At 38.5% G+C, this 253,077-nt stretch overlaps 1 protein-coding gene and 1 long non-coding RNA gene across 6 annotated transcripts; one reads left to right on the forward strand and one right to left on the reverse strand.

Annotated features, from left to right (window-relative positions):
* Positions 1–1,452: 1,452 nt before the first annotated feature.
* Positions 1,453–19,484, reverse strand: LOC127388844 (uncharacterized). 3 transcript variants are annotated; one of them, XR_007890462.1, is made up of 4 exons: positions 18,940–19,484; positions 11,699–11,796; positions 3,679–4,327; positions 1,453–2,462 (listed from the first exon to the last, which is right to left on the reverse strand). It is a non-coding gene; the product is annotated as an uncharacterized LOC127388844 (long non-coding RNA). The 3 variants fall into 3 exon arrangements; XR_007890463.1 differs by lacking the exon at positions 1,453–2,462 and having other exon boundaries at positions 2,600–3,813; positions 3,916–4,327; XR_007890461.1 differs by lacking the exon at positions 1,453–2,462 and having other exon boundaries at positions 2,600–4,327.
* A 175-nt stretch (positions 19,485–19,659) lies between these two features.
* Positions 19,660–104,421, forward strand: VPS13C (vacuolar protein sorting 13 homolog C). Of its 3 annotated transcripts, XM_051628063.1 has the most exons (85): positions 19,660–19,803; positions 21,196–21,239; positions 23,312–23,354; positions 24,102–24,197; positions 24,924–25,025; positions 27,381–27,443; positions 29,254–29,319; positions 31,425–31,534; positions 32,232–32,291; positions 32,881–32,940; positions 33,660–33,740; positions 36,589–36,646; positions 37,444–37,571; positions 38,452–38,558; positions 39,209–39,380; positions 39,839–39,901; positions 40,407–40,542; positions 41,089–41,183; positions 42,829–42,971; positions 44,335–44,527; positions 44,669–44,783; positions 45,113–45,249; positions 45,953–46,079; positions 46,732–46,849; positions 47,187–47,313; positions 47,635–47,713; positions 48,661–48,797; positions 49,360–49,513; positions 49,953–50,029; positions 50,206–50,265; positions 51,935–52,088; positions 52,774–52,890; positions 54,144–54,247; positions 54,560–54,727; positions 55,494–55,798; positions 56,091–56,238; positions 57,012–57,120; positions 57,555–57,688; positions 59,408–59,564; positions 60,298–60,377; positions 61,212–61,271; positions 61,491–61,656; positions 62,547–62,663; positions 63,204–63,307; positions 63,757–63,924; positions 64,351–64,655; positions 65,039–65,183; positions 65,408–65,564; positions 66,425–66,552; positions 67,592–67,761; positions 68,299–68,537; positions 68,853–69,082; positions 69,858–69,950; positions 70,777–71,142; positions 72,337–72,426; positions 72,834–72,989; positions 73,764–74,028; positions 74,844–75,004; positions 75,448–75,569; positions 75,812–76,106; positions 77,169–77,558; positions 78,438–78,542; positions 79,244–79,408; positions 79,753–79,881; positions 80,861–80,994; positions 81,376–81,502; positions 82,934–83,169; positions 83,487–83,637; positions 84,641–84,781; positions 85,587–85,668; positions 85,770–85,839; positions 86,689–86,800; positions 87,674–87,787; positions 88,376–88,512; positions 88,770–88,851; positions 89,282–89,395; positions 89,631–89,706; positions 90,348–90,511; positions 91,645–91,690; positions 92,705–92,828; positions 93,504–93,618; positions 97,781–97,872; positions 99,630–99,753; positions 100,017–100,100; positions 102,786–104,421. In XM_051628063.1, exons 1-85 carry the CDS (start codon positions 19,704–19,706, stop codon positions 102,885–102,887), a joined length of 11,280 nt encoding a protein of 3,759 aa, XP_051484023.1. In that variant the 5' UTR covers positions 19,660–19,703; the 3' UTR covers positions 102,888–104,421. The 3 variants fall into 3 exon arrangements, with proteins under 3 accessions (XP_051484023.1, XP_051484024.1, XP_051484026.1); XM_051628064.1 differs by lacking the exon at positions 29,254–29,319; XM_051628066.1 differs by lacking the exons at positions 27,381–27,443; positions 29,254–29,319.
* The last annotated feature ends 148,656 nt before the right edge of the window (positions 104,422–253,077 follow it).

Raw genomic sequence — 253,077 nt, forward strand, 5'->3', positions numbered from 1 at the left:
CTTGGTTTCAGCTTTTCTGTACCTAGAACCTGTGAAAATAGTTCAGTAAAATTTGTTTTTCATTTGAGGGTTCTGTAATTAGGTTCTCATCTGTCAGATGCAAGAACAGAAGAATTTTTGCTGGTTTTTGGCTTTTTGGTTCAATTTCTTCTGTACTTTCCTAAATTTGGTTTCTTCCTTCAACTTAATTCCAAATGCATAGCCTAGAGGGGCAGCAGTTTAAAATTGAAGGCAGGAGTTTTTAATGTTTTTCTGAAGAGTGACTCTGAACCCTCATTGCAAAGCAATTTACTAGATAAACATATTATATTGTACATGTAATACAGTGAAGTTTTTGGCCAGGACACATTGAAGAGAAAAACTTTTTTAACATGCTCTCAAATACACCAGGCCTACAGCTGCCACATGAGTAACCTTTTTTTTTTTTTAAAGGCAGAACTGATTTAGTGGTAGTGGCAGTAAGAACTACATTGCTATGTGTGACAGGAGAGGAAGTTGACCCCCTTCCATCAGTCCCTCTTCCTCTGAGGGAGGAAGCCTTTTCCATCTGCCTCTGTGTGCCCTCCTCTTCATTCCTGTTTTGGTATGTGAGGGAGCTGGATGCCTCATACATGGGCTACATGCAGAAAAAGAGTAATCTAAAGCTGGCATCTGTCTCTGTAGACTGAAGTGGATAAATCTGGCTGAGTAACCTGAAAAATTGGTACTTTCATCTATCATGTTGTTCAGATTGTAAGACATAAGAAAAAGAGAAAGTAGAGTATGTGCTATAGGTGTCCCAAGAAAATGTAGATATAATAGCAGCAGCAACAGAAATCTAGGACTGATGAAGGGAGACTTAGGCCTTGAAACAAAACATGAAGTATCTCAGAGTAAAACACTTGGGAACAATTTTATAAAACAGCTAATGAGGAAAATATGGTTTTCTAGTGGTTACATCACAAGGAAAGCTCAGGATCAACCCCAGTTTAACTCACACTTAATGAGCATTTGGGCTCTGCAAAGCTACTGAATTGTCACATAGGTGCCTCACATTGCCCTGGTCACTGATTTTGAAAATGTAGATAACTGTCTGTTTTGGAAAGAGCTGGCAATGAGCTGCAGCTTGGCTTCTTAGTGGTGCTCTCACACACTGAGCAGTAGTAAGTGCTAGGAGACTTGTTAGCTCCATAAATGTGGTTCAGCTGACACAGGTTTGTGCTACCAGAATTTCTATAAATTACAAAAGGAGAGATAAAAAGATGCAAAGAGAAAGGAGAGAGATTCAGTACTTCATACAAAACTCTAGTCCTACAGGTTTATTCTACACCATGTCCACTATCAAAGTCACAGAAATACTAACAAAATGCACTGACTGAGTAAGGCTTGCTCAGGTGTATGCAGCAGAAAACATGTCATAAGGAAACTGGCGATATTAAAGTACATCTTAAACCACAATTATTTACCTCCTCATTTAATGAAACTTTGCACCTCATTGCAACAAGCAGTCTGCACAATACAAATGTTTGGCATTATACCTCCCATACAAAAAAAAGAGGTAAGGCAATACTGATGTCAAGCTGACTTTCCAGGTGAGTAAATATGGTGGAGTTGTTGATCTGTTATGCACCTTCACTCAATGGTTTGGATCTTTCCTCTTCCCAACACCCTCCCCAGCTTCTGAGCCTCTCTACACTGGCATGCATAAATCTTTTGCATATTAATGACTGATAAACGCAACAGATTTCTACTCTACGTGTGAGTAGGAAGCATACATACAGCCAGACTCTGCATCCTTGCTCAGTGCATATGGAAGCAGATTCAGAATTTATGCTGTTGCTGAAGAAGTCCAAGCACAAGTGCATTGCCATGATTAATGTAACAAAGCTTACATAGAAATGATATAAGTGGCAGCTAAAAGCATATTTTTTGATCTTGGAAGTGCATATTCAATGTTAAAGGAAGAAGAAAGGAATGAAAGCCTTTTTTGGGAAGGCAGCACATGTGTGACTTTTTCCACATTGGTACATAATTGCTCAAGAGTTGTGTTAGGTTCTTGAAGCAGCTTTGGCTTGCAAAGGAGAGGGTCACAGCTTTCCCCCCAGTGCAAGTCTGGGAACTTAAGATCAGTGTGATGTGTAATCAGGATGAATGCTTATCTCCTTCATGAGCCCACAGCCTTACAGACATCACCTGGCCAGGCTGCCATCACCACTGGGCTTGCTTGGAATGTTTTGGAATTAACCATCGCATCACACCTGGGCTGCAGTATCCTGTCTCTGTATGCGTGGGAATCACATGTATTGAAGAACACTTTGCAACAGTAACTGTGTGCCACTTTATGCCATTAACTGCTGATGTTTCTTGGTGCAGCTTTGACTTACCAAACAAGATCTTGAGGGAAGGGTGGCAAAACAGTTTGGTTCAGCAGTTCTGCAGTTGACATACTCCCAGACTGCTTCAAAACTGTCGGACTATTGGACCTGTCACATAAACAAATGGACTTGCTATAAAATGCTTTTAACCTGTAATTCAATGTTTTTGTGGGGGAAATTGCCAAATCCTCATTTCACATAAACAGATATGCGAGTCATTACAGTTGAGCATGTTTATTGTACATGGCAGTTCTTTTCAAAACACACATGTTTAAACAGATGGCTTATGTTGACTAGTAATGCAGTTCCTGCAATTAAGTTCAGTCTGAACGAAGTGGAGAGAGTCTGACATTCTATTGACATCAAAGCTGGTGAACTGCATCTTCTCCTTATGAATGTTCAGATCCAGATCTGCTACTCTAGCCGTATTGAAATGCCAACTGTGATAAGTCACGATGTAACTGAAGAGGAGAGATAAGGTACCTGGCATCTTGCTAATATTCTTTTTGACTGGGCTTTACTATTTGCATATTCATGCTGTTATGTTGTAATGGTGAAAGTCCATGTTTGAGCAAATTACTATAAATAAACATAGCAGTAGGGTGAAGCTTGGCTTTCTCTAGAAATGTGGTGGACTCAAAGCACAGGCAAGCTGACTTGCACCACACAGGGAGCCCAGATGTGTGGTGGTGCTGTGCTCTGCTCACCACACTGCCCACTGAAGCAGCCCCATGGCCCACAAACGCTGCTCTCAGGTGATGAGCCTGCAGGGAAGGCTGCTGTGCTGGAAAACAGGAATGGCCAAATACCTGCTGAAACTCAGAGCTCCTCTGGTGCAGTGTTGTGGTGATGTAGGCCATTGCAATAGTGACTGGCAAAGGAGGGTGAGAGCAGCTCAGGTGACACAGCCCAGACTACAGAGGTGAGGCTCTGCTTTGGGGCTTCCTGACCTGCAGTCCATTTTGTTGCATTTACCAGTGCCTGAGAGGTTCCTTCTTAAATAATTTGTTGTAGAGAACTTGGAATTGTAAACATTATTCTTGTAGCAAAATGTTTCACACCTTAGCTGTGTGTCAAGTGAAAATGCCTCTCCCCTTCTTTGAACTTGCTACTGCCTTCATTGCTGCGGGTTTTGCATTGGAAGAACCACTGAAAAACTGTTCCCTATTCACTGTCTTCCTGTCACCTGTGATTTTTATAAGTCTATTCTATCATCTGATGTGTTTTGCAGCCTTGGGAGTTCTATGCTATTCCTGATATGGAAGGAGTTTTTGTACCTATTTTTATCACTTTTTCCCTATTACCTAATCAGTATTTAACTTACCTAACTTAGTAATTTCCAGATAAACTTCTGCAGCAGGTAACGTGTTGGCCCTGAACCTGGAGTCTCATGGCTGCTTTTCAGCAAAGAGTTTCTTCAGTCCCTTCTGATCTTTTTAGGGGTTGTTGGTTGTAGCTTCTGCGAGTGACACAGAAGAACAGGTATGGTCAGGCTTAGTGAAGCAGGGTAGTTGTTTAAAACAGCTTTACAAGCATGTCATGACTATTAGATACCGTTTACCTTTTTTCCTTTGTACTTTCCCGAAGAAAATTTCATCTTCTGCTACTTCTATTATATTCTTCACTTAAATTTAGCAGTGGGAAAAGCCACCGCAACTTGCATTTCATTTGGATAGAGATGTTTTCAAGTGTCCTTTCATTATTCAGTAGTAACTTTCCAAACATGCATGCTCGGGAGTAGCTTTGTTAAAGCACAAAGCTGTGCAGTAGCTTTGCTATTTTGGTGTCTGCTTTAGCAGGGCCTGTGACACACACTCTTGGAAGAGCTCCAAGTGTCACTGCGTGATGCTGGACACGGCTGAGGTTGAAGCAGAACAAGGTCCCTTCTATTTCCAAGTCTGGCACATCTTCAGTGTTACAGGGCTGGCCGTGCACAGCAGTGAAACACTGCCTCCATGCTGAAATGCCACTGTCTGTGGAGAAGAGAGCTTATTTTCAGTCACACTAATGCAAATATCCAGACTGACATATGCAACAACTTAATAAAGTCTGAACAAGAGGAGAAACTTGATACCTAAAATGTAACAATCATCCCTCTTTGAGTGGTCATTGCTGGAATTAAAAATAAACCACAGCATTTCTGGGAAAGCCTTAGGAAAGCTGTTTCAGGAACAATATGCAGTACTTCAGTTTCTTCTGATCTGTTTTGGACTCGCATGAACAGAATAAAAGGGATAACTCTATCTCCCAATAAGTCTGTGAGCTTTCATCCCAGTGAATATGCTATAATAAATCTCAACTTCACAGAGTTGTTAATCTGGCATTCTAGAAAATATTAGGTTAAAAAACTAAAGAAAAAAAAACACAACACAAACACCCCCAAAACCCCAAACCCACCCTTTCAGAAAGTCAGTGAAATAGCCTGATCAGGGTAGATTTACTGCCTAAACAGCTGTAGTTAGCATTGTAAGTGACAGGGAGCTCCAGGAAGGAAGTCTTAGACCCAAAGGGATGAACAGCCTGGATGCTTTTCCAGTAAGGGGTAACTACAGCAACCACCAGGCACAGCTATTAGCTCTCTACAGAAAGAGAAAAAGTTAAGTCGTGCTGCAGCTTGATTAAATATTTGTGAAGCTGATTTAATGTCCTTTCACCAAGTGAACTTACAATGCTCAAAACAGCTGTGTAAAAATAACTCATGAAAACAGATTCTTTTTATAACTTTTCTTGGCTCCTGAGCAGTACAGGTAACACAGACACCAGAAGCATTAGAAAGCTGTTTACAACTGTGTAGCTCATAATGCTGGTTGTTCAGGTTGCTTGACACTTCTTGTCACCAGAGTTGGATTTTGGTCCTTTGTAACTTTGTCAAATTGTGTTTGGCCTCATGGTTTCTAGCCTGAACATTAACCCCTGGCTGCACTTTAGTGAGAAATACTGATCAAAAGGCACAGCCTACTCTAAGGATCAAGGTTAGAGTGAGAGCTTTCTTTGTAATTCTTGTCTCTAAAGGCCTGGGAAAATGATTAAAACATGGCATTAGTATGGCTCTTGCAGCAGGGGTAGACCTCTTGATGTTCTCATGCAGACTAGAAAGCTTTGATGAACTGTAATTTCCACATGCTCCATGCAGAGCATCTTAGTTGCTGAAATCTGGTATGTCTTATCTGTTTTGTGCACGCTTGACAAGGTTATTTTTTCATGTTTCTGATCAAGCTCTGTGTGCCTGAACTCTAAAGAGTAATCAAGCCTGATTCAGCCCATGCATGCAAGTGGACTCAGACTTTCCCCATCAAAGCAGCTCTGGCCCCAGCACAGTGCTTGTCTATTTTTTTATTTATTTATTTTTTATACTTCCATTGGTCCTCCTGCTAGAACCTAATGGATGTTTGAGAAGGGGGGGTGAAGGCCAAGGGTGGAGAGGAGGGAGCTGGCAGGACATGGCAGTGCTCTGCGGGAGTGGATAATGACACTGGTAAAATGGCTGGGGGGGACCAGCCCAGCTGGCCAAGGAGTCAGCAGGAAAACAACTCAAAAAACTGGGGTGCTGAGAAGACAAAAGAAGAGAAGGGGAGCAGGGAAGAGAGTCAGACTAGGAGAAGAGGCAAAGCAGTGGAGATCAGGCAGAGGCTGTAGTTGCACTGGTCAAGGTAAGGAAACAAACAATAGCACCAGTTTCTCAAGAGAAACACCAGTTTACTGGTTTTCAGGATAAACTATCCCAAGTCAATAGAATTATTTTTTTTAATGCGTGTTTTCTGAAGTTCAAGAACATTTAAAACAAGCTATTTCAAAACCATAATAAGTATAAACATGATTGCTACCATAGCAGGAAGCATTCAGATCTTTTCTGAAGCAGAAGTTTCCCAAGTTATTTTTGAAGAATATCTGGAGTAGGAAATGGCTGGTCAAAGTACTGGGAGTGAGTGAGGGGAGGCAGCCTGGGTAAAGTCACAGAGCCAGAGATCATCTGATAAACCCTGCTTGTTAGCAGTGCAGGCCTGCATGTCACTTGCTTTTGTTTAAGAATTTCTCAAGTCAGAATTATCTAAGAAAGTGAAGGAAAAATTACTACATTACAGCTGCTTGTATTTCTTGAATTTTACCCCCTACTATAATAAACAAATGATATAATTTTTCTGGTGCTTTATTTTCAGCTTCCTGCTGCTAAGCTTATTGGCATTTCCTCATGCCACAAAAATGTAAAACTAATTTACTGAGAGATTATAGAGTTAGTTTATGTTGGTTTAGGCACAGATTCAGATTGTATCTGACACAGAAGATCCATTTCTACTTCCTTTTGACCTGTAGATAAAAGTGACAAACTTTCCTTAGCCACACTAGTAAATTAAGGAGCCTTGCAGATAAAGCAAGCAAATAAGAGTGTTACCCTTTAAAAGGTTATATCATACTTCAGAACAGGAGCTCTCAGCCTAACCTTGTGACTGCTGAGCACCAGTAGGATTCCTGGGCTGTGCTTCCACATCCTGTGCTGCCAGCTATGAGGATGTGGTGTCTTCCTGACAGTGGCCCTAATCAACTGGTAGGCAATAAAACTTTGTACTCAGATGTGAATGGTGATCAGATGTTTGTTTCCTTTTCCCTGCAGCACTTGCTACAAGTGACCAGATTTTCCTTTTTGTGTCTATCAGCAACCTGTCTGTAACCAAGCATCAACAGTTTTTTCCCTGCTTGTATGCAGAGTATGAACTGTCATTCAGAGTAAGACATTTTATCACGCTGGTGTTTTTGGCCTACTGGAGGTGCCCTCTTCCTTCTGTGTCATTGGCTTTGGCAGCTCTGAGCACACACAAAGAGCTGCTGCAAGCAGAATGTACACACCTTCAAGGTGCAAAGCAATTACTTGTGGCTTTATGCACACGGTTGACAGGTGGGACTAACAAGTTCCCAGGCTTAAGAAGAGCTGGCAATGAGGGGGGGATGGCCATGGACCTCTGCTGTTCCCTGGGACAGGCTCATCCTCAGAGTATCTGAGTTGCCATCCTTGATTCCCTGTTTTTTCCTTAGGGCTTAATGCTTTTCAAGGAAGTGGCCTTCCCCATCTCAACAATCTTGCCTCTGCCTGCTACTTATGTCTCTTATTTTATCCAGCTGACACAGTGTCTCACAGCTCTCCCCCATATCTTTCTGGTTTTCTCAGAATCCTGAGTGAGGACTATTAGTCTTTTGTGAAACAGCCTGAGATCATGGAGAGCTGAGCCAAAAGGGCAACAGTGGAGGCTTCCATGAAGTCTGCATTTCCACAGCTGTGTCTTGAGGAGGTAGGTCTGGGACATCTGGCACACATCCCTCTTTCCTGTGCTGGCACAGAGCTAAGAGCCCATAGCCATTTCAAAGTATAATCAGTGAAGGCCAAAATTAATTCCCACAATTGTCTAATACTGAGACAGCCCTATTTATCATGGTACTGGGCATTTTCTGTTTGCATTAACAAGAGTTGTTTTTAAGTATCTTCCAGGAAAGTGCACTACCAGCATTCCTGATGGAGCAGAAAACACAGTTTTCATGGCTAAGCACTGCAACTTAGGGACAAACAGTGAAGGAAAAGCCATCAGAGGATGTTACCAATCTGTTAAGTATTGATGAGTATGAAAGAAGAGTCTATGTCAAATATTTCAGGCTCTAGTTTTATGTTAAAAAGCTGATAGTTGGAAGACTGGACAGCAGATTGCCTGTAATCACCATGTTCCATTTTCTGTCATGCCTCATGGCTGTTCTGTGCCTGTGCTCTTTGGCCAGAAACAATGAGCACACCTGTTTCTTGTGGTCTTTCTTCTATACTGAAAATATGTAAAAATGTCTTACTTTTAAGACTTATCATGAGTCATGTCACTTAATCTTACACCCTCGTTACTCTAAACACTGTCTCTTCTTAAAGAAAATTCTTCCATTCATAGAAGTTGCACATTTCTTACCAATTGCCAGTGAAGTGCAGTTCCTGCCAAGCTTCAGGATGAGAGGAATGTTTGTAAATTGCACTTGTGAATTACATCATGTTGCTATGTACTTGAACCATTTAGGAAACACTCCCTTTCTTTCATGACGTCTTTGATCCACTTTCTGGGAAAAATAGTTTTAAATCTTTCTTGGTCACAGAGCAACAGTTAAATTTTTAATTCAAGTTAATTAAAAAGCATGGCAATTTCTCTGGTATTTCCAGGGAAATTTACAGCTATAAAAATGGCAAATCTGATTACAGGATGTACAACACAGACACAATCAACAGAGGAAAAGATACAGTGCTAAAGAGAAACTCTTCTTCAGAAACACCAGAAATGTAAAAATTTGGAACTGGGTTGTTGAGCACTCCCATTTTTGCAGGTGTCTAGTTCTTACCTTATTATAAGGTTTTTAAGATGGTGTCAGACCTGCTCTTCTCCTACACTGGGCTGATCTTCCTTCTCCTAGTCCCTGTCTTTGCCTTCTGCAACTTGGGTGGTGTGGCCAGAGCCCTTGCTAATGAAGACTGAAGCAAAAAAGCAATTGAGTACCTCAGCCTTCTCCATGTCCTGTGTTGCGTGACCAGGTCTCCTGTCTGCTTCTGGAGAGGGCCCACGTTTTCCCTAGTCTTTCTTTTGTCACTGCCATACCTGTAGCTTTTCTTGTTACCTTTGATGTTCCTGGCTGGGTTCAATTCTATCTGGGCTTTAGCTTTCCTAACCTGATCCCTGGCTGCTCTGACAACTTCTTTCTACTTCTCCTAGGCTTCCTGTCTTTGCTTCCAGGCTCTGTGGACTTTCTTTTTTGCATCACAACATGTCCAGGAGCTCCTTGTTCATCCATGCAGGCCTCCTGGTATTTGTCTGCCTTCCTCTTTGTTGGGATGCATTGCTCCTGGGCTTGGAGGAGGTGATGCTTGAATATTGACCAGCTTTCTTGGGCTCTTTTCTTCTGTAGGGCTTTACTCTTTAACATTTTTAACACCTATGAAGAAAAGCTGCATCTCTATTATCCTTCAATTTGCTAGACTAATCTAGAGAAACTCTTCTATTCTTCTTCTTCTGTAAAATATGCTCACCTGTCCTCTGATGTCATTAGTGTGACCTACTCTAATAAAAGCCTCTGTTTTTAAAAGTCCTAACTTGTGTTAGATGAGAGACCTGCAAAGGGCTATTAAATATGGAGGTCTAATCTAGTTCTGTGTGCTTTCTCTTTTATTATTTTAAATGAGAAAGGTAAATATTAACGTCACAGAAGCACATCACATAGGCTCAGCTACTGCAAACTTAAAATGAACAATACTATAATCAAACCAAAATGACAGTTGAGATTAGATCATGTGTTACCAATTATATTGGCTTAGTTCTCCAGTTTATGAAGTCATAAAGTTAGCACAGTGTGTAATCAAAGTGTGTGCCCAACAAAGAGAAGAATTGCTATTTGTTAATTTTGCATCAGGTGTTTCAAAGAGGGCTTGTTTTCTTTTGGTAAAGGCCTGTGACAGGACTTTCGCAAGCTGGGGATTGCCAGTGCCAGGGTTCACTGAACAAAGGACATGCCTGGAAGAGAGGAGGGAGCCTATTTAGCCAGTTTTAAGGGACTACAGGGATCTTAGCAGGGCCTTTGCAGTTTTCTGCTTCAACACTTTCTCCTCAAAACTTCATTACAGTTGCAGAGCTATTTTTTACCTTCCTTGGTTATTACTTGTTTTTATTCATATGAGCATAAAACTTACCAAGAGGTTTGCAACATGGTTAATTTCTGGACCAGCCCTAGGGCTAACAACAGTGGGTTAATACGGTGTTTTCAGATGGCAATTGTTTCATTCCCATTTAAACAACAGGGTTACGAGCTGGGGTTTGCTTTTCAGCTAATTATGGCCCTTCTCTATGAACCAGTACTGTGTGATCTTCTGCAAGGGCTGACAGTTAAGTTACCTGTGCACTTTGGACACAACCTGTGTGACCCAGCCCTCTTCAAGTGGGAAGACTTTAAACTTAGGTCCTGTTCAGACCTTCAACACTCTGTGCTGAAGAAGAAAATCTCAAAGGATCTGCCTTTTATGTTAGTTACTAAGAATCATACAACTGGATACATTCTTTTCTAAAACATACACATTTTTAATTTGAGAATCTGCAATAACTTATGTGCCAAATGTATTTCCAAAAGATTTTTCTGTGTCCACTGGTTTTCCAATTTTTGGGGTAATCTGAACAAATTTTCAGTAAAAAGAAAGGGTTTCCAAAATATTTAACTGAGAAAATGTATTTGTATACAACTTAATTGTATTAACTATGAAAGATAAAAATTGGAAAAAATGTATTTTTCCAATCACAGCCTGAAAAACTAATTTGATTGAGCTGACTGATGCCATTTTTAATTATAATATGCTTTTAACCTTTCCTGACTGCATTGCTTCCCAGAAATATTGTAAGTGGTGCTTCTGCACACAGTTTAACTCCCCAGTCAACATATCCATCTGTTCAATGTTTTCTTTCCTGCATAACTTTTACCTCAGTGGTAAAAACGGCTGACTGAGGGCATTGGGCAAGAAATACGTCTGTTCCTACAGATTGTCTTGTTATAATGAAGTTGGGAATCAGGTGATGTTAGTTCTATCAGACGATACCTATGTTGACAAATGCCAGCTAGAGTTCAAGGGTGTGGGTGACTGGAGGCTTCAGTGCCTGCTACCTTAAGTACTTAAGTGCCAAGGAACATTTTTGTTTACTTCTGGATAGCTCCACCACGGGGAACGTTTCAGTTAAAAACGGCTTTTCTCAAAATTGTATATTTTCCAAGCAGAAACAGTTTGTTGTGATTATTGTTGTGTTGTGGAAATGGTTATGGTTCCACTGATGGCACATATTCTTCTTGTTCTCAACAGAAGTAGTATCATCTTAAGATGTGGCTATTTTAATGACAGAGATACACATAAAGCATTCATATGAAGTTCTGGATAGTGGAAGGATCTTTCTAAACTCTGTTAGAGACTGGAGGTGGGTTCCCTGTCATGCTGGTGACAAGTTTCCAAAGTAGGATGCTAGAAAAATGCAGCTCATCAAAGCTACTCACTGACTCTGTAATTCGTACATAAAAATCTCAAGATCCCAGTTTTACTCCAGAGAATTTTCAGCTAGCAGCAATCAGTTTTGCAGGCCCCACAGCCTGTACAGGGAGGAAATCCCATTGCATATTAGACAACTTAAACACCACAGTTGTGGTTTGCGTGTTACACTGTTAAACCAAAATGCTGAATACAGAACCTGGCCTGCCTGTTGCTGTTAGAGCAAGTACTGGTTGTGCCTGTGTTTCTTCTCATCAAGTGAAAACAGACAAACCACAGAGAAGGTGTGTTATGTGGGCACTTGTACCCTACTTACATGAGCTCAGCTGTCTTGATGCTCATCTGAGAGCGCTGTCTCATCAGGGAGCTTGCTTGCTTGGAGGGTTGTGTGTCTCCATTCTGACTCCAGCTTCTCTATGGGAGAGTACAAGACATTTTTCTTCACTTTAGAGGATCAGGAGATACCTTTCAAGTTTGCCATTTCTTGTTTTTAAAGTGAGCACTACCTGCCTTATCCTTACTAACTGCTTTTCATTTAATGGGGAATATGCTTTTGAAACAAATGAGTGTTTAATTTAAAGACAGTGTAGATCTTATTCTGTGCATTTTAGAGGCAAGAAAAAAACACAACAAAACAACAAACCTGAAATGACAAGGACTGTCTGGTTCTCAGAGCTGTGGGAGAAATGTTTAATGATGGGACAAAAGACTTAAGCATCTAACCAGGACAAAATTCAGTACTATATAAAGGTGAATGAGCTGAATATGGGCAGCATGGACTGGCAGGGTACAAGCTGTGCTGAAAACAACTGTTCAGAGGTTTCAGCTGGAGAAGAAACCATTTAGTTTAGTATTTAAAATTATTTTTAAATGAGATTAAAATAGAAAAAAGCTTGAACATTAGAGCTTTTCAATCCAGCAGTAGAATTCAGAGGGATCCCTGTGTCCATGCAGTTAACCTGTTCATGTGACTAGGATCTGGTGTTATGTCAAAGGTAACAGGGCTCTTGATGTGAGCCTGTAGTTCAAGATGGCCACTTTGAATGCATAAACCAAGAGATTTGTCATTCAAGTAGTCTGACTTGCACAGACTCCTGCATGTGAGTGCTTAATGCATGTTCATGTTTAATATTTAACAGAGTGCTTCTTTGTTATAGTAACAACTGGAGAAAAGTACATATGGTTCACTGCAGTCAAAAATAAAGACGTAGCAGCACAGTAAGCAGAGGGTCTTGATTTCTTTCTCATATGCCAAGGACAACCTTTCACCTAAAAACCACAATTGCCTATAAAAGGTAACTGCTATGCTATTATTTTTATGAGGTATTATTCAATAGCTTTTATTTCCTTCTGATAAGGGATAGATAAGGGATAGGTTCTATGATTCTATGATTACAATACATATAACTTAAAATACAATTCATATCCACAACCTCCAGCCTTTCCAAGTCACTTATGCTGACTGTTCAGAGGGTTGATGTTTCATGACAAAGGCAAGCTTACAAAATGAGGCTAGATCTATAAATAGCTTTATTATTCCATGCTGGTGTTGAGCCTGTGGAGTATGCTGAAAATGAAGGGTTTGTGTTTCCCAATATTTTGTACAAGTAGTTAACAAGTTAAGTACTCCAGGCTAGGTTGTCTTTACTGCTTCCTAAGCGGGATGCAAGAGACTATGAGGGCAATTCCCATTTTACCTAAGAGGTCAGAAAGACTAGAATAGAGACAGTACTGCCAAAAAATCAACTTGCATTGGATGTTGCCAAAGAACTTGATTATTTTTGGATTTCTTTCTCTATTTTTATTGAAAGCTTCTTATTTTTTTGTGTCATAATGAAGGACAAGCAAAAGGAAGTGGCACTAATTTGCAGGAGAGCTGTAACAAATAAGGAGCCCTTCTGCTGAGAAGGATGAAAGTAGGAAACAGAGCAGTAGAAAGAGTTTCCCTGGGATTCCTCTAGCCAGGGTGATATAGTTTGATGCTGAAGGCACATACTAAAGAGAGAACATGACAGCTGGCTTTGCCTCACAGCAGGGAACTGACTCCAGCAGTTATGTAGGGAAGGCTGCTGTGTGCATGGTCTTTTTGGGACCACCGAAGCACAGTTGAGGGAGATACTGTCATTTGGCATGTTGCTCTTTCTTGTAACAACACTGGGATCAGTGATGATGCACCCAGGTTAGCACTAGTGTATTTGATAATTAGATTCTGTACAGATAACACATCAGTCTGACCAGACTAGGTTGTCATCTAATCCTTCCTGAATAACAAGTGTGTTGATGGCTGGACTTGGTGATCTCAGAGGTCCTTTCCAACCAAGAAAATTCTGTGATTCTGTAATCCATGAGGAAGAACAACATTACGAAAAACAACCATTTATGTGATGGATTTTATGACCTTCACAATTTTTCTTGAAGATCAGCTGTTAAAATACCCCCCCTTTTTTCACTTTATACTTATATGTATTCTCATCCTCTCTATTTTAATGTTATTATTTTTAAATAATGTAAATATTCTGAAGGTATAATCAAACTTTATGTAATATTTTTTTAATTAGTCATTTGCCACTGGCTACTGTATCAAATGCATTGCTTGTAAATACCTAGATTAGGTCTATTAAATTCTTCTGGTCTGTGGAGCTAGTTATTCAAAGACAGCAACTGACACGGTCTACTTGTGATAAATCTATTTTGCAAATTATCCAATCTGGGGACACAGGCTTAATTTCTTTGGATATCTACACTGCATCCTCAGTCAGGGAAATGCTGGGAATAATTCTTAACGCGTTGACTTTCATATATTGTACCTATATTGATTCTAACAGAGTCAATATAGTTTTAAACTTACAGAACAGAGAAAAGAATCACACTTGGTGTTTGGTATGTTATTTAATGACATGCATAGCTATGAGAAATAAATATTGCTAAGAAACATCTGAAGACAATAGCTATTTGGTATAATACTTGCTGTTTAGATTTCTTTTGGAAGCAGTTAGTATAGCTTTATTCAGAGATTTGTTTTGTTTTCAGAGTTTATCCTGTGACTTAAGTGGTGGCTTTGCCAGGTGACCTCCTGGCTGACTGTGTGGTTGGCATAATGCATTAGGAAACAAGGTAACTTAGATCAATGTTTTCAGCTTCCTCAAAGGTTTTGAAAATTGTAGGGCATCTTATAAGTAGATACTCTAAAAACAATGCGACCACAAGCATTTTGTATTTCCTGTTCCTTAGATTTTTTTTTTTTTTTAAATAAAAGCAACTGTGTATTTCAGCATTATCTGGAGTAAGGATGACATTTGTGAGAAGAAACTCCTACTTTTTTTTTTTTAATTCATAAGTGGCACTTTAGGAATTACTCCTTATTATTTAAAGACTGACCCCCACAGCTGGGAATTGATTAACTATTTCCAACCTTTCTTTTTTCAGTATCAGGCAGTACTTTTCCAGAAAAGCCATTCACAAAATTTATCTCAAACAATTCTGTAAATTATGTCTTACAGGGTTTTGCTGGAGGACTGTTATAATGTTCAAGTGAACGTGCAAATAACTGGGATTTTTGCAGGTGAAATGCCTTGGGTTTGGATTGATAGATATTGTGCTTTCATAATGAATAAGTTCAAGTCCTTATCAAGTGAATGAAATTACACTTATAATTTAAAAGCAAATGTGTTTGTTCTAGACTGGACTATTACTGTTTCCTTCCTCACTCAAAGGCAGAATATTCATTAAAACAAAAGCAATCTTATTGCAACCAATTTCCTTTCATAGCTAGTGACTTTCTCATCTTCACAGCAGATTACTGAAGAAACAAGCTATGATTCTTAGAAATACCATCAAATTAAGCCCTCATGAAAAATTAGGTTAGTTTCTTCTTGTGATAGAACTTAGCTGTTTTTTGAAGATTTCCTGGCTCAGGATAAAATATAGCAACATAGTTTATATTTCAAATCTCAGCTGGTATGACGTGCATGTTATCAAGAGAGATCAGATAGACTAAGCCTCTTCACTTAGAAATTTAATGCTGAAGCTAATTAAATCTCTTTGATGCTGATAAGGTGCAGTAGATAATGGAAATTATTTGTCAAACCCCTCAAAAACTACCTGACATAGATTGTTCATGGAGCTGCCCTCATAGGTGCATGCACCATTATGCCATGTGGTATCTGCACTGTGCTGTCCTTGTTTTCTGTAATCACATGAAAGCTGTGAAAAGCTCTGGGTGTAGGCTTTTACTAAAGAACAGTCAGTGGTAATGCCATTTTCACCTGGCTTTCTCTGATAACTTCACAGTAGCCAGTAAGGGTAAGTTAATCCAAAGTTTGTCTTGGACGACAACGGGAAAGGGGGCACATTTATTTATTTAGACCTGTGACATTTTTTGTAGGGGAGAAATAGAATTGTGTTAGAATTTAGACAATATATCTGGCTTAAAATTATCCCGTGAAACAAAACCAAGGTTTCTCCAGATAATTAGTTATTTTTATGTATAAAGATCAACTTTATCCCTTTGTAAAATGGCTGTGCCTTGGTGTTAGTAGCTGAAGTTAACACCAGCTTCACTGACACACTTGCATTTGCCTGTCACTTAGCTCTTTCATATTCATGCCTGGCAAGTATTTTGTATTTTATTGTTCTATCACAGAGAGAGAGGACACACTGAAAGAGTATCACAGCTTTTTGCAGATGTGAGCTCTTCAAGGCTCTCCACTGGGAACTGAGAGTCTCCAGCTGTCACAGGGGGAAAAGCTAAAGCAGATGGTCCATGTGTTGGCATCTTAGTCCTTCAGACTTCTTAGTATCTCCTAATCTGTTGGTTTTACTTTTTGCTAATATAATTAAGTCTTGCAAAAACTTCTAAGAATTATTTTAATTATTACTTAGCAATTAATAGCAGTTATTTTAACTACTCTGCTATTCTAGATCTTGTGATGTCATTTGAGTGCTCATTTTAGTATTTGACAGTTTTGTTGAGACACCTTTTGTTTTTCCTTATTTTCTGCAAATGCATTCAGCATTAATGGAATCTCCTTTGCACTACTTAGAAACAAGTTTTAAAAGAGTGAAAAACTGAGTTACTATAAAAACCTTAAATACTAAATAAAAATTAAAAAAATTCCAATACTATGATTTCTGCAGAATATCAAACTTTTCTTTAGAAAAGACAGTATGGTAAAATCATCAGTACTAATCTCTTCCATCTGTTTAGTCCAACAATATGTGCCTTAAATATGCTGTTACTCCTGACACTGGAATGATCAAAAATTGCAAGGCAAATAAAATACACCTCAGAATCGGAGTGGATAAGGAACAGGTTGCTCAGAACCAGTTTTGGAGACTTTTCAAAACTTGTCCAAACAACAAGACTCTTGGCGATCTGATTGGACTCACTGGCAAGTCCTCTCATTTCTGTAGGCTTTGTGATGAGGGTTGATGCCACATTATCTGGCTGATTTCCCAACTGCTAATAGGCATACACTCTGTTCAGTGAGGTACGATGGATAAAATTTGCCATCTGTTCATTTTCCAACGGTCAGATGGTAGGAGCTGGAGATTTTGTAACATTAATGCAGTAAAATAGGAAAAGAAAGGTCTGTTATTGAGCTATCAATCCTTGTACCCACCTCAGATTAGCATTAGAATTGCTGTGACTATTATTTATGCATGCAACATTGTGAAACAGGCAACACTAAACAAGTATTTGTTGTTGCGATGTCTATTTCTATTCATAAAACTTAAGCTTTAACTGGTACTTTCAGTGCAGATTTCCACGGTTTGTTTTAGGCTTAATTTTTTATAAAGGCTTCCCTTAGAGGTTTGAGCAAATCTTGCCACATAGATAGCAAAATCACAAAGTTAAGTGTCAGTGTTGTTTGTTTTTCCTTTTAGTAAATTATTATTCAGTGATTAAATTATCAAATCCTTATTTATTGAAGTGGTATAATAATACACAAGGAGCCTCTATACATCAACCAGAACATGTTGTTTTTTGATTACTTTCTGCTGAGTGAGACCACTGATCCCATTCATATTGATCAAACCACTCATGTCTATTCAATGTTGGCATTTAGAAAAAATTACTGAATGCATGGGTTGTTCCCTGAGGTGAATGAACATTATCTGTGTATTCAATGAATGGTAAGCAAATAACAACATTTCTCTTTGTCCTCTATCTGTTTTTCTAGATACAGAACTCATACCTCATGTAACCATGTATGAGGCCTTATTTGGGGGGTTGTTTCTACTCCCTTTTTTGCCTGTCATTTTGGACTGTTTACCTTTTTCCCTGAGAACACACAAGGAATGGTACCTACTAACAGCCAGAGCTGTGTTAATGTCATTTTTAAGTGGCATCTTGTCTGCAAGGGAAGCTCAGGAAGACTAACAGAGGATTTTTTTTTGTAATAGAGGTGCAAAAATATGTACCTTTATATTCAAATAATATTTTAGTACTTAAAGTAATCACATTCATGGTTGATAGAGTACCTACTTAAAATGCCAACTGCCAGATGCACAGTTTTTCCATTCTTAGCTCCATTCCATTTTCCTTTTATTTAAAAAAAAATCCACGTAGGTTTTACTGGAGCAGGATATATAACACAGATGTGGCTTGCTGGGGTTCTTTTCCAGGTAAAATCACATAACTTCTGGAGCAATTGATCCACTAGACATTTGGTCCTTGAAATCACCACTGGATTTCCAAAGCTATGGTTCTCGTAAGGAACAAAACCAGTACTAACTACTCCACATAAAACCAATTTATCCACATTCAGGCACAGAGCAGTTTTGCAAAAGGTCTAGAATGCATAATGTTCAGATGGTTTTGAGCGATACTGCCACTATTAATAAACTACCTGACAGTGGTTGTGCAAGAGCTGCCACAGTACAGGGGAGGGGAAAAGGCTTCCAGGGTACATCAACACATAGTAGCCATTACTAGTGTTTGTGTGTGGATAAGCAGAAGCAGAGATTTTCCAGGGATTCATCTCTACCACTTCTGTACTACTCAAGTCTTCACTTATATGACTTTCCCTGTCAAACCTGCATCCGGACCATCATGTTTAACAGCCACAGCCAACTTATCCATTGAATCTTTTGTGTTACCTTATAGGAAAGGCAGGTGTGTATATGTATAGTAATGGTATGTAAGTGTGGCATTTATCTCTTACAATCTGAAATAAAGGTGCTAAATAATAAATCTTGTGCTGCTTGCATGCTCTGGACTAGACTTTATGGTTAATCACATATTTACCAAACGGAAAATGCTTTTGACTCACCACTACTGGGATGAGGGTGATCCCATATATGTGTCCACTATTCAAATAAAACCAAATGAGATCCAAGCAGATCCCTTTGGATTTACCTCAGCTACGGCAAGAGGGAGCCTGCACGTCTGGGACACGGGCAGTAACAGAACTGGAGACCTAATGATTGCTGGTGGATCTTTCTATTATCAGTTTACTCGCATCTTTTCCTTAAACTGTTTGTGCTTTTGGAACATCTTCTTCCACTAAGCTCCACAATATACTTACATGCCGTTTAAAGCAGTTTTTCTCTCACCTTGTTAACATCACGTTCATAGGGTCTCGATGCATTTGCATGCGTTTCTGAGGTTGAATCCTACTGCCGATGTTAATGTCCCTTCTTTGGAACACATTTTTTAACTGAAGGTGTCACTTTGAGCCTGCAGCCTGCATTCGGCATGCGCGTGTATCCTGAAGGAAGGGCTGCGGAGGGGAGATGCCAGATGCGGGGCGGGCACGGCAGCCCCGCGGCTTGTGGCGGGAATCGCCTCAGGCTGCCCGAGGGACACCAGGCCGGGCGCCCCAAGGCCAGGCCCCACCGCCTCCGGTCACCCCCTCACGCCTCTCGGCGTGTTGAGGAAGCGAGAAGGGGCTGCCGGTAGGAGACGGGAAGGTTTCCTTGGCTGCGCTTGACACATGACGGTCGTTCCGCCCTCCGAGGAGCCGGGCGAGCCTCGGCTGCCGCCGCCCCCGCGCCGCTGGGCACGGCGGCTCTGAGGCACCACCGGCCTTCCCAGCCCTTGCCGTCGAGAAACAAGCCCACGGCTCAGTCCGTCGTCGGCGACAGCGACGCAGCCCCTCCGAAACCCTCTTCCCCCCGGGCGCAGGGACCTCGCCGCTCTGCGCGGGCCCGACGGAGCCGGGAGCGCGGCCCCGCCAGGCGCGGGGCCCCGCCCCGTCACCTGACCGCGGGGACGCGCCCGGCGCTGGGGGAGGCCGCGCCCGCCGCCCCCCGCCCCTCCCTCCCTCCCGCCGCTGCCGCTGGGTCGCGGCTGCCGAGCGGCGGGACCCGCCTCCGCCATGGTGCTGGAGTCGGTGGTGGCGGATCTGCTGAACCGCTTCCTGGGCGACTACGTGGAGAATCTGAACAAGTCTCAGCTGAAGCTGGGCATATGGGGGGGTAAGGAGCCCCTTCCCTCTCCCGCGCCGTCTCCGCGGCGCTGCAGGGCCGCCGTGGTCCGCGGGGGCGGGCGCTTCCTTGTGCGGCCGCGGGGAGCGTGCCTGGTGGGGCTGCGGTTCCCGGTGCGGGGCTGGCGGTCTGTGGGTTTGCGGCCCCCCGGGAGGAGAGACGGAGCCGCGGCCCTCCCCGAGGGGCGGGCTGTCCGGCTGCGGCCGCGCTCCTGCCGCCCTGCCCGTCCCCGCTGCGAGCCGTGGTGGGTCTGCCAGCCCCTCCGGAGGGACAGGCGGTCGCGCTGTGCCAACCGGCCCGTCCCCCGTGATGGACCTTCGGGTCGTTCTGTGTCTGCGTCCCTTGGCCCCTTCTGTTTTTCCTTCCTGTGGGGGCTGGTCGGTCTGGGGGCTGCAGAGCCGTGAGGCGAGGGTCTGCCCGTGCGGGCAGCGGGGCCGCGGCCCCGCACAGCCGTGAGGCAGCGGCTGGCGGGGGGAGAAGGAGCAAGGCTGGGGTGGTTCTTGCGTGGTGGCCCCAGCATGAGGCAGCAAGGCCCGAGTTTGGGTGCTGCTGATGGGGTGCTTGGGGGGGCTGTGCCGTTTGCCCGCTAATTCATTGGTGTAAACAACCTGTATTGACCAGACGTGATAGTGCAGTGACGTGGAGTAGCTATTCTTAGTGAATACATCAAGTATTTCAGTTTGCTACCCTGTAGGCGTTCAAAAAAACAGTTGAAGTCCTGTTTAGAGAAGGCTGGCTGTTGAGATGCCAGCCATGCTAAGGGAGGTTTTTTTTCTCATCATCTTAGTTTTGCTCTTGCCATGGTAGTATTTTAACATTTATGAGTTATTAATATCTACATTAAAAATTGAACCTAGCTATGAGGAAGCTGGCTCTAAAGCTCTAAGAGATAGACATGCTTTCTTCAGGTATAATTCTGCGTTCCAGTGTTCCCTTTGGAAATCCTCTTCATGTTGCTTATGTCAGTATAGCAGGATGCCTTAATGTTTTTGTGAACATTGGATTTATCTGTTATATAAAATCATCAGAAACAAGATACAATTTTCCTAGTCTGCCCTGCCTTGATAGAACTGTACTTATCATTCACAAGAAAGTGAATAATAAAAAAGATTTCCTTTTATTGTAGGTGTATTTAATAGAGTAGAAGCATGCAGACATATAAGTTGGTGATATTTCTGTAATCTCCCACCATAAGATTTTGTGTGAATAATTGGTTCTTAGTGACTCTTATAAATTAGACATTTATTGTGTTATTCTGTAACTGAAGTAAGGTTTTCAGCTTTAATCCATGAGTACTTGGGAGGGTTGTAGTTGTGTTCTTTGTTCCAACTTACATAATAGTTGAAGTCACTTGTTCTGTACTTCTCTTTTTCTTCTGAATAGGTAATGTGGCGCTTGACAACTTACAGATAAAGGAGAATGCACTTGTAAGTATTGTAATAATTTTAAAATTGTTACTGTGGGTTTAAAGACTTAAGTCATAGGATAAAATATCACTTATTGTCGTCTCACATTACACAGTATGCATTCTTTACTGGTTATTGGAAGTAAGTCCTTGGCTAACTGCTTCAAATTTTGCTCGTGTTAGTGGACAGAAAGAAGCAAAGCTGTGGGTGAAAAGGTAAGTGAACTCCTTCAGAAGTGAAAAATTACTTCTGGGAAGTTAACAGTAGGGTTTTAAGGTAAGTTTCCCAGTGGTTTACACATACATGCATAACCAACCTGTCCTAGTGTTTGAGGCTTGAAGTAATAGAACATAAAATATTGGTGTGTTTCTGTTACTATTTTGGTCATCCAGTAAAACTCAAAAGGATTTAATTTCTGCTCTGACTGCTGCTGTATAGTCACAATTCTACTGAGCCAGAGTTTTTTTCCTCACTTGTATGTCCATGCAGTAGAAGTTTATTCCTGAATTATTTACTAGATCTAATGGGCTTGCATAGGCCTACATATTATTATTATTAGGGTTAGGGGTTTTTTTTGGCTTTGGTTGAATAAATATATTTTCAAGTCCTGAATCCTGCAAACTGATTGATTTCATTGAGGTCTTCTGAAAGACAGTAGTTAATTTCTCAGTTATTGGTGTGGATATGAAGGGGGAAAAGTTATTTTACCTTACTTAAAACTGCCAGGGAAGACATTTTTTAGGATATGTATTCTCTGAAAGTAAATATGGTTATTCAAATGCTCCATTTTGTTCTTATTCAAATAGGAATGACGGAGAGAAGGAAAAACAAATAATAACTTTGATTAAGTAATCATATTCTTGTCTGAAAAAATTTGCCTGATTTTTATGTTCTTTATTTGAGCTAATGAACACCTGTACCACTGAGAGAATTTTAGTGCAGTCTTTAGTGTGCTTCAGACTTGGATGCACTTCTGGGAATTTGAAAGCATGTTGCATCTTTGTATGACCTAATGTTTAGTTTGTTTTCATTGTTCTGAAGTCTTGTGTATTTTTACCTGCCCATTTCATCCACTCCTGATAACTTCCTTGAACTTTAAAACTCTTGATACAAATATCTTTGTAATCTGGTAGTTAAAAAAGGAAGGAAGAAAGTGTTATCTAATTGCTACAAGTTTTTCCTTGTTATGATGACAGCGAGGTTGATAATTATTCTAACAGTTCTGACTTCAGAAAATCCATTGTTATGTATGTGACTGACCAGAGCTGAAAGAGAGCTAAGACAAATCCATGAACTGAAAATAAGGGATGTTTCTCACAGCTTTACAATTGCAATATATTAGATGTCTGTGCAAAAGTAATTAAAAGAAGGTCAATATTGAACAGCATTTTTAAAGAGCTAGTCCAGCCCTTTCTTGAAAAAGAGATTAAAGGAATGTAACATGGTGCAACTCTCTTGTTTGCCTGTCTCCTGCAGTCTGGATTAGTTTTGGTTTCCTGTTCAAGTTTTCCATCAGAAAATAACTAGCTTTTAATTTCGAATATATACAGAGTACTTTTGAAGTGTAAGAAAAGTCCTTAGGAAAAGGGAGATGAGCAAATAGTAACTTTTACTGTTTTTTTTTTCTTGGTCAGAGTTAAAGAACATTTCATTAAAAACGAAGTCTGTCAGATCTTGGTCAAAATTTGGGCTTTAGCTCCTACAAAGTCAACTTAAAAAAATTAGTGTAGATTTCTAAAATAAAGTTGTACAGAATGGTACATTAATAGAAATTTAAGATTACACTTGTGTATGAAGGTAAATTTTACTTTTAGTAACCTCTAGAGTGAGGTATAATCATACTTGTAGGAGAGCATTGCCAGAAATTTGTAAATGCTGCGTTTTAAGGCTTTCTACTGATGATATTTATGGATTTCTGAGTTCACATGAGTATTGCTAAATAATTGAATCTCTGTCATGTGGAGAACTGTTTCTGTTCTGGAGCTTCAGGGCTGGGAAAATAGTTCTAACAGAAGTGAAGTTAGTAATTTTGCTGTATAAAACAGTTAAATACATGGATCTTTTTAATATATATATATTTTTGTTCTTTACAGAGTGAAGTGGATGTACCTTTTAGAATAAAAGTTGGTCAGATAGGTAAGTTTTTGTTTTGATGTAAGCATTGAAATGAAAATTCTAGTACAGGCCTTAAGGTCAGTCCAGCCTCTGAATTTCTTTCCTCATACTTTCTTAAGTGATCCCTGTAATTGTTCTTGCTGTTGAAACTAGCGCAGAAGTTACTGCCCTGTGTGAATCATAAAATGTTATCTGAAAAACCCTCTTTGTTTAACTTTATAGGCTGGTATGAAAAACATGTCTAGGAGGTTGTTTTCAGGTAGATGGATGATTAAGGAAGCTGTTTAGTATAGGCAGAATGTGTGTGATTCTTTAAAGGCCAGATTAAGAATATGAAGAATTCAAATAAAATTAGTGGGTTTAGGAACTCCTAGATATATGTTTGTTTTTCTAAAAATTACTTCCCTTGATGGTCAGCATTGGTTTTTCACATAAAGCGTTTGTTGGAGATGAACGTGTGTTGTCTTTCTTCTTCTGCTTCCCTGGGAAAATCACTTTAATCCCAGTTATGTCATGATCTCAGGTTTTGATCTCAAGTCTTCTGAGTCAAACTGCATTTTCTTGTTTAAATTTATGGCTTGTATTTTCTCTGCATGTGTTTTATCACTTCAAGGGTATTAAATTTTTAGGCCCATACGGTTTCTTGTTACCTCCTAAGGTGTTTAGGACATCAAGATATAGGGCTAATGCTTTTCAGTGTCTGAGGTGTTGTTTGGACTAAGCACAGGGTAGATTTTTGTTTAGTGTAACTGTATCTGCTTTGTTTAGATAAACTTACTCTGAAGATTCCTTGGAAGAATCTCTATGGCGAGGCAGTTGTTGCAACTCTAGAAGGCTTGTATCTTCTGATAGTTCCTGGAGCAAGTATGTAAACTCTTCACCCACACAGCTTGAGAGAAAAATATCTAAGGGTACTGTGTAATTGAGTATGTAATAGCAAGTAGTTCATGTAAGCTGCCATTTTTACATTCTGTTCCCTCAGGGAAACTTCTAGACAAATTCTGGCAAGTTAGTGGAGGGTGGGAGAAAATAGCACCTGTTGCTCTTATGGAAATCCTTGCTGTATCCATTCCAAGTTCAATTCAACAGCCAGTTTTCCTCAAAAGTGTATCTATGCTGCATCCACTGTTGTGTGATAGTTCATCTGCTTCTGACCACAACAGCAAGTAGCAATTCCATTAGAACTGTTTTTAGGGAGACAGAAGAAGATGAGAGAACTTGGTTAGTTTTCTCTGGCATCAGAACCTCTGGTATATTAAGAAAACTTGCAAGCTTCTAAAGATTCAAATATATGTGTATTAAAACTTACAAACTTGCATTATATTGCATAGACCACATTGAAGGGTCTGAATTTCCACGGAAATGTTCTCTTATGAATAAATGCTTGAATGTTGATGTGGTACTTTTGGTCTCGCTGTATAAAAAGAACAATTTCAGAGGCTGGATGCAGCTTTCAGCAATTAAACCTAGAATAACCTTTATTTCAACAAGGTGTTTCACAACATAATGTTGAATATGGTGTGCCTTGCTTGATTATGCTTTTATGTAACTTGAAGTTGAGGGTTAAAGCTGTCCCAACTTGACTTACAGGCATTAAATATGATGAAGAGAAGGAAGAAAAATACTTGCAGGATAACAAACAAAAGGAGCTGGCAAGAATTGAGGAAGCCTTGCAGAAAGTGGCAGAAAAAGGTATTGAGTTAATGATAAAAATCTCCATTGGAATTTGAGGACTTAGATTGTGCTATGAAAGAAAAATCATTTTGTGCTTGACTTGGTGAATTTTGTTTTTTCAAGTGTGTAGCTAATCTGACTACAGTGCTTTGAAAAGCCCTTTTCCTCTAACGCTTGAAAGAAATGTTGTCTGTTTTATTTACCATTCATTCATCTAGTCAGCTTCTACTGGAAATGGGAATTGGATAATCTGTTGGGGTTTTTAAATTTATTTTTTTCTTCAAGCTCTACGAGAACAGGGATAGAAACTGCATTTCCTGAGGCTAATGTTACTATCTTGCTTTAAAGCTTCAGTAATAGAGGTTTTTAAGTGTGTTTTAAAGGTGCATGTGACAGATTGTTTTTTGTCTAAAGGAAAGTTTAAGTAGAGTGGAAAGGTTTTTAATTCTTACTTTAACAATAACACTTTTGTCTCAGTTTCTGCTCTCCTTCTGTGATGTACTGTGTTTTGACTGGTTTGGGAAATGAGGCTCTCTTGAGCATGAAATAATGACACAAGAAGACAAATGCTCACACAAGGAAATTGTACTTAAGCTTTTGATCTAGGTCATTAAAAATGTTAAACTTTGAATTATAGATTAAAATAATGGATCATTTCAGTCCAGTAAACTTGTTGTTTGTGTTGTTTTGTCATAACAAATACCTGTAACAAAATTATGGTAAAAATGAGGCTTGTTTGGACAAAAACCAACCTCAGAACCAGTGACAAGTAACTGTTACCTACAGTAGTGGAAAAAGTCATTATTGAAGTTTTTGTCTGAAGTGAACCCTGTTTGCTGGGCTGCATGATGGTTCTGAAAATGTATTTCTAGGATACCCGCAGTGCTGCAAGTCATTTGACTTGGAATAGTTACTGAAAAGGGAACCGTGCTTAGAACATCTGTAAAAAGGTAGTTTGATGGTAATCTCTTTGCTTGTTTAAATTTGGTTTCAGGACTTATCTTCCTTGTTCCTGTTTTGCTAGTTTGAGATGTACATTTGCAGTTTGCCTTCTGATCAGTAATCTGGCAATTGATTGATAGTGAAAAGAGAAGCCTTGCCTGATTTCTTGTCTTCAATGTGCCAGAACTATGAGAGCTAAGACAATTTCAGTGAATGAATTATGCAGCCATTACTTCATACTCAGTGGTTCACAGAGGTTTAAACTTGGTTATGTAGGACTTGAATACTGTAAAAGAGCAGTGTTTCAGCTATTACTCTTAGCACCAGTAGCAGTGGGATGAAGGGAAGATACAAGATGAATTTAACCTTGTGGACATGGAAGCATTCAAAACCTGGAGCTTCATCCAGTTAAGAGTGAGTCTGTGCACTTGTGGCAGTTACCTTTTTTCTTTTCTTGAGAAACTTGCTGGATCCAGCATTTGTAAGGCTTTTGAAAAAAAACACAACGTATTAAAATGATACTTCAGTAGCTCCAGTAGTCATGTTTTGCAGTTTTAAACTTTCAGACTTGTGAAGAAAAAGCTAGAGGAAGATTCAAATTGGATTATTTTAAACTGTAATTATCCTCTCAGTCATTTTGCAGCTGATCCTTATGGGTCCCTTACAACTTGAGATAGTTCAGTGATTCTGTCTCAGTGGTAGCTATTTGGTTTTGGTGTTGTTCTAGAATATTGTACTCAGGAGGACTTGAGTAGTTCTTGCACAAGCAGATTCCTTGCTTTTTCGTATAGAGAAGCCTTGGGGCCCAAGTTGCTCTTCTGCATCATAAGCTTCTAAGAAGTTTAGCATTTTCTACAGGGTTTTAAAAGCACACAATAGCTAGTGAAAATCTAGGAAATAAATCAAAAGTTCTCAGGGTCCTTGAATTCTCAGCTGTCTTTTCTGTGTGGTACTCAGCTTAGGTGTTTAAACTTAATTTAGTTCTTGCATTTATTTAAGAGTGTCTTAGCATAAACAATTCTGGGGTTATTTTCGTTAGACATGCTATTCAAATAGTGAGCTAAATGGTCATGTCACTGTGGTTAGTGTGCATGGATGGGGAAGTGGTAACAGGCTCTGCTGACACAAGCTGACAAAATACTTTTTCTGTTTTCTAAGCTATTAAAATCTTTCAGTATCAAAACTCCTATGGAGACTAAAGCCTATAGCTCTTGTCTTTTGCTGGTTATAAGTAAAATAAAAATTGTTTACTTTGCCTTGGTAGGTCGTCTTTGAAACTAGGTATTCTGAAGTGACTCGGGCTGTCAGATACTGTAATGGAAATCCTACTGTGTCATATGAGTTTTATAAACTTAACATTGAATCAGGAGCTTATTTTCTCATTTTAAACACAATACGTTTTTCTGGTTATTTGCTGACCTGTGGATCAAGGCACTCATTCACAAGATTCCTTGTATGGGTTGGAGAATCTGATTTACAAGGACACCAAGCCTGGTGGGTATGCATGGTTGTTTTGCACATGCATGATGGATATGCAGCTTACATTTGTAAAAACAAGCCCCCCAAAGCAGCCAAATGTAGAAGGGCATTTTTGTTAAGGTGGTTCTAGAAATAAAATTTTAAGGAATGAACTTGTAAGGAGTAGTCCTGTCTTAATTGAGTGGCTATTCCAGAAGACTAAGAGACCATTTACAAACATTTCCATCAGCCATGTTGAGCTCAAAACTGTTCTAAAATGCTGACAACATTCCATTATAGTTTTAAAACATTATCTTTAACTGTTTTGAGAATAGAGGGCAATTATCCTTACTTCCAAGTGTCTGGGCTTAAGATACTGGAAGTTCAGGCTGTCTTGAAACTGTGAACAGGCAAAATGAACCATGGCAGATTGAAGGCATTAGCATGCTTTTGCCTGGCTGTTTATTTGAATTACTCTCAAGTCAGGCAAGGAAACAGCTTCCATTGAAATTCAGGCGAACATTTGTAGCTGCTGCATTTTTATCTTCTTGATCCAGATTTTCAGAAATTTCTTCTTAGCCAAAATTTTTTTAGTGGGCTTTTATCTGAGCACAGGTTTAGAATGAGCTTAAAATCATACATTTAGTTTCTCCATAGTAATGAATGCAGGTAATCAAGAGGAAAATAATCTTCCCTTAATTTTGTCATGCATGGGAGTGAAAGCCTGAGAATTACAAATTCAACCGTAAATGAAGGAAGCTATCTTTTTACAGTATTATTTATAGGGGATTACTTATACTGTTAAAAGGAACTATCCAAAAGAAAATGTTGTTTCTATTTGGCATCGTTTTTCCTTTGTTATTTGTAGGGTGATCAACTTACCTGCAAGACAGGTTGAAATCTTGGCAGGCACTTTCTCCTCTTTTGTTCTAACAAGCATGCAACTACATAAATGTAAGGTTGTTCCCCAGAGTTAAATACACTGTTGAACTTGCTGCCTTCTTTCTTCAGTGGGATACTCCCTGATCATGCTACAACCTCCTGAGGTTGAGCACAGACTTCCCTATTGTTGAATTCTTTTACCCAATGTGACCAGAGAGGGGAAAGAAAGAGTGCAATTCACCAAGCTGGTTTTCTTTATCAGTGTGGAAAAATATGAGCAATACATTAATTCATTAAATAATTGTGATTGTGTGGGTCATAATATGCCTTTATTTGAGGTCATTAGATAAAAACCAAATGCTTGGATTACAGAAAAACTTACTCACCAGGGTTTCTAATAAGCAGTCATAGCTCTGATTTTAGTTCTCTTTTGTACATAAGTGATTTGAAATTGTTACGCAGTTCACTCATGAGGAAGTGTGGGTATGTGTTTGCTGAGAAACCTGGTGATTATTTGTAATTCCTCAAACTCTTGAGACATTACATAAGGAATATAGAAAAGTTGAATTAAATGCCTTGGCCTTGCCATTGGCAGGATTGTTGATCCAGTAGAAATTTGGATACTTAGTCTAAAGTTTTTACTGGCTGCTGAGTTGACTTGGGCTTTGAACTTCAGTGACTTTTTAGTTTATTTTTTTTCTTAAATCAAGGCTTTAGTTGCTTCCCTGAAAGTGAATTTAGGTTTTCATTAATTACGAAAAATAAGGCTCTGTGCTATGAGAAGCAGCTGATTGCTTCCTTATCAGATCTGAAATTCTTTAAAAGCTTTTAATGCGACCTTACTGAGTCATTCTGCTTTAACATAGGCTAAACTTCCTTCCGTCTTTTCTTATGCTTTCTTAAGTTTCTGCTTTACTAACTTGAATTTTATCCTTTTCCCAATTAATTGCTTGCACTGAAAAAGGACGTAAGCGTAAAAAGTACAAAAAGCATTTTAAGAGACCCTTTAAAGGTCATGATCGTTCAAAAGGTGGGTAAAATTATGCCTTTTAACTTTTTAACTGGTTGCTTTTTTTTTCCCTGTTTGGTTTAATGTTTCTTAGCCTTTGCATCTCCATCTGCTGATATTTTCTTCTATTTGGAGGAGAGGATGTAAATTGGAGAGAGCTCTCTTTTGCTGTTTATCCATTTTCTGGATCTAGTAACACTGAAGAAAGTCCTTGTTCCTCTCTACTGGGATAGCTGTGCCTGCTTCTTCAGCTTGAGCTATCTGTAGCATTTCCAAAAAACCCATACACTATTGGTAGGCTGATAAGTGGCACTTCACTGTGACTGTTGGACAATCTGCATGTGGAAGAGAACCTGTTTGTCTAATTTTTGTCATATTCCAGTAACAGCTGCGTAAAGTAAATCTGATACTATACTGATCATACAGCAGCAGACTGTCTTTTTCAGCATCTTTTGGCTTCTGTTCTAAATAGCTAGGATAGTGTTATGACTGTTATTTGACAGCAGTGAAATGGATGTTTTTCCCCCAAAAGATAATCCTTATCCATAAGTACCAAATCATGCAGGTCTTCAGTTTTAGTGTGTGACCAAGAATGGGCTGCCACATCCCACCTGGCTGTGTTCTTTTGTATTTGGTCTTGGAGGAAGCTGCAGCATTGACTTACAATTGAAGTAAAAACTTTGTGAGGACCCTAGATAAGCTTTGTAAGGTGTCAAACATCTGTTGCTGCTGATAGCTGCATCTGGTTAGAAAAATGTCAGTGGGTTGTCTGCTTGTGCTTGAGGTCATGAAGATTCAGTAAACACTTCTGCCTTTTTTTTTTTTCCCGTGTCAGTATTATGTTTGTTTCTGTTAATAGGGAGTGGAAGTTGTGAAGAAATGATTAATGGGAGGAAATGCAAGTGCATGTAAAAGTGGTATAATGTTTTCATTTCTCCGAGTTCCTGACTTATTTTTAATTGAAATCAAATATTCTCTTGAGTAAAGTAGTGTTACATCATGTTCAAAAGCAAAGTCTTTTAATTTGAAAACATTTTAATCTCCTGATCCTCTCTTAGATCTGAAACAAAAATAGATTCTAACATGCACTGCATGTTAAAAAAGATACAAACAGCTAAAGTAAGCTGAGAAGTCAAACTCGGAGTCAAACCCCTAACTTAGTCAAAATCTATAGTCCTTATTTCTCTCTACTTGGTTAGCCATGACTGTTTCGTTAACTTGAGCCATCTGTCACATTTCCAACAAAAATGTACAAGCTGGGTGGGCTGATTAGTGGCTTTCATCAGGGTAGCCACTTGGTTAGGTAGATGCTGAAGGAGACAAGGTAGCCCGTAAAGATAGCTAGAGAATAAGCAATTCATCTAGCCATTTTAGGTAAAATGTTAAGATGCTTAGCCTGAAGTAATGTTTTGAGAGTTAGGTCATGAAATAATGAAGAATTGTAAATATTCCCCCCTCACCTCAGCATGTGTACATTTGACCTGGGTGGAATGCTGAACTTCTGTGGGTATGCAGCTTCTGCTGCCTTACCTTGTTTAGTGGAAGTTCAAATATCACTGAGTGGCATAAAGAAGTCTGACATAAATGTATTTTATATGGTCACAGTGTAAGCCCAGTATGGAAGAAATGGAGCATTTCAGAGGAACTGTTTGCTTTCACCTACGGTATGCCAGCTTTTTAACCTTCTCAGGCAGCGTTGCCTGAAAGACTCTAACAGACTAGTCTCTTGTTGTGCTAGTATCACCTTCACCTGGTTAATTGAGGATGTTTTCTGCTAAATTACACCATCTTGCTATTTGCTTGTTGAAACCCTTAGTAAATTGCTGAGGGACTCTTAAGACAGAACCTCTTATCTTGGAAAGAATGCAGAGAAGTATACTAAACCAGAGCTTACTGCAAGCTAAACTGTTTTGTTTGAAAATTGAAAATTTTGTTTGAAAATTAGCACACACAGTTAAAATCACATCTTTAGTTATGGTTGTACACAAAAGGGAAAAAAAAGCAAATATGTAATGTAAATAAGTTAAAACTTAAGTCTTAAATATTGATGTGTAGTTGTTGGTGTGGTTAAACTCAAGATGCAACTCCTACACTGAATGCTGACTGTTTTTCAATTACTGTTCTAGACAGACCAAAGGAGGAGAAGAAAGATACTTTCTTGGAAAAGCTTGCAACTCAAGTTATAAAAAATTTGCAAGTCAAAATCACAGGCATTCATGTTAGATACGAAGATGATGTAAGTAACTGGGACATATTAGCTTCATTTTAAATTGGACTCGAGTGCACTCATCATTGTTCAGTCCATGGAGAAAAACTGTTATCTGCCACCTTGAAAAAGTTGCTGTGGTTTCTTCTGCACCTCTTCAAATAAATCATCACATCAGATGTGTCTGAAAGGCAGAAATATTTCGGATAGGTGAAATAAGTCTTCTCTTGTCTGCTTTTCCCCGTGGTACCTTGCTCACTAAATGTGCATGGTGGCTGTTCATCATATGTTAGTGTTGGCATACAGAATTTTTCAATGTCCTGGATAAAGTCCAGAATGGCAGAAATTGGGTGGGCTACAGAAAATTGAAAACAATTGATAATTAAGAATGTTTGTATGAACCAAAGTGGTATTATTTTAGCCTGCTTCCAGCTTCCTTTAGGAAACTGATAAAGCAGTTTGTGATGAGATAATTGGATGTAAAATAAAAGCATTTGATGTAGACTGTTTGTAAACTTTTACAGCTGTTTTGGAACTATTTTCAGAGAAACTAAATTTAAAAAGCTGGGAAGAATGGAAGTAATAAAATGCCTCAGAGAATGCTTCAGCTAGAATAACTAAGCAAAGGAAGATCCTCAAAACAGCTCAGGATGTCAGTAAACTTTAATTAAATGATACATCTCTGCTTGCAGCAAGAGAATTAATTGTTGTTTTTCTGTTTTTGCAGATCACAGATCCACAGTGTCCGATTTCCTTGGGAATGACGTTGAGCGAGCTTAGTTTACTGGTAATGTGTGTGTGTGCATGGATGTGATGTTTTTGTTGTCCTTGACTTTGCAGTAGCAGAAAGGAAAAATAAGGTATTAAGAAGATGTAAGAATGGTATGGATACAGCTGGAAATGAAGACAGTCTTTTATTCATGCAGATACTACTTGATGTTTCTGCAAGCAGAAGGGAAGACAACTGAGGAACATGACTCTTTCTGAGACGATTGTTATGATCCAAGTGAATGTTTAAATTGAATATGTTTATTTTCATAGGATGGGTTATTTCCAGGCCTAATAAATAAAACAGGAGAAACATCATGTAATTATGATAAATAATATGTTATTTTGCCAGGACTTTAGAGAAATGGGAAAATTTCCAGTACCCTGGTTTTCCATAGATGCTAGGGAACTTATGGGCAGTTTAAGGAGTGGAAAATCAAAATAAATGACAAATTTTATATTGGGTTTTGACTTGTGAGTGTGAAGTTTAGAGAAATTGGCTTAGCAGGTAGCACCAAAGTTAAGCATTGTGTGCTTGAAAGTATAGAATAAAACTGCAAGTGCATTAAATAAGATGCACAGAACGACTAATCACTATGTACTTTTAGACAACAAATGAGAACTGGACACCTTCTATTCTGAATGAAGCTGCAAGGATAATATACAAGGTAACGTATTTTTGTTTTTCCTGCACAATTGGAGAGAGCAACTGATGTTGGACAGAAATAATCTGGGGTTCTAAATTAAGTGTATAAATAGTTTGCTTTGTGATTTCTCTTTCTTTAATTTGGTATGTGTTTCAACAGAAGTAGAGCACAAATTACAGGCTTTATGTAATGCATAGCATTCAGCTCCATGTTTTAAATAATTTCCCTTAAAGGCAACCACTCATCCTCTCATTAAATGTAAGTTTTCATGGCAAATACGGTTTTAAATAGGGTGTCAGATTACTGTTTCCTACTCTAGTCTGTATGCCTAACATAACTGGGATTCTGGTAGCTAAGCAGTCTCTCTCTTCCCCATGCCCACTCACCTCATGCTGAAAGGAGTGTGCAAAGATCTAAGAAATTTATAGGAATTGTGTAAGAAGGGTTGAATAGTCCTGGGTTCTTACTAACACTGAATGTTGGTTTTGTGTATCCTTGCACCCTAGAGCTGTATTTAACAGATGTCCATGAACTTCTGTGCTTTAAGAGCTTTCTTTTTAGCAATTTAATTTTCACATTGAATATAGTCTTATAAGATGAAACATATCTCAATGCTAATGGTGGATTTGCTGTCTAGTCTGTTTTCATTTGTTTTCTCTTTTCACAAATGAAAAGCTAAGTTCATAGAATAGGTTGAAAACTGAATATGGAATCTGTTGAATGTTTTCTTTCCTGCACAGCTTTTGTGCCTGGACAGCCTCAGTGCTTATTGGAACATCCAGAGTGAAATGTATTATCATGGCTCCCGTGAACAAATACTGGTAACGTAGAGGAAAATGCATTAAAAAATACTATATTCTATAACTGTTCTAGTATTCAAAACTATACCATACAAATTTCTACTCCACTCCTCATACTTACGGTCAGTTGTACTCTGGTACCAGGGTCATATGTTATTCCATTGCACCACTGATAATATTTTTTGTGAACTTGTTATATTATCAACCCCTAGAGGTTTGACAAATGGTCAGAAATCGTGTGTGTAAAATCATGTTCTACTGGCATATTCATCTTGACTTCATGCTGTTTACCCAGTACTATTTACTAAGTATCTGGGATATATAAGCTATTACATAGTTACTATAATGAAAAAGACAATGTTGAGTTAGTAAATGAGCATAGAATTAATACAAATTCAGAATATTAGGTCTTGATCAGAACAGGAGTTGATATCACTTTATCCAGATTACCTGAGATGCCTGGCTGAAATTAACCAATAGAGTGAAGCCAGATAGAAGAACAAGATGTTAAAACAAAAGGTGGTCTGTTTTTTTCTTCTTAATAAACCAGATAGATAGGTATCCATTGTCAGATCTAAAGAAAAAAACCACAAACACTAAAAATTTGTGGAGTGGTGAAAGTAGTAGTTCTTTAAGATAACAACCCTTATGACAAGTAGCTTTGGCAAAATTTTTGAAGAGATTTTGTAGAAGAAGTTCTGTGGATGGGTGAATTAGTATGATGTGATTGACTGACAGGAGAGGGTCACAGCTTTAGATATGGAATGCACAATAGGACTGAATAATGAAGACTTCTGAAAATTAGGTAGTGTGGAATACTGCAACTTGTATTATAAGTGTGAGAAGTACTTGTTTTGCTTTCATTTCATTGCTGTATTATCCCCTAAGTCTTACTTTCCCAGAACAGGAACTGGGACCTTTGGAGGTATGAATAGGGTGGTTTCATAGACAGAAGTTGTGGCTGGGGACACAGATCATCTTGCTGTAGGACAGCTGAGGATTTCTGAGTTGTGAAAGCACCATTATTGTTCAGAGTTTATTTCTGGTGGCCACTTGATTCAAGTGGTTAAAAAATAATGAGAAACAGTTATCCTAGTGAGCTGTTGAGTAGTGCATTTACTGAATATCTTAGGTTCTGAAAGTAAACTTCAGAACCAATTATGGAAGCAGATCACTTTGATTGCAACAGCAGACATCTGATTGCTGCTGTTAGTGTGTTTGAATCTCATTTTGCAGTGGGAAGGTTACATGTGCAGTGCATGCTGTCAGTGTATCTGCATTGTGTTTCTGGTGTAAGTGCTCTCTGTGCAAAAATGGTACTTTTTTGACCCATTGTGTTTATAAAGGCTATACAGCTGTTCTCTGCGCCCCTGTACAGTACTGCTTGTTTCCTTTTTTAATTCTGTGCATGCCTTTTGACAGTTTGATGACTTCTGTTGTCAATCTTGATTAGTTATCTCTGTGTCCTTGTGCCTAAAAGGGTAAGAGAGTGAGTGCAGGAACAAGCTCACAACACATTTGAGAAGATTTGAAGTAGCACAGGGAAAGAATGGAAGTCACCATGAGCTTAAGACTACTTGTGTGATTCTTCTCTCTCACTTTTAAAGTCCTCTTTGTTTCAGAATTTTAAAACCAATACAGGAACTGAACAAATAGCAAATAACATGTCTGGTTTAGTAACATTATCTGTATTAAATACCTGAATACATTTTATACATAATCTTTAGTGTAGCTTGTTTCCTGGAAACCTAGGTCTTCCATCCAGACAGGCTGGTTTGGTCTTTATTTTAAGCAGCATTATCAGGAAATCAGATTTATCGTAGTGGCAAATTGGTCTATGTGGTAGTAAGAATAAGCTGTGTAATCCGTAGCAATCTGTTACTTTCATACAGCAGTCTTCATATTTATGTAACATGAGTTATGAAATTAGCTGTTTTATACTTAATCTCATTTAACTTTAGCTTTTATTGATACAGGTCAGCAGACAAGAAGTAGCTTGAAATACAAAGGAAGAGGACCTTTTACAAAATTAAAAAAAACAGTTTTTAAATAAGGAACTGGGAAAAGGATTAGGTTGAAGAAAATTGTAGTTACAAAATACTTGCCTTGTAAAAACAACTCTTTATATTGATAGTCTTTTATGAAATACAGGAGCAAGCACTTAATCTGCCTTTGTGTAAGAGCTAATATGCACACCTTCTTAAAAGCAGGTCTCCTACTTTAAGTGATGTTGCACTTCTGAATGAAGTTGCAATTCTGAAACTATGTAAAATGTTTGGGCATGAAGATAGCATTCTCAATGAATTGCAGAGGAATTATAGCATTAGATAGACCTCATTTAGAATTAAGATTTGGTTCTAGCATGATATTGCTGAGTCCTCTTGGGTTATTTTGTTATTTTCTTGACTTCTTTTTGTCTTTAATTCCTCTCATACCTGCAGAATACCAGAAGGGCCAAGCTCCTTATGTGCTAAAAATGAGGAAGGTTAGAATGTAAATAGCTGCTCTTGGTACCCTCAAGGAGCTAAGAAACAAATGCTTGATCTACTATGCTACTGGTTTGAGTGTACACATGAGCTATAAGTTTCTAAGTTTATGCACAATAGTTGTTACTGCAACATTTAGATATAAGTTGAATAAAAACTGCACTAACCTTCCACTTGAAGTGAGAAATATGTTGTTTTACATCTGATGTGTTTCAACCCTTCACTCTTAAGTGCTTGCATTATATGAGCACCCTCATTTGGGGGATGCCTCGTTTAGAGGCCCTTGCAAAATTTATGTGAATGTATGTTGGTTTACTCAAAGCTTAGAGAACTCTGAGTAGTGCTCTTTGGCAGTTGCTAAACAGTATCATATTCCTTTACAGGATCAGCTGAAAAGAGGAATTCCGTCTAGTGGTCACCAGCCTCAAGATTACCAGTACAGTAAGTAAACTAGGAAGGAGCGAATTTAAACTGTTCTGAGCATGTTACTCTACAACAGCCTGACCTGATGCTGCAGGGGCTCCTTTCCCCCCAGGGCTTTATCCTCTGGTACCCTCTCAAGCAGATCCTTGAAGAGGTCAAAGTCTACCCTTCTGAGGTCCAGCGTCGTGAGCTTGCTACACACCCTTTGTGTTCCCCTAAGGATCCTGAATTACATCTTTTTGTGGTTACTGCAGCCAAGGCTGCTCTTAAACTTCAAGTTCACCAGCCCATCCATGTTGGTGAGAACGAGGTCTAGCATAGCATCATTTCTCATTAGTTCCTCTACCACTTTGAAAAGGAAATTGTTGTAAATGCATTCCAGGAACCTCCTGTGTTCCTGATGGCTTGCTGTGTTGTCCCTCCAGCAGATACTGGGGTGGTTAAAATCCCCCTTGAGGACTAGGGCTTGTGAAGATGAAGCTCCTCTTATCTGTCTACAGGGGCCTCATCTGCTTGGTCTTCCTGGTCTGGTGGCCTATAGCAGACCCCCACTATGATATTACCTTACCCATACTAACTATTTTACAAAACCCTAAAAATAAAAGAACATATTAGAACTTGGGCTTCTTCACTGCTGCTGGGCTGTCTTCATTTTTGGTAAAAATGGCATCCTGATTCTGTGGATTTTGAGCATACACATTATCTGTAGAGTGTTTGACATATCAGGCAGTGGAAGTAAGTACTTAAATATTGTTTTCCATACTTTATTTGTAAACATAACATTAATTGTTTGTTTGTTTTTAATATATTTTAAGTTTTTAGACCAGTATCAGCGTCTGCAAGACTGTATATCAACCCATATGCAGAAGTAGAATTAAAAACTCCCAAGCTTGATTGTAATGTAGAAGTACAAAGAATTGCCATTGAATTCACAAAGCCACAGGTAAGGGAGCTTGGTATCTTTTACATTCTGTTTCACAGTTTGTGATGAACTGTAGGATTTATTTTTTTTTGTTGGAAAACATTCCGTAGGGATTTTCTGTTTATGTGGGAGTGTCTAAACTGTTTAGCAGTAACTGTTAGATAAGTGCTGGATTTGTTACCCTTTGTGTGACAGTCACTTCCTGCTGCTAGATCCTGGCACTCTGACCCTGTTATCTCTAGACCCTTTGGGGACTATCTGATCTGTGTGCAGCCCCGTCCAGTAGCATTCCTTTCACAGTAAGAATGGAATAGAGTAGCCTTTGTCTTACAAAACTGTAAGCCAGCATTGTAACTGCAGAGATGCCAAGATACAAGCAAGAGTGGGAAGAAATTTATTGTACTGACTTTGGCAAAAAGCCTGCTGAAGTATCAAGGAACACATTTGATAGCTCCCCAGCAATATTAGTGTTTTTATTTATTCAGTGGTTATTAAGTTCGTTTCGCTAGGAAGCTTTTTTAGTTGTTATTGATGTCAGAGTGTAATCCAAGTTCAGAACAGAACCAATAGGGTTAACTAAAACCGATTCAGTTGTAAAACTGGGGAAACTGTGTATTGACAAATGAAGAGAATATTGTTACTTTGAGAAAGCCTGAGACTTGGTTCTGAGCAGGCTAATGGTTGTGTTTGTGCTTCAGGAAAACCAGAAGTTCATTTGGCAGTGCCCTTTAAGAGTGATGGGTGTAGTTGGCCCACTTTTACATTCTAATAAAAATGCATAGGTTTAAATTTCTGTACAGTTTGGTGAATACTGAAAACCATAGTATACATGTATTTGAAGTGCTGTGTGCAACAAAATCTGAACCTCAGCTAAGAAATTTGTTGTTTGTTCTCTGTTTAGTACCTCAGCATGATAAATCTTCTGGAGTCGATAGATTACATGGTTCGCAACGCACCATACAGAAGATTTAGGCCAAGTGTACCTCTCCATAAAAATGCCAGACAGTGGTAAGCTGTGTATGTTCATGCAGTCTGTGGGAGATGCTGGAGTTCACTCCTGTCTCTTCCTTGCCCTTTGTGGTTAAATGTGGTTTTAAAATTAGATTGCATAGGTCACTGACTTTCACAGAGCTTTGCTCAGCCAAGTAGAAAAGGCTTGCAGAAGAGAACACATGAAAGAACCAAGTGATGAAAATCTGACTTGAAAAGCTACCCTTGGTCCCCAAAATCTGTGAACAAAATGTTGATATTCTGTCTAGAAGTTAGAATGTAATTTTGAAAGACTAAAGAAGAATACTAGCATATGTATTAGAAGGGAAACATATGTCAGCTGTAGTTTTTAAAGTTTTGAGCTGATAAATGTTTTGGTGGATTTTTTTCTAAGTGCTGACTGATGCTGATTATCAAAATGCTTAAATGTACTTAATCCTGTTACAGTCCAAGTTTCCAATGCAGATTTATAGTTCTTCATGCATTAAATATAAACCTCCGTCCATTTTTCAAAAGTAATGTTGAAACCATTAACATTTCAATAAACAAAGATACTCCAATGATGTGGCAAATGAAGTGTTTGCATCTTAATTGGCTGCTTCTGTAACTTTTAAGTTGTAATGTGAAAATCAAACGGGAAGTTGCTCACAAGTGTGGAATTATTGTAGGTGGGAATATGCAGGTAACAGTGTTCTTGAAGTTCACATCAAAAGACATACTCAAATGTGGTCATGGAGTAACATAAAACGACATAGGCAGCTACTGAAGAGTTACAAAAATACATACAAGAACAAACTGACACAGAGTAAGCTGTCAGAAGAGACACAGAGGCAAATTCAGGTATGTGGATTTTGTCTTTGAAGAAAGTGTTTTTTGGGCCATTGCTTAAATAATTCTTTAAATACATGTGACAGTAATCAAGGTTGGTGATTTTATAAGAGCACAGTAAGTTCTGTGGAAATACTTTTTTAATCTGAAGTTCAGTGTAACCTGTTGTGGAAGGAATAAATACTAGTAAATTGCCATTTACATAAATCCTTTTTGGTTACGTGTTAATTAACTTGGATGCAATTAATGAAGAGCAGGATTAAGCTATTAAAAAAATTAGACTGCCTAACATCAAGTTTCATGTTGTAGTGAATTTTGTGGGGCAGGGGGAAAGATGTACCCTTGAAAGAAGGAGCAGGTCTAGAAAGACACTGGAGTGTAAATAAAAAAGAGCTGGTAGATAATTTCTAGTGGTGAGCCTTGCCTAAGTGTGTTTTAGAGCCAAATTATTTCATCATATGTTTTTACAGGACCTGGAAAGGAAGCTTGATGTCTTCAATATAATTTTAGCAAGACAACAAGCACAAGTTGAGGTAAGAAGTAATTTTTGTTCAGTAATATTATAACACTACAAAGGGGATGTATTTGTCATGATAGTATCTTGAAAAAAATTGTATTGATGAGTAGGGTAGGATAAGGAAGTGGGAAAGCAAGTTTCCCATCCTTCTTGGACAAGAGCGTATCAATTTCCAAACTGAAAGCCAGTTCCAAAAACCTGCTAGTGTGTGTACACAGTGTACAGGATCAGTTTTCAGGTTTGTTACTACTCGATTTAAGGAATGTAATTGCTTCTTATGTCCTCTTAAATACCTTCTTTTCATGTGGTTTCTGGCTTTTTGTAGTCTAAATACTAGTGAAATGTGTAGATTCTATGATTCTACTTCCAAAGACACTTCTGCCCCAACACTGAAGTGCTCTTAATCCCTGCTGTCTGTCACTTAAATGTCTGTTCCACATGCATACATACATGCATTATTTGTGGAAAACCAACATATATAATGATTAATTTAATTATCTGTTTTAATGTATGCCTTGTAGACAATAAGATCAGGACAAAAACTACTGAAGAAGAAAACCAGTGAAGCAGGAAAAAAAAGTGGTGGGTGGCTTAGTGGATTCTGGGCTAAAAAAGAATCTAGGAAAAAGGAAGATGAAGAATCAGCTGTTCCTGAAAGTAAGTGCAGACAGTAATGCACTGACTTCCATAGAGGCTTTCAGTTTTTATATACATTAATAAAAAAGTTAAAGTATGTTCTGCTTCCTACTAGCAGAAGGAGAGAGTATGGCAGAAACAGTGCAATGCAGGATTGATCCATTGTATAGTATTACTAACTGCTCCTTAATATTGAGCTGGCAAATGGCCACGAGCATTCCAGAACCTTGGCAAGGAGGAGGGTACATAGCTTATAGCTGCAGTGTATTAGGCAATGATTAGAATACTGTGTTCTGGTGATTTTCTGTCTGAATCAGCAGTAATAGTCCTCCTCAAAGCTGTTCTCTTCATTGGGAATTATGGTTTTTCTTGTAATAAAAACTATATTAATTTCTGTGCTACATATGTAGCTGTGTCTTTGTAAATTTTTTTACAATACGGAACTTAGTGCAATATGAGGAATCAAAGAAATGTGTCAGAACAAGTAAAGTAGAAAACAGATGGGAGAAAAAATGCTTATTGTTGTTAATTAAAGTGCAAGTTTTTTATTGGTTCTTTATATTTTAGCTATTGATGAATTAATGACACCAGAAGAGAAGGCTAAGCTTTTTACTGCTATTGGATATAGTGACAGCTCCCATCACCTTTCCTTACCAAAGCAGGTAAGCAACTTCATATGGCATGGTTTAAAACAAAAAAAGAACAAACCACCAAAACAACAACAAAAATCTAAAAAAACCAACATTCAAGTACATGTAAGCCTTAAGAGAAGCAGTAAAATGTGTGTCAGTGCAAGTCAAATCTATGTTGAATGTACAAAGAAGATTAAAAAAAATATTCAGAAAACACAAAGAATAGGTGATATTTTCTTTGGTGTTCTGCTTTGTGCACAACCCTAATCTGGAGTGATTTAGAAGCAATAGGCACTGAACAATAGGTACCTGTTTACAGCTTGGAAGAGAATTAAAAATGCTAACTGTAAATGAAAAAAGATTCCATGTTAGTTTTTTCATTGCAGCTCTTTCTTGCCACCTGTTGTAGTGAAAGCTAAATTAGTCTGGTGTGTTTGGTTTGGGTTTGGTGGTTTTGTTTTTGCCTTTTTTTTTAAATCCAATGTCAGTTTGATTCTGATAATTGAATAGTTGCTTATGTAAAGATGAATATTAGCCTGTGCTTATTTTCTGTTTTACACCTTATTTGTCACTTTCAGGGATGCTGTTAGAAGAATCATGTTACGTTTCTATTAAGATGTTTGTCCTAATGATTAATATTGGGAGTTTTCAGCTGTAGTACTTTTTTTCTGCTACATGAAGGAAAGCATAAAATAAATTTTTAAAAATCCAACATTTTTGTAGCAGATATTTTTTAGTTTATTAACCAAAGGAATAAAAGATAAAACTTTACAGGGCTAACAGGAAGAGAGCTAGAAAGTAGACAACAAGCCTTTCCTTCAAGGACCATGTCTCTTCTCCCAACAGGCAGGCCTCCCTGCTCCCAACACTCCAGCTTACCAGACTTGTATAATCTTGTTAAAAGTAATAATTTTAAGCTTACCTGTGCCTCACACAGCAAAGTTCAGAATTGTTTGACTGGCAAGGTGGAGGCCTATGTGCTGTTGTATGAATGTGTGTTCCTGTCAAATTGAGAAAAGCAGAGCAGTAGCAAGTGTCTCTTATCAACAATGAGGCACAGCACAAACAGTCCCCAGGACTAGTGCCTATTTCCTTTGTTTCACGTTTAGCTTGATCACCTGTGTAGGAAAACTTCAGTATTTAATTTGGACAAATGAACTGTGAAGGTGCATTCATCTACAAATTCAGATAGGAAATATTATTTGGTTCTTCTTAAGTTGCTGATTGAGAGAGTCATGAAATTGTACTTGTGTCAGGAATCCAAGCCTCTTTTTTAAAAGGATTGAGATGACCTGTGGTGTCTTCTAAAATGTAGTTATTTGATGGTATTATGATTTTATTTGTTGATCTTGCTAGGTCTCTACTGACTCTAGTTTAGCTACACTTGCTGTCATGGTTTAAACAAACAAACAACTTTCCCTGAATCTTTCAAAGAGATACAGACTATATCTGCTCTGCTTCTGTTGAATTACACTGGTTTACATTAAAGAAATAACTGATAATGGTTTAAAGAAAGTTAAGAGTCTCTACTCCTTAGGTAGGGGTATGTTTCTTACTTTAGGTGTCGGGAATAGCTTTAAGTACCACATTTTGTTAGATTTGTTGAAATGAGGAATTCTGAAAAATTATTCCTATCAAGATGACTAATTTCAATTTTCTCTGTCTTTCTCACTAGTATATTGCCCATGTTGTGACGCTGAAGCTATTAAGCACTTCTCTTACAATTAAAGAAGACAAGAATGTGGCAGAAACTCTTAAAGTACAGATAATTGATCTGAGTACCAAGATATCACAGCGCCCAGGAGCACAAGCCATTAAGTAATTGGATTGGTTATTTTATTTTTGCAGTAACATCTTCTTTCCCTCCCCTTTCCTGACTTTTTACATTGTTTCTTGGGCAGTACATTATGTTGACTTTTAAATTTATGGGTCTTGTACACTTGCACTGGGTTAAAATTGATGATAGTGTAATTTGGTGAATAATAGGGTAGAATGAAGAAAGGAACAATATTTGTTATTTGTGAGGAACAATAAGAAGTTCTTTCTTAAATTCAAAAGTTGAAGTTCTGAATGCTACTTTTGGGAAATGATACCCTAGCAGTGTGAAATGGTCTGTCTAACACACTCCAGCCAAGCTACTGATTGTGTTGCTTACTTTCCACAGAAACTAAAAACATTGTCTGTATTGTGGGCAGAAGATTAAGCAACATGTAGGAAATGGAGTCATTCCTGTGTTTCAAGAGAGGGCACACCAGAAATACTGAAGATAAATGACTGGATGATAAAGTCAATAAGATTTTCAGTGTTTGGAAATGAGTCTGTGCACTTTTCATGCTTTCATTTTCAGTTCCTTCTTCTGACTTCCTGCATAAGCTCACTAGCTCAGCTGCTGACTCTTGAGATATTTTTGCTAAAAACAGTTTGAGGGACTACTAAAGATGCAGCCTGAATGCTGCACAAAAATAAAAAGAGCTTTGGGAATATTTTACATAAATGCATACTGTATAATTTAGTTGGCAAAACTGAAACAGTAGAACAGATATTTTTGTTGATTTTAAGTTTCTGGAATAATCTAAGTTATCTCAGTGGAGCCAGACTTGACATGATTATGCTCAAATTGTGTTGCCTCCTAAAGTCAGGGATTTCAGTGGTGGAAAATCAGTTTTGTATCTAATGTCCTTCCTAAGGACAAAGGAAGTTTGTGTGGTTTGGTGGTGTTCACATGTCTTTCTTTCAGAGGCATTTTTCTGCTGACTTCATTTAATACTACTGCCAGGGAAGCTGTCAGTAAATAATACCTACTTCCACCCAGACAAGTCTGTAACTGATTTTTGGAATCAATACACAGCAGTTAACATTCCTATTCTTTCTCACCTGTAACGTAAAATTTCTGCCTTTCTCTTGCAACTGATTATCTTAAAACATCAGCTGAAAGTTGTATTCAGTCCACCTTGCTGATAACAGAAGGTAGAAAAAAACATCACCCATGTGTTAAGGTGAACAATGTGCCTCCTATTTATTTTTCTGTATTACTAATGTAACAGTTTCTTAACCATGTGGTATGTTAGCTCTGTGAAACTAGTAATACTTGGCTTTATGGATGACTTTCTCATCTTGCTTGTGTTTCCTAGATGGAACTGTGTATTCTAACTTAATGTGTTTAACTATTCACCATCTTTAGGATTGAAGCAAAGCTTGAAAACTGGTATGTTACAGGCCTGAGACAAGAAAACATTGTGCCATCTCTTGTGGCTTCCATAGGGGATAGCAAATCTTCTCTACTTAAAATAGAGTTTAACATTAACCCAGAGGATAGTACTGCTGACCAGAGTCTTACTATTGAATCACAGCCTGTGGAAATAAAATATGATGCAGTGAGTATTAACCAAAGCTCTTACCTGTTTTTCTTATTCTCCTTTCTCTTTGCTCTGTCAAGATCTATGTTTGAGTTTTCTCAAATCAGTGTTTTCTGTGTATATTGGTATTTCTTATCTTTTTTTTTTTTTTTTTTAAAGAGAACAATAAATGCAATGGTGGAATTCTTTCAAACAAGTAAGGGAATGGATCTTGAAAGATTAACATCAGCCACATTGATGAAGCTAGAAGAAATCAAGGAAAGAACTGCTACAGGTAAGATAATAACAAATCTTACCTGAGGTGAATCCCCGAATGTCATAAATGTTTCAGTATGATTTTCTAAAAACATTGCTTAGGTTTTGATTGCTGGCCAAAGAGTATGATGGGGTTTTTTCCTTGAGTTTTTGACTTGGAGAATTAGTGGATGTTTTGTCAAGAGGAGCATTGAGTTTCATGAAAATTAGTAGAATGGTACAAAATTAAGTCTTTTTTCAAGATATGTTATCTCTCAGATAGATAGCATCTCTTTATATGTTGTCTGGCACAAATGTTTTACTTGTGAATGGCCTTTCAATTTTAATGTATCTTCCTTTTTATTTAAGGATTAGTTCATATTATTGAAATGCGGAAAGTCCTTGACTTGAAGATTAATCTGAAGCCTTCCTACCTTGTGGTTCCACAGACAGGTTTTTACCATGAAAAATCAAATTTGCTGATTTTGGACTTTGGTACATTTCAGGTATATAGATGACCTCTCTTATAAGCTCAGAGGAAAAAAATACTATTTTCTCTTAACATAGCTGTCATCTGAAACTATCTTGTTTTCACAAGACAAAGATGATAATCTGTGTGAATGTGTTTTAATTTACTGTATTTCTTACCAGACAAATTTGGGTTAGCAATTTGCTTAATGTTCAGAGCTTTTAAGTTGTCTTTGGCATACTTGTACTAGTTAATCTTCCCAGGAAACATTTCCATTTTGTAATCATGCTTCTAATAGCTTATCATTTAATATATTTCATTTCTTCCACAAAACACATGAGCTTTTCTTTCCTTTTTTGCAAAATCAATAGCTTTTTATTAATTAAAAAATATGTATTTTTTCTCTTGGAGTTTCAAAATTGATTCTCTTTGTTCCTATAAAACTGACATATTACAAAAATTTAATTTTTATGCTATGACTAAATATTTATTTTAGTTGTACTCCAGCAGTAAACTTGTAAATGACAAAGAAAAATCATTTTTGTGTAACTTGAATTAAGTGGATTGATAGAAGCAGCAAAAAAATAAATCTACTTGTGAAGTGAATTAAGATCTCTTCTCTGAAAGAGACCAAATGCCAGTAATAAATTCCTTGTGAATCATCTTTTTCATCTTCACTAAAATTAACAGCACGTGTGTAAGTTTAGAACTTAACTTCATCTTGTCCTTTGTGTGTTTAGCTGAACAGCATAAATCAAGGCAATGCACAAACTTCTAGCTTTTCATCTTTGGAGGAGATTATGGACAAAGCTTATGACAAGTTTGATGTGGAAATAAAAAATGTGCAACTTCTTTTTGGAAGACCAGGTAACAAAACAACATAGTTGCTGTCTAATCAAAAGATTGATGAAGGCTGCCTGCCTGTAACCAATAAATACGTTTTTTTAAAGAAAAAAGGCAAACCAAAACCAGTAGTTAACTAAAAGATAGACACATGTCTGGTATCAAACTGTGAACCAAGTAATTAGTTTCTCTTCACACAGCTGCTTGTTTTTTGTGTATCACCTCTTTACTTTGCCAGCTGGCAATATAAATGCATAGGACTTATGCTTTCCATCATATGCAGGAAAATAAAGCTAAAATTGGCCTTAATACTTTGTTCAGACTTAAGTTTGTGCAGCCAATAGAATGCTAGATTACTCTTCTATGTTCATCTGTGTAACTGTCTATCTGTCTATCTATATATCTAGCTAACTCTTTTTTTAGAGTTCTACACTATAAGATGTATCTAAACATAGAATTTGGTTTGAGGCTGCCAAGACATTATAGTGTTAAGAGCTACTGAAAATTAATTCAAAAACTCTTAAAATACTTTGACTTAATTGCTGTATGTTTCTTTAGTTTGTGAGTGGGTTCTTAATCTTTTGCTAGGGATGCCATTTGATTACTTTCATGATACCTTAAGTGAAGCAATTAACAAATTCTGTTTTTTTCATCTAAATTTACTGAACTTTTGCAGGTGAAGACTGGAAGAAGGCTCGTTTTCAACATCCATCAACTTTGCACATATTACAGCCTATGGATATTCATGTACAGATGGCAAAATCAATGGTGGAAAGAGATACCAGGATGGCAAAGTAAAATATTAATGTTGAAAGGACTTGTTTTTAATTACTGTGTACTTATAGAAAACTGTATTTTCCCCAAAGGTTCAGTTACGCTTTATAATTTCAAAGTATTAACATAAGAAATAGAAGTAATTTACTACTTTTCATGAAATGTCTTTTGGCTAATAGTTCTCTGGTTAGTAACTGCACTGTTAAAACTGAGTACAAGGCCTGTTTTTAATGCAGAATCACTAGCTTTACTGTGATGTGATCTTAAATATATGAGTATAGATATTGGTAAGATGTAAATCTATCATTAATATGTATATTTTGTTTTGGAGTTTAATAATTATTTTTTTTAAATAAGGTTTAAAGTGTCAGGAGGACTTCCTTTGGTGCATGTCAGACTGTCTGACCAGAAAATGAAGGCAATTCTTGATCTGATTGATAGCATTCCATTTCCTCAAAAGTCTGTGTCAATTCCAAGCACAAAGGTAAGGTGATTAGTACTAAGAAAATGGAAATTAAAAAACCAACGTCACTAAAGTGATCACTGTCAGTGTGCCTGCCTGCTAGTGTGTCTGGTCTTTTGCACTTGGAATAAGAGATCTGTTGCCAAACTATGTTAAGCAAAGTGCCTTCCTTATGACTTACCATCAGAAGATGCTGGACTTCTTGGCAATACTGACCTTTCTAAGAAATAGGGGGGAGGAAAAGTGAATTGTGCTTCATCAGTAGAAAATATGACTGAATGTACCAAGTTATGCAAACTGTAAAATAGTGATTTTAATTTTTTTTCCCCCCTTTCCCTCTAGGTACCAGCTATTGCCACAATTCCTGTTGTTGGTAAAGGGTTACTTAATACACCCCAGTTGTTAGCAGAAATGGTGTCAGGTAAGAAGCTACAGATAGACCTTTGTAAAAGTAGAAGGCCATAATTTATGGAGTAGCTAACATTTTCTGGCTGCTGTTGATCTTAAAACATGCTAGAAGATGAGTATCATTGATCATCTCTAACTACAAGTGCATAAGAAGATTTAATTAAGATGCTGATGTTACCTGGGAATAATAAACATGCTTTTTTAAAAAAGAAAATTATGGAGGGGATTAATTAACATTATACATAAGAAACCTCTTCATATGTAAGTGAGCTACTAATAACAAGTGTATTAGGATGTAATTAGCAAACTGGTTTAACTGTTCAGATGTCATGAGACATCTTTTTAGCAAAGAGTATTGAGGAATCTGTTATTTCAGAATTGATTTAAATCTAAAAAAAATTATGATCTGCTCCTGCTGCTACTGCAGGACATGTACTTTGGGGTGGGCACATCAAAAAGGTGAGTAATTGGTCTAGAGGATATGTGTATGTGAATTAAGCAGCCAGCCTGTGGCAAAAATGGACTGTTACATCAAGTGTACTGTCCTGAGTGTTTTGCATTAACCTCCTTTTTCTGAAAATGCAGAACTAGAATAACAAATGAAATTACTGTATTGACACTCTGGATAGAGCATTTGCTTCCATGGCTGTTCTAGAAAAGAACTATGGTGCAATCTGGTAAATTTCTTTCCTGGAGCTTGTTATAAGTGTTTTTTCTTGTAAGTGTTCTTGAATGCCTAATGATAGAGCCAAACTCTGGTGCTTTACTTAAAATGACTTGAGTTTTCTTTTAATCCAATGGATAAGAAAGCAGTACAGATCTAGAAAGTATACTTTGTCAGCTTAAGTGTAAACTGTTCATGCAATTTAAAATCGCATTGGAATAGGGAGGAGCAGGTGGGTTTTTTACCCTTGTTTCTGGCTAAAGTTTACTAAAGAGGAAGTAATTTATCTTCTGTAGACTCTGAAGAAGAATATTTTGATTTTGAGGAAGGTTCTGAACCAACTGACAGCTCAGTAATTAAAGGAGAAGATAGAAATAAGGAGCCTGATAAAGAGGAACTGACAGATCTTCAGTTGAAGTTTGAAATTAAGGAGGTATGTCTCTAATTAAGTTTCTACCTTCTACATGAAGAATACATTTTTAAAATTCCAATATACAATTACCAGTGTTCTCCAGATTTAGTGGATGCAAAAACAGCCACGAAACAAAGAAACCCCACATGCATATATATACATATTTCTGTGTGTTACTTACGTATCTTATGTGTATGAGTTATTTTTAAATATATGGTAGGTATATAAATAAAACACATGCATAATTCATGTACGTATTTAAAAAATCAGCAAATAAGCCTCTTATTAGACTTTTTGGTAGAAAATAATAGTACCAAGTCATAATTTGGGGGAAGGGTGTGTGGGAAATCTGAACTGGAAGAACAAAGTAAACACCGAGGCAGATCACTTGTCAAGAGGAAATTCCAAAATTTTTTTATTATATTTAAACAGTGTTGTTTTTTTTTTTTACACTTGAACTCTGTAATAAAAATAATGCTTCCGGTAAAGCAGGCAAGGCATTAATTTTGCACTTTTTTCAGTGTTAGTTTGAATACTGAGAGTGCTACATGTGCTGGTATAACTATGTTTCTTGCTCATTCAGGTTTTAGTAGAACTCACCAGGCAAAGGCAAACTGAGGAAACGGTTCTTGTATTTGATGTAATGCATCTTGGGACAGAAGCTACTGTCAGAACCTATAATCTAGCAACTGTATCTTACTTAAAGAAAATAAGCTTGGATTACTATGAAGTTGGAGGTAATAATCAATGGAAGTGTGTGTGTGTGTCTCTCTCTCTGTCTCTCTCTCTCTCTCTCTGTCTCTCTCTCTCTCTCTATCAGTTTTTTCTGAAACTGTGGCTCTCCTTTCTCCTGTGATCACTGAAATCCAAAAGTTGTTCCAGAGTTCCAGTTACAGTGCTTAGTATGCAACTGTCCATTGGCAGGACTTGTCCCTGGTACAGCTGATAAGCTCTGGAGTCCCACCATAATGATTATTAGATAAATCATTAGTGCTCAAGGGGTACATACTTGGCATTTTGGACCTAACAAAGAGAAAACAGTGATTCATATTTGATGGTGCAGTGTATTTTAATGGTATTGAAAGTTATTCCTTGTCTTCAAGGCACAAATTCTTTGGTTGCCTGAAAGAACAGAAATTACCTTAATTCTTGTGTATTTCATGTTGTGTATTACAGGTAAAAAAGCACCCATTCATCTAATTAGTTCCTCAGATAAACCTGGCTTAGACCTTCTGAAGGTGGAATATATCAAGGTATACATAAAGCTTTTAAAAAATATTTTTAAAGGCACTTCTATATTATATTTATATTATATTTATATTATAAGATCTTAAACCTACTATTCAGAGCTAGTGGATTGTTTGTATCTTCTGAAGAGCAGTCACTGGTTGGAATTAATATTAACCTACATGCAAATAATTATTTTCAGGCTGACAGAAATGGGCCACACTTTCAGACAGTTTTTGACAACACTGAACAGATGATTCAAGTGAGTGCTTGCAGATTCCATTGCTTATTTTCTTTTGGTTTGTTTGCTTAGAAAGGAGCAATTGTGATAAGGAGTTTTTGGCTTTTCTGTTTCCCTCTGCCCTAGTCTTGCAGCAGGAAGATTTAAAGAGTTAAAACATACTTGGAAGTTTTTATACAACCAAATATAAGAGCAGTATGTTAGTCTCTTTATTAACTGTGATGAACAGCTGTCTAGCCAGCTGATGTGGATAGAACGCAAAGTTACGTGAGGATTCGTGTTCCCATCCATGTGAGATTGTCAAGTCTAAGTTTCCAGTGTTGGAAGTGTAGTGGGGTCTAGAATTCTTTTTCTTTCCTGTCAAGCAATCCGTTTGCATTGTGAGTGCCACATAATGAGCACTCTGGTGGCTAAATTTACTAAGAAGTCTATATCCAACTATAAGTTTCTGTTGTGTTTTGGTTTTTGTGACGGGAGGGCAGAGAGCAGAATGTTCTAATTTGTCACTTTGAAATGTGTCTTGAGAACATCTCATTTTCCTTTTGCCATAGCCTCTAGAATGACAATTTGATTTCTTAAGAAGTATTGTAATGTAGGCGATTTTTTTTTTTTAGACAGGAGCTACCTAAGTTCTGACTGTTGCACTAATGGTGTATTTTTCAAGATTTCAATCTAAGGAAAAACAGTGTCTGGGGGAGTTCTGGAAATAAACTATAAAGAGCTGTCAGTTTTCCGTCATACGTACTTCCCTCCCATTCTAATTTATGGCATTATTTTGCCTGCCATTTTTTTTGTGTGAAGACTGACATATTTCACTTGCCACCAAATAGCTTTAAAATATCTTTCATCAGGGAAGTCTAGGCAATGCTGAAATCTTTTTGCCAAGAACAGGTTCCTGAAGCCACAGCAGGGGATGTCAGTTCTACTACTCCAGTGCTGCTGAGGTGGATGTACATACTCAGCTGACTGACTTCAGTCTGTGTGCTGATGTTGAGAACTCAGCTTTCTCTACATCATCAGGTGTTGTCTTGCAGCTCTTAAATGGGACTTCAGTGTGTGGAAGAATTGCATTTGGGCTCTTTTTCCAATTTCAAGCCCAGTCAAGCAGTTAGCTTCTACTAAACGTGGGAGGCACTTACTCATTTTTTGGACTCCCTTAGAAGATTTATTGAGAAAAACCTTTATACTAAGTACCTGGGAGCTACCTGCCACATAGGTATTCATGTAGTACTGTGTTATCACAGGAGCCTTCCAGGCTGAGTCTGTGTTTGACAGAGGATATTGCTTGAGAAGGCTGAATCCTGGTTCAGGTTAGACTGCCTTAATCGAGGTGTATTTCTCTTAGTTATCTAGGTTTTTCCACTTAATGCAGTTTTCCACAATGAGTTTTTCACTCATTCAGTGCTTCTATCAATGCTTCTAAATTAATTTTGTATCACTTTGCATTTGTACTGAAGAGGTTATAGGTTAACTCTTACAGCTGTTGGGTTGTTGTTAGGTTTTCTTATTTTCTACGTTTATCATTTTTCTGCTTTACAGAAAGCTTTCTTTCCTTTATGACTAGTGGCTGGTAGCACATGCAGTTTTCTGTTTCTAAGACATTGTTATATTTTATCAGGTGCTTTTGAACCTCAGTCCAGCTCATATACTTTTATTTTTTTTATTAAATGGAGTCTCATGTTTTCCACAGGTGTCTTTTTCATCATTGAACCTCCTCCTGCATACCGAGGCCCTAATGTCTGCTGTCAGTTTTCTAGCAGCTGTTAGTCCATCAGGCAGTGACACCACTGGAGACACACCAGCTACAGACAAGAAGCAAGAAGATGGCACTAGATTGAAGACAGGTACAGTTACATTTGTCAAAATGATGGTTCTGCAAGGATGTGTTGCATGTTGGCAAAATGATGAAATCCGGAGAAATGTGATTATTTTTGTAGTGTGAGGTAAATACCAAAGCTCAAGTCACTGTGGCTTACCAGGCTGGAGGACTGAATTAAAAACCCGGTAATTGTCATCATAAATGTTGCCTGAAATAGTCTTCCAAGGTTTATCATTTTTTATCTGATTGAAGTTTAAGAGAAAACGTCCTACATTAGGATCTCAGAATAGGAGATACTAGCCTGAAAAAACCTCTACTGTGAACGTATTGAGTTATTGACTTAATGTTAAAAATAAGTGTACTCTGCAGTTTATTTGATCTTAGCCCAGCAATTACCCCATGTAAAAAATTGTAAAATTGTTCCAGTAGACAGTCATTACTAGATGGGAGTAGTATCAGACATAGATTTATAAGCAAATGCTGACAGGTTTTGTTCTTATCAGTAGAGTTCCCTTCAGAGGAAGACTTATTACTCTAACATGACATGTTACAGATTTAATTATAATAGTGGTGATAAATGAAACCATAGGAAACAAAACTAAGTAATGCAAAAAAAGCCACCCTAGACCAAAATAACCAAATACACTCAGGAGTCTAAGTGAAAATACTAATTAAATTTACCTTGAAAATCCTTCCCCTCTCATTTCTAGTGGCTAGACCTTCCAAGGATAAGGATGTCTTTGACTTCAAGCTTTTTGCCAAGCTGGATTCTTTCTGTTTAAATATTTGTGATGAAAAAACAAACATTGCAGAGATCAAGATACAAGGTATTAAATTCTTTGTTAGCAGTAACTGTTCTAGTAGTTTACTTTCAAAGCAACTGGTCATAACTGGACTAAAAGATATTTAAGATGAAATTTTCCAACATCTGACTTTGGTTTTACTGTTACCTGTACAAACGTGGCTTGTGGTATTGTTTTCAAAGTCAATCTTGTCATAATGTTTTGGCCTCTGGCTAGAAAAGTGTGACACACTACTCTTCAGGTAATTACATTCATGTCTTGAAGGAATTTGATTATGGGTGGATTTTGATGTTGTACTAAGCATTTTTCTGTTTAGGGTTTGTTTTGGGTTTCGTGTTTTGGATTCTTTTTTTGCCCCTTGGAGGGGCTATCAGTAAGTCTGGGGCAGGGCGGGTGGGAAGTTTTACTTCCAAGTTTGGCTATAACTGGCATGCTAAAAGCTGCCAAAAATCTCTCTTAGTATAAATATTTAAGAATGTATGATATGAAAGAATATATAATACAGTTCATAAGAAGTCTCTTGCTTCCACCCGTCTCTAAAACATAAAATGCATTTGCAGAAGGTTTTAATTAATTGTTGTATTAAAGTACAGTATAGTGCCATCTTTTTAGGCAGAAAATCTCCGTAAACGAACTGAGTGGCTTGGTTCCTAAGAGATGGGTTATTGTTTGAATATTTTTCTATGAGCAGAATCTAATTTCTTTCCAGACACAATTGATATTGAGAGACTATCTGTATTAGGAGTTTTTTGATTTTATCTTTTTTCAAAGCTGAAGTATGGTTACATTCTCAAAGCTGGATAACAGACAATACAGTGTATAGACTTGGGTTTGAACTCTAGACAAGATGCTTATTTTCTGTATCTGACTGATAAAATGCAAGAAGTCCCTATTTCCTGAACTTACAATAATTTTTTTATTTTGGAGAAGTTACAGTAGTTGGGGAAATATTCTGATTGAGATTCAGGGAGATTAAAATGCCTTGGATGAAATATAGCAGTTGTATTTACAGTCCCTTCAGCAAGGGATGTATCTGACTTAATTTGGAAACAGGAGAGAATCGAGTGTGTTTAGGTATTTTGTGTGGGTCTTGTTTTTTTTTTTTTCTGTTTTGTTTTAATCTTTGTGGAATTTAGCAAATTGTTAACAAAATAGTTGGTTGCAATGTGTAATGTCTGACTTTTCTCACCTTCCCAACTGGTGTTATGTGTTTCCACCCTGAACATTAGTGTTACTTCTGTTATGCAATATTCTGTTTCTCTCTTTATGCTTCACAGGTCTTGACTCATCTCTTCTCCTTCAGCCAAGTCATGCTGTGTTCTTTGCCCGACTCAAAGACATAGTTGTCACAGATGTTGATTCAAGGACCATTCATAAAAAAGTACTCAACTATAAGATTCTAAGTTTTACTTGACTCTTGGTTAGTTTTTGTGTCCATAAAAGTGAAATGTAATACATATTCTTATTCCACTCTTCTTAAACTATTTCATTTATTATGACTAGCTCATTTCAAATAAGGTGCGTGGTACAGCATAGTTTTCATATTAGAAGAATGGATGTCCGAAAAGATTTAATAAACCACCCCCCCTAACTTGTACAGCTGATAGGTTAATGATATATTTAGTTGTTCTTTGTATTAAGTACCTTTTTAGAAGCTGCTGATGGCTGATGAGTACTGTTTCTCTCTTTCTAGGCTGTGTCTATAGTAGGAGATGAAGTATTCAGTTTCAATCTGACATTAGATCCAGATGCTACCGAGGGAGAAGCCTACACTGACATGTCAAAAGTGGATGGTATCGTATCCTTGAAAGTAGGCTGCATTCAGATAGTGTATCTTCACAAATTCCTCATGGCCCTTCTGGTAAGTCTTTATTTTTTTGTGTTTCTGCTGCTTTCACACATTAGTCTTGTTTACGTTTGTGCCGCTACCTCAGGAAGTGGTAACTTCAGTTTCTGAAAAAGAAAGGATAGGTGTAATTTTTTGTGTGTACTATTAAATACTTTGATAAGTAAGCTTTAACTAGTTTGAAGGTCAGAAAACTTCACTCAGAGCAAGAGGGTCACTTCCTACCCTCTGCTTTGGAAACAGGGAAAAGCTTAAGGTTTTTTTGGGGTTTTGTGTTCACTGCCCTTTGCACGCTGTCAGAAACTTCAGTTCATTGCAGGCATACCTGAGCTAACATTACAGGCAAAACTTTCTGCAAGATTAGATGCTATGAGGACTACAAGTAAACATTTGTACCTTCGAGTATTCTAATGTTGACTTTCTCAATAAAGCAATAGTGGACTTTCTGTCATTTAGTACTGGCTTTAGTAGGAATTAATATTCACTGGGAACAAAGAGGAGGTCTAAAAATTGTATGTCCCCAAAAGCTAATGAGGTAAAAGAATCTTGTAGCTTATGAAGGAAGAAGAAGTAGAGGTGGGTTTAAAATGAGTGGATTATACTAGTTAGTATGGTTTTGACCCTCTATTAGTCATGACAGATGACACTCGGTTGTCTTTTCCTCAGAAAAAATAACACAGTAAGCAGCATAATTGGTGGTTGGTATTGGTTGTGATCGACGTAAAATGAGAATAATTTTGATTAAAAACTTGTTTTCAGATGTTTCTTCTTTCTCTTCTAGACCTTCTTGAACAACTTTCAGACAGCTAAGGAGGCACTGAGTGCTGCTACAGTCCAAGCTGCAGAAAAGGCTGCTACCAGTGTGAAAGACCTGGCCCAAAGGAGTTTTCGACTTGCAATGGACATTGACTTGAAAGCACCAGTTATAGTCATTCCTCAGTCCTCAGTTTCCCCCAATGCTATAGTAATAGATCTTGGCTTGATTAAGGTTCAGAACCAGTTTAGCCTGGTGTCTGCAGAAGGCAGTTCACTCCCTCCGGTCATTGACAAAATGGATGTGCAGCTGACAAAGCTGAAACTGTCTCGGTATAGTGCACTTTACTAAGTAATGGCTTGGCTATTTGGGAATATTAATACTCTATAGGATATCAATCTAATTGCTTAGAAACCATGGTTGCTTATAGTGTCAGATACTGTTGTCTTAAGGGCAAGTAAGTCAGTAGTAAAATAAGACACTGTTCTGCCCAGGAAGCCATTTAAGCCTGAAAAAGTACTGCATTTGAGACTTCAAGGTGCTACTTGGAGAATGTAACAAATGATTTAATTTCTAACTTCCTGACCATGTGCTTTGTGTTGTTTTTTTCACCTTTGTTTCAAGGACTACTATGGAGACAGGTTTGTCACATCCAGACATTCAGATACTTCACCCTATTAATTTAAGCCTGTCTGTGAAACGAAATCTATCTGCAGCTTGGTTTCATAAATTACCTGTGTTGGAGATCACAGGGTATCTGGATACAATGAATGTAAGTCCTGTGAAAAGAAGGTGGTGAGAAGCTCATAATAGTACTTTAATTTAAGACTAACCTTTATTTTGTTTCTGGACACAAAGGTGCAACATACTGCAAATTTTTAGTAGCTGTGGACTGAGTTTCAGAGATGTCAATATGGTTTAACCTACCTGTGGGAAGGTAGTAATTTGAAAGTGTCATGTAAAACACCCAAACATTTATAAGATTGACACAAAAAAGAGAAAGCTGAAAAGGATGTCAAGGAGTCTTCTTTATTCCCTGCCATAAGGCAGAACCAATGTAAATCAAATGTTTATGTGCCCAGTTCTCTAAGTGACCATTTTTCAGTCCTTTTATTTATTTTTTTTTTTAGAAAAAATCTGTACCTTAGTTACTCCAACTTCATAACGTCTTATCTCCTTTGAATGACCATAATAGTAGTTTTTATATACTGTGCAAGAAAATACCAGGTGCATCTGGAGTGAAATTTGAATTAAAATGTCATGAAGTATCACATTATTTGCAGGAAAGAATTTAAAGCATAGATATGCTATACAAAGGCTGCAATATATCAATGCATTTTTAGAAGTCATAACTTTAATCTCCTAATTCTTTGACAGTAAGTGGTTAATAGAATTTCATTGTTATTTAAGAGGAAATGCTGCAGACAAAATACCTGTAAATAAGGGCTCTTCTTGCCAGGAACTGCTTTGTTTTGCTTTGCTAGCTAGTGATAAGTTTAAAGAACAATATGTTTCTCCTGAGAACTGTGATCTGCAATTTTGTAGGTTGTGTTAAGTCAAGAAGATTTGAATATCTTTCTCAAAGTGTTGACTGAAAACCTTGGTGAAGCAGAAGAAAAACAAGCTCATGCAGTATCAGCACTGCAAAAGGAAGGTCAGAGAGATTTTGTTTGTCATGAATATTAAGTGTGTTATATTTTAGGAAGAGGAAAAATATTTGTTGTCTGGAAAGCAATCTTAGATCTGAGAGTATAATGTCTAAGTGATAAACTCTTCTTTTTCATTTTGCTAAGACAGTGTTCATACCTTAATACTTGAAAAAAGCGGGAAAATTACAAGACACAATTTGGTAATTGTATTAGCTAAATTGTCACAGAATTAGCAAGGTATGGAGATGTCAGCACTGTCTTCTTGGCAGGAAGTGTTTCTTTTTCCTTAGCCTGCTCTGAAGTTAAAGTCTCTGCTTGTGGAAATATTGCTAACTGAGGTAAATTAAGCCATCTGAATGAATAAAAGAATTGGATGTGTTTCTTGAGCTAAACACATGGTGGCAATTTCAAAAGCTAACCAGTTTATTGAATGCTTTAGGTAAAACCAAAGAAATGGAGAAATCTGTTTTGACACAAGATAAGAGTGTTTCAGAAGGAATGCTATCTGAAAAGAGAAAAGGAGTATTAAATGAAGATATAATCAATATGCTACTTAATTTTGAAATCAAAGAGGTATGTATCAGTCTGTAAGGTTTATTGTTAATCCAGTACACAACTCTGTTTCTTAGGAGTAGTTCTTTTGTCTATATTACGTATTTATAGAATATTTAACATGATCAGGGAAAACTAGACTTCTTTCCAATATTCCATACTTATTTAGCCTTAATTCTTCATAATGCCTTGTATGATTCTCTTAGCAACAAACCAGCTGTAATAGTTAAGCTGGAACTGGTATTTTTCCCTTAGATATACTAAGTCTGAAGGTTAGGTTGTAAGGTAGGTACTGGGAAAATACACAAATAATCAATTAACAAAGACACCCACGCATAACAAGTTGTCCAGCCATGTTTGTGTTTTTTCAATCTGAAGATATCTGTGATACTTCATATATGAAGAGCTCAGCATGACTTTTCATTTTTTCAAGAGTGAATTTCTTGTTTTGCTAAATATCTGTGGATGTTGTTGTACAATACAGAATTTAGGTTCCTCCTTTTTAGACAGGAAAAGAACACCCCACTGTAATAAAAACTATTCTGTTGTGGAGTGAGAGGTGCATTTAAAGAGTAGAAATTTTCACCTACCCCAAGCTACCAGGGAAACAGTCTGTGTGAGTGATATGAAATCATGTAAAAAACCTTCCTTTCAAGGGCACTTGAGCTGAAGTGCAGACAGATAGCAAGTTGATACCATCCCAGGTTGTGGGTTTTCTCAAGTTTCACACAATTACAGTTGCAAGTGGCTGATGAGGAACCTGTCAACAAACAGCATGTAGTTCTCCAACACGCATCACTAGTCCCTTTGGCAGCTTCTAACTTTCAAATCTGCTGTCTTGACTGTGAAGAATCTGTTTAATGGTAGGATTGAGGTCTGTTACAGGCTAGTCTGTAGTTGTCTTATTTCATATCTTCTGGGCAATTCTGTTTTGTTTAATGCAGTTTTGCACATGCTTCACAGGGAAATTTTTACTAAAGTAATGTCCACATTGTCTGTGGACTGTATATGTGGGTGATTAATGATAAAATGCTCATTTTTTACTGTACAGGGTATACCACATAATGATGCAGATAAAGTATTGATAAACTTGAATTCTTTAAGTTCCTTCTGTGGTAAATTGTTAGGTTGAGGCACTACTTCTAATTCCCAAGAATGGAAGTTAATTGCTTCATGAAATAATTGCATCCAAGTTAACATTCTTTCCTCATTTTCAACATTCTAATCAGTGTAATGCTTAAAATCTTATATAAATGAGGAATTGTAGTGTTGAAACATCTATGTCCTTTATTATTTCTCTAGTATCAGCTACTGGAAGACTGATTCACATTGCTATCTGTTTGCTATTGCCATTCCTTCCAGACCAGTATAATTAGTATTGACTCTTTATTTCTATAGTCACTGTGTAGTGTCTGATTACAGAACTGAAGCATAGCTTGACAAGGTGAAGTTGTACTGCTAGGCCAACAAAATTAAATACTAGCCAAATGAATAGTCTGGGGGGTTTTGTTTTGTTGTTGAAGGAGTTAAAAAGTGATTGGTTGCTTGGCCAAGAGGAACAGACTAGGGGGGGGAGGAAAATTATTTAACAAACTAGTGCAGTAGTTTTTCTCTGTGGAAAGGCAAGTTGGCTAGATGAAGGCTACTTGTGATGCTCACTTTAGGAGGTAATAGTTACATGCCATAATATCTAGACAGCTTTACTGAAACGGTGACCTTACTTTCTTTTCCATATCCAAGGTTGTAATAACCTTGATGAAGCAGGTTCAGAAGGAGAGGTATCCATTGCATGTTCTAACTGTGCTGCAGCTTGGAACCGAAACCAAAATTAGAAATCATGAACTGACAGCAGCAGCATATCTGAAGAAAATTATGATGAGATGCATTGAAATAACTGGTAAGTCTTCTAGAAAACTCTTATGCAGACAGTACAGTGTGTGCAATAAGCTTCTGTAGCAGGAGGATAGCATGGTCAGAAATAATTAGTTGGGGAAAAAAAAAAGGGTAGGAGTTTACATCTCAGATGCGCTTAATGATGCTGTCTTGAGTAATTTAGATTAAAGTTATCTGTTCTACTCCTGTTGCTAGAGTTAGCTTGAGTTAATTTGAGTTAGTTGCCTACTTTGAATAGGAATGGTCATTTCTAGTAAGTATTTTATCTGTTCAGAATTTTTGATGAGCTGCTGAATCTGTGCTTTATGACAAGTTCTGGTCGCACTGAAAATCCAGTGCTCCCTTGATTGGTCAGGTAACAACTCCAAGTGATACTGAAGCAATACCTGAAATAGCCACATATTCAAAGTACAAAGGTTGGCTTTGAGTATAGAAACCTAAAGATAGGAGTGCAAAATTAACTATAGACATGCAAATAACTTTCTAATTTCGAATCTTCCTTCAGGACCATGATGAGTTAATTTTGACTAGTTTAATTATTTGAAAAAGCAAATACAGTATATCACAGGGTAATGCTTCATCTATAGTTTCTCAGTGAAAAGAGATCTTTACCTGCACTATTTTACCAAGAGCAGTGTCTAATTAGTGTAGAATTGAGAATTAGCGTGGAGGCTTTCCATAGATAAAGTAAACTATGTGAGTGGAAACACTTGATAATTTTATTTCTTTATTTACAGACACAAGAGGAGATCCTCTTTGCATTATTAATTCTTCAAGTGAGACAGATGAACATCTTCTGAAAATGGAATACATTAAGGTTTCAATACATTTTCACTAAGATTAAATGGGGAGTAAAATAAGGCTTCCATACTTAGCCTGTATTAGACTGCATTTTTCTTGTTTTAAAACCTGTAGGATTTGTAGGTAAAACTTACATAGGCCTTATCCCAAAATACATTGTTTTTTCAATGTACCATTTCACCTCACTCTCCACTGGTTTCATAGAATGTTTGCTTCATGAGTCAACACAATTACTGAAATCACTGCAAAATCTTTGTGTGCATTCTGCCAACAATGCAGATTATACCTTTGTGAAACTTAATAGGTAAGTTAGTGTTTGTCTACCTAAGTGACAGATGGCTCTCTACAGCTGGTAGAACTAGCATTGGAGGAGTGGCATGCTGGTAGCTAGAGTTCTTGAGCTTTTTTTTTTTTTTTTTTTAAAGCACCCTTCAGAAACTGCACAAATGCTTAGGAATCTTGATTGTTGTAGAACCAGTTTGCTACTCATACTCTTATCTATAATTGCATAATTTTTATAGAGGAAAAACAGTTGGTTCTGATAAAATACCAAGCATAAATTGATCCAGTTTAAACAAATCCTAGGCAAGACAAAATTTTGTAACAGGCCAGTTGGGCTTTAACAAAATACATACTGTAAAATGTCACTGAGCAGAGCATTGCGAGTACCCCATCCAGGCTCCCTGGATTGTGTGCTTTTAGAGAACCTGTTTCTTCAGGCATCTTCCTTCTCCTTTGTTTTCATTTACAATGGGAATAATCCTTGTGTGTGTGTGGTTAATTCAGTTAATGAATTTTTTTGATTCCATAGTGACTGACTGAGTGCTTGGGCTTTTTTGTCTTCCTTCAGGCAGATGCTGATGGACCAGATTTTGTTACTACTTACAAAAGTACCAAGCAAAACATCAATGTAAGTACTGGATGTATTGAGGTTTTTTTAAGCTTCTCAAACAGTGATTGCCCACTTCTTTTCTTACAGAATTAAAAAAAAAAAAAGCCCAACCCAAAAACTAAAACCCTGACTTCTGAAACTGAGCAAGACACAATTCTGTGACAGTAACTCTGAGTTGTTATGCACTAGACTGCTACTAAATAATAATGTTACTTTGTCTTCTTGCCCTCATTTTAGGTCATCTTTTCATGTTTGGATATAGTACTTCACACAGAGGCTTTGCTTTCCATCATGAGTTTTGTGACGTTCAGTGTTCCATCAGGTGGTCTTCCCAGTACTGATAAAGCATCAGCACACAAGCCTCAGATAAAAGAACAAGAAAAAGGAAGTACTCTTAGACCAGGTAATGCAGTATTAGAAAGGCCATAATTTTGTTGCGTTACACAGTCTAGCTGTTGATTTCAAAGGGTTTACAAATTTTCCTTATTCAATATAGCTTTTTCCTGTGTAGTGGTCTGACTTTTCTAATAAAAGTTGAATAAATTATGTTGCTCTGAATGGTACCAAAGCCTTTCCCAAGCATCAGTGCCACAACTTTGTTGCTTTCCAGGCTGAAAGCACTAGAAAGTGCTTACATTGCTGAAAATAAACATTCTTGAGCCCTGGGGAAGCAAAGAGAAGTTCTGAACTGAAGGGGTTTGTGCTTATTTTAATAATTAGTGTATGTAACCTTGAAATAGTATGATTTGTTGTATGCAAGCTCCTTGAGAGTGTTTTGTCAGGTCCTGTGGTGTTGATTCTTGTGTTCATGGTGTTGTTTCAGAAATCCAAGGTTTCCTAATCCTGAATCTTTTGGGATGGAGTGTATAGTGGCTGGCTGTTAGATTTTGTGTTCTGCAGGCACCTTAAACTTTGCTGTAGAAAATTCTTTCACCAAATATGCCTAAACTGGCCTTGCTACTCTATACAAAATATTTCTCCTGTGAGATAGCCTTTCAAATATGAAATGTATTCTGTATTGAACATATTGTTGCATGAAAACTAGATATTAATGAGGAGAAAAAACATCATCTTGATTGCTGTTTGCCCATGTTACTTGGTGACTGTTCTTGTGCCAGAAGAAATGTGTTAATAAAAGGCTTATGTCATGTCTTCATTGATAGTACTGCTTTTAGGGAAAACTGCTGGCTGATTTCTGAGTAGTTCATACATGTAAGAAACAAATAATGTAACATGTTTTTAAAAATTGGCTTATAATGAAGTTCTTTTATGTCTCTTGTGTTTCCTATTCAGTGCCTAGTAGTGCTGCTCATGATGATATCTATGAATTGAAACTCACTGCAAAGCTAAATGCATTTGGTATTACAGTATGTGATCAGACCTGTAGCATTGCAGACATTAGGATAAAAGGTAAGGATTTTAATTAAAATATTAAACTACTTGATTGTAACAATAAATACCTTATTCCCTTGCATTCATTCCCTGCTGAAAGTCTGGTGTGTGCACTGCAGATGTGTGTAATGCTTCTTTGGATACATTCTGATTGTACAATGTGATTGCCGTCAAGCATTTTAATAACCAAAATGCCTGCAAGGGAATAAAGTGTTTGACATTGAAAAAGAAGGCAATTAATTTCTTTCTGGAGTAAAATTAAAATAAACCAAGGCACTATGTTATAAATAACACGGGCTCCTCATATTGAATAGCTAGATCTTAGTGTTGGGAATTTTTAGTCTTAGAGCCAATTCATGGTGGTGAATTTGTCATGTGTAATAAGGTCATGACTTTTGTTTTGGACTTACTATTGGCTGTTATGTAGTAAAATGCTGGATTCTGAGCTGTTCTTTTTCTTTATGCTCAGTAATAAATAATGCTGCTTTTTAAAAATGTGTTGACTTAACAATTTGTTGAAGTGCATTTTTTTGTCTTCTTCCTTTTGTCTCAAATCAGGAATGGATGCATCTGTAGCTATGAAAACTAAAAAGATTAAAGTGTTCTCCAGACTTGAGGACATTGTAATCACCAATGTTGATCCAAAAACAATCCATAAGAAGGTGATGTGTTGTGCATATTGTAAACAAAAAAATGAGACTCAGTTCTTTTAGGCTGTTTAATGACAGCACTGTAGTTGATTTGCTGCATTGTATAATACGAAGCACAATGTAATCTACCAAACAACAACTGGTTATTTTCCTTTATCTCAGAGAAGCAAAACATGCTTCCATTCAATATTGAGTTCTTTTTAATCATGTTTGCATTGATGTGTTTAGTTCTGAGTAACATGGTTTAAATACTAAATGGGTTATAGACAGCCAAGTGAGGAGAGCCATACCATAAAACAGCTGAATCCGTGTCCTTTTGTGCCTAGCGTGGGTTTGCCACGTATTGCTGATAAATTACATTTCATCTGTTTGTAGAAATACTTCTTGTTTGATCACTTAAGCTGTAATTCTGTCATAGATTACTGCCTGTGAGTGTTAACTATATGAACTTACTCTTCTAGGCTGTCTCCATGATGGGAGATGAAGTGTTTAGGTTTCACATGTCACTTTATCCAGATGCTACTGCAGGGAAAGCCTACACTGATATGTCACGGGTGGATGGTAAAATGTCTCTGAAAGTGGGCTGCATCCAAATAATTTACCTTCATAAATTCTTTATGTCTCTCTTGGTAAGACATAAGTTTCAGTTCTTTTCTTGGCATTAAAAGGCTTTTAATAAAATGTAACCGGCTTTTTATGACCTGTGCTTTGTGGTGTGCTGATGTACATGCATACAGAATTATTTTGCTGAGTGTTACTTAAGTTGTACCGCTTTATAGAAGAATGACAAGTAAGGACAAAGGTGACAAAACAAGTAATGAATTGAGTTGATAGCTTTAGTAATGTCTTAAAAATGAAATAGGTAATCCATGTCATAGCTTGTGCATGACTTTAACCTTTTCCTCTTTAGAAAGTGGCATGGTTGAATTAGAAGTTTCATCTTTCTGCCACAGCTGCACTATTTTTCTTAAATGTATATTTTGCTTGGGGCTTGGGTTTTTTTGTGGTTTGTTTGCTCTTGTATAACTCTTACTTTTTCCACTACCTATCAACAGAACTTCCTAAACAATTTCCAAACAGCACAAGAAGCCCTGACTGCAGTCACTGTCCAGGCAGCAGAAATGGCTGCTTCCAGCATGAAAGACTTTGCTAAAAAGAGTTTCCGCCTCTTAATGGATGTCAACTTGAAAGCTCCAGTTATTGTTGTTCCTGAATCTTCAACTTCATGTAATGCTTTGGTAGCTGATCTTGGCCTAATCAGAGTTCAGAATGAATTCAAGCTGGTGTCTTCAGATGAATCTTCTCTTCCTCCAGTTGTTGACAACATGGATGTGCAGCTAACTCATTTGAAATTATCAAGGTATGGAATTTTCTTTTGAGTTGGAAAGTGTTTATAAAGAAAACAGGTCCATGTTCCATATGCAGCATTGTTCTGTTACTTAAAGATGTTAGGTGATAAAAGATAATAAAACCAAACAAAACATACCCTCCAAACTAAGTTGAGGAGTGCTTTTGGGTAGGGACACATGTACACAATATCTAAAACTTCTTGGAAAGAAAGGAATGATAGAACAGTAAATGAGTTAATCTTAAATCTGTACCTGGGCATAAGTACATGTATCACACGTTATTATTAATTTAAAACCCAGCATACCCATGATTCTGCTAGATTAGTATGGTGTTTATTTAGTATTCTGCAACTACTAAATATTTTTCTTTTGTTGCTTCCACTGTCTTTTGTAGGTGCATCATATCCACAGATTCTCAACCAGATTCTGAAATTCTGTGTCCTGTGAGTTTGACTTTACTGGTCCAGAGAAATTTAGCAGCGACTTGGTATCATGAAACACCAACAATTGGTATCAAAGGAGACCTAAAACCAATGCAGGTAATACCATGGTGAATCAGAGCTACATCAAAATTAAATATATTCTAAAAATATTACTTTTCCTAGTTAAGGAGCTTGTAAACTTGTTACAGTTGTTATATAAACCATGTGGAAGCAGCATGTTGTTTCTTCTCAACGTTATCAGTATTATGCAAAAGACAGGGTTCTATTTTGGAAAGAAATACTGTCATCACAAATAAAGTTGTGGGCTTATCACTTTGCAGATTGCACTCAGTGAAGATGATCTAACTGTTGTCATGAAAATTCTACTTGAAAACCTTGGAGGGGCGTCTTCCCAGATAAATACTGTGCAAGAGAACATGGAAGACACGCGGATACTTAAAAAAGGGAAAGTTCCAAGTGAATCTGACTTATGTGAGGGTATGTTCACTTAAAAAGCTGAATATATTCATACTCTTTGCAAATTCAAACATCATACTTATCTGAAGCATTTAAATGGATGTAAATAGGTTATTTTTCTTTATTGTTACATACATATTATGTGCATGAGAAGTTGTAAATAAGACTATATGCACATACATGGAGTGTGAGGTGTTGATGGTCAAAAGGTTTTGTAGCATGTTTTTTATGATTAATCTTTTAGAGGATGGTATTTTTCAGTCTATGTCAATATCTTATAAGTTGCAGGTGGTTTTAAGAAGAGAAAAAGGCCAGAATGTAAATGCATAATGATAACAATGGATGATATTAGTGTTAAAATAGTGTTAATCAAACAGTGTATGTCTGTGGATTAAATACTATTACCACTGGGCCAAAATCCTTTTTGTCCAAAATGTAACATTCTCAATGTCAAAAAAATCTGTTTAACCAAAGGTTGAATTGCTATACTTTGAGAAGAAACTGGAAGAAAGAATAGTGCAGATTTCTTAAACAGTCTTGCTACTTTCTGTAGTTCTTCATTTAAACTAGTGAAGAACTGTAGTAAATTAATGACAGTGGGTTTTTAAGGTTCTTAAACCACTTTCTTCTAGGTAATTTAGCATGCATTGAGCAGAACAAAGCCATAATGAGTACATGAAAGTGCAAGTTATTCTGAGTAGTCTTCTGGATTTAGAGTTTTTCCTCTTTTTGTGATTTTTCTGATCTTAATTAAAAAAACCTAAGCAACAAAAACCTAAACAAAACAGAAAAATCCCCAAGAAAAAACACCCAAGCCCAGAAAATCGCCCCCAAACTGAGTGTTCTAAGGAAATGTAAAAATACTTTCTTTTCACTGACAGGTCCTCTTGCATTTGGAGAAAGGAATGTTTCTACAGTTCAGTCTTCTGCAGAATGTTACACAACACTTAAATTTGACTTCAATTTTGAGTCACTTTCAGTGACTCTCTACAACAGTGATAAGAATAAGGTTTGTGACAAAGCTTTGCTGTACAGATGGGGTGGGGTACTTAGTCTTCTCGAGTGGACTGAACTCAAGATAGTAAAGCAAAAGTGTGTTGGTTGTGTTGGCTTTGTAATGCTTGCTTTATGGAGCTTATGCAATTTATCCTGGAACTTTTCAAGTTTTATGAGCAGAGAATGCCCTTAATTTGAAGGTTGTAAGTGCATTTCTAGAAGTCCCGTTTCTAAAAGTCACATTTAAATCAACCAACCAAAACCACCCACCATTTGATTTAGTCATTCAAGCCTTGATTCTGGTTATCCAAAATAAAAAGGAGAATTGGGAAAGCAGGAATTGCTAGCCTAGGTGATGCAAGTTTTATGGTGCCTGTATAGTTAGTAAGCATATCCAAGGAGCACACGGTCCATACTTCTTTCTTACATCTGTTGGAATGTAAACAATAACAAACAGTCTTCCTGTGCTGAGAACAGGAGAAATATGTACAGTGTTGCCTTGTTTTTGTGACTTAATGTGGTTTGTCCAGATGTGAAGATGATTGCTTTAGAAGTCTTGGTATATGGTGAATATGTGGTAGCTTTACATTTAAAATAACTATTTGTGGTGCTTTTTGTATGAGTCATGTATAATTTTAAGAAGTTCTTGTGAAATGAGTATCACTGGGAAGGAACTGTAATGGGATTTTATTTTAATTTCTTCATACTCTTTCAATTTATTACTGAGGTCCTGGTTGTAAATGAGTTAGTGTGATGAGAGCAGCGGGATCCTCTGGTAGGAGGTTTAGGGTTCAGATGGGTTATCCTTTAGTCACACATTCTGAACAACCACTAGAAATGCAATGAAGAAACAACTTTACTCCAACCCAACTTGTTTCTTCTGTCTTATCAGTGAGTTTCTTGAACTAATTTGTATGATTGGAGGATGGATGACAGGAACAGGCTAGTCAGATCCTTCATTTCATCCATCAGAATGCATATGGCTAGAGCAAGGGGAATGTCTTTATTACTTGGTTCTGAGATAACTAGCCCTACTATTTCTCATTGTGTAGAAGGCTCTGCTTTCACTGCATAGTGACAAACTACGCCTTGGTGAACTGCGACTGCATCTCATGGCGTCATCGGGGAAGATGTTTTCCGATGGCTCATTGGATGTTAATGTTAAACTCAAGGCATGTACCCTGGATGATCTCAGAGAAGGGATTCAGAATGTGACTGCAAGGTAAGTTAGAATGCATCAGAAATAAAAAAAACTCCTTGCAATTTGTGAGGAAGACTGTTTCCTTTTTCTATATACTTGGCTTCACGAGGGACTGATAAAACTTGAGTCTGTCAGTTGTTGCCTGTCATAAATGTTAATCAAGTTTCTTCTTTTGTATGTTGATGTCCCAGGTTATCCAAAGCAAAAAAAGGACCTGGGAGGCTTGAGTATTACAGTAAACTGTAGAACTGCTGAACTTGGCAACCAGCCTCAGCTAGGGAGTTCCATGGACTGAAACGTTAGCCTGATTTTTACACTCTGCATATGTAGTTTCAAAAATGTAGCACACATTTAAAATAGTAATTAAACTTCTTAGAGATGTCTATACCCTCTTTTTTTTTTTTTTTCTTTTTTCTGGAGGAAACACTGATTCCTTATGTTGTAATTCTTATTTATAAATGGCACGGGGAGGAAAAATGGCACTACTTGTACATCCTTTTTTTTCTAGATCTATGTGCTGTGGTGTTTGAAATATTTCTTATTATACTTGTTTTCCAGAATGATAGACAAGAAAGATGACACAAATGACACTTCTATGATAGATATAAGCTACAAGCAAGATAAAAATGGAACTGCAGTCATTGCTGTCCTTGACAAGCTGTACATATGTGCTAGTATGGAGTTTTTGTTGACAGTGGCAGATTTTTTCATTAACTCAATGCCAGCAACCTCAACTGAAAGATCTGCGCAGTTCCAATTAAAGCATGTTTCTTCTGGGAAGTCCAAGCCAGAAGCAGGTTTGTAAAATTAATATTCACCCTCCATCCCTACTCTCCTTCTTTACAGACTTGATAGTGAAAAGAAATAATCCAGAAATTTTCAAGATGCTCTCTTGCTATCAGACTTAAGAAATTACTTTATCCCTCGCAGTATGTAAGTTGACCTGTGATGTTCAGGTTCAGCAAAGTGTTCATATAAAAATTTAGACATTGTTAGTTAAATTTGTACTTCTAGATTTACATAGCAATTTTATGTATGGTTTAGGTATTACATACATAATAATGCTTTAAAACCTTTTATACTCAAGGAGGTTTTTTTGCTTATCTTCATAGAAATATCTGTACGGCCAGATATGACAATAAAAGCTGTGATCATGGATCCAGAAATTGTATTTGTTGCTAATTTGACCAAAGCTGATGCTCCTGCCTTAAAAGTTTCCTTCCAATGTGACTTTTCTCTGACGTCTGGAAAGCTTGCACAAAGGATGACTGCTCAAGTGAAGGACTTGAAAGTGTTGGCCTGTGCCTTTCTCAAAGAAAAACAAGACAAGAGTGTTACTACAGTAAGAAAACTTTTTTTTCAGAATGAAGGAATTCAGTGAGAACTTTTGGTGAGCGTGTCATTTAGCTGACATATCCATAGTGCTCAGGAAATTCAGGTTTTGTATCATTGTTTATTATGAAGATAAGAAGGGACTGTGCATCTATGGTATGTCATTTAATGGTAAATCTTATATCAGTAGCTGCAAGATTTCATCACATACAGCTCTGTCTAAACCCTGTGTAAATAAAATTAAAAAGTTTCTTGGTGAAGAAGTTGTAGGAGGGGTTTTGAAGACCAGGAATACCTTTCTGCAACTTTGTTTTCTGGCTGTAAGATTATTTGTTGAAGTAGAGTGTGCTGATCAGTGTGTTATATGGAACTTTATCTACTCATTCCTAGCAGGCAGCATTGAGCTGCAAAGGTGGTCTGTGTGGTTCGTCTTGCACATGGTATCTTTCCTTAGGCATTTAGTTTTTCTTAAGGATTTAGGGTTTTTTTTGACTCTACCATCAGTCTGTTTGTGAGCTGGGTTTTAGTTGTGTCTGGTTTATAAGCCTTACCTCAAAAGCCTTTATTTCACCAACTCTTAACCTTCTAGTATGAAATTGTTCTGTTCAGCTTTGGGTGCTGGAATGAAGCACAGTCATGCTATGGAAAGAATGCTGTTACTCTGAAACTTGTTATTTTATGGGATCAGTATCCCATTTAGCCTGTGGGGTTAAAAAATGCAAGACCGTTTGGAAAAGTTAGCTTGCAGGAGTTACCTTAATAATCAAATTCTGTTTTTCACTCAGGTGTTACGGCCCTGTTCTTTGGTCATGGAAAATATGGTGCATGTCTCTGGCTTACAGACTGTGGTGGTAACAGTAGAAGAACTTATTATAAAGGTAAGATTATTGAAAGTGTCTTTGAAAGAACAGGTATGTTACTCAAGCTGCAGCTTGACGGGTTTTTTTAATTTATGTATTGGTATTTAAAATGTCCATTTTTTCCCATTGGTTAAATTCCACAAATAGGCATTTATCCTTTTTAGAGAGGCTCTGTGTTGGAAAGAATTATTATAGGTTTCTTGTTTTGGCACTCTTTTGGCAAAAAAGGACTAAATATTTCAGGTACTAGGATTCCTCATACCAGTTTCTTTCATATTTGTGAAACAACCCTTCCCCCGCCACCCCCACCACTTTTTTCTCTTCAGAGAGACTTACAAGCAGAAGCATGCACACAAGTGCATGTAAATTCAAGGCTGTTAATGTGATTTTCAGAATAATACACAATGTGAAATACCTTGTTCTTAATAAGTCAATTAATAATTGTGCTTTCAGATTGCATGTGGGATTGGAAAGGTGGTCAGTGGTGAAGCTTTAAACTGTAAGCAACACTGCAAACATGCTGTGTTGAACACCTTGAAGATTGTAAAAATAAAATTACAGTTTACAATGTAGTAGGGAGAAGATTTATAATGGCTGCTATTATGGGGGTATCACATATCAGTAAAAGTAGAATTCCTGTCTGACAATTTTGTTTTGAGCCTTGGGGATTGTAAAGGAGGAATTGGGAAATATTGTAGGAAAGGAAGATGAGAGGAGGTCCATTAGTGGAATCTGGTTTTCTTTATGCTGCATGTCTTAAAAGGGCCTTTAATGCTCTGTGCATGGATGAAGAACCCAATATTTAATATTTGTATTTTGTATATTTCTGTTTTCTTTGTTTAAGATCTCCCCAATAATTCTGAACACTGTGATGACCATTATGTCTGCCATAAAACCCAAAACAACAGAGGAGGATTCTAGAGGAGCAACTGAAGTTTCTGAGAATTTGTGGCAAGTGAAGTCTATAGATGAGTGCAATGCCTGGTTTCTTGGTGTAGATGTAGCTACAGAAGCAACAGAAGCTTTTAAGGACCGTGAACATGTTCAAAAACAAGAGAAATTTGACATTGTAGTGAAATCTGTTCAGATTACCCTGGAATGTGGTCTAGGTCATCGTACTGTCCCTTTGTTGTTAGTAGAATCTGTGTTTTCAGGTGTCCTTAAGAACTGGTCGTCACTGATGGAGGTCACTGCTGATATGTCACTGGAGGTAAGTAGAATTCATTTGTTAGAGGCTTAAAATGCTTCCGCACATTCTGTAATGTTCAACTCACTTTTTATTACACTTCATATGTGCTAAATTCATTAAAGGTTTAAATTGCAGTATGCTCAGGAGTTCTTGAGTAATCAGGCAGCTATGAGTAAGCATAATGTGGTTGTACAGAAACTTCCAATCAATAGTAGATTTTAGTGGCAGTTGCTACTGAGGAGTAATCTAGTCTTCTCTTTCTCTATTAGTTTTGCGTGTTCACTATTTGCTTTATGAACAATAAGCTTGGCATAGTTGAAAATTGATATTTTAAGTCATATTGCCCACATTTTTTAGTTTATCTAGTATTTTGTTTATTGGTAAGATAGAAATAGCACTCTTTTCTCAAAATCTTCTTTGCATCTTGAATTGTAATCACACCATGGTTTTTTTGCTGGCTATTTTAACTCTTTTGCCCAAGGTAACTTCGGAGATGGTATAAATCTCTTAGGGAGGCAGTGATTTAGAATTTCATACAACCAGCTGTGCAGCTGCTCTGTGCAGTAGGTGAACTACATCTTACTTAGATCTTGTTAGTTTACCAAATGTGCCTCATACTGCATCTTCTGCTGGATGCACAAGTAGCTTTCCTTCCTTGCTAGAGATGCCTGTCCAAACAGACTATGGAAGATGCATCAGATGTAACAGGGGGAGGCACTGTGGTTCCAGAAGGAGGGAGGGATGAGGAAGACAGCTGCAAGAGAACATCCGGAACTATTTGGTTCTCAGCTTCTATTAAAATTTGCAGTGGGTGGAGGGAGGTGAAATCTTGGTGTAGGCTATGAGTGTATATCTAGAATGAAGTTCTTGGAATGTTGAAGTTTTTTTGATGTCCAAGTCGTTCTCTCAAAAAATGTAGGAGAGGATAGAGACTGCATTATATTAAGGGAAGTGTTAGAAATATATGGAGTTACCACACTGTCTAATTGCTCTGAAACCAAGCCAGGTAGTCAGTTCTTAAAAAATTATGTATTATATTACATTATATTACACTTCTGTCTATGAATTTTTGAAGCCATTAAAAGTTAAACCTAGACCTCCAAAATGTGAAATGAAGATTATTTTCTTATTAATGTTGTCATACAAAATGCTATTGGAAGAAACCCAGTTATTTATTTTTAGATGCCTTACTTGACTTTTTTATTCTTTCTTTAGATTCATTATTACAATGAAAGCTATGCAGTGTGGGAGCCACTTATTGAACGGATTGAAGGAGGAAGGAAGCAATGGAGTTTAAAGCTGGAAGTACGTAAACATACTTGAAACTATGTTAAATAACTTAATTAGCTGTTTCTTAAAGGTTTTATGTGACAGAACGTTGACCTGCTGTTGCTTTGAGGTAGCTATGCAATTTCACTTGAAAAATATCAGTCTTTAGGTATCTTAAGGTTTTTCTGAATACTCTTGTCCAGTGCATGGGTAAAATGTAGTGTGGAACCACACGTACAGAGAGGAAAGAAAATAACTTGCTTGCCTTCAGTGGTGGCATAAAGTTCCCATGGTGGTGTAAGGTGTCTGAGATCTGCAAGGTGAAGTAGGTTTTCCTTTGCTTAGTGAAATTGTCAAGTGTAGGTCAAGTATATTTTTCCTGTTTTAAAGAAGGAGAAAGTAATCTATGTATTTGTAATTGCCTAATGAAATTTTTCTTTTAGATGAAGACTAATCCTGTCCAGGAGAGAAGCTTGCTGCCTGGGGATGACTTCATTGTTCTTCCTGAGCCACAGACTGCAGTCAACATCTCTTCAAACAATACAATGAATATAACAATATCCAAATGTTCTCTTGCTGTTTTCAGTAATTTAGCCAAGGTAGTCCTTAAAGGGGAAGGTGCCAAATTATGTGATTCTGTAGGAAGTGCTGATTATTATTTTTTTATTAACTTTCTGTGTTGGCTGTCACAAGCCAGTGACTGTTCTGCAGCCCTAACAAATGTCTGCATTTAAAGATTTGCTTTCAAACTGTAGTAGAACGTTCAGTGTGCTAAAAAATACATTTACTTTTTTTTTTTTTGGGGTGGGGGTAGTAGGTGTGCTTCTGAATTCCCTAGGCTTTTTTTTTCCCTCTTTATTATGAGGCAATAAATTTTGATTACGAAATCAAGCTACTCCCCAGAATGTGGCTTATACCTATTTATTTTCTAATTCTAAATGAGCAGAAGTTCTCTAAGGTAGTACTTGCTTATACTGTAGGTCTGTATTGGCAGCCAGTTGCCATGGCTTTTGTGTAATCAAACAAATGTTTGTAAGCTAAGTTGCAGTTGAATATGAAGTAAGTACATGGTGAATGTGCTTGGGACTTGTGTGTCCCAAATCTTATTTTTCTCTGACAACCTAACAACTGTAAAAAAATTCCCAGTGCTTATAGTAGCATCAACATTTGCTGCAAATCACAGAATAATAATGAAATTTTCTGGAACTAACCTTTACTTCCCTGAAAGACTACTATATAAAGCATAGGCATTGCTATATATATATTCCCCCCCCCCCCCCCCCCCCTCTTTATTTGCTGGTTACTGGGACCTTTTAGAGCATCTGTATGTTTCTGTGGTTATTTATGTATAACATATATGTTATTAATTACAGGCATTTTCAGAAGGGACTGCATCCACGTTTGACTATTCCTTTAAAGAGACAGCACCTTTCATAGTGAAAAATGCTCTAGGTGTTCCTCTCAAAGTGCTTCCTAGCTCCAATTTTCGGATAGTTGGTTCAGTTGGAAAAGAAAACGTGAAAAATGTAGAAATTGGTCAGAATGTGGAACTGGAATACTCTGGCTTGGAAGCACCCCAGCGAGGAAGGTTGTCTGCCTTGTACCGACAAGAAAGCTCCGTCTTCTCTTTAAATTTAGGTATTATGCTGGCAACACTATGTCTTGTGGCATGTTGAGGATGGGAAGATGGGGGAGTCAATGTGGTTAAATTAGATGTGATCAAAATTCAGGTGAAGTACATTGTGTTGAAACTGCTTTTGAATACTGATGGCAATTGAAAAAAATTAAGCTGGCTACTGGATCTCTTAAAAAGAAACATTTCTTCTCTCCAGTTTTTCAGGGAGTGAAAAGTACCGTATTTTTTCTTCTCCTTTGGGAGAAATGGAAAACATTCTAATGGAGTCATTGATAGACCATATTACAGACCCCTGGGACACAGGCCTGTGGATTAAAACTCTGGTTAAACAGACTCTTCACTTCTCATATCCCTGCTATCATTTGGCTTTCTGCAGTTACCCAGTTACTTGAGAACAGTGGTGATTTTTCCGTGTTTTTAGCTTTGCCAGAAAATACCCTTGGGAGAATAGAATATAGTAACTATGAATACATAAGCCTGTTTATTTTCCTTTCCATCCTATCCCGTATGAAGTTACTTGATCATGATACAAAGATCACATACTGTGTTGTATTTTGTGAACTCACCCAAATTACACCTTTTAGTCTTTATTGTGCTATATAAAAATTTTAATCTAAAGTTAGTGTCTTCAAGACTATTTTGACCTTAAAGTTTTATTGCACTGGTGCTAAAATACAATTTCACAGTGCTTTTGCTAGAGAGTGCTTTGATCTTGGTTGTTTTTTGAATTGAGAGGAGCTCAAGTATTGTTGAAATAGAAAATGGTTATGTGATTTGTTTTGTCTAATCAAGACATGTGTGTATTTTTGTCAATTAGAACTTGAAGGATATGAAGAAGTGGTAAATGTTCCTATAGCTAAACCAGGTCGACGACTGTACAACATAAAGAACCTTCATGTGGAGCATTCAGACTCAATCATTGTACAGATAGATGCTACAGAGGGAAACAAGGTTATTACTGTACGATCTCCCCTGCAGGTAAAAAAAACCTACCAACCAAACCAAAACCTGAAAGAGGTGCTCCTCTCTGACTGACTTGGCTTTTCTTCCTTAATGTGTTTTTTGAGATAATATTTAAAGGCATATTATTAAGTATTTAACTCAATATATTACATGGATTCTTATATGTATTCCCTGTATGTGTCTTTCTGACTTTTGGTTTTAACTTTAGACTTTCTAATATCTAACAAGGCTGGAATATGTACTTTTTGTGTGACTTAGCAAAAGTAGCATAGTTTTCTTATGTACCTGTATATTGTTCTCTTTCAAAATTGTATTTCTTACTAAGATGCACAGAAGTTTCTTTTCCAGAGGAGTTTAATTCAGTCTATTAATGTTGGTGGGTTTTTTTTGTTTGTATTCACAGTTTTTCCTTTAGAAATTTGTATCATAGAAATTAAAATCACGGGTTTTGATCCTAGGTCAAGAACCATTTCTCAATCCCGTTTGTCATCTATAAACTGGCGAGAAACTCCAAGTCACTGGAGCCAATTGGCATGTGCAAGCCAGAAGCGGAATTTCATGTTCCTCTACATTCCTACAGGTACACTTCTCTGCCCTGTAGGGCTAATATCTGTGACATTGAGGCATAAATACAGCATTAGTGTGAAAGCTGAAATTTGCACTTGGGACTCTTCCTGACTGGGCTAAAACTCCAAAATGCTACATTTGCTAGGTAATTAGTGTGCTGCAGAAGCCCTTCAGGACCTTAGCAATGACTAAAATGGGTGCAGTTAGCTGTTAGTGCAGAGCTGGTGTGAGCCATTACTTGTCATTTTCCCATAGGTGTCATCTGTATGTTCGACCAGCAGGAACGTTAGAGGGTCAGTTTAGAGAGTCCACAACTTACATTGCCTGGAGGGAAGAGCTACACAGGAGCAATGAAGTGAAGTGCTTGTTGCAGTGCCCGGCCACCGAGACAAATTTCTTGCCTCTAATAATCAGCTCAACTGCTGTACCTGATGAACTGAATTTTATTTCAACTTATGGAGAGGAGTGGGATCCTGCCTACATTATTCACCTTCACCCTACACTGACTGTGAGGAATCTTTTACCATACTCCTTGAGATATTTACTTGAGGTAAGTTATTTTATGTTTTTATTTGTAAATCATTCACTTGATTTTAAGTAAGACTATATTTACTTAGAAGTGGTGGCATACATAGTGTGGAAGATGTTGAATATTGTTCTTTGTATTTTCTATTGGAAATGAGTGAGTCAGCTGATGGATTGAATATGGGAGTTCTGGGAATTGTTTTTAATTTGGGTGTCCCTGGCCAATTCTGCCTTGTTCCTTAAATATTGATCCTGTACTGTACTGAATTGGTCTTTTACAGTCTTCTGAGATCCTGTTTCAGTTTTGCAAGATGCCTTTGTTTCACAGGGAGAGATGTAACAAATAGCATGTGAAACATCTGGAGCTTCTCTTCTATGTAGAAAACACAAACTTCTCCCCATTCTAACACTGATTCTTTACTCAGGACTATTGTGGGGTCTCCTTCGCACAAATTGAAAGATGTATTTGTGTTGATGCTCTGCAGACTTTCTTACTTTCAGCATTTTTAGTGTCTAGTATTTATTCATGAAAGATGAGTGATTTTAGTAAATAGAAAAGGTGTTAGGATTTAGAACTATTATCCTAGTTTGTTCTTTTGTCCTGCCCACATGACTGGCTGTGGCATTCATTTAGACCTTGCTTTCACTTCTGTCCAGAAGAAGCCTGAGGAAAGCTGTGCTACCAAACAGTCTGGCACAGCTGCCAACTTCTGCCTTGGGTGTTCTTTAGTGTGAGAAGTGAAGTGCTGGCTGTACATCTGCAGCACAGTTCAGTTCAGTGTTGCACCTAGTACTGTAAGTGTATGAATAAGAGCTCATTACAAAAATCTTTTGAAAATCATGGAGGAGGGAGGAAACAGACACAGATGATGCCTTGAACCTAGTTTGCCTTCTGGAAGTCTAGAATTAGGCAGTGTTTACTGTCTTGCAAGAAAAGTGCAATTAATCTCAAATTATTCATAGGAACAGGCTCAAAGGAAAGTGACTGGAGACTGGGACATGTGCTACTGAGATATGAGACATATGCAAGAGAATACCTACATTTTAGAAATTAAAACTGATTTTTCCCTTTTTAATTTTGCTATAGGGAACAGCAGAAACCCGTGAATTGACAGAAGGGAGTGCTGCAGATGTTTTTCATTCAAGAATCAATGGAGAAATAATGGAACTTGTGTTGATAAAATATCAAGGCAAAAACTGGAACGGGCATCTTAAAATCCATGATGGGATGCCTGAATTTTCTTCTGTGTGCTTCACATCCCATTCTGCAGCTGTGATGACAGTGGATATTTACATACATACCCGGCGAGTTGGGAGCCGGATGATCTTGTCTGTGTTCAGTCCTTACTGGATAATCAACAAGACTTCCCGTGTTCTCCAGTACCGAGCTGAAGACACTCATGTGAAGCATCCAGCAGACTACAGAGATATTGTTCTGTTCTCCTTTAAAAAGAAAAACATTTTTAGTAACAATAAGGTATGCTTGCTCTAGGCTTCAGCAGTTGTGGTGTCTTCAAATCCTGCTCTGAGAGGGAAAGAAACACGTGGACACATTTTGTCCAGGGAATTTATTTTTCTTAGATTTGAATCTATAGGGTTTTTATTTGGCTGTTGCTTTCTTCTTGTAATTGTATTTTTTTTACTAAGTAGAAAGGAGGGCAGACACATGAAATACTGTTGCAGCCTTTTCCAGGTTTTGCACTGCATCCCATTGGCTAATGTAGATCCTGGCCAGAAGCTGGCGGATCCTGGTCAGATCCTGAAAACTCAGGGGATACCCTACCAAAAAACTGTTTCCTTGTGGAGAGGAATTTAATGTAAATATGTAAATTAGGAGTGTGGACTCTATAGTCAAAAGGAAGGCTGCTCTGAGTCTTGCTGTGGAGGTATTTTCCACAGAATAGAGGAATCACAGGCTTCTGTTTTACTCAACTAGGTATATTGACATTTAAAATGCACAATGTAACTATTCTGCCCAATGTTAAACTAATATGTTTTCTTTTAATTTTGTTTTGATGTGATACTTGTATGGAGAACTCAAGAGTACTGTCACAGAGGACAGCAGTTTTTTTCCCATCTCTGTGTGTGATGTCATGAACATAAGAGTCAGTGAGGGCTGCTCTGTTTTACTACGTTTTGCTGTAACTTCTTTCCCAGAACTCAGGCACAAACTAATAAAGTATGAATAGTGATACTACATGCTTAAGCTTATCTAAACTTGTAGAAGGTTTTGAAGTCAACTAAACATTGTCTTTATACTGCTATATGAGATAGAATTGCACTCCATAATGCTTGAACTATAAAATTCGAATCAATTTACTGAATTACTTTCCATGTTGTTCTCTTGTGTGTGTAGATCCAGTTATGCATTTCAACTAGCAGTTGGTCCAGTAGCTTTTCTCTTGATACTGTTGGAAGCTATGGATGTGTCAAGTGTTCAGCTAATAACATGGACTATCTGGTAAGTTAGGTTTCTGTGTTTTGTGGAGTTACCTTGGAGTTCTTTTGGCTTCACTTGTTTATTTTCTCCTTAAGACATTTATTTTACTATTTACACTACACTTAAATAATGGAAATAAAAAACATCTAAGGTAATAATTTTTATGCCCCAGCTACTTAGGTCTGCACCTAACAGTAATTTCACCAACAGACGTATTGGTGTGGTTCACAAACGTGGTTTATCTAACAAATACGTAGTACTAGGCTGTTGGAAAATACAACAGTGGACTCACATGGTGGAGATAAGTGTTCACATTCAAAATTCAAATTGTGAATGTTTAGATCTTCACTCAGCAGCCTTGTCTAAGACTACATTTCCCCAATAGACAGAATAAAGAATACACTTGATAATAAGATCCAGCCATATGGGGAGTTGTGTTTCTGTATACTCTTTAACTGATCTCAGATTATATGATCATTTTAAGTTGTTTTAAGTGAATGTAGAGTGATTCCTGTTAAATTTTCCCCACAAATGCTACAGCTGAAACTGGCTTTTTGCCATTGTGTTGTGTTGCATGGTTTCCTGATTCTACTGCAAGCTGTTCACAGAGCAGGAGTGTAGCTTTTGTAATTAGAGTAATGTTGGCTTTTCTTTTTTTTGCATTCTCACTTTTCTCTTGAGATTGCTTTTGTTGATTTACTCCAACTGTCCTTGTTCAACAGGTTGGAGTTAGCATCAAAATGAGCAGTTTTAACCTTACCAGGATAGTTACCTTCACTCCATTCTACACAATAGCAAACAAATCTTCTCTGGAGCTAGAGGTTGGAGAGATTGGTCCTAATGGCTCTTACCCAACTAATAAATGGAACTATATCTCATCTTCAGAGGTAATGTTCCATTTTCTTTTCCTCTGGATGTTATTGTAGACAACCCAACTGGTATCTACCTGTCACTTAAGGAAAAAGCAGTTCTCTTATAGCAGCTCTGTCACATCTGATGGCATGACTTGGATACTTCACATCTCAGGGCCTCTTGAACAGCACAGGTTGCATATATTGGTAAATTAATCAGTTTCTTCAGATACTAAATGTAGATTAGATGTTCATCAGTGGGTAATGGGGTAAGAACTAAGGCATTTGAAGTAGTTTTAGTCATGCAAGATTGTTTTGCTGCTGGCTTACTATATTGAACATATATGAACTGTTGAAGTCAAGCATTTCTTGTTTTACAGTGTCTTCCATTTTGGCCTGAAAACTCGTCTGGTGAACTTTGTGTAAGAGTAGTTGGCTATGAAGGGTCATCCAAACCATTCCTGTTTAAAGTCCAGGATAATGGCACTCTACTGAAGCTGGAAGAATTGGTGAGACTGAGTGTGTGGTCTGTTCTTAACAAACAAGATGTCACCAGTGATCTGATGTTCTGTTGATGTACTCTAATTAGAATAGTGGAGCTTTTTCTTTACAGTTCTAAGATAGGAGGTGGCTCGGCTTTGCAAGAGAATCTTTTCTAGTCCTGTGTGAGGTGAGGTTTTACCACTACTCTGCAGTGTACTAAGCATATTTTTTCACATTGCTCTGATGTGAGCTGGAGAATCTATAGGATCATCTTTTTGAAAGGTAGATGTGTGCCCTTTCACCTTCCACACCTTCCAGCATAGCAAACCCATCAGTTTATCTTGCTAGACAAGCATTCAAGAAAGCCATCTGGAGAGACTATACATGAGAGAGCACCAGGTAACTCCCTTGTGTAAGCAAATGAGAAAAATTGTGCTGTACACATCACAGAAATATCTTGCAAATATATTGGAAGAAAGCAGAATCTTGAAAGCCATTAGAAGAAAGACTTAAGTTGATTTGTTTTGAGGTTTAATAAAAGCAAGTTTTCTGCTCAGTGATCTGTTTGTTAATACATCATTGATATATTTGTCCTACCTTGAAAAACTTGAGTACACTTGTCTAGAGTAGCCTTTCAGATTTCTAAGCAATATGGAGGAAACTGCTTTTTTAAAATATAAGTAAGTCTTGCAAGAGAGTGAAGGGGATGCTTGGCTATACTTTTTACTGAATCTAGCCAAATAAGCTAATTCTGAAAAAAAATATTAAATTTAATGTGATTGTTCTATTAAGTTGAATCAACATACAGTTTTTGGATGCTACTGGTGTCTGTGTTAAGCTAGTGACTGACATGTTGGAGCATTACTAGATCATGTGGAATGCATTTCCTTCTTACATTTGTAGGAGACCAGTGAAAGACTGATCTGAAAGTAACAGTTTAGCCAGTTCTAACTTGAATTTGTGCATAGAGCAAATATTGAACTTTATGTCCAACTTTCTCTCCAGAATGGGGGCTTACTGGTAGATGTGAATGTTTCTGAGCATTCTACTGTCATAAGCTTCTCGGATTACCATGAAGGAGCTGCTCCAGTGCTTATTGTTAACCATACTTCATGGGACTCTCTCAGATACAAACAGAGGTATGTGAAAGAAACAATTCACTGTTGGTTGTGTAACCAGGGGGTATCCTTTGTGAAAAAAGTTATTTTTTACCGTTGTGATACCTTGAAAAATAGAAAACCCCCTTTTCTTTATTATATTCTTTTAATGAACTACTTTGTCTGCTTCTAAGTGATTTTCATAGTTTGAGAAATCAGAGAGAGTGAAGTGGGAGTCTACATCTTAGTTCACTTAGAGCTTAGCTACAGGTGGACCTGTTTGGGTTGGACAGTCTGGGCCCCTCATGTCTCACCCAGGAGCCTGGGGAGTAGAGTGTATGGTGCTGTGACTTGCTTACACCACTTCAGTCTGGTCTTAACTAGTGAATGCTGTTATTTTACTCCTTCTCTTTTAACCTGCAGTGGATTGCAAGAGGAAATGGAGTTGAAACCAAAGCAAGTATGCCTGTTTGCATGGACAGATCCAACTAAAACAAGAAAATTGACCTGGGGCTATGCTCAAAATTTTGGTGAACATGACCTGCTTAAGGTAACTTTCAGAAGAGGGAAAAGAAATGCTGAACCAATCTAGGACAAGAACAAGATGAAAATTGTCTGGGAGAAAGCTTCTTCAGTAACTTGGCATCTGTCTTGTCCTGTAAGAGACTGTGAGCCTACTCTCAAGAAGCAAGATTTTAGATCTATAGATTATTATAATGAGAGGATTGGACACAAACTCCAACCTACATTTTTCTGTCTGTTTTTTCTTGCGTATGAAAGAAGAAGGATTAAGTGTATGAGCTGTGGACATATCTAAAATGAATAATTCACCAATTTTCTAGCAGTGCTGCATATGGCTTTAGCATCTTCCTAAAGATGGATAAAACCTCTGACTGTTGTGACTCTCACTTCCAAGGGGACATGCTTGCATGGAGCAGTAAATTCTGAGTTTCTCCCTAAGAGCTATTCCAGTGGTTGCAACTCATGCAGTCTTAAAATAGGAAAATGTGTGAAGTGAGGCAAAATAACAATGATCAAGATGGAAAATGAGTGGGGAAAAGAGGGAAACTATAACTGGAAGCAGCGGTAAATCTAGGGTGAGACTGGGCAAATGTTTTGTTAAAGAATTGGGAAGCAAGCACTGGTGAAGGAATATTCTTCTCACTTAACTGGAATGTAGGCTAAATAAAGTTCTCCATGTCTGTCTCTGAATAGCAGCCCTCTTCTGCCTTTTGCTAAACTCTGATTTCTTCAGAGGCTTTTTCTGTTGACAAGGCACAAAGTTAAGATAAGAAAACAGAAAACATGAGGAGCTAAAACTAGGGACAGGAAGGCAAGCTTGTGTTTCTGTTATACTGGGAATGGATGTAGGTTCTCACTGCTGAACTCTGACAGTTAACCAATTACAGTATTCTTTACTAGATAAGCACTGTTCTGGGTCAAATTTTGTACATTTCATCATGTTTTTAGTTTGAATCTGATAGTGTATAATTATGATCACATTCATTATTATTTTTGTCTTTTGAGATAAGAGTTTTAACTATCTGTTTTGCCTTGCAAATTAACAAATAAGGAATATCTGCATTTGAAGAGCAGAGATGTTAATCATTGTCTGATTTTACTGTTTCATGGAATATGATTTAATGCCTTCTTCTCCCATCACCCACAAATCTAAATATTTTCTTTTGCTGTCAGTGCCTTTGTTTCCTAATAATTTCTAACATTATTCTCATCGACAAATATTGCTGGAATGCCTGCTTTTCAAAAGGAAAAAAATAAATAAAAATCAACCACCAATTTCTTTCCAGGGTTGGGATACAGGATGCCACCAGATCAGTATGATGCAATAAATGGAACAAGAAAAAAACTGAGTTCTTGTTTGTGTGTGCCAGTAAACATGCTTCTCATAATCATGCAGCAACATTGTGGATTTACTCCTGTAATGTGCTACTAATGGAATTTATTTCTTTCCCCAATACAGGATGACTGTGGCCAATTCCCTTACAATGCAAACACTCAGATACACTGGGTGTCTTTCCTGGATGGACGTCAACGAGTGCTGCTTTTCACAGATGATGTTGCACTAGTTTCTAAAGCACGACAAGCAGAGGAGCTGGAGCAACCTGATCAAGAAATAAACTTATCAATCCATAGTCTTGGACTTTCTCTTGTTAACAATGAAAATAAAAAAGAAATCTCCTATATAGGAATTACTAGGTACTGCACATGAAAGCATAAATATTCCTTTGAATAATCAAAATTTGACAGCATGCTACAATTTAAACAATACAGTTGTGTTAAAGGGAACATCTTGCAAATAAAATCAATATATGTGAGATCTTTTAAAGTAAAACTAAATTCTGCCTTGATTCCTATTAAACAGGACTTAACTACCTCCTTTCTTTCTATTAAAAAAAAGTAAACAATAGGGGGTTTTGAGCTTGAAAAGTTATAATAATATCTCTTTACATGATTTGCATGCATAAGAAAGGTTAAAGTACTTTTAATGATATATCTTGTTACTTGTATTGCAGTTCTGGTGTTGTTTGGGAGCTGAAGCGGAGACAGAAGTGGAAACCATTTAATCAAAAGCAGATAAACCTGTTGGAACAAGCCTATCAGAAGCATCTTTCTAAGAGTGCTTTTGATGCTCCAGGTTGGCATAAACTAGACAGCAATACAGAGGTATGTCTTGAGGTTTCAGTATTTAAATGATTGCAGAACGTGCAGCAGTTAAACTTCTGTTTTGATAAGTGAGGATATTTGCTGTGTTAAGACAAAGATCAAGCTATTTTTTTAATAGTTTCACATTTTATGCAGTAGAATATTTTTGCATTGAGGTAATACTGAGCCAGCATTGAGGTATTTTCCAGATTTGTATTATGAAATCGAATCTCAAAGAATGTTGCTTTTGTGTGGTGGAAAAGGTTGCTTGGTATCTGCATGTTGGTTATGAAACTAAATTCTTACTGATGTAACTGAAATTCTATGCAGAAGTCTTGGTTTGAGCTTCTTGATAAGTTGCAGCTCCCATGACTTGATATGATGAAGAAGCCTACAAGCCTACAGTGTTCAAAGACTATTGAAATTAATTCACTTACTGAGCTTTTTCAGACATTAATTATACCTGTATTCCATGCATAAATTTAATGTGTTAAAATGGCTAAGTTTTATAGTACCATAATCAGGCTTGTTTTCTATATCTTGTTTTTAGTGAAAAAACACATATACCCTAAGCTGTATGAACACTTAGGTTTTGTACATTGCACCAGTGTGTGGTATCAAAAAACCTGTATCAAGTTTTTACATTTGACTCAGGATCAAGCAGAGCTTTTTCATTTTGCTTCTCATAATTTCAGTGTTTCAGGATCAAGGTAAAAGCACCAGCTGGTAAAGCAGTCAGCTGCAAGTACATGTCTTTATGCCAGTGCAATATATCACTCGTGAAGAAATAGTTACTTAGATAACACAGAGTTTCCTGCTTGGGGCAACTGCAGTTGCAATGTGATGTGCTGATCAGATTAACTTGTGGTTTTCATTACTTTCCATGCAGATAATTGGATTAATTCAGTAGCCATGTGATCATGAAATAGGGAAGAATAACAATTTCATTTGCTAGTCTGTTTACTAGGATTTTATTGTTTCTCTACTTCAGCTGTACGTTAGCTCTGCTTTCTTTTATTCCCAGGTGAATTTCAGTAAGGTGCCAATGGAAATGCGTATCCCAGTCAGATGCAACATCCGGCGCAACTTTCTGTCAGGAATTCAGGTTGAATTCAAACAGTCCCCTCACCAAAGAAGTTTACGTGCTCAATTGTATTGGCTGCAGGTACCACCTTTCATCACACTCTGTAAACTGAACATAAGCTCTAAGGCTTTTATTTTATTCATTTATATGAAGAAGTATCTCCAGATCTTACATGTGTGGAGCTCTGCTTGCTGTGCCAGAGTAGCAGAAGTGCTGTGAATGCTCCATTGTGGAAAAAATTGCACTGAATTGTGGGTTAAGGTAAAACAGAGTGCTAGGATGGAAAGTTGGTTTCTGAAGAGAGGTGTTTTGGTGTGTTAAAACACACAAGCAAAAACCTCAACCTTTTCAAATTTATTTACCATAGTTTGTGTATAGCCTTTTAACATACTGTTCTAGAGTATTCCTAGAAGTTCAGAGATCTTTAGTACAAAGACTACTTGTCTCGTGGAAAGTAGGTAATAGACATTTAAATATGCAAAAATAATATGCAATAATATATCTTCAGGTAAGCTTAACAATGAATCAATGTGCAGCACTTGCACAGTTGAGCATACTCCAGTCAGCACTAATATTGCTGCTAATCTAACTAGTAGAGCACTGGACCTGGTACTAGTGAGAAGTGTTTAAATGAGTCTTTGTGAGTGTGACCCTGAGTAAGCAACCCTTGTGCAACACTGCCAACCATCTGACCTTTTATAATTAAATATATAACACTCCAAAATAGTGTCAGGGTAATCCTTTTCTTTTTTCCTTTCCCCCAAATAAGGATGACATTCTTCTTGGAGACACTCTAGAAATAAGTTTTTCAAGCTTTCTAAGATGAAAATGCTCTTTGATTATTGTGTCATTAAAATATTCCTGTAATTATGCAATGATTTTTTAGGTCGATAACCAGTTACCGGGATCCATGTTTCCTGTTGTATTTCACCCTGTTGCCCCTCCCAAGTCGATTGCTTTGGATTCAGGTAAGATAAAGCCTTTTTTAATACCAGATTTATTCAGCACTGAAAGTACTAACTTGGCAGTTTCTTTTTTACATGTGCTTAGGTATTTTTTTTCTATTTAGAACCAAAACCCTTCATCGACATCAGCATCATCACAAGGTTCAACGAATACAGCAAAGTACTGCAGTTCAAGTGAGTTTAACTGTGTGTAATAGAATTCTAGGGACTGAACACGTTTTAGAAGTGAACCTTGTTTTAAAGTTCACATTGTCTTATCCAGACAACTCTTGGCTTTGGATTGAGTTTTTAAACGTCTTCAGTGAAAAAACATCATTCTAATGATGATTTTAGAAAGTAAGGACTGACCACATGAATGGACTGTTATGTAGTTTCTTTAGGAATGGGAATTATTTCCCTCTTGTAGTACAATATGAGAGCTGCGTATCTGTCTATTTGCTATGCAGTGCTGGGTTTCTTTGGAGCTCTAACAGACAGCTCATAAAGTCTCTTAATGTAGCCCACTGCAGTAGTGTGTTCTGCTGTGACAAACATGTTCCTAATGTGTCTGTGTCTTGAGTTTGTGTATGAGACAAAAAGTTATACTAATGCTTTCCAGTGCAAGTATCTGTACCCAACTAGTGTGGATACAATATTTGAGGATGGTGAACTTCAATAAAATGAATATGTGATTCTGTGATTCAACAGTATGACTTCTGGAGAGATGCAGTTAGATAAGGGGAAGAAATATGTTGTTTGGATGTTATCCGTGGAGCACATGGAATTGGAATGCATGAATATAAGAAGTATTTGGTGATGATTAATATTTTTAAGTAAATTTCGAAAGTGTTAAGTTATGTATTGCCTATGGTAATGTATAGCTTTGTGAGGCTGCTAAGTCCTTTTAACTGTAAACAGTTCATTTTGTAGATCATAAGTCTTAATAAGCAACATAAATGTGCATAACAGAACTTCACTTATGTAGGGAAGCATGTGATATTTAGGTAAAACCTCTACAAGTATATGCTGTTTTTCCTGGTTTAGGTACTTCATGGTTCTTATCCAGGAAATGGCCCTGAAAATTGATCAAGGATTTTTAGGAGCACTTAGTGAACTTTTCACCCCATCTACAGACCCAGAAACTGAAAGACAAAGGGTAAAATGTGAAAGTGTTTTTTGCCTTTATGGTAACAGTGTGCAATTTTCTGAATCTTTTGGTTTAAATGAGTGAATATTGCATTTGACAACAGTGAATAAAGGGACAGTAAAATAATTTTCAGTGAAGCACTGCTATTTCTGTTAAACGTTGGCTGTGAGCATTACTAACTGACACATTGGAGTAACTGATACTTGGGTATATGTCTTCTGTGTTTCTCATGTTTTGTTAATTGATCAAACAATGGCTTCAGCTGTGTCTACAAAGTGCAGATGAAATAAGGTTAGGGTTTATAGAGTGGATTTCTAATTGGTAGTCTAGTGTCTTGTCTCTGGGGCGCAGAAGGAACAGATTTTCCTGGCTCTAAATTAGGTCACTTAGGTGGATAGTATTCAGAAAGGTCACGTTTACTTCTGGTGTGTGTAGGAGAGTCATTCTTACAAGTTTCTTTTTCTAAAAAATGCTATCTTCAGATGTGCTCTGTAAATGCAAATTTTGTGAGGAAATTTAAAAAATTACAAAGAACCTCAGGATGTTAGTTATGTTACTAATATTTTGAAATTAATTTAGAAGTGATAGCTTAAGTGATTGAGGAATTTAAGGGAATATCAGGGGATATAGCATAAAATGGAAAAGTCAGTATAGTTAGAATCTGGTGTACAAAAGTAATTAGTCTATTTCCAGTTTTGGAGATACTGGCTATTTAATTAGTTACTTAACTATTTTATTACATTTGACTATAATTATTATTCCTGCTGCTTATTTATATGTGTATATATATATATTTACATATATTTATACAGAAATTATTAATTATATACATGCTGATGAGTGAAACTTTTTAATCTTTTTTTTTCTTTTTAATAAAACCAGTCTAAATTAATTCAGCAAGATGTGGATGCACTTAACACTGAGCTAATGGAGTCTTCCCTAACAGACATGTCAATGCTTAGCTTCTTTGAGCACTTCCATATTTCTCCAATTAAGGTAGGCAATGGAGATACTTGTGGTTAAGAAAACACTTGATATCAAATATTTTAATTCCTGATAGTAAATACATCCTCAGGATGTATCCTTCTGGATAACTGAGGTCTTCATGCTGCACTCCTGATGGGCATTATTTAACGTTTTCTGGAACTTAGTAATTTGGAAAGCTTTGTTACCTGTGAGTACAAACAGGCTCTTAACCTTTGCTAAAGGGGAAGAGTCAGTGGGTATAATGAGGAAAGCTAGATAAAATGCTGGTCTGAAGGCATCCAGAATTTAAAATTGAACTTGTACTGGGAATTGAGCTCCATCTATTTAACATGTTATTTCTCTCATTGTTTACAAGTAAGTTTACAGCTGTAAGCATAACAACAGTTAAACTTCTAGGGCAATTGGATACTTTTCTGTATAGAAATAAAAATAAATAGTTCAATCATGTGAGTTGAAATTGTGCATTTTCTCAAAGTGAGTAAAAATACACTTGCCACTCTTTCACCATTGGTTTGTATATGTGTGCATCACACAACTTGTCTGGTGTGTGTCATTTTTGTCTTGATTTGTCTTATTTTACTAATTCTATCTTGACAGTTGCATTTGAGTCTGTCTCTGGCTTCTGGTGGAGAAGCATCTGATAAAGAGGAAGAAATGATAGCCATCCATTCTCTGAATTTGCTGTTGAAAAGCATTGGAGCTACTCTAACAGATGTGGATGACCTTATTTTCAAGTAATCTAATAAAGATTATTAATATTAGTTAATATTTTGAATACATCTACAGTATAATACTTGGGTGGATGAACTTTTCTGAGTTACTATTGTCTACATAATGTACACAGCCTGTGGGAACAGGGAAGAATGGAGGGAAGATGAGGTTGGTCTCCTTTTTAAGAGAGTAGGGCTTCAGGTTTATATGGAGATAAAAAGAGAACTATTTAGATGGAGGAAGGGTATCTATAACTAATGTGTGATTACTTGTCTTTCAGACTTGCTTTCTTTGAAATTAAGTATCAGTTCTACAAGAGAGACCAACTGATGAAGAGAGTTATTAGACATTATAGTGAACAAGTAAGCTTACTTAGCCAAGCCTTTGTGTAAAGTTTTATGTGTCTTACAGAATGTAGAAAATGGGAAAGAAAAGGTGAATACCTCTAAAAGCTACTATTTTTATGCCATAGATCTGAAGTATAAATCTGGTGGCATGTTATGAAAATGTAAATGCAAAAGTGTCATGAAATTGTTTTAAGAATTTTAAGAGATTGCTTCTCTTTATTTATATTTTTCTTCATCAAAGTATTCTAGTAGTTATCCATACATATATTTCATTTTTTGTCTAAGCCTGGCTTAATTCTATTAGGAATATGTAGCTGAGCCCTCAATCACCCTGCTTAGGTAGTACATTAAAAAAATTACCAGCCTTGATTTCTGAAATGGAGCTATGTGTAACAACAGCCAGTAACACTGCTTTTGTTTTTGCTTCCCCCCCCTCATTGTTTAGTTCCTGAAACAGATGTATGTTCTTGTACTTGGGCTAGATGTTCTGGGAAATCCATTTGGTTTAATCAGAGGCTTGTCGGAGGGTGTTGAAGCTTTCTTCTATGAGCCATTCCAGGTATGACTTCCTGATTCAACTGTGTATCAATAGTAGGCTGATTGAATATTGGTAGGGTGTAGTTTTGTTGCTGCACTATACATCCTGAACAGTTAAGAAGGCAATCATTTTTTGTCAGCCTAAGAAGTAATATATTCAAATGGCCTTACTTCCATCAGCTGTGAAGGAGTTGCTAGTTTTTCCTTTAAACCGATAGATATTGTTCATTGCTGTTCATAATAAGCTTCATTTTTAGGGTGCTGTTCAAGGACCTGAAGAATTTGCTGAAGGTTTTGTAATTGGTATTAGAAGTCTTCTTGGACACACAGTGGGTATGTATCAAATTGTTACTGTTTTAGTAAATTAGTTTAACTCATTAATTTAATTTAGATTTTTTTTAATCCTGATTTTGAAAGGAAGTTATATATTTAAAATATCTATATGGTAATTTTTTATTGAATATTGAGGTTTGTCAGATACCATTCCCAGTATTTGTGATACAGATAAGTCATACCTGTCTGACTTCAGACCATCTAGATATTTGGTAGACTGAGCAAGCAACATGGGAAGCGTTGCATGTATAACTGAATTTGTAAGATGCCGTCGATTAACAAGGAAAATAATTCTAATGCTCCTGAAATGTCTGGAGAAGCCTGAGAAGTGTTCTTAGGACTAGCTACAGATACCTTGGATTTTTATTTAGCTATGTGTAATTAGAGAAAACGTGATCCCATCCAATATGCTATTTAACATCTACTGAAGTGATTTATGAGTTCACTTCTGCTGTATGTATGGATTTCAGGCCAGATTCTGGACTCTTCTCATGGACAACGTGATAGTCACTCTGTGTAAATTGGTAATATCTAAACTGAATATGAGGGGAAATTGCTATGAACTTGATGGCTTCCTGTGTGTTGTCTGCTGTTAAACTGTGAAGGATCAGTAACTTTTGCTTTCTGCCCTCTTCCATCAGGTGGTGCAGCAGGGGTAGTGTCCAGGATCACTGGTTCTGTTGGGAAGGGCTTGGCTGCTATTACCATGGATAAAGAATTTCAGCAGAAGCGAAGAGAGGAAATGAGTCGGCAGCCAAAAGACTTTGGTGACAGCCTGGCCAAAGGAGGAAAAGGCTTGTTACGGGTATGAATCTGAAGTTGAGACTATGATGTGCCATCTCTTAATCCATGCTTGAAAACTATATGCAAAGAAGTTTGATGTCTTCTTTATTTCTTCATGAACTAAACAGAAGGGACAAATGGGCAGTCAGTTTATAGGGAGCACAGTATAGTGTGTCAGCTTTAGTGTTTGAAGTTGTGATTTTGGCCAACCTGAGGAATGGAAGGTAGGGTCTCAGAAAGGAAAAGTGTAGGAAGCAGCACCAATTTATCCTGAGAATTATATAAACTAAAAAAAGTTACTCATGTTCAACAAATGTGTTACCTAAAACTGGGCCCTTATTTTTACCTTGCAGTCGATTCTGTCATTAAAGTCAGTTGGCTTTGAATTATGAGCTCTGGGCATGTGCTGCATAGTAGCAGTGGCTTTCTATATGCTGAGGTCTTACAAAAGCTGCTAGGTTTCCTTGACTTAAAAGAATGTGAACAAAAAGCAAGTAGTATATGTGTAAAAGTAAGTACTAAACTAGTTTGGAGAGATTGTTCTGAAATAGAAGCTGTGCAACCACTGTATTTATTTATAATCTAAAATCAGGAACCTTTTCTGGTTGCTGAGAGATCACATCTGTTTCTAGTTAAAGTGCTAAATATGAGACAAACCTCTTGTAAAAAGTTACTGAAACATCTGTATTACCTGAATGCAGTTTAAGTCTTCTAATAAGTTCTGTCACTTTCCATCCAAAATAAAAGCAGTCAACTTATTTCTAAGTACTCATAAATAATAAGTATTTTAGAGTTAATTCTGATACTGTTTGCTGAAAATTGGATTTCTGTTCCTCTGCCTTAGTGTCGTAAAGCTCCTTGACCTTTAAAGTCTTCCAGAGAGTCATTTAATGTTAATTTATCTTGAACACTTGGTATCAGTCACTCATGACTGGGAATTCTGACAACCTCCAGTTAGTAGTGAAAAGGAAATAGTGATTTTGTTAAGTATTATAAGACTGATTACTGTACAAAAGATTTGTTAGCCTTTCTTGCCAGCATAAATGCTTCTTCAGCCGTTTTGTTTCCCCCTTCTCTTCCAACACAACTGGTTGCGCAGTTGGACAACAGCATTTCTGTTTCTAAGTAGCAACTTAATTATCTTCTTCTTTTTAGGGTGTTGTTGGAGGTATGACGGGCATAATCACTAAACCTGTAGAAGGTAAGCACTCAGATGGCACTGCACAGCTTAAGTGGTTTCCCAAGGCTTTAATATTTATTTTGTAATGTTAAGAAATACCAATCTAACTTTGGTAAGGTGTAGCAGATTATTTTTGTATATGGTGATATACTCAATAAATTTATAGCTGTTATTGGTTTACCACTATTTCAGCCTTTGTATGAATTAAGGAATGCTTAACTTTGTGATATATTTTTTAGGCCTGCTGTAGTACCCAATTTGTTGTTTAAAGCCAGAATAAATATGATAAAAATAATAAATTAAAAAGCCACAATTGAAAAAGTTTTTGAGACTCTAGAGGTTTGGAGGTATCTTAAAAAAGCAGATTTGCTTTTAAGCCTAAAAATCAGTTTTGTTTTTTGTGAAGACTGTCACTCTGACACTGTGATAGATGATCAAAACATCCAAGACAAAAGGCCTCAATAAAATTCATGTCAAAGTTATGTAAGTGTTGGAAGTTAATTGTTACTGTGTTGTATTTATAGGTTATTGGCAGATCCTTGGACGTGTAGTTCTTCTCTCACTGGTGGATGAACACACATGCTTTCTAAACACTGTCTTGGCTCTTCCATAATTATATATCACCAGGAGCATATAGTTTTGAGATAGAAATAGTTAACTTCCATTATACTTGTGCATCTTAGAGTCTTCATGTTATTTTGTTATTACTATCAACAATAAAAACTGATACATTGGCCTACAGTCCAGACTGAAAGTGTGAGAAGGAGATCTGGTTCACATCTCAAGTATGCTGACTTTGGAGGCTAGTAAGGTGTTAAGGGAACAGCAGTATGGCTGAACACACAAGGAAGCAATGTTTGGCTCTTCAGAGAGAAATTTTTTAATAAGCCAATTTTATGTAATCAATTGCTATGGGCCGTTACCAACACAAAACATTTCTAGTGCAGCCCGAGACAGCAGTGGCTTAATTCTATGGTTAATGTCTTTATGTAGGTCATTAAAATTATTTCTTTTTCTGTTCCCTTTCTTTTAAAGGAGCGAAAAAGGAAGGTGCAGCTGGATTCTTTAAAGGAATTGGAAAGGGGCTTGTAGGAGTGGTAGCCCGTCCCACAGGTGGCATCGTAGATATGGCAAGCAGCACCTTCCAGGGAATTCAAAGGTAGCATGTCAAAAGGAATTTTTCAAGTAATCTCTGTATGTTGGATACCAGTGGTAAAGTGGTCCAGTAGAGAGACACAATTATTTGTGGTAAATACAATATGCAGTAGGATATATGGGGCTGGGAGATGCCTAGGAGCCTGTAATGAATGTATTTTACGCTGATCTCTGGAAGTTGCTGCTTCAGAAAATGTTCTGCAGTGTTGTAGTTCAGGTAGATGATAACTGAACAGAAAGTAAATAAAAGGTCATGTGTAAATTTGGCTTTTGAGGTAAGTTTGTGTACTGCTGGGTGCAAGTATCTAAATGTCATTTAAACTTAGTGTAAAAAGTACAATTTTTGGAGAAAAACTCGCCAGTTAGAATTTTGGTTAGCAGTGCATGCACATCAGGGGCTTCTTGTGTTTTAAGGGGACCTTTGGAAAATGTATTAATAAACATGAGAATCCTTAGTGAATTATCCATGGCTGGTTATTCTCCAGGTTATCCTGTAGCTGTTTATTGGCTAGTGTTACTTTGATTTTATTGCTAGCTGTGTGTCTGTTTATGTGTGTAGGGTACCCAGGGAGTGGAAGTGGGTTATGTGGCAAGTGAAAGGGTGACTTTTTAAAGATAGATGGGTGAAACTCAGAACTGTAAAATGCTTACCAGAATACTGTTCCCCTGTCCATGGCAGGGTGGCAGAATCAACTGAAGAAGTGTCTAATCTCCGCCCCCCACGTTTCATTCATGAAGATGGAATCATCCGGCCCTACGATAGGGTGGAAGCTGAAGGTTATGACTTATTTGAGGTATGACTTCCATTGTAAATACAGTTAAAATTCTCTAACCTGCAGAGTTCCATAAAGGATTATGTTACAAAAAGGCTGCCAGGCATCTGTGGCTGTTACCTGTAGTAAAAATTTGCCCCAGCCTATTTCCTAAGGGAAGCCTGTGTAGCAGGGAAGACTCAGTGTTTGTAGTAAGCTGAATGTGGCAAGAATGCAGCAGTGCTCTAAAGTTATCTTCTGCATGTCGTGATCTGTAATTGCTTATCTCATGCTCTGTAAGGACATAGTAGGTTTAAGAATTAGTAGGATTAAGATTTGAATATGTGGAAACAATAAAAGCATTTTGATACTCTAATGTTTTGCTTCATAATAAAGCTAGGCTGCTTTACAAACTAAGCAACTTTTAAATACGACAAGTATAGCTTGAATTGTTTCACACATAATACAAATACAGAAATCACATTAATTTTTTTGGTGGTATCAGCAGTTGAAAAAACTGCATGAACTCCCAAAATACCACATTTTGCTATTTCCTTATATTGTTCTTAATAGAAATATGTCCTAGCTGCAGGCATTGTGTGGGCATTTAGCCTGCTTCCACATCTGGATGTGGCTGACATACAGAGAACAAGTAATGGTTGTTTTCAAGTCCTAGATAATCAGAATCCAGTTAATTTGTATTTCAGCTTTCACAATCTTAAAACTTAACTCTCATTTTAATTCTTATGTTGTTGCTAAAAAAATTGAGTAAAATAACTGTCTACATTAACATTTTACGACCAAAACCTGCATATTTGCTACTTAATTATAGGTGTTCTTTTAATTATTATTTCCTGTTCTGTTTTTAATGTTTCTCTTATTTCTCTTTCTCTCCTGGCATACGCAGCAAGAACTGGAATAATGGAGTAAAAATTTTCCATTTTTCTACTCTCTTTCTGTCATGGTCTTTTATCTGCCTTAAGTATTTAGATAAAGGGCATGATTGCATTTAACATATCCTCTCCCCTTCATTAATGTATTTGCTTTATAGCAGTTGAATAAAAGTGTTTCATGTTGTCCAGGATAATAAAAAAGACAAACAAAACTGAATAACTATCCTCAGTAAGATTAGATGAGTGAGTAAGATCACAGAGGCAGGTAGAGTTTGTTTCCTATGTATTTATGTTTTTCTCCTGGTGAATGGAAACAACAAAAGGACCTTGGAAAAAAATCGACAGTAGAGTAGATACTGAGTTCATTAATTTATTAGTGTTCTCATAGAGCTAGGGCTGTGGATGAAGGGAAAAAAACAGTTTGATACTTGTGCAAAATGTAAAATAGTAATAATGAATGGGATTTTCTTCTGTGAAAATGCTTATCATTTCATGATATGGAAATATTGGTTCCATACAAATGCCAAGAAAACTTTTATTTGTGGTGTCTGTAATACACCATAGGCCTGTCATTTATACATCTGCTGAACCTCTGTCACTTAAAGTTACTACTGTTATTACTACTTTTTTTTGCATTACAACATTTCATATACAGCCAGTTCCTTTGACTCTGCTTTCATTCACAGAATCTCCTGGAGTTTTGTTGTTCAACATATTTAAATGTGGACTTCAACTGTTACCAGGCATTTACATATATATGTGTGTATATGTTTAAAAAATACATTGCTCAATTACATGGTGCCAATTTAATTTCTAATAGGGAATCTCATAAATCAACAGGCTCTTCTCAGAGCAAATTGCCTATCATACATGGAAAAGTTCAGTAGAGACATCTCTGCTGCTAATGCCTTTTTTGAGTGTAGTGGTCAATAGTCAGCTTATTTAATTTAAAATTGTTTAAAAAATACAAAACAGTGAATTTTTATTTAAATTGGCAGACTAAATTTCTTTGTGTAGTGAAATCTTTAATTTTTGTTTGCACTATATTTTTTACATTGATCAAAAAGGAAAAGGTAGCACAATTAACACTGAAAACTGGATATTATGTAGTTCCTGTGCATTTGCATTTTTCTTACATCTAAATGGTGTAGATTGGAATTCTATGCTAAAAAAGAATGAATACTCTATATAGTTCACCAAATACAGTTTCTTCCTCTCAGAAGTCAATTGATTGAATACAATTACAAGCTACAAGCAAGAGGGGGACAGTATCTTTACAGGAAATAGGTTATTTAACAAGCAATGTGAGTCAGTTTCATATGCATTTACAAATTTAATAGCAAATAACTCAACTTATAGGTGTTAGTGCTGTTTAATTTTGGATCCAGTTTTGATCCAGTGTTACAATTAGTTTAATCATAATCCCCACCCTTTCATCTATTTTAACTGACTTTAATGCAAATATCCCTTTAAAATAAGTATGTGCTCACAAGATTGAACCTTTGTAAGCCTCCCTTAAGGGGTGGATGTCTCAATAGGATCCAGTGGTCAGGCAAAAAAATGTATCACTTAAATACTTTTATGTGAGACAGAGACATAGGATCTTGGCTTAGGAGGACCATATATGTAGATCTGAAGAGATAAGTTACTTTTTTCTACTGGCAGTTTTTGTGCAGAATGAGGGCAGTAGCCAAATGGAGTAGATCAATCCACTTGGATAAACTTGTTTCTGCAGTGCATTTTCCCAGAAGTGCTGAATCTAATGTATATGGGCTATGTAGGGATCTGCTCAGTCAATTCAGAACTTGGAAAGTCAGATTGGACATCTTACAGGCCATGTAGTTCCTCCACCTAGTGAGGCTTAGTACAGAATGCGTTTTATTAAACATCAATGTACAGGATGTACAGCTGGAGAAAACAGAACAAATAGGGCAACCCTGGAAGAATTGTTTCCTAGGAATAAGTTCTCATGAGTTTTAATCTTTGGATGAGGAGTGTTTGCAGCTGATGAGATTTGCTAGAACAGGTAATGAATGCCTTTGGTTTTGTTAGTCCTTGCTTTTTAATACGCAGGTATTGCTGCCTGCTCTGGTGAGGAGACTGTCTTCTAACCCCAGCACCTAGGGTCTGACATGGTGTATTTCATACATTATTCAGTGTCTATGGCATTACTTTGTTTTATTACCCAGTTTAAAGCATGGAGCTTTATAAGCAATGCAGAGCGCTTCATGAATAATTGAGACATGGTGGTGAGACACTGTTGTGTGGCAGAGAGAACACTGTGCTCGTTTTTCAAGAAACTGCAGATTCTGTTTCTGGTGGAATCACTGTTCTGCTGCTGTGTAAATTTGTAGTGGTTCTTTCATTTCCATGTAAAATAAGAATGAGTTGAACTTCTTTGAAGTGCTGTAGTGTTCTCATAAAAATAAAAGCTTTTGATAAAAGATGCCTGAATTTGAAGAGTGTGCATCAAGTGCAACCGCCTTTCTACATAATGTCACTATCATTGTGCTGACATCTATCAGGTGTGCTGAGAAAAGCTCTAGAAATAGTGTATCTTCTAGGCAAAGAGCTCAGTGGGAACTCTTTCTTCAGTAACATACTGGATGTAAATTGTAAAAATACTATGGGGATTGTTTCTGAAGTTACGAGGAACAGGCTTTCTCTCCAAAGCTTTGAGTTTAGAGGAACGTGCTTATGAATAAATCTGTTTAAATATGTGGCATGTCTCATTTCTGCATATCCATAAAATGACTGAGAATATGGATTGCAGCCTTTGAATTGCAGTCTTACATGGCAGTAGGTTTTTTATTTCTTTAGTTTTCAGTTGTTTTTAAAATAGCTATGATTCAGGTATAAAATGTGAGTTCATATTTTGATTTTAGTCATATGCTGCCATCTTTCTTATGTTTTGAAGAGACTTTGAGGTAATCAGTCTTTTTGGCATTGAGTGTTTGTAATTTGGTCGTTTATTTTTAAGATTCTATGTCATGTGCTGCTGCCCCTTTAAGGTACTGTTGCATGATTTTCACTCTTGAATAAAATCTGCAGCATGGAGTGTAATAGTATGAACATTACTAAACAATTATTAGCACAGAAAGGAAATGAAAGCTGAATAAATAGTCTGATATTGCAGTGTCAGTGTTTCACCTTTTGAGTGGCTTTCAGTGACTCAGCTTCAGGAGTGAGAACACTGTGAAAGCCTGCCTTTTGACAACTGGTTCAATGAGCTAACTTTTTAAGGGACTTTTGAATTGAAAACACTGTTTTAAGTTGCCTTATAACAGTCCAAAAATTATTTTCTGTTCCAGAAATTGCACATCAGGAAGCTGGAAAAGGAGAGCTATAGGTATCACTGTGCACTTCCAAGAAGCAGAAGAGCAAACCTTATTGTTACCAATAGGTATGAAACTTTGAAGGCTTTCTAAGGGCGTGTCTTAGTTTCAATGTGGGGATTAGACATCTGACTAATTCTAAACTGGTTGCTGTTGTCTGCATATATAATTTCTTTATCCATTTAAAAAATAATTTATTTTCTTTATGGAAGATGTAATAGGGTAATACTGTACTAAAGGGAGACATAGGTTTTTGTGTGAGTATGAAAATCAGTATTAAACTCATCAGACAGTTTTTAGAATTCGAGATGTTAATAGTCTCGGATACGCAGTTTCAGGACTTGAAACTTTCGAAATACATTTAGTTAATGAAAAGGAACCCATGGATTATGGTATGATCTTCACATGTCAAGTATCACGAGTTTCCACCTTGCCTTATTATATGAGATAAACTCATCTGTAATGAGACTACAGGAGGCATCCCACCCTGTTTGTTTTGTAATGACTAGCACACCTCACCGTTCATGCTGCAGCTGGACAAGCTTTCTCAAGATCCTGAAAAAGTCCTTTAATGATAATCGGGTGATGTAGTTGTTCGCAGCTCTTCAGATGTCTGTGCACTTCTTACCCCAGTTCTCCACATGCTGCATGAAAGCTCAGGTTTACCTCCCTTCAAACTGCCCCCCGTTTGTGTGTTAGTGTGCCAGCTTGCACTGGAGCTTTGAATCGATTGAAGAGGCATCTCGGCAGCAGCTGTGAGCAGCAGCAAGTGATCACCTGCCAGTCCCGCAGCGGCTGTGTCGCTGTGTAACCAGCGTGCGGCAGTTTGCCTGCCTGCCGCTGGTGGAGGCTGGCCTTGGGGACCTGGCTTGGATTGATGATGGGTGACCCTCTAATACCCAATTCTAGCCGCTTGTCCGGGTTGGGAGGGCTGGCTGGGTTCGGAGCCGCTGGCCTGTGCCAGCCTGTCAAGATGTTGTGGAGGCTCCGGAGCCCGCGGGCGGCGCGCGGGGCCGGAGGCCGCCGCCTCAGGGGAGGCCGCCGCCTCAGGGGAGGCCGCCGCCTCAGGGGAGGCCGCCGCCTCAGGGGAGGCCGCCGCCTCAGGGGAGGCCGCCGCCTGGCACCGTCCCGCCCGCGCCCTCCCCCTGCGGCCGCCCCGGGACCGGGTTGTCTGCCTTGGCCGAGTCGTGGCTGGCTCGGCCACCCACAGCGCGGGAAGGGTGTCAGCGGGCAGGAGCTGCCGTGTCCGGGGCAGCCGCGGGCCAGCGCCGCCTCGGAGGGCCTGGGGAGGCGGCCAGTGGGGGCTGCGTTTGGCAGCTTCCTGAGGTAACCTGGGCCATCACACTCCTCTGTTCTGTTCAGCTCTGCACTCGTGGCTTAGGGGTGACCTTATTGCCGTGTTCTAGCACTTAAAGTTACTCTTGAGGAGACACCAGAATAAAATTTTACACTATGAGAACAGTAGGACATCGGAATAATCTTCTGAGGGAAGTAGTGGATTCCCCAACACTAGACACTTTTAAGACTCAGCTTGACAGGTTGCTGGGCTGTCTCATGTTAACGGGGTTTCTACCTAGAAGCGTTGGACCAGATGATCCTTGAGGTTCCTTCAAGCTGGCATTCTGTGATTCTGTGATATATATGTAGAAAATACAGTTCCACTGTGACAGAGTGGATACTTGTAATCCATATAGAAAGTGCCTTCTTAAACAAATGTCTTAATTTTTCTTTGTTTTTTTTGTTTGTTTGTTTGTTTTGTTTGTTTGCTTTCTGACAAGTTCTAGTTCCAGGGTGAAACAGTGTTAACTTTTTTTCTGCTGAACAGGAGAGTGATATATGTAAAAGAAGTGGAAATCTTAGGCCATGTAACAACAGAGTGGGATTACTTATTTGAAGACTTTACACGCTGTCCCTCCTATGAAGCAAATGTTTTAAAAATAACTGCATTGGTAAGAAAAGCACATTTTGTTTTGTTTTTATTTAACAGTATTTAGAGGTCCAAACATACTGTTAACTTATTTATGTTTCTCATTGCGAACTGTGGGACTATGAGACAGGATTTACTTCACATTTCTTGAAAGTAGGAGTTGAATTGGGTGGACACCACACTGAAATCTAACCTGAAGTTGACATTCAAGCCATTTAAGTAGCAGATTCTGCATTCTTATTTTATGAGTCACCTGAAGTACATTTTTGTTCCCCTCTGCAACAGGATCAGAAGATGTTCCAAAGGAAGGACAGTACAGGTCATGAATGTGTAAGGACAGTTCAGCTTCAGGATGAAACTACAGCAAGGGTATATTTTTTTTCCTTTCATATTCTTTTTTATGATATTATTAACAGTTTTTGAAACTCAGCTTGTAAAAATGATGGTAATGTTCAAAGACCCGTTATAGAAAAGGCTGCTCTGCCCGAGGACTGTTCACCAAACTTCCATGTTGAAAAATGAGTTTAACTTGGAGAGAGGATGAAACTAGGTAGTCTAAAGCATTCAAGAGAGTATATGCAACCTTGAATTAAGGTTGAAGTTGCATTATCCTGTTTTGTGTCTTAAAATTCCTTAAAGGAAACTAATTCAAATACCTAAAGTATTAGGTTAAGTTCATTATAGTCTCCAGGATTCAACATACCTCTGAATTCTGCTACCTTCTCATTATTTCAGGATCACTGAACTAACACAGTAAGTGTACCTTGTGTGAAAAGGCTTAACTGGATTCCTCCCGCCTCCCACCCTCCACCCTTCCTGCACCTGGTTTTTCTACCATTTATCTCTAAGTGTTTGTTCATAGTGTTGATGGAGAGACTGATTTATTTTGGAAGCTTTTGTTCTGTGAATGGTTGGACCTCATAGCTAACTCACAAAAGCTGAAGTAACAGTTCTGAATAAATTCCAGGGTATTCAGCAATAGAAAAAATTTACCTACAAACCCATATGTTTTACTGTAGCTTTGTATTAGATGATGAGACAGAAGGAGTCCTCCCTGATACTAAAATGAAATCAATATGATCCACAGCATCTTGGAAGCACACTTGAAATGGTAGCTCCAGTAAATGGCAGGTCAGCTGCTAGAATCAGAATAGGGGCCAAATTGCTTCTATTAAATTGATCAGGCCTTTTAAAATAATAGGTTAGACTGAGAAGGAAAAAAAAAAAAAGCTATAGTTTTGATGCCCTTTTTTATCTACTGGAAGATTATATTGTTTCTTTGTCCCTTGTTTAAAGACAGTTTTCCTTCAACTTATTCTTATAGCATGTCTTCCAAATCACACTTCTGGTTAACTAATTTAAATCCTTTTCGTTTGTATCTTAGTGTCATGGTTGAAGCTGGAACTGTTTACAAAACACACAGGCCACACTAGAAGGATAATTATTTGTGTTATCTTTTTTCTGTTATTGCCTATTACTGTTTATGCTGATACATATACATTCAAAATCAATTTTTCTGTCCTGAAGTGCAGCACTACCCATTTACCTTTAGTGGATTTCTGTTTATCATTATTACTCTTCATTTTGTCTCTCCTTTGCAGAGATCCCACTTGTAAAACTATACCAATTTGATAGAAGATGCACATCCAGCTTAAATTACTCTTTATTTTAATATTAGTTGTTTTATAAATTAGTTTTAGTATTATTGAAATCATGGATAAAAAAGCCCTCACAGCATTAAAAAAAACTTTTGCTTTCACTAAATCCTGGAATTACTCAGGTAAAATCAGACTGACCATCCAAGCTACCTCACTATGTGTTGTTTTGTTTCTTTTTGTTTCCCCTCCCTTAAGCATTTATGCATATCACATTGACATTAATTTTCTCAGACTAGAGAAATAGCACTATGTTAATATATGTATACACACTTTATGCATAATCGGCAATGTAGTTAATGTTAGAGAGTTGAGACATGGGTCTTCTTAAGCTATTAGACTGCTTGGATTCAGGAATTAAATACAAATGGCTGGTTTAGTTGCACTGCTTTGTTCAGTTATTTTTAGAATTATAGTTAGGGTCTATTTTAATTTATCCTTTTGTGGATTTCAACTACCTGGCAGTTTGAGAGTGCTTTTCATTGTAAATATTTTCAAAAGTGCCTGCTGTTACTTACATCTTCTTTTAATTACTGTGAAGGATTCTCTTGTATTTCCAGATATTGATAGTGCAAACCACTTGGTTGTTGGGCCTGAACACAGTTCTTTTCTGACGCTCTTGACCTCAGACTGAATTTAGTAGTTGTAGGCCCTCAGTACTTTCCTGTTTGTTTTAGGAGAGAAAATGGCTTAATTTGGTCTGATACTAAATTTTCCTCAGAAGACCTTATTCTTATGACATTTAAATGTTAGCTAAAAATGTGCAGGAGCAGGAACAGAGCATGTTAAGAGTTGCTATGTGCCAATTAATGGATCTAGTAAGTTGCAGTATTTGCTCAGGGTGTTTAAGAGACTTTTGGGTGCCGTAGTACTGAAAATGCAGCAAAGACAGAAGGAATGCATCCTTAGGTTTGTTCTAGAGAATGCTGCTTACATGAAATGGCTGTTGAAATGCTAACTGCTGTTTTACAGGCTACGTGTGCTACTAGTACAGGCTGTTTTTTTAGGCTGAATACACAGGAGTTTAATGCTGGATCTTTACGTGGGCTGACTTTGAAAGCCTCCAGAGCATATAGTACTGGAAATGTGATTTGCTTATCTGTTTAGAATTAGTTCACTTGTATGGAGTGCTGCCTGACAGAGCTTTATCTAGTTAAGCGTGGATAACATCATTAATGTTAGTACTTGAAAAATAGGAGTAGATTGATAGTATAATTTAAGCTTTTTCTGGGTTAAATATTAAGCATGTGAATGAGAAGTTATGATGAAGACTCATAAACTAGCCTGTGCATATGTAGGTTTTAATGCTAGTTGATTGGCTATTTTTAGCAGCATCTTATGGAAGAAAACTGTGGATTGTGTGCTTCAGCTTTCTTTCTTTAAATACATTTCTTTGCAGAGGCTTTGTTGTGCCATTCAGGAAGCTCAGGCAAAAAGAAAACAACAGAAGTTGGTGAAACAAGCATCGTTGCAGCTGAGGAAACCACAAACACTGTCTTGATAATTGCAGGATTGGTCGGGTTTGACCTTTGGTATGCAATTTTGTCCTTAAAATTGATTAGAAGCAACAAGGAAACATTATGCAGAAAGTAAAGATAAAATATCTGAGGTCTTCCTTCAAAGTTAACAGCCATAAGCATTGTATTTTAAGAAGCTATGCCTCTTCGTAAAGCTATCGGTTTCATTAGACTAAAATACACATTTAAGTTTAAAAATCACAACTTATGCAGAAATTTTTTTCCCACTGAAATTTTCTGCCCTTTTTCACATCAAGAATTCTTGTAAATGGGTTCTAAAATAAAGTGGTTATTTGATTTGCACTCTTAAATGAATGGTTTACAGACAAGTTTTGTTAATTGTGGTTCTAGTGTTTTGCAAAACTGTTTTAGACAACATTCTCTTTAAATTAAGAAAGTAATACTACACAATGTAGCTGTGTCTGTTTAGTATTAGAAAATACTGCACTGGAGCAACATGAGGATGAATGTATATGAAACAGGCACTTTAAAAAAAAAGATGTTTACTTTGGAATGGTGGCGCAAATGAAAATCTGCACTTTTAAAATGGAAAATATTATTCACCTGTTATGTGCATATATATAGTTTTGGTTTATTGCTGTAGCTTGAAGACTTCTCCAGGAGGAAGAGCATGCTGATTTTAGACAGTATTGTATGTCAAAAGCTTAAATCAAAGTAATTAGCTTTCAGTGTGTAGTTACTCCACTGGAAGAGTGCCATCTTATTAAGCTAAAAGTCACTTCTGAAATATTTTTGTTGCAGTTTCTCTTTCTGAAGACTGTTTGCATGCAGTTTAGCAAGAGATTTATGCACATTTGAAGTATATGCCTAGTTCTTAATGGCATGAATAACCCCACAAACTTGACTGAGACAAGTTCCATGCTTAACACTAGGCACATACATAAGTAACTGGGTCAAGGACTATATGAGCAAACAGATTTTAGTTCAGTGATCAGTAAAGTAAGATCTTTTGCTGTCAGTCTTTGGCTGTCAAATAAGATATTAATTGTCCCTGCAAATACTTACTTGTGAAAACTCACTGTTTCAAATTTCACCTAAAAGAGTGATTTCTGCTGGTTTTATTCAGTTTTGTACAAGATAATAGCTATAGACACAAAGTCAATGAATAAAAATGGCAATATTCTTGCATACATCTCTTCAGTAAATGGAGTTATCACGAGAAACAGGCCTGGATTTTTAAACTCCCTGGGGGATTATGTGAATGTGCTCTTAACCTGTACCTGTGATCTCACCAAAATTAGAAAACCTAAGATACTTGGAAGTAAGCTGCCAAACACAGAACTTAGAAATTGACTTCAGGCATTATTTTATTGTTATTGTACGCACATGGCTGCTAATTTAGTTTGATGGAAAAAAATGTGGTACAATTTTTAATTCTGTGATACCACCTATTTTCTAGAAAGCTCTGCTCAAACATTAACTAAATTAGCTGTTTAGATTGTATGTATTTCAAGCTTGTGTTTAAAAGAAAAAAGGACAATAAATTTTTATATGCAATTATTTGTGCTATGATTTTAAATGTTGCTTCTAAAATATATGTGGTTGGTTTGCTACATGTAACTGGCATTATATGAACAAAACATTGGAGTGCTAGCATACTGCAAAAGAGCTTCCTAGCTCTTTTGCACAGCATTTCCTTCAGCTTGGTGTCTGGCATGTAAGGGATAGTTGTATACATACTGCCTCTTAATTCACAGTTGAAAATAGATTTCACCATAGTCTGATCTCAGTGCATGTTTAGATGTTACTGTTTGCCTTTTTTGAAGTACAGAGTTGGAGCTTAGAACAGTTCTGATGACACAATTCTGGCTCCCGTCATATGTTTGATTCAGTTCTGTACTTCCTCGTTACTATTTGTAAACTTTCTGGCTTGAATTGTGAACATCAGATTTTTTTTTTCTCTCATTTTATATGTTATTAAGTACAATGAAGTAGTTTCTTATTTAAAATAGTCTGAGGAAAAACATTAGGTTTCTGTAGAATAGTTTTTTATTTTGAAATGCATGTCTTTGCAGTTTGGGTTGCTAGCTGAACTTGAACTGGTAGATGGTACTAAAACTTCCAGGTGAAGAAGTAATGAGCGACCTTCTTTACCATTTGGATCAAGCACTCAAGAGGACATCAGAGAGATCACTTGCTAAGGAATTCAGTTTCTTGCTTAAATGAAGATAAATGTTTGGGACCAATAGGTTTCCAGTCCTTGTCCTAGGCTCTCCTCAGGTCTTGCTTTTACCATGAGTTCTTCTGTCATGGCTCTTGTTTTTTTATCCAGCCTGTTACATTGCTGCATTCTCTCCAGCTACAAATGCTGTTGGCTGTACCTAGGCTTTGCATTCTGACTTGGGCAACTTTATTTTCCTCTTCCCTTTCTGCCCTTTTCCTTAAGCTGGTGCATCATCTTGGAGTTCTGGCTGAGGGAGTTAAATCACAAGGAGAGTCTCTTGTCTAGCTCCTAAGTATGTGTCCAGCATAAAACCAAATTAATTCAAATGCAGAATTAAATACTATTTTGATGATCTGTAGGAATGAGGCGTGGTTGGGGTAGAGTGTTTTTTCAGGCTATCTGTAGTGATTAGTTTCAGCCAGTTGCTGCAAGGCAAAGTGACAGAGCTTTTTCAAAGACATAAAGATTTTGTTTCTACAAAATCTAGTCTTTCAGTATTACTGAGCACACAAGTTGGCCAACTGTGAAGATTTTCCTGTTTCTTTCTTAGACAATGAGCCCCCATTCAGTTTTACTGAATATAAGACATGAAATACTAGCTTGTTAATTAGAACTTGATGCATTTTAGGTCAGGTCTGGGTCCTTACTTTGCTTTCAAGTTAATTCATTGCTTTCTGGCTCATCTTAGGTTTCTCTGAATCTTCAGAGGTGTTGGCTTGTTTTTTTGTTGTTGTTTTTATTTGCAAGGCCTGGATGGGTGTTTAGTTTTTGCAACTGTTTGCTTTTACTGGAGCCTTCTTTTTGAAACTTTCTTGGTCCTTTTGTCATACCTTCCCTCTTCCAACATGCTCAGTTGCTTCCTAGGTAAAGAACACTTCCTCAATGTAGATCTGTCTCAATCTAGTAACCACTTTAAAGTAACAGAAAATTATAATAAAATCAAACTATTTCATGTAAAAATGTGTTAATATGCTTTTGGTTATGATTTTAGAACCTTCTAATGCTTAAAAAAACAACAAACCTTAGAATTTTTGAATAGGTAATGGATATATGTGGTTCTTTATTATGGGCTTTTATTGAGAGTTTTTTACTGTGATAATTTTAATTGTATTTCTTTCCATTGTGGAGACTAGTAAGTCTTCACATGCTAAAATGTGGTATTTTGAATATACAATCAGCTTTCCTGCTAATGTATTCCATGAGCTTGGTCCATTTTGCTGTTTACTGTCCAGAAGAATTTTTAGGATGTCTTTCAATGGGAATTTTAACTCTTAAAAGGAACCTGCATTCATTGAGTTTACTACTACCAGTCATTCTCTACAGAATTACAATAAACCAACCATTTAAGTAGCTTTAAGTGAACTTTTGAAAGATGTAAATACCATCAACACCACCCCCATCCCCCCCCCCCCCACTCTTAAGAACACTCGCATTGTGTAATTGCCATCTTTTTAAGTATTAACAACCTGGGTTGACACAGTTCTGGGCAAGCCACCTGCTCTAGCTGAGATAAAATAGTTTTAGAGGAGATTCATTGGGAAATGGAAGAAGAGGAATAATTAGTTCAGTCAAGGGACCAATATTTTTAATTCATTACTGGCAGTAGATAAGCTTTTGTTGTAGTAGTGTCACAGTGATTACACTGGGTAAATCCTAATCATGGTCGTTGGTTGACAGCAAGGATGGTTTATATAATGGGATCTTTGGTCACTCAGAGTAGTTAAACATGAAATAAAAATTATTTAGTGTGAAAACTGACTTGTGAAACATTTTGAAGCAAGTTAGCATCTGTTTGACAAAATAATTCTTTCAACAGCTTAAGAAGTCACATTTATTCAGACCTGAGTGTGAAGACTGAAATAGATGTTAGAAGCACTTCAAGAGAAATTTATTATAAGAAAGAAGTGAAGGGATTTGAGAATCAACATATACAAGTTCAGATTCCATCAGAAAATCAAAGATTTAGTCTCTGTATTAAAATTCCCTGGACAAGGTAGGCTTTTGAGGGAGAGGGCAGTTACTGTTTAACATGCAATGCCACACAACACATAAAGGGCAGATGGAAAGGGGAAAAAATTAAAAATCTGGATGTAAAATAACATTTGCTCCAAGCACATTCATTTTATTCATTTTCCTAATGATCCTAATGCATTTCCCCTCCTTGGATTATGGATCTCATTTACATAATCACTAAGTAACAATGATGCAAATACACAGATCTTCAGACTTAGCATTCTTTATGTCTATGCTGCAATCTGATCCTGTTTTGGAGTTTTCAAGATGTTTGTCAGCAACTAAGATGGTAGCTTAATTTACACACTGACTTGTCTGAAGGAGAAAAGCTTAAGTATAAATGGTGAAATAACTTGAAAAGAATTGACCTATCAAAAGAAACTTGTGAAATTTAAAACTGGATTCAGTTTATTGTATTTCTGCCCTTCCTACAGGTCAGCAAGTAGATTTCTGCTTTGAAATGGTTTTGTTTTCTTTGTTATTTATTATAGAATGAGAATGTTCCTTGTCTATCCTGATCTAGTCCTCAGACTGCACTGGAGTTCAGGGGGGAGGGACGAGGGAGGAACGCTGTAATATTGGCATGGGAGGTTGGGAGTGAAAGAAAGATGGTGATAAATCTGTAATATGGCTTACTCTTTACAAGTAAAAAAATTGGTAAAAAAGCTGATTTGACGTATTGAAATCATGCTACAAATTCTTTTTACGTCAGTAACTGAGAAAATTCCTCTTCTAGTTATAGAGACAAACTGCTACTTGAGAACAATAACTGTGTTAAATCTTAACAAGGAAAACAAATTTTTTTTTGGATTTCAGTCAGGGAGGCAGAGAGCCATTCCCAGACACTTTACTGGAGTCAGCAGATGGAACACTGAAAGTCCTCTTTATTGGTAGTGTAACAACACTCAGATTCCAGTATTCATCTTGTGTGTCTGTCCACATTGTTTCTAGGCTCTGCTGTCTATCAAAGGTAAGCACGGTACAGATGTGTAATTCTGAAAAATGCTTGTTCAAAAGAAAGACTTGAAAATAGGGAAGCTGCCAATGCACTATATAATGTAGCATACTTCTAGTGGGTTGAAAGGTTCCCCCATCAGGTATGACATCAATTCCTTTCATATATTATCAAAGCTTTACAGGTAGATCACTGAGCTGTGCCAGTCCTAGTCTCTGCTCTGATAAATGTGGCCCTGAATCTGCCCTTGACTGAGTTGATGTACGAGGACTGTATCGTACTGAAAAAGCTTCCTCTTGTGTTTATTGTTACCTTTGTCTCTGGCTGTGCTTTCCATTTGCCTGCTGGAGAGAAGTTTGCTGTTGACATATAATGAGCTATGGCGTTGGGCTAAGATGCTCTTAAAGAGTTCAAAAAGATTTCTGCAACTGATCACATAGGATTGTTGCAGGTTAATTATCAGTAAAAGCAACACAGAAAGTATCTTGAAGTCAGTAACTTTTAATTAAGCAACCCAGCTTTAGTTCTCATCCTGTCTTGAAAGGCAGATAATCAAATAACAAGATAAAATTGAAGTTTAGCATAATGACATTCTGAAAAAACATATTGGGGAACAATTGTACAATTGTTTTAAAATTAGAAGAGTGTCAGTAGGCTGGTCATGGGTACAGTCCTGGGGAAATTTTTCTTTTAAATTTAAACCCCAGTTGACTATCTCTTTTCTGTACAGTCAAGACATCCTTCACACTTTAACACGGTGCACCAACCTCAAATGATGCTGATAAGCATAAAAAGAGTAGACATTCTCTTACGTTTTCATGTAATTTGGAAAATAAACCAGCTTATTACTTGAATAAACTTTGAGTTAATTGCAAAGATTTTTACAGGTTCACTCTACTGTGGCATAGCAGAAAACTGTGTGTGAAATTTAATAGTTTAGTATGTGTCTAGGTTAGAAATAATGAAATGCTACTGTACATTGTTGTTTCAGTAGTTACCCACAAGGTGGGGGAATGAATCTTTATATTTTACTACTGTAGTCTTACAGATTTCCTGCCCACCCTCCTGCCTGGGTAACAACCATGCTGTTAAAATAATCTAGTTGATACGGCCAATGCAGAGCATAGAGCTATAAATCAGAGGCTGTCAGCAGCTTTGCAAACTGTAGATCCAAACCTGGAATTTTAGACGTGTTGAAAAAAATACACTATAGCTGTTTTTCACATGTTATTTCTTACTTGTCTATAGTGTTACAGGAATTGGTGCAGGTATCTGTGTGTACAGATTTCCTTAGTGGGTAATGTTTTAGAGTAAAAGCCTTTTCATGTGGTTTCTTACTCAAGTGCTCTATCTGTTAATGCTACTGTTGAATTGCAGAAATTAGTGAAGATGGCTGTGTAACAGCCAGGGCCACAAAATATATGTCCTGGTTTTCTTCTATGTATCTAGTAAATTCAGAGAGATATTTGTTTGGGATTGTCCCCTCTCAGGGGCAAACAGACTGCTTGTAAATTGATTGAGTGCTGTGATTTAATGTTGAGAGGAAACTAAAGTGGTACTGTGCTACCAACACCTAAACAAATTCAACAAAATTATCTGGAGTGGATTAATTTAGTCAAGGCATACTTCACTTTTCTTGTGCTGGATTAATTTGCTGCCATGTTAGCAGTCAGCTGAGTACCTTGAGAGAGGAAGAAAAGGGAGAGGAGTAAATGTTCCCTTTGGATGATGGCAAGCTGTTAGGTTGGCTCAGCTTCTTCCCAAAAGTTAGGAGAGCTGAAGAATTAGTTGAAATTTTTCAATTGAAGCTGCATGCTGAACATGTGGAGTTTCATTGAACTAAGATTTTCTTTGAAAAATGACAGATTTCCACAGTGTTTCCATTTTGTTTTCATTGAATAATTGAATACTAGAAAGGAAATTTTAAAAAGTATTCCATCTGGAAGCTGGTTTTGAAGTGTTACAGTGTTGTCTGAGATGAGGTGTACTGTTTGGGTGGCTTCATTGCTTGTGTTCTCTTCTGTGTGCTGAGGTCTCTAACCTGCTTCTGGGGCAGGTGAATGATGCTCACATTGGCAGAGTGGAGTTAACAAAATGCCCCAAAACCAGAGGCAAGAAGCAAAGAAGGGAGTGTGAAACTCTAGCAGAGAGGCGCTGTTGCCAGGCAGGCAATTGATTAATCCACCAACAGATACACAAGTGTGTGACATTTTCAAAGGCCTATGCCAGATGGGCAACAAGTAGGCAACTAAACCTCCAAATCCTTCCAATCATGTTAGTCAGACAGATGTCAGTGTGCAATAAATAGGGCACAGTTTATCATCCAGTCACTAGGGTACCTAGTGAAGATAAATTTAAATAAAAGCTTTGAAGACTGAAGTCCATCAAAGGTATGAGCATACCTGAACATTTGGGATCAGGGCAGCTATCCACTTGCCACAAGATAATAGTGCTTTCCTAGGAGTTTTGGGAAGAAAGACCTCTTCATGTTTCAAGTTTATAAGTATACAAGGGAAATGATGTGAGAGCACAGCATGTGTCTCAACTGGGGCTACCTGAATTCCTGGCAGTTCAGTCAAGAGACTTATTATGCCTTTTCAGTGGAACCTGAAATAGATTCAGTTCATGAGATACAAAGCAATATGTGGCAGAATAATAGCATTGCCCTCTCAACACAGCTGAATGTTTCTACTCTCAGGTTTTTTTAAGAAAATGTCCTTTTTAAGTGTCCAGTTGAAGATGGTAGAATAACTGTATGTATGCATAATGTATTATCCAGCTGTTCCACCGGGCCTATTCTATTACAGGTGAATAAGGGCTTGGAAATAAAGTCTACAGAGGGAAGGTTTTTGGCTTGGGAAAAGCCATTATAATAAAGCCAATTACAAACCCTGCTTTTAAGCATTCGCTCTGGACTTAACACTCTTCGAGGTGGGGGGTGGGAAAGCTCAATACAGTCTTGAATTTCTTCAAAAAAATTACAATAACTTTTAAGGGTGGATCATAGGGGAAATTACTTCTATGTTGAAACTTAAATTTTAAAAGATCATTTGTGGGAGCAATGAAGGTGCTATTTGCTTATACTACTTTGTTTCTATGTTCTGCATTAGAATATAGTGATAGTGTTCAAATATGAAATTAAGATAATTTTACATCTTTACAGTCCTATCAGCTTGTACAAGCTAAGTGACATACAAGATGAGCTAGCTGAGATCTCCAAAGAAGTGCAGACAAGAATAGCCTATTAACGGAGCATAAAAAAATTTTTGGCTTGGAACATTGGAATGCTTGAAGAGTAGTAGACTTCTGCAACAAACCTTATGAAAGTGATGGTCATTGAAAGGTATGTTAGCCACTTTATAAGCAATACTGTAGCCACTGAAGAGAAGGATTTAACTCAGGATGAGTAAGCTGAGGATTGCAATGCTAGTTTGGGATTATTGTGCGAGTTACTAATGCTGTCCGAGACTTCTGGTGGGTCTTCTAGAAGAGTTCTTACATATTTTTTTAAACCTCACCCTTAAACACACCATTTTCCCATCTGACAAATGGGATTGCAATACTTTTGTTGGAGCTGACTTGGATTTAGTGTTTGTAATTGTCAAGTAATCAGATATAGTTATGCCAATACTGTTAACTGAAGTTAAATATCTGTTCTAGTGATTCTGTTTATTGACAGGGCAAGTATGTTAGTCAGTAACAAAGCATGATAGATATTTGGTAGTCCTTTGATGTTTTATGAACATCAGAAAAAAATAATCCCTTTACTCACATTAATTTTGGCTGGTGCTTGTAAACTAAAACATGCCAAATGAATGGTATGTATCTCTTTGTACACCTTGTCTTTCAATTCTGTTCCTGTGGGGCACTGGAAAATACAATAATAATCGCAGAACATTATTTTAATCAAAATACATGGATTCAGTGAAACCTTAAGAATAACTGTGTTATGTCAAACTTGACTCAACTTTTTTTCATATAAGAGGTGAATTTAAAGATAGTCTGATTGTTTGCTGTCCAGACCCTCCTATTCATTGCTTGATGAGATCTAGTTCCCTAGTATGGCAGCACATAAATCGTGGAAATGTTGTTTTTTGAAATGTGTTTTCAATCCTAGTGAAAACAAATATTTAAAACTTCAGAATTTCTTGCAAAATTGAATGGATGCATTGAGCCAAAACTCTGTGACAGAGCACACAAATTAAACACACTGGCTTGTTAGCCTTCTGAGTAATGTTAAGAGAAATACTGTAGGAAAGAGAGATACTGTTGAATTTTCATAAATAGAACATTTTGTAAAGGGGGGAAAGGAGATTTATTAAAAGCAGAAATATGTTGACACAAGGAGGGTTGCTCAGACTCAGTTAAAAACTGAAGTCAAGAGACTTCTCTCTCCCTCTTCTTCCCTCAGCTACGAATAGTAATGTGGTGGTCAGAGCACAAGTCTCCCACATTCCAGGTAACCATATGCTGATGGAACTTTTTTCTTTTTTTGATTATATGGTGAAACCTTCAACATTTAGTGGTTTTGTCCTAATAGGTGATGAAGAAAAAAGTGGAAAAGGTACTAGTGGAACAGTAAGTCAGAGTTACTCATAGCTGTGAATCTAAGCTGGATTTTAAATTCTACTTGGTCCTGTTATGTTGTCCTTTTAAGGCTTGGAAAAAATTGTTGAGTACATCAGTTTTCTCATGGTACTGTGGAGTGGAGAACACAAGACCATACTGACTTCTCTTCAAGATAACAGTATTCTAGAGAGGTCAGAGCTGTATTTCTCCTGTGTGGGTGTCTGAACATTTGAACTGACCATCTGTAGGGACAGCAAACTGCTTAAGCTCTATTTCCTTCTTTGTGTGATATTTCTTTAGCAGTCTGAGAATCAAACTGAAGTTCTAATCTACAGAGGAAATTCAGATGGCTACCCATTCCTTTTTTACAAAAGATAAAATGCTTATCTGGATAATTTTCTTAAGAGCTTTAGAAGGATTGTAAATAAAAGCAGTGAATATTTTTAGATTGTATTTAAATTCAAAAAGCATTTACTTTGTGCATTCTGAAGTCTACACTGAGTCAGTTAAAATCATAGCTCTACAGTAGTAAATATATTCCTCAAAGATTTTCCACAAAGTTTAAAAAAGCCTTTAACGGTGAAAAACAAGAATTAGCTGATCTGTGTGGTTTTTACTTGTTTCCATCTTCACTATTGTCAGTGCTGAGTCAGTGAGCACTGTTTATAATATGTCTAATCAGATCCTACCTTCTGAAATGCACTTTCTAAGGCATTTATTTCATATATGCTATAAGAAAACTGGCTTTTGCTCTGGCTGGGCCTGGATTTCCCAAGACTCTTGTTTCTAGTTAGCGATGAACCTTAGAATCTATCTTGTGTGGGTTTTATACCGATGCATGTTCATTACTAAGTTGTGAAGAAGTTTAAACCTCAATAGCTTGTGTATCCTGCTGGTTGACATAAGTTCAAAAGTTTTCCTAAACGACCCTCAATTACAAAGCTTTCTGCTTTTGACAGTTCAGTATCTATCTCAATTTTCTCTTTCTTTCCAAAGAGACAGTGATTTAAGGTTCACTCTAAACATAACAAATGATGGATGGTAGCTGGCAATAGCCATTGTTTGTTCAAACAGGTTATATGATCAGCAAAGTCTGAACAATTAGTCCTGGATTCAGCTCCCCTTTGGGCTGCAGCTAATTTTGCACAGTGTTTATTTTTCTTGTTGACCACATAGATGCTTTAAAGTGATTTAGAATCTAGAAAGCATCTGTGATATCAAATTGTAAGAAATTAAAACTTTCTCACCCAAAACAAGCCTATGGAGGGGCTGATACTGTTATGGATACCTGATGATAAAATTACTTTAAAAACAAGTTTTCCCTGGTTTGGTGTTAAATTCCTACACATACCTTTTTCTGGTAGTGAACTTATAGCAAAACTATCTAGAAAATCTATTTTAGCTTTGCTGATCTGGAGTTTATCTGGAGAAAATGGCTAATGGAGTCTTTTATTCAAATCACAGCATAATTAATCCTTCATTGTGCTGCAGCAGAAACAATAGTAAATTCATGCAAGCTCACTTGCTGACAATATTGAAATTCTGTGTGCTTTACACAGACCTTCTGAGGAGAATGGCTTGCATTGAGTTTGTGACTGTAAAATCTCTTACCTTCCATTATTCATTCTACTTGTTGGCTGATACTGTGAACTTAGGAAAAGGACTACATAGCCGGTTTAAGAAATGCTTGTGGTCATTTATGTGAAGTGGTGTGAAATACAATGCTATTTGCAAACGTCCACATTTGAGTTAAGAAGTAAGACTTCAAGCTGTCTTAGGGTCACAATCTTCTACCTAAAATGATCTGTTTGTAGAAAGCATCTTTCTAGGCTGGATCCTGCTTTAGCCTCAGGAGAGGAGCTAGCATTAAGGTGCCATTTACAGGGATTAAGGAATTAAGTTGTGCTTGGGGTTTGTTTTCCTGATGCTGATATTTATTTCACAAAGCCCAATTAGTAGACTGTAACAATGTGATCTCAGTGAAATATATAGTTAATTTTATAGCAAATCTGTGAAAGCAGGCCTACATACTGACTGGGCTCAGATGAGCTTTTGAAAACCCCTGAAGTATTTCCTTATTCCAGTAATCAATTTTGCAAGAATGGCTTGTAAACTGTCCTTTGTTACAGTGGTGGCAGCTGAATTTTGTATAGTAGGAGTGTTGGTTTGGTTTTCATTACTTAACATGGAGGTGAATTTTAAAACTGCTTTGTGAATAATTCTTCTGTCTCTGGTGGCCAAAATATACTGATAGTTTAAAAAAAAAAGAAAAGAGAAATCTTTCTGTGAAGACACCAAGCACATCTGAGCTGTGACACAGCACCAGGTTAGATAAATGTTTATCACTCTGCAAATCATTAGAAGTCACCTCAGAAACACAACTGAAGTGGTAAGCTAAACACTAAAGCAAATGGACAAGTTAAATTTCATACTGGGTTTCAGTATTAGTGAATGCTTAATCTGTTTCAGAAAGAACTTTGGAATTTTCTGCTATATTGCAGCTGAGAAACCAAATGGTCAAGAGTTTTCACTGGTTTTGAGTACCTCCAAACTACTTGCGTGGGAGACATTAAATTGTCAGGTCCACGTTTGTGACATGTTGGGCTTCCACCCAATATGTTTATGGCTCAATCTGAAAAATAGTCTTGGGTTTGGATAAATGTGAAAAGGGGTGCTAAAACTTTGATGGAGTTTCCAGGATGAGCTCATTAATTATGAAGAGATGTGTAGCTGTGTGCTCAATGGCTGACTAAGCTTGAACATCTCCCAGTGCTCTTGAAGCCTTTGAAGGTTCTTGATCTAAATGCAAATGCCTTTTCTTCACCATGCTGTCCCCCACCATTAGAACTACCATAAACTGGTCCAAGTCTGAGATCTGAAACTGCACTACTAGTGATGTTTTCATGGTAGGAAGGGTGTAGGTCAGGCATAATATTTAAACTGGAATCTGATTACATTGTTAACAATTGAGGCCTTCCAGAACCTGAATTTTAGAATTCACAGCAGCTTTAGTGTCAGTATGAGATCAGTATGGGTTGTGTCAGCATGTACTTTGTAGTTAAAGCAATATTTTCTTATATTTTTCCTTTTTTCTTAAAGGTTTTTCCTGCATGTATTCTATTGCTGCATGCTTTCTATTAATAGTTTTTGCTACTGTCTTTCTTCCACATTACTTCATTCTCAGCTTTATCAGTATCCACTAGCTATTTTGATAGTTTTCAGAGGCAATAATACACTAAAAAAACCCCAACAACATTGCAGTAAAGTTGGAATTGATAGTAGATACCTGGCAATTATCACACGTGCCAGTCACTGCTATGTGAAGGGCACTATGGTGGCTTCAGTAACTAATCATCCTGCTGTTGATGCTAGCTGTATGTTTTTCCACATCATTTGTTTGGTTGTGGCAGCACCACTGTGCACATAGCACAAATTATGCTTGTGAACAAAGTAAGTGAATGTCAAAAAAAAGGTAAGTACTTTTTAACCTGGGTCAATTTTCGTACCTGATTCACAGTCTGGCCTTGCAGACAGTTGTATGAGCACAACCAAATGGGCAGCCTAAGGGCAGAAGTAGGCAGCCAGTTGGAATCCCTTAAGTCATTATGACTATGAAGGTGGTATCTGGAAGCACACCCTAAGCAATACCAGTTAAAATATTTTGGTTTGTGAACAAAGGTACTCTGTGGTATGTGATGAGCTGTTTTCCTCGTCAACCATGATTAGTAACACAGGAGCTGTATATATTCTTTTTAAGTGATGTCATATATGAGAGAAATACCAGGTTTGCTCTTGTTTTCTTCTGTTGTGAACAGACTGCAGGACCCTCAAAATTAATTAAAGGAGGAAGCTAGACAAAAGAGCTAAAAAAAAAAATATGTCTGGAGACTTAAAGATCTAGTCAATGAACTGAAAGTATTTTAGTAGCTACAGACACGGCAGGGAAGCCAAACCATGATGTTTCTACCCACCAAAAAAATACTGCATTTTGCAGTGTGAAAATTTGCAATATGTTACACCTTTTGTGGGAAAGAAATACAAATTTTGCCTCTTCAAACTGATGCATTCCTCTACAAGTTGGATGAATATGCATTAGTGTAAATAGTAAGACAGGCAGAACTTGCCCTGAATTGTTGTGGGTTTTTTTTCACAAATTGGAAGTATGCCATAAATATAAAATTCAACAGCATTGACAATTCCAATAAGTTCAAACCCACTGTAAGCCAAAGCTGAAGAGCACCAGTGCTAAACGCCTAACTGGTCTGTAAGGTAAGGCAAAAGATATATAACTGTTGACTGAGGGGATGTAAGGTGGCAGCAGGATGAAGACTAATCACCTGTGGTCACAACACACCTGGCTGCCTGTCCAGCACACCATTTCTTGTAGGAAACTTGCCATCAATGATGGTTTGCGCATCCTGACATGGGAACTGACAGGAGACACATCTGATTTCTAATTAAAGCAAAAATACATATTTGAAATATATATTTAAATTAGATTGATAGCATGACAGAGGTGGGTAACTTGGAAGAAGTTTGATTTGTACCTATGGTATCACTTAACTCATGTTCCACCTTCTTGAGAAACTATTTGTGTGTTTGCAGAATTGATGCAGGTCGTGAAGGTGTTATGCCATGGTGTGATCCCAATGGCTTTCAGCCTTGCTGACTTGCAGTGTGATCATATCTGTGCCATAACTCCTGTTTGGGAAGCTACTGAAAAAAGAAGACTGAAGTTTTTGTCTTGTGTTGATCAGCAAATTTAATTCAGGTGGCTGTAGTAGTTGCTGTCATCAGTTGTCCTCTCTGCTTCTTGTCTGCTTGCCACCATATGCACCAAAAAGGCTGCCAAAGATGTAGTGTATAACTTTTCTACCTTCTCTGGTTAAAAATTATTTCATTAGTAGGGTTCTGTAGTAACACGTCAGATGTGAAGTATCTGTGAAGCTGACAAGGGCTGGTTTTTGCTGTCCTGGTTGTGCTGTAGTTTAGATGCTGGTGAGAAAGCAAGCAAACTGACAAAATTTTTATTCTCAGTCTAGCAGGGAGATATTGGTGAGCACTCATTTACCAAATAAGAGTTGAATTGGTTACTGTTGCTGTGACAATGACAGTGGCAGAGGTTTCAGTCACCCCACCAACTCCCAGTGGAACTTTTTACCCCATAGGGATACTGAATAGTATGAATGTGTCATGACGAGTAGAGACAGTTACAAGAAAGAGCAAGAAACAACTATCCCCTACCAAAACATATTGAAGGGACTGACTTCACAGCTAATATCCTGTAAATCAGGTGACTCAAAGCTCCTTGGGAGAACATTTATGAGAATGACTGAAGAAAGATAGGTATTAAAAATGTGAGACCAAATATGTTACTGTGGCAGAGAGCTGATAACCTATTTATAGTCTTAGTGGGAATAAATAATACCATGTTGTGTACCAGGCAACACCAATATTAAACCTTAACTAGCCGCATAGGTTTTTAGTATCTTGTCATCATGTGTGCAGGTACTCTCAATTACTGCTAATAGGAGTTACATGAAAAATGAAGGAAGGCTGGAAAAAAAATAGTTATCCTAGTGCCTTACTGCTCACACACAAGCTAATCTTTTAAACCTAGTTTGGAGCCTAAATTCAATTCTGCTTCTCTGCATGTAAATGAAGGAAGCAGGCTTGGATACAGAAAGGTCAGTGGAAGGAATAAACATGTCCTTGCATTCACACTCCATGTAGCTTTTCAAAATGTTCACTTTTCTGAAATGAAACAGAGACATGGAACACAGGGAAGACTGCTTTGTGCAGATCTGAGGTATGTGTTGTGAGACTTTCACTTCTTTCTCTCCCCAGCTAGGGATTTAAACAAAATGCAGAGTCTCTGTGTTTCTGATGAGCAAGACAAATTAGCAATGCTGTCAGACATGTCTTTGATATGGTCTTACTTGTTTGCAAATAATGTATACGATCCTAGGAATCCAATTCAGTAAGGACTGCGTGTGCTCAATGCATATCAACCTGCACATCAACAGCTACAAACAGTGGAAGCAGAAGTTCCTGTGTACTGCTATCATGCAAACACTGAGAGGGCATATTTGGTACACTGAAATAACAAGAAACAGGAGATGGCCTGAACCTGCGAGCTCAGAAGTATTTCTAAGTTGTGTCAGATGTTTGCGCTATTGTGGTCGCAAGAGATAGGAATGAGAATTAATTAAATATTTTTTAAGAAGTCCTCAGACATCACCACATTCATGGAATGTCACTAGTCCAGAATAGTAATTCAGAGCTGAGATGAATGAACCCTCAATATTGTTACTTCTTTCTTTTTCGATTAAGTAAAAATCCTTGCTGCCTCATTATAGGAATCTCTTAATGGGCAAACTACCTATACGGCGTTTTATTATGAAAATATCGCAGACTGAGATCTAAAAATCAATCTACTACATGAATATTGATACCATCTAGCAATGGATTCCTGGGGTATTTGTAAAACCAGCAATTCCCTGTATAAATCTGTATTTATATTTTAAAACCTAATTAAAATATACTAACATATAAAAACTAAAGAAGTTTCGGTCCACACTTGGTACCAAATATTTTAATAATTGTAATAATTACAGTTCTTAAAAGCATTAATTTGGCTTGGCTTCTGACTGGATTAGTATTTTAAATGTCACACTTTAATGTGAGGTACCAGTGGTGTAAAAGGGACAAAAAAATCACTGACTATATGGCTTTGAATTTTTAATTCGCAAGTAGCCTAATTTTCTGAGCAAAAGTTACTACTGGTTTGTCTCCAGAAATATTGGTAACTAGTGGAAGTATACAGGATATATGAGTATATCCCATTAGTTGTCTCTTCATGTGGAATATCCAGAAGTCCAGTTTTCTCCCATATACATTCAGAATTTTTAGATGCAATAAATCAAACATCTGTTATACTCTATTTTCAAGAAAAGCTGTAAATCTGTATTAAAGAATGCCCACAGCAAATTTATTTGCCTTTGGCTTAGCCTCTAGCTGGAATACTGTCCAAAATTTGATGTTACTCAAGCATTTTTTCCAAGAGTTCAGCCATCTTAATGCTAAAACATTTATATACACTATGGTTGAGCTTATTATAAACTTCAGTTGTTTGTGACTGTCCCAAACAGTGATTTTTTCCTAGTAATTCGGAAATGGATTTCCCATCCAATCTGACTGTACTAACAGATGCACAGCCTGGCTGGTGTGTCACTTGCATACTTGATTCTGACTTGAGATATTTTATCTATCTCTCTGTCATCTGGCTGGCACAGATAATCTCAGTGAGAGTTTCTTACCTGGAAAGCTCAGTGAGCAGCTATTTTACCATGGCATCAACCAAAAAAACCTCAAAGCAAAATCCAACTACCCCTCACCAAAAAACCACAAACCAGCACTGATTTCCTAACCAGGGCCATTGTGTTGGATTCTGCTCAGTAGAGTCATCTGACACCCACCTTTTAATCCCAATAACCAAGGACTTTTGCCTCTGAGCTGTTTCACACTATTTTAGTGGTGGTTGCCAAGTGAGATACAGAGGTGACATTTTGTCTTAACTTTGGCATATTATGATTACATCACAAACCTCTTTGGCCCAACTACTTCCATTCATTTGACTAAAATTTGGCTTTTTTTCACAAATGGGTATAATGATAGTCATTTGTATTGGTGAGTCTTAGCAGCTGCAGGTTTCCTTAGAGCAAAGCCCCTCCTAATGCTGCTTATTTTTCCAGTAAAGTGTGATCGTCAATGCAAGGTCATTGCCATTTCCTTTTTTCATTTCTCCCCATTCCACTGCATCCCTCAGCAGGTCAACTTATATAAATAAGCTAAATTAAATAAATTACCTTTCTTTTTCAGCTGCATATAGTGTGCCATGGTGCTACATCATTTTAGAAGTGCTATTTCTGAATTATGGCTGCAAACAGCAGGAAATAGAAATGCAAGGTCATCTCTGCCTACATTTCTTTTCAAAGCCCCTATCCTAGAGTCTGTTCTCTTAAAGAATACCAGCCAAAAACTTCTTTCCAGTGAAGCTGGAGAATGGGTGAAGATGTCTCACTGCGTTCTACAGGCTGTCAAATATGGTTTCCATTGAGCCATTACAAAGATATTTATGGAGGTATTCACAAAGGTTGTTTGGCTAGAGAAGCTGTGTCCTTAGGTTTCTTTTATAGCTAATGAAGAGATTAAGTTAATAGTGATGCAAAGAAGCAAAACAGCTGTTCCTCAAGGATGTGTTGTCCTTCAGCACCATCCAACTTGGGCAGGGCCTTGCAGGTAAGTTTTGGCACTGGAGCATGTTGTGTTCTACAGGCTCTGGGAGTGGGGAGATGGGACTGCCCAGTGACCCACTGTCTAGTGGTGGGCTTGGGGCAGAAGAGGTGACTGTGAAAAGGAGCAGGATCTCTGCAGGCAAATTTTTGACACGTAGTGAAGAATTAAATTAGATTTCATCTACTTGTTCTTACTGAATTGGACCAGCTGTATCTATTGTAACCTGCAGGCCTCAGAAGGGAATTGCAGTGATTTTAAAAGTGGCATGAGGTAGATTAGCTTACAGAGCTACACAAATTTCCAGAGATGGAAGGATGCGTTCTCCTTCTCAAGACTGTAGCAAACATTTCATAATTTCGATTGAAGCAATAAATAATTCCTAAAGTATTTTTATCTCATAACATAGCTTCCATAATGCATTCTGAAGTATGAAACAAGCTACCAGAGGTTAAGGAAATATCTGCACCAAGGATTCCAGCTATTTCAAATGTTTTGTCAAAATCATTCAAAAAAAACCCTGGTAAAAATGGAAAATTAGAACTGATCTTTTTTCGTAAATGACAAAATAGTTGGCTGTTTATTCTTTTATGCAAGCTGGAAATGCAAGTTGCACTTCATATAGCATATTTCTTTTCTGTCCACAGAGCATTTGGTTAAAATAGAAAATCTGGATTAAAGGACACTTTTTTTTTTACTTACTATTGCAAGTTACACTAGTTGAACAACTTTTGCATTAAACTCTTATAACTTCAGTGCCCTGTTCAGGCATTGTTTACTTGACAGCCTTGTAACAGCTACACTGCTTGAGCTCCTAGAAGACAAAATTTGTTTCATACCTTGAGGGTGCAAAGTCCCAGGGCAGCAGATGGCCTTATGATTATTATTTCCAACCTGTCTTACCTGACCATTCCTTCCCTGTATGAACAGCTGTTTCATTCACTTCAGTGCAGCCCAGCCTGATCGGCTATTTTTCTTCTGCCCTTTTCTTTGCACATAACATAAATCTCTTCTTTCCTTTGACCTGGCCCGCAGTTCCATCCACCTGTGCATGCCTTAAGCAATGTCAAACTCTTGCCAGATCCTCTTCCTTTTTTCTAGATAAGTTCTTTAGAAACTAAACTTTTTTTTGCAGCAGTGCTGAATAGGTAGAAAGAGTCCTTTCACTTCTTAGCACTCACTTTTTGGGTGCTTGGTGTGTGTGGACTTAGTCAGCTCACTCTGGGTAGACTCAGCCCATTGATTGAGTTTTATCAGGCTGTTGGTATTAACCAGTGAGTGGGCCCACATTCTGCAGCTTGCAGATTTTCAGCTGTACAAAGCCTTTCATATAAAGTGGAGTTAATTTCATCTCTTATATTGCAAAGGCAAATGTTCAAATTAGAATATGTCACAATTAAGTTATTCCCATGCAGCCTCAGTTTGGCCTCCTTATGTGTAGATGCACTTACAAGGTGATTTTTTAATTCTGTAATTACATACCTTTTCTGCAGGACCTGATTTCATTCACTGTGCGGGATACTCAGTACTCAATGACTGAGCAGTTTTCCAGGGTTTCATTTTATCCTCCTTGTACAGGCTGTGGCTCATGTTCTATTTCCTGTGCAGTACTCGCACTGTGCTGAATGTGGAAATAGTGATTTCCATAAGGACACTCGTCATTCACATTAAGGATTTGTTTTTGGAATGCCTTGTAGACAAGGTAGAAGCATTCCTTCCAGTTTATGAATGGACAGCTGGGGCAGATGAAAGTCTGATACATACTCTGCTGAATGGTGACCTTTCCAGAAACCTCAATTACCAGTGTTGCCTTTTTTTAATGGTAGCAACAACTCTTGTAGCAATTTACAGTGCTCAGATTCTGCAAATGAAATTACTCAAGTTGGAGTCCCATAAAATGAAGAATAAACAGAAGCCACAGAGCTTCTGCCTTATATAATTTGCACAGCATCATGGATTACTGGGGACAGAGCCAGCAGCAGAATCCAGACATGGAAAGCATGACATGAAGTTTGTTCTTTTGCCTATAGTAACTCGGGCTTTCCAGATTCTCTCAGAAAGGCAGACAGGGCAAGGGGACACTACAGGCACCAGCTTTCTTCGCCTCCTGGTCGTTGTATTTCCTGGGTGCCTCTGTTAAGTGAGACAGGGCTTCTGTAGTGACATTTAGAGACTACCAGATGATGCACACTCAAAAAGTGAACCTGATGAAGTTGCACAGGCATTCTAATGTTTAGCATTTCTTGACTTTGAGCACTTAATTTTGTGGGTGTGATGCTCTTTCAATCTAAATTTTTAGTTTTCAGTTCCTTGGGCACTTCCTTTTTATCACCTCCTTCAATAGGTAAGAAGAATCATGCCATGGTGTAACAGAATAACTTGTAGCACAACAAATTTATGTTGTTGTCACTCTGTCTTTTATTCCATGGATATTTTTTTCTCTTCAACAAAATGCCTTGATTCAGAATCAAGTGTCTGGCTTTATCCACTCTGAAATGCTGCTAGCAGTTCCTTTAAGGTAACTTGAAATGTAAATAAGGATATGTATGATACAAACTAATCCCTAAAAGGACTTGATGAAGTGCTGTAAGCTTATTTTTGTGAAAGCTGAGTCAAGTCCCACTTAAACATCAAACTATCTTCTAGCACATGTTCTACATAAAATAATGAGTAAATGGCGCTCTAAAAAAACATCACCACACTTCTGATTTTGTTCTGATTATTTTTTTAAATTAGAAGTAGTGTATTACTATCTCTAATTATTTATCACAAGTAAAAATATATATTCCCAAATTGTATGGCAATGTGAAGATCTAAAAAATATTAGCTTTAGAAAAGGAAAACTTGCACAGGTTAACATGTCTCTGTAGATCAGCCACCTTAAAGTAATAGATAGACAGCTATAGGTATGTTCTACCTGCAGGTCCTCTGCTCTTTGAAGGCTTACACATGGAACTGTCTCTTGAGATGCTATTGAATTTCTCCTAGATCTATTGAAACCAAGCTGATCTGATGCTTTTTTGGGGGAAAGGGACCAAGAATGGAAGATCCACCATCCGATCCAAACTGCTCTTTGATTGTCACAATGACTTTCATGAAATTGTCTGTTCTCCTAGGATTTTGCTAATTTATGTTAATAGTATCACGAACTATCTAGACTTAATACATAACCATACCAATATATATTAGAGGCCTGCAGTGACAAACTCTGGGCTAACTTTGTTTTTTGAAGGTGCAGCTAAAAATCAGAAAATAGAGGTCTGAATTAATAGCAAAATGCCGAGTTGACATTTGAATCAAAATGGATTTGTTTTAGTGACTTAACTTTGCAGTGTGAATTTAAACCTCTTTTGTATTGCATCTGTACTGTACAAATACACTGGCATAAGGTTGTGTTGTAAAAATTAAGAAGGAAAACTTCAACATTAGAAGTAACATGAGATGTAAAATGCTAATAAATATAAAAGGGAATTAGAAGAAGGTTAGAAAAACCAGGACACCAAACTTTTAAAATTTGGGTTGTGAATTATTAAAAAATATGGGTGTTAATGGAAGAATGCATATTCTGAGTGTTTTGAGAGAAAGATTTTCCTTCTGAATTGAAGGTCAGAGTGCTTGCCCTTTTAAATGATGGCTCTGGCACTGCTGTGCCATTTCAAGCTGCCATTAAGTAGTGAGAATGTATGTTAGGAAGAATTAAGTTTCTTTAATTTAGAACTTTTAACAGGAGCTGAAGTTAAAGGGGAAAGATATCAGCAAAGCTACTTCCTAAACTTAAACCTGGAGTTTGCGATGCCTTGAACAAATGTGTTTCTAGGGTTAATTATTTGTCCTATCAATGACGTGTTATTATCATAGGGTGGATGTTACAGAAAAGGACAGGGGATGAAATACAACATCTATGTTAAAAACTGTTCTTAGTGATGCCAAACCAGTATTTAGTCTTGTGTATGCTATTAAAACCAGAGATAAACTTGTCTTCCATAGAAGAGTTTTCTCAAATAACACAATAGGTGTGTAATCCTTCCCTAAACTTTCTTCTTCAGCATCTTTTTCACTTAAATACACGGAAATTTCCTGGAACTGCATTCAAACAGGATTCAACCTTACCTTCTACTTGCAATAAAACATGTTCATAGCTCTATCTTGACTGTATCTGTAGAATGAGTTAATATCTTAGAGAAGCTGCACTGGCTGGTTAGATAGCCCCATCACCCTGTTATCCTGATGGATGTGAAGTGATACTGTTGACAACAGGGAAGTGTGTGTTACAAAACACACAAAATGTTTCCTATCATAGATTATTTTTCTAGATCCAGCTCTCTCCAATTAGCCCAGCTGTCTTCTTTCCTTGTCTGAACATACAAAGGCACACAGAACATCAGAGGTTGATAAACTGTGATAACAGTTGCATAATGATTTTCATCAAATAACTTTTGCCATAAAAATGGCTCATTATTAGTGCTTTTGCGATATTTGAGTTTCTGATTCTTCTTGGATCATTCTAATTTACTTGAGGTAGTTTTAGAAGAGGGTGTGTGGTTTGTTTTGGTTTTTTTTTTTCCTTTGGGCATGATGATAAATGGTTTATACTCAAATGTGCAGTTAAAATATAATTGATTACACAGTATTTTGTTGTTCAGCTGGATGCATATCACTCTTGTGGCTTCAGGACAAGACAGCTTTGAATCTCTTAAGGAGTTACTGAACAAGATGAGATTTTTTTCCCAGTATAGAAAAAATACAGTTCTGAAAAAATCTGTGTAGCTGTAATACCCATGAGCTGTGTGAGTTTAAATATCATCCTATTCTAGCCATATGAGTATGTTGGGAAATATGCTTGAGCACAGGCTGATTGGGATTAGACAGGTTTAACTACATGGATGCCTTGACTCAGGGAAGGGGTTTGCATAATCTCTTTTACATTAAGCCTAGTCCCATCAAAAAATACCAAATGACATTGTTATTTTCTGTTATCGGTTGTTGACGTGCTGATACAGATTAGAACATGTATAACCCAAACTGTTAAGCATTTAAGTTATCTTTGTGTCTGTTCATAGCAAGTCAATTGGGGCAGTACATTCTGGATTTCTTCCCATCTAAAATGTGTCACTTCCCTCTATAAAGTCTTGGTTTATGATCCTGCCTTGACTTTTTGTGATTGTCTCTTGAATACTGCACCCATATGCAGAAGGAAGCTTGATAAACTATTTTTCTTGGTGTCTACACTAAGCATTGAGTTCTGTGGGGTCTTTTGGGGTTTTTTTCTTGTTTTTATTTTTTTTAAATTATCTCTCATTAAAGCTGAGTATATTTGATTTATATGGGCTATTGGCTGGAGTTTACACATTTATTTTAGTTCAGTTCTTACTTGCTTTAAGTACATAGGAAGTCATCTTATCTACCATAGCCATATAGCATCTTGTATTTTGAAGATCTGAACATTTTCTGTGGGCTGTACACTAAAGTTTTTGGCAGCTTCTGGAAGTCTTCCCTGATGAACAATGCTACTCATACCACTTCCTTTTACAGTCTTGTTTCTCTGTATCAGCTTGATACTACAGAAATTTTCATGTTGCCAGAGGTCATGAAGCTTATAGCACTGCCAGAATCCTGAATTTCAGACAAGCGTTTTCTTCACAGTGTCCTTCAAAATTATCCTTTTGTTCCAGTGCTTCTGATAGGCCTGCAAGGCCCAAGTTCCAGAAGTATGAAAGCCTCCCCATCCTTGGTGGTCTTAATGTACTGAATCTACTCCAAAAAGTGCTTTTTTAGTTAATGAATTATTAAGTTTTCTAATTTTTATGAGCATCTAATGGGACTGTGCTAGTGCAGTAAGGAAATAAACAGTGTGTTCACCTGTACAATGTGCTGACAGCAGTTCTGGGAGCAACAGAGCAATGTATTTGGTGCTGAAAATAGGAAAAAGGAGCAGCAAAGACATCCGACACTGCCAGGCTTCTTGGAAGTTTAAATAAAACTAGGAAGTTTATTTGCAAAGGTGATTCTCCTTCCTTAACAGGAAGTTAGTACCAAGCATATTTACAAAGGCTTTGTCTTTTTTTGACGAAGTGTGCCAGCTTTTGAACTTTTCTTTAAAATGTCAGTGTAATTGCCATCTGTTCTTTTTCTGTTAGCCTTTTCCATCTGAATGCCAATGTGTCTGTATAAACATGACCACCTACTAACTCATTGGTTCTCTAGCCTGCCTCATAAATTGTAGCACTTTCATGGTGATGTAACCTGTCATCAGCTTGATCAGGAGTGTATTGTGACCTCACTAAATGACTCCAGCTAGAAGGACATGCTGAGTAGGCATTGAGTGGGAGTCCAACAGAAGTATGTCCATTAAGAAAGGGTGCAATGGACAGTTTGGGGAATGGGATTTGCATATCCAAAGATGTCTCCATGCCTGCATTGGTCCATTGTGATAGTCCTGACTAGTAGCTGCTAAGGGGAGCATAAACAAACAAAGGTGTCTTTATCACACCGTGTTTCTAATGCTGACTAGTTTTTATATTTCTAAGAAATTATTTAATATGCACTCGGTTTTGAGCTTTGTGAGTTTCAGTTGGCTTTTTGTATTTCTTATTTAAGGGAAGTTATTCTGAGCTATTCAGTTTGACAATGTGATTGTAAATGCTACTTTGATTTGCTTTATTCTTCACAACAGTTCTGGGTAAATGGAAATAAGCATTTATTCTAGAATGCACCTGGGTTATGAGTTCCTCATCCATGGTGGAGGGATCACAAACTGGTGCAAATCTATGGCTTGACAGCAAGCCAATTTATGTGACCTGGAAATGTGGCTGCTCATTCCTTACTGCTTACAGCATTCTTGTCTTACCTCTTTGTGGTCTTGACATACATACAGACCTCTTTGTGGTTTGTAAAACAATGGAACATTATTTCTATGACCCACGTTACCGGTTTTATAAAAAAAAGGTTGGGGAAGGGTACCTCAGGTGTATTCTGTACTCAGACCTATTCTTATGCTTGTCCTGTTGGTGTTTTCAGTAAATTATTTCATAATATTGTTGATATCTCTGAATGTGAAGTTGGAAGGTCCGTCTTTAACCGTGTCTCACCAGGACAGCAATTTCAGGATGCTACTTTGTAATCCATATTAAACTAAATGCTTCGTGGAGCACCTAAGTGGCCTCCAAAATAGATGCTTGTACCTGTGATATAGATGGTTTTCATTTTTCTAGCTCACTGTGGCTACATCTCTCTGTTTGACAGACTGATAGTTTGTTGATATTGAACATACTGTGCTCAAAATACTGCAGGGCCCATGTAGATGTCAGTGCCTACTGGATGAATACCTACTTAAGTAAATCACATTCTGATTAAAGAAGTTTCACCTCTGTCTTTTTCTTCTGATGTAAATTGAGGTGCAGTTTTTTTTCTATCTGCTATCTGCCTGGCACCTACCAGTTAAGCATGAGGGCGAGGGTGCAGATTCCTCTAGATTCAAATTAATCACACAAGGTCACTTTTATGCATAAAATGCTATCTAAAAAATTGGTGTGTTGATATATCCTACCTCCACTACTAATCTTCCATCGATTCTCCTAGTTTCCTGCTATTTTCCTTTAAGGTAAGAATCCAGTATCTTCTTCCAGTTCAATCTGGTCAGATTTGTTCTGTGATTGAATAAGAGACAGGGTAGCCAAAAGACTGGGCTAGTGCATCCAGAATCATTAATTCAGTCAGTCAAACAAATGGAAGGCAAGAGAACAAGAAACAGTGACCAATTGGTCACATGGCAGGGGATCTGCCCTGAAGCATGAAACACACTGAGATCAGCCCCTAAGCTGGATGGTCACAAATGCCATAATGATTTCTTAGCATGGCCCTGGCTGTGGTAGCTCATGCCAGCCTGCTGAGCAAGCTTGGCCAGGCTTCTTGAGATTCACAGATAAGATTTATTCCTGAAGCCTGACCTACATGAGTGGGTATCTAAATGTGTGAAAGCTGTGATTTGATGGCAAGCAATGAAAGGTCATAGAAAAAGCAGGCAATGCATTTAAATCAAAATGATGAAGCTGGGTAATTTCATTAGCAACAGTTGTATTTACTGGAAGTCACAGATGGTGCAGTTTAGCTTATGGCCAATTTGTTAAGACAAAATAAGTATAAAGAAAGAAATATTCCAAGTGAGAGGTGGTTAAAAATTAAATAGGCACCAGATGGCTCAAGATTGTCCTTCATACAAATTTGGTGAAAGAAGACATAAACAATCCAAAAGCATTTCTGAATGGGACACTTAGAGGCTGGCTAGGCCTTTGTCAGAGCTAGGTTTAAAAGCAGAGCAATTAAACTTCCCTCACGTTGTAACATCTGACATCTCAGAAATACGTTGTAAGTGAACTTCCAAATTATTTTCTATTCTCTATTTTCTCAGTTTAAACTGAGAAGCAAGACAAACAGAATAATCCATTGAGGTGTCAACCTTCAGCTACCATCACAGTAACCTCGGATTTTATTTAAAGCAAAGAGGAAAACTTTTCCTGCACAGTGTGTATATATACATCTAGATGTATGCATGTCACTAGATAAACCTTTATGCTCAGAGAAATAGCATTATTTTAGATCTTGTTGGCTTTTGAGAAATGTTAGCAATTGTTACTGATGACTGATGGTAAACCAATGTTACAGCACGAGGCTGTATTCCAGAGGATACAAGTTCCTTTTCAAGGCTGCATCACAAATATTTTCCTGGCTCTGGAAAAACTCACTTTATCTGTACACCAGCACCTATGGTGAGTTTTGAGAGTCAAAAGCTGTTCATCTTTTTTTGCATAGTGTCTAGAACTCCTAGAGCTGATTGTTAGCACTGGTCCTTTGAAGTGTCTTGTAAAACAATGAATACTGATTCCCCATGTTTCTAGTTAAGTAACATGCTTTTATAATATATAGTGCCTGGATTCTGTTTTTTGCTTATGTGCATAACATACTTAGTCTTTCTTACATGGGTAGATGTTACGGGATTTCTAATGTTTTTTCCATGTTCAAGTACACCTCTGTGCAATACCAGTGAATTTAATAGCAACAAGAAAAAATGTAAAAAACATTATAAATTATTCCAAGGCAAAGGAGTCAGCATAATGTTACTAAAATGTGCATTTTAATATAGGTGATATCAGAGAGACAGCAGAGATCTGTTTAAAGGAAGCTGCATGTATGGAGCTGGTTTCCCAGGGGTGGGAGGACAAGAAAAGCAAAAGAAAACAGCCTTGAATGAGAGAGGCAGCTGGAGACTCTGATGACTAATTAATGAGCAACGTACACTTAAGAGCTTTTACTTATCCTCCACTAGCTTTGCACATTTTCTACTGCATGTTACATTCTCTTGGTATGAAAGCTCTGCAAGTGGTGCCTGCTTGCAGGGAAAAGATGGCTGTACTCACTGAAGGGAAATGCAAACATTTACAAATGTCCTGGAAAAGCCTCGAAGAGTCCAGATGGGGAACATAATTTGAAGAATTTTACCATTAAATGAAACTAGAAAAACTCACCAAAACTGGATGATCCAGGATCTCCCATGTGCCAAGGCAATGCACATGCCCCAACCACAGCCTTGCCAGGGAAATATGTTATTCTGTAATGAAGATTTTATGTCTCAGCTGCCAGAGTTGTACCTATGAACAGGAAGGTGATTCACAGTCATGGCTTTGTATTGAAAAAGACTATCCAAGTCACAGTAAAAACGCTTTTTAAATTCTTCTTTAAAGACAAAAATACAAAAACGCTTTTACTGACCTTGGCTAGTAATAGGCACAGATTCTATGGCATGTAACTACAGCTCTTTCTGTGTGAAAAGAGAAAGGGGGAAGGATGGAAAGGCAGGCTAGGAGGAAATGAGTCTCTCTACAGTGTGCATTCCAAAAACTTTGTATTCAGCTACTGCCTTTTAGTTAGTGCTGACCTTTGCAAAATGGTTAAATCTCAGTGCCAGGCAGTGAGTCTTTTGCTATGTTTGTGAGAATCTATCACCTTCTGCCTCAAGTTAGACCCGTTCTGATAGTACTGAAGTGAAAGTGGTAATGGTGAACCCCAGCAGTATTCACACTGGCAAGCTGACCCTCTGTTCCACACGTACCACACCACCCTGTGCACCTCCCATCACCCTTACTGCTCCAGTAGGTGTTCCTAGTCAAGAAGCTGCTTTTTTTTCATGCTTTTAGGCAAATGCAAATTATCCTGAACTCGCAATTAATGTGGTTATGGGGCTGAAGACTGACCCCAGTTACAGAAACAGTTCTGAGCATCAGTTCTCATTACCTGTGTTTGAAGCTTATCACGCTCCATAGTCAGGAAGCCCCTTGTTGCTCATATCCTTTGTCAGCAAAGCATAGAGACAGTAGCACAGGTGGAAAAAGAAGAAAAAGACTTAGGGGTGATGGATGACAAGATGAGTTGAGGCTTTATAGATGAAATAATGCTGATGCTCTGAAATATACTTTGACTCCTTTTTAAATGTGGCAGAAACACTACAGCAGAGAAAGTAGAAAGCTTGCAAATTCCATAGCAAAAAAATTGTAAATGCTGTTAGGCAGTATGTATGTAAGTGCTATTCGAGGTGGTGCTATTGCCCTGGTATTCATTTGTGTTACTGTCTGTATTTGAAGTCCTGTATGGTTTAGATTGTGCATGGGTTGTTAACCCTTACTATCCAAAATAATTCTGGACTGCTCCTGATTCTTTTATTTTTGTTAGTACATCTTTGAATATTCAACAAAATTCTTCAGCTAACTAGTCTTATTCTGCTGTCTGAAGAAGTTTGTTAGCTGAGTACAAACTTTTCTGGCAAACCTAGGCCTTTAGATATTTTTATTATGGAGATTTTTTTTTTTTCAAGCATCTGTTGCCTTTCCCAGTATGGCAATATAAGGTAGAATTCTTATAAAGACCAAAGACAGATAAACTGAGAACTTTGTGTATTGCATTAATAAACCAGCTAATGATAGTGTTGGGGTTGTGCAGTCAAACCTTAAGAAAAAAGAAAACTCTGTCATTGCTGAGATTGTTCAAACTGTCTTGCGGGTAGTATCATAACGGGTGCGGTTACTTGACACACGAATAAAACTCCATTTAAATCTGCTAAGCTGAAACCACCTGAAAAGAATTATTGGTCCAATTCATCATTCCCAGAGGTGCTTACAAGCAGCACGCTGTGGCAGAAGCTCTCCCTTACAGCCAGGAGAAGGTTCAGAAGCGTGACTGAAGAGCTCTATTTACGTGAGTTATACGAAAGCTTTTTCTGATTGCTTTGCTAGCATGTGGGATGTGTGCATGTAGCTGCAAACAACAGGGGGTTTCGTATACATCTCATTTAGCTGGTGCTATGTGGATTCTTCTGCAAGAAAAGCCTTTCCTGGCTAATGTTTAGTCCTGCAATAATTGTCCTTCTGCTCAAATATTCACTTTGAAGACTCGTTTATTTTTGGGTTACTGACTCTGCTGATACCAATTAGAGCCATGATGCTGAAGTTTTTCTTCCCAGGGCACAAATTTACCAAAAGGTTTTTCCTTTTTCTTAGCAGACTGGTCCTGATTCTATCCTCTGTGGTCTTCAAGTATCAGCTTGATGAATGTTGCTACAGGATTTGTGTGTCTGGAGTCTACTCAGTTTTACTGACCTGTAATTTATGGCTTTGTTCTGTCACTGAGGCTCTACCCATGTGCACATCAGCAGAGAAATCTGTAAAATTGAACAGTGATCCTAAATGTCAATTGTATTACGAGTTTTGCATTAGTTGATTAATTTTAACTAGCTTTGTGTTCAGCCTGTATTATTCATATAGAAATAATAAGTATCAGGCTTAGAGTGCAAATCAGCATAGAGGACTTCTGAAAAACTCACCATAAAAAGCTTGCAGTTCAAATTTTCCTTTCTCTGGGCCTGACTCAAGGCACGGTTAAAGGCCCCCATTCATTGGTGAACACCTTAGAATTGTTAACCAGTTCAGAACTGATGAAAATATGTAGGAATGTATATGCTTCGGATTGAAAACTCTGGAAATAAAGTAAGTTCATAATACAGTTCATAAATAGAAATATATAAACAACATAACAAATTTTCCATAGACCACTGAATACAGTCTTTGAGGAATTACAGCAGCTCTTGGATAGAATTAGATTGGTAGAGGAAAAATAATTATTAACAATTGAAACCAGTTATAAGCAGGTAGAATAGGAAGGTAGCTTGTGTTACAAGGTTGTACTGGCACACCCTTGCACCTGTGAATCCTGCTTATATCTCAGGAAGGTGTTTGGATTAAAGAGAAGAGCTTGAGAAGCATATGAATCCAAATTTTGGAGAGACCTTGTTTGCTCCAGTGTCACATGCGGATTTGTGAAACACCCAACTTAGAGGTCAGGAGGACTTCCCAGGTTTATGTCACCATTTCTGTACAACAGAAGAGGACATTTCTTTTTCCTCTCTGGAGATGTATGCGTTTCAATGGTGCACCATCATTTGGTACTTTTTTTGTTTTTTTCTGCAGTTAATTCCTTTGCAAGCTGAGAAGATCAAGTTCATAATGACCAACTATATAGAAGGAATTGTGTGGAGTGTGTAGGCTGATAGATACAACAGCAAGTACAGCTACATACACAGCAACTGAGAACCCTCAGACAGCCATGGAAATTGACATATAATACTTAGTACTTGTAGAGCAATTTACATGTTCTAAGGACCATACTGTATAAACACTAATTAATCCCTGATTAACTTATCTATATGTATTAATCAATTAATCTCTAATTAGTTTATTTGCAGATTCTTTAACGCTGGGAACTAATTTAGGTGATGCTTAAACCTCTTGGGCCTAGTTCTGATCATCCAAAGAGGTGCAAGTCAGAAGGATGTATAAATCCACTATAGTCATAGGGATACAGCAGTGAAAAACTGCTCCAAGAAATGTATAAATAAGGCTCTCTGTGAGTTCAGAGAGATGTGCTACGCACTGGTGAGAACCAACATCAAAATACTTTGAATTAATTAGTGAATGTCAGTGGAGTTGGATTATAGAGTTCTGTTACTTTCTACATTTATTTCTTCAGAGGTCCAGTTATTACTTGAGAAGTATCAGCAGGAGCCTGCAAAAGTGGCTGCTGAGCCTGAGCTTGCTTACTGGTTACATACCTGCATCAACTTACTGCTGATGCACCTGATGTGGGTAGAGGTCTCAGTGATGGAAGGAGAATGAGGAAGAATAAAACTTACCATTTTAACATGGAAACTCTCTTCTATCTGCTCTCATGCCACTCATCATGGGTGAAAATACCCTTCAGAGTGATACTTCCTACACACTTTTGGCCTAATATTCCCAGATTTTAACTCACTTTTCTTTTAAAATGTTCAAGATAAAACATGTCCAGTTTTCAGGGGTAGCAAAGGCACTGGATGTTATATTGAATCATCTTATCCTGTCTCTAGACTCTGTCTGGATAAACGTGAGGAAATGAGTTAATTTCCCCAGCATTTGAAGAAACTGTAACTGATTTGACTGCTTCAGTGATGTCCATTCCCAGTGTCTTCCTTTATCATGGATAGAGCAGTTTAAACCATTCAGAAGGAAACCCTCCATAGTGATGGCACTGCAAAGGCAGGCCGGCTGTGTCCCTAGACTATGGGATGTCTGTTCACTCTGGAGCAGTGAAGGAGCCCAAGTGTGGAAGCAGAACAGAAGTAGGCAGGATCGTCCAACTTTAGCTCCTGAGCATTTCTAGGAGCATCTTGCTTTGTGCCTTGCCCATGTAGATGGCTAGATATAAAATGGAAAGATAAAGTCTGAACCTCAACAAAACTGTAATGTTACCAAATGGCTGTGCAGTTTTATTTGCTATGCCATTAGGGGGGGGAAAAAATCTGTTAGTTCTTAGAAAGTTTTAAAGGTCCTTATATTGCTTTTACTGAATTAGTTAAATCAGCTGAAGCAGCTGGACTGCCACTTAGTAAGACTCCAGAAAGTTGACTGCCAAATGCTCATACTGATCATCTAACTGATATTTTTTTTTTTTAGCTGTCCTTGCAGCACAGAACTATCTGATGGCCATGTTTATAGCCTACATGCAATAGAAATACAAGAAATCATACACATTTTGGTAGGTAGTGTTCACATTCAGTTGTAATAATTCACAGTCTTGCTCCAGGGCTTCCATATTGCTTTGGGCATAAAGCTGTATTATAAATTACAGCACACAAAGCTGAGTTTGACCTACCAGTTGATGCATAATAAACTGACTTAATTCTGAATATTAACTACATATTGTGGCCTAGAGGTTTTTTCTTCTCTAAGTGTAGTACTGAATTATACAAGAATCTTTTTCTCTTGGGTGAAACCTAAATATAAATACATTCTCAGTCTTAATACCACACAGAAAGGTACCAAAGGGAGAATATTTTCATCCTAAATATTTCTTGTGGCAGCAGAAAATAATTTCTGAATATTGCCAAGTACAGGAAGTAATTATCAAGACTTTTCAAAAAGTAAGCATCAGAAGCTGATGAATGTCTGCAGGATTTTAGTAGTCATCAGTGTGAGTAGAGAAATACTCTGGTTGCTGTGGCATATCATTCCTTGATGTGTCCAGACCTGTCTTTTAATGGATCCTAGCTCACATCTAAAATTATGCCTTAGGCTGAATTATGTGATAAACAATTTCAGCCCTGGTGAAGATTTCTCAAATAAAAAGATATGGTCAGACCATCTTGGAATTTAAATTCCACTTACAAAGGTTTTGCTCCAGATCAATTATGTATGTTACTATAATCTGCAATATACTTGCCCACCTACGCAACTAGAGATGTGTCTTTACAGACTGAATCAAAGTGTGTTCATTTTATATGAAAATATTGCTGCAGAGAGCTACAAACTAGTTCTTTAGGTTACTTCATAACTATTTAACAAAACACAAAGGATCATGAAAAATCATGGGCTCCTGCATTTTCTCATTAAAAAAAATGTCCTCACATTATCCTAGACTAGATACAGCATTTTCTGTGAAATCCTTATGCATTTGCAGGATTTTTCCAAAAGAAGTACCACAAAACCATGAGGTACAGGCATTTTACATCCTGTAGGAATCGTATCTCATACATAACCAGGTTTTGAATTTTTTTTCTCTGCTTCAAATATGCATCAACATAATCAGACTTGTAAGAACTGCATTAACTCTCAGGGCCTGTTTCATTGTACAGGACAGTCCCTAGGGAAGCTATGACCACTTCCCATGCCCAAATCTACTGGGTGACAGGATTCTCCTAGGGAATCTTCTTTAAGCCATCAGCTGCTCTAAAAAAAACCAAAAAACCCACAACATTGTGACAGTATAAAATTCTCCAAAATGCTAGATGGAAAGTTAAAGAATTTCAGTGCATTTTTTTTCTTACGGCCGCTCAAAGGAGAGAAGATGAGGAGACTATTTTTATCTCTGCTACCCTTCTACCTTGGGGGGAAAAGGGAATGGAGAGGAAGAACGTGGAGTTGGTCTGCTTGGAATCTTTCCCTCTCCTATTCTTGCTGAAGAAGGAAGACCAAAAATTCCAGATCTCCAAGCCATACCTTCTAGCAAGGTTTATGGTATCAGTCTGGATAGGCAATGACCAGCTTTAACAATTTAATCAGAGGCAATCTATCCATAATTTCTTTGCAGGTACAGTAGCAGTTACTAATATCACTCAGTTTTTGTTTATCCTTGCCTGAAACACTTCATCTGGAACACAGGTGATAAAAATTCCTACTGAATGCTAAAATGCATTTGAAAAGTTGTGATTCAAGAGTACTTTAAACACCAAATAATTAGAAAATTGTTTTTGAGGAAAGGAAAAAAAAAAGCTTATTTCAAAATATTCTGAAAATAGTCTTGAATCAGCTTTTAACTACTTAGATTTTTGTTTTCCCCCACAGTATTTATATCTTTACAGTTTCCTATAATATTTTATCCTGGAATTAAAACCTATTGTGATATTATCTCATTTTCAGTAGAGTCCTGGTGAGAAGCATATGACAAACAGCAGTAGCCCTAATCATTTCCAGATACATACTTCATCCATCAGAAATATTTAAAATTCAGTCATTAATCAAAACAGCTGCATACTTCCTTCAAGTGATCAGCCACTAATAGCTTAAGAACTCTGTTGTTTTTTTTTTGTAAAAGCAACAACCCAACAACTGTTTTTCACAGACTTCCCCATTCTTTCTGTTTTGCAGAAGAGAAAATCACAGGATAGCTCTGTTCTCTAGTAAGTCTCCAACTAACAGCCAAGTAAACCTGATGATGGAAGCTTCTTTCTAGGGACTACACTCATTTGCAGCTACATTTTGGAAGCTGGATCTGGGTTTTCAACTGGGTACTTGACTATAAGGAATGATGCTAGGAGTGATGCTATGGTTTTTCTAGTCAAGGATCACTAGGATAACTTTTTGTCATGTACACATGACCACAAGAAGCAGAAAATCTGAAAAATAAATTGTAACCAAAGTTAAAAAAAAAAACAACAACCAAACACCACACCAAATCTAATCTTACATTTCCAGACTGAATATTGAATCCTGAAAATTTCTTTAAAATAACCCCAAAACTCTGCCCTATGAAAGTTCGTCCAACTTAGTGCAGTTAGTTTGCAAGAATGAAAGGTTCTTGGCTTTGCCTTAAATTCCAGTTTGCATTCACTGTTATTTTAAACCTGAAGCTTATGTCTGGCAATTTTTGAGTGAAGCTCAGCAGTGGCAGCAGAATAAAACTAGTGATGAGTTCTTGTCTTGGCTGTTTCTTGCCTGGCAGGGTAGAGTGTTGGTTTGTTCTTTTATTTATTACACGTTGGCAATTGCATTTATAAGAAAATAACAGCTGATATTTATGTGATATCTGAATATATATATAGCTTTCTACACCCAGATTTCATCTGTGTGAGCATTTATTTATAGAATGTTTGTGATGTGAATGTAAATGTTCCCTTTCAAAGACCCATCATGATTTAGGAAACTAGCCTGTCTACATAGAGAAAAGTTTCTGTCATGAATGATTTCTCCAGTTATTCAAATGGAGAGCTGGTATTTCTAAACTTTAGGAATGCAGATTAACTGAAGAGTTCAAGGCTATGAAGGAAACTGGATGCATTACATTCCTAATTAAAAAATAATAGTGACAAATGCTGAAAGGAAAACGGGATTATTGGGACATTCCTTGTAGGAGGGAAAGAAATTACCTTTTCCTTTTAGCTGCACAGCATGACTTCAGACCTATAAGCCAGACTACTGAAATAAAAATTTAGATGCACAAACATTGACAGAGATGACAGATTTTCACATCTGGAAAACTGGATAACAACAACAATTCAGTTTGTTTAGAAGGATGAAAATTATGCTTTCAGTTCTGATTCATGGCATGAACTCTAGATGCACAGATACAAATTTCAGTTTGTACAAGTCGACTATTTAAAAAAAAAAACAACAAAAACCTAGCTTGGATAACCTGCCTTTTTGATGAGATTTAAAAGATTTCTTATGACACGTCTAGATTTTATTCCTGTGCTGCTTGCAATGTACACCATCTACAGTGGAGTAAGTGATAAAGTACCATCTGACTGAATGCTAATGTTTTTGAGCCATCAAGCAGTAGATTATCCAATTTGTTGTGTATACTGCACATGTGCACCTGCTAATTTGAAATGCTGATGCACCAGAGAGAATCTAGGCTGCCCAAGGAGTCAGCTCTGACCCATTTCTTTGATATATGACTTGTTCTATTTTTGATATTAGCAAAGAAGTTTTCTGTCCACTTGTAGTTTGAGCAATAATAGCTTAAGGCCTGAACACTACCTATGACTTCCACTCTATTGTGAGAATCTCTACACCACACAAACCCAAAACACAGGGAATATCTAGACTTCAAAGGAAAAAGAAGTAAGAAAATAGGAGAAGCATCTTTTCCCCACTCCTCAGAGGTTAGAACAAAAAGCGATCTACTAAAGATGAGCTCACAAAAAATGTCAAACTTTCTATATTTAAAATAGAAAATGTGACATATTTCCCAGATTAAAACATGTTAATGGGGAAAAATTGCAGCCGTAATAAATATTGTATGAAAAGCTGCCAAGTAACAAAGCCTTGACAAACTCCGGAGAACAAGGAACTTCAGTTGATGCTGCCACTTTATTTTTGTATTATATTCTGTCTGCTCTTTCTGTGTATGCAGAATTCTTCAATGTCAGTAGGAGTTTGGCATAAAGGGCAGATTAACTTAGACATCACATTGATAGATGTCTTCTAGAACAGTATGGGGCCCCATGGTGCTGTTACCACACAATACTACAGTCTTTGTGATCTCATGTGAGAACCTATATAGCCAAGGGTGATCCCTACACACATTTATAATTTGCTCTTTTTTTTTTTTTTTTTGGCTGACAGACCAAAAAGAATGGAATAAAATGACCTGCCAATAATGATTAATCTTCTCAGAAGTAGCTTTAAAATATGTATCAATTTTGAAACAAAATGGTGTTAACATACATGAAATGAAGCAATATTATCGAGAGTCATTAAAAGAGGCCAGACTATGCAGAAAGATTTAAAATCCAAACCCTATCAGCTAACTTCAACTGTTTTTCATGAAAGCAGAAAATCAGGACTAGCTCTTTGGACATTTGACTGTGGATAGGGATAACTGACATCCTATATATGGGGTAATAAAAATGCTTTGCCTTACTGGAGTTCCAGTTCCCTTGCCATGGGCATGATCATGCAGTCACTGATGCAGTTCAGCAGGCTGAGCATGAGGTCTGAAGAGGAAATTTCTGGTCTTCTCATGGTTTGGGCATGTGCAGGTTAGTAAAATAATCTGGGGTGCATGTGAAAAGCAGGCTTGTTAAAGGTTTAGACACAAATGTTTTGCAAGCATTTGGAATGCCACAGCTGTGGAGTTTGAAGTTTCACTTCCTTGTTTGTCCACTCTTGCTTGGATGCCCTTTCTCCCAGGTGATGAATCTCTGCCATGGTGTGACTGTGCATCATGATGCCTTGTGCAGGTCTGAAAATTTGAGACTTGTTTGAGAATTTGATGCTGTTTTCCCTGACCACAAAACATGGCAGCTTGGGCCCTTTCTTTCCTAGTACATATTTCATAATGGATAGCAGCTAAAGTAGCTAGCAGAGGGCCCTCACAGCTGCTCAAGAATCACTGTTGATCACCCAGATATTTCAGCAGGATTTTCCCCCAAGTTTTTTAGCGAGGCTATAAATGTCTCATTTATATTTGAGGTGGTGCCTCCTTTCTTTCTGTAGGTTTCTGCCTTCACAGCGGCTTCATCTTCATTTGTGAAACTCTTATCTCGAAGTCCAGCAGATCTGTCGTACAAGAGGCTGTACAAGTTTGTGGAGGAGAAATCCACTGAAGGATGTTAAACACAGAAACTACTCTAGCTCAGGAAATCCCTGAGCTGCCAATAGCTGGGGACTCAGTTGCAGGGTGCTCAAAAGAAGCATCATGTGCCTGTTCTACACTGATACTTTCACCTAGGGACTTCTGGTCTCTGTTTAAAGCAAGATTCTGTGCAACATGGATCTTTGGACTAGATGCAGTTGGCTTATCATAAGTTCTCTCTGCTGCAAGAATTCCTCTTGCATCTTCCCACCATGTTGAAATCAATTTCAAGGCAAAACATGAGGAAGGCAAAGCTGCTATTCAAAAGTGAATTTTCAGGAAGACACAAACATAGCTATCTAATTGTAAAAATAAATTCTAAGCTAGACAGAGGCAGTTTTGCGATGATAGCAAGAAGCAATGTTATTAATAAAAATAAGTGTAAATGCTGTTCTTCCTATCCTGCGCCTTATTCTTATAAAAATATACTGTGTTCTTTTCACCTGAATCCTCATTACATTTATAAGAATTGCGATATTTTGCTTGAAAGCTCTAAGATACAGGTGAACCTTAAGAACTTTTCTTACTCTTCAGTAATTTGTCTTTTGCTTTGTCTTTTGCAAGAGCTGTTGTGGTGTTGTACTTTAAGCATAAAACCCAACTAAAAATGCATCTTTTCAGAGCAGTGAACTACAAAATGCAGTAATCCACTAATCAGAAAATAATAAAGATATGGAAGTCTAATTTGAAGGTGTAAAAAAATTGTGAACAAAGCAATTAATATATTAGTGTAGTACAGTAAAACAGAAATCTAATTTCAGAGATATAAAAAGTTAGCTAATTTGTAGTTTTCTTTATCTAACCTAGGTTAGGGTAGTTGAAGGGCAGAAAATTATTTATTCTTGTTGGTCGTTTGTTTCTACAACTCCTCCCGAAGTGTGTGGAAGTGTTGTATTCTAAATATCTGTTACTGGAAAAGTAACTTTTGTCCTGATACTTGGTAAGTAAGATACTTGCACTCTCCACTGTTTTCTTCTGCACAGTGAACTTGGAATCCACATTTAAAAATTCACTGTCTTTCGGAATTAAACATGTAATAGTCTGCTCAGTGAAATGTAAAGCCATCATTATAGTCTTAAAATCCAAATGATCCAGATTCACCCCAGAATGGCTGACTGAGCAATTGTAAAAGCACTGGTCCTGTGTGTGAGGATTAGCTAAATTCTGCTAGGTTTATCCACAAAGCTGGATGAATCTGCAATGTTGCTGTCCACTGCCTCACTAGAAAGCCATCTGTCTTCCTCTCTGGTTCTTGTTTCTCAAGCATACTGACCCATACCCTTCTCACAATGCCTTGTCAAAAACCCAGTGCAGTCCCCAGAGCTGAATTTGAAGGTCTGTCTGTAAACACAGCCACCTCTGCAACATGGAGAGCCAAATTGCTCTCTGTGTATGACACATCATTTGCATTGTCTGAATAGCGAGTCATTTCTCTAAGCAGGGATTCAATCTTGCTATAAACACAGTGTGCAAGTTTCACAGACCTGTACTTAGTGATCTTTTTTTTCCTTCTGTTAGTTCATAACAAAGTGGTGAAGAACAGACCGTAACAGGAAGTATTTACAAAAGTGTTGGAATCTGAAATATGGTTAATTTTCTGTTCTGCATCTCAGTGTGCACAGTTCAGCTTGTTGCCCCAACACAGAAACATAAAAAAGCTAGCTATTATGGCTACAAAGATAAGATAGGGAGGAGGAGAGTGGAGAGAGAGAGGAAAATTATGCAGCACAGGCAAAGGAGCAAAGCCTTTTGATACTGTGTTTTCAGACTCAAAACTTAGATTAATGAGAACTGAGCTTCTTAGATTGCTTTGGAGTATTGCACATGAACTTTGTCTGAAAGAAAAAGGACACTTTCACTGCAATCTTCTCTCTATACTTCTGAACAAGCTGCTTGCTAACCATGTAGAAAACTTCAAACTGTCTCTAAATACTACAACATCAAGCTGAACAAAGAAAGACTGACTTATTAAGGTGTTAGAACAATGTGAGTGACCTTCTTGATGTGACATTTGTTTGGCATAAGGAACACCTCCAGCAGATGTTTAGTAGTTAAAACTATTTGAGAAGAATTTTCTGTGGAAGTAAACTGCAAGGTCATTTAAACAGCACACAACGGGCTCTCTGCTCACACAGGTAGCTGCCAAGGTTTTTCTGTGATATGGTGTATAAGAAAAAGGAGGTGCTTCTTTCTGCCGGAAGTGGGGATATGCGAGACTCTTCTCTCCCAGCTTCCTCGCTTCCTGCATGGTCATGGTGAAACGTGTTCTCCTCTGTACCTCACTTCTCCTACCTGCAAATTGGCAGTGGTTTTTTTTTGGCTTTTGTGATGTTTTGTGTTCTTAGGGTTTTTTTAAGATCACATTGGTTTTAAGTTATATCTCTGAAATGTTTTTGAGCATCCCACTGAGAAATAGGGCCAGTTGTAGTGTGTGAGGACAAGAACCAGCCTGTCCTTGTCTGAAGGGCATTCTCGCCCAAAGTGTTATTTTATTTTCTGTGTCAGGAGGATGACACAGCATAACCTTCATGTTGCCAGAAGAAACTTGCCGAAGGGTCACAGTTTAGAGCTGTGTAAGAAATGTATTTAGCTATGATGATTTTGGATTTGGAAGTGTCCCTCAGTGTCTCCAGAGAGAAGAATAAGCTTACCACTGCTGTGCTCAGAGGGACAGACCCAAGTTCCCATCCCTGTGTCAGATCAGTGACTCTCATCCCACCAGCATCCCACAGTGGATTCCAGGCTGCTAGTGATCAGGGAGACAGAAGGACAGTTTTTTCGTTGACCTTAAAATCCATTGTGGACCCAAGAAACATGTCTTTGGACTTAATACATTCCTATGAAAGCTCTTTGTTTTTTGACCAATCCATTGTGTTTGCATTTCCTGGTGAGGAAGCTAGAACTGATCAGGAATTTTTTGTAAGCCGAGATGTCCTGTTCTTTAGCAAACCCTTTAAAAGGGAAATGAGAAGGAAGAAAATGGATACAGTTTGAATGCATTTAGTTTGCTGACTTGATCAGAATATACCTTTAATGAGCAGCTTGCTGGAGTCTGGTATCTCACAGGTCTTGCCAATACCTTCGGGGCTATGCTGTTCCTGAAAAATTTGCATATGAAAGAATTTCAGTATTCTAGTAAAACAGCACATTTTTCTCTGGCAGAAGAGGGAGCAGAGCACAGCTCACAAAAATTCCATGCATCGTAGCTATGGTTCTTCCCTGAACTGAGTTCCATGTCCAAAGGCTATATTACTAGGGCAGTACTAGTATAGTCTCATTTCTGCTATAACTGGCTTGGTACTTTTCCAGTGGTGGTATGATTAACTTTTCTGGGTGTGTTTATAGGGAGATTTGCTTTGACATACTTGATTTTCCTAGATTTTTTTTTATATTATAGGCTCTTAAAGAGGAAGAAGAAGCACTGGTCCTTCAATGACTAAATATTTTTCAAGACAAAATTTCAAGTGAAATATCCCACTCTTTTGTTAAGATGGTGAGTGGTAAAATGGGTTGAAAATAGGAGAGGAAATGAGAGTATTTTTTCCATGTAAAAAATGAAATGAGAGCAAGCTGCAGCACAAAGCATATGTTGCTTGTGCTGCTGCATGAAGTGTACCTGCTTCACAGGAAGTTCATGCATGATTAACCTTTTAAAAAGCTCACTCAGGAAAAGGGTTAATGGGTATTGGGAAATCTCTAGAAAATAGTTGTCTTCACATTGCTCTGTTAAGAAGAGTAGGATACTGTACTAGGAAAATCTCAGAAAAAGTGAGAGTGAGAATGCCACAAGTGACAAACTCATCCTTCCAAACCAATGCAGGAAATTAATTTGCAAAAGTTCCTTCCAATATTGAGGATTCAGCCCTGAGTTTCCAACAATTACTTGCAAGTGTGATGGGATCCTTAAATGTTGTTTCCTGAAGCTATGAAAGGACTTTGTTTCCATGTGAAACAGAGCTGTCAGGGTTTGGAAGTCATGGCTTACTAGCTCCGTTATATGCCTCTGTTTGGGACAGCAGGAAACTCATGCTATGATAAGCTTTCTACATTTGAATAAGTTCACTAAAAACATAAAATAATTTCAGCTAAAAAGCTTTAAATAGTGTGTACAGTATAGTACTATATGTAATATGAGGTTTGTTTGTCAAATTGGATGCTATCTTCCCCAGAGAGAGAGACCCCTGTTTCAGTCAGGTCACTTGGCAGTAAAGAGCTAATATCAAGATCTCTTGCAAATCCCTGTTGTTAACAGAGAGCTGGTGTCATCTAAAACTGAAGGCTGAGGTGTGCCTGTCTTGTGCATTCTCTTCTCCTTAGGGTAGCCCTTACGGCATCGTTTACTGCTTTACGTGATTTCCTAGAGGGGTTTTTGCCCACAAAACTTTTTGCCTGAACAGCTGGTGTCATGTCTGTAAGGCTAAACATTACCTGTGTCAAAATGTCTGGTTCATGAGAACCATCAGAAATATAAAAGGCCCAACCTATATTGGCAGTCTTTTCTACTTGAAGGTGAGGTGGTTTTTGCTTGAATCCCTCAGCCTCTTTAATGGAAGAGGATTCCAGGAGTATTAAAAACTGACCCCACTGGCCAGATCGGCTTAAAGCTGGAGCTGCAATTGCAGTTATCAATAAAAAAGTGACTGGGGAACAAGGGGCAGGTGAAATGTTACATCTGTAGTATTGGAACAGAAAAGCATAGGCTTAGTACACGAGAAACATTTTTAACAATATTATTCTCTATATTCAATTCACATAACAAATATCTTGATTGGTCCATTCTTGGCATGTGGGACTGCATCTGAAGGAAGCCTCAGACTCTGAGATGCCTCCCAATACTTGCACTCATCTTCGTATTGTTAAACGTCCTTAGCTTCCTGCATGGTGTGCTTGTTTTATACTGTAATTCAAAACTTTCCCAAAGCATGTATGTGGCAAAGTGACAGTCATTATTCTTACAGCTTCCCTCCTAGAAGTATCAAGATTATTTTTATTTTGCTAACAGAAAAGCTTGAGATACAAGAGTAAGAGAGTGATGAAAGAAACCTATGGCAGAGACAGAGATTCGAGTCTGAGAAATCACTCGTGTAGGATGAATAAAAAAATCTGTCTCTTATCAGTAACACTCAGGCTGCTTTAGCAATGTGTGTGCCTGTCCATTACTGAAGCTGCCATCTACTCTCACATGGCTGAAGGCTCTCCTAGGCCTAGTCTGAACATACCTTACTTCAGAATTAATTTTTTTTTTCTCCTGGCATGATATGCAGGCTGTTTGAATGTTATTAAGTTCTTGGCCATCACGCTCTAGAAGTAAGCTGTACAACCTAATTGTAAACCAAAAAGAAAATTCTTCTGCTCTATCCATATGGACGAGAGAGATTTCTAACAAGAAGTCTTCTTATTAGACTTCTGTTTACTATTGTCAAAATAGTCACATCTCTTTGCATTTAGGTTGTCTGCAGATTAAAAACCCCCAGTCTTTCAGTTCCATAAATAGCATGGATCATTCTTAGTGTTCACCATTCATAAAGCACTCCACTGGGTCTTCCTACTTATCTTTGAAGTGAAAAAACCCAATCCATTGAGGGAAAATAGATTTTTTAATTCCATACATGGAATCAAAACTGTTTTCACAGTTTATTTTCTGTATCATGTATTTTGCATCTTAGAGTTTTTATAATATTTTGTTTGGTGTTGTGTCTTCATTCAGTTGTCTGCAATGATGTCTATGTCTGTCATAACATAATGCAGAGATTGGAAAGTGCTAGTATGGTTCAGATTGTTTCTTCCAGTGTAGATTATTTGGCATTTAATTGCATTTGGATCTCATGTTTGACAATATTGATTTCTTACCAGGCGCCCTCTTAACAACTTCATACTCTCTCTGTCATGATTACTCTGAATAATTTCATGTAATCTACGAATTTTTAACTCCACAGCTCCATTAATTTTTGACATAGCAGAGAGAATCTGGGTAAGAGCAGAATACTTGAACATATTAGAACCTTGAACTTGAACCTTTGAAACTTGAACATATTCATTTCTAATAGGAGCTAAGTTACCACATTAGTGCTTCTTAGCTGTATATGGAGGAGCAGCTCCATTTCTGTAATTTGAATGTCAAGTTAAACCTAGGATATAAGATTTCACTGTCCAAATGTTATTGCTGAGATGCAGCTCAAAGAAGAGTTGGGGGCTATAAAGGCAGCTTTTCTGTACTTTATATATTATGATTTTGTAGAATAGAATTATAAAAATTTATTCAAAGTATCATGAGTGTTGACATTATTGTATAAGAATTCCATGTTTGTTTGTTTGTTTTCTCAGGGCATTAAGAGGGAGGCTATATTATGGTTTTGTTTGTAAATTACCATGCTGCATCACTCATTTCCTGCTTTTCTGTTGTTCTTATAGACTCTTTTTCAGCTCATGAGCTGTCTGTGGTGTGTTTAAATCAATGCTAGTAAAGGAATTGTATTTGTTGGAATTATTTAAAACTCTTTAGCTTTCCAGTTTAAGTCCAGTAAGAGAAGTGTTTAGGATCATATTCATATTACCGAACTGCAAAAAAGAAAGCTATTTACAAGACCTGATCTGACTCCCTGGGAAGTCAAGAGAAGAGCTTGTGTTTTTTTCCAATCAGAGTTAAATCAGGTGCTCGCCTTATTGGCTGAAAGGCAGTGGTTATTTGTAAGCTAGAGAAACACTACATTTTTTTTTTAATCTGCTAACAAAAGACATTAAATATTTTGGTGACATCTTGATTCCAAGTCTTTCTGCCTAAATGCATTGACCTGTTTTTGTTTGATTTGCTTCATTGTTCTGTATTTGTTTTGTATTTGAGGTACAACATTAGTGGCAGAGTATCTAGTTGTCTGAAGATCATGTTACTCTAATGGTATCCTTAATTGTAAAGAAAACAAAGAGTGATGATTTAATTTTAATGCTGCTTGTATTATAAACTCCAAGGATAATCTTTGTGGCTCCAGCTGGGGGAAAGAAAAGTCATGACTCCGTTCAGTTTTTACTGAGCTTGAAAATGTAACTGCCTTTTGTGAATCACTCCATATTCTGGTGTATTTAATCTAGAAGTATGTGTCTAGTAATACCTGAGTAATGTCTTTAATAGCTGAAACAGTGCTTTGTAGATAATTGGGAAGCATGAAAATGTAGCTACTCAGAGAAAAATGAATTCTGTTTAAGAGCTGTACTTATTAAACCTAGGTTGCTGCCTGCAACTACCTTTTTCTATTAAATAGATTGCCTTAAAATTCCTTTTGCAGTAGCTGCAAGTATTCTCGTATCCTTAATGGCCACAGAACAAAATATATGGGTTTAGTACTTGAATGGACAACCAAAACAAAGAGCATGTTCGTTACCAGACAAAAGGGAAACAGGAAAGGAAAAGATAGTATCTGCATTTATTGAGATACTCCTCACATTCAAACTATACAGTTTTTACATATGTTAAACATTACAAGGTTTGCAGGAGGCCTATCTTTAATGAGACCAGCTAGCATAGCTGGAAGAGGAAAAGGGCTTTTGTGCCAAAACCCTTTAGGTTTCAAACTCTTCTAGTTGGTCTAGCAGAAGATAATACCTCTGTCTGTGTCATTACCGTGCTTTACTACGGAAAGCATACCAACATGTTGCTGGACTTCAGAACTGTAGAAGAGCTGGCTTTGCTTTATGTCAGTCATCACAGGGATTTGGCAGGGACATGTGTGCATCAGGAAACATTGCTTTGATTTAGTGAATGCAATGAACCAAATCAGGCAGTGATTCACTGAAATGTTCACAACTGAAATATTTGAAGAAAGATCCCTTGTGAACTACTGTGATTTACATAGCGGGTTTATCACCTTGCACTGTGTGGTTTTTGCAAATTATTAAGACTGCATAAAATCCTTCAGGAAGTCAACACTTGTGTGGTCAAAGTACTGGTTTTAGCAGAGTTGTGAGAGGCCAAAGCAGGGTGGATCTTTGAGAGTGGCCCAGGTAATGTTTCTATTGGTTAATAACATTGAGAGAGCAGCTATTGCCCAGCTCAATTTCTTCCATGTCTTGTCTTACAACTTTCACAGGCTTTGACTAGAAGCAAGTGTTCAGTTTGCCTTTCCTGCTTTGGAGGTGTAGAGTGTCTGCCAGGGTGGGTCTTGCCTTACATGTGTCACATGAGACCTGGAGCTAAAACTTGTGTATTTTTATGTACCCAGCAGGTCACATAGCTAATGGCAGGCCATGATAGCACCTGTATGACTGTGGCTTTGACTCTCCTTCCCCTCTTCCTTTACTCCTTCTCTTCCTTCTATCTAATCATCTACTCATGCCCTCTCCCTCCTCCCTCCCCATCTCCCACCCCCCATCTGCTTGTCCCTTTGCAGGGAAATACTGTGATCTAAAAAGCTTGAGTGAGTTGTGAAAATCTTTTTATTACCTGCCAGAAGTCACTTGTCTTTGCAACTCTTGCATGCTCCTCTGGTTATTTTTACTTGCAGAGTGTTTTTTCCCCCATTCTTCAGCTGCTGGGCAAGATGGCGTTCATTTGGCTTCAGTTCTGACAAAAGATAAATGAGCTTTGGGCCCTCAGTGATTCACTCTGGCTGCCAGGGGGTTCCAAAATAGCAAACTATTTTTCATATCTGCAATGTGATATGAAGTGAGTTGCAGCAGGTGCTCTAACATTTACTACAGCCGTCTGTGGAGTGGGGAATTCATTAAGTTTCCTCATTTGTCCAAAAAAGTCACCTTTCTGAGTGGCTAGCATTCTGTCTTTGCCAGCTGAAGGTACACTCTCCTGAAGCTAGAAAGAGAGTGGGGTTTTTGGTTGTGTAGCAAGTACATATGGAAAAAGTACTGTGACATTAATTTGTTCACCCTGTGAAGAATCATTCTCATTTGGTGGGTCCATCATTTACCTTTCCATTCCCTGTAATTTGTTGTGCCATTTTGCTCAAGGATGCAGACAGCACAGATCCATGATGTTTTGGCCTGTATCTTATTTCTAATTGCATTGAAGTGTCTTTTGCATTTATAGATTTGCTGCAAATAGGAATTTTACTTGTAGTTAAGGAAAAGAATCAAGCATTTAAGAACTGGCAGTGTGCTCATGCTAGAAAGCTTCCTTTCTTGTTCCCCTAGTGCAGAAACCAAGTGACCCAGCTAACCCCATGATTCCATGGGCTCAGGCAATTTCATGTGAGATCCTGTAATGCTATGTGTTTTCTAGTAGAAATGAGAATAAATGCTCAAAGGTCTCAAAGCATGTCAGAGCCATGCAAACTTCTGGGTAGGCCCATGGAGGAATTTGGAGCAAGGGGCTTATTGCTGCTGTCAAAGTGGGGAAATGGCAGGTGGCTCTGAGCAGTGGCTGCAGCAGGGCCTTCCCTGGGAGCGGGCATGATGCTCCATGTGCTGCCAACGCTTTGTGCCCCAGGATGCCCCTTCTGTAGTTACAGCCACCACCACTCCTTCCTCAGTGCAAGAGGAGTGGAGCTGGTGACCAATGAAGGGGTCACACTAACAGAACAGAGAGAAGAAGGGGTTGTGCCTTCAAGACTTTTGAGGGAAGCTGCCCCACAGCCTGGAATACGCGGCTGGGAAAGAGGTCACCAAGCTGAATGCAGATGAGGGCCAGGGCCTTTTACCTCACCTCCCATAGGTGTAAAATGGGATGCTCAAGCTGAGGTAACGAAGGGTGTCTTAAAGGCCAAGCACAGCTCTTGCACAGGTCCCTACCTGAGAACCCAGTGACATAAACAGGATTCCATGTAACCACTCAGGTCCTGCAGAATCAGCTCTTGAAGAATTTATGGCCATATAATTGCTCAGAAATGGAAAATGTAATAAATATTAATGTTATTCTCAAGGAACAGTTTCCAAAGAAGAAATGTGCAGATAAATTTAAACTTATGCATATTTTAATCCATAAAATATACATTTTCCTTAAAGTGCTGGAGTATTTAAAGCTTATATATAGCCAAGTATTCTATAAAAATGTTTTTGTACTGGGTAAGATCTATGTGGCCGTATGTTGTACCTAGGGGTCCAACAGGCCACACCATGCTTACAAGCACATCTTAACAAAAACACATCTTTCTTCCCTGAAATCTGTAGCACCCAGATAAATAAATGCTGTCAGTGTCTTAGATGCCTCTCTTGTGTTGCAAACACCAGCATTACAGATTCTCATATAGTCTTGGGTTCGTTCATGCTGCCCAGCAGGGAGTCAGTGATCCCAAGGACTCGCCAGAACTCACCTCATAAAACCTTAATAAAATGCATCCTCTCTGCTGTGGCAGGGTACGTAATGGATGGCTACACCTCACCCTGTGGGCTGAGTTTCCAGAGCATGCTTTGTTCCCTCGGCAGGATTTGTGGTATGATTTTTCACTGCAGAATTTGGTCTGAATGTTTTTCTGCTTGTAGAAAAGAAGATCACAGAATCAGTAAGGTTGGAAGGCACCTCAAAGATCATCAAGTTCCAGACCCCCTGCCATGAGCAGGGAACCCTACCACTAGACCAGGTTGCACAAACTAATTGGCAGAGAGACTGAACAACTTTGTACAAACTATTTGTAATATTTGTTGTCATTCTCTGTCTCTGATGGAGGTAGGAAAGAAATCTCTGTTACGGATATATCGCTTTTGCGCTTTGGAGGAACAGCAGTACAGTCAAGAGTCTTGAATCCCCAAAAGCTAAAAGAAAAGCTAGGAGACAAGGCTTCATTTCCCTGTTATGATTAATATAAAATGCATTTTAAAAGCTTGCTGGAAAGGGGTGGAGGTGAAGACTAATGTCTTCAAGTTTCTATTCCATAATTTAAAGCTCGAGAAAAAAGAAGTTAGAAAAGCAGTAAAGCAAAGCAGCTAAAATATATTTTTGAAGTAATCTGTGGTGCAGTGTTCATTCACACATTGAATGTATCAGCTAGAGTTTCTTACAACAGCACAATGTTAGTTACTTATTGATTGCATTTGATTGATGTTAACTTCCTCCCCTCCTTTACCTTCATTTACAATGGAAAACTGAATTTTCCCTGAACCTCACAAGGTGAGATCTGTCCTTTGGGTAGATAAGTGAGAGGAAGAACAATAAAAACAGTCTTTGGTCTTATATTTTCCAGTTTATGCCTGTGTTGGGTTAGAAGCAAGATTTATGGTGCATGATCAAGACCAGTATTTCAACTACTACAAAGACTGAGTGTTATTGAGGAAGGAATCTTACCTTTTGTGGAAAAGCTGTTCTTAACAAATTTTTTAAAGAGCAGAATGGTGAGCTCAGCTTTTGACTTGCAATTCTCAAGTTAACTACTCTTCAGGTCTCCCCCAGCACACTTTTTCCATCTAATCCAAATCTAATACTTATTATGCAGTGTTTTACTTACATAGGGTTTTTTTATTATTATTTTTTGTTGTTTTGTTGGTGGTGGTGGGTTTTTTGTTTGTTTCTTTGTTTTTGTTTGGGTTTGGGTTTTTGGGGTTTGTTTGGTTTGGTTTTATTTGGATTTTTTTTTTTTTTTGTATTATACTTATTTGATGCAAGGTTAAAACCCTCAAACCTCAATAAGACTCTGGGTTTTGTGTTAACAGGTGCAGGCATCATTAAGAGACTTGGAACATGTATTTGTCTTCTGGTCACTGCTCCTAAACAATCTAAAGCACCACAAGCCAAACACAAATGTTATGCCTACAGATCACCAAGACTGGGTTTTCCCTCAGAAATTCAACATAAGGGGCATACAAAACAGAAAATTTTAGTCTGGGGCAACTTGATTCCATTGCCATCTCTCTTCACAATATTTATATTATCTCACCTCTTGTTCACATGGTTCATTATATTATTATTTTTTTTTTAAAGGCAATTATTATATTTCTAAATTCTTTTTGTGTGAATGTGTTGGGTTTGTTTGGTTTTGTTTGTTTGTTTGTTTCATAAACAGCTAAACTCAAGTTTGAAATTTCATTAAATAGATCCCATTCCTGTTTGCAAGATGAGATACTGGATATTGTTTCTGGCATGTGCTTTGGATTATTTATGCAAACCTATTTAGGAATTCAGAATGGATTTAAATAACCAATATTAGAAAACAGCTACTTACAAGGAACCTCTGGAACAAAAATTATTATAAAACATGGTGATTTCAGATTTTTGTTCTCTTTTCATGTGATACTTGAAAGTTTTAAGAAAACCAATATAAACTTTAACTGTAATAGTTTTCTCAGTATTGCACTGTAGTTAGTTTGTAATATTTTTATGTTTGATATTTTAAGATTGATATGATGATTTGCTAAACTGCTCCTGAACTTTGGTTGAGTGACTGCTCTAGCTGAATTCCCACCAGTGAGTTTAAAGAATTCCGATCCCTCGTCTTATTATGCGATGTCTAACATAATCCCAAACCCTTCTCATCTCCTGGCCTTCAGTTTTTCAGAAGAAAAACAACAGCAGTCATTACATTGGTGACTACTTTGAAAACTTTGTGGAAAATGTGTGGTGAGGTTTGTTCATATGTTTGGTTTTAGGTTGATTTGAGAGAGAACATTGATAATTGATAAACCTGATGAAGACATACAGCAACACCACTAAACTGGCCCTGTAAGACTGTGGCATAGGAGACACAGGGATTTGAATTGTGGGAATGAGGTTTTTTTCAGGAAATAAGGGTCTTACAAGCTAAAAAAATCATCCTAGGTTTAACAAGACAGTAGTTTTCCATCTGGCAATCTCAGCTGTTACCATTCCTGTATCCTTATCTAGATCTGACAAATTGCTGCAGTCCCCAAAAGGGTCTCTGGCACATGCACAGGGATCATTTCCTGCTCACTCCTTTCCTACTTCTAGCATCTCCCATTCTTTTTAGAGAGGGAGCCTTACTCTGATCTACCTCCCAAGAAAGAAATGACTGTATGTATAAATCATTTGTCCCTTCTATTTTTTTTGCATTAGGTTGGTACTTTCCTTTCAAGGATTTAACATTTTGTATGCGTGTGTAAGGAAAAGCATTTGAAAGCTTGTGTATCCCTTTTCCTGGCTTGCTATCCCTGATCTTGTTGGAGTTTGGGATGCCCATTTACACAGAGAAATGGTAAAGAGGCTATAGATCCACCTTCTTTGTATGTAGTAGGTCTTTGAAAATCCTGGTAGAGAACCTAGTAAGTCAGTGGTTCACCACTGTATCCCTGTCAGTAACACTGGCCTTTGCTTTCCACCTATTCCTCTGTCTATAATCTTGCAGAGAAACATATATCTTAGTCTTATTTATTATTTGAAAGTAAGAGATGCATCATTTTCTGCACCCAGTTGTGTTCTTAGATTGGAAACTATGCCACCTGCAGCTCTAAACACCCTCCTTTCTCATTATAACAACATCCTTAAAACCCAGTCATTTTGAGTGTTATCAAAAGATGTTATTGTAGAGATGCCCGCTGTAGTTAATGTCACATCAGCATTTTTATTTTAAAGATGTTTTCCTTAGTCCTATCACCAGGCCATAAAAACTTCAAGGAACTCTTGTCAAGCCATTCTAAACTTCTATCAATAGGAATATTTCTTATTAATTGTCCTAAATGTAAATTAATGTTGAGATTCATGGGATGTAATTGTTAAGCAATCTTCTACAGTCCTGGAAGTCTAGCCAGCACAGTGTGGTGTTCAGATTGACTGAGTTGACTTTTGCCTCCCAAAAAGAGAGGTGTGCTAGAAGGCACACAGTAAGAGAAATACATCACCCAGAGAGATAAAGCAGATCTGTGATATGTTTTCTAGGCTTAATTTCTGTGAATCAAAGTGGAAAATATGATGCAAGCTGGACCTAAATTGATTAGTTTGATTCCACTGTTTTGAATCTAGTATTAAACACATAAATTGCTAATGACTTTTAACTCAAAAAAGAAAGATGGTTGATGAGCCAGCAGAAAGGCCATTACAAATAATTTATCTCCTTTCCAAAAGCTTTGTAGGAAGTTGTCCTTTAGTTGTAGCAATGGCAGACAAGTCTGACATCTGCAAGTGTGTATTTGCTGCATGAGTTGTCAATGTGCTTGTTTTTCAAAACTAATACTCAGAACCCTTAGTATGGGACACACCAGCACTCCTGGTTGTTACATTTTACTTATTAATACCTATTATCTGACAAATGTAGGCTGAGCCACCTTCTAAAATGATGTTCTGAGTAATTGCATAGTAACTGATCTGTAACTCATTGTTCCCTTAATTAGTGCAGTCAGGAAGAGAAAGAAAGACTTGCAAAATGTAGACTACTAAATCTTTTTTTCTATGAATTCCATGGCTAGGTCTGCATTTCTGTACATAAAAGGGTAGTGTTCCATGGAACATGCCACTTTTTTGCAAAACAATCAGTAATATTCAACACAGCAGGAAAATATGATCTATTGTTTGGGACCCTCTTTAGTTATGAACATCTGTGTCTCTGGCTGATTTCTGCAATCAGGTCTTTTGGAGGGAATGTCCTGAAGCTAGAGTCAAAGCTAGAGTCAAAATACTGCGAAGCAGCAGGTCTAGTCTAGGTCATTACTGTGGAAACTCTTTCCTATCAGCTCTCCTGTGATTGTGAAGATTGCACCTTCAGTTAGAAACTGCTGTCACACTACTTGAGTTGAAGGTATTTTTGTTCAAAGCCTCCAGAGCTCTTTCTGCAGGGTAGCGAGGGGCTACCCATTCTCAGAGAAAGCCTTTTACCACAGAAGCCATCCTGCACAGGAGCCTCTGATGTAATATCTTGGGAAGAAGACTGTCTTCTCAGTCGTTTCTGCCTCATCAATCTGCATTGTCTAGCTTGGTACACCCAGACCTGAGTTCCTAATGGTTTTCAAAAAGTGAATGAAAGGATGAGGCCACTGTTTGTCCTGTCAGCTCTACTTTGTAAATGGCAATTACATGTAGAACCAATTAGTTTTGGATATACATTTGTAACATAGTTATATGTTGATACACAGATCTCTGTTATATCTACTGCATTAATGCAGTGTCAGAGAACAAGAGTTGACCCCTACTGTATGTTTTGAATAAGATTTAGGTGTTATATGAAAGCTTTTGCACTATTAATTTTATTTTTTCACTGTAGAAATGTGGTTTGACCAGAAGTAAAAAGCATTTTTGGCTAGCTTAATGATCCTGTTAATGTGAAAGCATTGTTCCTCAAGAAAAAATTGTGTGGCAAAGCTGGTATTACTCTTTGGCTTCATCTCCAGAGCTTGTGCACGTCCTAGTATGAATATGCATTCTGAACTTCCTTTCTCTGTACATTTTAATATTTAGAGAGAAATATACTGCAGAGTGATATAATGTCATACTTCAGTCCTCAGCTACAGCAGCTGTACTTAACATCTGATACAAAGCAAATTTCAGAGTCCAGTGAATCAGAGCTCAGTCCAGGTCAAAGAGAAATGCCTTTCATATCATGATGGCTCTCTTTGTTCTCAACACATGACATATTAAAATATGAAACTGAAAGACTACTGGGAAGTGGTTTCCAGCCATGAAATACTATTTCATGGAATTTTAATATTATGCCTGTTAGCCACTATAGCTGAGAAAATATATATTTCTGATGGTTTTACCCTTCAGCAGCACCCAGAATGTTGTGGTACTAGAGGTAGCCCCTAAATGTCTGAGTAATCCAGTGGGCTTATCTCAGTGCTACTTGGTGGGTTATTTTATTTTGTTTGCTTGGCTGACATAAAGCAGAACATAGGAAAGAGACTTGCAAAAGATTCCTAAGGATCCAAGTCCTGCTCCAATATTCCACCAACAACCTAATATATGAATATCCAGACCCCAGAGACATTTGTGCTCTCTGGGTCTCTGTTTACCCTCTCATTCTGTCTGGGTAGTGCCCCTGTCAAAAAAACACCATGGTGTTTGTGCATTATACTGGAAAAAATCAAAGTGCTCCTATAAAATTACTTTTCCGTATCACAAAGCTTGGTTTCCACCCAGATATTATGCAGCTGTGAATATTCAGTTGTTCTGTTGCCAGCTGCCAGAATAATTTGGTCCCCATACTATGAAAAATGAACTCAGGTGTGTAAGCTTTTTGAGAGCTCTTTCAGCTTCCTCAGGCATTTTCTTTCACTGGGGCCTGTATCAGTTCTTTTGTTAATTCTGTGGCTCACACAGATTAGCAGGCACCAACACAGACATACCACAGATTCTGGTCACTGACCCTGGAAACAGTATTAGTAACAAAACACATTAATAAACCTCTGAATCAAGGAAGAAACAAACCACAGCAGGAGTTTGCAACTAAGGCTACCGACTTGTGTTGTGTATTTGAGGCACTTTAACGGAGCCTCATCTTCAAAACCTGCTGAACCTGAAAACACTGCTCTTTATGTACAGATATGCCCACTCTAGCTGCATGTAGATTGGTGCTTGTCTGGCCTCTGGTGACTTCTAAAAGTTGAAATGGAAAGAGCTTCCACGTTATTTAAAAGGATACTATACTCTTCCTGCATGCTTCTCAGTAAACAGCAAAACAGAGGAGACTGAGCTTTACTAGATGTATCCTCAATTCTGTCTATATTGCATTCACTTCTGAAGTCCTGTCCAGCACTACATAGAAACTTGGTATCTTTTGAAATATTGGTCCTGAAATAATCTCCCTTAAGCTCAAAGCTACTCTACCAATAAAACTCCAATGCTGTAAAGCACTATATCCTATCTTCCTTTGAGGCTTTATATTCCAAAAATATTTTTTTTACCATCCCTCTATACCATACGAAGTATGAAAAAATGTTCCTTATTAGCTGTATACAGAGGTGATTAGTTAAGCTCAGTAGGAAGCATGCTAGGAAATGTAGACTGGATACATGTGTACGTGCTTATGTTGTTCTGCTTTCAGATGGACTCTCACACTCTGTCCTTGTCTCTCTGCCTTCTCCCCTTCTCAGTGAGTGTTAGAATATGTGAGCAGAATCTCTAAATTGAAGTGAAAGTGCTGCTACAAAGAATGCTGAGCAAGAGGACTCAAAGTGGAACGCTTGGTTTTAATGATGGTTTTGATCTCTTATTTTATGCTATCTTTTGAAAGAAAGATATCTGTTTGGGTATAAACATGCTCTCTCCTTCAACAAATAGGTCTCATAGTTGAAGAGTCACTTTCCCATGCTTATTTCCTGAGCTTAGTTTCAGATCAACTTATTGTTAAGTCGGACTGCAAAATACAAGTCGAAAATACAAGTCTGTGTGTTATTGTCAGACAACCTGAAGGGAACTGGAAGAAGGTCTCCTCCCATAATTGGGGTTGGTGCAAATGGCTGGATGCATAATGGGAGTGAGTGCTTTGTTTTCTGTCTCTGTTCAAACCATGCCATGAAAGCTGCTTTCAGAAATGAAATGAAACTGGGTGATTTGTCTGTTCCAGTATAGCAAACCCTGCATCTCCATACAGAAATGTTAAGTCTATTTGTTTTTTCCTTTCTCTCTGAAAATACACAGTGTGGTGATGCTGACTTGCTTTGAACAGTTCCTCTGCAAAGTGGCTTTGCAAATGAAACATCAGGCCTACATTTTTGCCTGTATAACTTTTCACATGCATTTTGTTCATCACTGCATTCCTTAAACTTGATTTTAAAAGCATTCAATAAAAGCCCAAGCTTTGTAGGAGAATTGACCTTCTGAAATCAGCTTCATTTTGGTTCACTCACTAAATGTTTTCATGGAGCAAATGCTGCCCTCATTTCTACCTGTGCCACCCGATGACTTTCCCAGAGGTTGTGCAGGTGTAAGTGGTGTCAGAATTTGAAGCCCATGAGGCTGCACAGCTGGTCCAAGATTGTGATCTTAGCAGTGCTGGCAGTGCCTTTTTGCTCTGTTGCACTGTGTGGCTAATGCAAACCTCTGGCTGAACAGGGATTAAGGACCCTGAGTGGTTCCTGAGGTGCATCTAGTGCAGGATTCTGCTACAGCGACACATGAACCCAGGGATGTAGATAACTCCCTCAGACTCATCTTGGATCTGCAGCACTGTAATGATGAAAGGCAGCTGAAATCCTAACATAAGCAGAGATGAGACTGAAAATCCATGCAGAGATGATCTGTTGAGTAAGAAGGTGCCATCTTCACAGTGTCACATCTCAAGAGTAGAACTGCACATTAAATATATCAAAAGCTACAGAAAAACAACACCTGGATATGTAACAAACTGACAGATTTATTCTGGGATGACAGCATTATGGATACAGAATCTTCCTCACTCTGTCTCTGTTTTCTTTTAGCATTCTCTCATAGCTTTCCTGGTGATCTGGACAAATCTGTGAGATTTGGTTGTATTGGATTTTTTTCCTCCCAAATGCAGAAAGCTCCAATATTTTTCAGTTGACTTTTAAAGATGTTTTAAATCTAATTCTTTTGAAGTAAATATACATTTTTACAGCCATGGGCAATGCAAATATTTCTGAAATATTTCTGGTCACTTTTCTTCTCTGGTATGTTACTTTGAGATGGCCCCATCATGCCTGGGTCTGGATCTCATTAGCTTGTTACTTTTCTGGTGTGAGGTAGCAGAGGAGAGGGAATGTATTAGCTACTCCTAATGACTATGCAGCCAAGCCAGGTTACTGTCGACAGTGATTGACAGGTAGAATCAAATTTGGATATTTCATTATTCCATGGTAGAAATAAATAAAAAAGGGTTGAAGGCTTTCTTGGGGAAAAAAAAATTAAAGTGTTATGTCCTAGAGATTTATTTCTCTCTCTTCCTCTCACCTTTTATTTATTTCTCATCTTCCCTTGCTCATACTCTCAGAGCAGTGAGCAGCAACAAATTAGTAGTTTCTAGATATTTCTCTGATCTGTAAAGTTCTTTGCTTTATTTTTGCTTCATTTTTTACAAAATTTGCACTTTTTGCACACACTTGTTTCTTGAGTTTATGTAGTTAACTACAGTGGTTTCCTGTAAATAGAAATATACTGCTTTCCAGCTTGTATTGGTGTAAAAAAGAGAGAGGAACCCCAGACCTGCTAAGATTTCCTCAGAGATAATGACAAGAAGCAGCTCTTTGTATTTGCTGCTTTCTCTTGTTTCAGCTCCAAGGCCCAGCTGTGCACTTGAGATGGAAGAGCTGGGATGGGCATCCACCAATAATCAGTGCCTTAGATGCAGATGTTTGATGAGTATTTCCACCATTGCTCTGTTTCTAGAGAGATTTGAAAAATTACTGTAAAGTATTGCTCACCAGCTATACAAGCTTTCAAGTAAATTGAATTTTCAGGATTTTTGTGGGCTTTCAGAAGCAGGGACCTCAATTTAAACTTCTCAGTGATGATTAAGGGCCTTTCAGTGTAATCAGCAGTTCACATGGAGACTCAGCTGGAATCAGTGGAAGCAGCTAGGCCCTCAGCCATTTGGTAAATGAGGGCCACTACTTAAGGTAGGCTAGAAATGTATTTAGGAGTGAGCCTGAGGGAAATCTGTTTCCCTTCTTTTTAATGATCCTTGTTTTTGTACAGAGAAATTCAAACTCAATTCTAAAGAGAAGGGGAGTGGAAAAAAATTACCCCAAGTATTTTTCCCCTTTTTCAATTAAGGCTTTAAAAGAAATCAGTAAGGTCTTCCTGTATCTGAAGAAGTTGGAGGATGGTGTGTCTTTAACATTACACTAACAAGCAGTAGGTTAAAATAGCTGGATCTCCTGTACCTATCCTGTACCACCTCTGGTAACTGATTTGTGGTAAGGGCTTGTTTCTTCCAGTGGGTTCCAGCAGAAAACTCTGCTGTAGAGCAGAGTATTCTGAGAGTCAGCAGGGTATTCTCCAGGTGATACAAAAGTTCTGTCATGTACCTCTGAATGTTCATATTGACCAATTTAGATTGTCAGATAAATAAATGGGAGCTTGAGGCTGTGTAGAGCATTAAGGGTGGGTGCTCCCTGACTACTGCCTCTCCTTTTGGAAACTCTATCCTGTTTGCAGACAACTGGAGAACAAGCTCAGTCATCTTGGTGTGAGGAGGCAAAAGGCAAGGCTTCGAATCAGACTCTTTCAGGCTGTTCATCTGTACAGCTGTTGCCTATTTTGTGTGGTTTGAGATGAAGCATATTCTATGACTTCCACATCCTCATGTCAGGAGGCCAAGAATCTGATTAGATTTCTGGATATTGTGGCTGTATGTCTGGGAAAGGAACTGGAACAATTCTAGAAACTGGATATGTTATGCATCTGGTGCTGCTCAGGTGAGCTCCCTTGAACAGAGAATGAACCTTTGCATTTACTAAAGAGAATTTAGGCACATGAGTGGTCTCATCTCTGTTATCACAGTAATATCCACCAGCTTAATTTAAAGCATTTCCTTAAATGCTTTGCTAGGTTAGGACTACACTTCATTGAAGTTCCAAGGTGTTTGATGAGGCTAATGTTGTTCTGTGAAGTCTTTGTGAAACTGTTTTGTGAATAGATATTTTATGTATCTTTTAAAAATATACTTTAAAAAGGAGAGCAGCTATCTTTAAACTTGATGCTGGGAAGGAAATAAAATAGGATTGGATCAATACAGCCCAGGATTGTTTCCTCCTGCACCTGCTTTATCTAAGATTATCAAAGCCAATGGCAATGATACCTCTTCAGTTACTGTCACTAGGCAAAGACTAGTGGATATGTTCCAGCTGTTTGGCCTCAGATTTCACTGTGTCTGCTGGAATACAGCAGTGATCTAAAACCTTGAGACAAGACAGAAGGGCTTCTCAGCTGTCTGAGACAAGTTGGCACAGAATAAAATATCGTGGGCCTCCTCACTGAGAAAACACTAGCCAGAGCTTCAGAGTGGCTGCTACAAAATAGAGTGGGAAGGTAATGAAATGCAGACGGAGGTAGCTGTAGTAGAGCATATAATTTGACTTAAAACAGGGGGCAGCGATTGAAGGACTTTCCCAGAGTGAATGATTTTGTAGATTATTGATTTGGGCAACAGTTTATTTAAACATTACAACTCTGAATGAAGCAAGTTACCCTGAAGAAAAATGTCAGGTAAAGAACTTGTTACAGCTAACTGGTTAGCCTCTGAGGACTTTGTAAACTGTCCAGATGTATTTATTATAGAGAATATTTTCTTGAGGAAAAAATAGACTTTTTCCCCCTCCAGAGTATACTGTCGTATTTTCTGATGTGAATGCCTGAATTTTGTGGTCTATTATCACTACAGTTACTGCATGACTGTGTTCAAGAATTTTTAACAACCTCTCTACTTCCCAGTGAAAGAGAATTAAAAAAAACAACTCAAGACAAAAATTATTTGAACAGGAAATAGCAAAAGCTGTGTAATTACCCATCCAGATATATTATTACACTTGGTGGTGTCTCTGTGGAGTGCCCCACAGTGATACAACAACCCTTAGAAGGACTTGTCATTCAGCAACGGAAGGAGGCTTTAGAACAAGGAATGACAGAGCATATGTGGACAATAAATCCCTTAGACTTCCAGGTTTATTGCCAAAAGAGATTGGTAAAATAAAAGTCAGACGGTTAGTAGGGGGTGAGGTTATGGAGAATACTTGTTCTATACTTAGTGAGGACCAAATCTTCTGTCCTTTGCAGAGCAAAACGAAAGGATGTAGGAGAAACAAGAGAAACAGGCTCTCTCTGCCTGTCTGGTCTAAGGGGAGACAGGCTTGTCCATAGGCTGTGGTTGGTTTCAGAGTCTCCGTGGGTGCTCTGTTGTTAGGAGTGGTGATTTTAGCTCCTGTCTATGTAATCCTTGCTCTGACACTGGCTGACAGATCAAGCTCCCATCAAATGTGATTATACAGCTTGAAGTTGCCTCCGTGTATGCGTATGTATGTGTGTACATGTAGGAGAGGGGAAGGTTTGGCTAGGCAGTTTTGAATATCAAAATTAAATTTGTGACTCCTAAAATCCTGAAATATTTTTATTATTTTCTTGGCTATTTGAGCTCATGTGGTCAGCTATAACTGGCTATCCCAGGCTTTGCAGTTTAGGCTCAAATAACTCCTCATGTCTGTTTCTATTATTACCCTACAATTCTTTTCTTCTCCTCCTTCCTTTGTATTCGCTGTCACCTCCCAAACTCTCATCTTAACAATGTGTTTCCTTTTTGTCAAACACAAGCACATTCAGTTCCAGTGCTGGTGAGTGGTGGCATCACTGCCTCTCAGATGCCCCTGCATTCCCCAGCAGCCTGCAGCAGGGCCTGAGGTGAGTGGGACAGCTCAGCTCTGTACAACTTTTTTGTTGTACAAAGTTGTTGTACAAAGCAGATTTTACCTGCACTGCAATGGCTGTTTTCTTGCAAAAGTTGGCTCTCAAGCTCTAGAAAGTGCTTCAGACCATGTCTTTTAAAATCATCTCTTTGTGCTCTCAAGATCTTTAGTCCAGTGCTTTCCAGATGCCTTTGGAGGATATTCAGGCAGCATTCAAAGCCAGGGCACTGGCCCTGAGCATCATGCTGTGTGAAGGTAAAAAGTTAAGTTTGTATCCTGAACAGGAAGGACACATTTGTGTGCAATGCTTTGTTTGTGGTAGAAGTGAAAAATAATCAGAGAGCTGCTGGTGGTCGTATCTCCTAAGCACTGCTGGCTAACAGGACTGTGCCACGAAGATCTAGAACCTGGGACTGGTTCAGTCTGCCCAGGAGGGTGTTCACAAGTCGCAGCCTTGCACAACAGTTGAATCCTTATTTGCATTGTTTTCAAACATTTTGCATGTATGTTTTGTCTCCTGCTTTTAAAAGACCTACAGAAGGAACAGTGGTCAGCAATTTACTGCACAGAGGGAATAGGAACGGCAGGTGGTTATTAGCACTAAAACACCTGCAGTTCATGTGAGTTGCATGGACAAATGTGTGGTTAGGACACAGATTTAGAAGTACCTGATACTAAAGCTCACTATTTTGGAGGTAGAGCTGGTTTGAGTGAGTTTACTCCCAGGAAGTGTTCCTAATGAGGGGTCTGCTGTCCAGTTTGCATAGTTAGCAGAAATACTTACCTGCCCTCCCACCCCCAAATGGCATAATTTTGGATTTCAAAGGATTACATTTCCTTGTTGTGTATTTGTGTAAGTGGGAACCAGGTCTAGGTGTGTATTGCTGTTGGTGAAGGAGCTCAAGAGTTCAGCTGCATGAGTTCAGTACATGGCTTGCTAACTTAAACCAGACCTTCACTGCTAAATAAATGTAATACAGTGAACACTGCATCAATAATTCCTGACTGTCCCTAAAGCAGCAACCAACATAAGGCCAACAAACCTGGCATTGAGGTTGATTTCAAAGACAGAAACTTAAGCAGGAGGGCATGTTACTGTCCTCTCTGTGACCTGTACTGAGGGCCGTACCAGCAGAAAAACGTATTGCAGGGTTTCTGGTCCCTCATCAGTTTGAACAGGTTTGGTTGGTTAGTTTTCTAAGGTAGACTGGATTATTTTTCCTCTCTTGTGGTGCTAGAAAGCATAAGTTTTTGTACTAACCATCATCCCTCTATTTTATCATAATAGTATGTTTAAATTTAGCTTTACTCTGATTTGTCTCAGTAAGGAATGCTTTTCTGGGAAGGCAGGGAATGGAGAACACCAAAGAAGAAATATTAAAGCATCTCTGTCCTGTATTCCACCTTAAATTTCTGGTAGATATTCTACTGCAATTCCACATCCCCAGAGGTTTTGTTGTTTAAATATTTAAAGAATAAAAATTACTAAAGCTCTAAGAATGATGTCTCATGATACTCAGTGACCTGAAGATAAGCTGTATCAGCTCTCAAGAAGGTAAAGACTTGCATGTAGAAGATGAAGAAATACACTCTTACTAAAGCTTAGTAAGTGAAATTATCCTTAAGATTCTCTTATGCTAGGATATGTTATCTGGCAGGCCAATTCTGGAAAATGCCTGTTGTCTTAACTAATTAAGATACACTTTTGACAGGATGGATATCATATAATCTAAGCAAGTTGTACACAAGCTTATAATTTAATTTTCCCAAGCAAAGCTAACTAGGCGGTGCAAAAAAGACCTGCCACAGGAAAATGTCAGCATAGCAGAGGAGCTGGAAGTCAGTTGGAATACATTTTGAGGAGGCATCTCAAAATTAGCTTCTATCTCTAGCTGACTATATGTACAAAGCCTCAGCCCAGGAGAATATAGTCTGTACATTTTTACACATTGCAGAAGTCATCGGTGCAGCCCTCTTCATGTGAGAGGAATATAGAACATGCCAATTTTTTGCTAAAAGCACTTGCCATTGTGCTCTCATACAGCTAGAGCTCTTTGCATTTTCATTTTAAACAAAGGAAAAATATCTTAGAAAACATCCTGTGTATTTTAGAAATGTATATTTCAGTGGCAGACTGGATTCATTGCGACTTTATGGGACACATTATTTGTAATATATTATTTGACATTATTTGGCTCTAGTGCAGACAAAATTCTGGCTCTGGTTCTGGAGATTGGGCCTGCTCGGTGATCCCTCCTGCACAGGGCTGGCCTCATGGCTGGCCACACCCCAGTGTACCTTTTTCAGGACTGTCTTTATTGTCTTAAACCAAAGACCTAATATTGCATAGCAAAGAAAGCTACATTTATTCCTGGTATCTTAGGAATTACTGTTTCAACTGTCCTGTTTTGAAGTTTAAGAGAATGGATTTCATAGAATTACAGAACCATTCTAGTTGGAAAAGACCTTTAAGATCATTGAGTCCATCCATAACTCTACCAACAATTGACCCAGCTCTATCAAGTCCAGTGCTTAAACCATGTTCTTAAGCACCACATCTGTATGTCTTTTCAGCTTTGATTTGCTCAATCAAAACATTATCCTGTTTAAAAATATTGGCAGACTGAGTCATGTAACATCATAATGTAAGTTTGTGATATATTTCAAAATTATATATTTTCTATCAAATCCTTGCTATAAACGAGAAAATGAGTTATTTACCTCTTTTGATAAGCAGGAAGGTGAAGTCTGACAGTCCTCAGTAAGGGGGAGGAGAAACTAACTGACTATTTAAGAGGTCCTGGCTTTCCTCTGCTTTAATACTCAGTGAATTTGAATCCCTGTGGCAAAACCTGGATCAGAACCTAGTCTTGGTGATGTTTGGTGCTGAGAGTCTTCTTGCACAGGCAGCCCAGTTGCCCCTGCACCCGATTTAACAGCTGCCCAGCACCATTTGCTCAGGTGCAAAACGAATTCAGGCCCATATGTAATGAGAGTCCCAGATGGCTTCATGCAGCTAGGCTTATGCATTCTTTTTTTTTTTTTTTCTGTGTCTCTTCAGTGAAGCCGAAATCTTCTTTCCAGTTACACCTGGTTTTTAACCCTTCCTTCATCAAAAAAATAACCAGATGGTGATTTGCATTTCCCAGGGGAACAAAAGCAGTGAAGTCTAACACTGGAGCTGTGTAGTTCTCCCTGAGCATCCCTCCTCTGACCATGCAGTGCACGTTTTTGAGAACCTAAACCAGCCGCAGAGAGGCATTTCTTTAAGTTTTGTGGTTTACTAGCCCAGGTTTCAACCAACTAGACTTTCTGAAGTAGAACAACTGTGTTGTCACTGTTCATTACTTGGTCCCACGTGAACCGACTCTGTTTTGCACAATAAAGCCCATCTTTATGGTTTAATTCTAAAAAAAATTGTTCACCTAAAAGGATGGTGTGAATCTCTTTCAAATAAAAATTTATTAAAATTATATATGTGAAAGTAGAAAAAACTCTCCTTTATGTATTACCAATTTGTTACATTAAGTGTCATTTGTGTGGTCCACGCCACATCTACAGCAATATGCAGCTGTGCAAATGGACACATTATTTGGCTTTTGTCAGGTTGCATCAGTCAAAACAAATGCTGCCTTCTGTTCCTCAGCTGCTTTGCCCACGCCTGTGCCCTCCTGGTTTCTTTGCTCAGTGGAATCCCTTTTTGCTCTCATTCTGTCTGCTACAAATGCTTAGGAGTGGGAGTCAGCAGGAAGAGTTTGATTTCCATTCCACCTGAGGAGGACAGCAGGCAGAGCCCAGCAGCCAGGCTCTCCAGCCCTTTACTGGGACACAGGGGGGGTTTCAGTAAGCTGGGAAAGCTGAATAATGTTAGGAAGCACTTGGGTTTAGGTTGTTTCTCTCCTGCAAACCTGAAAAGATTTGATAGGTAAGGATATGACAGTGGGAGTTAAAGGCAGGCTAGGCAATAAGGGAACAGAGTGCTTCTGGTCGTGGGAGATTGGGGTCTGTGCCTTTGGCCAATAACCATGGGACTGCACTGTGAGTGGATTAAGAAGGTGACACTTTAAAGGAATCTTCCTGCCGTGCAGTTTCCCTGGTTTGAACAGGTTCTCACCCATGTCATGAAATGACCTGAACCTTCTCTCTTTTAATTCCACAACATTTATCAAAAAACTATGTCAGGCTGAATTTTTTTGATGTTTTCTCTCAAGTTGGCATTAAAAGACACTTTAAAGCAACATGAGGAGTAATCCACCCATCGTACAGATTTTTGGACAATATGTTGCCAGCTGCTGTCTAGCATTTCCACTAATGCATCGAGGCAACATCTCCTCCTACTCATGGGGTAAATGGGAGAGTGAGACTGTGAACAAGGATTTGGTTGTGGCTAGCTAAGCCTCATGGAGACTTCCAGGGTGTTGTCTGTGTTAGAACTTCTTTCAGAGGCTATGGTGACAAAGCTGGAGAGAAGAAAGGAAATTTTAAGTGATCAGCAACCTCTCTTTTTTCCAACTACTGTTCTTCTATTTACCCCAGTCTTGCACCTTTGCAAGGAAGTGTAACAAAATCAATGGATTTTAGAAAACTGATGCTAGTGTGGCAGTGACAAGATTTAAAGACTAATGAGGAAGTGAGTAATTTCAGGCCTCCAGTTTTGGCTTAACTGTTTACTCAAGAGGACCATCTGCAGAGAAATAGAGCTGTTTCTGGTGGGTTTAGTCCAATTACACCAGGTTGTGCTGCAGCAATGGATGGTGTGATTGGAATGGGAGTATTACAGGAATTATTCTAAAACCCCTTTCTGCTTTTTTTGTATTTTGATAAGTTTAAGTTCCTGAGAACATTTCACAATTCAACAAATGATCAATTTATATCAGCATGTTTTTTTCCATTTTATTTTTTCAATTTTTTTTTTTTTTTTGCATAGACTCCTTGTTTTTTCCCCACTTCCATTTGAAATGCCCCGATGTTATGTTTGGCAACTTCAGTAAAACACTCTTCCCCTTTGGGGGTCTCACAGCCTCTTGATTCAAAATTTCATTCTTATGAAAAACCTTTAAAATCATGGTTGTTAGGAGACTGTGGATAATCAAATGAAGTGATGAAGCAGTCCCCTAACAGAAAACACACTTCAATTTGTAAAAATATTTCCTGCAGGTGTTTTAGAAAATGTTCCATTTCCTCCTGCAATTCCCACTATCAGTATGACATGCGTTGCATTGTAGATATTTTTCCTAAGTGTCAGGCATAAAGACTCCTTAGAAACACTATTCCTTCTCATTTGCATTCTGTGAAGTTGAACGTAGGGGATTTCTTCCAGGGGCATTCACAGGCAGAGGCAAGGATGGATACAGACCTGTCTTCTTGACTGTGCTATATTAAACAATGACGTGGAATCCTTTGTTCTAAGCAGCAATTTTAGGTAAACCAAGTAACTCCTTGGCAAGCCTTTCTGATTAGAAAGTTGCTCACGTTGAGCTTTTTAACATGGATAAGGGATTTTGCCTCACATATGCAAGTAAGGGTGTGTCCAGAGTGTCCCTGCAGGGATGTGCCTTTAGGTTTGGATGCACCAGAGTGCCTGATGCTCTGGATAGATTTACTGCAAATGGTTTGAGAGCAACACACAGGATATGTTGGGTTGAAATCTAACACTTCTCCAAATCAATTATTAACTTGAGCTTGATAAATTTCCAAACCTGAGATATTTAGCAAGTTAAAAGCAAAATGTGCTCTGGCCATTTAAACTTTAAACTTGGATAATTCTATGAAGATGCCTGTTCCATAGCATACAGAGATGCTCTGTATCCAGTCTATTAATTTTGCTTAAGCCTCAGTTTTGATGTTGTAGAGTCATGTTAAATTTGGTTCTGGCTTGCCTTTATCAAAGAAAAGACTTGTTCTGACAAACACACTGCACAATGAACTGTTTGAAAGGTACGGTGGTCTTGGTAGCTGCAAGCTCTCAAAGAAGGAATTATAGGCCTGAATTTGGCCCTAAAAGCTGCCAAAATAATTTCTTTGCTCTGGACTGCTCATGTCAAAATGGCACGATACAGTACACTGAGAAGGTCATGTTGGCTGGATTAAGTTAATTTTTTATTTTGATACTTAAAATTCAAACTGCTTGTTTGAAATTTTCCCTATCAGCGGTGACATAATTACCTATTAGGGTATAAATCAGATGTTTATAAATCAGTGATGCTGCTCTTTCTCTCTCTTCTCCTCCAGTAAGACCTGATCCTGGTAAATGTTGAAGGTTTGGTTGTTGTTGTGTTTCTTTTTTCCAAATGACTCGAGGGCCAATAGTCATGACTGCTGTCATGTAAAACACCATCTGTGATTCTGGCTTGGCTGTGCTGTGTTCCAGAATGCACAGTGCATGAGCAATAGTTCAGATTGTCGTAATGTGTTGCTCTTTCATGGTGCTGTATGCACACGACAGATCTCCTTAAGGACTTTTCTAAAAGCAATGTCCTGAATAAACAGAGCCAAAGCTGTCAGTTTAACAAGATCTGAGGTAAATACTTTGCATACCTATTGAATTACAGATCATGAGCTGGTGAAAATCACCATAGTGCATATTTTATTAGCAAGCAAATGACAACTGAGCGAGTATGTAATTCCAACCAAGTGAAAATATTTTATTGAAGATAGTTGTAAGATGGAACGACTGACCTTAAAACTCCACACTAACTCTAGCCAAAAAAGCTGTACAAATGCCTCAAAATCTAAGGGTTGGATTTCTGCAGATGTTGAGTTCCAGCTCAGAAAAAAGATATTCTTTATCTTCCTTTACCCATCTCTCCCATTAAAACTCTTGTCTGTTAGTGCCTGTTATCTAATTATGCCTATGTATTATCTGAGCTGTATTTGTTTATATTAATGCCTGTCTAGTCTCTTATTTATCTATTGTCTTTCAATATCTAGTACATGGTTATACACATGGTATATTAGCCTGTGGTCATCTCTGTTCCAGAACTGTGGTTCATGTGTCTCTTGTAGCTGAGACTGACCCGTGGCTGAAGGCCTGTGTGTAGGATTTTTGCCTGTTTGGGGACTACAGTGGAATTTGGGCTGAACTGATTAAGCCAATTGAATTGACATGCACAATCTGAGCAAGTGCTGTTCTTCAAGTGTACATAACAGTAGAGGGATATGCGCTACCTGCTAGAGATTAGGGAGAGTAGCTAATATTAGCTAAGAATAATTTTATACCTTTCCTCTGCCTTTTTTTTTACCACAACCTGATGTGGCACTTGTGTTCCCAGTGACAGAGGATTGCTGCAGCCTCCTTTTGCAGGCTTCCATCCACACATCCTCTTGAACTTACCTGCATGCACAGCTTGACCTTGCATTTTTTCTCAGTTTGGCTCAGTCGCTGTTCAACAGAGCCTTGTGCTGTAGTACTGCTTTATCCATCAGGACTGGTAAGTTATTGCTGCCTTTGGTTCTAGGTGGAAGCCTGTTATGGCAAAAGGGAGAATTGTGCCCTTCATATCTGGGTTTGGTGAAATACTTCTCTACTCATGTCCTCCCCCCTTCCTTTCTTAATTCTCCTTAGAAAGGGGCCATAGGGAGGTCAAATTCCTTGCAGGTGACCCTAACTCTCAGGGTCATAGCACTGGGTATATTCTTAAAAACTTTGTGTCCTAGATATAGGAAGCTGCAAAAACAGAAAGAGTGAGTGTTAGCCTATCTGTTTTTTTGTTTGTTTTGGTTTTGAACAAGATACTAATTTTTATGTATAGCCTTGGATGTATGTAGGTGCATATCTAATTCTAGCTCACTGCAAAGGAAATAGAAGCTTTTATTTATAGATATGTGGACAGAATGTTAATCTCTATGGAATCTCTTAATTTTTCCTCAACAAGACTGACAGTTCTGGCAACCTTGACAAGGTGCTTTTGGATAGATTTCCCAATATTTAAGACTAACAGCCAAACTCTCCACTTTTTTACATAGGTGAAGATGTCCGATAGTCAGAGTGTAAATAATATACAAAAAAGAAAACCAGTACTACTTTACTTTAAATTTTCTTCCTCAGGCTAGGAAGCTCTGGATTACTAACTTCATAGCTTGGGATTTGCCTTACCTATCTAAAAACAAATCAGATCTGTATACAAAAGTAAACAATAGTTACTGAGTGGAAGAATGAAACATTATTTGAAGCACTACCTGTTTTCATTAGTTGACTGTCTAACTTGATTAGGTGATTTACAAAAAAAGTTGCATCTAGTGGTCCTTTCTGTGACTTTTACCTGGGAGGATGCTGTTACAGGGAGGAGAGGAATGGTCCTGAAGGAAGGTTTTTTGCTGTCATGTTTATCTACCAGTCATATTTAGACTGCAATGGAAATTGATGGGTAGGTTGAAAATACTTTCACCATTTCTGTTTCTCCCTTCTGTGTTCCTCATCTCTTTGGGGAACACTCAATTTTTCACCTGTAAAGAGGGATGCAGGCTGACCATTAGATGAGTTGTATTTCTGAAGAAAGCCAGTGGCCAAAGGCTGGCTACTCTGGAGAACAGGAGCAATACCTCTTACCCAAAAATGGTAACCCACCTCCTGTGGGATGTCAGGATCTTTATGTGTCAGAAGGCAACAAAAGTTTTTGAGCATTATGTTTTTATACCAGCCAGTACAGCAGGACTAGTAACGGTCTCATCTGTAAGACATTGCAACTGGCCCTCGGTTGCAGTTTGCAGCTGAGGTCCTTTGGTGCTGTACAACTGCAGAGGAGGAAAAGAATGCCCCTGCTCTGCAGAAGTTGCCAGCAAATATAAGGAAAAAATTCTACAGGTGGGAACAGACAGGGTAACAAATAGATTCAATTTTTTCTTTTTCCTGAACTAGCAGATTTGTAAACAACTGGAGATCCCAGTTTGATTTTGAGCTACACACATATAAATGTCAAAGCCATGTTTCTGAAGTTTGAGTTATGAATTAACAATATTCTTAAAACAGCAATAAACTTTTTTTTTAGGCTTAGCTACACCAAGGATTTGTGCCACTCCCCACCCCTACCTATCCTTAAAGGTAGGTTTGAGGTTTATTGCTTGAAAGCTGCTCCACTTTCATTTATGTCTGTGGGGGGTAACAAGTCAGCTCTGCCAGTGAGTTTGCAAAACCTTCTTCGCACTTTCCCTGCAGGACCAAGAGCAGCTCCTGGGAGAAGGTATTTCAGGAGAATGCCGTTGGTCTGTTACAGGTTGTACTGGTCTAAAGCAGTTCATGCAAACAGCAGTACTGAAAAATCTAGTTGTATACCATGTCTGGGATTTTTCACTTCAGAGAATTAGGAAGCTTGTGACTCAAACCTCCATTTCATCTCCAGAGCACAACTGGATGAGTGAATGGGCACAAGGAGGCACACGTAAATCTGTTGTGTAAACACATGGACAGGGTTTTGTGAATGTGACACGATGAAGAATGAACTTGCTGCATCTGAACTCCTCAGATATGGTATCATGTTTAGGAAGCTGTTTTCTCCTCTATGTCTGTTGCTTGCAGACAAGAATTCTCATCCCAGCTTTCAGCATGGGTCAGCCTGCCATCATGAAGAAACAAGAACAGCTTGGGGAGGGGATCAGTGCCAGCAAAACTCACTTCAGAGCTTTTCTCAGTGCATTATTAAGGCTAGTGAAGTAGATTGTAAATAAGAGGCCTGATTTCCAGCAGACCTTACCTGTGCCATTTGCTTGGAAGTCAGCATAGTGGCAGATGAAACCTGGCAGATGTGACTGCAGCAGTGGAGGTCATTGCTGCCAAACCACCACTGCTGCCTCTGCTGAAGGTGCTGCCCCTGTTACACCAGGTGACACAGGGAAATCTTCACCTGTGCCCCAGTTCTCCCCACTCATGCCTGGCTTCTTAGCAAGATCCCAGCCTTTGGTTTAAATGAAAATCAGAATCTTCCCCGCCCTTAACCCAGACGGTTTTGGACATTCAGTTTCCACGCACAGCAGTACTGACAAAGAGGAGAGAGTAGAGATCTTGGGAGAGTAGAGATCCCACTAGGGTGGGAGCAAGCAGGCAGGCAGAAGTGAGAGGCAAAAAAGGCTGAGGTGAATTTTAGCTCCCATCATTGCCATTAAAGGAAAAGTTTGTATAACTGAAAGATTTAGACTGACTGGAGTAAGGTGATAGGCCTTCAGCTGCTCTTGCAATAGGACATTGATCTAGGATGAGGAAAGGGGATGGGGACATAGCAAGGGACACTAGCGTCAGCTAAAATCACCAAGCCTTGTGTCTTGGAGCCCTCCGTGTGAGCTATGCATGAGCAACACCTTTCAACTGAGCCTCATTTCTCTGCTAGTGAACTCTGGGTACTTACTTGGAAAATTTTATTGCACTGCATTTTACCAGGACAGTGATTAGCTGTTTGAAAACAACAAGTCAGACATGGGCACAGCACCTCAGAAAGGGACAAGCAAGCAGCTGGCAGTTGTGCAGTGAAACGGGGCGGGACTTAAGACAATTGTTTCATTCATTTTTCACCTGTAACTGTTGTGTAAAGTGAACCTTCATAGTTGAAGGGACTGTTACAGCCATTGGCTTAGTAACACTGTGCTGCTGCTGTATTGGTTTATATTCTGTCTTGCTAACTACTGAAAACCAGAAACAACAGGAAAAATACACTCTGTATGGCAGTGCTAGTGTTTGTCTCTTGGCAAACAACTACATTGAGCCTAGCTTGAATTTTAAAGTACAACTATTAAATACATGCCATTGTGCTAAACACTGATGAATTTCTTTGTGGTAGAAAACATGTGCACTTTTCTTCTAGGCATTAAAGCTTTTTCTCTTTGGTGCTGGTAATTAAAAAACAAGGACAACATGACTGGCAGAAAGGAGTGTTTTTTTCTTTTTCTAAGAAGACATAATTTATAAATTAAAAGCACTATGTCTCAGCCAAGAACAAGCTGAAGGGTGGTCTTCTGAACTATGGCATGAATGTCGTCAATGAAAATGAAAGATAAAAGATGAAAAGCATCTTCTTTTCCAGTTAGAATTATTATTTTGCTGTTATATTCAAATTGCACAGAGACGAGTTTGTAACCCTTCCTCACTCTCAGGGACAACTGCTCAAGAAAATACTGGCTTCCTGAAACCAGCCTTCACAGAAAGGTATTGATGTCACTGACACTTCTGAATAAGAGCAGAGGAGTGCCTGTGTCCACCTGAGAAGGCCTTGCCCCTATAAATAAATCAAACAGAAAGAAGAGTATGTGAAGGACCTGGTAACAAGTACCAGTAAATTCTTATTAATACAATTCTATTTTACAAATGAGTCATAATCCAAAATAACATCTAAGGGGTGTTTCCCACTAAATGCACCATCCCTAGTATTTCCTACAATAATCTCTGATCCAAAGTGGGGTGCCCTTTCACTGTTGATTTCAGGCTCTCTACATTTCTTCTGCAATTATGAAAGAGAGATCAGCCCTCCTCTCACCTCCCTTCCTTATCCTAATATTTGTGAGAAGCTGAACTGAGTGAAATTTAAGACATAAAGAAAAAAGAAAGATTTCAACCAGGTCAGGTCCCAAGTCACACCACTGCTGTGCAGCCTTTTCAAGGGAACAATAAAGAAAACACAGGTGAGTGGAAGGAGAGCAGATCCACCTCTTTCAGAAGTAATCTGAGTTTAGATTAATTTAAATAAGTCATGAATTAATCTATTCTTAAACAGAGCCCAGTGTCTGAAAGCTGGGTTCAGTTAGCTACTTTCTGTGTTGTCAAAATGTGTGCTTTAAACTGCTCAAGTTAAATGGTCCTAGAAGGGTTGAGCTGGTTGGGATTATTTTTCAATAAAATACCAGTCTTGTTGTTTCTGTTAGTTTATGAATTGACTTTACTGTGCTGCACTCCCAGTTGCTACCAAAGTAATTTTAGCAGATGGCTTGAAACCCCAGCTCTGAGTCTACAGCTTTGCATTCTGTTCCCAGTCCCTACAAGAGGGGGCTGCAGCTTTGCAGTTCTTGTTGCTTATCAAGTGGATGGTTTAGGTGTTTGTGCCCTGTTGTGGCCATGGAGGATACAGCTGTACACTTCATTCTTGCCAGTTGTCTTTTTGTTCTCTTTTTGAAAACACTACATTCTTCTGCATTGTGCATGTCAGGAGTTAAACAATCTCTTTATCTTCAAATTAATTAAGAGTAGGGCTGGCTGAGATTTTTTTTTCAATGAAAACCAAACCAAAATATTCTGTTTTCAAAACTATGTCCCTAAACTTAAAAAATCTCAGTGAAAAACTGTGGGGTTTCTAAGACCTTTAGCCCACACTTTTTGTTCTCTGTCCTGTTTCAAGGTTTTGGCTTTCAGTTTTGTTTTTTTTGCTAGGGACAAAACTGTGGAAAAAGGTACAGAGAGGTGGGAAATAATCTTTTTCAACTCTCCCCACACAAGGACCTGTCTTTCAATCACTGCGTGTTAGAACTAGCTGCATTTCTCTGGCCCCAGTATGCCTGCACTGTGTGAGCACCTCTGCCCTCTTCTTGATATTTTTAGCCCTGCTTTTCTTTAGTATATCCTTCCTTTTTCTCGTACAAGGACAACACACCTTCCTGTGTGCTTCACCTGTTTTCACTGCCCTCCCCTGACCCCTGGCATTTTTTCCTAGAGGCAGTAGGATGAATTTTACTGGTATTCAAGCTCCAGGCATGACAGTGCCATAAGTCTCTGATGACACTAGGTATCACAAGAACTACTGTGAATTCTGCCAGCACTTTTGAGAGGCCTGATTATGCAGTAACTGTCTTGCTTTGTGTGTGGATGCTGTGTTACTATAGGGGAGATGAGTTAATCTCAGCTCTTGGGCCATTAGGACAGCCAGAGCCTGGATGGCAGCATGTATTGCCTGGGGCCATCCTCCCACTTGGCATCTCCAGCCTGATGTGGTCTCTGCTAATCCCTTTGGGTTGCCTGCATGTTGCCCCAATACAGAGGAAAAGAAGCATCATCTGCCTTTGTCTGCCACTGCTCTTAGAAGCTTTTTGCTGCTGGCAGCTCATGCACCAGCAGTGTTCAATGTGCAGCTACCCTGAGACAGGGAAGCTGCGTGGGAGGTCACCTAAGTGCTGAGCACTGGGGAACTCATTGGGGGGTGACAGATGAAAACCAGCAGCAAGCACTGGTGTTCTGTCCTCTTCCATGGGGACTGCGACTGGCAGAATCTGCCTGACTCCTCATTTTCGTTCCCTGGAGGAGCAAGGAGATGGGGTGGGGGGGCAACTAGAGCTCACTGCTTTCTTCTTTTCTTTTTTTTTTTTTTTTTTTTTTTTTTCTCTTAAAGTATTGCTGATTTCTAAGACTTCCAGAGACATCTTCATTAAATACAGAAACAGTGTCACAGGTCCTACAGCTGCCAGAAGGAAAATGGGAACAGGATGCTTTCTTTATAAGGAAAGTCATCGTTTGCGCGGGTAGAGGAGTTCCCCAAAATGATTATTTTTTGGTAGTTATTTAGGTGCTCAGCGTGTGCATAGATTTAGAGTACTGGGGTCTTTTAATGCTGAATTGTTTTTGCTCTGTCCTGATCTGCTAACAATGAATGCAAAGTAGTTGGGAGTTTTGCTTATAATTCAAGTGACAAATGTTTTGAAAGGGAAGGTACTTACTGGCTTCATCAGCTCTCTTGGGTCACTCTCTCTCTAACAAAGTGGAGGAGCTGACTTTGGTGGATGTGGAAGACATCATTCCTTGTAAATGGAATATGAGAGACACAGTGAAATCTGACAGAGGATGACTAAACTTGTGACTTTACTCTGGGTATTTTTACTGGGTTTTGATTGATTTAGAGATCAACAAAATTGTGTAAAATGGTGAGACACAAGCAAGTAAGAGGTGCTTGGCATGGTGCGGGTGAATGGCCTGAGCAGTCTGAAGCTTCTGCACCTGGCACAAGATGACTGTTCTGTCAGTAATGCTGGCTGTTCCAGGGGGTTCGGTAGACTTTAGAGACAGCAAGTTGTGTTGATTTCTAGAAGAACAGTCTAAGGGGAATACAAAGCCATGAGACTTGCCAGGAATTTCCCACGAAGCTGCAGCTTTGGCTTTTTCCAGGGCAAGAGGCTACAAATGCTTCTGGATACACTGTTATGTTTGGGTATTCCGTTTGCTTGTTTTTAAATCTGGCAGTGAATTCAAAATATGTACTTAGAGCAGGAAGTGTTCTGTCCAGGACTAAGTACACAGTTGCAAAGAAAATAAATAGGAAGCATAATGTGAAAGTGTTCTTGCATGTTTTAGATTTCTGTTACCAGAGAGGTTCTAGCATCTTTTGGGTGGCTTTTTCCAGAAAAGAAGAGTTGAATTTTACTGTGAGGAAAAAAATGGTGGCTCTTCCACAGCAGCTGTATTATTTGGGCTTCTTATTTTAGTTTCTGCTGTTGCATAAGCTGATCTTTTTTTTCATAGGATGCTTTGAAGCAAAGTTTGAACTAGAAAAAGTGACCTTGTTTTGAGAATACCTAGCAGACATTCAATATGCCAGCAGGACTAGCCTAGTAAAGTTAATGGCTTGAAAATTCAATTTTGAATGGTACTTTGATTCTCCTTTTTAGAAATAATTTCTCTTTGCAGTAAATTGACATTTAAATAACGTGGCTAATTCTACCAGCAGAGGTATTAGAAGGCAAGGCCATTTATACATCATCCTTATGTGGCTTCTAGGCTAGATGTCTGGCACAATGCAAAACACAAAACAGAAGAATAAAGGAGACAATTGGATACTTGAAATTCAGCTGCAGGATTTAAACAGTCTCTTTCTTATTTCCCTTCTTGAGGTGTAGCTCCCCTTGTAAGTCTGATTTGTGTCTGATAAATCATCAATGCAGTTTGTATTTTGCAAGGATAAGTGAGGAAATGTATAAGGAGAAACACATAAGGATTCATCTGGATTTGCCCCATTTAAAGAGCACATAGACAGTAGAAAACTGGGAAAATGGAATATAACATCTGAATGTATTTAAAGTTTAGAGATCCTGGTATAAGAGTTCTGTGCAGTTAAAGCAATGTTTCTTAGCACCAATTCATTATCTACAGATGAAGTATTTTTCTCTCTGTTTTTCCCTAGTTAATGGCTTATTTAAAAAAACAACACTCAGTAGTTGAAAGACCCAGCAGGCTCCACCTGCCATACTGGCACAACTCACTGGAGCAGCAGCATATCAGACTGGTAATGCTTTTATAGCTAGCATTCAGCAGACTGTTTTTCATAGCCAGCCCATGACTTTGTGAATGGGGCAGCAGACAAGGGGTTATGTGAACTTGCATATGTTGGAGCACAAACATGTCATAGCCAATTTTAATCCTTAAGCCTGCTTTTGTTTCCAAAGTTCTTGTTTGCTGCAGGTATCTAAATTTAGCCATATTTTTGTCAGCTAGAACTTATGTTACAGGAAAGAATGCTAGCAAATCTCAGCGATGTCACACTTTATTAGTCATGCAAGCACTTAAAAGCAAGGTTAGAAACACAAAATTCTGGAGATTTGTGATGGCAGTTGTTTAAAAATGCCACACTGAGCTTTTTAGGATTTACCTTCTGAAAATGGACCAAGTTAGAGCATTAAATTTCACGAACAATACAGCTTTCTTAACTTTGGAAAGAGGAGTATTTAAATCCTGAAGAAAAGCTTCAGTGGACATGTATGCTCCTCTTTCTTTGCAACATTCACGAGTCTATCACGTTCTCTTCCAAGTTCAAAGACAGAAAATAGTATTTGCTGACAACCTGCTTTTTCTTTGCTGGTGGCTGAAGGCTGCTTGGGTCCTGCAGATAAGCTCAAGGGACTCAAGGCATCCCCTGCTACACATTCTTTTTCTTTGCTGCTGCAGCAGTGGGGGCTGGCTCTCAATGTTGCCTTGCTCTGGTGGGAAGGGTGAGAGGGCAGAAGGCCCCATGCCACAAGGCAGCCAGTCCCACGCATGGCACCTCTCTAAGGCTGCTAAGCATGGGGCAGAGCCCTTGTTGCTGCTGTGAAGATGAGTTGTTAAAGTAGCACTATATAAAAGTTTACTTTATGTCTGTTGATGTGCATTTGCTGCAGTATTCTGTGTGAAAGAGAGAAGCTGCTCACACAATTATACTTATTTTTCACCTCTTTTCACATACACAATGACTTTCCAGCTATTTTATTAGGGGCTACCATTCTGCAAAGGGAATGTTTGACCAGTTATCTAAATAGCTATTCAATAAGCAGTTGAACTATCCAAAATGGGAAAGAAGCAACTTTGGGAGCTAGGGATGTGAGCAGGATCTTCAAAGCAATCCCTTGGCAGTTTTTGCAGGAGGGAAGGCTAGACAGTAAAAAGCCTGGCTGGCTGAAGGTGAGAGCAGGCCAGGAGGCCTAACGTAGCTTTTTGAAGAGGCAATGAAGTATGTGGCCAAAAGAAAAATCATGTGTGGACAGGTTATACTGAAAACTTGTTAGCTGTCATCTTCTTAAAGCTGCATTTAACCAGAGGTCTGAGTGGAGAATGGGATAAATCCCTGTTTGTCCATACTGCAACTCTTCCAGAAATGTTTCAGAGGAAATGAAATACATAACCAAGTGTCTTGACTTAGCTTGTCAGTTGAGAATGACACCTAATAGTGTGTCCTCAGTGCACAAGACAATCAAGTGGAGTAGTGGTTTTACTTCTCTTACTGGAGCACCTCTGCTATGAAGACAGGCTGAGGGAGCTGGGGCTATTCTGCCTGGAGATGAGAAGGCTCCAGGGAGACCTTCTAGCACATTCCAGTACCTGAAGGGGCTAGAGTAAAGCTGGGAAGGAGCTTTTCACCAGAGGGGGTAGTGATAGGACAAGAGGTAATGGTTTTAAACTGAAAGAGGGGAGATTTAAGTTAGATATCAGGAAGCAATTCTTCACCATGAGGGTAGTAAGACACTGGAATAGGTTACCCAGGGAGGTTGTGGAAGTCCCCTCCTTGGAGGTATTGAAGGCCAGGTTGGATGAAGGCCAGGCCTTAGGCAGCCTGGTCTAGTGTGGGATGTCCCCGCTCATAGCAAGGAGGTTGGAACCTGATGCTCTTTAAGGTCTCTTCCAACCCTAATCATTATATGATTCTATGGTTCTCTTGGGAACTTCAGCAATTCTCAAATAAAAAATCCAAGGCATTGTTACTAGTGTCGCCTTCATTATACTGGCAGTTGCTAAGCTTTGTTGAAACAGATTCACAGATTATTCTAAAACAGAATGTTATTAGAAATAATTCAGGCCCGAAGACTTGGTATCTTCTGTCAGTAACAATATTTGGTTTGGCATCTCATTGTAGGGATTTTGGGTTTGTTTTTTCTTTTAAACTTTGTTGGCTTTAATAGCGTCTTTGTTTCTGTAGACTCAAAAATGTGGATTCTTTCATAAAAGAGCTTTTTTCATAACACCTAGACAAGTATATAGAAGTTGTCCTGGCTCCAAATCATATTATACATTACTAATATTACTGAGAACATTTCTGCTCTTCTCTGGGCAGGGAAGATATTCTGTAGCTGTATTTTGCACAAATAGCTACCTGTGTCGGTGCAGCGCCTCAGCCATAAAATCACATCTCTAATTGCAATAATGCATTTTGGGGTTCTTGTCGAATAATCAATGGGGAATTACCCACTTTTTTTTTTTTTTTACTTTTTTTTTTTTTTTTTAATTTCAGAAGAACTGTACATTTTCCATGGTGGTTTGTTTGCTTGTTTGTTTCGTTTCACAAAATATCTAATTCTGAGCTCATCAAATGACTACCAAAATTCTTGGTAATGCAGGGCACTCAGCATTTAAAAAGATAAAAGGCTTCAGAAACAGGGCTCTGGAGGTCTAGACAGGGTCTAAATGCAGAATGGTCACCTGGAAATAAGGAGCATTTTGAAGGTAGCATAGTTAAACTGGATTTGTGCCAAAGTCAGAAGTATCAAGAAATAAAATAAAATAAAAAATCAACATTTTTGCCCTTCTCCCAACTATAGAGCTACAGCTGCTAATTTTACAAGCTACTCTGCTTCCAGGAACAGCAAATGCAAACCATAAACATCAATGAATTGCACTTAATATGGTTCCCAGAACAGATTTCTGAAGGCAGCACAATGTGAAGTTGTGGGTAATTGAAGCCTCCAGGCATTCTTGTCCCTTGATCTTTACCTGGTTACAGAACCTCATCTTCTGATGCCAAATCCCATTAGGGTACCCCAAAATGACAGATGGCTGTGCCTAACTGCCAGTCGGCACAGATGTGATCCTTGGTTTTGGAGAAGCAGTAGGGCTCTTTTTTATATGTAGTAACCTAAATTTTCCTGACCAGAGTGTAGCTGCTCTGTGACAATAATGCAGGTTGTTCTATATAAATTAAGAGCAATATGTGTGTGTCTATAAATTTCTGTGAAGCAGAATGATAGATCTGAGCCTTGGAAAGCTGTACTAACATAAGTCAAGGTGTGGATTTTAAACTACTCACTTCTCTAGCTTAACTCCTCCTGCGGACTGTTCTAACCACCGGTTTCTGCTTTGGTTAACCTGAAGTGAGTGCCTGTGGTATGAGAGGTAATGGCATGACAGAAGTGACCTGAACACAGCAGCGTAACAGAATACTTTCCTCTCTAGAGTAGCCCACAGGCTAGTTTAAAAATATGAATATATTATGCAGATAGGTATTGACAAATCTTTTATTAAACACTGTAAGTATAAATGCATCCTCACCAAACTCAAGCAGACCATTTAGCCTTCCTATTATAGCATTGGTAAACAATAAATATTGATACAAAGCAGTATTTTCCACAGGATATGGTACCTTCTTATATCAATCCTTTGTGACTTTTATTATTGCTATTAGTGTATTCTTTAGCTGAGACTAGCAAAATTGTGTAGTCTAGAGGAGTCACAGCACAGAGAGAAGGGCTCACGATGGAAAGCTAAGCTTTAAGGACAGTGACAAAAAGGCCATAGACTTAGGATGCTGTGGAAGCCAATGAAAAATTTCAGTCTGGAAGAATTCTGTGAGGTGTTTGGTAACTTCTGGAGCCATTACTCAGTATGTTAGAGAGCCTAATTTTAAGGTTTCCACCAATACAGTAGAAAATAATTAATTCATAAAGGTTTGTAATCCCACCTTAGAATAATTTGGAACACTTGTGCTGGCATTCAGATAAAATAGATTAACTTTTCCTTTACTAAGAAAATTAAGTGTGGACTTCCCTCAGATTTGAAAGGGAGGAAAGTAGGACAGCTTTAGTAGCTGGACAGACCAAATTGTATTGGTCAGCTCTGCTGAGGGATTGTTTGGACTGAATCCTGCTCCCATGTGAGGCAGAGAGAAAATTTGAACATGATGCATCTTGAATTTGCTCTCTGCATAAGTTTATAAAAGAAATAATAAAAAAATTTCAATAAGTCTGTTTTGAAAGTTGTTAAACATTCAATTCACTGGTGATAGTGTTTCAATTGTTTATGTAGTGAATTCTGGATCCCCCTATTTGTCCTTCCTGCCTGTCACATATATGCTGATTTCATGCACAGGGTGAATGAAATGTCCTCTGGAGAGGGTAAGTGGAGTAGGTGCAAGTGTTGGACTCAAGGTTAGATGCTGCCTGGGCAAGGAGACACACATCCATCCCATCTCCAGCACAATATGCTACATTGTGTAGCTCTGTCTGTACATTCTGTTGTGTTTTCTTCTTGAAACACTTCCTGGGTCATCTTGACAGGTTGTTCTGTTAGAGCAGCTAAAAATATTTGTAGCTGGGAATGGAAACTGCTCCTGTTTTCAGCGTGGTATGAGTCACTCCTTTGTGGAGTGTCTGGTGTCAGGGCCCTGTGCAGTGCTGCACACAAGCCCAGCTGCCAGCTGAGACCCACTTCTCCAGCACCTGCAGAACAGGGGAGGCCAGAGCCAAGAGGGGACAGTTGGGGTTAACCAGGTTTTGGGGCACAGCAGTGAGCCAGATGGTTCTTGTGTCCGTGTTGCACATGGGATTTGCCCCAGCTGATGTGTGTGAGCCTCCACAGCCTTGGACAGTCTCTTGCAGAGAAATGGCACTTCTCCTGTGGAAGAATGTAGGGGGATTTAATCCACCCTGTGCTGGCCTTGGCTGACCCTGTGGCCTGTGGGCATGAGTTTATGCCCAGTCACAGCAGAGGGAGGACAGGCAGAGTTTGGCCATCTGAAGTTATATGGAGGTGCAGAGGGATTAGGCTGAGGACAAAAGATCGCATCACCCATTGCACTCAACCTCCTCATGCAATCTGAGACAAGGAATTCCTTAATGGGAGCCTCTGGAAAACACAGGTCCTGCCGGCCATGTGTGTCCCACCAGGTCCTGAAGGGCAGTGCCATAACACTGCAGCAACTAGAGAGATACTCTGTGAGAAGGGGATGGTAACCCCAGCAGTTCTGTCACACAAAACACAGCAATTTGCTTTTACTCTGATAGAAACATCTCTGTTATAAGAATTCACCTCCCCCTTTTCAGGTTATAACTTTGCCATGAGAAGTGCCCACTTACTGGAATGGTTATTTCATCCTTCCTAATTTTTTAGCAACTTCTTGCTTTGATGTATTCAGCTAAATGAACAGGGGGAAACTTGCATTTGTTTACTTCTTACAGAGATAAAACAGCTCTGTGCCTTAGCCTTTGAAATACTGTGAATGATGGTTTTTGAAAGTGAATTTAGAAAATATTCTGAATTAAATATTTATGTTTAAGCTTTTACAAGGCAATCTGAATAAGCCTTTTGGGTTTTTTCCACAGCAGACTTAATTGTGCTTAGCTACATATGAGAGTTTGATTCCCAAGCTGCAAAAGCTTTCTGTTGTTTTTTGTGGAAAGTTCAGGCCCTCCATAATCTCAGTGCTAAGGTGTTGAGCTAGGATAAAAATAAGAGGGTTTTGCCCACAAATTACACTCCTAAAGTTCTGCAGTGTAGATGAGTTGAGAGAGTGAAAGTCTACATGCCTGTAATTCCTGGTGGATCAGAATAGGTTAAATGCACAATATTCTTACCAATTACCCTGCACAGTTTTGAAAGTCAGCAGTTGAGGTATTGGCTATTCCAGACTTCCTGGAATAGCAAAGAAATGCCTCTGTGCTGGGAGACTGAGTGGTAAGGAGGGTAATATACGTGCAGGAGACTGTGAAAAAGACCAAAAGACAGCCCACTCTTCAGTGGGAGTGCAGAGTGCTGGAGAGGGACTTCATATCCCACCTGACAGCAGGAGGGGAAATCTGTGTGGCTTTGGACTTCTCTGCCTGTCCTCAGAGAACAGAAGCATATGCAGTTTTCAGGAATAAGGATAAGAAATTGGGGATCAGAGGCTAAAACTCTGCATTCTGCTGGGAGCAAGCAAGACTCCACTAGATGTCCTTCATGTCCACGTAAATGACACTGTCGGATTCTGCTGGAAGGGCTGAAAGGTGTCGGCAGGAGGTGAGGGAAGCCACCTGAATGGTGGATCTATGGGCACCACGGAATTCCTTTCTGCATGAATTGAGTTCATGCATGGTAGTGAGCAGCTGGCTGCAGAATGTGACATCTCTCTCTGGAGGAGTGTTTTTCTTGGTTAAAACTACTCTTTAGATTACTGAAACAAAAAATGAACACCTCTGAGGGGCTGGCTGTGTATTAGCCTTGTTTGCATGTTTTAGATGGTGCCCGGGTGTTTTTACATATTTTAGTTTATAATACATTTTAGTTTATGTTGACTTTGGCCACTAGGAAACTAGCGTGGGTTTAGGAGTTTTCCAGACACAGAGACAATCTGATGGAAAGCCACTGTTCACTAAGGTTGTGGTGAAAGGAAGGAAGCAGTTCAAGTTTCCAGTTTGGATAAGAAGATGACATCTGTGACACTGATGTAGACTATTATTAGTATTATTAATACTTATACTATTAATAGTTATTAATAATCTCTTTTGGAGACATAATGATATGGGCATATTGTTCAGACAGCTTGAAATCTCTAACTGTCTTCACAGACTGGTGAAGTGTTTGTTAAGGAATGCAAAGTTGTATGTGAAGAGGAATCGGATGAAATTGGTGACATGTATGTACTGAAACAGAAAATATTAGACCTTTCTTTTGGTTCTCCAGACAGTTTATGGGAAGGGTGGTGATGAGTATGCTGGTGGCATCCATTAATGTCCTAGATAGTGCCACTGAGGAGATCCTTTATGGTACATATTTTATGGATGTTGTGCTGATGCATTAATGCTCAGAGCATTAGCTACAGGAGGGAACAACTGGAAGCAGCAGTGCACAGTGGAGAAGAGAGATCATAAAGAAGACAGAAAACAGTGCTCTTGAGCTGCTGTGCTGTGCTGGTGCTTGTGCTGTCTGCTTTCTGTGCAGTTACACTCTAGGTCTGCTAGGAGAACTGAGCCTGGAAGGAGAAAAGAAGGGCAGGGATGGGAAGGAAAGAGAAGTAAGAGAAGAAAATGTGGAAATTGCTGAGGAACTGATTCTCAGGCAATACTTGCTCAGTGGACTGTTAATTCTGTCAGACGTTTAAGTTGCAAAATGTTTGCCAGGTCTTCTACAAATGCTGTGCCATTTCTAACTACTATGTCATCTTAGCAGCATGACTGGGTTACTGTGCAACTCAGATGTTCCCATACAGCTTGTTATGTTACAAGATGGTATCAATAAGCACAGCTTTCAAAAGCTGAATGTTCTTTTATGATCAATATTGACAAAATAAATGTCAACTTGCACATAGCACATCTACTTCCTGCAGCAAGCTGGGAGATCACCAACTGTCTAAAGAAAAGCTGTATTCAGCACTGAAGAACCAGGACTAGGAGTGCCTAATATCATGCCTTTTAATAAGTGCCTACTATGCTCTGCTCAGTTAGATTGCTTCCCATTATGTTGGCACAGAAAGTATTAAATGAACAATGCAAAGCTGCTTGGTTTCTGGTGTTTAATGCTGAAGAAATTTGGGCATATATGTTTCCTGTTTCTTACTTGGCTATTTTCTGTCTCTTTCAAATGGGGAAGGATGAAGAAATTTAGTAGCCTATGTGCCTTAATAATGTGCATAGACAAATGTGTGCCAAGTGATAGGCTGTTTGAACTGCAAAGGCAAAATTGGTATTACTAATACCATGGCAAAGGTGTGTGATGAATTATACCTCATAGAAAAGCACTTTATATACACTGGATTTTGAGTACTTTTATACTGTGTGCCTGTTGGTATTTAAAAATGATAGATTAATCTGACATTATCTGAGAAAGCTGCGACTGCACTGTTCCTCTCTTATGTTACAGGAACAATATCTCAACTTAATGGAATGTATGGCAAGTTACAAAGCTATGTGGCTATATTCCACAGAATAGTTGAAGGCATAAGCTTCTGCATGCTATAAAACAGAGGCTTGGGAAAGCAAAGTGTCTCAGCGTAAAGACAGGTTGCAGAAGATTGAAGGATGGGTATGGTAAAACAGGAATTCAAACAGATGTGGCAATTTGTTTTACAACATAACCATAAAATGCCACTTAAAACGCCTCATTTGTATTCTGTGTCAATGTAATAGATGTAAATCTTTCAGGGAGTTACGAAGTATACATTTCTGTTGGCAAATACAGAAAGCAGTTGATCAATGGGAGAAACTTGCAAGGATCTTTTGTTGTTAGGGCAACAACTGAACTTTCCAGGGCTGCATCACTCAAATGAGCCCTCCATTTTAGGCCATTCACTCAGGCTGTCTTTTTGACATTTTATCACTTCACAGCATTTAAACATTTATTTTCATCTGATAAGTCATAGTAACTGGCTAGTGACATGTCTGCTTTTGACACTCATTTGCTTGTTGCACAGAGGTTCCATCTATCTCACACATCTATGCTGCATCTATAAATAAGGCCTTCTGCTAGCTGTTCTAAATGATCTGCATTAGGAAGAGTGTCACTCACTATGAATGTGGATATTGCTGCAAATGAAACCACTATTTGTCAGGATTAAGGGAAGTAAAGGGTAAGATAAATTGTTTAAAAAGGACTAATCTGAAAATACACAACAGATATCAACAGAGTTATCAATGTTATGGCTTTTCTGAGTAATAATAACTCTGTAAAAATAGTGTGTGACAATATCAGTGAGTCTCATGGTGTCTTGCCAAGTCCAGTCATGGTTCAGCTTGAAATTCAATTTCCAAACAAATTCCAGAAATTTCAAGAAAAAGTACTGTTGGTGAGGATTGCAGTATTTCCAATGAATTATTTTCAACCCCCAGTTCTGTAGAGGAGCTTTCTCAGTCTATTTGTAATGCATTTCTGCTTAAGGGATTAATCAGTTTTCTTCCCTGGGAAGATGATATTCTTTTCATCTTTGGCCCTCTTTTCCACTGGAGTATTATATAAAAAGTGGGATAGTTCACAGAGTATTACCTGTATTACCTATATATTATGAAACAAGAGTGTTATCAAGCCTACTACGAAGTCCTGCCCTCTGTAGTCAAGGCAGGAAAATGGTTTATCTTGCCCAGCATTCAATCCCAAATAAAAATCCCAACTAACTTCTGACTTGTAAGATTCCCAAATCCTGCTTTTTCTAGGAAGTAGAAAGTTGTCGTTCTAGGAATAGTTTTGTGTTGCTAAAACAAAGTTGGCAAATGAGAAGTACTGGCACAAATTACGTTTTTGTAGGTGTTCCTTGGGTTTTTGTCATTACAGTATTTAGCAATACTGCAGTATCCAGAAATAAGCATGGTCTTCATTGTGGTTGGATGTATGTGTCTCTCTGTCATGCTAATCTGTGACTTTCTTATTTAATTGAACAGTCTTTACAACAGATTTCATACTTCATTTGCTTTAGTACACAGAGATCAGTTTTCAAGTTGCCTGCCTAGTGAGGATGCTGAGGCTCCATCAATCTGCAGTCTGCATGAAGACTTAGTTCAGTGGTCATGTGCTTAGAAGACAGGGTAGAGATAATCTGTTCATCCGTTACTACCTGTAGTTGTCCTGTTTGCTCTTACTCATTTGGGACCCTGCAAAGCTATCTAACATAGAGGGTGTCAGCATTCTCTGTGGTGCAGTCAGGCTGCTCTGTTTTTACACAGCTTAATGCAGATGGTTGGGTGAAGTGCTGAAGGCTGTGCTGGGTTTAGGGCCACACACATCTGCACTGATGCAATCTAAATCCAAAGCCTGCCTTGTTTTCCATGTTCAGCCTAGCAGTGGGAGTTTTCCCTTTCATTCCTTTGCTTCCCATTTGGCTTGGTAGTGACTAGCTGGAACACCCCGATATGTTAGGCAATATCTGGGTTTTAATGCCTTTTTTTAGAACTTTCCTACATGATGAGAAGATGCATATAGTAGCCCTTTGCTAGTGTTTCTCTTCCCTATTCTCTCCCTATTTCCTATTTCACTATAATGTATTCTGAAAGCCTATCATTCATCTTGCAGAGTACTTGGTTTAAAGTGCTGCTTTGAGGTACTCCATCTCTGAGAAGTGGCATGTGTATTTGTTTTCTTTCTGTATCTGGAGGAGTGTGTATTTCTTGGATCTGTTTTCTATATCTGGAGGAGTGTGTCTGTGTAAACTGCTTTCCTTTGCAGTGGTTGCCCACAGTAAGTGCTGCTCAGGCATATACACTCCAGCTGCTCTGTGTGACTGGTAGACAGTGAAGTACCAAACTGGTCGTTTGCCTACAAGGCCACAGTGGAGGTAATCTACTCCAGCAGAGTTAAAACTTATAGTCTGCAACCTCCTCTTATCTACCTCTTGTTTTCTCATTCTCTAGTCATTCCTTCCACTGATTCAGTACTCTCAAATAGATAATTCTCTTGCTTTCACATCTTCTCCTTTCTATGTTGACTGTGTTTTCCAAGAAGCTATTGTTTCCCCCATTGCCCATTGGATATTGGGTCGATGTGGCAGCCTGTGGAATGCCTCACAGTGCTGTCCTGCATCACCTGTTGCTCACCTTTCTTCCTGTCAGACTGCACAGCCAAGGATTTTTGTGTGCCTGCCTATTCTGTAAATATTTAAAGTAAGTAATTTTCCAAAATTGGTGTTAGCAGAAAAAGGATACTACAAAACCTGGCAAATAAATAAAAACAGTTATATTCTGAAAAACAGCATTAAATGAAACCTCACAGAGGTTTTTACTCCCTCTCATGACTTCTGAGTGTATTCATATTAAAGGTCAGATAGCCTTTCTCCAATTACTTGTTGTGATTGGTGTTCAGCTTTTTGCCTCTGAGTAACACAGTTAAAGGCGTTAATTCTTAAGTGATAATGGAAGGTGGAGTTGTGGCTGCAGGCTTAGGATTTGGTCTTCATTGAGGTACCTATAGGTGGCTGTGTCTATAATATCTGAGAATATTTGCTCTAAAGAATTAAAAAGTTGTATCCTTCTAAGAACAACTTCCTTAGCATTTCAATCAGAGTATAACATATCCTGTTTTACTTGTACACCTTTTCCAGACACCTTGCTGAAAATCTCCAGACGGAATTCCACTGTTTGGAGTGGGAGTAAGTCTGGTTTGCAATTTCAATAACAAAGAGGAAGAGAGAGAGAACATAGAAACAAGAGATGGATGTTTGTGGTAACACAGCTAGTCTTGGAGCTACAAACCCCATTCCTGGAGTGTTCTGGATGGTATCGGGCAGGTTGATGTTCTCTGTGTGAGCCTGTTCATTCAGTAGCCACTATTGCTGCACATATATGCAACTTCAAGCACCATGGGCTGCTTCATATGCAAAAGTTATGGCTAGACCTTAAATTCTGCATGCTAAATAGGAACTGGGGGTTTATCCAGCATTGCAGACACTGGTCAAATTTTGCAAGTTTTATGAACTGTACTTAAAATTGCAAACAACCTGTTTTTCCTCTGTTTTCCAATTTTGCCTCCCAGTCTGAAGAGCTCTTGATCAAGTTTTAGGTTGCTTCAAGTAAAGGACTTGACATAAAAAAAATTCAGGGAATGAGTTTGTGAAACTTACAGACCTTTTACCCTCTCACCCTCCTTCCCCAGTCTCTGCTTGTATCTCAGTCTCTCATCCAATGTGCAATGCACAGTCTAGGTGACTAGCCTTCCAAGGATACACTCCACTTCCCCACAGTCTCTTTGCCTAACACTTCACTGTGATGACTTGGGCAGTGTCTGTCTGGTTTGAGATGTCCACAGGATGACCGTGAAGTACCTAGTAATGGCACTTGGCCCTTCCTTACTTGCCTGACTTTGCTTCGTCCTGATATGACAGAACCGCATATACGGGCAGAGGGTGTCAGAATTTGTTCAGAATTTAGAGAACAATATCGCAGCCTAGCACAGTCAGTCATGTCTTTATATTGGCAGCACATCTTTTCTTTGACATGAAGTGTGTGGGATTCAGGGAGGTCAGCAGAAACAATGAATGATGGTGGCTTTGGGTGGTATCTTTCCAGCCTCATTGCTGTTAAAAGTTTTGAGACCAAGACAGCCTAGTACTATGCTAGGTGCCTTTCCAGGCTTTAGCAGGAGAGGAACCCAAGGCTAGAAGCACCAATGCACTGGGCACTTCCACTGCTGATGGATGAGGAAGCTCTCTAGCTTTTAGCCAAAGCTGCCTCACTTCGTTATGGGATCAGTCCCTCTTAGCAGCCCGTATTGTTACCAACAGTACTATAACTGAGATGGTATTTCTGCTAGTGTTGGTGCAGGGCCCACTGGGGGCTAGAGAGAACAGAGAGAGCTCAATAAGAAAGTAAAATCAGGCAGATCGGAGGAAATAAGTAGAGTATCTTTTACTTTTGTCTTGTATGTAAATCTTTGGAAAGCAAATGCAGTAGCCTGCTCTGTCCTTGTGTCTTCCAGTGATGAGAATTAGCCCAAAGCAAATGTAGCAGAGAAATCACATATTGATAGTATTTTTGTATTTTTACTATTCCTGGAAAGACTGAGGGTTCAGGCAACGTGACGGAAGGAACAATGATGCATTCTTCTTTTCCTCTGACTAGATATTCCTCAGCAAACTCAAAAATATTGACCAGGCAATTATAGAGCAGATACTGCTCCAAACAGATTCTTTATTATAACATTCTAAAAATTATTCTAATTCTGATTCATGTGACATTTAAAGATGCTTAATCCTGAATTTTTATGCATTATTTTGCATACCACAAAAAGATGCAAGCAAATGTACTGTAAACTGCACATTTTATGTCTAACTTTTGGGCCATGTAGTAATTTGTTTTGCTTTCACCACAAAGTTTTATTGGTTTGGTTTATATCACTTTTTCATGAGCTGGTTTTCAAGCATATTCTTAATCTCGAGCTGCATTTGTTACAAAAACAAAAATGCTCTTAAGAAGCAGAATTAAAATGTATTTCTTGGTGTTATATGCTTTCCATCTTCAAGAAATAAACTGTTAATCTCAGGGAAATATTAATCTTTGAGTGTACACAAACAGCAAATACTTTTTTTTTCTAATTTCATACTTAAAGATAATAGACTGATTCACACTGGAAGCAGTGAAGCCTGAAAGTGAGATAGGTTTAGATCTGCAGCTAAGCAGTCTATTTTATGTTTTGTCTTGCTTTAAAAAAAGATTCATAGCTATTTACATGTAACTGTGTGCACAGAATAAGTCATTTACCTAGCTCTATATCTTTTTCCCTAATAAGAGCTTTTGTTTCTTATCAAATTGTAACCCAAAAACAAGGTTTAAAAAAATTAGAAGGGGAAGGCTAAATGCAGAGAGGCTGTATCAAAATGAAGCAAACTGTCAGGAATCTATGAATATAAATAGTTTTTAGCAAAACATGTTATCAAGAAGTTCTCTCAACTATATTTGGCGTTTTTGGAGCAAGAGTGTTGGTGCTTTATTAAAGAACAGCCCAGTGAAAAGGGACAGTTTGTGGAGCCTCAGTCTGGTGTGTCCTTGAAATGAATATAGGAAATCTGAAAGGTGTGCTCATGCTGCTGTGGCAATACCCAGAAAACCCATTATTATTTTTTTATGATTTTTGGAGCATACATCAACCAAAAAGCTGTAAATAATCTACAGGAATGCTGAACTGTCACAAAATTATTTATGATGAAAGCGAAGGTTATAAAATATTAATCTTTTTTTTTATTTTATTCATGTAAGATGGTAAAATTAAACAAGGTGAGCAGCACACCTATTTTCTGTGTCTCCTACTTTCCTTCTTACTGCCTAATAATGATGGAGAAGAGGCGGACTGGGAGCATTCCAGTTAAGGTTCTGAGCAGGATTTTATATTGTTACATGCCTCAGACACTCTCAAATTTGTACTTAACCTGATAACTTAGCCTACAAAGCATATGTTCCCCCTCAGCCACACAGACTATTACAGGCAGAATTATAGGCTCATCTTTATGAAGAAGGAGCCATATTTTGAAGCAGGGTCTCATTACTGTCTGTGCAGCCTTGTGCTGTTCTTGCTTTCCAGAGCTTTGGTTAGAGTTAATAGGGGTTCATGCAGACATGAAATGTGGGAGCAGGCTCCAAGGTGATATGCAATGCAGATCTCTTCAGTCATTGCAATTTTAGTGGAACTGTGGGGTTTTTTTGGTTACAGACTATATTCTTAAAGGTTTATTCAGCAGTTAAGCAGCAGCTGCTTTGGGGAGGTTTCTCTGTTGTTGCCTTTTCAAGCCTGATGGCCTCACATTTGAACCATCATTCTCCTTGTGGCTGTAGGTGCTCACCACATCTGAGTGTGAGCTGAGAATCACCGAAACATGTTTGCTGGTTTTAGGGGCTATAGTACTCTTGGGAAGATGAGCTTGCAGGCATCTAGATCAGCACTGGTACTTATCTTTGATCCTCAAAGAAGCGTCAAATTAATGAAAGAGCTCCTTACTGCATGCGCTGCAAATTACATTCATACTGGCCAAACTGTGGGCATCAGGGGAGAAAACGAGGGTGAAAAGATAGCCCAGGCTGGAGGTTCAGATAAAGCCTACAGCTGAATCCTTAATAGTTTCTTTCTTCAACTAATCCCAACGTGGGAAAAAGGCCCACTAAAACAATGATTGCTTGTGTGGGTTCCTTCTGCTCTCTGATTCCTTTCCTGTACCTTTTTCCATAGAGCCTTGAGCATGTTAAAGGGGGGCAAATAGGAAGAGGGGAAGGAGCTTGGAGAAAGGGTGGAAGGGGAGTAGCACCATCCAGTCCCTATGATGTGGTATACTTGCCAAAAAAAGGGATACCACCCACTTTCAGGGTGAGGATCAGGCTGCTGTGAGCGTTTATTCAACTACCAGTGCTATATTCAGTTCTCTGGATGCCATTCCTGAAATCAGCTCCCAGGCCCCAGCTGTAAACAGAGTTACTAAATGCATACCTCATAAAAGCACTTCTAGATGCAAATGGCCCAGTTTTCTTTTGTGTGCATAAAGCCATTTGGGCGTCCATGTGGGTGTGCATCATATTCAATTTGTTTATGATTGATAGACTGTCTTCCAGACCAGAGGGATAAAAAGAAAAGTGAAAGTCAAAGCCTCTGATTTTTATTTCAGTGGTAGCCAGGCACATACATCTGTGTGCAGAATTTGGCACTCAGCAAATCTAACTTTTGCCAAACCAACAAGAGTAATTGGTGTAACAAGGCTCTTGTGAAATGAAAACACGCATGAACTGAGTATTTCACATCTCTATATTGGAAGTTATTTTTAGGGTTAATTTGGGTTATGCGGTTATATTGTTTGTGATTAATATGGGGTTTTTACTATGCAAATGGTGCTTGTGAGGAGCTGAAACCAGCTGTTTTATTTGGGTAGTCTTGATGGCCATAGAAGGTGCACCACAAACATGTGTGAGGATATTTTCCCGCACCAGACTCCTCAGAGTACACCCCCAAGCACAAATCACTTCTGTGATTTGTTGCAGACAGTGAGGAGAGAGAAGTTTGAATGACAGGCAAATGCAGACTAGATACTGTGAATTTTTTAGTTTTTCTTTTACTGTCTTGTGCATATTGTGTCTAGTTCTGTCACCAAGGGATGCACTTAATAGACATTGCACTGTGGAAAGCATGTTGATTGGAGCTGATTATGTGGCATTGGAGTGAAACTCCTTTTCCTGAAATGCTTCTTGAAACTAACACAGGTGTTTAAAGTTTTAACTGGGTATTCCCAGGGTAGATCACACAATTACAAAATTACTATTTCTGGAGCAGTATTAACTGATTTGTTACTGTTCTTTGAAAGATCATTATTTTTATATGTTGCAGTTTATTTTCATTTCCTTCCTGGTATTTGTACCTGTTGGTTGTCCTAAGATTGTACTTCCATTCTTTTCTCTGCAGGCAGAATGGTTAGAATTGACACAGGAAAGAAAACTAAGATTAATATGAATCAAAGATGTAAAATATTGTATGACTTATGATACAAGCAGAAGAACTGGCTACGCTTTTTGTCTTTGATTGAAACAGTGTGCTGCAGCATTTTAGGTACTTGGGAGAGTTTTATGCTGACATGGGAGAGGCATTGTGTTACCAACTCTTCACTCTCTTTAATATAAAGATTGGTGAAGAGGGAAGGGGGAATGGAATGTAACCCTCTCACAAATATTGAAAAAGTGTTTTTGTAGGATAAGTCATTAGCACATCAGGTCTATCACTTCCTGAAAGTAGAGGTAAAAAAGAAAAATTGGTTTGTTTTCACATAAAGCTTCTTTGAAATTTATATGACTTTCTAGGGTGGGAGAAGGGGAATCCCCTGTTTTCCTTTCCCCAAGGTGAATGGGGACATTTGATACCCAGGCTACAACTCCACAAGACATGGCAGAGATCTTGAGGTATTCAAGTAACACAATTTTCTGTGTGAGTCATGTGAAAGCTGAAAGCTGTACAGTTCACGCTGGTCCTGCTGAAAAGCAACAGAGAGAGGGTACCTTTGATGAAAATGAAATGGGTTCCTAAAGACTATTTCAACAGAGTTATCAAAAATCTCTCAAAGTTGAGTTCAGACCGAGAAGTGTTGCCTGCCATGTGCTCTGCCTTCCCAGGCTTGATTCCTGCTCAGCACTTGTCTGGCTTGGAACCACTTCCTAAAACTGAACTAATGGCAAAATTGTTGAAAAGAAAGAAAGAGAAGAAAAAAGAGGAAAAAGAAAAGAAAAATGTCATCCTTAATTTAAAGAAGTCTACTTGTATGAGCTTTACAGCTCGGATTTTTAGTTTCAAATTGGGTAGTTAAAATAAGAGCCTGACCTCTTGGCTGCTTGTGTAACCACAGCCTAATCACACTGAGCCTGTGTGTCAGTGAGGGAGTATGTGTCATTGCACGTGTCACCCATACTTGGATGTCTTTACAGATACCTTTACAGAAGCATAACAAGCAGATTTCCTAAAACTACTTTTAAACAATTTATGAACAAAAATTAAAGACCATCTCTTCAGATGAAAGGAAGAATGCCCAGCTACTTTGTCTGGAATAAAGCAGCAAAGGGTGCATTACATGGAAGGTACAGATGCTTTCAAATAGTTATATTAGCTCTGAGAACAGAACTCAAGTCTTAGTCTGGTCAGCCCCTGAAAGAGCAAGTATTTCTTGCTTGACAGTGTCAGATGTGGTCCTTGTCTTCTTATTCTTTTTTTAATAGTGCATAACCCATGTTATCTCTCTGCATCAATATCCCCTAGATAATGGCCATCTGTGCTTTAAAGGCTTCATAGGTAAACTACAGCTATTTAATATTTTCTTTCATAGTCAACCATAGTCTTCTTTTTTATGAAGGAGACCCTAGAGGTCTAGCGACACAGCCCAGCACTGCTTTGTCTGTTATATGATTGTTATGTTTCCATTTATATCAGTCTCCTCTGTACTATTCAAATCCCGAAAAAGAAAAAACCCAACTACAGAGTTAGATTTTCTGTTTGTAGAAATGCATTTGATAGAAGGGGAAGGGAGTGTTTTCATAAAGTTCAATTTTTTAATAAAACTCAATTTCCTTTCCACATCACAGCACACTATGACAAAGGAATTGCAGCAGGTGTCTTTCATAGAGAGAACATAATTGTGGAGCTTGCTGGCATACTCTCTCCAGGACTGACAGCCAGGCAAGGGGCTGCTGTTAGAAGAAAGACAGCAGCCCAGCTGTGGCTAGAGGTGTCCACAGCAGAGGAAGCAGCCATTGTGCAGGGCTCTGGTCCAGTGGTCTCTCTCCTGTGCTGCTCATCTGTCACCATGTGGTGTCCCCTGTCCTACCAAGCTAGGTGCTACTGAAGTACAATGTGAACTCTTAATTCCCAGAGTGCTCTTGCAACCCAGCCCAGAGGGCAACAGTTCCTCATTTTGAGATTTTGGTCTAGCCATCACTATCATTGAAACAGGCACTGGAACAGGCTGCCCAGGGAGGTGGTCAAGTCACCATCCCTGGAGGTAGCTAAAAGGCGTGTAGATGTGGCACTAAGAGACATGGTTTAGTGGTGGACTTGGCTGTGTTAGGTTAACAGTTGGACTTACAGATCGCAGTGGTGGACTTGGCAGTGTTAGGTTAACAGTTGAATTTACAGATCTCAAAGCTCTTTTCCAACTTAAATGATTCTACTGTTCCTTCACCATGGGAACAGCGATGGCCTCACGCTTGCCATGCCCATGTCCTTGTGTTACAGAGCAAACTCCCCTGAGACTGGGCCCTGTGCCTGCCTCTCCGCTGCAGCTGAGGAGGGAAAGAAGGGCACTGCAGCACAACAGGGCTGACCATGGCCAAACCTTGGTGTTTTCTGAGCCAGGGCTGCTTCAGACAGCCTCTGGTTTGCAACAGGACCCTGCACTTCCTCCTGCCACCCACAGTCCTCAATCCTGGGACAAAACAGTGACGCAAATTGTTGATTGTCTCTCTATTCCTGTAGCTTTTGCTTCCCAAAGTGCTCCTTATCACATTCTGCTGAAGAGAGCACAGCCTGATACTGCAGTGAGATGGGTCACTGTGACACTGCAGGCTTAGAGCATGTGAAGGTCTGGAGCACTTTCATCTTCTGGCCAATGTGCAGTTTCAAGAAAAGGGCAGCCTGCCGTGGCTGCTGTACTTTTGGCACACTGAAAAGCTGCGTTGAAGCAGAAGAAGCATACAAGTTTAAACAGATTCTCAGCAACATGCAGTAGCCTGTTAGATACCTGCTTGACTTTACCTGTGTTCTGGATCTGAATAAGCAGCAATTTCAATATTTCCCTTTCCAAAATGCACTTCTTGTTCCAGTGAAAACCTCTTGGGTACTTGTTTCAGGGAGTCTGTGACCTCAGACAGGGTTGTCCTGCCTGGGCAGGGAGTACTCATTCCTCCAGCCATGTTAGTACCAGTTTCCAACCTGAACTACTTAATTTCACAGCTTTATTTCTGGCTTGTAACATGAAACATTGAGGCTACTATGCCATGTTGTCTCTAGCTCTCCTTTCCAAATGTTGCTGATGAAGCCCGGAAAGAATTATCATCAGTGTTTTGAAATCACCTGAAAAGCAGGTGTCCTGCGCAGTGCTTTGTAATGGCAGAGAGCAGCTGCTGTGTGTGCTTCTCTCCTGTTTAGTAACCTTTGATTGTTGCTGTCAGTTGTACAGGGCTTATAAAACCTGATTTCCGGCTTCAACTGGAGAGACATATCTCTTGTTATTGTCTGTATGCTTAGGTAATCACTCATGTTGACAGAGAATTTCCCTTGTTCTTCCAGGTCAGAGACCCTCTGGTCTTTACACTAATTTGAACAGTTTAAGAATGATCAACAGCAGAAGCAGAAAACACCATTTGCTTTATTTAAATAAACAGTTCATCTTCCTGCAACCGCTATACGCTCTGCTTATCTCTCTCGCATACTATACCATAAATTTATGCTGTCTGTGAGCTCTAACCTCCTGGATGTTTTATAATTCTTTGGATTACATCCTTGGCAACAATTCTGACTTGCAGCCTGTCATTAGTTATATTGTCCAAGTATCCGAGATCAGATGCAGTGTGTTGAGAAGTTGATGGAGCTGACACAATGCTAACACCACTACCACAGTAGATGCTTTTTGATAAATCAGTAGGAAAAATTCATTTTTTCAAATGGGTTATTCTCTTAGTCTTCAATAGTATGGACATTAATAGGTTTCGGCAAGGTCCTCATTTATGTGAGTTGTTTTTAACCCAGCATTGCACCAGAAGTGTTACTGAATCATATGGGATGTTTCCTTCTGTTCTGTTCTTCTTCTTTTTTTCTTAAATCAGATCTTTGCATAAATGACACTTTGCAAAAAAAACAATTTGGTCTAAGCCCTTGCTTCAGGTTAACACATTTGCTTTTCCATGTCAAGCTGGTTTCAGAAAGCTCTGAACCCTACAAGTAATTTAGCACCATCCTACCAGTGACAGATTTAACTTTGAACAAATCCATGCTGAATTTGTTAATCTGTCAGATGGACTTTTCAATGTACAGCCTGATCAGCTCTTACAGTTTCAAATAAACACAGCTGATGCAGCAATACTTGCTCCTGGTTAATGCATCAAACTTTACCTTCTCATCTATCCATCCACATCCTTAATGTTCTGAAAATGTTTTCTGGATGAATCTTCCTGTATTTAATTTTTTTTTATTTTTCACATGCAACCAGTGTTTTCCTGCTATGATCCATCTTGTAGAAGACTCCTGGCTCTAGATCAGGGATCCATGGCTAAAAACCTGCATCCACAACAATTAGAGCATCGTAACTGTAGCAGAAACCCGTAGTAGTTTGTCCCAAATAAAACCTTACCAAAAGCACAAACAGTTAATGCTTCCTCTCCTTTCAGCCTATGGTGTCTCTGATGGGGCTGCCAGACTGGTGGATGATTGTTTTGAGTGTTTTTTTTTTAATTCTCAACATCTGCTCAGCAAAAACTGTATCGATCCATGCAGCTCAGAAGCTGCTGAATAGCTCTTACATGGAAATAACTCATCTTTCTCTGTGGTGTGATCTGAACTAGACACCTGAAGGCAGAAGTTTGGGTAACTTTTCCAGGCAGATACTCAGGATGTCCTCCACCCTTTTCAGCTTTAAATTAAGTCCTTCTGTTTGGGATATGTAAATTGAGTTAAAATAAGTTCAAAACAAGATCCCCTGTTCCTCCCTACCTACACACATTCAAACTTTTCATCCATCAACTTACATCTGACCTTTCCTTTTGGCTGATTGTGCATTTGTGATACCTTCCAGACAGCAGCCTCTGGACTGGGCTGCACAAATTGCATGTGGAGTGCTCAAGTTTAAAGTTACAGAATTTAAGTTTAGAGACATAGAATGCAGCAGGGAGGTTGCTGCAGCCCTTCACCCCAGGGTGACATTTATTCACTGTAGGCACAAGTGTTTTCATTACAACATCTTTTAAGTTGATCTAGAGAAGTAGGAGTTTACAGAAAAATGCATTTTTGCAGCCAGGACTGGAACTTGCAGGGACACTCAAGATCTGATTAACCCTTTTCTTTCCCATCATCTACATTCAAAAGGTCTGCTTTTTCAAAATAATAAGCAAGAAGCACATTGGGCTGTTCCAATAGTAGCATAGTTTGGATTCCAGCCAGAGTTAAATGCATGCTACCTGCCAGCAATTTAAAGGGGAGATAGTGATTGTTTTGAATGCAAGACACAAACTCGACCAAATAAATCCAATATTAATAGCTCGTCTCCTCCCACCAATTACTTCAAAGCAATTTAATGTTTTGAGACAAGTATTGAATTGTTATCAAAATGTCTCAATGTCTCAGCTCAGATTCCGACATATTCCATAGGGAGTTTATTTCTTTAGCCAGAAATATGGCATTGAGGATTCCACTCAGTAACTTCCCACTCACGTTATAGATTTTCTGTCAGAAAAAATAAAATCATGCTTGTATAGAGCTACAATTAAAACATATGGCTCTGCTTTGGCATCTGTTCTTTTGTTCTATTTAAAGACTTGGAAGTGTATAATAAAAGGGATGGTTCTATGACTATAGTTTTTGTTAGGGATTTTACACTGATACTACTATAGCCTTTCTTTAAGAGCTATAAAAATAGTTCTTTGTTCTTTGGTCTCTGGATCGTAGCTTCTGGAAAAGGTATTAAAGTTTGTTGTAGAAATACAGCATAATTAAGCTGAAGATTTGCATAGATACAGACAACTGGAGACCCCTTTTGCCTTTCCAAGCTTCCTAAATTGGAGATAAGTAGTGTTACAGTTGTAGTAGACTAAAAAACCCATGCTGTCCTCAATACCTACCTAGACTAAACTTGGAGAGCAGAAAAGGTATCTGAAATTTGCATGGAACTTTTCCTTCTGAGATGTCCTATTACTTTACAGAGATGTAAAGTGTATCAATTTAAAAATACATTTGTTTTCCATTTTGATGCCATTTTTACTTTTCATGTTCCAGCTTCTGAGTTATCAGATTGAGTGTTACTGTGTTATGGACACAAATATGGAAACAATCTTGGTTGTTTGGCACTACCTTCACACTCACTGATCAAACAGTAAGTGCCATCTGATTACTTTGACAAATCACAGCAAAGAATACAGTTTGCAGTTGGATTATCAGGATCCACAGAGCAAAGTATGTGCTAACATATTCATCACATTTGAAAATGAATACATTTGAGGAAATAATGATCTTCACATTGATGATCTCTGAATCAGAGGTTGAACAGCTTTGTGGCTATTAAATACCTAAAAAGAGATGAGACATCATGCTTTGGGACCTCAGGTTCATGGGAAAAGCACAAGACAGAATTCTGCACAGCTGTAGGAGTGCTTGCCTGTGGCACTAGCCATTGCTTACTGGGACCTAGAGAAATTCACCAGGAGGACAGCTTCTGTGGGGAACTCCCTGCCTTCATCTTCCACTGCTTCACACTGGTGGGTGGTACACATAGCATCTCTGTGGGGCAGTTACAGTCATCGAATGGTTTGGGTTGGAAGGGACCCTTAAAGACCATCTAGTCCAACCCTCTATTTTTTTAAACTTTTCCTTGCCTCTTTGACCAATTCAGAAGATCTGTTCCTGGACAAGTTGCAGTTACTGCTTAAGTCATAATGCCAAGCTCTCCCATCAGCAGATTTCTAAATACTTCAGTAAGACCTTCAGTGTCTTTATTCCTTATTTTCTCTGTGGGAAAGCTAAGACATTGAGACATGACCTGACCTCACTAAAGTTAAGAAAAGTAAAGCACAAAAAACCACACCTCACATCTTCTGAGCCTCAGTCTTGTGCTCTCCCTGTCAGACTATTTTTGCCCATAGATTATTTAGACCAAATAACCACAGTATTTTTGGAAGTATTTTTTACTCAGTCTTTATAATGTGTTCTTTATCTTGCAGTCTTGTTTCATGCACCTTTTAAAATCCATTTTTGTTTAACTGCAGTTGTTTATTACAGCTGACTCCAGGAAAGTGACTATATGTATCTCTCTCAGTTTTGCATTTGAAGATAGTAAGTAGTGGTGTGTTTTTTTAATGACAGCAGAGTTTTGCCCCCTCAGGTTCTTAAATCAGCAAAGTCACTTTATGGCTTTTAATTTCTGCATTTTGAGCATTCCAACCTGGTGTATTTTGCGAGTAAGACATACAATGAGTGCTTGATCTAAAAATGTAGATTCATTCTTGTGACTCAGAGAAACAGAATTACCACATCATACATTCTTGGTAATCTGTCTTTCCTAGGGCACCTACAGTTTTTACCATCTGCTCACATCAGCTTCTTCCTTTTGGCCAACTTGAGTAGCCAGCTCCTTGAAACAGCAGAGATTTTAATTATATTAATGATTAGAGATTATGTGATGGGTGGAGATGTGGGCAACAAACATACCAAAAGTCTTTTCATTTCAAATGCTCTGAGATTTTTAGCTGGTCATTGTTCTTGCAAAACCTTCTTTACTTATTGCCCTTATTGCCCTGACTTCCAGAAGCTTCCTCACTTGCTGCTCCTCAGGGAAAATCTTTTTTTTCCTCTACTATTTTTAAAAGCTGTTCAAGATGCTGCTTTGTGTTGTGTGCATAGCTCTTCCTTGCAGAGAAGTTTGAGTCATATTTAGCTGGATGTGGATTCAGACCTTGATCACTCCCACTACTTCTTTTGGCCTTGTAGACATACATGTTACAGTTGCCATCTTTTGATAAATAATATTGCTGTAAAGCTAAAGATTTCCATTACTCTCACCATGCTGAATGCATAAAGATTTCAGACACTTGAAAGGACAGTTAGTTTCATCAGCTTTGACCTGCCTTCAGAGTAAAATAACTTTGATGGTGGGTATTTTTCAATGTGGCCCTGGTGATTGGGAAGGAATGCTGGAAGTGAGTGTGAGTTGTAGGACAAAAGGTCATAATACAGCTAAAAGAGAAGGATGAAAAGAGAGGATCGCGGTGGGAATTGCTCCATATTACTTTCCAGGGAAAATATACATCTGCGTGGAAGCTGTCTAATGGAAGTGCCAGGGAAAGAGTGAAAGAGAGGAGAAAAGTAGACATGCAAAGGCCTAAGAAAGACTCCCAGTTTAAGGCCGGGAGAAGAGGATAATGTCCACATACTAAAAGGCGGACCTTAGCAGGAAGCTGGAGGGAACACAAAAAGTCTAGGGAAACAGCTGGAAATGTGTTTTATTTGGCTTGATTTTTCATTTAACCTAGCCAGGGTAGGATTTGGCTTCGGATAGATGACTGACATCGCAGGAGCTTGTCTGAAACAGCTGGAGGAAAAGGGAAGGAAAGTAAAAAGATACAAGAAAAGTTATCTGTTAACATCTTGTTTTAACAGATCAGTTTAGGGCCTGGTGAGCTCTTGATAGAATATTTGTTAAAGGTTTTATGTGAAAATGTACTGAATGATAAAATCTCTCCATGCCCAGTTCAACTTTGTCATGGCAACTGTGACCCTACCAAGTGATTTCTGATATATACAACTCTTGCTTTTAGTCAGAGTTAAAATGAAAACATTTCATTCTCCACAGAGCAGAGAACTATTCTTAAGATTTTGTTGATGTTTGAAGAATAAGTGTTTTTGTTATGTTTGAGTAACGTAACAAAACAACAACAAAAACCCGAACAAACAAAAAAAAGCTGTTATTCCCTCAAATTACTTTGTTCACAGTGAAGGTAATAAATCTCGTTTGCCATTTTAATCTATTTTAGATCCCAATTCAGATATCGAAATGAATTTATCACAGTACTCCCACTGCTCATATTATCTTTATGTGAGCATACTGGTGAGCAAGTTTTACTAGAAGAATATTTGCAGAAAGATAATTTTAGACTCCTATATAAGTACTGGTGGGAACCAGCTGTTGGATTTCCATGAAGAGTTGCACCAAAAGCACTAACTAGCTATTGTGTCATGAAAGCAAAACCTATGATTTACCTGAGAGCTGGAAATCAAAGTAAATACATTGAGCAGGGAATTTCTGTTATTAACACTTCATAAATCATATCCTAACTTTTTATTCCCTAAAAATAGTATTAAATTTGTTTTAAGAATTAAGTAACCATTAAGAAAGAGCCAGCAGCTTGTGCTTATACTGCCACAAGGGGCCAATTCCATCACATCATTTTCTTAGTTCCGACTTCTTTTTTAGACAGCTACCACGTAGACTTGTTTCTCAGAAAAAAAAGAGTCTTACCATGCAAAAAGAGTAAAATTACAGAAGGGCATGTCTTTTGTCTTTTTTTTTTTTTTTCTTCTGAAGAGGGAAACTATTGTCACTTAGAATCAAATCTTCAAATTTGGCCTTAAGTTAGTATCATTTTCTGTCAGTGCTTTTCCTCCAAAAGTCTCTGTGTGTTTAGTAAAAACAATGTGAACATCTGACTGGGGAGTGTGTCTGTCCCGTGCTGCTTGAGGGCCCAGAGCAGGCTGTGCCTGGGATGGTGCAGGGTCTGTCACTGAGTGTCACTTAGTTTCTTGCTGCTTCTGGTCCTAAGGAGGTTTTGCCATTTCTCATTTTGATAATTTTTATTGCATGTTGGCAAAAAGAAATATATTCCTTTTGCTGATTTGCACTTTGTTATCACATGGCTTGCATAACATTTCCTGGAGAGCTCTTTGCTTGATTCTAAGTTTTAATGCTAAATGTCCTGATTGCAACATTTTTCTCTGAGCTCAAGGGTTCTATGAACACATCCCTTGTTGCATGTGAGACAAGTGTGTGACATATGTCAGATATATCTGTCTTGTAAAGCTTCAGGTAGATGTCAGCGAAGTGAATGTTGGAAGGAGCCTGCTGCATCTTTTTCAAGAAGAAACTGGCAGCAGAGCTGAAGGCTTCTGTTGAAAGTCAGTGTGTGTGCCCCTTGCATGGCCAAAGCTGGAGCCAGCAGAAAAGCCTTGCTTCATTTCTTCTTGCAGTGCTTAATGGGGAAGCCGAATCTCTCACTATGCAGGGGAAAACTTTGTGAAGGGACTAAGATTGTTTCTCTGAAACTAATTGGCTATGATTTCAGATCACACCAGGTCTGTCTCTCATTTTAGTTACCACTGTACTCTGTAGTGTTTTGAGGAGTATTTTTTGACCTTTTTGGAAATTGTGGGGAGTTTGGCATGAAGACACTGTGTTTTTCCATGTTCAAACACAGTGAAACAAGGATAGAAGTAAAGGCTTCCAAAGGAATTTTGGAAAATGTTTGAGTGAAGAGCTAATGAGCTGACCCACAGATGATAGTGGTCAAGAACAGCTGCTGTAATACACTTTGAAAAACCTTTTGCCTGCATGAGTAGTTCTTTTTGCCAAACTAATGTAGAGTTAAAAAACCTGTAGGCTTTCATTTTCAAAATGCAAGCTTTAATAGCCTATTAAAAAGCATGAAAAACTCCTTAATTCATTAAAGCATGGAGTTCCTTCTCTCTATGTATATGGAATCCTGACCACTATGTTGGGTGATACACAGGAAGCTATGGTGAGCAAAGGAAGGTTCCTAGGCAGATCCTTCTCTGTTAAAATGTCCTGGTTTGAGCCAGGATAGAACCAATTTTCCTTCTCGTTAGACTGTGAAAGACCTTCAGAGCACTGAGGTGCTGTAGATTCACTATTGGTGTTTGTGCATAGGAGGAAGAGGTCCCCACTGGGGAACCAGCTGTGCAGACAGGCTGGGGGGCCTTGTCCTACAAGGGGTATCAAGGTGATAAAGGCATCTCTCTGTTGAGCAGAGACAACAAAAGGCTCTGTCATGTTTTATAGATTATTTCCCTTAATCTTTACAATGAAGTAGTAAAGAAATAGTCCATATTAAATTAAGATATGGAGAAAACTTGTATATGCTGGTATTTTATAATAGGAGGCGAATGCCTTTCACATAGTTTTCACAATGAAAACTGATTTCTGGTGCACCCAAACCCAGTTATTAAATGGTACAAAATGTCACTTGTTTGGACTCCATCTATGGAAAAATCAAATATGTAAGTACCTAGTTGTTGTGTAACTCCCTCAGCACCAGATAAATCAGGTTGACATTGTCTTCTTTGATAAAATGTGACTGTTATTTTACAGATGGGAAACTGAGCTACATAGGATCTCCAAGGTCTTCTTGCAGTTCCTCATGCATTAGATTATGCTGCCTACACTCTACAAATGTAGATACATTCAGAATGGAAGCCTTCTCTAATTAAATCCATTCCTCCTCCCCTACACACAGGAAAACTACAACTGCCAATGGGGCTACGGGAATGGGAATTGTGAATTACTCATTGCAGTGGATTTGCATAATTTGGGTTTTTCATTCCTTTTCAATATCTGAGTTCCATTATCTGAGCTGACTTGGGGTCGAATGCCTGAAGCATTTCATGCACCCGAAAGCAGCATAAAGGCCATAGTTGTGATCCTTAGGGAAATAAAAGCAACATACTCCCTGCAGAAGGATCACAAGTTTCTTTGCAAACTGAAGAGATGCTTGTGACTTGCCACAGGAAAAAGGAAAGAGGTATGGGATAAAAATCTGGTGAACTCAGGGTCATGATTCATTTGTACACTTCCCAGTGGCTGAAGCAGGACACAAACCAACTGAAGCAGAGCTCCCGCTGCAGGGCCAAGGGACTTTCTGTTTCTCTTCAGTGTTGTAAATGAGGTTTCTGTCCCTCTAAATCTGCTTTCTTCGTTCTCCCAGGGAATTCTGAGGACCTAGGTAAGGATTCCTAGGTAGGTATTCCCTTGTATCAGACAGAGGAAGAAGAAGGAAGCAATCTCTAAAGGAAAATGCGTTAAGAAAAAAATTACAAGCATCATAACAGCTTTGCAAACACAACAGTATAAAGCTTACCCAGCTGACATGTCAGCACCTTGCCAGAGGAAATACTGGGAAGGAATTCAACATGGAACATTTTGAAGAGGGAATATGGGGTAGAAATCAGAATAATTTTTTAAGCATTTTTAATCGTATTCCAGGAACTTACAAAGAGAAATTAAAAAAAAGCTCAAATAAAGCCCCAGTGATAGTGATTCCTTCTGTTTCGCTTAATTTAATGAGGAAAGTGAATCTTTAGCCAAGGCAATAGTTAACTGACCTGGCCTGGCTGTGGATCAGGCAGCCTGGGGGGTTGTGCTGTTCTGATGGGGAGGGTTGGTAAGGCAATGGTTAGAGATACTTTGTGGATATGCAGCATGGAGGTGCCTTTGTAGAGAGGTGAAATAGGTACAAGGAAGATGGCTTCTTGGGAGGGGAACATGCAAAGGGAGTGCTTCCTGGTGCCACAGGGACATGGAACTGAGAGCCTGGCAAACAGCATGGACACTTAAGAGTTGTGTGTCACCCTCACAACCTTACATCACGTTCCCTAAATGTGTTCCCTATTCATTTCTATCTGAAATACCCCAAATCAGGCATCTTTCGCAGGAGCAAGGAGGAAGTCTTCAGGCTCCTCAAATGCAGGAAAGGCCTCATATATCACTGCCACACCCATGAGATGCTGCTGCACAGCACTGTGGCACCTCTGCAGGTCCTCAAGTGCAGAGCCCAGACCCAGGTAACTGTGTCCTGAGTTTCCAGGACAGGAGAGAAGCTGCAGCACTGTGCAGGAGAGTCACCTGCAACTTCCTCACTGCAATGCAACACAGCAGGCATAGGCCCTGTCCCTGCTTTGTCACCTGGTTCTAGAAGAAGCAATATTTCTCTGCCCTCTCCCGTGTTAACAAAACAGCTTCATCTGTGCAATTCTATGAGGAATCATGTAGCAAACATATTCTCAGAACATTACACAAATGAGGTAAATGTACAAAAGAACTAAATCATCTATGATACTGGGCAAGTTAATTTTACTGAAGATTCAGGGACGTGTACCCATATGAGGCAGCACCCTCCTTTATCCATTTGTGGGGACATAATACATTTGTGCAGGCTAGTGATCAGGGACTAAATTTTCTAATACTCAAGTTAACAAAAGAGGCTTTCTCAGTTGTGCCTTGCTGTTCTTGTGTTTGTCTGCTCCTAAGAAAAATGACTATAACATTTTTGTTCAAAACCTTCAAGAGCAGATGTGCTACAAACAATGCTGGAGAGAACCTAAATGCTGGCTAAAACTGTCTATCAGTAAAGGGTCAGAGCAACATACACTTTAAAATGTGAAAACCTTGTTTAGAAGTTAGTTGCAAGATAGCTACGACAAGGAAAACCAGTATTAGAAGGGCTGCATCCAAACTGGTCCAGTGAACTGGTTTCTATGGGACTGGTGATGTGAACTGCTGGAGTTGGCTATGGTTTATACTGTGAAAGATTTCTGAGAAAAGGGGTACTTGATACTTTCTTACATTAGGAAAAATAATAATGATCTGGGTTTCTGGATAGTGACTTCCATAGGGGTAGTGTATTATCTGCAATTGAAAGACTGCCCTTTTTCCATTGGAGCAAAATACAATTTATCTCATTAAATGCTGCTATGGATGTGTGGGATTTGGAGTGGAGACTGTTATGTGCACCCTTTTCTTCTGTGCAAACTTGAAAAACACAAAAACTGTTGATGTATTCCTAAAGAATCCATTTCAGCTTTGGACAAAGTTTTACCTCGGGTGACAAGAATTTCAAACTGTAGCAGTTGTGGCTTTTTATAACTTTATATACAGTATTTTCTTAGGTTTTTAGAATAACATTGTCCAATGGCAGTGAACTAAAGTAAAAGTGTACAACTTAAAATCCACTGCGATTGTAACTTCACCCAGCTAAAGACTGTCAGATATGAGGGCAAATCCGTGACCAGGGTCATGCACTATAGTAATAAAATGTAGGTCTCAATTTTCTTGAATTTTATTTTAGTTTTGTAATTAAGAATAAATAATATATTTAAATCACTTTACTCATGCTTCATATTGAACAGTGAATCACTCTGGTATTGTATTAATTTGTTATTACAGAAGAACTGAGAACAAATAGTCTATATTTTATTCTACCTAAGAAGTAACTAGGAAAAAAAAAAAAAAAAAAAAAAGAGGGTTTTTTACACAGGGCAGACAATCAGTATTCAGCTCCTTCTATTCTTGTTGGCTTAGTAATATTTGCCTGGATGAGTTCTTCTGGGAGGATGTGTGAGAGCAGGGTAGGAGGATAGTGAGAGATCTGGAAATGCAGAAGCTTAGACAAGCATGGCAGTGAGAGCAGGCAAAGCTCTAGGTCAATGGCTGGCAGATGGCTTATGAGCTGAGGAGGCTGCTGGCAGATGGTATTGACAGTGTGGACAAGACAAAGATTTTGGCTACAGAAAGGGAGCTTTGGAAAGACACTAGAAGTCTATTTTGCCTGATAAGAACACTGTCCAATTTGGATGCACATCACATCTTTTTTCTTGATTTTTTCTTTTTTTACCAGAGAAAAGGTAAAGAAGCTTTGCTGCTGTAGGAAAGAAAAAGTGACTGAATCAGAGAATGTGAGGTCTATTATTTGGTCTAGCTCCCAAATTCTGACCATTCAATAACAACAAAAACCCCTTACTATGTGTAATTGGCACATAATTATTTGTGATTACTAGTCTGATTCCTCCGCTTCTCTCACTGTTACTGAACTAATTACACCTCTTATGCAACATTAGCAAATTAAATCATTCCAATTATCTGCATTTATTTCCTTGTGCTTTCTCTACTGCCACAGTTCCTTCTCATCACCCTGTGTGATGGTGCCTGTCACGCTTTCATTCACAACCTACTTTCTTCTTAGGCAATTAGTGGGTGCTGGGCTGGGCCCGGCTGTGAGCCAGGTTCTGAGCCAAGCAAGTACCCAAAACAGCTCCAATTGTAACTTGCTCTGCAGTGGCTGAGCCAGTAACTGGGACAGGCCATGTGCAGCATTAGGTGGGTACCCATGGATTCAGATGGCCCCAGGGCAGAAAGCTGGGGTCTTGCAAGGAGAACTGGGGACAAGGGAATCACTTCAAACAAAGTAAGAACCCACTTAAAATGTCATTTTAGACACGCAAAAGACTGAGTCCTAGTACTCAGTTACTACTCAGCTTGGTGTTTGTTCACTTTAGGATGCCAAAATACAAAGGGCAGTGAACCCTTAAGCAAGCTGAAAATCCTGTAGGAGAGTGTATGGTCTGCTATGGGAATTTTGTCAACAATGAAACTCTGAACTGGTTTGGCAGGAATGAGAACTAGGGATTTTAGAAACTGCATACCTTCTCCCTGGGTGTGGGAGGCTACCATCACAGCTGATGCTTTGCAGGATGAGAGGCAGCTCTCCAGCAGGCACCTAACAGCCCTTAATTGCCCTGATGAGCCTTACCTGGGGCCCCCCCCCATTCTGCCTGTTGGTGTAAGAATGGGGCTTGAAGCCTAAAGCTGGGATCTGGGTGTCAACTTCTATAAAGCTTAGTTGAGCTTTTGAGAGTGATGATACAAAAATGGCTCTGAGTTCAAATGGCTGGGTCCAGCCCAGCCTTTATTTCCTCAACAACAGAACTTACATTCTCAGAGCAGGACAAGAGCTGCACTCCTTTCGGAGGCTTGCTAGCAGCAGATGAACTTGTTTCTCCTGGTTTTGTGCTAGCAGGTAAGTCAGTTGTCAAAGAGCTTCACTTATTGCCCAGGAATAATTACTGCTCTCTTCCATTCTTTCTCCTGAAAGAGGCATTACTGTAGCTATTCTGTAATACTTCATACATTTCATGGGCTTTAGGCCACATTGCACAGTTAGAATATTGTAATTCTGCTATAGTATAATTGAATGCTACAAGGTAATCTAGAAACTGCAAAGCAGAGGTGTGTGTGCCCACTTTGCTGTCTCACAAACAGCTCCAAGTGCTGGGCAAGAAATTCCTGTTCATCTCTGGGCTGGCTGTGGGGATAACCACCTGCAGCTGCCACCCATGGCATCTGCATCTCCCCTGGTAGCTGGCTGCATGGGGCAGCTAAAGGTTAGAGTACCTCATTGATGTAAAAGCTAATTATGTTACCCCTGGGTGTGGTGCCTGCCTTTCAGTTTTCTGTCTTTAATCTGGTAGATCAAGAATAATGTGTGTTTACTTAAATATTTGACTGTAAAACAACTTTTCTATGTGCATTTGCAGATCAGGTACAGTTGCCTGTTCAGGTCTGTGAATTGTAAGGTGAACAGATGCATTTAATTTATTGCTATATTTTATTTCCTGCTATCACAGTGGCTTCCTTTATTACTATAATATATATTTCTATGGATTTTCAGATTAAACAATTTTAAATGCCAATCTAAGATAATGTGTTTTTAGTATTTAATCTGAGGAAAATATGCTCCTGTTAGGAGGGTCTAAGTAGGAACAAGTGTAGACTGAAGGCAGAATTGCAAAATAACTTTTCAGCAAGAATCCAGTGAGTGCTGGGGGAGAAGGTGGTGTTCTTTGCTTAGGCCTTACTTGGTTTCAGTGCTCAAATTCTAAAGGCCAGAAACATTTAGAAGGGAATACAGAGCAAGTGTCAGACCAAGCTTAAGCATTAGAGAGGGAAGCAGGGAGATGACAAGCATGGGACGCATTTGCCTGTCTCAGGCTGATCTGAAGGACTTTTTTCCATGTGCAGAACTGTGAATAGGTGAAAAGGTTTGATAATTAGTCACAGAAGGGCTTTGTTTCCTTTCTTAATAGATAAGGACCTTGCTTTACAGGGAGACTAGAAGCAGAAGTTTCATTTCTTGCTCTTTAAGATATTTCTTGAAGAAACAATATTAATGCTTAATCTGTGTTAACAGGGTCTAATCTGGACTTCTTGGGATAGTGCTTGACAGCACATGCAGCCCTGCTGGGCTATTGTGGCAGGACTACGTTGCAGAAAGTTCCTAAATCTTGCAAACCTTTTTCTTCAGGAAAACCTGACCATGTACCACATTAGCGCACTCTGCAGGTGTGTGGTGTTAGTTGTCACCTCTGGTCTGCCCCCACAGTGCAGCAGTGTTTGGTTCTGCATTCCAGTGCAACATCTCCAAATGAGGAGCGACTCAGGTCGCGCTTGCTTGTATAGCAGTAATCTTGCCTGTTGGCGACAGTAAAAAGCACTGTATGTTTGTGGTGATGGGATACTTTAAAAGGACCAACAATATTTCAAGGATCTTCTCTAGACTTTGACAGATGCAGGCATATGGATCTGCAGGCTAATAAATAACCGAGGAGTTTTCATCAGCCAGGTTAGCTAGCTCTGCAGCAAGCTGAGGAACTTCCCACTTCCCTGGCCTTCCTCTTAGGAGAATGTAAATGATACAGAAGGAATTGCTTTTATGTCTTTATTTCTAAACTTGCTGCTTTATGACCTTTTGGGTGTGAGCAGTAACTGCAAGATTTAAAAATTAGAGTCAGGAGTTAACACTTGGAGGACTTCTTTTCAGTCTTGCAGACTGGTTTAATTTCATCTTTGGGGGACTGGCTAAGAACTCTGTTAATTCTGGCAACTAGAAAATTTAAACACAAGCTTTTAATTACTTAAATGCAAGTTGATGATTGAGTTTCATGTAGTAATAGTCTGCACAAACAGGTGAATTTCAGTCAGTGCTTACTAGCTGTGCTGAATGAGATGAATGATGTATTCTAAATACCAGAAACTAGCCTCATTCTAGGGATATTAGTGTCATAGCAGCTTTTAGTTCAACACTTCAATTTTTACCTGTTTAATGAAACATTCTGGCAGTAATAAAATGTGCCTGGTCAGTGGTTTTGTGGCGATTCAGTATTGTGTTTTTTGAAAAAGTAAAGTTTTGAAGTTCCATACTTGTTAAATTTGCTGGCATCTTTTTGACAAGATATTCTTGGTGTTAACTGCACTTCTCAGGTACTGCAATTCTGGGAGCACGGTTACAATGTTTAGTGTGATTCTGCCATCCATTATCACCAACACCACCTACTTCTGCAGAGCTGTAGCGGTGGGCGTGATGCTATCTGGTGCACATTATTGGCCTACAATCCTGTACATGGGAAGAAAATAAACTTCAGACTTGCAATAATGTGGATATATGTTTTAATTTCTTTTTAGGATGAGTATCCATATTGCTAACTCAGGAATGTGGGGTGTTTTTTTTTCTTTTCCAATGGCAACCCAAGATACCATAACCCTTTTTCCCATGGCGTGTGTGTGGCTGCAGCAGAGTGGCAGTGTTTGGTAGTACTGTTCACAGTGTGCCAAAACCTCTTCACCTGGTCAAGACAGCGTGGAAGTTGGTGCTGTGTAGACATCTGTTTGTGTCACAGTCAGTTTAATTGCTGTGAACCTAATGAATCCCCTTTCTCAGTCCAAGGCAAGATGAACCAAATAAAATGTATATGCCTTTCAGAGTGACATAAGGGGGAACAGCAGATGCTGTCTGAGTGCAAGAGCTTACCTTGTAATCTGAATGATACAGAGAAATTGTTGGTAGGTCTTCTCAGGCATAAAGCAATATTAATCAGCCCAATTGTTACCATACAATGTTACTGTACATGCCAGAGATGATGGCAAATTCTCTGTAACTGATGCTAGAAGATGCAAATATTTGCTGTATTTTGTACACAGTGATGAAAAGTTGTGACAGGGACCAAAGACTCCTTTTATGATAGCAGCCATCTGGTAAAATAGAAAGACATAATATTTGTGTAGGATGGCTTACAACTTTAAGGTAGGTTAAAAATGCTGTGAGACTTGCTCTTTTTGCTCCTTTCTGGTCAAGCACAGTCCTGCACTGTTTTATTTACATACTAGCATAACTGATAACCAGCTTCAGGTCACATTTGATCTCCTATTCATTAGACAATAGTTATTTTCAATTCAATTATGAGCTGACTTTGTTGAAACCATGTAAGGTACTGGAGTGTCTGTATTGCAGGGATTAATTTTGCTCAAGAATTAATACACAGATATTTTGTTTCTTCACCTCCTTATGACATTGTGGTGTTTTAGAAGGGATGAGGAGGAAACTCCTGTATCTCAGGTACTTTTTGTTCCTGAATTCCTCACAGCTCATGCAGCTTTCATTGTTCTCCCTCTAGAATCCCTGTGCAAGCCTTTCAAGCCACTCTGTCTTGGTTCATTTTTGCTCCTCAGTAGCACTTTGTAGCCTTCCTTTTCCATAGCCAGTCCAGCTTTCCTTGGTGGAACAGGTCCTTTGCTTGGCCCAAAGGCAGAAGACCACATGTACACTGTCCTGGCTGGAAGACTGTTTCCTTAATGAGGCCAGTTATTCTGAGACAGGTGCATATATAATAGTTATTGCAGAGAAGGATTTAAATTACAAAACAACTTTAATTCCCTTGCAGCTAACCTCAAAGGAGCATGAGCTTAAATAACCTTGGCTAGATTTTGAGCTGCATAATGTATAAATAACCTGCATAGCAATACATAAACACATTAAGCTTATATTCAAGTTCAAATAGCCTTATTTCTTGCACTGTGATTGAGAAGCAGCAAAAAGAACAGGATCTTCTAATTAGGCAATTAGTCCCTCTCGGGGGAGGAACTGTTTCTCCATGCAGCGACTAATGTGTTTACTGACTTTATATTATGCTCTGTCCTTACTGCCATGCTACAAAATAAGTGGTAGTTTCCTTTAACCTAGTAAAAAATAAGGAGAAGATGCCCATGATGAGTTGATTAAATTTGTCAGCTGTCCTTAATTCTATTAAGCATGGAACTTGGGATGGCTGGGTGGAAACAGCAATTTCAAGTGAACTTTCTTAGACTGTTCTGTTGGGCATGGCAGGAATCTGTACCTTGATTCCTGTGGAGCACATCTGTGAAATTACTTGAAGATGCACTGTAATTCTGTGCTACTGGTGGCTGGTATTCAGCCATCCAGGAACAAGGCACCAGTGTCTTCTGGAAACTAGACTGGATGAGATTGGGCACACTCAAATCTGAGCTGGAGCAGATAACGTGTAGCAAAAATGGAGGAAAGTGGAAGACAATATTTGCTGTAGTAGTTGTATGTTGCCAATGTTGACCTGCTGCAGGGAGATTATTTTCTTAGGTTTTGTCCTATGATTGTCTTTAGGCCAGGCTGGCTGTAGGACAATGACAGACCAGCTGTTAATAGAGAAGGGAAATCTTACAAAGCTTGACAGGAGGCATGTGACCTTTTATTCTCAAATGTTAACATCACTTTGCTTTGTTACTTCACACTTGGATTGCAAAGACACATGTGACATGAGTTTACAGGCTGAGGCTCTTCTCAGCTCTGCCTTAGGAGTTCAGGGGACATCTGAAGCCTGTTAGGAGAGGTCTTTGTATAATTGCTGTAGCTCCAGTGTTTCAAACTAGACTAAACCAAAAAGTCATGGGTAGGGTTAGCTTTGCTTATAGAACATAGGATAACTCAAGTAGACCAACTCTGTCTTCAAAACATTTTTCTTCAAGTAGCAGTCTGAGGAAAAGAATTCCTTCTGGAAATCTCACAGGGCCCCTGGAAGGGTTGTCAACAAATGATCCACCTTAATAACCTCCACCAGACCCCATGTCACATCCTGCACTTTTCCATCAAAACACAGTGCCACTGAGGTTCTCCTGTTGTCTTCCCCTCTCAATCTGCACAGAAGGCCTGGAGTGAGTCAGCTCCCCTGGGCAGGTACATACCGTTCTGATCCCAGCAGCCTGTTCAGACAGTCTCCTTGCTGCAGTTGAGAGGATGTGCAGCCCTGCTGATGGGGCTGGCACGGCACCTGCCCTCCCCTTCAGGTGGGGTTTGGCCTGCCTTTGCATAAAGGATGAGGACACCATCAAGATACTCACATAACACCTTGCCCTAGCTTGTAGGATTTGGCCAGTCTTGTCTCTTATCTCTGTTATCTCAAATTGTGTGGTATGTTCTCTCAGTGTAGCAGCCAGGCACAGGGAACTTCAGGAGAGGAAGGAAGGACATTGGTGGTGGTACTGAGAGCTTCTAGTGTGTTGTCTTTTCTTCTTACTCTGCCCCAGGTTTGTCTGAAAGCACAGGGAGAGATGCTGTTTCCATAACTTGATGATAAGACTGGATTTTGTAGCTTCTGGCTTGTGTTTCACTTGAATGTGCAAATGTCATGGCTGAAAATATGATCATGAATTATGTGAAGTATTTAAAGGTATATGTATGAAAGTTTTGGGAAGATGCTGCAATAAATTGACAAGTACTGGGGATGTCAGAATCAATGTACAGAACAGACAGGGAAAGATTATTTTATTAATTATACAAGATACTATATGGAAATTAATGGGATTGTGTAGGGTGCATCAAGTGCATTTATTTTGTAAACAGACCTTAACTGGGAGATCTGTTTCTGGTGATAATTTGCTATGTTATTGGTGTTCACAGTGGGAAGGCTGGGAGACATTTCTACTGTACCAGCCATGTAGTCAGACCAGATAACAGAGGCTTCTGGTGCTGTTTTTATGTTTTTTATTATATTGGTATAATCTGGCCCAATGAAAAAAAAAGTATTTAAAAGCCAGATACATTCAAAAGCTTTTTAAAAGCTAAGATCTTGGGAAAACCTGCAAGGCTTTCAGATTTCATTGAATAGTTGTCTTCTAAACTAGAATGAGAAAGGTGTTTTTCAGAACCTCTTATTTTCACTTTAGCTACTTGAACTGCAAAGACCAACAGTAAAAAATATTTTGTAAATTGCTTTCTTTACTCAGCTCTTACAAGAGCCTGTTAGACTGTTTGTGTCAAACAATTTTACACCTGTATTTTTTAAAATAATCTTTTCTTCAGATACAAGACTTAGTTAAATTGCATTTTGCTGTTAACTAATGTGTTTAGAATCTCCAAAATAGGAGCAGTGTCATATACGAGGACATTAACCAGGTAAGTCTTAGGAAAAAAAAATAAATCTACTGTTTCAGTAGTTACTTAGTGTCCTTGAAACCAGTTAAAAGAAGCAAAGAAATATTTAGTCCTAATTGCAAAATTAACACATGCTATGTAAAATAAGAATAATAAAATTGTACTCAGAATTCAAAAACTTTTCAAATTAATTCACAAATGGACCTATGTTAACTGACACTTCTGCAATGGTGCTGGTGCATGGATTTTCTAGGAAAATAATGAAATTCATATCTTGTGAAATAGCCAGTTCTAGGTAGCAAAATGCTTCCAATCTTCAAGTGCAAGTGTCTCACACTGGTCACAAGAAGTAAAGCGAATGTGTTTTGGAAATTAAAAGTGCAATATGAGATGTCTATTTTCAAGTAATGCCAAATAAGGACCACTGCAAAAGCATATGAAATGAATAGGTGTGTACTGCAGCAGTATCTCAAACAAAACTGATTTTTGCAGAGCTTTAATTACTAGTTAACTAGATTCAAGATGGATCCATATATAAGCTAAACAATAGATACAAAAGAGCATTATGCAGAACATAACATGCCTCTAGTCATTGTTTGTTCCACTTGATTTGAAGTTCCACATAACAAGATGCCATTTGGACTGGAGATTTACTGCATGCCTTACCTTTAGCAGTTATGCAGAAATTTTTTAGTCATTACTCCAATTAGAAGTTAACTACTACTAAGCCTTATTTTTTTTTTCCTAGAAATTTCTTCCTATCTTCCATTATAGTAGACTGGAGTATAAACTCTCTGCTTTTGGTGGGTGGAACTGGGTAACTGGAATTGCTTACTTTGAACACCTATATGCATTATTTACCTCTAAGGATTTCAGCCATAGCTTAAGCTATTGCTGGTTTATGTATATGCACAGACATACATGTTTTGTAAGCACACTCCCTTCTACGTGATTGCTGAATTGGGCTGGATGGTAACTGGGCAGTTCCTGCACAGTGAGTGCATCTATAGCAATTGTAACCTCTTTCGGATGAGGTCTTTTAGAGTTCTTTTTCAGCGTGGCTTCTGCACAGTGCTCAGGTAGAGGATTCTGCTTGAACACATGGAAAGAATATCCCTTTCAAGTTTTCCTCTTTGATGCATGGCTTGGTATGGCAAGGTGTGTGGAACAGCCTGGATGTTGGTAGGCTATGTGTGGGAAGGAGGGTAAATCCCGCTGCTCTGTCTTTCTGTTATCCCTTCCATAAGTTGTTCCCAACTCTAGCACTGCAAGGGCACTTTGCCTTCTGGATTCATAGAGGAGTATTTGGCCTGTTGTCATAGTCAGGAGCGCTCTTAGGCTGGCAGTGGAGATGCTTGTTTCATATGTGGTCTCTTGCTTACAAACAAGTAACCTGAGGCTGCTTCAGGGTGAGATATACTGTACAAATTCTCACATCTGGAGAGAGGCACTCTTGTCACTCAACAAGCTGACAAGACATGACTGACAAGATCTGAGTAATATGTAGGGAACACACTGGAGTGAATGGGAGTGAGAAACAGCAAGTCCTCCACAGCTGATGGAAACATGGGTCAGCATCATGCAAACTATTGCCGGCAATTACCAGATGTAATGAGTTAATAAAATGTCAGCTTAATTAAATCACTGCCTAGGCATTTTGTCCTTTTGTGAATGTCCAAAACAAAGTAGATCTCACTGTGTAGGTGTTGAACAGATTACAAGATTATATCCAATATTTTTCTGCTAGTAAATAGTCTAAGGAATTAATTCTGTGCTAAGATACAGAGGATGCATTATTTTTTAATTAAATAACTTCAGAGAAACCTGAGTTCTATTTGTATCCCTGTGCAAGCAGTTGTAGCAACATAATAGGAGGCATGAAAGAGCCCTATTGCTTTCTGCAATTAGTGGGTGTTTATTTGTGGAATAAATGGGACTTATGGTTCATCAGAACATAAATTTGCAATCCACATTTGAAAATCAGTAACACCTTTCATCTGTACTTGCAAATATGAAGTGCGCTCTCTGGAACGGCTCACATGAATTTCTGAGAAAACTGCTAAAGAAAATGGGTACTTAGGCACCTTTGTCAAGAAAGAAGGAAAATTGCTTCAAAAGAATCTGCCCCATAAGGTTATGGAGGAGTCAGAACAATGCTTCTTTGAGTCATTATCCCAACTTCTTCCAGCTTTTCTCTCTCCTTTGCTCATTACTTCAACTTGCAGACAAACAGCAGCACCATGGATGATGGAGCAAGAAGTGACAACAGTGAAGACAAAACAACCAGAGTGAGAACTAGAAAAAATGTGGTAGTGAGGCTTTCAGCCCTAGATACAGATGCAAGAGACCTACTAGGGAAATGTGAAGCTCTTGTGGCTGCAGAGCAGGCTAGAAAGGACACTTGTACAGTAAGAAGGAAACAGGAAAGCTATTGGAGTATGTTAAAGGTGTAAGCTGCCACAAACCATTGCAGTAGTTTATTTTCTTGCTTGCTCTTGTTTGTGCAGAAGCTGTGATATTTCATCTCAGGTCTATGATTAGTAACAGTAAAATGGAACAAATATTATTTTATTGCTGAGAATTGTGCAGTACTGCAAGTTAGCAAGTTGTTTCTTGCTTTTTGTTCTGATACTGCTAGTGGAGCAGAATGAGTAAAGAAATGGCAAAATGCTTGTTGTTTTGTGTTTGTTTTAGCTTTTGTGCCCTGGTCTTCTTTGTCCATTCCTAATGAGGATGCTTTGCTGGGTTTGGGACAGTCACCAAGTTAACACAACCTAAGGATCAGAAGGTTAAACTTCCACCTACTTAAGCAGGAGTACTGAGCTGTGTGCTATTTCATGGTAACTAAGAAAGGTTTACTTTCATAATAGAGTAGAAAGTAAAACAGGTTGTTTAATTGAAAGTAATCCATAAACATCTACTATGTATAAATCCAGAAATAACTGAGTCGTTAGAAGAAAGATCAAAGAGTGATTTTTACATTCACCATTGGATTCATTATAAAAATGCGGGATTCATTAAGAGTATCATGGGTATCTACTGAATCTGCAAATTAAGCAGACATCAATACAAAAAATGAGATGTTTTATTGACATGAAGTAGCAAGTTGTGTCAAATTTAGAATGTGAACTGAAAAAACCTCACACTTGGATCTGATGAAAACATAACCATGTTATGCTTTATACTGCTTTAGGTGCATATAAAACTACTTGGCTAAATGTGCAATTAGGGTCCCTGCTGCAAGTGCCTTGCTGTCTCAGATTCAAGTACAAGGAGAGGCAGCTCTTGTTCAGTAGGTGGGACGTGCATGGATGGTAAACCAGACTGGTCTGATTCTCTCAATACTCATGTTGTAGCTCTATTACCTGAAAAGAAAAGTAGTTATTTCAAGCCAGGCTGCAACCACTACAGGGTGAGATGCTACATATTAGTGCAATTTTGATGTCCTGACTAAGATTTCTTAGCCCAGAATAGGGACCAGACATGATCATTTTCACTATCATAACAGTCTGGGGAAAAGGGATTTGTAAAAAATCTATTTACTTTGTTCTTTATTGTTTGGCAAATGCTGTCCAGGGAAAGTCAGTGGATGCCCACCCATGGATATAAGAAGTTGATCAATATTTCAGATCGTGGTTTGTGCATATTTCCCTTATAAACACTTTCTATTGCTGTATGTGTTTGTTTCTAAATTAGATGCATGGAAGCACACAGTTCCTCTCCCTCAGCTGCTTTCTGTGTGTCTTGAGAAATAAACATAGGAAGTTGTATGATGATATCTCTCTATGGTTGCACAAAGTGAAGTACATCTGCATAAAGGAAATGGGTAAGGGCAGATTGTCTTGTTTGTATTCAGAGAAATTTTGGCATGATAAAGACATAGGTATGGCCAGTTGTATTAACTCAAAGGGAAAAAAATGTGCTCTTAAAGGGACTAGGAGTCTTTGAGAGTGGCAATGGCTTGTTTTGGAGAAATGCAGTTTGAGGTAGACACACCCCCTCTTCCAGGCCACTGCTGTGGTCACTGGGGGTCCAGGTGCAGGGTGCCCTGTGTGCCAGTACTCAATTGAATGAGCACAGATGTATTCCTGATCACACTATGTTCTTAACACAGTCCTTATGATATGAACCTGGCACTCCAGAGGTGAGCATGGTGTCTACTTGCCAGTGTACATTTCTGGCAGTTAGCTGCTGGACTGCAGGCCTGTGGTTTGACCTGAGGAAGTTAAAGGTGGTACCAGATAGGGATTTCTGACTGTTACAGCCAGATTTTTGGTGAGGTAGAAAGTAATACCTGTTTTATCAGCTGTTGATAAAGTGTGTTTGAAGGAAATGCCAGCTCTGTTTGGTATAGCTCAATCCAGGAGGGAGAGAACATTTTGCAAGTGCCTTACGTGAGTAGCATCCTGCATCTACAAATGAGGAAGGAAAGTAACTTATCCTTTGATGGATAAGCTAACACACTTGTGGAAAACTCTTAAACAGTGCAGTGGGAAAGAGGGAGTGCCACAAGAGGCTCAAGAGTCAAGGCACCACTGACTGGGATTCAAAGATATGCAGTATTTAATTATCGTGCTGATATCAACATAATCACAGTATCTGTCCAGTGCCCATGGAAAACAGTACTGGTTTAAAGTGGATTCGGGAAGATCTGGATCAGGATACAGTCCATACCAGTGTTCAAGATGGCTTAACAATATTGTTTTTGAGGTGTAACTAAATAACATGAAATATTTGCATAAAAAGTCTTTTACCTGGAATATTCCTGTAACTACTGAGTATTAATTTAAAGCGGATAACTGCTTTGCCTGATCAAAAGCCAGAAATGTCAAAAGCTGCATCTGTTTCTTTGTAAGCTGTTGCAAGGCATAAGCTTTTGGTGGTGAATTTTTACCTTGTAGGGAGCTCTGGTTGGTGAGTATATGTTAGTGCACTAGGTGACAGGGTGCTGTAATGGACGTGGGCACAGGAAACACGGAGAGGGAAAGCAGGGTGTGTGTTGCAGTTGCCTGCAGAAACACTGATGTGATGAGTCTGTTCTTGGGGGAGAGCCTGCACAAGTTACCTTTTCCACTTCCACTGGAGAGGCACATGTGCTGTAAGTTCACACCCCAGTTTACTTGGCAATTCATTTGCATACTGAGTCCTGGTTTCTGGTATTTGTAGGAGAAAAATGTCAATTTCAGAGGAGTTGTCCCAGTTATGCTGGGACAATGCTTAAAAAAAATATATATTTCAAAGGAGTTAAGTACTATATAACTTTGGGGATTGATCAGTTTGACAACTGTGCTAAAAAGTGTCCCTGATGTTACGGTATAGGCATACTAATATGTTTTAAGGTTTTATTTTTAATCTATTATCACTTCCCTTGCTGCTGCTAGACCCTTCCCTCCCTTCTCCGTGGATAGGAGCTTTGGTGTGATTGCAAACAATAAAACTCATTCTTGGAGAGAGGAAAACATTTTCCTCTTGTGAAGGATAATCTCTTTTTATGCTGACCTTTCTGCTTGTGCCCTGAGATATTACTGGAGGGTACTGGAAGTGTAACGTCTCCAGCAGTAAACAAGTTTTCAGGCCTATAGTTATGGTCAGTTACTAACTTCAGTTGGAAAACCTGACTCTTGAGGCAATACACCATCAGTGCAGGTGGAATTATATGCAATAGTTGGGGGGAAAAAACAAGCCATATTAACAAATTGTTTTAAAACTTATTCCAAGGTTATTTCAGTTTTTGGATGAAAATAAGCTGTCTAGTCACTGTGAATTTAAAGGAACACATTTGGCCTTGGTCTTTAGTAACACAAAGCACAAAAGAATTGCAAGACTTCCAGGACATTTATCGTGTCTACAAATGGGTTATTTGATGTGGGAAAGCCCATTAATGAGTTTGTTAATGTTTTCTCTTTATTGCTGGTGTAATCTGTTTCAATCACATGATGTGAAGAAAAATGGTAAGAATATTTATGTTAGTTGAGGAAATTGCCAGCCACTCTGGGTGAAATTTTTTCCTCATGCAGTTTTTAAGTTAACAATAGATGCAGAAGATGAGCAGCTCTATGATCCAAATAAGACCTCATGGGCAGCACATACACACAAATACAGTATTTTTCTCCTCCCATTAGGGAAAGGTGCAGGTCTTAGCTGATCTTACAGTGTAGCTATTGGAAGTCAAGTTGTAATTAATTTGGTTTCTTTTTCTGTATCTTTTAATACTTTCCTTTCTATATTAGATAACTTTTCCTCCAATTCTTAAAATGTTTGTGCCTCTGAAGTAAACGGGTGACATAACAACCCACAACTGAAAGGTATTATTAGCAATAAAAGAGGAATGATTGAATTGGAAGTACAGACAATTCCAAAGCAGCAAAATGAACATGTGCTGAATTTTGAACAGAGATGGTGGTGTTGATACAAACACCTGATGGGAAAACTGAGCATTTGACACAGACCACTGATATTCTGCAGCCTTCCATGTTAGTTATGTTGGAAAGTGGAATTGTTGATGTGTATCTGGTGGCTTCTTTGGCTGGCAGGATGACAAGTGCAACAGACTGTCAATATAATGTGCTTGGCTTTCCTTTGTCCCTTAGGGTATTGCATGTTTAGCTCAGCTGGTAAACCCAGCACATCTATACTTGATCTCCATTTGTCCTGATAACTACATGTGCTGGACTAGTGCTCTTTAGCTGAGTTACTCCTTCTACCACCAATACTGCTGGAGCAAGGAATAAAAAACTTAGTTCTAGCAGTTACAGAGAACAGAGATTTTATTTTATTTTTCTTCTTGGCTGTGTCCCATCACTGTGCTAATAGACATCACTGGGTGTAATGCTCTCTGATTTCTCATACTTAATTCTGGGCTCTACCTGAGGGTTTGCCCTGTACTTATCAGGGCACCAGTGCTTGTTCTTCCCCAGTTATACTCACCATGTGTCCAGCTTGAATTATTTTAATCATGTTTGTTGATAATTCACAGCAGCATGCCAGGTTGAATCTTCATCTTTCAGTCGCTTTTTGTGGGTAGCCTCTCTTCTCGTAATGTCTCCCATGCAACATGATGTATTTTTGAGTTTTAATGCTTCCTATTTCATGTAACCGTACGGCATCATTCTGTGTTCTCTTAACTTTCTGTCCTGGCAGCCTTCTCCTCGCAGTCCAGTGTGGTGAGGTTTTTTTTTTATTAATTTTATGTAATTACTGCACATTGACCAACTGATTCTAGACTGTTTATTTTTTTTTTTCTTGATACTTTTCAGTCCAAGTGTGACCCTTTAGTCAGGCTTAATAGGTAGTCCAGTGTTTTGTTGTTAATCTGCTTGTAATCTGTAGCTGATGGCCACCTTTGAAGCCTAGGTTATTACATGAGAATGTGCAGAATATCTAGTTGTTGCTTGTCTTTTAACAGCTATAGGTTTTTTTTCTCCACTTCTTCCTATAACTATTGCTAGGTCTGCTGTGGATTTTGACCTGTATAGCTAAAATAGTGTTCCTGCTTTTCCAACCATGAGATAAAGTATTTTGGCTTAAAATCATATCAGATCTGTCCCTTTAACATGGACAAGGCACTTGAAGGGTCAAAGACTCCCACGCTTACTGTGTGGATTGAGAATGTGTTTTCATTAATATTCATGGAATGCTTTCATTCTGCAAACATTTGTGTGAACAGTATTTGTCAGAATCTACTTATTATACCTAAGCCTCCAATAGAAGTTTAACATCTTAGGCCAGCGTTTCTTTCAAGACTGTAACAGGTTATTCATTTCATCAAGCAGGCTGTTTGTAACACTTTGTGTTTAACTGCATGTCAGCCATAGGAAATCATGGGTAGGCTACAAGATTGGCTTCTCTATGGGAATTCGTGTCGGCTTGCACACAATTTCTTTAGCTAACTCTATTACTGTACAGTTATTATCAAGTAGATATATGTGGTGCTGACAGCTCCTGACAGGAGAATGCTTTATTACATAGGAGTTTGCAAAGAAAAAAACTTGAACATTAAAACATGACAGTTTTTTTATGCCCAGAAAGCTACATATTGGACAAGAATCCACATAATTAATATTAATTGTAATAAAGTGTGACAATTGAGAAAAAATAACAGGAGATTCTGCTCATAAGTCAAGACCTCAATAGAACAGAAGAAATAGACCCAGTGAGAGATGGATGATGGAATAACACTGGCACTGAATAATTCATGACAGATTACAGTATGTTGCATGTGAGGTCTGGAACCTCTAAAGGCCTACGAATAGATGACAAAGTTCATTCAGTTCAGGTAAGGAAGAGAGGAGTATGGAGAACATACACAAGATGTTGCATAAACTATTAATAAGAGTTAGAAGGTCGTACACTTTCCATGTGAATGCAAATGATCAGAATGGGAATGATCAGAAACAAAATGCCAAAAGTTTAATGTAATGTATGACATTGGTAACAGCTTTGATAACGTAAAGACCTGGTAGCTGCATGTTTTTTGGCATTAAAAAACCAACCTACTCCATTTTGTGAACTCTGTGTCTATCGGGTATTATAACCAAGTAGGGAACATAAAATATGTGGGAGCAGTAGGTAATATATACCATAATGAACAACAGTGTTATATAGTTTGGGTTAAATTAGGAGATGAGTGTTAGAAAAGAAATTGTGTGAATGTTACAATCTTATTTAATCTTGCTTTGAGAAATTCTGGTCATGATCTTTAAACAGATCTTAAAACAGGAAGGTAAGGCTATGGGAGATTGACTGGAAAAGAAGTCTCGTGGTGAATGAGGATTCTGCTAGACAGCAATGAGCACATTTCTGGGGAAGATGTATCTCTGTAGAGAGACCATTTGACTTGAAAGAAAAATATGATTGAGTTTTAAGGCTTGCCAACAGGATTTAATAATGAACCTTGAATCCTGCTAGCTTCCCAGAAGCCAATTAACTTTGACCATCAAACTTGTCAGGGATCAACCAGGCCCATGCTCCCTTCTGGGGTTGTGAAGAGGCATAACTGGCATTTATAAGGGTCTAATGGATGCTTCTGGGCAGTCTCTTTAATTTGCTCAAACAGAACAAATTATTACTGCACTAGATAGGTTGGAAATGAGAGAGGTTTTGGCTATTGTTTCATCTATACAGTTATCACCCTGCCAATTTTCTCCTGTCCAGTGAAGATGTTGATTTTATTCTTACCAAGAAGGTAGAAAGTCAGCAAAATCTGAAGTTAAATGTGAGAATGGTTAAGCAAGTCAACTTCAGTATGTCCCTGCAGGGGTGTGGAACAGCAGCCTTCGGGCTAGTAATCCCCTCAGAGATGGTGGCTCCCCTCAGGTGGCAGGTGAGAGGCTGCACTGGAGAGGCAGCTCTGAGACTGCAGCTCTAACACTGCTTGCCACTCTGCAGTGTGGAGGCTGGTGAGTAGCAGGCCTGTGAAGCCTTGTTTCTTTGAGATCGCTGCAGGACAGTTGCTTTCCAATGCAATTGTTCAAGTGTCTCTGCCTTGGTGACATAAGCTGAAAGCAGCTAAACCTGTTCTAAGAAACCGTGTGTGCAGTCTGAGCTTGGTGAGGGAGGCAATGCTGTACTGACAAAGCTGGGCTTTTGGTACTGGTTTGGTATTCTGCTGCAACTTTCCTTTGTATAACCCACAAGAGTTTTTATGAAGTCTGGAATTTACTGATGCAGTTATGATGTGTCCTCTGTCAGATATTTGGATAGTAAACATAGTTTATTTTACACTGTCCTCCCTTTCTCGTTTCTGATGTGACAGATTTGTGTTAATGTGTATAGTTGCACAGTAGAGGTTGTCACAGGAAAGTGAGAAGTTCTGGCAGCTGAGTAAAGGGCATTTGGGAACTATCAGTGTTGGGAGTGGTGTGGGAAAGAATTTGGAAGCTGGGTATATGAGCATGTTGCTTCTGCTTTCAACACTGAAAGAGCAAACAATATAATTTCGACTTGCAATTCAACAGAAATGCATGGACAGTTCACACTCTATTACTATTGTTTTGATTGTCAACAAATCTGAGAGTCATGTTGAATGGGCTCTGATACAATTAGTTTTGTGATTACCTCTAACCACAGTAATTAGGAATACAGTTTTTCAGTTCTCTTAACTGGGGTTGTAGCTAAGTTTTAAAGCACTGGTCTGGTGTGCCTGCTATAACACCTAGAAACAACACAGAAAAATTCTCCTTTTAGCAGGGGGGCTTATTTTTACTGGAGGAGTGAAAACAAACATTGCAATTAACAACATAGATACTGCACTAGCTTGTATATGTGGGCAAAGTGTTCAGAAGCCGTTTTGTTTTTTTCAGCAAGCATTTGTATTTTGAAAAGAGTTCAGTACAAGTAGTAGATTTCTTTACAGCATTTTGCTGTGGTCCTTCCTGCTATGGAGCTGAAACTTCCAAGTGTCCAGCAACAGCACATCTAGAAAACAGGGAATCTGTCCCTGTCTAGGGAGTTGGGAAGGCATCCGTTATTATGGCAAGGTGATCACTGAAGACACTTAATTGCAGACGTGATTGTATGAGCAGATGGGAAAAGGCATTTAGCTGAAGAAAATCTGTTATTGTAACTGGAGTCTGTTTCAGGAGCATACATTAATCCTAGCTTTAGGTAGAGTTAAGCTTTTGAATAACTGATAGGAGTTGGTTGGCAAGATGGTCTTTTACACATGTGTATGCTAATGTAAATGTCATAATGCAAATTCAAGCACTCGAGAACATTATGTGGATTTGGGAAAATCCCTAAAATTGTAATTCGATAAGCAAAATATTATTTTGGCAGCACATGACAGAAATAATCCTGCTCCCAGATGTTTCATACTACTGCAATAGAAACTAGTTGCATGGTTGTCTTCAAGATGGCTATAACATTGCACAAAAACATCTTGGAATAGGAAGCAACTCAATGAAGCAAAGAACAGTGTTTGAACTTTTAACATTGCATAGTCTTCTGAGGAAGTATGATGGGCAACAGAGTCTTCACAAAGTTTTGAAGTATGTCAATTACAGGAAAGCATGGAAGAAAACTCTTGAAACTGAAGAAGGGAGAGGCAGTCTAGTGTAGCTTTTATAGGGATGCCATGACATACTGTATGGCTGTGCTATCAAGCTGGGTGCTTGGCCACTCTGTAGCTGACATGGAGAAGTCTGAATGCTCAGAGTGTTTCTTGGGCATTAAGACCTCTGTATCTTTCTAAAAGGAAGAAAAAGTGAAAAATAATCTTACTATGCTTGGTTATAGGCTAATTTTGTCAGCAAGTTCTGGGTGTTAATGGAAATGACTAGTTATTGAACAAAATACTTGGGATTATGTTGAATTTGTTGATGTACTATTGTACTATTCCTTGCTCTTTAGAAACTGTGGGGAATCTTCAGGTAGAAAAACACTTTTTAAAAGTAATAGTTACATTTCAATGTGTACTTTTGTTGATCTATGTTTCGGTGTCATAAGTTGAACCACATGAGAAATGTTGATTACTATTCAAGGTGATTCTTTACTGTTGCTTTAGTCATTAAAAACTGAGGTGTGTGGGCTTTATTAATCCAACGCTGTACGAAGAAAGTCTTATCCTCTCTTCATCTAGAACGTGCAGCAAATATCTTTCAGACTCTATCCAATGCCTTTTATCAAGCTGTAAAAGCTGAGACTTCCTCCCTCACTGTACTTCAGAGGTGGCTTTGCACATCCACCGCTGCAGAACTGCGTTGTCCTCAGGAGTGGGTGCAGAAGAAAGAAGTGGACTTGGGAGGCAAATATGCCTATCCCAGTAGGTAAAGAAGAGCCTGGCTTCAGGAGACCTTGCCGTGCCAGATCATGCCCGCACACAGTGATCATGTGCAGATGTGCAGAGGACTGCACTTGATTTATTTTCCCAAGTATTTGGCCATTAATTACCAAGTAATTACTTTGCAAAACAAATTAAAAAAAAAAAAAAAGAGGTGCCAGTTAAACCGAGTATTTCTTACAAGCTCTCACAGTAAATGATCAGGGAATTAAATACTGGGTTTTTAGTCCTCTGAAACAGTCTGTTCATGGCCCTGGCCTGGCGTGGCCCCTCGTGCCGGCCGGCCAGTGCTCGGCCCCGGTCCCTCCTGCCCCCCCCCCCGGTCCCTCCTGCCCCCCCCCCCCGGTCCCTCCTGCCCCCCCCCGGTCCCTCCTGCCCCCCCCCGGTCCCTCCTGCCCCCCGGCTCCCCGCCCGGCAGCCCCAGCGCCGGAGGGCAGCGCTGCCGCGCGAGCGGCCGCTTCCCGCCATCGAGCGCCGAGCGGGAAGGGCCCGGCCAGCCGCGCCCTTCCTCCCTCGCAGGCCGGACGCTCGACACTCTGGTAAATTGGTACCGGCTCCGTTTCTGCGCCGGGGTCGACTCTGAACAAACTTTGCGTCTTCCAGAGAGGAGTCACGGCCGCCGGGGAGCGGGCGGGCCCGGGCCTGTCCGGTGTCTCCTGTGAGGAAAAGGCGCTGGGCCTGGTCTGCGCCTCCGCCTGCTGTGAGGCCTGAGGTGGGGAAACGCTGCTCTGGGGCTGAGGGGACAGCTCCAACACCGCCCCTCAGCTGAGACCCTCAGCTCCCCGGCCCGACAGGTTTGTGGCTTTCCCACTTAATAAGCTTCTCCTCTGGTATTCTGACTCTTAAATAACAGCCCAGTTATTTCCGTGATGTGTAAGTCCATCGTCACTTTGCGAAGTGCTTCTTTTATGATTATTTTAATTTGTGTAACTGTAGAGGGTGAGTGGCTTTTTTATATGTGCTGCTTAGAATTATGGGGCTCTTCGTATTTGGTTGTGGCTCTTCAGTGGTTTCATTAAGGTCATGTTGAATAGCCTCTTGACACTGTGGCAGTTGTCCCAGGAAATGGTCAAGTGTAACAAAGACAAGGGGAGAAAGTTGTGCACATGTGGTGGTGACACCAGCTGTCACCTGGACTGTCAGCATCAGTGACAGGCTTCAAATGAGTTATCTTGCTTACAGCTCTCTGAAGCTGTTTACATTCATATTATAAACTATATTTTACAGTAAATACACTTTTGGTGTTTTTCCCTGCTCCAGGGTAAATTCTATCTGAAGTCGAGTGCAAGAGGGGATTTTCTCTGTGGCAAGAGTCATGTTAGAGATGGAAATTCTCACTGTGGACCAACACGTCCCACTTCTGTGAGCAGATTTTGCCTGGAATGCTGAGGCCTTGTGCATGGTGAGTAGAGTTATTACAAGCAAGATATAAAAGAGCAGGGTGTGGAGGTAAAGCCATAAATACTGTTTTCTACAGTGTATATTTTCTGGTTTTGCTGTTCAGCAGTGTATAATTCTAAGTATTGCAAGTGGTAAAAATTAAGCTATTTCCCACTGGGTAGGAGGGAATGACAACTTATTGACACTATAGTCTAATGGTACGAAGCCTAGCAAATTCCCTGTCACATGTACCTTTTCTTCTCATTCCTTCAGCCCTGGAGTTACTCTTGTTTGTTTAATGTGTATGTCGTACCAAAGTGCCTTGTACAAAAGCTTTGATTGGTTGCCTGTTTGAAGAGGGGAGTGAAGAAGAAGAATGTATTATTCCCTCTCCGTATCTCAGTGTAGCAGTGAGTGTAGCAGTGTACTTGTTTAAGTATGCTTTATTTTTGAGGGGATGATCATAGTTTAGAGTGTGCTACAGTTTTGAGGGATTAGCAGGGCCTTGAGGAGCACAGTTTAATATGAGTGTTCTGGCCATACTGCTGGTTCTAATGTCCTTTGCTATTACGAGTATAGAGAATATCCAATATCTAAGACTGAAGATGTCGTCTTAGTTCGAATTTTAGAGTATTCACCAGTTATAAAAAATACAAGTTGAGGGGGGGAACCCTTATAAATTCATGTTTGGTCATACAGAAGTTACCGTTAGGGAGGACTGAATATAAGAAGCTTAGAGTGAGACTGGATCTATTTCAGACACTTTTTACACTCTTATGAAAAATTTAAGGAAATAGCGCTTTGAGCACTTTGAAATTTAATTTTGAAAAAAAAAAAATCAGAGTGCCTGGCTGAAATCTCCTGGACTGTAACAATAACATTCCTTTCAGCATGTTTCATGTTAGTGTGTGGTTAGATGGGTTTTATTTTAGAAGCTAGAAAATTCTAGATTTCTTTTTTGAAACAGTGTTAGATGAGGAACCTGGTTTGAGTTTAATTACATCCTATAAGGCACTTTCCCCCATGCTCTAATATTAAATGGAGGAAAAGAGGAAAGCTTTATTCTCGTTCTACTCCATGTCATCCCAGGGTATGAAATAAGCACACCCCTTTACATACTTCCAACCTAACAAGCCCAAGCTATAGAAATAATGCTCTTACTCTGTAGTTAAACCCTTCTTTAAATATGGGAAGACCCTAATCTGTCCTCAGAGTGGAAAACTAACTCACTTTTGGCCTATGAAAATACTTCACACTTCTGTAGAGCTTTCCATAAGAGGATCTCCACATGCCTCACAATCATCAACAAATTTAACTTGTCAGCTGCTTTGTCAGGTGTGTGAGTACTGCGTCAGTGTGCTGCTTCTACAAATGGGGAAGCTGAGAGACATAATTTCTATTTTATTGCCTGAAAAAGCACTTTGCAGAACATACAGAAGACATGCTTGCCTGGAGGAGATTGCTGCATAAAGACCTACATAACATAGCAAATGGATACAAAAGAACAAAAGACATGGGAGTGAATGAATAAAGGAGAAAGGCTGCAATACCATGTGGTCACTTTGGGAGTGATGCACTCATCTTACTGCTAAGGCTTTTGTTTTTTATTTTGTAAGAGTTCAGGTTTCTCAGTGATGTCACATTTGTAGAATTAAAGACTAGGGACAGGTTTGAGAAGCATCACAGACGGGTAAAATGATGCTAAGCTGCACGCATATAGTTCAAATTGGTAGGAAGAAAGCACATTAAAAGTGGCTCATCTACCACTGATAACAAAACAAAAAGGTAAGCATACTAAGACTTCAGTGAGCCTTGGCTGACTCAAACAGTGCTTGGTTTTAAGTGTGAGAAAAGCCAGAAGTCTTTACCTTCTGTTAGCATGGTGCTAGCTGCTTTGAGGAGGCCAGGCTGGTGGCCTTGCCCCAAAAGCTCCTGCCAACAGTCCACTGAAGAGTAGAAGTAACTAGATACAATACCTCTGCATCAAGCTGCTTTTTTTACTTTCCCTGAGTAATGAGCCTTTGGTGATAGACATTGACTGGATGATTCTGAGGAAAAGGAAGTGTTCTTACTGTGAGATGATGTTAGATCTGTGGGTGTCTCTGTAATAACTTTAGAAATCCAAATCTCTTTCCCAGTGTGGAAAACTCAAATTGACTTCTGTTCTGAGCCTCCTACAATCTGTGATTGAATTCTATAGTTGAGGAGTAATCTGGAAACATATGGTGGCTGCAGAGCCAGAAAAGGTTAACAAGGAGGTTCTGAAGAGTTATGAAAAACCCTTTAGATTTAAAAAAACACTATGGAGGCAGGGCAAGTCTAGCATTCTGCATGTAAATGTGTACCACTATTACTTTTGTTACACAAAGAAATGAGAATTTTTTTATTATAACAGTGTAAAAGATTTGCTTTGTTGCTGCTCATGCTTTTGTAAGATACATTAGATCTTGCACTGACAGTTGTGTCCTGTTCTGGTGCAGCAGATGCACTTGCAACCTATATTTGGCAGCTAAACAGTATTTCTCCTCTCAGGCTATAGAAGACCACTGTGACTTCTGTTCTTACCAAGTTAAACACACAGCATCTTCTTTTAGAAGATAGAAAGCCTTCAACACGGGAGAGAGGGCAGTGGCATCAATGTGCATTATTCAGGGCTCTAGAAATTGCTATTACTGTATTTCATTTTCAACTGTAATGTATTTCTGGATATAAAAATAAGCAGATTGGTAGGCCTTCATCCATAGGATCAGTTTTGTAAAAGGTTGTGTGCAGAGAAGGGGAAAATAGAGATTGACTGCTGTGTGCTAGGAACTATTGGCTATATTTTGATTAATATTTGTCACTAGCACCACTTAATGTCAAATGCTTATTCAGTTTATGATTTGAAGTCATACAATGCACTGCATAATTGTAAGTAGGAGACACTTGTGCATCTGGTATTTAAATGGCATATGTGTACTTTGCATTCCAGAGCACCCCTAAACACTGCTGTTAGAATTGTCATTTTAAAATATGTTTTGTCCTGCTTTTAGAGCACATTTAATCTTTTCCCCATTAATCTGCTTTCCCTAAACCTTTCCCTAATTCTTCTGAAGGATCCCCCACCTGCTGTGCAGGCTACACAACACACTGAATCTAATCATGTCTGGAATTATCATTTTTATCAGCTTAATCCATATTTTTCTGTTATTTGCTTTCCAAAGCCGTAGACATTTTATGCACTGTGGTGAGTAATGGAGCAATTGTGGCAGTTTGTGTCTTATCAGAAAAGCAGTGACAATACAGTTAAGATAATCAATTCAGATTATTTTCTGGAATGCAGATTAGCTTTCATGGAAGTTAAGCTTGATCCTTAGATTTATGGAATATATTTTAAAATTCATATTGTAGATGGGTTGGGAAGTGTCCCTGTGTGTGTTAAAGCAACCATTCTGGATTGTCCTGATTGTCACTTGCACATTCTTGATTGTACACTCAGTATTCTGTTACTTCTCTGAATTTGTTAATGTACTTTTTTCATATGAAGTCTTATATTCATGTTTTTGGGGAAGTTTATATGAAATGCCTTGCAGCTAAGACAGCAACTGTTTTCTTTATGCTACAATTTGCTATCAAGAAGTGCAGATTCAAACATGTAAAGAGAGCACCAGCATAATTCAAGCAGGCACTTTTATGAAGCTCATGTGAATTTACAGCAATCTATACATGAGAATGTGATTTGTTGTTCATTCTCTTACTCCTATTACCTGTGCTGCTTAGGGCTGCTTTTCAGATGGTGGTACTGGCAAGGTCTTCATCTAACAGAAAGCAGCAGTTCCCTGTAGTAATTTGGATGAGGATGTTTTGCCATAGAGATGAGATGCTTAGGAGCAAACCAGAAGACTTCATCCAGATGCTGTAAGTGAATAGCTGTGAAGGTGCCATCCTGGTTTTCAGGTTTCATCCTTTTCTTCATATATATCAGAACTGCTTCAGTCAGAGCTGCTTTTTTTTTTTTTTTTTCTGCTGCTCCTGTCTTTCACTACTTGTTTTTCTGTGAGGCTCTGGGATGCTCAGCAGCAGCATCTGCATAAAGCATAGTACTGCTTCATCAGTAAGACTGTTCTGTAAAAATATCATTTAGCAAAATTATTGCATAAACAGACTGTAAAACATTTTCAGGGGGCTATCGTTTGCAATATTTTCATTCAAAGCAGGACATTAGCCACATTTCATTATCCATTTGAATAACTTTTTTCGTTTTAAAGCTCTCTGTCTAACCACGAGCACTAAATTAATATTAGATTCTCTCTGCTTAGTGGGAACACTAAATAGATAAATAAAAATCATTGCAGGATAATCGTAGGTGCTGTGGGCTGAAAGCCAAACCAGGCCAATTCAGCCTTTGCGCCCTGTCTGTCTGTCTGCTTTTCTTTTTCCTTGCCCATCATAATAGGGTATTCAATTATAATCTTTTCTCTGTGTGCACAGTGGAGGTTTGCATACAGTGGCCCAGAGGCATTATTAATCTCAATGCATTTGGAGAGTGAATGAAAAGACTAAAGGTTTAGGGGGAAAAAAAAAATCTCTCCCCCCTGTAGCTGTATTCATCACTTAGGGCCTTTGTCAAAAATGTACTTTTCTTTCTCCCTCCCCCCATTCCTTGGAGCATAAGCTGGAAATGACTCCAGAAGTTAAAGGACAATGGAAGCATTAGCACAGGGATTATGGATCTTCATGTACAAAATGAGGGCTGGGGGAAGAACACAGAGGCCTGCTACTGGCCAGATGGAAATTTGAAATATCTGACTAGACCAGTGTTTATCACTAAGTAAGAATGAAGCAATAGTGCAGTCTCTATTCATATGAAGCTTTTCAGACCACTGAAAAAAGTATACAAGAGCTGTTTCTATAGCTGGCTAGTAAGTGTGTTTCAAGTTTAGTATGAGTCTAAAGAAATTAAAAAAAAAAAAACAAAACATGTATTTGTATTTTTCCAGTAGCTTCTGACTTTCTGTAGTTGATTGAATCCAAGTCCTCTGGATATGTTCTGTGAATTATTCTTGACTGTCTTTTTTTCTGAGCACTTTCCTGTAATAATTACATGGGAACCTTAGGATTTTGAGAAGTTTAATGCTGGGGCTGCTATTGAAAGGGTTTTGGTTTAATTTGGCTGCATATGTAGCTCCATAAATTTGAATTTGGTATTCAGCATTCTGGATGAATTCAACCTGGTTTTCATGGTAATTTTATGCAAAGTGAGTAGTTTGGATCAGCCATGGAACATGACAGAGAAATTAGCAGTCATCCAATTCATAATCTCAAATGTAGGCTAGGCATTTGTAAATTTTAGCTGTCCAGATTATCAAACCAATAAGTGTTCTTCCTGTAAGACACTAGTTTTTAGTGCTTTAAGTTTGGTAGTCAAGCTGATTTGAAACAAATGGAAGGTGCATTATGGCTTCCTTGTTTCAGTGAAATGAAATTGGTGCACCCTGTCTGCAGATAGACAAAATTACTTCCAGAGCTTTTTCTGGTCTTCCCGTGCAACTCTGGCAGATGCCCTTTGGTAATTGTAGTCTTGAAAACAGAAGTAGCTGTTTACTTTGTTCTGATGTGCTGGATCCTTTCTAAATGTTTGGACACTAAGATGTCTTTCTGAGAGGTTTTCAAACACCCATATTTGCCCAGGAATATCTTAAGTGGGAATTTTAGAAAAAAATATTATTTCACCTAACTAGTATACTTAGTGATGTTTATGAAAGCTACCTTTCTTATATACTACTAGGCTGATTAAACAGCATCAGAAATTATTTTAATGACAAACAAACAAACAAAAATTAGTCCCCCTGCTCACCCTGCTGTTTTGATACAACTGCTGCAATGATTACTCAAAAGGAAAAAAATAATCTAAACAATCTGTTAGTGGATTTTTTGTTTGTTTGTTTGTTTTAAAACAACAACACAATAAAACCACACAAAAACCAAAGCAAACAACCCCAAACAAACCAAACCACCAAACTTGCAGAATTCCTCAGTGGAAGACTTCATGCCTGCCTACTAGTAAACTGGTATTTTACAGAATCTGATTTAACCTGGATAATGCTTTAACAGTGTCTTCCAGCATAAAAGCTTTAACATTTCACATCAGGACCTTGATTTACTTACCATCTGCTCCGAGGTCTGTCATCAACAGAGATGATTTCTAGCTCCCTTCAGAAAACTGGCGTTTGGCAGAGTTCTGCTAAACAGTCTATAACCTTGAAGACAAGGAGTATTTGATAACTCATGCATATCAGTTAACCTTTAAGTGACTTAATAGTGTCTTTTGCAAAATAAAACTGCCAAATACTTCAGTTTGGTTGTGGTTGCTCCAGGTTTTCCATTCTTTAAGTCAGAAAAAGCCAATGAGGCCTTGGAGATAGTGAAGAAATTATTTTCTGTTTTATTTTTATTCACCATTAACACTCTTAAACTTGCCTTTTTTTGTCTCTATTTTTATGGTTCTTGCAATGGTGTTTCTATGAGAAGAGGTTGTCTCAAGATGAATGTGTTTATGACAAAATAAAAAAGCTGTTTTGCTGTGTTATTCCTGTAAAGCTAAGAAAATTATTTAGGATCAATTTTTCAAAAGTCAGGCAGTCAGAAACCAAATGACCTCGATTTTAGCTTTAATAGTAAGTTTGACATTTCAGGAGGCTAATAATACATTTCTTAGGCTGTTGAATTAATGACAGTTAGTAATGAAGTTGAAAGAACAGAAGAATATTTCTGTAGGGGAATCTGCATGCTTAAGAGTTAGCTAAGGTTTATGTTTAGGTGGTGTTAAGACAAACTTAGCAGTATTTGATTCAGACCTAAGCATGTAAAGAGTAGTTAGACCAGAGTTGCTTTTAGACCAAGTGGCCAAAAGCTTACGTAGATTAAAAGGCTTTCTGCTAATTCAGCAGATAGTTATAGAAGTTAGTGTGAAACTGCGTCATTCAAAATGATAGTGGCACTTGAAGCAGTGTAAGTTCTGCTAAGAAATAGCATCACTGTAGAGTGGCCAGCTATCAGATGTCTCTTTCAATATGTTGGATCGATAACAGGACACATAGATTTATTTCTGTATATTTTAGTTTAATTTTTACTCTTTGTTCAGAATCTGCTTTTTCCTATGTGGCATTTTTGAGCTGCTGGGGGGCAGGATTTTTAGGATAAGCTGGATAGTTATTTTCTTCAAAGAACTGGAAAGAGAGAGTACTCCAGTTGGTCCATAATCAAAGAGAAGAGCTTGTGCTTTGACCAGAATATTCTAGTCTGCCTGGTTAAAATTCTTCTCTGGATTTTTTTATATTATGGGGACAATTTTGCTTTGCTTGCTGTTTCCATTTGTAGCTATAATAACAAATGCAAGTCTGGGCAAAGAAGTTAATTCAAATGAGTTTGATATCTACTTTTCTACCTGATCTTTAAACAGGTTTCAGCCTGCAGTGGTCAAACCTCTGGGCCACTGGACGAGCAACTGCTAAACTTTTATGTCTGCTTAGAGGAATCCTTTTCAGCAAGACTTCCTCGTAACTTTTACAGCCCTATCTCATTAAAAACAGTAAAAAAATAGGTCAGCTTTGCTTCCTCCTATCAAAAGAAGTGCCAAGCAGTTACAGAAGATTGGTGCGTCGGGCTCCACTTATGAACAGGGAGAAACATATCAGTTTGCATGCTGCATCCAGGACAAGGCTCAGTGTGTTCCTCTGTGGTTGAGGGCTTCCATTCAGTATTGATTTTTATTTGAGGAGGTGGGTGTACAGTTTGGGGTAAAAAAGAAGAGGTAAAATATTGAAATCCTTGCAAGCTTGCCTCACTTCATTTTTTCTAACATGCTTTTTAGCTTGGAATGTCTGTGTGGTTAATGGTTTCTTTATTTGACTGTTAAGAAACAAATCAAAGTGGAGGGTAACTTTGAGGAAAACACTGTGTATACCACTTAGGTTTATGTACTGTGATGGAAGTGAGTTTCCAAGTTTGGTGTCCTTTTTTCTAGCTATTTCAGCAAGTTAGCAAGTAGTTTTCCATTATCCTTTGCATTTAACATCCTACCACATTGGGGGTAACTTTTCACTGAAGTGAGTGTCAAGTTCACTCAGTGAAGGCCTGGTAGCAGATTACTTCCTTCTCTTCCATGCGTTTGACCAGTTCCATCTTGGTGGTTGATGAGAAGTGGACCTGTCAGGCTTGTTCAGTGTTTCAAGCAATTGAATACAGCCCATTGCTGTCAAAGTGATGATGAATCAGTAGACACCTACCTGGCTGTTTTTGTACTGTGAGAAAAATTGACTTGGACTTATTTGAGCTTCTGTTGGACAAGTAACAGAAGAAAAGCATAAATAATGAAGAAAATCCATCTAGGTTAATGATACATGATTTTCAAAGGGAACATCAGATATCTTTTTTACACAGGTGGCTGGTAGATCCACAGCGGCTTGTCAGAGAGTCTTAACCATCTTTGCTTAGTGGCTTTTACCTGGAGAACAGCAATGGAAGAAGGTGTTTGAGAGGCTTGCTAATGTGAAGCTCTATATATACATGGAGAAGTAGGTGAAAGGATTAAAAACAAATTCGCTGAAGACACAAACTGGCTTTACATGTTAGCAGCTTCCAATAAACATGTCAAATGAAAGAGCTTAGTCTAAATAGAAATGCCTTTACAGTTTTTTCAAATACAGACCGCAGAGGTAATTAGCTTACAGTTGTGTAACAATGCCAGTTTGCTTTTAGGTCTTGGGAGGCCAGTGGGGAATTGAACTACAAACTATCTTTCAGTCTTTATTTCTAAAGCAGCTGAGTTGCAAAGGGAGACTTTTATGCTTAATTTGTCAAAACATTCTGCAATAATCTCATGGATGGCTTGGATATAAATTTTAATGGCATTACGCCTGTCGTGCTTTGTTTGTTCTATTTAAGATGAAAAACTGAATAGCACAACACTGAATGGTGTCCAGGTGCACCAACACCTTTCTCTATTGCTTTTCGAATTCCTGACTATGCACTAGGACTGCAATTAATTTATAATAAGGTTTGGCACAAAACACCATAATTTGGCTCTGAAAGAGCCAAAATTAGCTTAGCCATGATTAGCCTATGAATGTTTCTATACTGCTAGTGACTGACAGGAGTCCTGTGGACTTCGTACTACAAATAGATAGGATTTATCCATTAATGAGAGTTGCTTTGTTTACTGCTAGGCATGTTAAAATAAGAAAAGCCACTCTGAAAATGTGTTGTTCTTGAAACCCTTAAGCTTGTAGATTACTGCACAGGCAGTATTCACAAGCATCTGTTTGTATTGTCGACCACTGTCATATCTGCCTTGATGCACATGTTCTTTATTTGTGGATACACATGAGAACAGGTTATGAACACCCTCAAAGTTTCCTGATGACACCAAACTGTATGGTGAAGTCAACACACTGGAGGGAAGGGATGCTATCCAGAGGGACCTTAACAGGCTTGAGAAGTGGGCTTGTGCAAGCTGCATGAAGTTCAGCAAGGCCAAGTGCAAGATTCTGCACCTGTGTCGAGGCAATCCCATGCATGAATACAGGTTGGGAGGAGTAAGGATTGAGGATGACCTGGAGGAGAAGGACTTGGAGGTAGTGGTGGACCAGAACTTTAATGTGAGGTGTCAATGTGCACTTGCAGCCCAGAAGGCCAACCGTATCCTGGGCTGCATCAAAAGAAGCATGACCAGCCGGGCAATTGTCCTTCTCTGCTCTGCTCTGAGACCTCACCTGGAGTACTGTGTCCAGTTCTGGAGTCCCCAACATAAGAAGGACATAGAACTCCTCAAGTGTGTCCAGAGGAGAGCCATGAAGATGATTAGAGGACTGGAGCATCTCCCCTTTGAGGACAGGCTAAGGAAGTTGGGGTTGTTCAGCCTGGAGCAGGCTCTGTGGTGACCTTATAGCAACTTTCCAGTATCTGAAGTGGGCCTTCAAGAAAGCTGGAGTTGTTTTTTCTTTTTACACGGGTGTATAGGGAGAGGACAAGGGGCAATGGTCTGACGCTTAAAGAAGGGAGATTCAGGTTGGACAGTAGGAAAGAATTCTTTCCTATGAGGGTGGTGAGATGCTGGAACAAGTTGCCCAGGGATGTTGTGGATGCCCCCCTCTCTGTGGAGGTCTTTAAGACCAGGTTGGATGGGGCTTTGAGCAACCTGATCTAGCAGAAGGTGTCCCCGCCCATGCAGGGGATTTGGAACTAGATGATTTTTAAGATCCCTTCCAACCCTACCCATTCAATGATTCTGTGATCTACTATGGGCACAAGAAGTGGCCTTTTGCTGTGCCTGAGGTGAGTTTTTGTGCTCAAAGTGTCTTGTGACAGAGGTCAAACACACTATAGTTTTCCACTTGTAAGGTATGTAATCTAAATACTTATTAAAAAGTTAGAAATAATATATATTTCTGCAGAAGTTGTAGTTTTACGGTCTGGCTCTAGTGTGGAATGCATCAAGGATTAATTTTGACAAAGTTTGGTATGTTCTTTGTGGGATTTTCAGAAGATACAACATCTGTGTGGCACAGAGCTACCATGGGTGAGCTTGAATGCTTAGTTCTGAAAATCCGTGTAAGCTTGGAGGGAGTTGAAAAGAGAACAAAATATACTGTGATCAAACCTATTTCTCTTAAAGAGTAGTAGTTCATTGATACTAGAATCTTAATGAATTTTCAGCTACGTTGTGTCTTTGTTCCCTTGTGCTGTTCAAATTTCTTTAACCATATCTACATTCCATGCTCTATGAACTGCACTACTGTTTGAATCTTCAGGCAATCTCTGTCTTGCAATCTTACTTTGACCTTCTGAAAGGGGTTTCTTCTGTGTTTCCAAGCATCACCTACACCAATACCTTAAATTGCTGTGACAGTATTCAGAGCAATTTACTGAACTGAAACATACTGTAAACATCTGCAAACCTCTAAGTGTTGTATTTAATATAAGGGATATTTTCTGTGTTAAAGAACTGAGGCTTCTAGATGTAAGGCTGGATTACTTACCATATTTTCAACCCCTCTGATCTGGTGAAGGAGCACCAATGAAGAGGTTTTCTTCTGCAAATGTCTGAGAGAGAAGAAATAATTGTGAGTGGGCAGAAATAAATTTCTGCTTGCTGATCTTCCACTGGCCTGTGATTCTCTAAGTCCCTTGTAGATGTCATAAATTAGAGCAACCTGAAGAAGCCAGAATAAATGACAACAACCTGTCTCAGAAGTAAGGACCTGTAAACAGGTGTGACAATACTCCCATTTCCCACTTCCATGCTGAATGGAGTTGTGGCATATGGGCAAGGTCTTCCCTACTCTCTTATTTTGTTCTGATAATTTTAGGTGCCAGAGATACAACAGCATAATTACTGCTTCATCTCTTAATATTCTTTTGATATACTTCTTGTATTTAATTTTCTAAATAGTTAGACTTTTTATCAAATGTCCTGGGTATGTTCTGCTGGTTTACTTTCTTATTTAAGACTAATGATCTCTGGAGCTGCCAGTAATATTAGATTATTTTGTTAAACGTTTGGAAACTGTCCCAGTTTCTGCTTCACCTTCAGAGGAGATGATCTTCTGTTTAAAGTTCTCCATTGATCTTCTCTCTTTTAAAACTTCTCCAAAATGCATGAGAGCAGACTGAAAATGTAAATCAGGCTTATAGAAAATATATTCTGGTATCCTTACTAAAGGTAGGTAAGTAGAAGGTAATGCAGTCTGGTCATGAACTACCAGCTGAATGAAAGGGACTGGATCTTTTGTCATCCTCTGTTGCTCTGGATCCAAAATCTCCCAGCTCCCCTCACAGCATGATTTCTGTCTGGAGGTTTACTGTTGGAGCAGGCACATATACTAAACTTGTGTTAATGGAATTTGGCTAATTCTTTATTAAATAGATATTTTTTCCTCTTTTCAAGTAATCTTTGCACTATTTTCGACTTCTGGGAAGCCATTTTCATATAACAAATATTTAAAGTTTTAAATATTACACAAGCTTTGAGAAAACCATCTACAGAAAGTAGATAAAATACTTACTTTAGTGGACCTATTTTCCTAAGTCTATTATGAATGTTTTGATGATTTTCCTGTTATTTTATATTTCCATTGTGATCCAAGTCTAGCCACAACAGCTAGCACCATCCTACCAAAAATATACTATCTAAGAATATTTTTTGTTAGTTATCTATGGTATGGTAAATGCAACCCATGTCTTCCACTTCAGAGAGAGAAGAGGTGAGGGAATCTATCCACCTCTTCTGGCTAAGAAACTTCAGTGCAAGTCTCTGGGTGCCTTAGACATGACAGGAAAAAAAGATTTCAAAGAATGTTGATTCTTGATCAAACTTGATTTTCATGAAAGTCTATTTTTAAAAAGAGTATGTAATTGACCTGTCTTTGTTAAGCCTAATGTGATTGAGAGGAGAATTAAAAAATAAGAGACATGACTTTTTTAAAGCATACAGAAACATCTACTGTCAAATATGCAAACATGGAAAAGAAGAAGAAGCCTCAGACTGCTCTTTCGTTTCAGCTGAGATGAATTTCATTAATAGATCTCCAGCAATTCTGAATCTGTTTCAAACGATGTTTTCAGCATAATAAAAATATACTTACTACAATTCTGAATGTCAGGAGTGGCTGGGAACAAGTCTGACTAGAATACAAATTGTCACTAGTCAACTTCCTAGTGGGTGTCAGTGGGCACCAAGCCTATTATGCTGCAGGAAATTTTCACTGTAAATGTGTTAAGAGGCCCTTTGAGTCCTCCTGGCTTGCTGAGTCTCCTCCCTTACCACACACATTAGTGTGCTGTACTTTGACAGGGTCCATACTGAAGATCTAAAGTTGAAATACAGGCTAAGGATCAGGAAAACATTTTGAAGTGGCTGTCTTGCTGGAATTGTTTGTTGCTTTATCAAATATTGAAAAACATTGAAAACATGTTATAATTATTTTGAAGGCATGCAGGCAGGAGGGTTCTGTTCACAAAGCAAGAAACCAGACCTATAAAAGAACTTCTGGAGTACCCTGTAGGAAATGGCCTGGCATTCTGAGAGCAAGAAGTTGTAAATAGAAGCTGGTGCTGGAAGAAGCCTGTGGTGAACTTAGGCTAATGGCTAATCACAGGTTTGGGTCTGCTGAAGATGAGGCCCGGTTCTGCTCTGCTAATCCAACACAACTCTTAAATCATCATAATGGCATTAGAAAAAGCCATTTAAAGTCAATATATAGGTCTAATATATGCAGTTCTTAATTAGCCTTACAATTCTGGAAAAGTGATGGCTTGTATTTAAATAATAATAATGCCAAATAATTTCATAGCCAGAAGATACTAAAAATCTGTCTAGTACAATACATACTAGCTCTAGATTCATTAGATGGAAACTGCTTGAGTTGAGCAATACTTAGTTTATAGCAGTTAATGAAGCATTAGCTGGATTATCAGAGGAAATGTGAATAACAGTTTAGATCTGTAATGGGTAGAGTGAGTCTCCTGCTATATTAAGTGCAATTGAGTATTTATCTTGGTGAACAACAGAGAGGCTAGAAAAATCCTGCAGTCTGAAGTGAATATAGCAAGCAATCAAAAACATGGCTAATAAAACACAGAAATCAGTACTTCAAGTGAAATAGCTCACCATAAAATCAATTGTGATACTATGAGCTTCCAGAAAGTGGGTTTTTTTTTCAGCTTCAATTTTAAAAGGATAAACCCCATTCATTCTTGGAGGTGTAAAGCCATAGGTCTTAAGAGCTTGTAGCAGCCATGTTTTGCTTCCCACAGCTTTCATGCAGTGCTGGAAGGAGAAGGGAGGTGATCTATACTATATAGCTCCAAATTTCCGCAAAGATTCAACCAGTTAGCTCTGATTAAGCATGCCAGCTAAAAGGCAGTGATCGTGATTTGTGCCATAAGCAAACAGAACAATTTAATAATCAATTGATTGAATTTGTTGCAACTGATTGAAAGGCTTTACAATCTGCACAGTATGTTCAAATTGTCCCTCTCAAAAAAAACAGAGCAGCAGGCTGTGCCTGCTGGAGCCTCTGCAGGGCCCTGTTGTGCAAGCCAGTCAATAAAGAATTACGGTAATCTAATCTTGAAGAAAGAGAGAAGTGTAAACAGCCTTTTCAGAGGCTTTCTAAGATGGAAATGACAACTACTTGGCAATATCACAGAATGTTAGGGATTGGAAGGGACCTCTGGAGCTCATCTAGTCCACCCCCTGCTGCTGGTTGCACAGAATGGCATCCAGGTGGGTTTTGAATACCTTCAGAGACAGACTCCTCAACTGTTCTGGCTTGTCCTGTCACTGGGCATCATTGAAAAAAGACTGGCCCCATCCTGCTGACATTTGTTCCCTGCCCTTCTTGAACTGGGGAGCCCATCCATTTCAAGTGGTCCAGAGATAATGATGTGGAGATTAAATACTTCTCATTGGCTAACATGATTCTCAAATGTTTCCATCTCTCAAAGGAAGCACTTGATTGCAAACCACAAAAAAATACACGGTGGAGGAATAACCTCCTCTGAGCAATCACAGCCAAGAAGCTGCATGACTGCCTTATTCGAGGAAGGTTTGACATGGGATTGAACATCCACCAAAAAGGCTACTGCTAATATTTTTGGTAGGAACTATGTGAATTCTAGAGATGGACAAACTTATGAGCTGCTTGCTCAGAATCATCCCTCTTTGGGCTGCATTTGACATTTATACACTGTCCCTAATGTGGAATGTTTTTGTCTTCTTTACTGTGTGTGCAGTAAGAACTCTCTGAATCTATTATAGTCTGCAATATTAGCTTGCTGTCTTTGCTCCATACAAGGCTTTGAACTGAATTTTTTTACAATTTGAACTCATCATTGCTGATTTTTAAAAGGCTTGAGAGAGTTTATCTTAATGTTTTCATTGAAAAGAAGTTTTGCATTTCATGGTCAGAGTTTTTAGGAGTGTAATTCTGTCTTACAGAGCAATAAGGTCTCTTGCAAGCACAGGGAGAATCTGATGCTTGTAATCCTCTGGAAGAGGAAAACTACACCTTTTAAGTTAACAATACAAGGAAAATAAAAAATAAATCCTTACTGAGGATGAGTTAGCCTCTAATATATTCTGTTACTGTTAATAAAAATATGAGATAACACTTGAAACTATGCAACAAAGTCAATCTGGAGATGCTTTCTTGACTAAAAAAGTCCAATATTTGAATCTCTTCTAACTCCAGTTAAGGTATTCACGGCAGAAATTAACATCCTGAGTTTTCTAAAGGCTACCCCTAAACCAAGCAACTGCTTTACTCCATTACATAATTTTAAAGAGCTTTTAGTTATAGAATATTTCATTCTTAAAAACAGATAATAATTGTAAACCTGTAAATCACATTTCATTAGAAATAACAGTTCATTAGAACCATTCTGTAGCAGCCCTGAGCTCATGAGATTAGAAGAGGAAAAAAAATAATTGTGTTAAACCTTTTATTTTTTTCAGCTTTTTTGTCTTGTGCAGCTGAGGTCTCCCTCTGCATAGTAGGTTTCCCTGGTTTAGCAATTCCTATTTTCATACATGTCTTCTGGAACTATTGTCTGTGCTGCTCTTCATGCTTTTTAGAGGGTGTCTGGTAACAGGAGTGGTAGTGCTGGAAATCTGTGGCCAAAAACATGCAGAGAAGGCATATGGAATGAAGGTACTGAAGTACTGGCAGTAAGCTTAAGGTGGACATGGTCTCTTACAAGAAGTCTCTAAAGTAGTAAGGTAGAGAATGTGTTTTGCCTTTGGCTGCAAAGAGCTTGCCTATTTCATGCAATAAGCATGTCTCCAGAATGGAAGACTTGTATCAGAGGCTGACAGAAGGAGGTTGCCTTGGCCTTTATCAAACAGTGGCAAAAATAATCTTACTCTTCATCTAATCTTTCTGTGTTGCTTTACGTCCAGTCCCTGCTATCTGAACCAGATGGAGCCTTGCATAGGACAGCTTAGAATCTGTGAAGATGTTGAGCTGCTTGTATGCTTCTATAGATACCATAAAACAGATCAAAATGCAATTGTTCATACACTTGAGTTTCATATCGACTCCTTAAGGTGCTGCTTCCACTAAACAGCAATTTCAAGTATCCAAATAAATTGCGGTGAGGTCTTGAAGAGACAAGGTTGGGCCAGCTTCAAGGGGCACAAGGCAGCTATGGACTGCTGCTGATACAAGCACTGGATATTAGAAGTCCAGCTCTGTAGTGTCATCTCAAGCAGTGCTTTTTATGTCAGATGTATGCGTTCCTGGGGTCTGCTTTTGCCTCAGCTTTATTTTGTATCGTAAAAATTTGAAGTAGAGATAGAAAGATACTCTTTTCAAGTTAAAACTTCTAGTTTTTAATCAGTGCTCCTAGGTTTTGATGGAACAGGTAAAAAGACTCTTCTTATATCTACCTTGTTGACATCTTTTGAGAGGAAGTAAGGCAAAAGCAGCATCTCTGACTTGCCGTCAGAATAGTGCTCCTTTTCAAAGCTTTCTGCTTAGAAAAACAATTAAGGCTGTGGGGCTGAAAAAGGTGGGAAAAAAATAGAGCTGAGATTGTGCTAGATCTGTGACAAACTCTTGTGAAAATGAGAAAACTATTGAAACTGCAAAGTTGAACCAGAAACATGAGACAGCGCATAAAGAAAAAATATTTCAGGAGAATGAAGTGCACTAAAGGTAACTGGAGAAGGAGGAGGACTGGTGAGTGAGAAATGGACAGTGGCAAAGAAATAAGAAATATAGGGTAAACCAAGAGACCAAAAAGAAGAAAACATTATAGAGTGAAGTTAGTTTTTTGAAAATAACTGAAGTAATTAAACTGTATTGACATAGGGAACAATAAAGGTTCTTGATCACAAAGATTATCTAGAAAAATTACTTTTAAATCCACAAATTCACTGAAATGTGCTGGCATTTGTTCTTGCTGCACTTTTCTGGTTTGCTTATGTAGTTGTATGTGTTTATGGGACTAGGCTTATAGAATTATCCTAAGGGAAGCAGATACTGAAAAAGAACACTGGAAATGTTGAAACAATTGGTAAAAACATTTTTTTAAAAATGCAAAAATGATAATTTCTTTAAAGTTTGAAGACTACATGGCATGTAAAGCAAGAATTACACTCACAGCATGAAAAATACATGTATTTTGTATGAGTTAGGAGTATAATGGAAAAAATATGATGTTACTGTATAATCAGATGTTATAATGTTTTCTCATTAGAGTAAGAGTAAACTGATGGCTTTTTATTCTGATGTTTCTTTGATTTGTTTTGGTTTGTTTGGGGTTTTTTGTGTTGGTTTTTTTTTTTTTTTGGGAGGGGAGTTTGTGTTGGTGTTTTTGTGTTGTGTGTGGGGTTTTTTGTTTGTTTGTTTTGGGGAGTGTATTTTTTTGGAAACTGATGTTCTTACAGTTTGGCTTGCTTTCTTGCTTGCTCAGTTTGTGATTTTTCTGGTATTACCACCCTATTTTTGTTATGAAAATCTGGTATGGCATTTCAGTACAACTTAACATTCATATTTGACCTCAAGGTAAGCATGTGCTAAAACTGCATTAGATAAAATAAAATGTGGAGAGGCAATTTAAAATTCATACTGGAGGAGCTGCTGTAAATAAGTGTTTTTGTAGCATTAGCAAACCAAATACTGAACTACTAAGGACTCTGAAAAGAATGCTGACTATGAATTGTCACTGAAGTTTATTATTTCTCTGAAAACCAGTTCATCTGACAAAGTTTGCTCAGCTTAGGCTAAGTAACACCAAGAAGCCTAATTTCAATTTGTATGGCTTGTGGTGTAATAAACAAGTGAATCTCAAAAAAGCAACCCTTATCTAAGCCTGATACAAAATATGTTTCAAGATCATTGATAAATATTGAAGATACATTTAAAAAGTCTCATATTAAAAAAAACAAACCAACAAACAACTGAAGAGAGTTTTAAAACAAAAAAGATGATAAGAAGTATTCATGAAAATATTTTTGTAGCTCAAGATTTTGAGGTTGCTTTCTGTAGACCTGAATTCAGAAGTCTTTACTCATTCGTATAATGACTGAGAAGAATTTCTTAGACGTCTAATCAGTAAAAAGTTCCTTTAGGGATTTTCTTGTCTATATTGTATGAAAATGGTGTGGAATTTAATTTTGCAAGAGGGGAATAGAAGATGAGGCTATGATAACGTGGGGGTAGGACAAATAGGATTATTCCTATGGGTGCTCCTTAAAAACTAGAACTGAGTATATCAGGGCTTGATCTAAAGCCAGCTCTTATATAAATAGTCTAAGTTTTGCAGTCTATGAAAGCAATGATTTGGAATTATTTTTGCACAAGAAAAAGAAACCTTAATACCTTGGGGTATGAATGCAAGAAGTTTTGTCTTTTTCTAAAGCTCTTTGAAGGATGTCTCAGATGAGGTGTTGTGATATTTGCACTTGAGTTTGGAAAGAGGGGAAAAAAACCTTCCTTCTTGTGGTGTATCTTTTAACTAGTTGCACTCAATTCAGTTTGGGATCACTTTTGAGAGTGAAAAGCACTTTGATACAGATTTTCCCACTGAAGGACAGGATCATGTCATGACTTAAGCCACTTAAGCAAATGGCTTCCCATACTGATAGTCTTTGTTTAGAGTTTCCAGAAACAAAAATCGAGGGAGAGGTGATATGTAGCCTTTATGGAGCAGTAGCTGAAAAGAAATTAGAATTTTCTTGTCATCTCTGGTTGAATGAATATGTTCTAGAGACTGCAACTCACTGTTTAGTAATGGTTTTATAATGTTATTTGACCACTGAATAATGATAGTGATCTTGAGCTAAATAAGCCTTTACAAATCTTTATGAACAGAACTATGAATGAAGTCACATTTTATGTTTTTGGGAGAATCAAACACATTTTCACCATCTGGTGGTGTTTGTTAACTTGTAGTTTTGTAGCACAACTATTACTGGAACACCATTGCAGAAAAGTGTGAACAGGGCTATAATGAAAATGTAAAACTCTCAGGGAAAGTTTAGTAAAGGCAAGTTCTTGGTGAAAATACCTAGTTAAGGAGCAGATCTCTGATACAAAAGAGAATAAAAAAGCCTGAGAAACAAAGGTGAAAGGCAGGGGAGAGTGAAATCTGTCAGGGGTGCGTGTGTGCAGCAAAATAAATATATTGTAACCACGTGTCATGACTGACAACTTTGTAATTCATTCTTGTTGTGTGCGAAGAGGAGCCGAGTTCAGTTGCCTCACTCACAGAAGCAGACCAGCCCTTGTTTACAGTTCTAAATTCAGTGGATGTTTTAAGTTAGTAAGATGGGAGCTGAGGCAAGGCTTTTTTATTTCTTAGTCTTTCCACCTAGAGCTTTAGGTTGAAACAATTGTGAAACACTGCCAAGGCTAATGTATTTCATATTAGTCTGGGTAGAAAGAATTAATTGTCTCTCTGCCCTGGGAGAGGTAATGTATGTGTCAGCAGTTCCTTCCAGAACTCTAGCTTTGCCTAGGTAGCTGTCCTATAGATACAGTAAACTTCACTTTCATGCATGATTTTCAGGTATATCAACATGCCTAGTTTCTGAGAAGTTAGGCTTTTCTATTCTGTATTAGTTCAGAGAAAGGGAACAGGTATGCAGTCTGTCTCTCTCATATTCAGGTTTTCTTGTCCCTTCCCGATTTTGATTTCAAGTTTTTTCTAGAATTTAGAGTACATATGAAAATGTGTAGCAGGTGAACTTTTCTCATCAAGAGTCTATTGAGGACAGAACTCAATCAGATGAGAAACATCAATGGTCAAACCAGGTGCACCAAACTCTTATTAAACTTCTGTTCCTCCAGGTCTGAGAACTCTGCTTACATTTGCCTAAATACAGCCATGCCATAGTCTACCTTTTTATTTTGACAAGAATCTTAAAACAAGTTTTAATTAAAACACTATTTGATTTTTTACAGTGCTTGCAATATTAATATTATTTGTCTGACATTTCAAATACTTTTCTCATTGTAATTTCCTCAACTGAGAGAATTTAAAGCAGCAAAGAACATGAATTATATCTTATCCTATAAGCTTTGAGCTGTGAAAATTCTCCCAAATCTACCTTTTAAAATCCTCTTTTATATATGAAAAAGTAGCATTGGTACGTATTTTTAATTTGATAAAAATGCCAATTATTATACTTGTCAGCTCAATTTTAATTATAAATGGTAAATATTTGGACTTTCATGAGTCTCATACTACTTCTTGTGCAGTCCCAAAATAATTATTACAGGTGTCTTTTCCAGTGCAACTGTATAAGATTCATACAGCACAAACCAGGAAAAAACCCAAAGACTTGAGCCTGCCATGTCTGTTCTCGTGTGAGCTTGGTGGTCACTAGCTTTATAGCAACCACTGCATGGAGCACAGCTTGTTTCTCTTCTGCGTATCTGTAGCACATCTGATGTCAAGTGCCTCAAGTGTCACCCAACTCAAAACCAAATGCAGCAGTTTAAATACTAATTGCAAGTAAACTACAGTCACAGGGACAGAGATGGAAACTCTTATGGGATTGAGATTGAATATAATTTATGAGGAAGTACATTAGAAATTTTGAGCGTTTTTAGCAGCAACATTGACAGTTTGTCAGAAAAAGACAGGAATGTGTTTCATTTAAAAGCAGAGCTAAGCAATTAAATAAACTCAAGGGCACATCAATTAGATTAGAGCAAAATTTCCTCCACTTACCATGAATCTCTTGAGATGGATTGAATTATGGTCAAATTAGCACTAGTTTGTTGGGTAGTGTTGAAACGATAATTTGCATCTATACCTGGGAAGTTTCTCTGCTTTATAGAGCTTTCCTCTGAAGGTTCATAGCTAGGGTCAGTGCACGATGGGGCTGTCATGTTCCTTTCAGCACCTCTCTTTCCCCAGTGCATACTGCAGCTGTTTCTATGAAATGCTGGGAGAAATTGTGTCTCCTGGCTCCCAGCTCCCACTGAATTTTAACTTCAACAGAAACTGGGAATACAGAAGGACATGGAGGCTGTTGCCCATCACAAAGAAGCAAGTTGTTGATTTGCTTTTGGAAAGGCACTGGCTTCCTACTCAGTTCCTACTTACTAAATATTGAGCAGGAGCTGGGAGCTCCTGGCACTCAAAGGTGGGAAGTTGAACATCAACAGACTCAACGGCTGCACCTGAGCCATTGTAAGTATGGAAACTGTAACCTTACGCTGTGACAAGGTGGGCTTTTTTTGGTGTTAAGGGGCTAGGAAGGAAAAGGTAAACTGTGACAACCAAGCCCAACTGTAATCAGTTACTCCAGCTCTCCTTATTCTGGATGCTTTCCCCCGGAAGGGCAGGTATCAGTAACAGTTATGTTGCACATTAGTTCATGCCACTTTCGCTACCTACTCAAGTTTGTTGATCAGTGCTTTTGTTGTGTGACACAGTTTGTAGGTATGAATCTTACAGAGCAATGTATAACTATTAGGTTATAGCTCAGACTGTTCTTTTTGCCTCTTGTCCTGGACAGTGGAGAGAGATTCAACAACAGAAGTTGAAAGTGTATCTACCTTATGCTCCCCTATATAAAACATGTGGACCTCAGGTGATGGAGGAATTAGAGGTGCCCTCAAACATTAGTGAGAGCTCTGACTGCAGAGTTATTAGATGAAGGAAGAGTTCTTCTTACAGTTATTTATAAATTACAGATTTATCCTCCTTTTTATGGTGGAAGAACCCTCCGTATTGGAAATTCATACTGGGGGCACTCTCTCCCTGCAGTGAGGTTTGCTCACCCAGTGTCTGCAGCCTTAAGACATCTCTGCTACTCTATGTGAACCTCATCTCCATCTAACTCTCTTGCATTGTTGAGAAACCCTAGGCACCTAACTGGGCACTGAGGTTTGGTTTAAGCCTCATTTGATTGTGAGATAGGCCTTATGAAGCTCAATGTCACTGTACAGAAGCCTTTATATGAATTCTGTTTCAAAGACTCATGAGTGCTTTTGAAAATACTTAAATTTTTTTCTAAGCCTGATTTTTCAAAGGTAATACAGGACCTCTAGTGAAAAGGGACTTGAACTTCATGATCTACAATCAGCGCTATCCAAAAATAATTCTCAGCTTTTGCTCTAATGTAACCATTTCCAGTATTTTTATGTGATATTCTATCTTGATATGACCTCTGCGAGTAGTCTTTATTCTCTTTTTCCCATTTCATATGTTGTACCAGTGCCTTTGAGAAAAATCCAGATAAGCCAGTAGGAAAACCTTTATTCTGAATAAATGAGACAGAATTGAAATTTGTCAGAAAACAAAATGCTGTAGAACATGCCTTTTAAGAAAAAAGTTTCAGGCATCCATTGTTTTTTCTAGACTTGCATAAACCTGGGTGATGTTTATGAAGATGTATACCTCTCCTTGATTGAAAACTTGATGGAAAGTATCAAACCTAATTTGTATCTTATTCCAAACCTCCACATGCTACTGTTAGGGTATGACTATAAGGTATGACTTAAATGTATAATGTAGCCTGTAGTAAGCTGTTATAAGGCCATAGACTAGAGTATATTTTCTCAAGTTGTCTTAGTATAGCTGAGAAGGATGCAAATAAGATGTTTACAGCTATTTTTTTATCTGTGAAAAGTGATAAAAATGAAAAATGGAGAAAGAGTAGCAAAATGAAGTGTTTGTCAAGTATTATGTCCAGTTCTGGAGCCCCCAACACAAGAAGGACACGGAGCTGTTGGAGCGAGTCTGGAGGAGGCCACAAAGATGATCAGGAGGCTGGAGCACCTCACCTGTGAAGACGGGCTGAGAGAGTTGGGGTTGTTCAGCCTGGAGAAGAGAAGGCTCTGGGGAGACCTTAGAGCACCTTCCAGTGCCTGAAGGGGCAACAGGAAAGCTGGGGAGAGATTTTGTACAAGGGCGTGGAGTGATAGGACAAGGGGTAACAGCTTTGAATTGGAAGAGGAGAGGTTTAGGTTTGACATTAGGAGGAAATTCTTTAGTGTGAGAGTGGTGAGACACTGGAACAGGCTGCCCAGGGAAGTTGTGGATGCCTTATCCCTGGAAGTGTTCAAGACCAGGCTGGATGGGACCTTGAGCAATCTGGTCTAGTGGAAGGAGTCCCTGCCCATGGTAGGGGGTTAGAACTAGAAGACCTTTAAGGTCATGTTCAACCCCAACCATTCTGTGATTCTGTAATGAGCAGAATCCAGAATGTGACATTTAGTTTTTTGTTTATCTGTTTTTCAGTAAATCTCCCTTTATGAAGAAACTGAACTGTGCTGGTTTTCTCCCTAGAGGTCTTCCTAAGATTACCATATAGAATCCAGTTCCATATGCCTCTTCTGCCTTCATTAATGGTGCATAGAACCTTTAAACAGGAGATTATTTTTCCTTGCTGGGAATGTTCAACAGATTAATATATGGCTGTTATTGTAGCTTGTGTTTGTTTATTTTATCACATCATATAAATGAGCCCCAAGAGAAGTTGAAATGCATCTGAATCCCTTATATGGAGAAATAACTTGAGAAAGCTCAATTTTTAGCTTGTGCAGCATAATTAAGCCCAATAATGAGTTAAAGCACAATTATAGAATCAAATAACATAGAAGGCTTTATACTCAGTATTGAAGCATTCATCTATTTATATACCTGTAGCCATATACTTTGTTAGAACCTCAAAAGTCCAAGTGTGATTTAAAATTACCCTTGAAAGTCTGAAGCTGGAGCATCCTTCTAAGTGTATACAAGGTGTTTATAAAAACGTAGGAGGTGGTTTGTAGCATAGCAGTGGGGCATTATCCCAGTTAAGTAATTTTGCCTTGTTCCTCTGAGCACTTCAGAAGCAGAAAACTTAACAAATAGCAGCAACTCAGACACAACCCAACCTCATAGTACAAGTCTCCACTGCAACTTCAGCTGGGCAAGCTGCAGTTCACAAGTTACAGCTTTTCAGCATCTCCAGCTTGATAAATCCATATACTGAAGAAGGGAAAAAAAAAAAAAAAAAAAAAAGTAGTTCTAGGTGGGCTGTTCTGAAGATCAGAAAGCACCTCCTCTAACTTAATGTCAAAGACAGTGTTCTGTGGGCCTGAAAACAGCCAATAAGGTCCTGTTCTCAACCTGTTAGACAGCCTAGACTTGCTGCTTTGACTTGCTCTGTAAGTGCAGGTATCCAGATGGAAACTGTTGGTGCATGTGAAAAGCCTGGTGTTTGAGAAGTTCTAAGATGAACCCAGCTGTGAATTTCCTACTCCTTTCCTCCATTTTCACATGATCTCAAGCATACCCAGTTTGGGGAACATTCAGGACATA

The sequence above is a fragment of the Apus apus genome, chromosome 10 (assembly GCF_020740795.1).
Source record: "Apus apus isolate bApuApu2 chromosome 10, bApuApu2.pri.cur, whole genome shotgun sequence".
Lineage (NCBI taxonomy): Eukaryota > Metazoa > Chordata > Aves > Apodiformes > Apodidae > Apus > Apus apus.

Excerpts from the sequence above, each read along its gene's own strand:
- VPS13C (XM_051628063.1), top strand. The coding sequence starts at position 19,704 with ATGGTGCTGGAGTCGGTGGTGGCGGATCTGCTGAACCGCTTCCTGGGC. Across the intron at positions 77,559-78,437 it reads ACATTTTTAGTAACAATAAG|ATCCAGTTATGCATTTCAAC; the intron begins GTATGCTTGCTC and ends TTGTGTGTGTAG. Across the intron at positions 80,995-81,375 it reads TCTCTCAGATACAAACAGAG|TGGATTGCAAGAGGAAATGG; the intron begins GTATGTGAAAGA and ends TTTAACCTGCAG.